At 41.8% G+C, this 210,255-nt stretch overlaps 13 protein-coding genes and 1 pseudogene across 15 annotated transcripts; 9 read left to right on the top strand and 5 right to left on the bottom strand.

Annotated features, from left to right (window-relative positions):
* Window positions 1–2,172: 2,172 nt before the first annotated feature.
* Window positions 2,173–16,240, bottom strand: LOC140269127 (KN motif and ankyrin repeat domain-containing protein 4-like). The gene is made up of 9 exons (XM_072364149.1): window positions 15,988–16,240; window positions 9,064–10,527; window positions 7,671–7,737; window positions 6,823–7,143; window positions 6,567–6,651; window positions 4,046–4,265; window positions 3,809–3,951; window positions 3,388–3,588; window positions 2,173–2,872 (listed from the first exon to the last, which is right to left on the bottom strand). The coding sequence occupies exons 1-9, from the start codon at window positions 15,995–15,997 to the stop codon at window positions 2,780–2,782; spliced, it is 2,604 nt and encodes an 867-aa protein (XP_072220250.1). The 5' UTR covers window positions 15,998–16,240; the 3' UTR covers window positions 2,173–2,779.
* A 6,701-nt stretch (window positions 16,241–22,941) lies between these two features.
* Window positions 22,942–29,098, top strand: LOC140269271 (angiopoietin-related protein 3-like). Its single transcript, XM_072364302.1, has 7 exons — window positions 22,942–23,529; window positions 23,637–23,747; window positions 24,238–24,331; window positions 24,633–24,746; window positions 26,318–26,413; window positions 26,609–26,872; window positions 27,000–29,098. The coding sequence occupies exons 1-7, from the start codon at window positions 22,948–22,950 to the stop codon at window positions 27,218–27,220; spliced, it is 1,482 nt and encodes a 493-aa protein (XP_072220403.1). The 5' UTR covers window positions 22,942–22,947; the 3' UTR covers window positions 27,221–29,098.
* A 596-nt stretch (window positions 29,099–29,694) lies between these two features.
* On the top strand, window positions 29,695–37,867 carry LOC140269267 (phosphoglucomutase-1-like). The gene is made up of 11 exons (XM_072364297.1): window positions 29,695–30,031; window positions 31,496–31,658; window positions 31,947–32,093; window positions 32,368–32,493; window positions 34,165–34,355; window positions 34,491–34,645; window positions 34,780–34,895; window positions 35,010–35,145; window positions 35,635–35,818; window positions 35,976–36,104; window positions 37,728–37,867. The coding sequence occupies exons 1-11, from the start codon at window positions 29,774–29,776 to the stop codon at window positions 37,815–37,817; spliced, it is 1,695 nt and encodes a 564-aa protein (XP_072220398.1). The 5' UTR covers window positions 29,695–29,773; the 3' UTR covers window positions 37,818–37,867.
* A 3,579-nt stretch (window positions 37,868–41,446) lies between these two features.
* Window positions 41,447–44,834, top strand: LOC140269278 (leptin receptor gene-related protein). The gene is made up of 4 exons (XM_072364309.1): window positions 41,447–41,576; window positions 41,946–42,021; window positions 42,924–43,110; window positions 43,329–44,834. The coding sequence occupies exons 1-4, from the start codon at window positions 41,561–41,563 to the stop codon at window positions 43,443–43,445; spliced, it is 396 nt and encodes a 131-aa protein (XP_072220410.1). The 5' UTR covers window positions 41,447–41,560; the 3' UTR covers window positions 43,446–44,834.
* A 3,576-nt stretch (window positions 44,835–48,410) lies between these two features.
* Window positions 48,411–101,456, top strand: LOC140269499 (3',5'-cyclic-AMP phosphodiesterase 4B-like). Of its 2 annotated transcripts, XM_072364621.1 has the most exons (18): window positions 48,414–48,498; window positions 51,327–51,396; window positions 60,678–60,800; window positions 64,247–64,494; window positions 69,109–69,303; window positions 69,399–69,435; window positions 70,586–70,656; window positions 72,223–72,272; window positions 87,570–87,682; window positions 94,905–94,998; window positions 96,389–96,591; window positions 96,703–96,801; window positions 97,632–97,796; window positions 98,093–98,192; window positions 98,348–98,502; window positions 98,621–98,743; window positions 98,844–99,026; window positions 99,124–101,456. In XM_072364621.1, exons 3-18 carry the CDS (start codon window positions 60,759–60,761, stop codon window positions 99,478–99,480), a joined length of 2,235 nt encoding a protein of 744 aa, XP_072220722.1. In that variant the 5' UTR covers window positions 48,414–48,498; window positions 51,327–51,396; window positions 60,678–60,758; the 3' UTR covers window positions 99,481–101,456. The 2 variants fall into 2 exon arrangements, with proteins under 2 accessions (XP_072220723.1, XP_072220722.1); XM_072364622.1 differs by lacking the exon at window positions 51,327–51,396 and having other exon boundaries at window positions 48,411–48,498.
* An 8,526-nt stretch (window positions 101,457–109,982) lies between these two features.
* On the top strand, window positions 109,983–119,431 carry fzr1b (fizzy/cell division cycle 20 related 1b). Its single transcript, XM_072364303.1, has 14 exons — window positions 109,983–110,190; window positions 110,560–110,732; window positions 110,907–111,008; window positions 111,113–111,176; window positions 111,289–111,416; window positions 111,757–111,839; window positions 111,954–112,137; window positions 112,244–112,309; window positions 112,417–112,519; window positions 114,390–114,571; window positions 114,684–114,917; window positions 115,732–115,836; window positions 116,656–116,748; window positions 118,901–119,431. Exons 2-14 carry the CDS (start codon window positions 110,655–110,657, stop codon window positions 118,940–118,942), a joined length of 1,464 nt encoding a protein of 487 aa, XP_072220404.1. The 5' UTR covers window positions 109,983–110,190; window positions 110,560–110,654; the 3' UTR covers window positions 118,943–119,431.
* A 249-nt stretch (window positions 119,432–119,680) lies between these two features.
* Window positions 119,681–132,295, bottom strand: LOC140269266 (importin-13-like). Its single transcript, XM_072364296.1, has 21 exons — window positions 131,628–132,295; window positions 130,899–131,024; window positions 128,866–129,506; window positions 128,655–128,795; window positions 128,429–128,570; window positions 128,154–128,320; window positions 127,705–127,825; window positions 125,666–125,813; window positions 124,546–124,727; window positions 124,410–124,436; window positions 124,176–124,310; window positions 123,336–123,482; window positions 123,179–123,259; window positions 122,938–123,075; window positions 122,747–122,843; window positions 122,614–122,666; window positions 122,457–122,523; window positions 122,208–122,266; window positions 122,032–122,121; window positions 121,723–121,904; window positions 119,681–119,881 (listed from the first exon to the last, which is right to left on the bottom strand). The coding sequence occupies exons 1-21, from the start codon at window positions 131,694–131,696 to the stop codon at window positions 119,800–119,802; spliced, it is 2,895 nt and encodes a 964-aa protein (XP_072220397.1). The 5' UTR covers window positions 131,697–132,295; the 3' UTR covers window positions 119,681–119,799.
* Window positions 132,042–139,499, top strand: LOC140269275 (uncharacterized). Of its 2 annotated transcripts, none has more exons than XM_072364306.1 (5): window positions 132,042–132,524; window positions 134,449–134,745; window positions 136,012–136,293; window positions 136,384–136,550; window positions 138,174–139,499. In XM_072364306.1, the coding sequence occupies exons 1-5, from the start codon at window positions 132,458–132,460 to the stop codon at window positions 138,216–138,218; spliced, it is 858 nt and encodes a 285-aa protein (XP_072220407.1). In that variant the 5' UTR covers window positions 132,042–132,457; the 3' UTR covers window positions 138,219–139,499. The 2 variants fall into 2 exon arrangements, with proteins under 2 accessions (XP_072220407.1, XP_072220406.1); XM_072364305.1 differs by having other exon boundaries at window positions 132,044–132,524; window positions 134,449–134,763; window positions 138,174–139,498.
* A 124-nt stretch (window positions 139,500–139,623) lies between these two features.
* mgst3a (microsomal glutathione S-transferase 3a) lies at window positions 139,624–141,376 on the bottom strand. The gene is made up of 6 exons (XM_072364310.1): window positions 141,291–141,376; window positions 140,858–140,984; window positions 140,684–140,757; window positions 140,494–140,551; window positions 140,292–140,364; window positions 139,624–140,176 (listed from the first exon to the last, which is right to left on the bottom strand). The coding sequence occupies exons 2-6, from the start codon at window positions 140,972–140,974 to the stop codon at window positions 140,037–140,039; spliced, it is 462 nt and encodes a 153-aa protein (XP_072220411.1). The 5' UTR covers window positions 140,975–140,984; window positions 141,291–141,376; the 3' UTR covers window positions 139,624–140,036.
* A 4,345-nt stretch (window positions 141,377–145,721) lies between these two features.
* Window positions 145,722–156,019, top strand: LOC140269415 (leucine-rich repeat-containing protein 52-like). Its single transcript, XM_072364487.1, has 2 exons — window positions 145,722–146,743; window positions 155,282–156,019. The coding sequence occupies exons 1-2, from the start codon at window positions 146,095–146,097 to the stop codon at window positions 155,608–155,610; spliced, it is 978 nt and encodes a 325-aa protein (XP_072220588.1). The 5' UTR covers window positions 145,722–146,094; the 3' UTR covers window positions 155,611–156,019.
* Window positions 156,020–165,621: 9,602 nt separating this feature from the next.
* On the bottom strand, window positions 165,622–173,708 carry LOC140268664 (protein zyg-11 homolog). Its single transcript, XM_072363608.1, has 13 exons — window positions 173,554–173,708; window positions 172,379–173,178; window positions 172,043–172,183; window positions 170,089–170,265; window positions 169,827–169,891; window positions 168,847–168,946; window positions 168,570–168,620; window positions 168,115–168,276; window positions 167,981–168,028; window positions 166,970–167,170; window positions 166,834–166,886; window positions 166,315–166,412; window positions 165,622–166,056 (listed from the first exon to the last, which is right to left on the bottom strand). Exons 1-13 carry the CDS (start codon window positions 173,624–173,626, stop codon window positions 165,887–165,889), a joined length of 2,139 nt encoding a protein of 712 aa, XP_072219709.1. The 5' UTR covers window positions 173,627–173,708; the 3' UTR covers window positions 165,622–165,886.
* Window positions 173,709–176,497: 2,789 nt separating this feature from the next.
* On the top strand, window positions 176,498–189,515 carry angptl1b (angiopoietin-like 1b). The gene is made up of 5 exons (XM_072364304.1): window positions 176,498–176,726; window positions 180,997–181,832; window positions 183,927–184,120; window positions 185,193–185,463; window positions 187,348–189,515. The coding sequence occupies exons 2-5, from the start codon at window positions 181,034–181,036 to the stop codon at window positions 187,533–187,535; spliced, it is 1,452 nt and encodes a 483-aa protein (XP_072220405.1). The 5' UTR covers window positions 176,498–176,726; window positions 180,997–181,033; the 3' UTR covers window positions 187,536–189,515.
* Window positions 189,516–197,955: 8,440 nt separating this feature from the next.
* tada1 (transcriptional adaptor 1) lies at window positions 197,956–204,053 on the top strand. Its single transcript, XM_072364198.1, has 8 exons — window positions 197,956–198,053; window positions 198,562–198,653; window positions 198,752–198,817; window positions 199,483–199,574; window positions 199,737–199,949; window positions 201,179–201,330; window positions 201,466–201,622; window positions 202,442–204,053. Exons 1-8 carry the CDS (start codon window positions 197,980–197,982, stop codon window positions 202,586–202,588), a joined length of 993 nt encoding a protein of 330 aa, XP_072220299.1. The 5' UTR covers window positions 197,956–197,979; the 3' UTR covers window positions 202,589–204,053.
* Window positions 204,054–204,450: 397 nt separating this feature from the next.
* On the bottom strand, window positions 204,451–206,423 carry LOC140268795 (transcription factor Jun-like; annotated as a pseudogene).
* Between the last annotated feature and the right edge of the window lie 3,832 nt (window positions 206,424–210,255).

Raw genomic sequence — 210,255 nt, 5'->3', positions numbered from 1 at the left:
AAATAGTTACAACAAACATTTTAGTCATCTCTGTTCATTTGTATGCCACTATTGAAATGTTACGTGCCAGTAATGGCACATGCTTGTAATGTATATGCAGCTTATCAGGTTTAGCGGCCGTTTTTTGGCAATACATCCAGGAAAATCTATTGTACCCATCTGATTTTTCAGCTTGTGAATTTGATTTTTCCATGCTTTATTGAAAGTATGTTTTTAGAATTATTGAAAGGATGACATCTTTCCAGCATGATTACATAACACTTAAAACCCCCCAAAAACAAACCATTGTGTTAGTCTGACCAAAATCTCAGAGATTTTAAAAGACCGACCGACACATCCAAACTATGCAGTAGCAGTTTGAATCACTAAACTAGAATCAAATGGGCCTATTCACTCTGCATATGCTCCAAAGTCATCTTTTGGCATATTCTTCTATACTGATAAAGTCAAATTACCAATGAAGCCCTTTAAGATTATGTGTCAACTCGTGGCCACTTAAAGTACTCTTCCAGACGGTCGCTCTGCTCTAATAAAATCCTGATTTTATAACTGCAGAGTCATCAGCTTTCAGCTAACTTAAACACGTCGTCTATGTAGTGAATTCAGCTATACCTAAATGTACGATGATCTGCCGCAGAGAAAGTTAGAAGCTGAAGAATGTCTTGAACTCTTTCTCAGGCAGTCCTCAGTGTCGCTCCTGTGCATGTTTGCTGGGGACAAGTCGAGCTGTAACTGTGCTTCAGTTCAACTGTACGTGTAACCTACTAATGGAGCACCTTTAGTTGAGCACTTTGTATGGACCACTGAGGCAGCAGTTATGGCTGTGAGTCTTTTAAGTCTCTACAAGCTTCGGAAAGCTCGATCAAGAAGCAGGCGACACCGAACACATCTGCCGGTAAGGTTTGCTTTGTTTTTAATGGGAACATATAGCGCATAGAGCAAACTAAATTGTTACAACTTTGTTTACATTTGCTCATATGAACCCCCACAGAATACTGGTTGTGCAGCCTATGCGCTGGCAGTGGATCCCGCGGGTGTACACCTGCCCTGACTGAAATGTGTGTTGCATTCATCCGCTGACCAAGTGATTCATCAGCAGACTGAAAACCTGTAGTAGACGAATCCAGTCCATTATCATTATTAAAGTGAAGGAGATCAAATGCCTTTAAACTCAGCTTCCTTGTTGTGTGAGGCCCATTGGGTTCTTATGTAATAAGTCCACTGGTGCCTGCAGCAGACAAAAGAGGTGTCACAGATGTTCACTGCTGCACAAAGGCTGAAATGAGCCCTTTTATTCATTGTGACGTTAAGGCCTGTATGGGTGGGGGAGGGTGAATTTTGCTCCTATAAATCTGATGAACATGCACATGCTGGCCTGCACGACTTTACATGTTGTTGTGTAGCTCATCAGAAATATCTGTCATCCGTTCAACATGTTTTATTAAATGGGCGTTTTTCATCTTCGCCTCGCTTTATTGTTGTTTGTGTGCCGATGCTTCATGTGTGAACTTTGACGAACAGAAAAGAAAGCCTTCTCTGTCTATCTGTGCATCTTTGTTTTCTTTGTTATGTGCTGTATTTTCTCTGTCTCACCACAGCAGGACAGCCAGCTTAGCTGGAAGAAATCCATAGGGGAAATGAGGTGGCTTTGCACTGTCAGACTGAAATCCTGCATGTTCCTCTGCACTTAATCCGTTTTTGTCTTAGCTTAAAAGCATAAGTCTTCGCAGCAACTCTAACCCTCTGCCCTCTTACAGTTTCCCAGCGTCTCAGAGGAACAAAGGCCGGCCAAACAAATCTGCTTTCATGACTGAGTCGTCCTTGCTGCTACATGGCTGGCGTGCAGGTGAATCTCAATGCGTCCACTTCTCCGGTGGAATAAGCACAAATCAGTGGGTGTCACATTTATAGCCGTCTGTCACACTTGCAGGGGGTTAGACATAATCCCTTAGATACGGTCTTTTAACCTTCTATATTACTGTATGTTGTTACTTTGGGTGCGTTTGGGTTTGCCGGTATTGGTGGCAGTGACATGGAGGAACTGTGCCACCTGCTGGTTGGGTTTGTTACTACAGAAACAAAGCTGATGAATGACTTCACAGTTCTAACTCTGCCAGCTCATAAAAATGGTTTGCTGGTTTAAAAAAACCAAAAAACACAATATCTCTGGTTTTCTGTCTATTATTTTTTCTTTTATTGAAAGGCAAACAGTGTATAAATCAATATAGAAACAGCTAGTGAGTGAAATCAACAGGTTGGTTTCTTGGCACCAAAAATAAGTCTTTCGTGTTGTTCGCATGCAGGATGGGACAAGCATTTCGCAGGATTTTGTTTAAAGGGTGCTTGATTGCTGTAGCAGAACTATAAAGTATACAGTAAACTTCCCTTAAAACAGATAGATGTTGGCATACCGTTTGATATTTTTTCGATTATTCATGTACATGGACAAATGAATGTGACAAATATAATAATATTTTAGAATAAATAAATTTTCTGTTGCATAGTTGGCAGAGCTAAGCTGCTAAATGGATGTGCAAAAGTCAAAGATAAGTACAACCATCAAAAATAAAGTCAACAAAAATCAGCACATTCACATCAACAACCAGCGGTTGTCCAAGCTTTAACTAACTGATCGGATGCAGCCTCACTGTAAAGCTCATGCAGCAGTCCAGAATTCAGAAACGTGACCGAAAGCTTTGCGTTTCAGTTCTGCGTGCCTCAGATAGAAAAGACCACATGTGAGAAGAGGAGTCATAAGAAGATCTCCACTTTCCCGGTTTCAGAGAGCCCGAGCTTTGGCGTGGGCCTGCAGCAGGGCGGCCGTGTCAGTGTGGGAACCCCGCATGGCGATGGAGAGTGCAGTTTGACCCCGCTGGAAGACAGGAAAGAAAAAGGCTGCTCACTCAGGCCACTTCAGCTCACAGTGAAATATTTCTAACATGTCAAGAATCAGATTCATCAGTTTAATTTGTCTCATGAGTCTTAGCTTGGCATGGACTGAAGTTAAGTCAGAGAGTGTTTGATGGTTATTTTTTACTCTTAGTTTAGTTTTTTGCAGCCATTTGCATCCGCTGCCCTCTTCCTTGCTTCCACTCACTCTTAAAGACTGGCAGGTGAGAAACAGTTAGCAGATTTGCTTATCTCAGCCCAGAGAGGCATGTCTTGCTGTAGCCCCAGTGAACGTTGGGGAAGCTCTATTCCAGTGCATCCAGACTGTCAGTCCACTCACATCCACACTGTGATCCAACCATTCTGCTTTTGTACCTTTAACTTGGTTTGTGGCAGTTAAAATGAATACAAAGCTTCTTCTGCAATCTCAAACAGGATTTTTGGGTTTCTCAGAGGATGATATTGGAAAATGATTCCACATGCTTTATGCAGTGTTACCTGGTCAGTAAGCATCAGGTCACACTGGCTTCTTTCCAGCAGCAGTCTTGCAATGTGTGTGTGGCCCCTCTCAGATGCAAACATGAGGGCTGTAGTTCCCTGACTGTCCTGGATGTTGGTGTCTGCCCCGCAGCTCAGCAGCAGACGGACCATAACAACGCGGCCGTGTCTCACTGCCAGGTGCAGAGCTGTTTGGCCCGTCTGTGATGAGAGAGGGTCAAAGACAGAGAGTTTATGAAACCACTTCTTCTTCTAGATGAAACCTCTCCAGATTTAAGATTTTGCTAAATGGAGCCTTCAAGCGATACTTCAGAAACTTGGTATTATGATTTCTAACAGTTTGAGGACTCTTGAATGACAATAGAAAGACACAACAGCAACAAAACAACAATGCTGCGTTACTTTGCACTGACTGTGTTACCTGGCTGGAGCGAATGTTAACATTTCCCAGCTCCATTAGCTTGCGGACAACCTCCATCTCACCAGGTCCTTCAGGAGCGGTCAGTGAAGCCAGCATCACTGCTGTGTAGCCGGCGTTGTTCTGAACATTAACATCACTCACACCTGTAGTGTTGAAAGGATAATGTTGCTAAAGTTCAATATTGTCAGTACACCAAACCATTTCCTTGTACAGCAGCTGTTTGCGTGATACGATCACCTGTGTGCAGCAGCAGGCTGACGATGCTGTAGTTGCAGTGGGATACGCTGTAATGCAGCGCTGTGTTGCCGTTGTCGTCTGCGAGGTTGACCAGGAAGGCCAGCAGGGATGGCGTTGCCTTCTTAACTTCTTTCAGGCATGCAGCCACACTGCGGGACTCGGAAGCCTCCTCTGCTGCTGCGCTGAACCAGTGCTGGAACAACGTGACCAGAGCCTTCCTCTGAAGCACAGAAAAAGCTTCAGCTAACATGTTGTTGACATGTTGGAAGGATTTTATTTAGCAGTAAGATTTTAGAGGAACGGCTATTTAACTACCAATACCCAACATAAGCTGTCTGGAAAAAGAAAAGCCAACTTTTGCTTTGTTTACAGCACGTATTCGCCATGGCATAATTTGGACAACCTTGCGGAATATCATAATACTCATTTCTGTCCAGAATGGCATTATTCTTCTGCCACAACTGACTCTCTCAGTGGGGTTAAGGTTGTCGCCAATTCATGTGTGAAAATGATGTCTCATGTTCCCTGAACCACTCTTTTACAATTTTAGCCTGATGAATCCTGGCAATGTCATTATGGCTGATGCTCGTGCCTTCAGGGAAGAAAATAGGTCTGTTGATTGGAAAACCTGGTCATCCAGTATATGCAGGTTGTCAGCTGGCCTCATTAGTTTGGACACATCACTGTTCTGAACCGGACCAACTGAAGCAACCCCAGATCCTAACGCTGACCTGCAGGCTTGTAAAGTAGGCACTGGGCATGCCGTTCTTCGTGCTTTGAAGCGCCCATCACTCTGGAACAGGATAAATCTGGTCTCATTAGTCCAATCTTTGTGCTTCCCATCAGATTGAAGCCTTTGTTTTGGATTAGCCTCACCTTTTTCCTAAGACTACTCCGCTTTTTTGTCCCAGTCCCTCGAGTTCTCTGTGCCTGTGTAAAATTATCTTACTTTCACTATTAAACAGTATTATGAGTTCTGCTGTTTATTTTTCATCAATTTGATTTCTCCGAATGTTTAAATGACCTCCAGTCTCAGTCCTTCAAAATGTTCTTTTGACCACATCTCTTCCATAAAAAGGATGGTTCACCACCATCCTTTCAGACTTTAAAAAAGCATTGAACAGTTCTTAACCCAATTTCAGGAGTTTTAGCAACCTCCTTGTTGTCCAACCTCATTTTGTTTGCTTCAATAATTTGAAACATCTGAAATAGAGTAACATCTTCTCTCTGACCATATGGTGCGTCTTCAGTCATGATTCTGACATTTTCTTTGTCTCTTCTTTACTTTTTCAGACAGTGTGAACCCAAGATATGTCACATTTTGTCTCATCGATTTCATTTCATTTGATACACAATTTGTTATATTTCTGCTCATCAACACAGTATGAGTTTGCTTGGGTTTCTGTCTTATTTTCATCATCCCCACTGATACAATGTATGATACAAAAGATGTATCCATGAAAGTCTGAGAGGGGCAAAGATGGGTAGAAGGTCTCCATTTTCTCATCAAATACGTGAGAAAATCTGTTTGAAAACAGTGTTCCTAAAAGAAGGTTGGAAGGGATTGGCATATTCTCCATTTACAGTACACAATATGAAATGATTCAAGCAATCTGGAGGCATTTCAGTGTGTAAAAAGGAAAGGGCGAAATGATTTCTGATCCCTCAGACAGACATTCATCAATGGCTGACGTTACCACATGGGCAAGGGATTGCTGTCAAGCACTATGATACAGAGTTACATTCACAAATGCAACCTAAAACCTTACTGCCTCATGTTAACTTTGTCCAGAGGCGGAGTTGACTTCTCTGGGATGGAACATCACACAGTGGAAACGTATTCTGGTCAGATCAGTTTTCCAGACATCCTGCCTACAAGATGACATATTTTCCAAGGAAATCCATCTATTTTTCAAAAGGTGTGACGACCCTGCATTGTTGCACACTTTATCATGAGATGAAAGAACACCTGAAACTCTTAATCGCTTTGTATCCTCAGTGGCAGAACATCTTTGAAGGTTTGTGGTAAAAAATGGCTGTATTACAAAGTGGAGAAAGTTTAACGCCCCACCTTTTTTTGGGGAGTGTGTTGCAGGCCTGAAAAGCAAAAATGGTTGTATATTCACGAATAAAATTAAGCCGATAAGGAAAAAAAAAAAGACATGAAATATCTTGGCTTTATACTGTCTGTAATGAAATACCAGTCCACCTTAACCGGGAATTGCTGCATTTTCTTTTGAAAAGCATTTTCTATGTTTTCCCAACTTTTTTCTGACTTGGGGTTGTGCCAACCTGGCAGTCAGCTGATGAGCCACCCCTCCAACTGAGCCACAGAAAATCAAGTGGATGAGTGAACCACAACAGGGTAGTTGTGGGCCTTGAACCAAACGGTTCTCTAAAAGAAGCTAAAATGCTTCACAGAACTGTAGAATCAAACGGTTATCCATCTGTGCAGGCGACTATCTATGAGCAGATTCAATACCAACTGTATATTTTTAGATTTGGTTCAAAGGATTCTTACCATATCATCACTGGGGTTGTCCATGTTGTCCATATGATCTTTGAGGAAATGACAAGCAGACAGAAAATCTGCACTCACCGTCTCCCTAGAACAAAAAGCACAAGTAGATGGGTGCATTAAGAAGGAAAAAACAGGACACTTTGGGAAATAGTTTCCATCCATGAGAGGAAATGCAAAAATTGGAGCTGTTCCCTGACATGTAGAGTTACATTTTTTCCCAAACAGACAGAGACATGTTGTTTGTGTTTGCTCTCACCTGCCACTGGTTTCTGAGCCAGAATTTCCCTTCATCTGTTCTCTGGGGGTTTTTGTTTTGGCCGTTTTCTCTGGAGGCTTTGGTTCCAGCGGCTCTACACCTCCATCTGTTCGCCCTGATCCCGTTCCCAGTGCTATCATATGTCTGTCTGGGCCTCTGTGTCTTCCTCCCTCCACTCCTCTCTTCACAGGTTCTGCAGCTACCGGAGCAGCATCCATCCTCCAAAAGCTAGTGCTGCACTCCCTGCGCTTCAAAACACCATGGATACCCTGGTTCACGCAGTCCTGACTGACCACATTTGCACTTGCGGTCATTTTGAATCTAGAGTAAAATGTAGGAACGCATTAGGTACCTCAGTGTTGGCAAATTACACAGTATGAATTTGCCTCATTAAGTTCTTAAAAAGGTTGTTAAACTCTTGGCATTTGCAAATAAATTAGACTTGAAAATTAGATTAAATCATAAAGAAAAAATCTTAACCAACCATTTCACCCACAATGACAGAGCTGACTTCTTCAGGAAGTAGACTGTTTAAATGCATTATACATGTTGTATGTTGTAAGACAAGAGATAGAGGTAGATAGATTCTTTTAACCTAAAGCGATGAGGAACAAAAACGTGTATTTGAAGCAAATGTCCCCTGTCCCTCAGTTATCTTTAGACACAGGAGTCACACTTCCATAAGTGACAACTTCAGGGGAGTGGTGTTCATCCTTCAGTCTATAAAATCAGGATGTCTGTCTTGGTCAGAGGTATGCAGCAAAAGCTTAAATTGCCTCAATTTCAGTCAAATAACCAATAATCATAACTCTAAAGGCTACTTTAGTCACACAGAGGTATTTACTAACCCTTCATTAGCAACCTCAGAGTGCAGGTTTTTGGGCCATCCATCTGTCTTCAGGGTGGATTTAGAGACTGAACAGACGACAAAAACACAGGAGATGAAGAAACATCAGCAACGTTACATGCTCCTTATAAGATTCATGTTTTCCTTTCCTTTCTTTTTGCCATTTCTTTTCTAAATCACAGCTGTAGAACTACTGAAAAAGACTTCTGTGTCACAATGATTCATACTTAAAGTGCTGTTGTACTAAGCGTTTGCACTTCTGTGTCTAACCATCTTATTTCTTAACACTAATTCATACAACTCAATTCAGCTCACGTTATTAAATAGAAATAAAAAGGATACATTCATACTTCAGAAATCTAATGATACTCTCTGGACACCCTGACTTTATGGCTTTGATTTAGTGAAAAGGTTCCGTTTTTCTTTCTTGTCAAACAAGTGAACAAGATGGTGTTTATTAAAAGTAATGTTTATTCATTTAATTATTCTGTATTCAAGAAGTGAAACCGAGTTTTTATCCCTGTGACAACAAGTTAACATCACTAACCAGTGACTTGACTGAAAATATTCTTTCACTTTTCAAAACATTTGTGTTTAGAAGGCATTTCCCTATATATGTGCTGTGGGAGGTGTTTAAGGAGTATGGGGTATCAGGCCATCTGTTACGGGACATTCAGTCCCTGTACAACCAGAGTGAGAACTTTGTTCGCATTGCTAACCAAGCGTGAAGCAGCCGGTATGAGAGTTGGCACCTAGAAGTCTGAGGCTGTGGTCCTCAGTCATAAAAGGGTGGAATTCCCTCTGCATGTTGGATGTGAGTCGCTGCCGCAAGTGGGGGAGTTTAAGTATCTTAGGGGTTTTGTTGACAAGTGGAAATGGGAACGAAGCAGAAGATTGACCAACCTATTGGGGCAGTGATGTGGATGTTTTAACATTTTGTAAGAAAGGATCCAGTTGAGGTGGTTTGGGCATCTGGTTAGGATGCTTCCCTGGGAAGTTTTTTCAGACATGTCTCACAGGCAAATCCAGGACTCACTTGAGAGATTATATCTCTAAAAAAAAATTTTTTTTTGGGAGATGTGGGGGGCTTACTCACAAACCATAAAGTCATACTTATCACCAGAAACAGAAATACTCAACTAACAACTAACTTTGTCGCTATCATGCATTTTACACTATGTATTGTTCTTTCTTTCTTCCCAGTGAAACTGACTGTCAACATGAGGCTCCCTGGACATGTGGTCACATTGGCCTTCACTATAACAAATGTGGTCAAAATCTGATCCAGAAATGTTTTCTTTGCTTCCCTGTGGTCAGATACCTGTGCTTTAATCATTGCATCAACTAGCTAAACACATCTGAGATCACGGTACTTCCCTGCTGAATCTCCTCACCTTCACTGTGTCCTTCCTGTTTGTAGTAGGACATGAGGAAGTCAACAAGTTCCATCATCTCCTGCTGCAGGGAGTTGACTTTGGGATCTGGGTGATTTAGAGGTCTCCCCTTTTTTTCGGATTTAGTCTCTCCACACACACACTCCCACTGCTGATCCAGGAGACTCTTGATCTTCTTAATGTGGTGAATGACCACTGCTGTGTCTTCCCCTGAAGCCTCAGCAGGACCCCTATCAGTAGATGTTGCAGAGTCTTGTTGTTGATGCCTTTGAGTGTTTGTGGTAACAGTTTGTGTACAGGTGAAGGAGGACGCTTTATTAGAATCTGGTCCAATGGATCTCACCACTGTCTCATCTCCATCCTGTTCCACCACCACCCTCTCTGCACGGACCCACATACCTGGGTTCTTAATGAGGTGCTCCATTTTCTCATCTTTCCTCCTGCTCTCCTCCTGCTGCTCCCTCAGCAGCCCCACCACTCTCTTGAGCTCAAGGCCAGTCTCATGCAGCTTCTGCTCCAGTGCCGCTACTTTGGCCTGAAGGGACGTTACCGTCAGCAACTCGTCCAGGTCTGTACTAGTCTTCCACTCGTGCGTAGGATTTGAATCATCCTGAGCAACGCTGGGATTTCGAGCAAACATGCTGTGGCTGTCATTCTGAGGCCTTTTGACATCTACTTTGCTGTAGTTGAAGGAGGCAGAAGGCTCTGTGATTCCATTCATTGTGGAAGGAAAGACGTGTGGGACCAGGCCCAGACGGAGCCTTTCCCTTTCCTCCTGGAGGATGCAGATGTGTGCCCTGAGCTCGGGAATGACCCTCACTTCCATTTCCAGCTCCCCCACACGTTCAAGGGCCTCAGTCAGGCGCCTCAACAGCCCTGAGCAGTCCTGTGGGCGAGGGCTGTCCAGAGAGTAGAAGACATCTTCACATGAGGTGTTTCTCCCTCCGAGCTGATCTCTTGAACTCCAGATACTGCTTCGGTCATCTGTGGACTCAGATTCCTGTCTTAGTAATACTGTAAGCGGCAAACTGGAAGCACGAAGGAGGTGAGGTCTGATGTGCTCTCCGAGAGGTTGCTCGTCAAACTCCTTGATTCTGGCCTCCATCTCTGCCAGAGATTTGAGCCCTGTGGGGGAGTGGGGCTGCCTGTAATCATATGCCCAAGATATGTTGCCATGTTGATGGGTATCTGACTGCCGGGATCGGGGGCCAAGAGCTCCAGTAGATCCCCATGGGCTTGGACGGTAACCACACCCAGAAGGGTTGAGGTGCCTCGGCAGAGTGCTGGCTCGGGGGCCCTTGCTTCGGCGCTGAATAGGAACTCTTTTGATGGTGTTGCCTTTTTCTATGTCATCTACATACTTGAGGAAGTCCAGATCAATTTGGAATCCATAAGGGGTTTCCACCGAGTATGAAGGCTTCCCTTTAATTCCATTCTCTGCCGGTTTATGACGCGAACTATTTCCTGTAAACAACAAATCGGAAAAATGTTTGAGTTAGTAAATTTTTTACATGTTTAGAACTTTTACTACCATTTTGTCCCTCCATCACTGGGTGTCTTTAGTTCCCAAAACAATTTATAACATTGTCTGACTGAATCTATGGTATCTGACCAATTACACTAAATAAAAGTGTTTGCAAATAGCAAAAAGTTTATTCCAGTGTTGTATAATATTGAACATGTTTCTGGGGGCAGAAACATATACATTTTGGTTCTGATAAGACATTTTTACTTGATATTTGTTGTTATAGTTTTGGTGAGAGGCTTATTTTTTTATTTTATGACTATTTTTATGACTTAGAGCAGTACTCCATTTACTCTCAAGTGCTTTCCTTCTCTTTTATTTCTCATCTTTTCCCAAAGACTTTTTTTCCACACACTCATTGCTTCATTTCTTCCATGCACCAGGCAGCCATTATTCAGCAGCGGCAGGCCTGATCTTCACTTGATTACAGCCCTGCCATCTCGGACGAGAGCTGAAAATAGTTTTTGTGACTGTTTGGCCCAGCAGCTATGGCCACCAGTGCAAAAATATACTCCTACAGACACAAATACAGAAACCCATTGTTCTGACTCACTACTTTCCTCCCGCCTTCTACTAGTTCTACATCTTCTTTCAGATCCTTGGTTTACTTTTACTGAGCCACTTCTGACTTCCTTTTCCTCAGTTATGTGTCAATTAAAGTATTTGACCGCCTTTTTTTTTTAACAGCACAAAACAATGCCTCCTCTTTAATCTGCTGACTCTTCCTTCATTTCTTTATTCGATGGAGAATTCATCCACTGTAGTCACAGCGTCCTCTACCCCCCCCTCCCTTTCGATCTATACCTCCTCTCTCCTCCTACGTTTCCCCCTCCTCTCTCTTGACCACCAGCCTCTGCGGCAGCTCACTCTCATCTTGAGGCACCACAGCCACCAAGCCACAGCCCCAAACAATGTCAGCAATGCAGTAAACAGACAAACACCCCCAAATGGCCCTGACAGGAATTTGAACCTCTGTCATTCACACACTCTGATGGCCAAAAGTAAACAGCAACAAATCCACGTTGAAACTAGCACACCGCCTTTTTTATGACTGAGTTTAAAAACAATAGGACATGTCCACGTCACCTGGAGTTTAAGTCACATTTTGTCAAAGACCATACAAACTTGCATAGCAAGCATGCACCACAGATGGGCTGCTAGAATGAACCCCAGCTAGCATGAGAAATAGACATCTGCAAATTTGAATACACTGAAAATGTCGTCTCCATATCTTGTTTTCCCAATATGCTTGTGAACAGAATCATCATTTCTTTGTGTGTTCACTTCTGTTACCGTCGTGTGTTATACATTAAAACTATTACAGTATGCGCTTATGCCTGTAGGGGTGCATAATGTCAGGAATCTTTCAGCCCCTGGATCTGAGAGGTCTAAGTTTAGCCCATCCGTGTGGCTGCAAAGCTACACTACATGCAAAGCATGGAGACTTATAGATACCATATGTCTTTGCTGTACAGGCTAATTGAAGATCCTTCAGGTAACACTGCTTCAAGAAGACAGATCAGCATAAAATTTTTCAGTAGAGGCACATTTTTCACAATCCACTCTTGATCGGCACTGAAGCACAGAGCACCTGTCGGCACAGACATCTCAATCAGTCGGCTCACTCATGCAGTTCAGCATGCAGACTGTCGGCACGCCTCATCTACAATGAAAACACTTTCAGGAAATACTTTCACATTTGTGGATAGATTTTTGACAAGTGGGGACTTAAAGCTCAACGTGAGACGTCTACAAGGAGAAACATTAATAGAACAAAGTGAAATCCCATTTGTTTGGGAACAGTTAATTAAGATTGAATAAAGAGGACATTCAGTAACATAATCAAACCTGGTTGAGATAGATTATCTGTTAACCCTTACTTCAAGGGTTTAAGCCAAGCCAGAGCATTTGTAAATGTTTCATACAAATCTGATCCAAAATGTCAAATTATTGCTTTGCAAATCCTTTAAATGTACCATAAATCACTTGATACCCTGATTTTACAGCTGGAAGCTAATTTTTGCTACAGATACTGCACAGCGTCAACACTAATTTCCGACATAAATGCACGAGTGAAACGAGTATCATTTCTTGTGAGACACAAACATACACAACCTAACCGATAACGCTGACACGGTTTATAATACTCCATCAAATCTGAAATCTGTAAAGTATTTGGATTCTATATAAAGTCTGAAACATTATACAGGCATTAGTAAGGTCTGCAGAGTGTTGCTTAAACGCAGCAGTGCACGACAAATCTGAACACTCACTTGCTGAGTTGGCGTGGTATACAGAATCTGTAGATGCAAGTTCAGATAGCTAGCTTTTTTATTGTGCTACAAAGTCTCAAAGATACCTGTGATACCCTAGTCTTTAATTAAGTTGATGTATTTGTGGGTAGCTGACCAGCACCACATTCAGAGATATCAATTGTTTTTTTTATTTCAGTAAAGAAAGTGAATATCTACGTTGAAAAATTTTAAAGAACAGCATAAAATTGTTTTGTTTAAAAGTCTATCATCCCTGAATTGTTCTGGACTCTCTTCTGTTCGAAATACATTTTGGATTATCTTCTAAAAGAGACAGGAGTTATTGAGACCTTATTTGCAACTTTCCAACAAAAAAAAGATGAGAACAAAAGTGCTTGTTGTTGCCAGTAAGCAACAAGGGGGAAGTGCTAGGGTACACCCGGGACAGGTTGCCAGTCCACCACAGGGCCAGCTCACTGTTTCTCATGCATAAATATAGACCTTTAAGTTTCTCCCTGACCAGGTTACCACAGAGGAAACAATATAGCAGAGTTAGGGTTAGGTAATTCCCCAGAGTCATTACTTTACTCTCTCCACATTTCCGTGGCTTATGCTTTAATTTGTCTGTGCTTGGAGCAGTAGGTCCATCTCACAGGAAACCAAAGAAATGAAACGTAAAATATTCGCTTACCCCAAACAGGCCCCAACCAAAGAGCAGTGCTCAGGGCAGCAGCCCTGCTGCCTCTGCACTCTCAAATTAACCCAAAGTCTGAGCTCTGTTTTGTCTTTGGTGTTTGAAATCAAAGTTTCATTTGCGTTGAAACTCCTAAAGTATTTTAGTCTGAGAAGATGAGATTTTTTAATTCTCGTTGTTTTTTGCGCAGACATTTTATTTAGTTTCTCTCCATCTTTATCTTCCCTGTTCCCACAACAGCTGGTCTCCTCCTCTGGGTTAATGTGTCCCTCCTCAAGCAGACCTTCAGGCTCTCCCTGCATCCACGTAAACCTCATAATCACAACATGCCTGCCCACAGCAGCCTTAACCAAAGCCTCAGATGAAATATTCACACATTGGGGTCATCTCTAAATGTAGCAATGATAAATTCTTGAAAAATCTGGTGAGGACAGAGAACATTGCTGATTTAGTAATAAATGATGATAGTATAAACACGTACTGTATGATGCAGCTCTTATCTTTTGCCATGTTAGTGCTGTGGCTTGGAATGACAGCATAAATCTGTGTGTTGGCTGGTTACCCCGCTACGTTGGTCTAAACTGAAGTTTTGAGACAGCACTTTGGTAGAGACCAAATAAAACTGAAGTCATAACAGAATTGCACTGTTTCTAATGACCCCTCTACTAAAGAGAGGTTAAACATGCAGATGTCCATTAAATATTTATCTACTTTCTAATTTGATTTAATATCTAATTAAATCTTTTTCTCTAAAGTGTAAGATCTAAATCACCAGCCAATCAAGTCAATCACTCAATCAAGTCTTCCTTGTAAAATGAAACAAAAACTTTAATCTATGATTTGTTTGAACTTTTATTTTACAGACACACAAATAATCATTTTTAGTGTCTTCTTTCAACCTCATTATATTTACAAAATATAAACAAATCTGGGATTTGATGCCCGCAGCTCTCTCAAAAAATGAGGCAAAGAAGTTTATGGAATACACAACTAACTATATTCTGGATTCTGTGATCTGCAGGTTAATAGTGGACAGGTGAGGGTGTCAGCATCGGGTATAAATGTTTCATCTACAAATGGTTTAGTCTTTCCGAGTAAAAATGGGTCGTCACTTTGTGCCAAAACCCAGTCAGAGATCATTTTACTCAACGGTCTACTGCTGCATCCAGAAATGTAACCTGTACCTGTATCACTCAAGAAGGAATCCATGTATCAAACCTGAAATGCTTCAGAGTTCTCCGAACACAAGGTCATCTAAGATTGAGTCCACGTTTCAGCTGCTTTTGAGAGAAATAAATGTCTGGTTCTACGAGCCAAAGATGAGGAATAGATATGGGTACAAAAGCCAGCATCTGTGATGGTGTAGGGGTGCTTTAGTGTTCATGGCATATGTGTGAAAGTACCATTGATGCAGTGACTATGCTCACCTTTTGTTTATTGTCAATGCTTTCAGGTGGATCGGCCATGAAATATTACACGGATAAAGTTGTAATCATTTAGGTTATATTCATATTTTTTCTGTCCCTGTGAAGTAACTTTCTAAAAATCTAATAAATATGATGAACTTGCACTTCCTTAGCAGTGAGGCTCAGACCACTAAACAAAGGTCTCTCCATGCATTTTCCTGTGCCTCTTTCTTTACAGTATATACGTCTGCATGTTTTACCGTTTTTTTGTTCTGTTCCCGGAAAAATAAAAATCTTTCCTCCCCTCCACTTTTTGGCTGTACAGTCTGTGGTTTTTTCCAGCGCATAGCTCTAAACCTCATCTTCTGTTCATAGTTGATTTAGGAACCAAAGCCAGCTGTTTGGAGTCAAGCTCCCTTTTGCCTTCTATCTGCCTCTTCTTTTTTGTACTAAATTTCCTTGAAATCTCTCTATCTCTGTGATCTTTATTCATAGTTTTTTTGTTGTTGTCTTGGGACTTTTGGACTACTGGAGTTGTGCTGGTTCTTTTCCAACAGCAACAGGGTCAGGGTTGCAATGTGGCATCTAAAGCCTCATTGCACGGCATGTGGGGCCAAAGCTCAGAGGATGAAACAGCTGCTATGGGCTACACGCAAGGAAGAAAGCAACGGTATGTTGACATGGCGAGGTTAAAATAGAAAGTGTGCTTGCCTACGCGTATGTTTACATGGACATGTGTCAGTTGAAGTGGATTCCTTCACAGCATGTGTAAATGTAAATGAAACTAAATGTCATTGTAAATCAACATATAATCTTTAAAAGGCAAAGATTTTGTCCTGAAAGTCTTATTAGTATTCCCACACAATTTGTTAAATCACTTCGACTCACAGTCAACTGCTTTTCTGACCCTGAATTTAAAGCAGCCTGTCCCTGATCCTCAGCATTCAAGGTCAGCATACAAGATCTCAGCTTTGATTAACTACGTAATCTAGCATCCCCCTGCTGCCTGGAGAGATGGTACGAGTAGAATATTATATCAGCTCTTACCTTGTGACATGTTCAGCAGTTTCCCTCACTTGCTGATCTGAGGGCGTGTTTGTTAGACAGTCCACTACAGTCTGCTCTCAGCTCTGCCTGTCTGTGTCCTGAGCAGGCAGGGAGGTGCTGTCAGGGAGAGTGGCATGCCCCGGCTGTCTGGTAAATGCCACTGCGCAGCCCCTGCCATAACAGAAACTGGCTTTGCTTGTGTGTGAAAGAGAGCACTGAGTGAGGAGGAGCTTGTGAATATGCCTTCATACGTTTCCTCTTGTCCAACGAGAATGACAAGAAGGAGGCTAGACATACAGAACCACACCCACTCCATCAGACAGCAGCCAATAGAAGTTCAGAGGTGCAGCCGGTGACGGAAAACAGCAACTCTGTTGGGACCCTGGTGACTAAAAGTCAAAGTTTGGTGTGTGTGGTAAGATGAGGTATGTGGTATGTCTCCACACTGTGCTCGGTACAAAATCATCTCAGATAACATCAGTGACCACCCAGTGCCTCCCTCTTTCAGAATGTGAAACTCTACCCTGTGAATGTCCTCTGTAATCATGTACACAGGAGGATGAGCAGGGGGCTCGGTGCCATCTTCCAGGGTTATTTCTCTCGGTGAATACTTCTCGTTCTTTTTGGATCTTCTTTCAATATATCAACAACATCTTCCAATGAGGCATCACCATGATGCCAGGAAAGTCTTTCCTCTGCCCTAAATAGGGCAGTTGACCACAATTATACATAATGAAGCGATGCTGTTCTTTACAGACAAATTTGCTGTTAAAAAATAGTAAGAAATCAGACAGATAGTTTGTTTAAGAATAGTGTTTGACAAAAACCTATAAAAACTGCAGATAAAAACTGCTGAATGTGTGGAGCTGTTTTACATCTGAAAATAAAAACGACACTACATGTGACATAGGGTCAGGGTACATCTTGACTTGCTCATTCTACAGGTCAGTAATTTATCGTTGATATTCAGGTTCTCAGCAGATCCCTTTGTTTTAATTTCTCTTATCATCATTTCTCATCTTTATTACAACTGAAAATGTTAGACAATCTAGCATACTAGACAAGAAAGACAATCTGAGTTGTCATTGGGTGAGTTTGAAACACAATTTTTTTTTAAATTCCCTTTTTGTTTAAAAGTATCGACAAAATAACCTTTGGTTTTACTTGGTATCGTTTCGGAATTGAATTAGTGGTGTCACGCATCAATACAGACTTGGGTAATGTTTATATATATTTTTTTTTTCTCTATACACACATATGTATGTAAGCTGACACTGTTGTATTCTGTTTTGCGCCTGCAAATACAGCAGTTTTTTTAATCATTAATTGCACCACCAGTAAAGCGAAAATAACTGCTGATGCAACACCAGACACTGGTGAAATATTGCCTGTAAGTAAGTAAGAGTTCTTAATGTTACCTACTAAAAACTTAAAACACTAAAAAAGAGTTTATAAACCTTATATGTAGTGAAGCGCTTTGAGTGGTCAGTTAGACTAGAAAAGCGCTATACAAGTACAAGTCCATTTACCATTACCATTTATATCTAACAAATTGCAATGTGAATTCTCAGTGGTTTTGTTCACTGGCAAGCAGCCACGAAAATTGTGTTGAAATTGTGTCAGCTTTACAACAATTGAACAACATTTTAAATGCCTCTTTGTTTTCATTCCCATCCATCCATCCATCCATCCATCCATTTTCTATACCCGCTTAATCCGTCGGTCGGTTGCAGGGGGGCAGAAAAACTGCCACGTCACGTTTTGAGTTCTGTTTAGTTTTGTCTTGTTTTCAGGTTTTAGGTTCTGGTCGTGTTTTTCCCCTGTCACATTAGGTTCACTCACGTCACCTGTTTTTGTTCACAGCTGCACTCCATCACCAATCACCTCCCCACAGTATTTAGTTTCCAGGTTTCCCTCTGTTCATTGCAGAATCCTCACCTCACTTTCCATGGTTCATATCAAATTTGATCACATTTGGTCAGGTCAGGTTTTGCTTCATAGTCATAGTCTTGTTTCATTATTCACAGTCTTGCCTTGTCTTGTTTTGTTTTGTTTGGTCACAGTTTAGGATTTTTGATATCTGGCTCAGCCGCACTTTTTGTTCTTGGTTCCTGAAATAAACCTTGCTTTTCTTGAGTTCTGCATCGGAGTCCTCCCTCCTACACCACACCTCTTGACAAAAACGTTTAACCAAACAATCCATTGTATCAGAAAATATAAATAAGTATAAAGCAATTTCACATTTATTTGCAGCAAAAAGAAGTTGAAATACAAGCATGTTTACTTTTGTGTTAAATCAGGTTTCTCTTTAATGACTCTTGAATAATTTTGGAACTGCAGAAACTAATTATTGTGTTTTTTCAGAGGAATTTGTGTTGATTCCTACTGAATACAAGAATTCAGCTGCTCAGCAGTCTTTGCTTGTTGGTGTCTGATTCTTCTCTTCATAATGTGCCATGCATTTTAGATAAAAGATAGGACTATACTGCTGGCAGGCCAGTCAAACACACACTCTGTCTCTATTAAACTGTTTATTAAACTGTACAACATTGTCCTGCTGAAATAACCATTTACCTCACAGGAAAAGACATCGCCTTTGTGCAAGTCATCCGTTGGCCATTGGCACTGATGCACCCCCATATCATCCTTTTTTTTCATAAAATCAGCTGAAGTGTGGACTCAGTATACCACAGAACCTGTCTCAACTGTCTTTCAGTCCATCTGAGATAAGCTTGTTTTGAGAGAATTCTGCTGTGTTTCTGCACAGAGTTGATACATGGTATCCTCCTTGTGTTTCAGGTTAAATTTCAGGATGCAGCAGTGGCTATATTGATCCTGGTGGCATTATCGTTTCTCATCCAGTATCACCGGAGGGCTCCACGGTAAAATGTATCTAACGGTGGATTCAGTAATCAATCATTTTCTCAGTCTGGCACATAGAGGTGAGCCACAACCTATGTTTGTATGGGAAGACTTTGGTGGATGCTCCTATTACACTCAATCCTGACACCCCTACCTGTCACTGATTAATGCTTGCTTGCATTATTCCTCTGAGTATGTTATCATGTAGATAAATGGATAGCTCAAATTACCACTGCATCTAAATAAAGCTTCAAGCTTCAACAATGACTGTAAATTAAGATTTTTGTGGTCTAATCTTTCTGTCCTCTACACCCTTTTCTTTTTATACTGTGTTTGCAGTTCAACTCCTTTCTCTCCATCCTCATTGTGTCTGTTATTGTGTTGATATGCAACAGGCCGAGAACACCTCCTCAGGCCAAAAGAAATGTATTTCCCATCAGATCCAGCCCACAAACCTTTTCCTGAAAGCTCCAGCACAAGTTGAAAGCAAAGCAAACCGGGAGATGCTCATGAAATGTTGTGTAAGGAGCTGCAACTAGTGTCTTTTGTCCCGCCGTGAATGGAAAAGGAATTAGCAAGACGTACTCCTTTTCCATCACCAAAGCAGAAAACTGACTCCGAGAGGGATTGTGGTTTGACTAGAGGGAGAGAGAGGAAAAGAAAAGTCTTTATTGGCCCAAATAACTGCTGACGGACTGACCACAAACTGCAGAGTACTTGGCCAACAGGCAAAAATGTTCTCAAAGTCAGTTTCAAGATTTAGAGCTTCATTACTTGTGAGAAATTTGTGGTATAAATTCAGTTTTTAATTATGTTGAAATATTACTTGAAAAATGAGCTGCCAATCATTAACTTACACATATAGATTCTTTAGGCCAACAGAGAGAAATGCCGTCAGGCTGCAGGGATTACATTTTCCTCCCATATGACACCTCCTGCTGAAAACTACAGTTGCATGTAAGCTGCCAGGAGACAGATTCTTCTTTCTTAGCAAGAATCACGTGATGTTAATGGAGGCTTTAAAGGACTCCCGCACGTTTAAGCTTGGTGAAATTAACCTAAACATTTTCCAAACCAGTCACTTTTTCTCAATATGAAAAAGCTTTTTAATCATCGATTTTTTTTTTTTCTGAATATTCTCAGTGATGCCTTCGTGTGTAGGCATTTAAAGAGAAACTACAATAGCAAAAGAGAGATGGAAGAGTGAAAAGTCTTTTTTTATTCTACCCAGAGGTCTGTTCCAGCTGGTATCTTCCCCGTGTTACATAACTCTAGAGTTAAAGGTAGCCGCTGGTTGTGCCAAAGCTTCACCAGCCAACTGAAGCAATGTTGCAACAGACAGTGACCTTTAAACTTAAATCAATCAATTACCTAGAAGGCCACAGTCATTCCATGGTTAAAAGTTGTTTATAATCTAAGGTATTTACCTTAGATTAGTCTGATGAAAGCAGCTGGGTTCATTTGACAACATTCACTTGCGGCTCAGAAAACGTTGCAGCTAGATTCTTAATTGACTAAGTAAAGTTGAAAGTGGACAAGTACGAATGTTATGACCCCCCTTCCTCAGGGAAAAAGAGGTAACATAAAGAAACCATTAAAGAAAAGTTTGATTTAATAGCCTATAAGATTTAAAATTTAAACATCCAATAACAGGAAATAGTATGAGGCACACAAAAAGGAGAACAAAAAGCCAAAGGTTGCTACACAAAACTATCATATGAATTTAACTATATGACACTATTAACTAAGAGTCAACAAATTATTTCCTACCGCAGCCTAAGAGTGCTAATAAAATAAAGGCCTGTTCTAATTTACTTAGTCTAAACTCACCTAATAAATCCATAAACCTCATGTTTCTGGAAAGCATCATGTAACTCAGCATATATGTGGGTTTGTATGAGGTGTAAAGGATATTATAACCAACCAAGGGTATTCTATAGGTGCAAACTGCAAAGCTGCTGGTGACCTTCAATACTAAATCTACCAAGTCCTCTAAATGAAACAATCATACATGTCATTTGTTCATACCCTTAAATATGACTCATAATGGCGTCCACCCCTACAGGAGGGAAATATAAGTCATATGAGAGTTTCATCAGAGCACATGTCGTTTGGAAGTTTTTCCTTTAAGAAACCACAAAATCCCCATAATACAGATGTCATTGTTGGCATGGGGTCAAGACCAATATATAATAACTGTTACAGTGTGAATGTTAAACCTCAATTAATGCCATTTTTCTGATTGCCTTGGTTACATATAAACCCAGTATGCTTAGACAGTAACATCATTTGGCCAGGATTAGAAAATGATCACGGAAACAGCTAAAAGACACTTTTTTTCTTCTTTTTTTTTACAATGCAGCTGTCACCCTCATGGATGCCATTTCTGAACTTCATATGCAGTTGTGACACTGCACAGCTCTTTCTGTAGGATCCCGAGGTGTTCCTCAGCCAGATGAGAAATATAATCCCTACAGCGTGTTCTGGGTCTGCCCCGGGACCTCCTCCCAGTTGGACATGTCTAAATAAGCCTCCAAGGGGAGGAGACCAGGAGACATCCTAATCACAAATGCCCAAACCACCCCAGCTAATGTCTCGGTTTCCCTCCTGGACCTGTTGCCTCCGCAACCCAACAGATACGCGGAGGATAATGGATGGATGGACATGCAGTTGCTCTCATGACCATTAGAGGTCACATATTCCTCAAAGGTAACTGTGTGCCGTATCTGCCTGAAAAAGCATGCAGTTGTATTTGAGAAGAGGACAGTGTTACCAGATTACTTGTAGCTTAATCCTTTAGGAAACGGTGGCATGACCTTGTCCAGCAGTGAGGTGATTAAAAAAGACATTTTAAAAATTCACTACTGTTCATCTATAAAACCTTTATTGGAAAGCCACCTTTATATTTAGCAGCAATGCTAGAGTGGTACTTCGAAATATATCCGTCTGGATCTAATGACTATCTTTTATTACAAGAAATCAGTGCATGTGGCATTGGTAATCTAATAAATCTCTGGCGGTGCTGATAGTATATTACTTGGATTAGCATATAGTATAAACCTGTTTGAAAAAGGTTTGGTGGCTTTTAAAGAAAGGAAAACTGCATCCCAGCACAAAAACATTATTCTGTCTCTAAAAACATGGTGGTGGTAGTATCATGGTTTGGATATATTAGTGGAAAAATTTATTCTACAGGAAAGTGTGAGAAAAGTATCTATCTGTGAGACGAATCTCAAGGAAAAGAGGGTAGTACAGGGACGTTCTGTCAATGAAAGGTTCAACAAAAATAAAGTTGATGTTTTTTTAGTGGCCAACCCTAAAACATGACCCTTATCAAACAGAAATCTTGTGGAAGGATCTGAAATTAGGAGTTCAAGTACAGAAACTCATTACATATCAGAGTGGAAGCTATTCTGGGCAGAAGAACCAAAACTCTTCAACATTATCATGTTACACCAGATACTGAAAGCAAGGTTCACATACCTTTGCCATTAACAGGGCTTAAAGATTGGATTGTTTTGCAGAACAAACAATGAACAAATATTTTGATGGTTAATCGGATGAAGCTTTAGGTCACATTTATTAAAAAACTGTGGAAAACACTTACTCCAAACATTAGCCCTATTGTGTTGCAGGGATCTTTCTGTGCAATAGATTCAGACGAGTGTGTGAATTCTAAATACATTGACTGTCTTCTGCTCCAGAAAATCTTAATTTCACATTAAGAGCTTTGTGGCAATTTTCTTCGTTAGGCTGGCATCAGTTACTGGTGGGCAGAGATACGGGGGCCTGATTAGCATGATAATATATCCCTATTTACTGAATAAGGAGGAAGACACAGACTCATATCCTGAGCTATTTTAAATGCATGCATGTTTTTTTCCAAGCAAAAACTTCATAATGTATATTTTGTAGGAACACAGATGCATTTTTAGAGGATTTAAACTACCTGAGTAGAACTTTAAGACAATTCGCTCAACTTTCAATAAAGCTGAAGTTCAACCAACTTTCAATAGTCCACTCAAATACTTCCTACGTACAGATATTGATCGTATGACTGGTTAATCATTCATCTGATTACAGGCAGAGTATAAAGCCATGGATCTGCACCCAGCAGCTTTTCAGCCAGTCACAAAGGGAGGTGTCGGCAGCCAGCTGTTACCTTACATCACAGAGCTGAAGAAGCAATACAACAGCATGGGAAAAACAACAATTACTTTCATCTTTTTCCTGGCTGCTGCCTGTGTCCCTGCCCTCTGTGACAAAGAGGAGTCTCCTGAAACCCGGTCCCGCTTTGTTCCTCTGGATGATGTGCGTCTTCTGGCGAACGGCCTCCTGCAGCTGGGTCAGAGCATGCGGGACTTTATGCAAAAGACAAAGGGGCAGATAAATGACATCTTCCAGAAGCTCAATATCTTTGACCGCTCTTTCTACCAGCTGACAGCACTGGCCAGTGAAATCAAAGAGGAGGAAGAGGAGTTGAAAAAGACTACTGTGGTACTGCAGGCCAGCAATGAAGAGATAAAGGGGCTGTCTAAGGAGATCAACTCTAAGATGGAGAGCATAAGGAAGGATAAAAGTCAACTCCAGAACAAGGTGGAGGGCCTGGAGGAGAAAGTGAGCAGTCTGTCGATGGGCCTGTTGACGAGCACACAAGTAGCTGAGATCAACAGCCTCAGGGTGAGTGACCTGTGGTTAGAGAGGAAATCTGACTCACTTAGATCATGAAACACTAAAGAGTGAAATTTTAAAAAGTGCCTATGGTTTTGATTTTTTTCCCTGAGCAGGAGGTGATCCACACCCAGGAGGAGAGCATCACAGAGCTGCTGCAAGCTATGAGGGAACAAAGTGAACAGCTCAACCACCAGCGGATGAAGATCAGAATTCTGGAAGGAAAGGTGAACATTCCAAATATTCCCTATGCAGCAGGTCTTTGCATATTCAGAAAATGAAATATATCATTCCTGTTCCTCACCCCAGAAATCTTTGTCATCAGTTACTTACAAATATTCACTCGCACACTTTTTGTTTGCTGGCTTGCAACAGTTTGTTTTTGCTTCTAAATGTACAGATTGTTTTGCATCACACTGACTTTGCACGTAGAAAGTTTTTATATGTAGTTATGTTGCTGCTCTAAACAATTCACATATAAAATCCTTGCAGGGTGCCAACATCTTAAAGGAGCTGTCCATATATTTTAATAATCCCTGCATGCTAGTGAATACTTCTGCAAAAAATCATACTGTCATTTTCAAAAGTCTCAAAAACTTTTGGGAATTTTGAGAACAACCCACACTTTGCTATGCAAAGTATGTGGAGCTTCCTATGAATACACACGCAGTCAGTCTGCAGAGTAAAGTAAAGGGTTTTAATAACATTTTCCCACAGTTTACCACCAACAAGTTAACGTTCTTCAACCCTGAAGTCCCGACACTCACCCCCTACCTGACCTCAGGCTCAGCCAGCAGCAGCAGAACAATGGGTGAGCTGGAAAAGAATGAATAAGATCTGTTGTACAGAATTAATGCACATACGCTGTATGTATAGAGCAGAATCCAACTCCGAATTCAATCTGGATTTACATAAGAGGCTTACAGTCAGCAAATATGAAATAAGTATTCGGTCTTACTGTATAAATGCTCAGAATTTACAAATGTTTTTAAGAATCAGCTGATGAGACCGATTTGGATTTGAATTTACTCAGCAATCAGTTATCACTTATTTTCTATGTAAACAGGCACCACAGCAACCCTGCTGCTAATTAGTTTTTGTTTTTCAAACAGATCTGCCGTCAGATTGCAGCGAGCTGTTTGACAGAGGAGAACGTGCGAGTGGTGTCTACGCCATCAAACCCAACAGATCAGAGCCCTTCATGGCATTTTGTGACATGAGTGGAGGTAATCCCAGCTCCCAGAAATTCAAATTTCCCACTGCTCAAGCTCAGGTTTCTTTTAACAAATGTCCCTCGCATCTTTTTGTCTTATATGTAGTTAACTTAATGATAGTGGGAGTAACAAATGTTACTGTGTTTGTTCTAATATCTTTAATAGAGCTGTTGAGGGAAATGTGTTAAAAGTGCAGTTGAAAAGTACTCTCCTCTCAATCCCTTAGACTTCTGAAAGGTGTTTAGATTCAGCGCACAAATTTCTTTCACAAATTCAGTCTCACCATGAAAGCAAATGTATCAAAATTAGGACTAATGATTATTTTAATTATTGGAGAATTTGCAAATCATTTCATTGGCTATTTAGTTATTGGTATGTCGTAAGAAGTAAAATCCCAAATTTGAAAAAGGGGAGAGTATGGAAAACCATTTTAAAAAAGCAGTGATTCTTACACTAACTTGTGAGTCATGGCAAGCCAAGATATGTCATGTTTTGTCTCGTAATCTTGAGTTCTTTACCAAAATACATAAGTGAATAAAACACATTCCAAAACAAAAAAAAGTTGGGACAGGGGGATATTAATGCTATTTTTTAAAAAGTAACAGTAAATATGTAAATGTCAACAGGTGATTGAAACACTGATTTGGAACTAAAGCAGAGTCTCTGAGGAGCAAAGGTGGGCACAGAATCTCTGAAATGTTTTAAAACAAGAAAGACTGGAAGGAATTTGCATATTTCTCCCTTTGCAGTGTAGTAGATCATAAATCCACCTGAGGAATATGGAAGAATCTCATTACATAAAGTGCAAGAGCACAAACCTGAGCGGGAAGACTGATCTCCAATCCGTCAGACAGCACCAGGACTCATCACCCATTAATGGTTCCATCATCAAAAACCATTAATAACTGATAGAGCCACAGGGGCAAGTGGAAACGATGGGAAGTCTTTGTCAAGCACAACAATACAGAGTTACATTCACATTCTCTGGGCTTGGAGGCATCTGGGATGGATCATAACACAGTGGAAACATGCATTATGGTCAGACCAATAAGGTTTTACAATTAGTTTGTTGGAAGTAAGGGATGTTGTGAGGTCTGGACAGAAGACCAAACAGACCATCCAAACTATTATTAACGCGTCTAAGAGCCAGGCTCTGTGATGGTATTGGGTTGTATCGTTGCTCTTTTAGCTTTAGCATTTTAAGAAGCATTTCAGCTTTTTAAAGACAGACTTTGGAATGACTTCCACTTTGATGTGGAAACTCTCAAATGAGTTCTGTTTCCCTTCTGCTGCATGTAGGGGCAGCATTTACAGGACGCCGTTACGGGGTTATGTTTCAGGGTTTGAACAAAGGGCTTATATGGTGGACTCGATTAAAAGAAAAAAATGGTGTATTATAGCAGACACAACCTTTGTTCTTTTAATTTTCTCTCCTATACCAACTTTTGTTATTTGGAGTTGGAAACATGCAGCAAATATAGGGTTTTTGCTTAATATCTGTCAAACCTTTAATCGATTGTAGGCTTATGCTCTTTGTGTGAATCTTAAAGATGATAGATAATGGTGTGTTTCTTTGCTTTTAGACCACGGAGCAACGGTTATCCAGCGAAGGAGGGACGGTTCAGTGAACTTTGATCAACCCTGGGAGAGCTATGAAAATGGATTTGGAGATTTTCAAGGTGAGAGACTATGATATTCTACTCGCTTCACGATTATCCATCTCAGCTTGAAAATGAATTTCATATCACTACTATAACTTCATAATCTCTGTAAACAGCAGTATGTCTTCACCTCTGTACGTATTTTTGTGTGGATCAGCTTGTTGCATCATGTCACTGTTCCCTCTGTGGTGCCTCCCTCTGTCTCTCTCACAGGGGAGTTTTGGTTGGGTCTCAAGAAAATCCACTCTCTGGCCTCACAGGGCAACTTTAAGCTTCACATCCTGGTGGAGGACTGGGCCAAGCACAGACTGTTCATTGAATACAGATTTAGGCTTGATGGTCCAGAGAGCAACTATACCGTTCACCTCATGCGTCTGTCTGGAAATCTACCCGATACCATGAGCGACCACAGGGGCGTGATGTTTTCCACCGTGGACAGATTCAACCAGCAGGACTCGAGCTGTGGCCCCCCGTCAGGTATAGCAGATGCACGAGTAGAGGCCATGTTTTATTCCCATGTGACACAAATAACAGCTTTAACAAGTACATGTCATGTAGTAACAGCTGTGCAACATGTAATGTTGTAATGTCCATCATCTTTTAGGTGGATGGTGGCTGAACATATGTGGAGATGCACACCCAAATGGGAGATACCTCCGCATGAGACCTCAGGTGCGCTCAGAGCGTGGGAGGGGGATCCAGTGGAGGTCAGGTCCAAAGGGGTTTTTCTCTGTGAAATTTGCCCAGATTTCTGTTCGTCCTCTGGCGTCCAGCAGCACCATCTTGCCAACACCAGCTTCCTCTCAGTCCGGAGACTTCCTCTGATCCAATCCCGTCTTCTTTCTGTGAATATTCTCAGTACAAACCAGCATTAAACAGTGGCCTCCTGAGGGCAGCCTCCATAGTGCTCCATGTGGGTCACCATGGTTTTTAGAAGGCTTGAAGAGGGGCAAACATGCCTTCTAAGCAGCCCAGTCTCATGAATTTAAGTCTGTTATGTTCTGTTTTGAGAAATGTGTCACACTCTATGTCTTAAATACTGCACATGCTAATAGAGAGAGAACATAAACTTTATGCTGAGATCGTCACACCATGGTGTAAAGTGTATTTTCCCTCTCTGTATTGCAAGGGTTGGAGGTTATAAAGGAGAAATTTGAAAGACAGGTATGACGGGAGCCGTTCCTATATTGGGTCACATTGACTCTTGGTATGATGTTTCAAATTTGGAGTGATGTTTCAAATATCTCCTCATCCCTCAACGGCATGAGGAGATAAAAGGGGTTGTGATACTGAAAAAGATAGAACATTCTTCACTGTGTATCTCTTTAACCGGTTCATTATCTTGCAAACTACTGCTTCCTTTAAAAATGATTAAAAATGCATTTTCATTATTGCTGCCTGTTATAACCTTAATCAATCAATTTCTGTTAGATATCTTCACAATGTCAAAGTCCTCTTATTTGATTTGTTAAAAAGTTTTTAGCTTAGGTTTACTCCAGGTACTCCAACTTCATCCCACTGTCCAACAACATGCATGTTAGGTTAATTGGTGACTCTAAAATGACTCTAGATATGAGTGTGAGTTGCTTTGTCTCTGTTTTGTCCCTCTCACACCCCTTAAACCTCTAATTCATTCGTTTGGCCCCTTTTTAACAGATACAAGTCCAAAGAAATTAGTTTTAGTTTTAATTTTACTAACTTCAGTGTGTGAAAGTATATACAAAAGTAAAATCAAAGAAAAAAAAAGAAACAATCTGTACTGCAGAGTGTCCTGGCCAAGATAGGAAGAAGCTCAAAGCAGCAATCGTTACAGCAGTAGACACAACAACATCCATCCATCCATTTTCTATACCCACTTAATCCAACTGTCGGGTCGCGGGGGGGCTGGAGCCTAGCGGTCAGACACAACAACGTACTTTTAGTAATATATAGAAAAATATACTCATGAGCACATAAAACAGACAATAAAGCCGTCAGAAACTGCCGTCAGACACTGAAAACTAAAGAAAAGGCATCAGACTAGTTTTCAAATCATTGCAACTGTAATCAGAAACAGATGTAGCAATGATCAGTCTTGACATTTGCAGCCAGATGTTCTTCCAAGTGATATGTTTAAAATGAGTTGAAATTCAACAAGTATGACTATTTATTTAAGTTGTCTCAGGGCTGATTCCATGTGTGGGGGCAGCTCAGTACACTCTCTAGGTTCCGTTGAAAGGAGCCGAGCCTGTTGCTTCCTGTGCTTTTGTGGAGGACACAGGTCTGATGGGAGAACAAAATATAACAGCGACTAAGAGGTTTCAGGGTTGTGATGAACCTCCGTGGTAGTCTGTATCCAGGATAAGTAGCTATTACAAAGGAGCATGTGCACAGGGCAAGTGAAAGTGTGATGTTGATTTAAGAACAAGTCAAGCATGCATTTAGAGGCAGATATTCAGAACTAAATCTTTATCCTGGTCAAACCATCACTGACCGAGAAAATCTATTGAAGAAATAAGCTGTGCTTGCTTTGCACCAAGTCATTTCATCCTCGAACTATGAATGTTTTGTTTTGATGCCAGAGTCTGGTAAATGCATGACTGACTTCATGTTTGTCCTGTTACAACATGCTACAGTGAATGTTGTTGTGATGTTAGGAGCACAATAAACTGTAGAGGGCAGTGTTGTTCTGCCTCATGTGGAAACCTGCTGTGATTTGATTGAGTTGTGTGTTTATGTCTTTTGTTTCTTTCTTTCTTTCACCGCATATTTTCAGAATGTGTTTCTGGGTACGCTCTGATTGCACCTCGTCCTGTGTGCTTTCAAGATCAGAATTAACAGTGGGGTCGATACCCGCTCCCCCCCGTGAAATGGTGCTGATAACTTTGATGAGAGGTGCCATCTTTCTCTTTGTATATTATTACTCTGAGCACAGCTGCAGCCTTTCACACATGGATAAATTGCACCCACAACACCTCAATATTTCTACTCAGACACACCCAAAGACACTCACACACACACCCAAAGACACTCACACACACACCCAAACACACTCACACACACACACACACCAACACACACACACACACACACACACACAGCTCTTTGTGACTGGGATTGCAGCCTTGACAGTGATCTCCCTGCACATGTGTGAAGGAGCGTCTTCAGTTACCCCCCCCCCCCCCCGCCTCTGCACACACATTAGTTAAAAGGTTATTTTGAGCCGCAGAAGTTCCCTGTCCCTCCAGTGAAATAATAGGAGGAGTCGAGCTCTTGCCTTTCCATTCTTGCTCCTCTGTGCCATTCTCCCCCATGTCAAGTGACAGGGGATTTCCTCTAAATTAAAGCTTCCCTCTGCACACCTCGCAGCACATTGGGTTGGATTCTCACTTGGAAACAATGGAGAACAGTCCTCTGCAGGTGCTGACCGTCCCTACAGCGCCTTACCCCGACCAGAGACCCAGCATCAGCGGCCTGAGGAAAAAGGTCTATGTGTTCCAGTCCAAGAGGAACTATCTGCACAACTTCATCCAGAGTATCTTCTCCTCCATCGACTTACGGGACCGCCAGGGTTCTACCATGGTGGTGGGGGGAGACGGACGCTTCTTCAACACTGCTGCTATCGAGGTCATTGTGCAGATGGCGGCTGCTAACGGGGTGAGTGTCACCGTGAGCGTCACGTTTTCTGGGTTTGTGTGTGTGTGTGTGTGTGTGCATGCCGATCGGGAGGGGGGGTTCCCACGAGTGACTGCCTGTATGTCCGCGTCACCTGCCTCATCTCATATTCACCTGCAGCTTTTGACACATGGTTTTATTTGGGAGAAAGCATCAGATCAGATGCACATTAGATCTCAGGAAACAGAGCCACCAAACTCACACACGTGACTTTTATGCGCTGCATGTTCGGCATAGTTGAACATGATTGTTAAAAAAGAAAAAGAAAAACTGTACTTATCTTACATTATTTATTATTATTCATCAATACTTTTATACTTGCGTATAATTATAAGCATTACTATTAGTTTTATTACTATCAGTAGTATTGTGTAATGAATGAAAACGATGAATAATTAAGTGTTTCGATCATGAATGAAACTATTGCTACGACTGATATTAATGGTAATGATAATCATAATAATACTACAAATGTAATAACTACAATGATAATTGTATAGTAGCAGTATTATTTAATTACTGACATTATTATCATTAATGATATAATAATCACTAACATGAGAATTTGTCATAATCTATCATTGATACATTTATTATCAATAAATCCTCAGATAATAACAATAATACAAATCATAATTATTATTGATATTAATTTTATTAGTATTATCAACTTTTGGCATATTGCCAATAAATGTAGTATACCATTAACATTCTCGATATTAATAATACTTATTACTGGTAGCTATCAATAGTTGTACCTTTATTACAATTATTATTAGTTATTATGATTTATTATTTTGCAAGTTATTTTCCAACATAATGTCGTCTAATTAATATGTCTTCACGGTATATCCTTACATGTATTCTTGATTCTATTTGCCATTCAAAATTCTGATCAACTGAAAGAAGTGGGTTGTAACTGTTTTATGATAACCTGTCTCTGCCCAGACCAGCATGATCACATTAAAAAAAAAGTTTTTTCTTATTGTTGTACTTTGAGGGCTTACCTAGCTTATAAAATCAGTGAGAATTCAGCTCAATGGGAAATGCAGAGGACATAAAGTAAAGTAAGTTCAGCAGCAGCACAATGTGATGGGAAGAAATGGAGGTGAGTCGAGGCAGTCATCAGTAAAAAAAAGTGAGTAGAAGCTTCTGACTCTGCTATGTTCAACTGAACATTTCAAACCGTTCTGTTTTCAACCCTGTTGCCAGCAGCATTACTGAGATCTCTGGTCTTAAGGTTTAAATTACACAAACTGATGCTGTCTTGGTTGAATGATTTAATTATAGATATTCAAAAAGCAGCTGGACATGCTTGAGCTTATTCTTGATGTGCTTTAGCAGTCATTTATTAGACATGCTGACCAAACCTTCCCTCGCTAAGATATATTGAGATGCACACTCATCTCAGCCAACTCAAAACACACCTGTGTGACATTTCTGCAGATTGGCCGTCTGATCATTGGACACCATGGGATAATGTCCACGCCGGCCATCTCCTGCGTGATCAGGAAATACAAAGCCATCAGTGGCATCATCCTCACTGCCAGCCACAACCCCGGAGGACCTGAGGGAGACTTTGGCGTTAAGTTTAATATGGCAAATGGAGGTATGGTAACTTGAGTGGAGGAAGCATGCAGGGACATCAGCCAAGTGCAAAATAGTGTTACGGGAGAAGTTCAACATTAAAGCAGGCAGCCCAAGGCTTCTTTTGGATGTGTTGCATGAACAGAGAAAAGATTGTGAGTCTCTGCATTGGTAGAAATCTGGGGGAAAGTTCAGGCATATCGAAAAATCAGCACAAATAAATATTAGATGAAAAAGAATATTATCTCCAGTGCAAGCCACAGCATATGTGAATATCAGTGTGATAGCAAGCTTTTTCTTTGGCTTCCAGGCCCAGCCACTGAGGCTGTCACTGACAAGATTTGTCAGATCAGCAGAACCATTGAGGAGTTTGCTATCTGCCCCGGACTGCGTGTGGATCTGAAAACCCTGGGAAAACAGACGTTTGATCTGGAGAACAAGTTCAAACCCTTCACAGGTGATGTGCAGCTTTGGTCTGACACTGGTCATTTCAAACTAAAGCAGGAAGGTAAAGGAGGATGCGTGAGGAAAAAGGGAAGATGTGGACAGGATTACTTCTTATGGGACAAAGACGATTGGTTTAGCTTGCATTAAGTACAGTTAATATTTAACCATTTTTTTATAATAAGCTATATTACAGTTTGAAACAGAGATTGATGATGCATCAGTTAACAATAAAGGTTGCTTTGGCAAATTAAATAGTTTTGTTTCTCATTTTTGGATGAATCCAGTGGAAATTGTGGATTCTGTGGAGTCTTATGCTAACCTGATGAGGAACATCTTTGACTTTGCTGTACTGAAGGAGATTCTGTCTGGTGAGAACCACATCAAGATAAGACTAGATGCCATGCATGGAGGTGAGCAGAAATTTACCAAATTTATCAAGCACATGGCTGTGCAGAGTTGACAAAAGACAATAAGACCTTCACATTTTTGATTCTGTCGCTCTATTACTAAATTGTTTCTGAAATCCAGTCATGTGCTTTTTATCCCTAACCATGTATGTAGCCATGTCTTCCTGATGTGGAAAAAAGTCTAAACCTAAGGACAAGTGTGCATGATGTGTGATTGGCAGCCTGCTGCAGTAGCTCTGGAAATGTTATTTCTTTCCTTGTATCTTCATGAGATTATCTGATGATCTTTTTTCTGTGAAAAAAGAGACATTTTCATGCCTTATTTTTGGATGCTGTGCTGCTGGACTAATTTTGCTGGCAATTCTGTACTTTTGTACATCTGAGATGATTCATATTTGTGCCAATGGCAACAACTTTGCAAGTGGGAGTTGATGATTGAGCTTTCCAAAGTCCCGGCAATGCCTGGATAGAGACTCAAAATCCAGATGAGTTGAAGAGGAGAAGTCTAGGATTAAGGGCATGAACAAATTGGAGCGAAAAGAGGAGGAACCTTTTCTTCTGTTGAATGCCATGGGAATGTGAGATTACTGGCAGATAAAATGGACAAGTTTCAAACCCTGATAAGGACTTAACAGAATATTCAAGAAGGCAGAGTTATTTGTTTTACAGAGACATGGCTGCAGGAACGACTCTAACATGTCTGTGCAGTTTTCGATCTCTTAGGGCAGACGGAGATTGCAAACAGAGTGGTAACAGTAAAGGAGGAGGGATTGCAGTGCTTACTGACAACAGATGGTGCAATCCTGGACATGTCACTGAAATGAAGCATCTCTGCACTCTGGGTGTTGTGATACTGGCATTTCGGTTCTGTCCATGTTGTCTCCTGAGAGAGTTCACCTGTTACCAGCTGGTGGTGTGTGAGACATCAACAGCTAAGCTGATGCCAAGCTGCAAGAAAACACTCTGAAACATTCATGGTGCTCTCATCTCTGAAGAACTCAGGCACACCTCTCTCTCTCTGCTACACTATAACTTTACAAACTTTTTAAACTGATTTTTATTTAATTTTACTTTACACTATTTTATTTTGTCATTTATGAATAACAATATCTTATACTGTAGTAATAATTTCTTTTTGGGGGTTAATAAAGAATTGTTGAACAAATCAAATTAAACTGAAGTCTGACCACCAGTCAGCACACAATAATTTGGCCTCTTGGTCATTGTGACTACAATGATTTGCTTATTCCATTATCAGTATCATTATCATTCTTATCAGTGGTGATTCTCTCTAAATTTCCCCATTTCTGTCACATGTATTTCTCATTATAGCAGTGAAAATGTGCACAGGTTTCATATTTATAGAAACTTTTAGGAAATGAATTAAAACTCTAAAGATGCAAAAGACAGAGAAGAGCTGTTGATGAGCTTTGCTCTATCGCTGGAGAGGTAATGCCGAGCTGTTGGAACCATACATTTAGATTGATTGAATTACAGGATCCATTTTGAGTTTCTACAAACACTCGAACAGCAACTATTCATAAACAAACAAGGCAGAGATGAAGTTGTTGTTGTTGCTTTAGAAAATGATGTTACCTTCTGTGTGTAACACCAGATCTTTAGTAGATCACTCTTGTCCTTACATCAGTCTCCTCTCGTTGCTGTCTGCCACAGTGGTTGGACCATACGTGAAGAGAATACTGTGTGAGGAGTTGGGTTGTCCTGCCAATTCTGCCATTAACTGTGTCCCTATGGAAGACTTTGGGGGTCAAAACCCAGATCCTAACCCCACGTACGCATCAGATCTGGTTGACAGCATGAGAGACGGGCAGTATGATTTTGGTGCAGCATTTGATGCTGATGGGGTGTGTGTACTTTTTATAATCTCTTTTTTGTGAACTTATAGCAGTAAATCACATAAAAATGCAGGTTTGAAGGATATTTATTGACATTCTCACAGTTGCGATGGACTGATTTCTACCCTTCTGTGTGCTTTCAAGGACCGCAACATGATCCTGGGTAAACACGGCTCCTTCGTTACCCCGTCCGACTCTTTGGCTGTAATTGCTGACAACATCTTCTGCATCCCATACTTTCAGCATACAGGCGTGAGAGGATATGCTCGCAGTATGCCCACAAGTGCAGCGTTAGACAGGTAAAACTCTGGTCTGGCTTCACCAAAAGGGCTGTTATCAACGCAGCTCATTCGTGTTAACTTGTGTTTCACACCTGTGCTTTAAAAAGTATAATGTGGTTTCCTAGAATCCTCTTTCATTGATTTTCCTGCAGAGTAGCCAAAGCAACAAAAATAGAGCTATATGAAACTCCAACTGGGTGGAAGTTCTTTGGGAACCTCATGGATGCAGGCATGCTGTCTTTGTGTGGGGAGGAAAGCTTTGGCACAGGTACACTTTCTTTCCTGCAGTTTGTTAGATCAAGAGATGCTTGACTCCCGATTTCACAGTCACCTTGATGTTTTGAGCTCACTGTGCCTCAGCTTCGCTCTTGTCATCTTTCAGGTGGAGACCATATTCGTGAAAAGGATGGGCTTTGGGCTGTGCTGGCATGGCTATCTATCCTTGCCACCAGAAGGCAGAGCGTGGAAGATATTCTGAAGAACCACTGGCTAAAATATGGAAGAAATTACTTCACCAGGTGGGAAGTAGACTCACTTCTTAACACCGGTGTTGTTTGTCTTTTCTGTTTTACTTTGTCAGCCATCAAAACAACTAAAGTTAAAGAACTAACAAGGGAAAGTGGTTGAATTATTCCAAATAGAGTACAGTATTTACTAGATGAGCTAGAACTGATAAAAGCATGTTAAAAAGACATATAGGACCCAACTGCCACCTAGTGGACCGTATATGTCACTACATAGTCTGTAAGGTTTCGCTTAATATAAAAGAAATGTAAAATCATATCTAAGACTCAAATACATGACACAAAAAGCTTTATGAAAGACTTGCAGCAAACTGTTGCATGCTTTATTAGAGCAATGTTAGGCAACAGAGGCTGCAGCAAACAAATCTCCAAATCTCTCAAATCAGTTAACAAGATAAATGCTAACTTTGAATGAAACAACACTGCAAAATTGTAAAGTCTGCTATGTAATTCTATTCATCTTTTTATGTCAATTTTGCCCAGATACGACTATGACGATATAGACATAGATGCAGCATGTGACATGATGGAGGATTTGGAGATAATAATTGCAGAGAAGTCCTTTGTGAAGCAACGATTTGCAGTGGAGGACAAAATCTACCAAGTCGAAAAAGCAGACAACTTTGAGTACACTGACCCTGTCGACAGCAGCATCTCCAGGAACCAGGTACATGTGCAGCATTTCTATGGTAACAAGCTTGTTATGTGTACTGATACAGAATGTGTCTGGTCGTCACAGGGTACTTGCATTCTTCCTGCATCAGAGCCACTCATCTGTGCCTGCAAAGACTCTCACGGTGTGTGCCTGGTTGTTTTCACTGCAGGGACTGCGGATTATCTTCTCTGATGGTTCTCGAATTATCTACAGAATCAGTGGGACAAGTAGTCACGGAGCAACAGTTCGGATCTACATCGACAGCTATGAGAAGGAACTCATTTTTGAGGACACGCAGGTAGAGTAGCAAAAAATTAGGAATCACTTGGAAAAATGTGCAAGACTTAAAGCCATGTGAAAAAGAAATTACACTCTCTTTTATCCACTGTAACATAATGACAAAACATTACTTCTTACCAGGTCTTAAAATCAGGTACATACAACAACAGATGAACAACACATGACATATTACACATGTTATAATTTATGTAAAGATAACTGAGCTAAAATGCATTGGCAAGAATATGAAAAACCGAGTCCACCCTTACTGCCTCCACAGGAATTAAGAGGGTAAGCAGCAGCCAGGTGCTGCTAATCAAATAACTCAATTAATTGACTATCATCAGTGTGAGTACCTCTATAAAAGCAGAAGTTTAGTCAGTTTGCTGCTCTGGAGCATTCAGGTGTGTGTTAACACGATGCCAAGGAGGAAATACATCAGCAATGATCTTAGAGAAGCAATTGTTGCTGCCTGTCAATTGCCCGGAAGGGTTGTATGGCAATTTCCAAGCTATTCGGAGTCCATCATTCAACAGAGAGAGAGATTATTAGAAAATATTCAAGACAGATGCCAATCTCCCAGGAGTGGACTTCTGAGCAAGTTCACCCCAAGTTCAGACCATGTAATGATCAGACACTGCAAAACACCCAGGAGCTACAGCTCAGACTCTCCAGGCCTCAGTTAGCATGTTAAATGTTCAAGTTCATGAAATTACAAGTGAAAAGAAATTGTACAAGTATGGCTTGTTTGGAAGGGTTGCAGGAGAAAGCCTCTTCTTTCGAAAAAGAACATGGCAGCACAGCTTAGGTTTGCAAAGTTACATCTGAACAAACCACAAGACTTCTGGAACAATGTCCTTTGGACAGAGCAGACCAAAGTGGAGATGTTTGGTCATAATGCACAGCAGCACGTTTGGAGAAAACCAAACACAGCATATCAGCACAAACACCTCATACCAACTGTCAAGTGTGTTGGAGGAGGGCTGATGATCTGGGCTTATTCTGCAGCCATAGGACCTGGACACCTTGAAACTGGGTCACCAACAGGACAATGATCCCAATCACAGCAGCAAATCTACAACAGAATGTCTGAAAAAGAAAAAATCAAGGTATTACAATCACCCAGTCAAAGTCCAGACATAAAGCTGATTGAAATGCTGTGGTGGGACCTTAAGAGAGTTGTGCATAAATTAATGTCAACAAACCTCAGTTAATGGAGACATTGTAAAGAAGAGTGAACCGAAATTCCTCCACAACAATTTGAGGGATTGAAAACGTCAAACAGAAAATTGTTATTTCAAGTTATTCCAGCTAAAGGTGGTTCTACGAGTTGTTGAAACAATGAAAACAACGCGGTGTCACATTGCTGCTGTGTTTTTTGGCAAAGGTTTGTTCAATAAATATTGACACAGAGTAACATGTCATGTGCTGTTGTTCGCCTGAGGGCATGTTGACGTCATTTTTAGACCTGGTGAGAACCAGAAAACTTTTTATGATGCCCAGATATGTAAAACACGGTGTACTTCCTTTTTCACATGGCTCCACATGAAACAAGTTTTTACAACACTAAATGAAGTGTTAATAATGGAATGCGACCGGCAGGTGCATGCAACCCTAACCTCGTCATCCTTGTTTGGGACAGGTGATGCTGGCACCCCTTGCAACCATTGCTCTAAAGATTTCTCAGCTTCATCACCGGACAGGTCGGAGTGGCCCATCGGTCATTACATGATCCCTCCTGCATAGCACTCCATCATCGCTTACATAATGCCTCTTTTTTAATATCTTTTCTTTGTTTTTTTTTGTTTTTTTTTATGTAAATAGAGCAGCAAATCTAAGTGTGACTGCATTTCATGCAACGGTGTGACTTTTAATGGGAAAAACCTGACATCTGTAACTCATTAAACTGTTTTATTTTTGGTTCATCTGTTGCTCGTGTGCTTTTCTCATGTATATGGCAGTTAACTGACCATGTTTTTAGTTGATGCAGTTTTTCTGCAGCAATGAGTCACAAGCAAAAAGCTGTGGGATTTCAAAACCATCAGCACTGTCATCGCAACTAATCATGACATAACACTGCAGTGGTTTCATTTCCACTTTGAAGATCTTTTGTTGCAATGTCCTCTTTAACGTTGTTTTGCAAAGCGTGGCTTAGCACATCCAGGATATCTGCTGAAGTTCTCCACAAAGACTACTGAAAGGTGGATTTAAGATCATTAAGATCAAGAAAGCAGCATATAGTCTCTCAAGAAATAACATCAGTTTTTTTCAAGAACGGGGCGTTTCCTGCCATTAAGCCTGAAATTATTATTTGGATCATCCGTACTCCTTAATTTGGGGGTATTAAATCTCATCAGCAAAACAATAACCTGAAACTAAAGTCGTGCATGTAGGAGTTTGAGGATGAGTGACAACATGCCAGCCTGAATGAGCCACACAGACACAAATACACCCACAGAGACCAGCAGCCCTGAACATTACAAAGAACTACACAAAGCATCACTAGACTATTGTTCACCAAATAACATGGTTACTTTTTACTGTCACCACGAGGAGCCTCATATTTAGCTGTACTTTATGTGCTTCTCTTGCTACATTTTTTCTAACCCAGGATAAAGCAGGAAACATTTTGAGTGTCATAGGAAACGGTGTGAAAGGAGCTCATCCAGCCCTGGTGGCTACAAGATTTCCATCTGGACAGCGACAGCCGCCCAAGTCCTCGGACATCTGGTCCGGTTCTGTGATCACACATGCCCTTTGAAGTCCTTCACAGTAGTTTTTTTTTTTCGCCTGATAACACCTCCAAACTGAACGTAAGGCTGAATGAGAGTGAAACCCTTTCACCACAGAAAGAAAAGTGCTGTAAAAGCTCATCTCAGCGGAGCACACTGTAACATATTTTACACTGAATCAAGTTTATTCAGTACAAAAAGGCACTTGGAAGAAAGATGTTTGCAAACAGTTACCTTTAACACAGAGACCAAATCTCAAAACCAGGATGACTTTTGAGTCCAAATGCACTGCTGAACATCATAAGCTCTCTTATACTGTAGTCTATAATTATCACCCTAACCCTAACCCTAACCCCAGTATATTCAATCAAATCTGAAGGTTCCCAAAAAATCCTCAATGTCGCAAATAAGTAGGATGAAAGTCAGCAATCAAAACAATAGCTTCTACTGAGATATATGACACACATTGGAAATCCACAAGTAATGAGCAAGTATCATAAGTTCATACTTAAGTGAACACATTTCAGTGCAAAAGTCTTGATCCACCCATCATTTTCTTATATTTTTCTTCCAAGCAGTCAGACCTTCTGTCTCTAACAATAGTCCTACAGACTTTCTGAAGGCCTTTCAAAGGTTTCTTTGGACATTGGCTGCTTTTTCACTCATTTTCAGTCCAGTCCTGTTTCCTGTCTGTTGAGGCACTGAAGCTATAAACCATAAAAGCATAGAAAATGCCCCTAACTCAGGGGATGAAATAGTGTTCTGTCTGCATAAAATAGACAACTTGGCAAACAACCAAAATTAAATCGTATCGTTAGGGATTTGGTTGTTAGCAGCCTGTGACAAAGACACCACAACACCCCCCACCCCACCCCCCATTTCTTTAGTTGCATCTATGAAAAATGCCAAAGATAACACAGTTTGACAGACATAAGACATATGTTAGCACCAAAGAGATGATTCCAAAAGAGTCATTGGCTGAAAATTCGGAATATCTCAGCATGCTGTGCAGTGTGTCCTTAAAAAGATCGGGGAAACTGCTGCGCATGTGGAGAACAAAAGGAGAAGTGTTAGGCCGAGAAAGAGATCTGAGAGCATCCTGAGAGATGCATCTGGACCTTCAGTTAATCCATCTACTGTTCACTGAAGCCTCATCAGGAAGGGTGGCTGTCAAGAAGCCATTCTTAAGGAAGGGAAACAGAGAGAGAAGACTGAGGTATGCTGAATGACACAAGAGGTAGACTGAAAATCAGTGGCAACAGGTCTTATGGAGGGATGAATCCTCCCCAGAGCCCGGACCTCAACATTGTGTGGGATCATCTTGGCAGAGAGAAGAACAAAAGGCAGCCGACATCCAAAGAAGAGCTTTTGAATGTCCTTCAAAGCCTGGAGAACTATTCCTGAAGACTCCTTAAAGCAATGACAGAAAGCTTTTCTAAGAGGGTTCAGGCTGTGCTGAAGCATGAAGGCGCTCATAGCAGATATTGACTTTCAAGCTCATTATAACTATACAAATTCTCTTTGACCTTAAATAATGTCTTTCTATTTATGTTTTCACACTTTTCAATAAATCACTGCATCTGCTTTCCTGGCAACGTGACGTTAGGTGAATTGGGCCAAATATTTAAATTTCATTTGTATTAACTTATCGAGTATTGTTGCTTTAACGGTGACATATAACAACAGTTTTGAGTGATGTGAAGCTGTATAGTTGGACAGGACAAAGGGTAACAAGCTTATAGCCTAATAAAAAAAGGAAGCAAGAAGTAAATATGAACACTGGAAAAAGGAACCAAGGAACACTAAAGTAAAAGGTCAAAGGTAACAGGTGTTTTTTCATTGTTATATTTTGCTCTTTTTGGTCTAATTTGCCCGCCCAATTCTTGCTGAATTTTTTATACAAGCGTGGACCTGTGTGCACACAGCTATCCTTAGTTAGCCATATGCACACAACCATTCACTTACACATGTGCAGATACACATGTCCCTACAAAATGATCCCTTCATATCAGTTTCATATTCGATATCAAACGTCTTACTGTGTTATCGTTATTATGTTGTTACAGTGACTCAACAATACAAGTGTACTTTTAGAGTTAAATTTGTAGAAAGCCAGTCTTAACTGAGCATCTGGCCCATTTCACCTGAAGACTCACAACTCAAAAGGGCGTCTGGTCAAACTTTTACACTCACAGATGCAAAACAATCACATCATTTACAGTTCTTAAGCCGAAGAACCCATGTCTATTCACAAAAATACCATTCGAGCACATGCAACTCTCATTTGGTGGTCTTTTCTGGACAGTGAACAGGAAGGGCCCGTTTTAAGACTGCGGTCAGCCTGGAGGGTATCTCGAGACTTTTGCACAGAACTGTCTGATTGTTCAAGTTCCAACCAATCGCACACTGGTTACATGGATGATTAACAAGCCCCCAGGGACTGCACGCTGCATCGTCTGTGGGATTAGAGCTGGGGGAGTGTGCTAAAACTGATTGGCAATAAAAATTGAACTAATCCGTCAACAAGCAGCTGGGGGGGGGGTTGGAGAGTGCGCCTTTCGTCCCAATGATGGTATTGACGTTTTTAAATCCCAGCCCGCAGTCGCAGAGGTACTGTAGCTTTAAGGAAAACTCGACGGAGGAAGCAGGAAGTTCGTCTACTAAGACGCAGAGCCTTAGCACATAAACAATACCGAGAAAACAGAGTAAAACTCCTCAAAGCTACTTCCAAACGTGTGTGGCCATGGCCGGCATTAAAGGTACTACGACTGAGCTTTAACGATTCGGCGGAGAGTTGAATGTTGAAGTTTTACGCTCGTCCTACTTAGAAAAACTTTATTAGCCTCGTTCGTTGCAGTTTGAAAGCCTTTGCTGAATCATTTCGAAACTTGCTGTTACGTCGTTAACCCAAGATAATGAAACGAGTTGAAAGCTATTTAGTTCCACATAGAAGGCTGTTTAAGGTTGCTCTTTTTGTTTATTATCTTAACTGTTAGCTAGCAGCTTTATAGCAACGGCTACAAACCGAGCCTTTATTATTTACTTTAGTTTTATTGTCACTGTGGAAAGTAACGTCTCTGTTTGTTGAAATAAGTGGAAAAGTACCTAATGTTGCCTCTCTTTTTCAGCACTGGTTGGCTTGTCATTTAGTGGTGCCATTGGACTTACGTTTCTTTTGCTGGGCTGTGCCCTGGAACAGTACGGGTATGTGCTCTCTGAATGCACACACAGAGTTGTTGTGTTCTGTGAACTTGGCTGAACTTTATTGGGACTTGAAGGGACTCTTAAGATGGGCAGAAGTGACCTGTGCTGGTTCAAAAAGTGAAATAAAATCGAACAGAACAATAGAAGTTGATAATAAGCAACGATTTAGTGCCGACAAAATGGCAAACAGAGCTATAATCAAACGATACCGAAAGAGTAACCGAGAGCCAACTATTGAACCATGAGAGTGCCTCAACAATTAATGAACCTGTAAAAGGTAAAGTGGGCATTTTACACAGAAAGAAAAGATAAATAAAACCAACGAGGAAACATAAAACAAACATAAAACATTTATATTTTAGTGTGACATTAATTATCCTCTATATTCTCATGTAATCTATATATTTCTTCCCTTTTAAAGAAAATAAAGACGTGTTCATATAAATAACTAAATAGGGACAAGAAATAAGGTAAAATACCTAGACAGCAAAAGATAGATTATTGATTTCTTTTTGTTGATTTGTTATTTGTTTCTTTTAGGCTAATTTATTTTTATGTTTTGCCATGTAGCACTTCTATGATTCCATAGCGGTAATCATTAAGTCATAAGTAGGTTAGTTAGCCAGTTAAAAATACAGATTCTGTGTTTTTTTTACATGAATTCACAAGTAAATGGGTCAGAAATGGTTCCAAACACAAAATAAAGTTAGTCTTTGATTACAGGACACGCTCCCAAATGTTTTAGTTTCCAGGCCAGGACAGATCAGGCAAACTAACTAACACAGACAAATTATACAAACACTGGTCAACTGCTGGATTCTAACATTCCTAGCAGTTTCATTCAGACTGAGCCAATATGCAAGCATTCACACCGGTCACCTCATTTGAGCCATTCTTTGCAGAGTGTACTGGCCGCTGTTTGTCCTGATCTTCTACGTGTTGAGCCCCATCCCAACCTTCATATCCAGACGCCTCAGTGATGACACTGACTCCTCCAGCAATGCTTGCAGAGAGCTGGCCTACTTCTTAACAACCGGCATCGTGGTGTCATCTTTTGGGCTCCCCATCGTCTTAGCCAGAAGAAGCACGGTCAGTTCACTTCACATACGCTGCTGCTGCTTTTTAGGTTGATTTCCAAACAATAATCGTATCAAACTTTGTTTTATTGTCTTCTGTAGATGAATCCATTCAGTTTGCACCGCAGTGTTCCTAAAAGTTTTCTTGATGTATATCAGATCTATGTATTATGAACGCCAACCTATTGCTTTTGAGTTAGTCATGTCACTGAAGCTGTGTGTCTCCCACAGATCCAGTGGGGTGCCTGTGGTCTGGTGATGACAGGAAACGCTGTCATCTTTCTCACCATTCTTGGCTTTTTTGTTGTGTTTGGAGGAGGGGATGACTTCAGCTGGGAGCAGTGGTAGTCTGCTTTTGGAAAATACACCAACAGATGGGTGGGTAGGTGGATAGTTGAGCGAACCGACTGCAGACTGAGGGGCACATTTGTCCTGTGCTTAAAGGGGGACGATGCTCGTGTGTAGAGAGAAAAAATTTTGAACTAAACCTGCACATTATCAGGCTGATTTTCTTTTTTTTTTGTATTGGTTGGGATTAGGTTTAGCCAGCAGTACAATATACCATATTAACGTGCCTTATGTGTGGGACCAGGGGACACTGATCTCTACTACCCTCTTATGCACCATCACTATCCATCTTATCCCTTTTCATTTTAGCTTGTTTTTCCCTTGTTTCAAACCCAAAGCACCCTCCTTATTGCAGCTATCTTCTTTATCACTATTTTTTTCAGTTTATCAATATCACAAAGGGATCTGAAAAGTAACTCAGTAATGTACTCTGCAACGCTTACCGCATTATCTGCCCTCATTGTTCACGGAAGGCGTGATTATACTGATAATCTGTGCACTGTTTGCTGTTTGAAGTGTAAAGATGTGGCAAGTTGTCGTAAATGTGCCTCTTGACAGTTGGATGCAGGAATCAGGTAAAGATTTATTTGTGTGCGCTTAGTTTGTTTTTCATATTTGCCTTGAGACTTAATACCTTACTCTTTGTTCTGGTGCAATTGTTTACATTTTCACCAAAGATAATTTTCGACAACAAAGAAGAAAGCTTGTTCACAGCTGAAGAACTGTAGGTTTTGATTTGTGCTACATATGCAGTAATATGATCCTCAAACATGACTGAGCATGAGTTTTCTTTGGACAGTCCAGAGAAAAGTAGACAACATGAATTTCAGATTCCTGCTCATGACAAAGATATCCTGAATAGTAACTAAGGAGCATACGATTCATTCTATTTTTACAAGTTGAGTGGTTAAAAACCTGTGCGCTTGTTTCTAATGAAAGGCCTCTCATGCAGAAATGTTCATAAACAGCTGTCCTATATAGTATGTATGTTTTATTGGCAGAGAAATCGGTTTTGGTTTAGACTTGTTTTGTGTTCAGAGCCATTGAAACCTGTAACTGTAAGTCAATACTACAGCCTCATTCTATTTCGTCATTGCTGGTAACTGACTAATGACGAAGTCCTGTGATGAGCCATTGTCACAGAGACTTTTACAGAAAAGTGTAATTACCGTCTTATAGAACCTCTGATTTCAGCATCACAGGGGGAAACGCTATGTTTTAAGTATGCAACTGACATGTTGAACACATTCTCCAGAAGGAATGTCTGTTTTCTCTATTGTGACTCCTGTATATACACTAAAGAGTCCTTAAAAGCTCTCAAAAGTTATTTTATAATTTCTTGAACGCATTTTGTTTTCTAACATTGATTAAAACTTTCTGTGTAGCAAATGCAGAGCCTCTACATCCCATTTCTTTTTAGTTCAACTGAGTTGAGTGATGTTTTTTTTTATTCCCCAGAGGAAACTTATGTTGTTGCAGTATGAATTGATGAGAATGATAATAAAAAAAATAAAAAAACAACTGTTTGAAAGTTGAAAGAGTAGCATGGGGGATGTGTAGTTTAAATTTCCAGAGATTGCCATCAGTACATTGAGAGGTTGCGTTTGTAGCCTGACAACAACTGAGCCGATGACTTCCCGTGCAGAGTCGGCAGGTAACACAGCTTAACAACATGGACTCGCAGCTAACTGTTCAGAGACACTCTCTCTCGGTCACATGTCCAAGAATAGGCCATCTGTTGTAAACAAGCCCTGCAATCTCTCTTCCTTTACATATGCCGCACTGTCTGCAATCCATTCCTAGGTTTCCATTTCAGTTTTTGATTTGCATTTAAAAGATGGAAATGATACAAATTGAGAAAACTTAAAACTAATAGCAAAAAATCATATCTGACTTGGCAAAAAATTGAAATCATGTTTCAGTCTGATTCAGCTAACAGTAATCTGTGACTGACCCCGTCTGCCCAGATAATCCAGATACTCCCAGATATGAAAGTAATTCCTGATGTTCACTGTAGTTGCCGTTCTATTTTTCCTCCAAGTTTTTTTCAGGTTGGGACAACTACTTCCTCTACCAAATTACAAGCACTAGCAATGTAGTCTTTCCTGCCACCCACGTAGGATTTCAAATATCCTGGTTTATTCACTTCAATCCCTTCCATTGGAAGCGTGTATGATTCACTTTTCCCTTTTTTTTTCTTTTTTTTTTCAAGGATGTTTATGTTTATGCATTTAGCAGACGCTTTTATCCAAAGCAACTTACAGGTAGGCATGTAGGGTAAGGGGGTCTTGCCTAAGGACCCCTACTGGAGGTAGAACCTTTCATGCAGGGGGATTTGAACTCAGGTGAAATCAAGTATTTGAACAAGGTGGCAATCATACCACTACACTATCCAGTCTCACTATCAGTTTCTATACACTGATGCTTCAGTGTATAGAAACCTGCATTCTGTTTGCCCATATAGTCTGACACATAAGTTCCTGCCTCCAGGTCACAGTAACACATATATTTACTACATTCCCCTTATTTCTGCTGTGTCCTGTGATCTCACATTCCCCACGATGATTAGGGGGAAAATGGTTTAAACTTCCCTTTTGCTTCTGCCCTACATCCCAAACATCTCCACTTCAGCTTCTCTGATTTTTGGGCCTTATTTTGGGCTTTTCTCATTGACATGTTTGATTACCATATCAGATGCTAAGGCTGCCAAATTTACCAGCAGAACCTCTCAAAGCGGGGTGAAAATGTTTTCACTGAAGAAAAGCTAAGAATGTCTTAAAAGCAATACAAAGACTGGCTGCAACAGGCCTCCACGAGTGTGGCACCATTCTGGAGTGAAATAACATGAATATACATGTTTTTTTCATTTACATCAATGAACTAATTACTATTTGTCTTAATTACGTTACTACTGAAGATTTGAGGAGAATAGTGTGTCTGAAATGGGTGGAGAACTTCATGTGACATCTGCATTTCTTGCGTCTTGCCAAATCTTTCCTCCTGCACACAATTTATACTGTACAGCAACAACTGACTGCCTCCCATGGGACAGAAAATGGAGAGGAAAAAGAAGAAATCTATGCCTGACTGACAGAAATACAGGTGTGAACCGAACCTAAATAATTTAGATATTTTTGCAATATTCACAAAATGACACATTCTTCTTTTATGTTTTGCCTTCCAGCACTGTAATTTTCACAGGAAAACATCCTTTGCTATTTCCAAACATACCAGCATTAATATTGAACACACACTGGCAACATTTCCAGATGCAAACAAGCTGCGTGACAAAAGAATGACGAACACTGCCATTATCTATTCAGGGTTTAATAGAAGCGATAGAAATCAACCATGCAGCTGCATACAACTTAAGTGGTTTAATCTCTTTTTTTCAGTTCATGTGTGTCAGGAACGCACTGAAGCTGCCTCACCAATTGTTTTTTTCCTCTGTGTATAAAGCACAGTGCTTTGCCTCCACAAACAAAAGAAAGGAATTATTATTTATACGAATAACATCTGTGCAGCCCGCCTCCAGTGATTGCATTTCAGGAGAGGGAGGACACAGCATGTGTGGTACATCTCACTGGCAAGTGAGTCTGTGCCAGTGAGTCTGAGAGTGAAAAAAATACCCTGGAAGAACAATAACAAAGTTGGAATACACAATGCCTGTACTGCATAATAATACTTGCCGGGGTTACATTTAAGAATGAGTGAACCTAACAAAGATCAAGGGACGACTGTTAATTGGAGAGCTGTGCAAAGACCAGACCTCGTTCTGCATAAAGATTTCTTAAACAAATGGCATTCTGATTCTAGTGATGAGGGACAGCTAAGTGGAACAGTGGTTTCAGGTATTTCCACACAGGTATTGGTCCGAGGGTTTCCCCGCTGAATTCAGACTCCCAGGTTTTTCCCATCAGATGCGGCAGGAACCCCTGAACTAGCCAGTTGTTAACAATCAGATGAAGCGAACCTGTCAATGACTTCAATCCTTAAACATGGGTAAGACTCAAAGAAGGAAGAATACAAGGAAGCAACCAACACTCCTGCAGGTTATAGTGATGTCACTGTCGACTGTTTTCTGACAGACAATCTGTTTAGTACTTAGTTCAGTCCGATTCAGTCCTCAACATGTGAGAAATATTCCTAGAGAAAAGAAAGATGAAGAAAAAAGGGCTCATGGACACCCATTCATCTCTGTTGGACAATTCAGGACAGCTGTTGCCTTGGCAACAACCAAGGCATCAAAAATGATTCCAAAAGGCTTCAGAGTGTGGCCTTGAACACAACACGGTATAAATTATTTTCATGTGATATTGACTATACAGTAATGTGCGTCACGCAGCTGAATGTGGCACAGCACAGGTTAAAGCAGAGAAGAGCTGAGTACTGCAGGTGACTCTAACGGGGCTCCCTTACAACAAAGATAAATACAAATATATATATTTATTTAACTTTTGACAATGTCAACAGATAAACTTATATTCATTTAGAAACGAATAAGGAAAATATTTGATTTTACTGTCGTTTTCAGGGGAGAATGACGTTATCACTGTTTTAAATGAGGCGGTTGTAATGCATACAACAAAACTTAAAACTCCAATTAAACTTCCCGTTGCGTATCCAATAAACCAATGTAATAAACTTTCAGTAGCAGGGGACATGGCTGCTATTTATAGAAACAATCATCTTAAACACATCAGGGAGTCGGTGAAAGACAGAGGGCCGGAGGCTTGTGGCTTTTACAAAGACACAGATCCATTCTCCTCTGGATGGAAGTCTAATGGACGCCGGCGGGCAGGCGGTGGTGGGATGGCAGAGTGCGTGCGGGCTGACAAACCATTGGTGAACGGGAGGATTTACGTCGTCGAAGTTAAAGCCAATCGATGTGCTCGCGAAGTCGTGAAGGGGAACGAGCGCGAATGGCACAAATGGAACCTGATAAAAGGGGGGCGCGTGCCTCTGGAACGCGGCATTGAGAAAGCCGGAGGGTGGACCGTGGACCGCAGCCGCTCTCGCTCGTCTGAAAGCGGAACACAGTCGTCCACCACCGGTAAGAGGACTCGGAGCTGATATGCGTAACGTAAATGTTCCCCAGCTCTCAGTAAACATTACGTTTTGTTTTTATTGCGTCTGTAGCCTTTGTCGAGCTTATCCTGTGCATGTTAGCCGAATGCTGTTTTTAGCCTGCAGCCCGCGCGACATTTTTTTTTGTTGAAGTTTTGATAAATTAGCACCGTAAGCGTTCTAAGTGGTTTTGTAAAGAATTGGGCGTTTTGCTGTTTAGAGGCTTGCTTGGAATAATGGGTGATGGTATTAAGGTGGCGAGTTTCCGTCATTTGAGCTGCACAGAAGCTGTTTTAGAGGAAATACGACCTGCGGTGAAACCTCTTGAGTTACACTGAGGTTTTTCTCGCCTAATCGTGGATATTTATTGCGTCCTGCGCTTCTTTTCTCTCTCGAGACTGTGCGGTGCGGGCAGCTCTATTCTTTTTGACAGTTTCGTTTCATTGTGTGCCTAGTTTCAAACACTTTTCCAGTCGCACGATAACCCCAACCCGCGTGTTGACGAGATCAAACAAGGCAAACGCAAAAATCAGTTAACGACTCTCTTATTACGGTGGGAGATACGGACAAGTTTGAAAAGAGCTTGAGTTTTGGAGGATGGAAAAAAGGACTATTTGGATAAAAGATGCGATGGAAAGCCTGCATAAACCAACAGTACCCTTACTGTGGCTGGTTTAGTCTATAAACCAAATGACATTCGCTATTAGACAATCCGTTCTCGTCAAATGAGCTTAGATGCCAAGAAGATAGATGGCACTAATTATGCTTATTATTTTTGCTGTGGTGGTTAAGTCAAAATAATATGTTAGTGTATGCAGTTTCATAGTCATCATTTCCCTTTAAGTGTTTCGAAACCTCACAAACTTAAAGTCACGACCGTTATCAGCTCAGAAGAAGTTGGAATGATGTGTGAATTGTAAATTAAACGGAATGCAGTGATTTGCAGATTGCAAAAAAAAAAAAAAAAAAACAAGCAACAGAACATAGAAAACAAATCAAATGTTTAACGTGAGACATTTTACTACTTCAGGAGAAATATGAGCTTGTCTTCAATTTGTTGGCATCAGCACATCTGAAAAAGTTGGGGCAGGTCTGTGTTTCTGCTGTGCTGTCCAGCATCTCCTCTTCTTTTAACATCTGTCTGTAAACATCTGGGAACTGAGGTGACCTGTTGCCAGACCTTTCGGAGAGGAGTGTTGTCCCATACTTGTCTGATTTCAGATTCTAGCTGCTCAGCGGTCTTCTTTGTTGTGTTTTCGGTTGGTGAAAGCTCTGAATTGCAGGCGGGTCGGTCCAGCACCCGGATTCTTCTACTACAAAGCTACGCTGCTGTGATAGATGCAGCATGTGGTTTAACATTGTTTCCCGAAACATACACCTTTTAAGCTAGGATGGAGCCTTTCCAGATGTGCGAGTTGCAAGTTCCACAGGCATTAAATGCACCCCCCTACCATCAAAAATGCAGACTCATGAACTGAGCGCTAAAATAAAAAAGCAGAATGGTCGCTCTCCTCTTTAGTACAGACGACATGATGCCCGTGATCTTTAAATTGGTCTTTTTTTGTCCATTTAAGATGAACTTTGGTCCAGTTATACCGTGCGTAGTTAAAACAAATGGGAGCAGTAAATAGAACAAATTTGATTTTTTTTCATTGGATGTAAAGTCCTAATGCTATTACCAATGGACTCGCAGCATCTATACGAGACCCTGCCATTTTACACGAGCTTCATTTCAGTGCCAGAGTATGATAATATAATCACAGTATTGATTTATGACTAGAATTTCATGTTTCTCACTTTCACAAATCAATTTCTAGAGCTGCATCTCACAGAGGCTTCGTCCAGGTGCTTCCATTAGGAACTGTTTACTTGCATCTCATGTCATAGAACTACACTTCAGATATTCAGCAGTGTTTCCCTTTAAGTTTTTGTGTACTCTGTCTCCGGTCATGGGGTATGAACTCAACTGGGCACTGTGATTTTATTCCCAGTCTGTGCTGAAACAACACTGCGCATCCATTTCTGAAAGAGATGTCAGACTGATGACTCAGTCGTTGGCTGCTTAGTGGCGTTGCCGGTCACTATACTGCTTTCCCTGTCGCTGAATGTTCACTCGTGATGTTCGCCTTCCAGATGATGTAGAAGTGCCACGTCTGTGCAAGGCATTTTGTGTTTCAGATGTCACACTTTGAGCAGTGATGACAATCCAGCAAACCGAATACAGAAAGCATGTTGTGCTCATGGTGAACAACATTTTCAGTCATGTGTTTAGAAGTTTGTTGAAACTGCCGAATAACCAATGCAAAGAGATCAAAATCAGCTGCTTTCATTGTCCTGTGGAGCTTCAAAATTGCAGTGACTTGTGATCAATTATGGCAAATAATCTTCAGTTAATTCAGTCACTATTGAGTTCATGATGATTTAATATAGTCACTTGTTCACTTTGGAAACATCCCATGTGTGTTGATCTTAGTTACATAGGCATGAATGTGAATGATTTCTTCTTAGCTGGATTCTTTGAAACCAAAGTGTTCACTTGCCTCTCTTTCACTTATCTGGTGGTAAGTTGAAATGAACATGGCCACAGACTGGCAAACAGTGAGTTTGGAGGTCAATTACTGTAATGGAATGGGGTGCAAAGGATTAATAACTAAATCTCATGGCTAAATGGAAGAGCAGAAACATTTACATCCTTCATCAGCTTGGTCGGGATGTATCTTAGAGACCGTATACACGATTCGATTTTTTTATCGACAATATTTTATTGTGAGGTATGATCAGTGCACTCACAGCTTCTACTTTTTCTGTCATTAGGGTTGACAGTCGGCTGACATCAGTTCCCTCTCCTCCTTTCATCGCTGACTCAGTGAAAACGGCTTCATCTGTAAGTACATTTTTTCAGCATCTGCGTGGATCTGTTGTGGCCAAAATTGGGTCTTAATGCCAGCCTTACTGCCGACTGAAATATAGATTATATCTTCAGTGCTTTTAATAGCGTGAACGCTCAGTTTTCAACGCTGTTTGTGTTGGAGAGCTATCGGCTGAAAATTTAATACCACTGTTCAGGACAGTGGTCAGTATATGAAACGCACTCCTTTGGAGGCTTTTTACCCTTGGCTACTTTTAGATTGCGTATCGGTGCAATAATGTCAACTCTAACATTTTCATTAGTCATGCTGTATATCAGCTCCGTAAACCCTAAAAAGTTTTTAGAGGCTAACTTTGAGAACTGTTGCTTATATGGACTGCTTTGTGTTATGAATTAGGAGTGACTGATGATGCTTTCAGTGACAAAAAGGAAATCAGAATTTACAATTTCGACTAGGTCAGATTTACTAGAGAGGGATATAAAACATTAAAGAAATCGGACAGATTTGGTAGAGCATTATTTTCTAATTTCTTCCTTAAGTCCATTTGAACTGTTTCACCACTAATGAGAATTTGCTGTTAATAATGAGGCAAAAACCAAGAGCCAAAGAGTTTCGACTCCCACTTCTGAGGAACAATGAAAGCAGCATGATTTGAGCATGAATTTGGTTGGAGGTGCAGATGTGGAGGGTGTATATATATTTGCTTTAAGCTGGGAGTTTGGTGCAGAAAATCACTGCGAATCTAAGAACTGCTAACTGGTTCTGGGTCGCTCAGGTTGAGTTATTTTTGAGACGATAGTGACTTTGGACACCTAACATATATTCTCTGAGGCAAAAAAAAGAGATTATTTTCATACCCCCCCTAACTTTAAAGCCTTGTATCACACAGACACAAGATAGTTAGCAGTTTACGTTTTGTTTGGTGAAAAAGAAACGGATACTGGTGACCTCATCCAGTAACTACCAGTGTATTACTGCGGCAGCCCAGTGTTGTTTACATTTTCCACTTTGGCCTGATGAGTTTCTCCCAACTCCAGGTCAACGCTGATCAGTATTTGATGTTCGTATCAGTTGTCATCTGAAGGATTTACATTTCTGTTTCCCATCGAATCTGATCGTACTGATGGCAGTCCAGGAGCAGTAGTAGGGGTATGGTGTTGGGGGAGGGCATAAATATTTTCTATTGTTATTTACATTCCATTGGAAGAGTCTGAATGTCGTCATTTTCCTCTCTCTCACAGCCATTTCACACTGCTCTGCTGCTCCCTGTTCCTTCTGCCACTCGCTGACCTGCCTGCAGGCGAATGAACAGCCACCTCATGTACCTTCTAGCTGAAACTAAATTTGGAGTGCGGGTGTGCGATGATAATGACGTTAAATTGCTGTCATGAGGTCTCTCTCAGTCGCCCTGTGCTTCAAGCAGAGAGTGGAACAAAAAGTCTTGCACTGAAAGTAGAGCAGGTTTTCCAAGAGGCTGCTGTCAGTGTGACCTCACGAGCCTCGTTGGATACCGTTCCAGCGTGTGCATTAAGAGGGGCGGGGCCCAAGTAACGTGAAGGAGGGAACAGGAGAGTTGCTATTTTGAGCGGTAGAAAATAAGATTATGTGAGTGGGTTACAAAATATATCTTGGCAGTTGTTAATACGCTCGAGCTGCCCGAAAACTGGCACACGGAGGATGGGCCGCACTGCCTCGTCCCGCTCTTGGCGGGGAGGGAGGCACAGGTGGACCCGGCAGGGCTGTGAAGTGCCAGGCGTCTGCTTTGAATCTTGTGTTCTGAGAGAAATGGGTCCAATCTAACAGAAGGCTGTGCTGTAAACAGACTCACCTCTCCAGTCTGTTGTGTTTCGCCTTGGAAACAAATATTCCCTGTCAGCATTTCTCTCCTGCTCTTTGATCACTTTATTGTGTACTCAGAGGTCTTCTTTTTTTTTTTTCAATCAAATTTCATTCGATAAAAATCGCTGTATCCACGAGTCTTAAAGAGTCTTAAAGAGTCTTAGTGTGCAGACCTACTTCACATCACAATGTTGACGCTGAACACGGGGGTCGACAGTTGTTAACACTCACCAAAGGCTCTCTGTGTCCCACACTGAATCCGGACTGTCACTGCCTCCCTCGCAAGTGGTTTGCTATTATTTGAAATTTTTGTATCTGGCTGCTCAGAGTTTCTAGTCAGTGGATACTTGATGAAGTGCAGACGGCGACCGCAGCAGTTGTTTAACAGAGCGGTGAATTTGTGAGTGAGCTTCTTCTTTCTTTGTTGTCGTTCTCAAAATGGCGATCCTCAGTTATTGGTCTTTCACAGTCAATCAGTGACTCACAGAACCCAGAACCACAGAGCTGCCATCTCTCTGGGGCCCCACAAATGATTCCTCATCTCTTTCTTTTTCTCTGAAACGTGCCCTTGTCGACTCTTTTTTTTTTTTTTGGAAATAAGCATTTATTCATTGTACCATCTTAATACAAGAGGGGGGGGGGGTATCGTAGTTAAATACCAAACATGAGCCAGTTGTGGTTTCATATGACAGAGACGGTGGCTCTCTGTCACCTATTAAGACTGTTTTGTAGACAACAAAGTTTGAAACGAGTCCGCCTCCTCTTTTTTTTTGTCAGATTGATGAGGTCGGCTTTTTCATGACATGACTAATGATGATATTTGCGGTGCCAACATAGCAGGCACACGGTGTGACAGCAGAACAATCCTGGGACATTTGGCTCGGTGGCCTGGCCTGTCCATTCTCCCTCAGTCTCTGTCTCTCTGAGCCTTACAGTAGGGCAGTGGGCTCCCTGCACGTGGCCTCCCTGCATGTGACGTCATCCGTCAGCCACCACAAATCTGTGTGTTGTTTCTCTCCCTCCTCAACAAACTCCTCTCAGTCTTCACCCGTCTGAAAAGCTCGCTTCTGCTGGAATCTGCTCTTGAACTGAATGCAAATACGAAAGGAAATATTTCCACTTTGACACAGTTCGTCACAGTTCGAATTTGACAACGGTTGCATCTTTTCCTGTGAAGACTTATCAGTTAACAGCTGCGCTATGATGTTTTATAAACTAAATGTCATGTCATTTAATCGTTTTAGACTGTGTACATGATAAAAACTCCATCGTCTGAACATAGGATGACAACTTCAGGATTATTTTTCATACTCATTCATTTCTTTAAACCTAAACATGAAAGACTAAATGAATATTTTCTCCAAAGGCCTTTGCCTTTGCAAAATAAATCCTCTAATAGAGAATTCTGAATGACTTTTCTCTCTCTATCCGCTGTTAGAATGCTACACATGTGAACCCTTCTTGTACACGACCGGTAACTGTAATAGTAAACCACTCTCATGAACTATTTCAACAAGTTAAAAGATGTATAATATTTATTTTCTGTTACCTTTCCAGCTCAGTCAGTGTTAGGACAGCTGTGTGAAGAGCAACAACTGCTCTGTGTGCAGGACATGCCCACACAAACAGTGTGGGAAGGATGGATAAGATTAGAACCTGTATGTGCCCAAAACGTATTGTAACATTCCTGCAAGTTTTCTCCCATCATGCCGTTGCCTTGGTCAGAATTAAACAGCTATCCCTGTATTGATTATGTCTGGCAAATATCGATCGGCATGTTCATTGCTTCCATTCAGATCAGTCTGACTGGATTAGTTTCAAACAGTGTCGGTTCATTTATCTATATTCCCATGTGTCTGTTTCAGGGAAGCTATATAAATATGCATCAGAGAAAAAGCAGGAACTTATCGTTATAGTTTTCAGTTTCAGTGCAGGTGGTGCTCTGTGGCTGCAGCGTTCGGGCAGAGTTACAGGATATTCTGGGCAGACAGCAGTGTGTTCGCATGAGCAATTTGCCTTCTGAGCTGTCATAAATTAGCTTTCAAACCACTGGACGTGTTTGTTTTGGTGGTGTGTGCTGCGAAAGACAAATTCACAAAAAAAACACACCAGGGTGCACACAATAGGACTGTGTGCCAAAGCGAGTGTTGTTGTTAAGTCAACAGCAACTTTTTCATTTAAAGGAAAAGTGAGTTGGGATTCTTTGTGTGCCACGCGGTTCACTCGAGGCCAAAAGAAAGGAAGTCAACACCCTTTCTCTCTTCTCAGAATCTATTGCAAATAAACAATTGAAATACTTTTGAAACGTAACATGTAAGCAGTAAAGTCATTTGAATGTAGACGCTCCACAATGAAATATGAATGTCTTTTCGAGGCTGCTTCTTCTGTGAGCTGAACTTTGTGAGCTTCCCATCAGTCCATTCAGTTATTTTCAATGTCAGCATTGCGAATAGTTCTACTGAGAGGATTCAACTTAGCAGAGGAGACAGACAGTGTTTAAGAGGAAATCAAACATCTCGCGTTCAACATGGAGAAGTGAAATGTCATCTGTGAACATGCTGCTTCGAAATTGTTGTTCCCAAGGTGTGAATAAAGTGGGTGTGGTTGTATTTAGTGGGTGGAAATGTGGGCAGGAGTACAGTTTAACAGGACCTGTTGCTGTTCCATCACATCTTGTGACCAGAGTTGGTTACTTCTCCTTTTTTTGCTCTGAAACTGATGAGTGCATATAGGAAGACGCACAATGAATATTTTCCTCTAAATGGATCAAGGCACAACAAGTTGAGCCAGTTTGCATGTTCTGCAATTATTATTATCATCTCTATAAATCGATCCATAATTGAACAGTTAGAAGCTTTTCTTTTGTGTCAGTAAACAAGCGTAAAGTCAATCTGTGATTGTTGTGGCGCACAGAGGGCTTTTTGAAAAGCCCCCAAAGCAGTTTAATGAATGTAATCTTAACACAGTTCCACACATCATTTCTTTAGCTGCCTTTGTTTTGGCACCACAAAAGGTACCTTTGTGTGGGTGTCCAGCAGTTTCAGATGTACGGCAGTCACTGACTCACCCTGCGCAGCTCGCCATTGTGCGATGGACGCAGTGTGAATAGATCGACTGCTCATATGTGCAAGTTTTCTCACTCCCTTTTTCTCTCTTGTGATCGGTATCTGAACTTGTGTAGTTCATGACGACAGCTACCACTGCTTAAAAGAACTCATCCGGTGGGCCGCCGGTGCCATCTGCAGCACCAGCAGTAGTGTGGCTCTCTCTCAGCTCCTCACTACCTACGGCATAATTGTCAAGTAGCTTGTTGTCATCGCTTCCTTCGTAAATTCCCTAGAACCTGCAGAAACAACCCAGATGGGCTGCCTACAGGTAGCTTTACGCCATCATGAGTGTATTTGTTTTCAGCACAGACTGACAGTCATGTAGTCCTCCAGAAAGCTCCAGAGACGACGCTACGCACTGATCACATGCTGATTGGCTTCAAGTTAGCGTTGTAAAATGTAGAAAAAGTCTTTTATTATACAGCCATAAAGATCACTACATAGATTATGGATGTAGAAGTAAAAAAATTAGGAAGCACCATCAACCTCTTACACCCTTGTTTAAACAGCTCGTTTTGTACATTAGTCCAAAGCATGACATACGCGATTTACAGGAATGTGAATTCTCATGTTTTACGAGCTGTGACTTTAAAACGTTTGCCATGACACATAATGGCTGTCGTTATAAATTGTGTTATGCTTTTGATTGACTTTATACTACACTTATAAGGACTATAAATCCTTTCTAAAGCATCTGTCTGTAAGAAGCTGAAGCCACACCTACCCATCCTCTTTGCGTTGTCCTTGAGATTCAGATTAAGTAAAGCAGCTCTGGTTTGTTTTGTCCGCAGGTGCACACTTAACACGGTGATCCCTGGTGTTCTCTTCCATATCCCAACCCAATCCTCAAAATCTCCATCTCGAGTGGCGCCTCATGATCACGCATTCTGTTACTCGCTTCACAACAACAAGTAATTATTTGTCGAGGCAGAGACAGCCGCTAAGGACACGGCCTGTTGCTGCAAAGATAAGAGGTCACTTCCGCATGAAACCTCGACAAAATGGAAGCTTGTATTTTTTGCACTGATCCACTCAGGTTCGAGTGCTCTCTTGGGTCTGAGCTTATAATGCTCCGTCTCAAAGGCTCGTTCCTCTCTCAGAGTTATTGACCGAGTCTTATCTATGGCTTTTGCTACCTGATGGCAAGTTACAAGCCCTACGTTAGAATCCCACCAACAAACCGGTTGTTTTAAATGATTACTTCAAGGTGTATTTTTTCTTTGAACACAAGTAAATCGTTAATACATTGCAAGCATTGCAGAGCGTAAACTGCTCTCAATGAGGCCAGCTCTGACAAAAGTCGCTACAAAGCAAGCAACTAGTAAGCCGGTAATTAGACATCGTGCTGCAAATGTATAAAGATTGAAGAAATGGCTGCTCTGAACGTCAGTTAAAAGTTCAGTCATGTATCGAGCTGAAATGCCAAATAGTTCCTGGTGACAGCTCTTCAAAGGAGTTTCATGGTTCACCATCAATGTAGAAGTGCTCGCAGCTGAGAAATGTGGTCATTTGAAACACTGCTGGCTGTTAGAGCCTCCGGTGGCTGTTGTTATTTCCCCCTGCATTTCTCACAGTTTATGCGTTTGATTCCAAATATTGACAGATTTATGGATAATAGAAGTAATCAGCTCTACAAAACTGTTAGAAACCAGTGAAAGTGAAGTTGCCCATCAGTGTTATTCACATTGGCAATATTAAGCTGTGAGTAGGACTTTGAATGAATGTGTGAATGGGTATGAGATGCTGCATTGTAGAGGTCTTTGTCTCAGATCTCTTTAATCCAGTTTCAGGTTCAGTGGTATATTTTGCTGCTTGGAACGGGGATGTTTTCCTCTTGCAGGTTAAGTTCGTGTCAATACCACTACTGTCTGAAACTAACTTTTGAAGCAGTGGAACAAATAATTAAATGGTATATGTTACCTGAGCCCTCAGTAAGTGGTCTCTCTGAGATTAAGAACTCCCTAAGCTGCTCATTACAACATGGAGGCCAGCTATACAGTTCCACTGTGTTGAGCTTTTTGGGGCAGGATGTAAACTGAGCAGGTGCTCCTCAGAGTCTCCGATGGCATCTGGACGCAGCCACTTTCTGGATTATTACAGACAAAGCATGACTCGACACAACCTTTTCCACCTGTCCTCTCTACTTGTTTTATTCAAGCATTAGCTGGTTCTCAGATGTGTTCATCCAGTAATAATTTGTTCCACTTTTGACCTTTATGGAAAGCCGTGGGGATTGAGAAAACATTTAAACACACTGGCACAGTTACTGTTTGACAGACTTTCACCTGAGATGGGTTTTTTTAGGGCATGTTTGAGTAATTGAAACTCAACTGTACTCTACTGCTGACGTGTAGCTGTAGTTCACGTAAAAGACCAATGTGAATGCCAGCAGTTTTATATTATTCATAGTTTAACATTTACTTAACAGAGGAAGAAAGTAATTGGTTTCCTCTTTTATTTTGATCAATATAAACTGTCAGTGTGTTGCATGAATTGAACATTTCTTAAGAAATCTGTGCTGAGCTATGTTGATTCCTACAATATTGAGAACGTTTCTGAGATTTGAACCCGTTTCTGTTTATAAAGTCTTAACTTGTGGAGGCTCAGAGCACTGAATCCCTGTTTGATCTGTCACCGTCTCAGCTCTTATGGGAGCTGAAAGCTGCTGTCACATTGCACGTCTACAACCCCAAATTCAGAAAAAGATGGCAAATCTAAATCGAATTTACTTTGGATTTATTTTATCGCAGACGCTATGAGCCCGTGATAATTCATCAGCTTAGTTTCACGCGTTGACAGCTGTCCTTTTTTGCATTTAAGGCCATCACCACGTTCCAAAAAAATAGGCACCATGAAGCTTTAACCGCTTTGTAAATAACACTTAAAAGATGCTCTGATGTCACACTTTGTCACCATTTTATGAGACAATATTTTACAACCTTCCTCTCTCGTGTGGGACAGTTAAAACAGTTAGAACTGCATTGCTTGTCACCTTCCTGTGTCTGTCCAGGAAGAAGTCTCTGTCCATTCTCTTCATTTGGCCCCGTTAAGCTGTCGGTTTGTTTTTCTAAAGAAACAAACGTTCAGACCCGACAGGAAGAACCAAATGTGGGATTGGCAGATAAAGTTCTCCTCCCTCCAACAAAAGAAGAACACGCAGCTTATAACGTTCAGTTATTGCAAAGAAAGGAACACTGGACCGCCGCCGCTTTGGCAGAGGAGGTTTGCTGACTCGGCAAACTTTCAACATGGAAAAACAAAAACGGCACAACTTAGTCAATGTACAGACGCAGTGAACTGCAGCATTTTAAAGCTCGTTAGAAGCGTTCAACAGTTTAACTTCATGTTTCTTTTTTCCATGTTAAATACTACCAGAATAGTTTGATAGTTTTAGATATTTAGATACTTTTACAAGAAAATGTTGCAGGTGGGAAATGCAAGAACCGGTTCATATGAACAAATGACGTGTCGCTAGCAAGACCAAACTTGAAATGTCCTGCTATTGTACTGTCGGCAGTGAAATAAAATCTTCTCCACACCCAAACAACTTTTTCTGCTGTTGTTGTGGAGGTAGTAATCAAAGTTTGCAGTTGAGAAATGAAGGAGCGCAACTACAGTTCTGCAGCCAGGACACAGTGTGGAGAACATACGGGGAAATGTGGGTGGAACACGGGGGCGATCAATCATGACATGGAAAATATTGATACTTTTCTGTCCCATAGATTACTCGTGTCTGCCTTGTGGTCATTTTCCGCCAGCTGTGGTGGTTATATAATTGATGAGTGTGCCGTCAGAGCGGGCTGAGAGATGAAAGGCCTTCAGGCACATAAAGCAACACTTTACCATGTAGCTCTCTTTTCTTTGACTCCCTCAATCAGGCTGTAAACATTTGTTCGAGTAGTATAGTTTATTTATTTATAGTATATCTGTTAAAGAACCTAAAAGTTTACCTCCATATTAACATTGACATTATTTTAATGCAGAAGGGTAAAGTTTTTAGCGTTTGCCAATCAGTCATTAACCCAACAGTTTGTGGGTGATGAAAACATCAATAGTTCAGCAACACGCTGACATTTCAGCCTGATTTTGGCATCGCATCAGCTCAGTAATTGCAGTTCATCCTGTGTGAGACATGAATGTCTGCACCAAACGACAAAGCAGTCCATACCTCTCAGTTTTTAAACTATAACTGCATTTACCTGCAGGATTGTCTGCTTGTATCAGCTTGTTGCAGCTAAAGACAAAAATAATCACTGCAGTTTGTGTAAAAAAAAAAAAAGTTTTGGCTAAAACAGACGTTTGGTTGCTTTAACGCTGTCCATCCCCCCCCCCCCCCCTCCCATCTACAGTCGTACCGGAGAGGCTGCCCAGAACAGGAAAGAGCTGCTTTTTCGGAGGGAAGATCTGACGCTGGTTGAGCATCCCTGACGATGAAGAAGAGCAGGAGCACTCAGGGGGTTACGCCGAGCGATGTAAGTGCTGATTTTTCCAGCGATCCATCTGTTCAAACATGAGTCCATCCACACGTGCATCGCACTGCAACTCCCAGTTTCCTTCCATCTGAAATTCTGTAGCTCACATTTAAAGTTTCCCGTCCCACAGTTGGCACACTTCCTGTAAATGTTGAACATTTATCCCCTCCTGAGTAAAGCCACACGGACACATTGAGCTGCAGCAGGAATACAAAACTGGCAGCGAGGTGCAGCTTGTACATGCGGCAGTTTGTGACTCATAAACAGATGACTGGACTGTACACAACAGACGGCTCTCTGGCAGGACACACTGCAGAGAGGGTGTGTACGGGTGCATTCGTGGTTTAGGATGAGACGATGAGAAAGATGGAAGCGAAGAGTTGAGGGGTGACTTGAGAAGAAGGCGGTAGAACAGGCGTGAAGACGGGTCACAACAGGAAACATTTAGTGCACGGAAACATGGATGAGAGGAGGAAGGACAGAGGTCTGACAGAGAGGCCCATCTGCTTCTTCTCTACGCCACTGGTGTTTATGACTGGGCAGGCAGGCCAGATCATTTACTTTGACATATTCCAACTGGAGCTCAAGGGCCAAGCCAAATCCTTAGTGATCAAAGTGTTCTTGCTTTGACTGGCCTGCAAACAGCCTCATCACTTTACAAGTCATAACCTCCTGAAGACTGAAAACGTGGAACAGTTTCAGGACGCTTATTTCCTTAAATATTTAAGAAAAATAAGGTGGTTGATTAGTGGGGCTGGCTAATGCTGTGAAAATGTCGTTCCTCAAAGGAATTGGATTGCTAAACACTGGGCACATTTTATCAGTCTCTGCTGATCTCCACCTTCCTCCATCATTGTACCCATCAGCGTAACACTGGCTGTACGTTGAAGCTACGTCACGTAACGTGCAACCAAAACCAATTTTCTTCATCAGTGAGGTTCCATCTTGCTTGTGTTGCAGTTGAATCTTACACCATGCTATAAATAATGAAAGTGGATTATTTTCTCCCTTTTTTGCCGCAACATTCAATAATTCGGTCACCATGCGAAGCCATGCAGTTAAAATGCTCTCCTTTACCGTGTCTTATTTGAAATTACCCCTACCTTTCTTCTTTTTAAAAAAAAACAAGGCTTTTGGAAGTCTCCCTGAACACACTGCAGCCAGAAAGGCCTTTCATCATCCTCGATCATACACCCACTCCACCTCTCTGACTCTGCAGCTGCACCACCTCTCTTTAAGAATCACCGTCTTCTGTTTAAACCCACGCTTCCTCTCCTTTTTTGACCACGCTCTGGCACATATACGTTTGATTCAGATTTCTAAATTTATGAACATCCCTGTCCTATTCCTGGCTTTTCTTTTTTTTTTTTCACGTTCACTCAGACTAAATCAGTAATATTTCCTCTTCACTATGCAGTTTGGGAAGAGTAGAGATAACTGGTGAACAACTAATGGATTCATTGGTAGTGAAACTGCAAAATAACTTAATTATTAACTAGACACTGATTAGATCTATGCTTATAACGTTGGACTGCTTGAAATGATTGTACAAAACAGAGCTAGATCAGTAGTCCTCGTAGTCGTGTTTTGTCAGATCTCCTTTTTAGTTTATTAAAGGAAGAATGTGTCTGAGAAAGATTCCATAGAAAGAGCAGGGGAGTCAGCAGGGCTGTCTTCAGTATGGACAACAAGCTCCTGTCTGTGCATCTTAATCTTTTATTTACGATATCAGAAACCTTTTCTCGCCTGGTCTCATCTCTGTTTCGCAGTTTTCCACCTGATTTTTGTTTTGCCGGGTGCATTTACAGTCATTTTCATTGGAGAAAGGAGCTCACCGTCTCCCTTCATCTTAATTCGTCATTATTACTCTGCGACATATGTGTGCCTACACTCATTCAGTTTATTATTTCATGGCTTTTATCGATCAATCATTTTTCCTGTTGGAACTTTCAATTCAGACCACAGATACTTTTTTAAATGTCACAAGGAGGAGATGCAGGTGGGAGCTGTTGAAGATGCACTGCGGCTCACAATTAAAGCTCTTAGGATGCCCCACACTGATATGATACATGTGGTAAAGTCTTATTCGTGTTTTTACCATCGTAGATGCTACCTTTTTTTCTTTTGTGTAGAACTGAACCCAATAGATGGTTTTCTTGCCTACAAATATTAGTGGAGTCTATGGAGCAAAACCGCAGGTGGAATTAGCAAGATGGTAATAAACGTTTATATGTATAAAAGTGTTCATTTTCATCATTTGCAAAATGATTGATAAGATGATGACAGAACCTTATCGTAACACACAATTTCATAGTTTAAATGTAGACTTGTGGAAATCGTATGCTGACATCATCTTACCTGTTTTTCACATGGGCTGTGTTTCAGTTTTTAACTGATCCTTAATCCTTTATGAGCTCATAATTAAACCTTATTTAACAATTAGGAGAATGTTGGTAACATTCCTGGGTTCAGTAAGTAAAAAAAAAAAAAAAAAGTCCACAACAAAGCTTCTTTAAACACGCCACATGTAGCTGAAATTGCACCCTCTGAGATTATAAACATCTGCACTAGAGTCAAGGTAATTCATTCCGTCTTATTTCATAAATGAAAACAAGAGAAGAAAGTGCATCAGAAACACTGCCATCATTTTAAATTCCATTGTGAAAGTCAACAGCAGAGTCTGATATTGGTTGGCTTGAACAGTTCCAGTTGGTCCGGAGGCTTTCGTCTTGTTAGATAGTGCAGAGCAGTCAGCCCTGATCCTTGTCACATCAGATTGGATCTTCACTCCTACTTCTCTTCACACTTATTCTAACACTTGCTGTCAGCTCCAGTCTTCTTCACTCAGTTCTTCTTCATCCAGTCTCCCGTGCCACACACACACACACACACACACGAAGCCTAATAATCTCTCGCCTGCAGCCGCCACATTCAAGGAATTCCTCGCACCCACCCCCCTTCCTCGTTATCTAGCGTATCCCTCCTTCATTTGAAACCTTTTGGCCGGTTCAGTTTCCGCTTGCATGTAGGCGATCATTAACTGGAACAGGGTGAGGTGTGGCGGCCCACTTCTCCTTCCCCGGCGCCTCGGCTGGTTAACAGCCCATCGTTTCAGAACAGCACTCTGGGGTTCCTCACCTGAACCCTCACATTAAAACAGACACTTTGTATTCAGCACAGCTTGTCAGATGTCAGTTTATTCCTTAGTAAAATGAGGAGCATTGGTAGATAAGTGGCAGATTGTTTACATGGACTTGTTATTCATTCAAACTTTTCATTTTTTAAACTTGTATTTCAACGTCCACCTTTCATTTTTTCAATCTCGTTAGGCTCGTCACCTAAAACATCCCGCGTTCTCACAGATCTGAACACCCAGTTTCTCATCCTCAGAAGGTTTTGTTCATTTCACATCAAAGGCAATAATTCATGCATTTCTTTGCTTTCAGGAGAACACAGAGCCTCCCGTGGGGCAGTTCTCTGCAGGCAGCACCCTCGGGGTGGAGGTGTGCAAAGTGCACCGCCGCTTTTCTGGCAACCTGCAGTTGCCTCCGTTGTCATGGCGACAAGCCGAGAAGGAGAGGGACAGGGGTCGGCCCCTCACGCCAGAGGAAGATCCCGTGACCCGGAGCAGACCCACCAGCCTGCCCATCGTCTCTCTGCCTCGCATCGACATCACACATGCTGACCCCGACAGGTGAGGCTCTGAAAAAGCATCACAGCAGCTTTCTCTGTGGACAGCTGATACCGACGGCATTTTCATTTCACTTCTTATGAATCTTTGACCTTTGGTACTTTTCAGAAGTATGTTTCAGTTTTAGTTAAACAAAAGCCGGTAACCGTAGGTTTTCTCCCCTCTGGCTCTAACATTTGACTTGCAAATTAGCTGGAAAGTTTGCGTTCTTATTTTCGTCTAAGCTCACAGCAGTTGTTCTGTCCGGCCTTTTCTTTCTTTCTTTCTGTTTTTGCAGTGAAAAACACAACCCAGGCAAAAGATCAGAATCATTTCTCATTTCTAAATTCTTTCTCTGATGCAAAGGGTGCAAAGTTTGCTGCTCTATGCAGGAAAATGATGTGGAAGATTGTTTCATGATTGCTGCCACTTTGCTTTATTGAATGGCAATTAGCCACATGCATCCTATTTACTTTGAAGCTCTACGATTCATCCCTCTAAAGTACATATGGTGATGGCTTCTTTTCAGGGAGATATTGTTTAGGGACTCTCTCATCTCATCTGTTGCTTTCATCTCTGTTGCGCTCATATACAACCCCTCATGGTTTGAAATGATGTGGAACACAGATCGAAAGCAGGAAAACCTTTGCTCTGATTATTGTATCACCTTGATGCTCCTTAGCTTTAATATCAAGCTGTTGTTCCTTCCGTTTTGATTGCGTCGGGTGATATCTACCAGTCGGAATAATCATGAGCTGAGTTGTATTCCTTTGAGAATTTAAGCATTATGTAAGGATGCACATATTACATAATAACAAAAATTTCCATTTCTTTTACATAAAACTAATGACAAAAGCGTCTAAAAGGTTTATAAACGGCGTGATGTTCTTGCAAAGTGCAGTTTTCAAAGAGGTTGTTTAAGGTTTTTTTTGGTTTTCTCTTTAAGGTGCCTGTAAAATAAACCCAAAGATCACGCCAAAAGGAGGTGTCCTCTCCTCGTTTGTAGACCAGGCTTTTCTTTCTTTGACCTTAAGGCATCACCACGTTGCAGTTATTCGCTTTTGACCAATCAGCTGACCTATCAGGGCAGGAAGCAAATATTGATGAGACAGAAGCTAAAGTGTTTCAGACAGAACGTCACAGGAGGTACTATCATCTGGGTTTTGAGTAAAAAAGCCCAATATGAGCTCTTTGAATCCCAGAAAAAGTGTTTTTTTTTTTTTAATTGTGCTGCATCAGACTCGGTAAAGCTGTGCTCTTCCTTCTGTGTCGCCGTGTCATTCTCTCAGTGGCGACACCTTTGTGTCAGGATGAAGACTGCGCTGGTATATTTGCACTGCGTTCACGTCCCAGTTTGCTAACTCGATAGCCGACACAGTAACAGAGGCCAGTGTAGAGTTTAAGGATGCTTGTTCTTGACCAGGTAATCGTCGGAGTGTTTTCGCCACTCATCCAGGTCACAGCTGAGCAAACCTCAAACAAGAAACTCAGCTCGCTAGTGTATTGGTTTGGTTTGGGTTTTTTTTTTGGCCACTGTCTTATTTCTTGTGTTTTTGATGAGCCACAGCAGGTGTGAGGTGATTCAGGAGTTGGTATTTACACAGAACCTCATCGGCAGTAATTCATCTCATGCTGCCAAACTCGTGCCAGCTCAGGGAGTGAGTTAGAGCCCCGAGGAGGAACTCATCAAAGTGATTCAGCCGTGTGGAAAAATCCCCCAAGAAATGGTATTTATAGTGTTTCTGGTATCGTCAGGAAACAGCTGCATGTGTGTGCTGCAACTCAGATGAAGTCCAAAAATAACACGTTCACCAGTGGGAGCTTTGCAAAAAACACGATGAGACAACAATGTTACTGTTTGCGAGTAAAGAGCGAAACGTATCAGAGGCAGCAAAACAGATGGGAACAGCACTGTTTCAGCTGTGCTTTTTCAACTTTGTCTTACAAATGTTTCAGCAAATGTTTTTAGTTTATTTATGTCATCAATATATTTGTTGTATTTCATATAGTTATCTAGCGCCGTCTTAAGTCCTCGGTCGGGTTAAGGTCGCCGGTTTATGACCGTCAGCGCGCCTCTGTCTTCTCTGGTCTTCGTCTTCTTCTTTCAAAGCTCTGGAGTGTGTTTTGCGTCACTATCCGGCTGCAGTTTGAATTCTTCCTCACAAAAGATGAAAAGCAGAGAGCATAGCATGTCTGACTAATGCAACGATGGGTCTGCAGCAGGTGTCTAACCCTTGGGTTGGCTGAACATGCCCCACCTTGAATGTTTCCTTAAGGCACAGCTAAATACACATGTGACAGGCAAACCTCCCCTGTACTGATGAAAAGGCTGATTCATCTCGATGCAGCATCACGGGGAGAAAGCAGATTCAAATGTCTTCACATGGTCCGTTCCACAGATTGGCTTTGATCAAACTACCTGCACTCTGTATGACATTTTAACACGGACTGGTTCTCCTCAGTCCTACAAACATCACTCAGGCATTAGAGGCTTTTCAGCTCTGGTGCTGCGGACACATTAGCAGTCACAGTCTTCTGCCAGAGATGGAACACGGTTGTTGTTTTAAGTTAAGAACGGGATTCTGCAAATGACAGTTTTGGTGGTCAGGTTGGACTCTTTCGCTTCTCCGCATCATCTGAACGCGTCTCACTCTCATTTAGCCTGCTTTGCTTTTCCTCTAACCAGTTCATCGGTTCTCTTTTTCACTTTCACTTCACTTTACAAGAAAAGTCAAAACTCCACTCGATGCATCTCTCCTTGTTGCTCGTGTCATTTTAATTGTGTCCAAAGTACATGAAGTGGATGAATTGTCATGTAAATGTTAAATGAAGTCGCTGAAATGATCTTTGCGGTGTTTTCAGCAGATGTGATGTGACCGGGCACTTACTGGCAGGGTGGAAAGAGGCTCCTCCATGTTCCTTTCTTACAATAAGTGATGATCCCACAAGTTTACAAACAAATGAAAATCTACGTACTCCATCCCACCTTAAAGCCACTGTGCTTTCCGAGGACATCATAGGTGGCTAAGGGAAGGGTGGGTGGGATGATGAACACCAACTAATCTGCTGTGTTTTAATATAGTGGCGGAAAGGACCGGATAAACAGTGCGACTGCCATTCCGCTCCCAGTGTTCCGGCTCAGATCTGCTTGTTAGCGTCTGCCACGCCGACGTTATTCCAGCTTGTGGAAGCACCTTTTAGGCCTAAAAGGGGGGTCTCTTGGGCTGTGTCGGAGTGAGCAGCCACAGTTGCTTGATGAGGACAAAAGAAGTGGAAGGGGACGGGAGAAAAGAATGTTTCGAAAGTCCCCCAGGTTCAGAGCTGTGTGTTTTGACTTCAGTGAGGAAGTGGTCAACAGAGTACGCCTCAAAGCTCCAAGGTGACTTTTAAACTGCCTTGTTTAGATTGTCTTTTGTTCTTGAGTCTTTCCCTTTTGTTCTCTCGCTAAAAGGCTGTTATAGAACTACCGCTGCAGATTACAGCTTCAATATGTAACCTCAGGGCGTAATGCCAAAGGAAAGTGATATGTGTCGGGCGGTTTCTGTAGCATCCGCAGTTAATTTGGATCTGCAGAACTTGTGTGTTATTATGATGTGGTTTCCCGCCCGTCTCAGATTAAGAGATTAGATTTCTGATGGTAAAGCATGCCGTTAACGTTGTTGAAAGCAGGGATTTGAATGACGCAGCGCACGGCGTGGATGACGCCGGCCGTCCTGCATGTTTGTAATCAGACTTAGAAAATTTCACATTAATCTGAGCTTCTCTGGCAGAGGTGTGGGACTTAGTGTCTCACAGATAATCCTGAATGTAGCAGAAATCACAGACGCGGGGTAAATGTGGGTCAAATGGTAAAAGGGCTGTGTGGTTAAGCTTCTACTTCAAGTGGACAAAATTTGGCATTTCACCTGGACTTGTTCAAGCTATGCAAAGGAGTTTGTGAGTTTTGTTTTAATTTCATGGCTTCTGTTGGTCCTTCCTCACTCTGACCTTTCACCCTTAAACTTCTGCCCTTTTTAACCTCCTCATCTGGTTACACGACAGCTTGTCCAGTCCGTGCTGGCAGATTGTATCTATCTGTGAAGGCTTTACAGAGTCGTGCGGCCATTATGAGGAGGGATTGCAGATTTCCTTCTCTCTTCTTTATTTCTTTCTTGATTTATTCTTTTTGTAGAAACTGCGGATCTTCTTTCTTAACATCTCTGTTATCACTTTCACTTACTGTTTCCTAATACAACTCCAGGGACGAGCATTGGATATTTCTATAGGCCACAAATTCTGCAACAGCTAAAAATGGAATGTGTGGCTTTGAAACAAGTTGATCCTCATAGATCCATTTGTCAGAAAACAAAAACTAAAGAGCAGTAAGAGAAGAGGCTTTTTTCAGAGTTAGCTAATGCATTAGTGACTGCACTCGCAATTCTGTAATCAGCTGTGACAAAAACAAAAAAAAAAACAATATATATCGAATAATCTTTTTTTGTGGGGTAGGATCTGTCAACATGTTGCAGAGGCTGCAGCAGCTTACTGAAAGTTCTCAGTACGCAGTGATGGTGCTGACGATTCGGGACTGAAATGTGAATTCATTCATGTAATAAAGGCCTTAAATCTTCTGCTTCTCCCCTTCTTTCTTTCTTTCAGCTTTGAGGTGGAGAACGGCCCGTCACGGTGCTGCAGCCCTTCGGACCCGCAGGCATCTCCGGGTTCGGGTCTGGTCCTACACCCCAACCTGGTTGGCCACGGGCAGCGCAGAGAGTCCTTCTTGTACCGCTCCGACAGCGACTATGAGCTGTCACCAAAGTCCTTGTCTCGAAATTCCTCCATTGTTGGAGAATTGTGAGTTGTTTACGTCGCAGCTTCATCGCAGCACAGTCACTGGTTATTTCATTTGTTTGTTTACTGTCACTTGCTTTTATCACATCCCATCTCAGGCATGGAGAGGACTTGATCGTGACTCCCTTTGCTCAGGTGAGAACTGATCACGTCTTCAAAGAAAACAGCCAGAAAATGGCTTGTTGATGGATGAATAAAACATCATTGTCCTTAAGTCTAAGACTGAAAGCCTCGGATGGATCCGGATAGTAACTGCCTCATCGTTAGAATGAACTCTCTGCCCTCTGGTGGCCTTAAATCAGCATAACAAGGTGTGGGTGGCATAGGCGCGCTCATTTTAAACTCAGTGTCACCAGTTTAAGGACATTTTCTGGACTTTATTAAAAAATATAAAAGTTTCATAAAACTTTCTTCTTAAAAGCTGTGCATCATAACCTGTAAAAATGAAATTATTTGACATAACTCTAGTAGTTTGTGTACATTTATGACTCAATTAATTCCACTAAAGCCCATTCTGGAGCTTTTCTGTTTTCCGATGGCAATCTGACTAAGTGGAACCTGGTAATATGTGCAAAAGTCTCGAGCCACCACTAATGTCTTCAATTTGCTGCCAAAGAGCCAGACTTTCTTGTAATCTTGCAAAGTGGTCTTGAGCAATCGTTCAGGCTTTCTGAGAATCTTTCTCAAGACTTTTTTTACGTGGCACCGTGTGCGTGTCACTGTCATCAGAGCATGAGTTGGAGCTGCCGCAATCAACAGCCAGACACGCACAGCAGTGGTGGGTTCATTTGGCCTACGATCTGCTGGTCAGAGGAATCTGGCATAAATACATAGATAATTAACAGATTTCCAAACTTGCGCTAATTAGCTGCAGCACAGAGTTCCAGAATGGTGTTTTCACTGCCAAATGAACGAGAGGAAACTGTTAAAAGCCTAATGTAGGAAAGTGATGTTTTCAGAGGCCTCCATCCTCTGTTCCACACAACCACTCTGCACACTGGGAAAATTGTTAGGGGAATATGAATGAATTAATGTTCAATGACGGTTAATTAATGAGACTCTGTGTGGAATTTCTTATACTTCACTTGCTTTATTGTGTGCACTGCGAGTTTTTCCCTCACACGTCTGAATGAAACCACGAGGAGCATCAGCAGAATATGGCCCAGTGCTTCAAAGCCGTCACTTTAACAGAGTGCTGCATCCATAAATGTTGCGTATCTCATCTAGCGCATCTATACACATCTTCACAGTTTAGATTTTTTCTCTTTTTTTTTCACACCTTTAGGTTTTGGCGAGCCTTCGGACTGTTAGGAACAATTTCACCTCCTTGACAAATGTACAGTGCACATCCAACAAGTGAGTGACTATTTGTTATTGATATTATTAGTATGATTTTGTAAGTGTTTTCAACAGAATGACTTTGTCCTTTATGATACTAGAAACTCTTAATGTAAATTAAGGCTTTCCAGGGCCCATTGTCGCTCTGGTATTTGAGTGATGTATGGAGGCTGAGGTCCCTGTTGTTCCTGTCCTGACTTGTGCAGCACCTGCTGCATGTCATGGACCATCTTTTTCAATTGCCACCATAAAATTGACATCCTGACTGTTTGCTGGCCAAGTCGCTGAGTTGCTACGTCTTTCCTGAAGAAACGTTTGATCGCTCTTTGCTCTGTGAAAAATGACCTCAGCATCACCAAAGCTCCTTTGTAAAGCGGCCTGGTTTCATGCTGTCAGTCAGCCGGGTGCTGCTGCTTCCCACGGCCTGCAAGCAGTCCCTTTTATCTTCATATTGAACTATTTTGCAGGCAATTTGTTCTAAATGTGCAAATTACTAGGCGAGTTCATATTTTTTCCCTCAATTTGATCTGGAAAAAGAGAATTGCAATAGAGCAGTTTTATTGCTTTTTTAGGTGGAAATGTTCAGCTGTTAAATTAAACACTTTGTCACATCTGTGATACGGTTCACAAAACAACAGACTGAACATCTGTGATTCCACAAGTCGAAATACCAACATCTGTCACTGGGGGGCGCCTATGTATAAAAAAAGTGTGAGATGCTATGATCTCAAGAGGAATTCTCTTCCATCAAATCATGGATAAATTCAAGCGTCCAAGGAATTGAAATGATTGTAAACACACCAACATTTATTTTGGCCTTCTTGCTGGAAGATGTGTTTATTTGATGGAAGCTCCCTCTGACACCAGATCTGCGTCAGTGGCTGCAGTTGCATCAGAGTGGCCAGAGGTGGACGCTGAGTCAGTCCCTGCTGCCTCAGGTCGAAGGCTTCGTGGAATCTGATTTGTGCCATGGCATCGAAGATTGTTGCCGTCTCTGTTGAATCAGGCTTAAAGAGAAATGATGTTGTTGTTGTTGTTTTTTTCCTCCAAACAGTATGTTCATAAAGATGTTTTTACAGATATATTTGTACTCGCATAGTTTAGCAGCAAGTAGGCAAAGGTGTGCCTTATCTACTGATGTTCTTTGTTGAGTTACAGATGAGATAAACTCACAGTTTCTCACACATTTAACCATCTTACTTGGCTTAGAGCTTTACATCACTGAGTATTGATTCATCCCGTCCACACATTTCACGGCGTTATTAAAAGGTCCCCTATTCTTTTCAGACGTTTCCTGCTAGCTTGTTAGCACAAGGAAAAATGATTAGAATCAGTCTGACGTTTGGAGAACTTTGACTCCTTTTTAAAGCTACAGCAGTCAATCTGTTGGTGTTCAGGCAGAAAATGTCTTATCAGTATTTGTTCATCTACTGCCTTAGCAGTAGTCCCAATTTTGGAGTGACATGTCTGCATTAGCCATTTATACTCAAACTTTTCTAATCAAATATAAACAAATGATCTATGTTGAATGTGTTTCTGAGGTCTCCTGCCTTTAATACTCACCGATGTATTTCTTTCTTTCAGAAGGTCTCCTGCTGCAAATCAGCCCTGTGTCACCAAAGTCTGTCTCTCTGGTGAGTGCACGCATGATTGCTACATTATGACTGAAAGGAAGAAAAAGGCGTTCAGCACCATCCTCAAATGAATAGTTCTGGGATGTGTGAAGCCCTGAAACACGCATACAGTGGGAATAAGTTCTCCCAAACACATGTGGCAGTTTTGCTGCTGGTGGAGAACAATGCTCCGCCGCTAAAGGATGATATTACAGTCAAGTACAAAAGTTCTGAGGTGTCCAGGTCCTGTGGCTGCAAAACAAGCCCAAATCATCATCCCAGAGATGTAGCTCTTGGGTTCTTTGCAGTTTCTTTGAGATTGAACAGTCTGACCTTTGGTTGAACTTGCTGGGACGTCCACTCCTGGGAAGATTCACAGCTGTTTTGAATGTTTTCCACTTGTGAATAATCTTTCTCACTGTAGAATGATAGTGTCGTGTTTATGTGGAAATGTCCTGTATAACCCTTCCCTGATTGACGAGCAGCAACAATTGCTTCTCTAAGATCAGTGCTGATGTCTTTCCTACTTTGCATTGTGTTAACACACACCTGACTGCTCCAGAGCAGAAAACGGACCAAACTTCTGCTTTTATAGACGTGCTCACACTGATGATTCATTAATCAAGTGCATTTGATTAGCAGCACCTGGCTGCTACTTATCCTCTTACTTCTTATGGGACCAGTGAGGGTGGAATACCATGTGTTGTTGTTCATCTGTAGTCCTTTTGCTTGATTTTAAGAGCTGGTAAGGACTAGACAATTTGTTTTTATGTTGCAATGAATAAAAGAGGGCCTGAGGATAAGCTTTCCTTCGTCCTTTCTCCTCAGTGTCCTTCTACTGTAATCTCCAGATGGGCACTTTGGAGAGTAAAATTGCATGTGCACAATATTTCCCACTGAAACAAAGTTCGAGATGCATGAAAAAGCTGCACTCACACAGCGGATGACACGCGTTGTGTCTTTGCAAATGCGCCACACATTCACATGCTTTGGGATGCTTTTTGTTTCACGGCATGTGCAAGTTTCCACGTGAACACTGCACACCACCGGCACGTCCTCCATTATCTGTGAGCTTTTTCACAGGTGCAAATAGCATCTGTAATCTTCTGAGATACAAGAGACTGCGGGCTTGGTAGGAACAGAACCGTTCCCATGCATCGACTGTTTATGAACAGAAGGAAAGGAAGAGGACAAAAAAACCAAATAGTTTCAGATTCAGATCAGGTAAAAGTAAAAGAGGGGAAGGACAAGTGAAAGAAGTGGGGAGGGAGGTGGGGATATTGGTTCCTGCTGTACTGGTTCTTCAAGCCCAATTGACGTCAGTAAAGCCTGCACATGGGTGCTCTCCACTTCCTATCAGCACAGATGGGCTGTGAGGAGTGTCCCACAGCAGGAAAAAACACAAGACAACTGCGAGTGAGCCTCTTATTGTCCTTCCTCCTCCACACTTCTCTCAAGCCTTGACCTTCTGAAAGTAATTGCTGACGAGTGAAGTCGTCTCATTGGCCTCCACCGTGACGCATTGAGGAGATAGAATAAGAAAGACAAATATGATTAACTCTGAAACGCTGATGTTGGATACTGCATTTCACTGCACGGAATGCCCCTTACGTCAGCCATCTCTGAGCATACAAAGAGCACACCGTACACCTGCCGCTACATAATGGTCATCATTGAGTTCATTCATGAACAATATCACAATGAGAGATGCTGTCATATCTGCATTGTGCTGCTTTTTTGTCTGATTTTCCTCAACTCTTTGTCCGGAAGAGGAGAACAGATTGTTCCTGTTTTGAGTCTGTTTTGAGTTGGTATTCCCAGCGGTGGAAGTGATACGGTACCTGTCTTTCTCCGGGCATGAGCGCAGCATAGATCCAGGAGCTCTTAGAAACTCTGACTCCATGTAGGACTCTGGAGTGGACCCGGTAAAATAGAGAACAGACAGAAAATGAAAGAAAATAATCCCAATGTGTAGACACAGAATGTGGCTTCAAGGGAAGATGGAAAGAGAAGAGAGCAAAGAGAAAGAAAAGGCTGAGCCTTGTAGAAGGCCACAGCGTGGAAGCTTAACTTAAATAAAATTGTCAAAAAGATGAGAAACATGACCTCGGTCAGTGGGAGAAAGTGCACTAGAGGCCTCAAACACAAAAATAGGGGGTATGAAAAAACGAAATAAATAAAATCTGCTGAGCAGCAAATGCGTCGCCGCAGGCTGTTTATACTGTTAAAGATGTTACTCCTGTAGCGTGAGGAGATTGCAGGGTTTCTTCTTCGAGTTGGCTGTTTATGATTCACAAACCAAACATGCTCCATCACACACGGTCTCATGAGCTGGCAGCCAACAAAGGGCTGTCTGTTCCCTCACTGATTCAGATTATAAGCTTTTCTCCATATTATTCCTGATAAGGAGCACTTTTGCAGAAAAAAAATTGAGCGTGACATCTTTGGCCGCCGGGGTTTGGTGATTAATCTCTAGTGTTTGTCACTGGCATTAGCTGAGCCTCATCACAGACACAGAGGTGTTTCCTCAGAGAAGGGGCTGTTAACCTCGATGGCGTACATAAATGAATGTATACACACTTGCTGTAGAAATGAATGCTTAAGTTCGAGCTGTGGGACAAAGAAGGCCACATGCATTTTTCCTCTTTAACGTTTCAGTAGATATTCCACAGGCAGCCATTTCTAAAGCTTTAAATCACTACTGAATACTATTTTTTACAAGCTACATCTGTGTTCACCATCAAAATGCTTTAAAGGTGTTGGTCGGCTGTATTTTACTGAGCCAAGCCAGCTGTCTCCACCTGATTCCAGCCCCCAATGCTTAATTTATTCAACAGTTGATGTTTGCAGACTTTAATTCACATTTATGACAGTGGCCTCGGTTCTCTTATTTAGCAAATGGAGAGTTGCAAAAAACACAAGTAAGTAATTCTTCACAGTGTAGCTTCGTAAAAAAAAAATCAAATCTTGAATTTAGTAACTGCTGGAACTTGGTTTAGCAGCAGTAAATCCTCCTTTCCCTTCTGCAGTTTACACAACAGTGAGGGGTGATTTGATACCACAACTGTTGGTTGACATTTCTGGAGCTTTTAATGAACAGCCCTCCTCGGGTCACGCCCCTGTTAGAAAACGTGATTTTTTTTATATTGTTATTGTTGTCAAGTTATACATTTGTTTGTTCTATTAATGGCTGCAAGCCATGGTGTAGCAAAGCTATGGAGAGAAAATCGACTCAAAACATCTGATTTGTGCGTCGTACTTGATTTGTGCGTCGTACTTGATTTGTGCTTCTTACTTGATTTGTGCGTCGTACTTGATTTGTGCGTCTTACTTGATTTGTGCGTCTTACTTGATTTGTGCGTCGTACTTGATTTGTGCTTCTTACTTGATTTGTGCGTCTTATTTGATTTGTGCGTCGTACTTGATTTGTGCGTCGTACTTGATTTGTGCGTCGTACTTGATTTCTGCGTCTTATTTGATTTCTGCGTCGTACTTGATTTCTGCGTCGTACTTGATTTGTGCGTCTTACTTGATTTGTGCGTCTTACTTGATTTGTGCGTCGTACTTGATTTGTGCGTCTTACTTGAGTTGTGCGTCGTACTTGATTTGTGCGTCGTACTTGATTTGTGCATCGTACTTGATTTGTGCGTCTTACTTGATTTGTGCGTCGTACTTGATTTGTGCGTCTTACTTGATTTGTGCGTCTTACTTGATTTGTGCGTCTTATTTGATTTGTGCTTCTTACTTGATTTGTGCGTCGTACTTGATTTGTGCGTCTTACTTGATTTGTGCATTGTACTTGATTTGTGCGTCGTACTTGATTTGTGCGTCGTAATTGATTTGTGCGTCGTACTTGATTTGTGCGTCGTACTTGATTTGTGCGTCTTACTTGATTTGTGCGTCTTACTTGATTTGTGCGTCGTACTTGATTTGTGCGTCTTATTTGATTTGTGCGTCTTATTTGATTTGTGCGTCGTACTTGATTTGTGCGTCTTATTTGATTTGTGCGTCTTATTTGATTTGTGCGTCGTACTTGATTTGTGCGTCTTATTTGATTTATGCGTCGTACTTGATTTGTGCGTCGTACTTGATTTGTGCGTCGTACTTGATTTGTGCGTCTTACTTGATTTGTGCGCACTACTTGATTTGTGCGTCGTACTTGATTTGTGCGTCGTACTTGATTTGTGCGTCTTACTTGATTTGTGCGTCTTACTTGATTTGTGCGTCGTACTTGATTTGTGCATCTTATTTGATTTGTGCGTCTTATTTGATTTGTGCGTCGTACTTGATTTGTGCGTCTTATTTGATTTGTACGTCTTATTTGATTTGTGCGTCGTACTTGATTTGTGCGTCTTACTTGATTTGTGCGTCGTACTTTATTTGTGCGTCGTACTTGATTTGTGCGTCGTACTTGATTTGTGCGTCCTACTTGATTTGTGCGTCTTACTTGATTTGTGCGTCTTACTTGATTTGTGCGTCGTACTTGATTTGTGCGTCGTACTTGATTTGTGCGTCGTACTTGATTTGTGCGTCGTACTTGATTTGTGCGTCGTACTTGATTTGTGCGTCGTACTTGATTTGTGCGTCTTATTTGATTTATGCGTCGTACTTGATTTGTGCGTCGTACTTGATTTGTGCGTCTTACTTGATTTGTGCGTCGTACTTGATTTGTGCGTCGTACTTGATTTGTGCGTCGTACTTGATTTGTGCGTCTTACTTGATTTGTGCGTCGTACTTGATTTGTGCGTCGTACTTGATTTGTGCGTCGTACTTGATTTGTGCGTCGTACTTGATTTGTGCGTCGTACTTGATTTGTGCGTCGTACTTGATTTGTGCGTCTTACTTGATTTGTGCGTCGTACTTGATTTGTGCGTCGTACTTGATTTGTGCGTCGTACTTGATTTGTGCGTCGTACTTGATTTCTGCGTCGTACTTGATTTCTGCGTCGTACTTGATTTCTGCGTCTTATTTGATTTCTGCGTCGTACTTGATTTGTGCGTCTTATTTGATTTCTGCGTCGTACTTGATTTGTGTGTCGTACTTGATTTCTGCGTCGTACTTGATTTGTGCGTCGTACATGATTTGTGCGTCTTATTTGATTTCTGCGTCGTACTTGATTTCTGCGTCGTACTTGATTTGTGCGTCTTACTTGATTTGTGCGTCTTACTTGATTTGTGCGTCGTACTTGATTTGTGCGTCGTACTTGATTTGTGCGTCGTACTTGATTTGTGCGTCGTACTTGATTTGTGTGTCGTACTTGATTTCTGCGTCGTACTTGATTTCTGCGTCTTATTTGATTTCTGCGTCGTACTTGATTTCTGCGTCTTATTTGATTTCTGCGTCGTACTTGATTTGTGTGTCGTACTTGATTTGTGCGTCGTACTTGATTTGTGCGTCGTACTTGATTTGTGCGTCTTATTTGATTTCTGCGTCGTACTTGATTTCTGCGTCTTATTTGATTTGTGCGTCGTACTTGATTTGTGCGTCTTATTTGATTTCTGTGTCGTACTTGATTTGTGTGTCGTACTTGATTTGTGCGTCGTACTTGATTTCTGCGTCGTACTTGATTTGTGCGTCGTACTTGATTTGTGCGTCGTACTTGATTTGTGCGTCGTACTTGATTTGTGCGTCGTACTTGATTTGTGCGTCTTATTTGATTTCTGCGTCGTACTTGATTTCTGCGTCGTACTTGATTTCTGCGTCTTATTTGATTTCTGCGTCGTACTTGATTTCTGCGTCTTATTTGATTTCTGTGTCGTACTTGATTTGTGTGTCGTACTTGATTTGTGCGTCGTACTTGATTTGTGCGTCGTACTTGATTTGTGCGTCGTACTTGATTTGTGCGTCGTACTTGATTTGTGCGTCGTACTTGATTTGTGCGTCGTACTTGATTTGTGCGTCGTACTTGATTTGTGCGTCGTACTTGATTTCTGCGTCTTATTTGATTTCTGCGTCGTACTTGATTTCTGCGTCGTACTTGATTTGTGCGTCTTATTTGATTTCTGCGTCGTACTTGATTTGTGCGTCTTATTTGATTTCTGCGTCGTACTTGATTTGTGTGTCGTACTTGATTTGTGTGTCGTACTTGATTTGTGTGTCGTACTTGATTTGTGCGTCTTATTTGATTTCTGCGTCGTACTTGATTTGTGTGTCGTACTTGATTTGTGTGTCGTACTTGATTTCTGCGTCTTATTTGATTTCTGCGTCTTACTTGATTTGTGCGTCGTACTTGATTTGTGCTTCTTACTTGATTTGTGCGTCTTATTTGATTTGTGCGTCGTACTTGATTTGTGCGTCGTACTTGATTTGTGCGTCGTACTTGATTTCTGCGTCTTATTTGATTTCTGCGTCGTACTTGATTTCTGCGCCGTACTTGATTTGTGCGTCTTACTTGATTTGTGCGTCTTACTTGATTTGTGCGTCGTACTTGATTTGTGCGTCTTACTTGAGTTGTGCGTCGTACTTGATTTGTGCGTCGTACTTGATTTGTGCATCGTACTTGATTTGTGCGTCTTACTTGATTTGTGCGTCGTACTTGATTTGTGCGTCTTACTTGATTTGTGCGTCTTACTTGATTTGTGCGTCTTATTTGATTTGTGCTTCTTACTTGATTTGTGCGTCGTACTTGATTTGTGCGTCTTACTTGATTTGTGCATTGTACTTGATTTGTGCGTCGTACTTGATTTGTGCGTCGTAATTGATTTGTGCGTCGTACTTGATTTGTGCGTCGTACTTGATTTGTGCGTCTTACTTGATTTGTGCGTCTTACTTGATTTGTGCGTCGTACTTGATTTGTGCGTCTTATTTGATTTGTGCGTCTTATTTGATTTGTGCGTCGTACTTGATTTGTGCGTCTTATTTGATTTGTGCGTCTTATTTGATTTGTGCGTCGTACTTGATTTGTGCGTCTTATTTGATTTATGCGTCGTACTTGATTTGTGCGTCGTACTTGATTTGTGCGTCATACTTGATTTGTGCGTCGTACTTGATTTGTGCGTCGTACTTGATTTGTGCGTCGTACTTGATTTGTGCGTCTTACTTGATTTGTGCGTCGTACTTGATTTGTGCGTCGTACTTGATTTGTGCGTCGTACTTGATTTGTGCGTCGTACTTGATTTGTGCGTCGTACTTGATTTCTGCGTCGTACTTGATTTCTGCGTCTTATTTGATTTCTGCGTCGTACTTGATTTGTGCGTCTTATTTGATTTCTGCGTCGTACTTGATTTGTGTGTCGTACTTGATTTCTGCGTCGTACTTGATTTGTGCGTCGTACTTGATTTGTGCGTCTTATTTGATTTCTGCGTCGTACTTGATTTCTGCGTCGTACTTGATTTGTGCGTCTTACTTGATTTGTGCGTCTTACTTGATTTGTGCGTCGTACTTGATTTGTGCGTCGTACTTGATTTGTGCGTCGTACTTGATTTGTGCGTCGTACTTGATTTGTGTGTCGTACTTGATTTCTGCGTCGTACTTGATTTCTGCGTCTTATTTGATTTCTGCGTCGTACTTGATTTCTGCGTCTTATTTGATTTCTGCGTCGTACTTGATTTGTGTGTCGTACTTGATTTGTGCGTCGTACTTGATTTGTGCGTCGTACTTGATTTGTGCGTCTTATTTGATTTCTGCGTCGTACTTGATTTCTGCGTCTTATTTGATTTCTGCGTCGTACTTGATTTGTGCGTCTTATTTGATTTCTGTGTCGTACTTGATTTGTGTGTCGTACTTGATTTGTGCGTCGTACTTGATTTCTGCGTCGTACTTGATTTGTGCGTCGTACTTGATTTGTGCGTCGTACTTGATTTGTGCGTCGTACTTGATTTCTGCGTCGTACTTGATTTGTGCGTCGTACTTGATTTGTGCGTCTTATTTGATTTCTGCGTCGTACTTGATTTCTGCGTCGTACTTGATTTCTGCGTCTTATTTGATTTCTGCGTCGTACTTGATTTCTGCGTCTTATTTGATTTCTGTGTCGTACTTGATTTGTGTGTCGTACTTGATTTGTGCGTCGTACTTGATTTGTGCGTCGTACTTGATTTGTGCGTCGTACTTGATTTGTGCGTCGTACTTGATTTGTGCGTCGTACTTGATTTGTGCGTCGTACTTGATTTGTGCGTCTTATTTGATTTCTGCGTCGTACTTGATTTCTGCGTCGTACTTGATTTGTGCGTCTTATTTGATTTCTGCGTCGTACTTGATTCGTGCGTCTTATTTGATTTCTGCGTCGTACTTGATTTGTGTGTCGTACTTGATTTGTGTGTCGTACTTGATTTGTGTGTCGTACTTGATTTGTGCGTCTTATTTGATTTCTGCGTCGTACTTGATTTGTGTGTCGTACTTGATTTGTGTGTCGTACTTGATTTCTGCGTCTTATTTGATTTCTGCGTCGTACTTGATTTCTGCGTCGTACTTGATTTCTGCGTCGTACTTGATTTGTGTGTCGTACTTGATTTGTGTGTCGTACTTGATTTGTGCGTCGTACTTGATTTGTGCGTCGTACTTGATTTGTGCGTCTTATTTGATTTCTGTGTCGTACTTGATTTGTGCGTCGTACTTGATTTGTGCGTCTTATTTGATTTCTGCGTCGTACTTGATTTCTGCGTCGTACTTGATTTGTGCGTCGTACTTGATTTGTGCGTGTGACTTGATTTGTGCGTCGTACTTGATTTGTGCGTCTTATTTGATTTCTGTGTCGTACTTGATTTGTGCGTCGTACTTGATTTGTGCGTCTTATTTGATTTCTGCGTCTTATTTGATTTCTGTGTCGTACTTGATTTGTGCGTCGTACTTGATTTGTGCGTCGTACTTGATTTGTGCGTCTTATTTGATTTCTGTGTCGTACTTGATTTGTGCGTCGTACTTGATTTGTGCGTCGTACTTGATTTGTGCGTCTTATTTGATTTCTGTGTCGTACTTGATTTGTGCGTCGTACTTGATTTGTGCGTCGTACTTGATTTGTGCGTGTGACTTGATTTGTGCGCACTACTTGATTTGTGTGTGTGTAACTTGCTTGAAGTTACGGACAAAACGATAATTAGGAATTCAAAAAGTCTCCTACACACAAATCATTAAATACGCAGGCACCAATTTCCCTCGATACTTAGTTCCCTATAAACTTGTAACGAATTGTGAATAATTGTGGATCTGTGTAAAATAGAATATCTCAGCACACCGTGGTTATAACACATTTACTTTGTAATATTCTAAAATGCCTTATATGGACAGCATTTAAGAGCCGTACAAATGTAATTAGATGTTTTAAAGCAACGACCGCTTGGTGGTGGACTTGTTCTTTGGCTGAGAAAAATTGACAGTCAAATCACGGTGGTCTACCCTCTGAAGTAAGTACAAGTTAAATCTGCTCGCTTTGCTATCCGACTATAATGAGACAGCCAGTATTTCAGATCATTTCAGATAACGTTTTATGTGTCTGGTACTTTGATGCGCTGTCCTCCACACAGGGAACTAAGTATCGAGGGAAATGACGCTTGACTCAGATGAAAATCCAGATGACCCAGCTTTCCACCAGTACTTAAACGCGCCATGCACGGACGAATCTGTGAGGCTTCCTGGAGGCGTGAAAACAGTCTCTAAACCCTTGGTGCTGATCTATAGCTTTGTACGTGTGTTTCAGGCGACTTGTGCGTGCGTATTTAATGATTTGTGTGTAGGAGACTTTTTGAATTCCTAATTATTGTTTTGTCCGTAACTTCAAGCAAGTTACACACGCACAAGTCAAGTGCTACGCACACGCAGATGTTTTGAGTCGATTTTCTGTCCATACAGAGCAGCCCCGAGCCACCATTCTCTGTCCTCAATGCTTTATTAGAAGGATGACGTTTTTACTGTAGCTGTGCTGAGCCTTTGCCTGTGGTGGGACTCCTACTGTGGCTCTTTTTTCATTAAAAAAACATTGTTTAAGTTGCTAGTTGAACTCTATTTCATTCTATAAATCTTACAGGGTTAAACTGTTCGTAAACATTTTAGGTAAGTTATGATAATTGTGACACATTTATATCATTTTACATCATAACACAGAGTTCTTCCAAAAATGTAAATCATGTAAAATGTCAGTTTTTTCCCGTCTAATACCCACTCATCGAGTGTCACTGTACGTGTTTGGGAAGGAGTTTCGCACTTTTTCAAAACATGTTGTTGACTTTAAGAACTGTAGTTCTTTCATTGCAGGACAGACCAGATGCCAAGTGAGCCTATTACCCAAAAAAATCTGACGTATTTCAAACCGTGAAGAATGAATCAGGCGCAGCAGACGTACACATTGTTTGCCCTGAAACTAAATCGGTCATGTGACTCCGTGCGTAAATTGCGCAGGGAGTGGAGAAACACACAATGAGCAATGCTCATTCATCTTTTGTCTCTTTTTGTAAACATGCTCTCAAGGAGAAGTGATGAATGACACATCTGACACTGGCTATTCTGACAGATTAAAGCAAGGAAATCACTGGTGTCCATTTACCGGAAGGTTAAGGAGGTACCGAGGAGCAATGCGCGACAGAGAGTTATGGCCTTGTTTCAAGTTGTGTGCACATATTTTACACAACTGTAAGGGCTGCTGATTTCTCTGCACTGTTTCCAAAAAACATTCACAGCATTTTGTCATTTTACAGCCACATGAATGATTGGATCATGTTTAGACTGAATGTTTGATGAAGCTTATCGTTTCACATATAAACTTTTTGAATAAACAGACGGGCACACAGACGGACAGTCGCTCACAAACTTGACTTCTCCTTTTCAGTTCGCTCCCCTCGTGCGTGCAACAGCTGCTCTGCTCCACAGCAGGAATCCATTTCAGGTTTTCCGGGCTCACAGCCAGAGGATAGGATCTGGCGGGCTGGAAGCGTGCAGCCTGGTTAAGTATTTGAATTATGTCATTGACGTCAGCACAGTCATAAACCTCACTGCGGCCCATCCCTCAAGCCGGCCCATGCCAAGGCAGCTCCATGGTGCATTGTGAAGGAGCTATCAGACAGGTTCTGATGAAGTGTTTGTGTGAATGTGTGTGTTTGAAGCCTTTTGTTTTGATAAGTGATGAGATTATGGCACAACTGTAAACTATGCAGAAACATAATCAGTGAGGGCTGTTTGTGAGAGAAGACAGAAGACGATTGTCTGCATGGTTTCGGGGTTGGACTGAGTTTGAATGTCCAACACACCACGGTCTCTCCAATAGCTGAAAATCCATCACACTCATAACATCCCCAAATCAGTCTCAAACATCTCTTTTATTGTTGTTTTTTGATTGTCTTGATATCTTGCGAAAGGTTTAAGGATCAGATACGAGTTCACCAGAACTGCACATACAAGTCACATTCAGCACATTTAGTTTCCTGGAACTGCAACTTCATGCTGTCTCTGATATTCTTAGGAAATAGAAACACATGCATTCAGTGTAATTCTCTAACAAAAAAAAAAAAAGATTACTTTGATTTTTTTTTACTTTGAAAGATTTTTTTAAAGCTAAAATCAAATATAATCTGTCTGTGAAATAAAACATGGCAAAATTAGAAGCCTGCACAATGCAAATAATTGGCGCAAAGATGAAAGCTTTCCCACCATGTGTGTTCTGAGCTGACCCTTCACCTGTATTGTACACTTGAGGCAGCATCAAGCCTTGCCTTGAAAAGCCTCGCTTTGACGCTTCAGTGAGATTAAGACCCGAGTTGTTGGTTTTTTCCCTCGTTCTTTGTTACAGCATTTTTTCTCTCCTCTATGTGTGATAAGCTGACGTATGTTGGGGGTGAGCAAGGGGTGAATCATTACACAAAAGTGAATCATTACACCTCCTCTCCCCCCAACACACACACACACACACATTCCTGCATCTCAGCTCAAGATCTGCAAAATCAAACGAGCAACAGTGAGAACGTACACGTATCACCATGACCGTATCAACACGGATGGCTTTTAGGTGTTTATATTTGATCGGGTGGTGGTGAGTTAAAACTGGTGGTCCATCAGGTGACCATCAGTTATTACTGGCCCCATAATTCCTTGAGAATTCAGAAATGTTTTAACCGGAGAGGCAATTCTGGGGCTATAGCATAGTCGAAATCCACAATCTAAACTTTGGATCGAGCGTTTAGAGCTGCTGACAAAGAGAAACCATTGTTGAAAGTTGACAGTTATTACAGTTCTGCGCATCGTGTCCAAACTTTCATTTAATAGCTCTTTGGAATCACCCTGTTGGTGCAGAAATTTGACCTTTGGCATTTCTGATAGGTGCAACTAAAGAAATGAGAACAAGTGATTGTGTCTTTGAAACAAGCTGTACGTAATGAGATGAGGGCTGGATCAAGATCTTTTGCACAGAGCTATAAGTCCATTTACTTACAGGTAAAATATGATTAGTCGACCCCTTATACTTTATCCATTTTTTCTGTCTTAAAAATTCCAACGCATACAGTGTTGGAATTAACATTCTATGGCTTTGTTTGTAGATTTTTAACATTCTTAACCTGGAAAATGCTCCTTAAATGTCCCAGTGTTATATGCTCAAATGTAAAACACCTTTCATACGGAAGTTTTTTCAACTATATCTCTTGTTCAGTAAAACTTTGAGCTGAGGAATGTCCTCGGATGTAGACATTTATTATTACTTTTATTAGAGCAAATAATTTGAGTACTTCATCCATCAGCGGCTGTTTGTATGCTGAGACAGCGCAGTTCTGCAAACTAAGCTTCAGTCAGACAGGGAGAAAAACAGGTTTAGGGGTTGGTTGAGAACACAGAGAGGGGCAGTGTGAGGTGGATGTAAGCGGAAGGTATCTCTGCAGGAATGGGGGTTTGGACCCGGCCCTGGTCATTAGTGCAGTTGATGGCTCTCACAGAAGCCGGTCTGTGGCCCTCGAGGGGAGCGAGATAGAGGGAAAGGAGGGAGACGGGGTCTGTCTGCACACTGAGGTCTGTTGTCCTCTTTGCAGCTTTCAGCATATGGCCAAAGCATTAGCGCTCACCAGAAAAATTGACTTCCACTGAAAAAAAAAAGAAACAGACTGGAAAAGTACCTCAAGCTGTCTGGGAGCAGGTTTGTCAGACTGAAAGTGCGTCACGCCACCTTAAACTGGTGACTCTGTGAAATGTCAGCCCATTTAGTGCTGTTTATGATCGACCAGAGGTGGCGATGGGTTCAGCACGCCATCAGCTCACAGTGCGCTCCTGGGCATAACTTTGCTCGAGTTAGAACTTCAACTCAAACAAATGTGATTACCAAGTTAGATAGTTCTGGGTTTTCTTTACAAAAGAGAACTGACAACAGGAGGAGCCAAATGGTTTGAATCCAGAAAACTGAATCATTACATTTTTGTTCTGTGCTCCACATCAAGCATTTTATTATCATGATATTCTGGACTGTGTCAAGCTTCAAAATGACCTTAGACCTGTTCATACACACAGTGTGGATGGTCCAAGCCTTTGATGTCTCCCAACTTCCCTGTTAAAATGCCTAATGTCTCTATATACTCACATTGGAGAGAACGGAGCAGGATGTGGTCACATTTTCTTGGCAGGGTCTCCTGCCTCTGTGGACCAAGTCAGCAGCATGTTGGTTTAAACCCGCTTTCAGCAGCTCACCTCTTCGTGCAATGAGCTCCTCTGACTTTATACTTTGTGTCCTGTGTGAATTTTGCACAGCTTAGGTGCCGGTGGATCCTATGAATAGTTTGGACCACAAAAATTGGCATTGAGTTCTATAATATAGCAAAGGATGTCTTTGAAGTCTCCGCGCTGGAGCTCAAGCAAAGAAAAAAAAATTGGTCTGACTTGAGGAATTGAGGCGAGGAGCCAGTGGCATGATTTCTCAAAACTGTGGGTGAGCTTTAAGAGCTAAGACTGCATTTTGATTTTTTTTTGTTCAGAGGAGTCACGGTAAAGCTGCTCTGATAACAGTCAAAAGTGGGAGTTTTCCTAAAGTGCACAACACGACTGAGGTTTTATTACAGTTCTTTGTTCAACACTTGTGGTTCGAGATCTGTACGCCATCACTGTGCTTTGAAGTGCTTTGATCCAGTATATTGACGTAAATTGGGGAGTAGCACGCTGGCTGTCTTGTTGTGTTAAGCATATGGGGTAAATTTCTTCCATGTGTGCAGCCCTATGAAGCAGACATCAGCCTTTTCCATAGAAAAAGAAAAGTGGGGGGATCCAGATGGGTTCAGCGGTCCCTCCCTCCAGGCAGAAATCTGTTGAATCACCTCCTGTCTTAGAGTTTGTCCCTTTTTGACGTCTCCTCGGGTTTTATCGTTTCATTTTGATTTCTTATAAAGCGCTCTGTTCCTCTTAAATACCCTGGGGCCTTCCTCGTGTGAGTCATAGCTTCAGACGGTAGAGCTGTTTCAACAGATGACATCTGACGGTCCTCAGCAGTCACTCCATTGAGTAACTCCACTCCGTGTTTTGCGTGAGTTCAGGGTCAAAGAGGAAGTGCTTTGGTTTCTTTGGCACACGGTGAAGCCCTGGCCTGGCTGTCCTCCAGTTCGGGGAGTCAAGATTTGCCTCTCGTGTTGCTTGCGCAAACACAAAGTTTTGTGTTTGATATATTTTTTTTCCTTCCTCAGAGAGGTTTAGAAAGGGGAGAGACCATTTGTGGGGCATGGTGGTGTGAGCCGCTGCTCATGCAGTTCAGCCTTAAAGTGGTCGGGGGAGAAAAAAGTTGGAGCAGTCTTTCTTGCATAAGTGACAATGTAGCTTTGAACCTCTTGTCCACACAGTGAAATCTAGTGAAATTAGTATCACATAGATGGCTTTGTGAAAGGCAAATTAAAAAGCAAAACTGTTTCTGCCACCTAAAGATCCTCTTCAGGTTGCATTGAGATGTTTAAATGGGTGGGGGGTCACAGTCACATCAACAGCAGGAGGCAGCAGACTGCCTAGATTGCAAGTCAGTCATTCAGTAGAACACTACTGAGAAGGGGATAAGTTAATAAGAGAGTGGCTGAGAGGGGGTGGGGGAACCAGACAGAGTGGGAGGGGGGTTGAAGAGTGCACGAGAGCGAGAGAAAGAGGGGGTACGCAGAGAAGGAGGCAAGAAGGAGAGAGCCGGCAAACAGTAAATCTGCCCTCCGTTTCTCTGAAAACACAACTTCCTTGAACTTTGTGAGGTGGCAGAGCGTAGCAAGATGAAGGAGCTCTGTGTGCACACCTCCCCCTCTTCCTCTGCGTCTTCCGGATGTCCTGCATGCCAGTCCCCCATACGATCAGGCCACTCTGGGACCCTTGGGCCACCACACATGGTGTCAGGGGGATCGAGTATGGACATGGATCCGCTCGGGCCTGATTACGTGTCCATGTGTCTGTTGGCAGATGAATCCTATCAAAAGCTGGCCATGGAGACCATGGAGGAGCTGGACTGGTGTCTGGACCAGCTGGAGACGATCCAGACCTACCGGTCTGTCAGCGACATGGCCTCAAATAAGGTAGGACAACTGGAGCAATGTATTGAATGTAAATCTCACAGAAGTGTGTTTGTTACGTTTCTGTAGAGGTTTTACATTGATATGTACAGCACTGTGGTTGTAATAGAAGCAGAACAGTCTATCTTTGCATTAATAACAGAAAGGGAACCCTGTAAGCTAGAGCAGTGGATAAAAAGCTTTTTGAAGACGGGAACTATCACACTGACTGATCAGTGCTTCTCAAGGTTTGGTAGGTGGGTTTGAAAAGTTCTGATGATTTATGATTTTTTTTAAACTCCAAGAGAACCCTTCCGTCTCTAAATGTTCACTTTTGCAAGCTGTCGTGCGAATAGCATTTTGCTTTTCATAACTGGTATTTGTGAGCATTGTGCCATTGTTCATTCTACCTACACTACGAGACCTTGAAAAACCACAATGGTGTCATGCTGCCAAACCAAAGTTGACTTTAATCAAGGATTGAATCTGTCTAATTACAGGTTCAACCCTAGATTCTCATAACTATGCAACAATACAGAATTATTATAACTGTTAATTATCTGAACAGTGCTGTCAGAAGACTTGACTGAGATATTATTTACTAACAGTTCTGTATGTATCTGTGTAATAGCTGTGTTGCTTTGTGGCTGTCCATTTGCAAAGTCTATGTAAAATGTAAATGATTGTTGCCACAGTGACGCACTTGCAAAGCAACGGCGGCTCTGTGGTAGTGTATGAGCTGGCAGATCATTTCAAGGATCTTTTGTGAGCAATGAAAAAAAAAAAGCATGACTTGTGTTGTTTTACATACAAGACTGCAGAGTCCCTGTTCTTCTTGATTAGCATACTTGCCTGTATTCCATGGAAATGGCTGACCTGCTTCAGTAGAAACGCTAGGTTATACAACTAGGCTGCACTGTAGTGCTATATGCAGAACTATTCTAACTGTGCATTGGTCATTTTAATATGGTGTAGATATCGGCTTGGTTGTTGATAGCTCCCTGGGATACTGGAACACTTTTGTTTGTTGACTTTGTGTGTGCACTACCTCAGGTTTTATCCAGTGAGTAATAGCTATGACGGGTACATCCTGGGTCATCAGGGACATCAGTGTTCTCTATTGCTGCATTCACAGGCTGAAGTGATATTTTTCAGTTGATATGACTCATATTTAATTGTCTTTTCAGGGTTGTGTGGATACAAATTCAAATGTTCAAATTACCTTTGTCTCTTAGGCATTGGATCCATATTCAATACCTGGCTCCGCGACACTCATATCGGACTCCATGTGACTTTCTCACTTATACGAATGCAATGAGCATCACCATCATAAACCTACAGCACTACTACAGCAATGCTAGTAATAGCTGCTAAAACAGCTAGCGAGAGCTAGGCACCAAGCTTTTCTCGTCCTTCTTGGTCTTTTCCTCTATAACTGGACGGATGTTTGCCATCCTCTACAGCTAAGTGTCATCAGAAGTCTGCACCAATAGCTTCTGTTTCAGAACTGCTGGGCCACTTTTAATCGGCACCTTTAGTTTTTCACACGAAAGTCAGATGCAGAACACTCAGAGTTCGGATTGTGAACCATCAAATTTGATCCATATTCCCTGGAACTGGTTAATGTGCATGATAATGTGAACATAGCGAATATTGCCTTGGCAAGCCAGTTGATATGTTTCCACTACAGCAGCAGTGGATTAGACAAGGTCACATGCATTATACGACTGCTGTTTTGCATTAATATATTCACAAAGCATGTCAGGATAATAGAAATTCCAGCTTAAAAATGAGCGAGCTGGAATTGCTATTGCTGCTTCTTGGCAAGTGAGCAAACTTGGTCACTGGAAGTATTTGTTGTTTATGCAGAAGCTTTTCTAGATGGAGTTACTGAAATCCGTTTTTATAGGCTGAGAACACACTGGCAGCTTTATGAGACTATGGCACAGCTGAGCTTGATGCTAAATGCTACAATCCGCTACCCAATATACTCAAACTGGCAATGCTGATCTTGAAGCATTAGAGAACACAAAAAAGCAAATGTAGAAACATTTTACTACTTTATTTGTGAAATTGAGAAAAATTTGGGCTCATCTTGAATTTGATGGCAGCCACACATCTCAGAAAGTTGGGATGGGGGCAACGAAATGGCTGAAAAAGTTGAGGTGTCCTAAAAAAGACACATCTGGAGGAACAGGTTGCAGCTTATTGAGTTAACTGGCAACTTGTCAGTAACATGACTGACTGTAACTGAAAAGAATCTGAAGAGTCTCTGAGAAGTGAAAATGAGCAGAAGTTCTTAAAAAAACTGCATCTACATGATCACATGATTTTTTTTCTCGTGGAAACATCAGCAATTGCAAAAAAAAATTTTTAGGAAATATGAAATAGATATTTGCTGCTTGTATGGCTTAAAAGATGAAGACTCCTTTCCAATAACCTGCCTGACAGTTAAATAAATCCCGCTTGTTATTTCGAAAATCTGAAAATATCCGATTCGGTGGAACTGAATCTAAGTAAACGCCCTGAGCTTCAAGAAGACTAAACAAAGCAGCTGCTTGGAAATTCATTTGTAAAAAGCTCAGACAAATTACAATGCACCATACGTTATTAGTCAACCTCCCTTAGACAGCGGAGACAGCATGGCGGCATCAGATTATAAACACCAAGGGTGGTGTTGTCCATTTCCGGCTGTATTCCACATTGTGGTCTGGGGGAGGATTGGGATCAGGAGGGATGTTGTCAGACCATGATGGGTGACTGTGACCGTGACACAGGTTTCCTGTCTCTTTTTTTCCTGTGCGCCCCCCCCTCACTGCCTCCTATGCTCTACTCCCTGGTTACCAGATGACAATAACAATGCTTTAGCCAGGCAGTCAGGTTGATTCTGCATCACTGGAACTTGAAAGACAACGAGCGCGAGGTCCTTCAGGCCTGCAGCAGGGCAGCCTCCTCGTCTGGCAGGGCAGAGAGAGAACCGTTGTTGACCGATGTTGATTTCGAAAGTGTGGAGGTCATCAGTTTATCCTGTTACGGTTTAGTGTTTATCAGTGTTCCAGAATGTTGTGCAAGAATGGAAAGAAACATTTTAGTGTTCAATTTTACCTTTGAAATTCAAAATTGACATCAAATAGATACATTTTTGCTCCATTAATGTAGCATCTGCAGGCGATTGCCATGAACTTTAACAATAGGCCTGTTTCTTTTCTGACCCAGAGGATGTAATCGAACCCACAATCAAACCCAGGGTGTCTCCGTTTTCTCTGTCCAAGGGCACAGGTGCATCCGGGGGTACAGGACCACACACCCTGCTGCCCGCCTGCCTGGTCACGATGACCTAAGAGCGGGGAGCTGCTTCCCTGCCCCTCACTATCATTATCCTCGCCACACTTCCATGCTGATGCTGGTGGCGGCCTTGGGCAAACACTGCCATCTGAATCCAGTTAGGGGCATTTAGCGCTTTGTGGGTTAGCGTGCGAGCGAGCCCCCGAGCAAAAGACAAGCACATAGGAAAGTTTAACTCACGAGTGGTCACTTCAGCTTTGAAGCACCGCCATCTTCCGAGGGGAAAGAATGACAAAATTATTGAAACAGATGTAGCGGTGGGTCTGTAGCTGCAGCAGGCGTAATGGACATGAAATTATAGTGCCGTGATCTCATTTGACTGAGCGGGTGGAGAGGAGATCAGACGAACTGCAGCGGTGATTATGGCACTTAATTGTAATTAAATAAAGTTCTACCTCTGTCATCTCTGTAAAGGAAAATAAGCTAAATGAGGAATATAAACAGAAGACGTGTAATTTACTGTTAACTATTCAGAAATACTTTTCATCAACACCTTCCAGGAAATGTGTCTTTTTACTGTTGCTAAACTGTGAAAACTTGCAGGTTATCTTCCACTGTGTGTTGACACTGGAAACAGCTACACAGGGACAGAGGCAGTATTGGCTCACTTTGGACAGTTATGCTATTCCATTCTGATGTCAAGCTGTCCCTGTGCAGACCCGTTTGTATCACTGTTTCACTTCAGGTTGAAGTGTGACTGTGAAGTCATCTTGACTCATTTTCTTTTTCATTGTGATATTCCACCTCAACATGTCAGCGCGGCTGCCTTCTAAACTTGTTAATCTGGGACTTTTTTTTGGTGGCGCGTAAGTATGTCTGTAGGGTGCTGCCTGAGGCCATGTCAGGAAGCAGGATGTACACGACCTCAGTGAATTACTCTATTAAGTAAAAGGGAAGTAGGTGGAGACGCATGCTCGGGCCTGTGTTGGAGGGAGGAGCTTTTGACTTGCAGTTAGACTGTAGGCCACTCACTCAGCTCAGCTTTATCGCTATATGTTTCCTGCCTGACGCCACATCAGAAACGAGAATAGAGGGAGGAAGCTGGCAGAATCTCAGGCAGCCTCAACAGTAACTGCTCTTGGAACTCTACGGGATTTCTTTAGCGCTGTGTTTGGTTTTTGTTAAGTGACAATGGGACTATGTTGTTCTGAAAAGCAGAAGAAAAACTTTGAGATGCTAACAACTTGGAAAAAGGTGAGTTAACTTTGGAAGAGCTTACATTGTGCTGTGGAACCGTGGTAGACACTGTGTTTAAAGAACAGATTAATTGTTTTAAATTATAGGAAAAACACGGTTAACAACTGATATGTTTAATGCTCTCTTTATTAATTATATTGAGGTTTTCCTATCTTTTTAGAATTTTACTTCAGGAAGAAAGAGGGAGATTCACTATATTTGGGTATAATGGCTCAGTTTATATCAAATGATGTCTTATAAGTTGACTTTTTTGTGTGGGGGGGGGGGTGAGACTGTGGCTCTGGCTTGATCTTATCTAATTCAGTACTTCTGAACTTACCGCAGGGGTTTTTAATTTTTTTGTTTGTGTAACTTCCTACGTTAACCTTTCATTCTGGATATGACAACTCTTTGCTCACGCAAAAGGATGTATGAGTTACCGCCACACATTGAGTAATCTGTCCTCATAGACCTATCAGCATGCCCTGAGTGTGTGTCTCAGCTGGACTGCATGACCCGGGGTTACTGGCATTGAGCTGTATGCTTAATTCGCTCTCTGTAGGTCACTCAAATCAGCACCATTCCTCTGCTTTAACAAATCAATTACAGTTTCCCTTTTGAACTTAGAAAAGCTGACTCATTCCAAGCTCCATTTTTTAAATTTAATTAAATGGGTCTTTTTTCATCCTCATGAACTTTCTTGGATTTGTTTTACCGACAGCCTCTGGCAGTCTGAGTTTTGAGTGCAGCCAGCTCTTTGAAAGTATGTAGTTAGATGGAGGCTCTCTGCTTGACAGCTATTAGGCAGCTGGGAAGACCCGAGCGTCTGGCTTAGTTTGAAGAGAAAAAGATCCCGTTGCGAGCGTGAGGAAACAGTACCTGGCAAAAGGCATAATGGCATTAGCGTGTGAAGGCAGTTTCAGGAAATAATGAATCAAATGTAGCTTTCATGCAGTCAGGGTTCAGAATGCACTCACACAAATCGCATCTTTTGTGATTTCTGAATGTCTTTCCTGATCGTGCCCCACAGCAGCTCACCTGCTGCAGACTTCGTTAATTGTGTACGTGGTTCTAAATGTTTTGTTTGTTTATGGATGTGACGCAGTCTCTTCAGAGTGGGGACCACCGTGGGAATGATGGAGGGGGCCATGTGACTCTGTTGCCATGGCATTCAGGCTCCCGTGCAGGCGGTGATGCCGTGGTGGGCTGCAGACTTACAAGTCTTTTATCTGCTCGACTCTCATCATCCCCATTTGTCTTAAACGCAGATAACTGCTGCTTTTGGAAAAGTAGCATGTCCAGTAGTAGCAACTCACTGATAAATGACCAAACCAAGTCTGGTTTCATTTGAATTAAAACCCCCTTTTCTCCTGACGCTCGTCATAAACGCTTTGGTGCTTTGAAACCTCAAATTGCGCAGTATGCATTGCATCTGCTCTGCATTACTGAGCAGGGGGCAAATGTGAAAAAGAGACAATGGGAGGGGGCTTGATGAGCGCACGGGAGAGGAAGATGTGGGGGATTCTCCAAGCTCTCATTTTCTGCAGTGCTGTGCATGGCTCAGTGTTAACAGAGGGTGGGAGGCAGAGAGCGAGAGACTCCACCAGTCTGTCTGCCACAGGGGACTCTACAGCTTGAGCACACACCTCCTCCTCCGCCTCCCCTCTCTGCCTTCTACCAGTCCTCTTTTCCTTTTCTCTCTCCGTCGTGTAGCCTGCCTTTCCTCCCTTGCCTCGTTCCATCTGGGCTTGGAAAGGCTGGACACCCCCTCCCGCTCCATCCCTGCATGTCACTGCATAACATTCGGATGGTGTCAGGAGGAGACGGAGCTTCAGAGAGACGGACAGACGCAGCTGGAACGAGAGAAAAGGAAGAGAAATATTGATTGCATCTGAGGGGGATTCCATCACTCTCTGCAGTTGCTCGCGATCCTTGAAAACAATGGATGAGGCAAAGAGGAGGCGCATTTGGCCGAGGATGTAGGGGTTTGCCACAGCCCTTCTCCAGCGACTGCAGCTTTTATCGCAGTCGGCCGTTGCAAAGCTGGGATTTGGTGGCGCCTTGAACTTCAGGCTGTAGGGCTGAGTTCAGCCTTGGGGATCCACTCAGAGAGGAGCACTCACTGCTTCTGCTGGGGAGCACCAGGGGCTCAGAACCGCTCAGCACCATGCCTGAGGCCAACTACCTGTTCTCTGTGTCCTGGGGATACATTAAGGTGTGTCCCAGAGGGGATTTCCCAATAATTGGATGTGTGTGCACACAGTCTGTGTTCATGTCTTTTCCCCGGAGCTGGTGAAGTGTCTCTCATTTCGTGTGTTGATTTTGTAATATTTCCGTTCCCATCTCGAATACGTATGGTTGTCTTGAGCTGATTTTGTCATGTTGCTCTTGCTCAGTGGCTGCATATGTCTGGAACATTGCAGCGTTTTGTTTCACTGGAAGAATAGTACACAGGATTTTGTATGTTATCCACTGTCCTCTGTTTGCTGAAATGTCCAGCAGTCCTCGCAGCTAATTCATACCCGGGGCTGGGAAGAGAAGAGCGCTGACCTTACATGGCGCAGAAAAAGCAAAACAAACTGTGGTCGTATTCGCATGAGACATGTCTCAAAGCAACAGGAAATGCTTCAGTTCTCATTTTTTGGAAATGACAGTAAAAGCATTTCAGAGGTATTTGTTTCAAATTTGAAATAATGTTTTAATAATCTTTTTTTTTTTCTTCCAGTTCAAGAGGATGCTGAACAGGGAGCTAAGCCACCTGTCTGAGATGAGTCGCTCAGGCAACCAAGTGTCAGAGTACATCTCCAACACCTTCTTAGGTAAGCACTGCAGCACGCGTTCACCCACACCAAAAGACTGCATCGTAAGGCTTCAGTGAGCCAGCGTTACTCGGGAACAGCAGATGTGCCAGAGGTTGGAAGGTTACCGAAAGCGTCTGCTAAGTACTGGATAAACTCATAGTTTGTCTGCACCACTGCTCTGAAACCAGTTTGATCTGGTCTGGAGGAGAGAAACAGAATCCCCTCGCTCTGACTGCAGAGATATGTGAGGGGAGGAGGGAGGGCTTTATACTTGGGGAAGACTTCCCTCTGAAAGATCAGGAGGAATGAGGGGGAGGGTTGTTTGAACGTATGTATGCATACTGTGCCATCAGGTCCATACAGACACCGCATCATCCGTCAGGAGCACAGCAGTGTTTCCTTGTCCTTAAAAAGCTCCGCGGCGTTTCGTGACTCACAGCCAGCCCGCCTGGCCTGCAAACAGCCCCCACCACCCATCCACCGTACCACCAGCACACAGCCAGCTGCTCTGAGCTGCTCCTCTGTCTGTGTTTGAAAACACACGTCCACCTTTCTGTCCCACAGCAGATCAAATCTAAAACAAAAGAAAGAAAGCAGGGAGGGGAACGAGGGGCTGGATGCATGGTGGAAAAACTAAAAACCTTTCCTAACAATGGAAAAGGCGCAGTGAAGCAGAAAGCGCTGCCTTGAGAGACAAACACAACAGCACGCCTCAGTTTCTCTTTGAAGCTCTTTTATCTGGTTTTATCTGCATTGCATCTACCACCTGTCAGGTGGGAGAGAGATCATATTCCTCCGCTTTGTGGGGGATGCAGCTCAGATTTTTCTCACCGCTGTGCATATTGTGCACAAATACAGACAGCAGGAGTTTCACACATGTGGCACACATGCATACGGCCTGCAGCATGTGTGAAATGTCACTCAGCAAACAGACTAAATCACATGCACCGAACAAACCCGCACAGCAGCGAGTCCCCCCTCCCAACATTTCGGCTCAGAATGAGCCATCTTTCTCTGAACTGTTATTACAACACCATTGAGTTTCACAGAATGCGTGCCGCATTATCACAACATCTCATTAGTGCTTCCTGACCCCTTTTTTTTCATCGTGACATTCTTTTTTCATTCTTTACTGCTGCTCAGTGATGGCTTGTTTTTAGCGATGGAGACAGAAAGTGAGGGATTGTTCTCATTAAATAACTGTCACGGCAGCTTTAATATGTTGTCACATAGGTGTGAGAGGTGGCCTACCTCAGCGTGTTCACTGTTCACTCGGAGCAGTGGCAACACGCGCGAGGAGGATTATCTAACAACCTCCAGCAACTGAGTTGAACCGAAAACTACTTCTTTTTCTTTTTTTAATCATCCCTCCTTCCTCTTTTTCCATCTCTAATTCTGTTTTCTACAGACAAGCAGAATGAGCTGGAGCTTCCCTGTCCGGTTCCAAAGTCGAGGGAAAGGAAGAGGAGGCAGGGCCAGCAGCAGCAGCAGCATGTTGGGATGATGACGCAGATCAGCGGGGTGAGGAAGGTCAGCCATTCATCCAGCATCTCTGGCAGCAGCGGAAATCGCTTTGGGGTCAAGACGGACCAGGAGGAGCTGCTCTCAAAGGTCAGTGATGACAAGATGGTGCAGTCAAAAAAAATGCATACACCTCCATATCTGGTTCGGGTGTTTGGTGACTAGCTGGCTCAGAGGCTTAAATTCTGGCTTCACTTACAGGATCTGGAGGACATCAACAAATGGGGACTGAATATCTTCAAAGTGGCCGAACATTCCCACAACCGACCGCTCACATGCATCATGTACACCATCTTCCAGGTCAGTTACCTTCTCTATCCTCAACCTCCACCCCCTCAAAAGTCTTGAGCCAGCCCTCATTTCTTCGTATTTTACTTCCAAGTCACCAGATTTTCTTGTAATCTATTTTTTTTAAGTATATTGGACACTTAACTCTGATCTACGAATCATTACCTTAAAAACTAACTCAAAAGATGAACCAGTGTTAACAAACAACTTCATCAGAAATGGTCTCCATGGAAGGGTGGCTGTCAAGAGGCCATTCTTAAGGAAGGGAAACAGGGAGAAAAGGCTGAGCTATGCTGAATGACACAAGAAGTGGACTGAAAATCAGTGGCAGCAGGTCTTATGGAGGGATGAATCCTCCCCATCATCTTGACAGAGAACAGAACAAAAGGCAGCCAACATCCAAAGAAGAGCTTTGGGATGTCCTTGAAGAAGCCTGGAGAACTACTTAAAGAAATGACAGAAAACTTGTTTTTCTGGCAGTGTTCAGAGAAATGGGGAATAGCTCAAGACTTCTGCATAGTACTGTACACACACTGTTATAGAGGGCATGACACACACATCAGTGTGAGCAGTATGTTGTCCTGAGTTGATCAGCTGTCTGTATCACTACAGCAGCATCTGCTAGCAGATCATTAACTGCTGAAATAGCTGTGAATCATCTTGGCAGGAGTGGTAACCGGCCTTCATTTTTCAGCATTTATTTTGCACAGGATCCACAGATCAGCCAATAGTTTGGTTTGATTTGAGAAAACGTGGTGTATGTGCTGTATTTGTTGACATCTTTAGTTACCTCTCGTTGTGAGGATTGTTTTTCACATTTTCTTCATCTGTGTCACACGCAGGAGCGAGACCTGATGAGGACATTCAAGATTCCAACTGACACCTTTGTGACGTTCATGCTGACCCTCGAGGGCCACTATCACTCGGACGTGGCGTACCACAACAGCCTGCACGCGGCCGACGTAGCTCAGTCCACACACATCCTCTTGTCCACGCCCGCCCTGGATGTAAGTATTTCTGCTTCCTTGTTGTCGACTTTCAGTAACAAACACGTTCAGAAACAGCTGAGTTTTACTTTTGTTGGCTGTTATCTGTTCAGCATAACTTGAGGCGCAGTTATCCCGTTGACATGTGACACCAACGCCCACACCTTTTTCTCACTATTATCATGATTTAATGAGGTGACGGGTATTACATCACCTCACTGCGAATGCCAGAGGGAACAACATGGTCTCATACCTAAAGTTGTTTAGCCACTTTGTTAACTGTGAGGCTCATCTCTTTCTATTCTCTCTGAACACAGGCGGTCTTCACTGATCTGGAGATCTTGGCAGCCATTTTCGCCGCCGCCATTCACGACGTGGACCACCCGGGAGTTTCCAACCAGTTTCTCATCAACACCAGTGAGTAGTCTAAAAATCCAACACCACTCATTTATTTAGTCTACACTCGCAGAAATGGGCAGAACTGCTGCATTTGGTCATATCAGAGATTTTTGTTGAATTGTTAGCATTGGGCCTCGTGTCATTTTTCTCTCTCTGTCACTTTCTGCATTTAGACTCTGAGCTGGCTCTGATGTACAACGATGAGTCAGTGCTGGAGAATCACCACCTGGCTGTGGGCTTCAAGCTGCTGCAGGAAGACAACTGCGACATCTTCCAAAACCTGACCAAGAAGCAGAGGCAGACCCTGCGGAGGATGGTCATAGACATGGTGAGGAAATGTCTGAAACCGCAGGCCTCTTTCATCTTTTCACTGCAGCCTTGACAACTTAATTACTTTCTTCCAAAATCCATTCTCACGTCATTTTAAATGTATTTCTGTCTTCCAGGTTCTGGCGACTGACATGTCGAAGCACATGAGCCTGCTGGCTAATCTGAAAACCATGGTGGAGACCAAGAAGGTGACCAGCTCCGGGGTCCTGCTGCTGGACAACTACACAGACAGGATGCAGGTAGGAAGCATGTTCTTCACACTAATGCGATAGAAAAGCTTTGATAGACATCAGAGGAACAGCTTTCTCAACAGCTGATTGTTGTTTTGGTTTTTTGTAGGTCCTGCGTAACATGGTTCACTGTGCAGACCTGAGCAACCCAACCAAGCCTCTGGATCTGTACCGGCAGTGGACTGACAGGATCATGGATGAGTTCTTCCACCAGGGAGACAGAGAGAGAGAGAGAGGCATGGAGATCAGCCCCATGTGTGACAAACACACGGCTTCAGTAGAGAGAACTCAGGTGGGGAGCACAGACATGGAGCTCCTGAAATGAAAAGCGATATCCTCGTCTTATCTGACTTTTACTGACAGTCTGCTTGTTTTTTTTTGTTTTTTAGGTCGGCTTCATAGATTACATCGTCCACCCTCTGTGGGAGACGTGGGCCGACCTGGTCCACCCCGATGCACAGGACATCCTGGACACACTGGAGGACAACAGGAACTGGTACCAAAGCATGATCCCCCAGAGCCCCTCTCCTCCTTTCTACACCAGCGATGGAGAAGGAGGCCCACATGGGGATACGGAGGGGGCGCCCGCAGAGAGTAAATTTCAGTTCGACCTCACGGTGGACAATCAGGACATACAAGGTGGACACATGGACAGCGGGATGATGGCCTCATCTGTCAGGAATCATCCCTCCGGTCAGGACGGGGTAGAAACAACGACACGTGACGTCTCCCCCGAGGAAACATAGCTGAACTGTTGGTGTTCCTAACGAGCGGCAGTTTTGGCTGAATTGATTTTTGTTGCAGTGGAGCAATCCTGCAAATCTGGCTCTTTGGAGCTGCCTGGCGAGGAGGGCCCGACTGAGTGTGGGGCACCCCTGCACACGAGGCTTGGAAACCCTGTGGCAGTTTATGAGCTTCCCCTTAGAAGGGGCTGGAAGATTGTTCTGTAAAGAAGGGACCGCAGAGGCACGGCTGAATCTGGGTCGTCACAGACAGCGTCTGACCAGATGGTATGAATCTGTGAACTGGGGAAAGTAAAACTTCCAAACTTGCACTTCAGGACATTTTGAATTCATGTACAATATTTGGTATTGTCTCAAGGATGGGTAAAACATGGTGGAGCCCGACCTAAAACTACCGGTCAGCAAGTTACTCGTGACCAAAATGTTTTTTTAACACTTTTCTTTAAAAAAAAAAAAAAAAGAACTTCTGTGCCTTTTTTTTTTTCTTTCTTTTTTTTTTTTTTTTTTTTTACAACTTCATCTTTTTGTAAGTGTTTTTATAATTTATTGAACCCATTCGTGTAGCTGTAAAAGTGTGTCCAACAGTCTTCCTAATGTTCAGGCAATAGCAGAAGCTTCTTCTCATGAAAGTGTTCAGCGGCTGAAAAATCAGTTGACTTCCCAGCACAATTTGCACCTTGTGGCACACTGTAAAATACAAAGAGCGAGGAGAGCAGTGACGATTCACAGGAGGGTCCATGTGCAGCCAAATCATCTGATCAGATTAACCCAAATACCTTTTTTTAAAAATGCAAATAATTCCTTATATAAGCAATGAAATGCCCTCTTGATGAGATTCCTTAAAAGCTATTTTTTTTTAAATTCCAAAGATTTAAACAAACAAAAAAAAACTACTAAGCACTTTGAGGATTTCACTGCCACTTCTCAAAAGTGTGATCGCAAACCTGAAGAGTCACTTTTATTACAGGCGAATCGGCGTCGGACTGATTCCTCAGAACCTCCCGCATTCCTCGAGGCAAACAAAAAGCCACTTGTCTAACTAAATTCTCGCCAACGTCATGACATATAAAGAGAAAATCCCCAGTTTAGTCCCCGTGCTCCTCTAATGTGGGAAACGGCTCCTCCCTCCCCTGTGCCCCCCCCTCCATGAGCTCGCTCGCACCTGTTGTGGTTCGCAGCGGGCCGCCCTCCTGAATACGCTTTCCGTGGTGACTCACTCTGAGCTCTGACTTTTACTGTAAGGCTGTGCGCACAGTTTCAAACGGAGACCAACATCTTGTCGTTTTAATGGCAGCACCTTGAATACGTGGACGGTTCTGCAGCTGGTTGCAGAACCGTCCAACACTTCCTTAAAGGTACCAGTGTGTTATCATGTATGATGAGGGGAGATGAGAGTGGAGTCATTATATGACATTCTTCTCCTGTAAGAGTGTGTGTGTGTGTGTGTGTGTGGTGAGAGTTGCACAATCTTGTCGCACCCAGCTGTTTAGTTGTGCTGACAGTAACAGTGTATTTATTACCTTTTCCTTGTATATGATAATATTGATTGCTAATATTGGCCGTATATTTGTTCTTATTTATAAGCACTACCACATGTCAGATCACAGTTGAACTGAACTTGTCTGGTGGTTCGTCTGTATTTCGTAAGGTATTTTTGCTATAAGACCTAAAGAAGAAGCTATAATGGTCCAGCCAGGCATGTTTGTACAGTCTCGGCCAGCAACGCCTCCTATCAGGTGCCGCTGCTGCTGCTTTTTAGTCTTTTCTTCCTGGCGGATTCTGAAAGCTGGACATGAACTGCAGCGCATCGTGTACGGTGACGGGTCATTGTACAGCTGTAGGGATATTTGCTGAAATATATAGCATTGTTTCAAATGTATTTTTTCAGTGTTTTCCTCACAGTATATTGTTAAAATGGTGTATGTTGTGCTCAACAAATGTTTTCTATCTGATTATTAAAATGGGCATGTATAACAGAGTGTTCTGGTCTGGGTGGTGTCTGTTTTTATTTGAACTGATTGCTGAACAGGTGTTTTAAGGAAGGCGAGGCGTGTTGATTTCACCGAGGCCATTCAAAGTGCCTTACAGAGAACCCAAAATGCACAATGAAAAAGACCAAATCAAGTGGAAGGTTCGGTTATTAGAGTCGGTTATTAGAGTTTAATATGCACACAGTGCATAAAAACCCAAAGAAACTTGTTCCAGTTTCATAATGTGCCATAAGATTGGAAATGTGTTTTGGCCCAAAACCATTTAAGCTTTGAAAAACTCAACTGCAGTATTTTGAAATAAACTCTGATGTGCATGAAGCCATCGTAGAGACCTCAGAACTGGAGTGATATGATCCACTTTTCAGTTCTCAGTGAGAACCCGAGCAGCTGAAATGAAGGTCTGAGGTCTTCAGTGACACTCGTAGTTTTGAACGTAACAGAATGAGGCCGAGCACAGATTTGTAATTGTTCCTTTGCTCCGAAGACAGTTACCCCTGCTTTGTCTGGGTTTTTCTCAAGGAAATTGTGGAAGATCCAGTTTGTTCAAGGCTTTTAGTGAGTGCTTGCAAGGGGTGGGTTGTATGTTGTCCACATAGCTCAGGTGACATATTTCAACAGCAACACAACAGCAGGCTCTGTGCTGTGGTGCGGATGGAACGCTCACTGACGGACGTCAAATCAGTCGGTTAGTGTCGAGGATCGGTTGATACACGAGTGGCTCTGTGCTGATTTCAGAGCCTGTGAAAAGACGCCTGACAGAAGAGCTGCGTTAACAACATGCAGACGGTCCGAAGCTAATCAACCAGAAACATTCATAAAAGCCTGCTGTCAAAGTCTCCGAGCAGCAAGCTTAAGGTGCTTTGTTGTGTTTTCAAGGTCTTACAGGTTGATTGGATGAAATTTTGATTTTAAATTTGAATGAAACTTTTAACCAAAAAAAGGAAAGTAATGGCTCCTCTAAATCAATCTTGTCCAAAAACCCAACTCAGATCAACATATGGTGCAACAGCACTTCGCTCAGAACACTCAGTACTTGGCAGTTCAAGCATTGAAGAACCTGCCAGAGTTCTCAGTGGATTTAGGCTGTATGATTGTGACTGAATGACATTTAGATCAGGGCTCAATCAATACAACGCCATCTGTTCCAGAATGACTGTGAATGATTTGCGACTCCAGATGAGTGTCTGGGGTTATCGCATTGCAGAAAGAATTTCTGTCAAACACCCTCTTAAATACCAGTTACAGTTCCCTCAACTTTCAGAACAGCACTCACAAACACCACCATGCATCTACAACCTACCAATGATGTGGTTTCTGTTGACGTCACGGTTCCAGTTTTGCAACGCTGAGGGGGAAACAGAAAAAGAGCGAGGAGTGACAGACAGATGAAAACAACTTTATCGAGCTTTCAGTCACTTCCCTGCAGTGACAGCAACGACTTCTCTTCCCTCAGACTTGAGTTAAGCGCTGCTGGACACTGAGCCAGCAATGTAAACAGGAAGGGTAGAGATAGTGATGCTATGTGCTGGGCCCTCAGGGCATTCACTCTCCCATGGCTGGAAGCACCTTGACCCAAACAGATAAGAATCAGAAATACGTGATCGACAGGAGGATTTTACAGATTCCAATTTACAAAACAGTGGATTGGAGATTTAACTGAAACATTTAGTGATATAATCTACTTAGCATTTTGTGGAGCTCAGTTACTTTTCTAAAAGGATTCCAAGGTTTGAGAAATTTTTACTACCATTTGATCCCAGCTCATTTCTGCCAGGTAATCACATCACGTTCCTCTGACCACCAAAGATCAAAGTTTTAAAAAAAAGGGGGGGAGCTGTGTAAAATGTAAATAAGAAATTAGTACAATGACTTGCAAATATCATAAACCAATATTTTATTTAAGATTATACAGCATAATAAAAAGAATGTTGAAAGCAAGATGTTTTACTATTTAATGAGAAATCAGCTTGAATTTGATGGCAGCTCAAAATGGGGAACAAAAGTCAGGAGGCACTAAAAAAAACCAGCTGAAGAAACATGTTGCAACTAATTAGATTAATTGGCAGCAGGTCAGAAACTTGACTGGGTGAAAAGAAAAGGAGCACCTCAGAGAGGCAGAGTCACTCAGAAGTAAAGATGTGCCTGTGGAGCTGGCAACTTGCACATCTGGAAAGGCACCATCAATGCTGAAAGGCGTGTGCAGGCTTTAGAGCAACAGCTGCTCCCAGCAGTTAAGGCCTCGCATATTTCAGTGCTAAACCACATACTGCATGCATGGCTTTGTAGAAGAAAATCCAACTGAAAAGACCTGGAGCTTCGTGAAACACAAAATGCAAGTGAAAAGGACAAATTAAAGATGATCTAATATTTTTCATGAAGAGGAAGACGTCTCACTTTCAGCAATTGATTTTTTTTCTGTTATATTGTGAATAGAATATTGGTTTATGAGATTTGCAAATCATTGCACTCTGTTTATATTACGCTGTGTCTCAAAAGACACTCATTCCCTCGCTGTGAAGATTCCATGAAAAGACAAAACAGGCGGTGCTTGAGTTTAATGAACTGAACTGAAACACACTGCATTTGCACGTTTTGGCCGTGCATGACAACAGGAAACCTGAGCCTGAACCATCCTCAAAGATGAGGAAACTGTTTATGGTAAACAGTCCACAGACACAGGCAAGCATTTTCCATGGCGGTGGTCCAGGCTGCCATGGCAATGGGCAGGGAGTTTGTCTGAAAGTGTAACACAGGTCCTGTGGTCTGTTGGTGACTGACGTCAGCAGGGTGAAGGCAACCCGCGCCGCCCCAACAGCAACGTCTGTCCAGTGTCTGGCCGGACGCTCTCACTGCCAGTGGATCCAGTTGACAGCCACTCAACATCCTCTGTTAAATTCTACCAGCCGGGCTGTGGAAGGGCCCACGGCTCGGGGCCAAAGCAGAGAGGAAAAGAACCACTTCCAGCAAAACAAACCTGCTCTTTCCATATCCACTTTATAAAAACAAATGTCTTCCTGGAGTTTCTCCTGACCAGCTGCTGTTTGTTTTTAGTTAGGCTGACAGTAAAGCTGAAGTCAACCGGGCTGCCAGTGGGAGGAATACGGCATAATGTGGGGCATTCCAGGATAATTCAATAATGTCGTGTGTAGATGGCAGGGATCAGTTTAGAGTGGCTGAGACAGATGGGTTAGGAAGTGAGCTCAAAAAGACAGTTCTGCCCTGTTCTGAAGAAAATGATAAATCTGGAAGAGATGAGGCAGCTTTCTCTGGGGCCTTTTGCATGTGTGTGTGTGTGTGTGTGTGTGTATCTTGTGTTTCATGAACTCTAAAATTCTCAAATCCAGGATTAGGACAATAACAGGATGTGTCCTTCCCAGAAAATGCCACAAATCATCAAGTTATCAAACATGGCGGCAGTCATCGTAGATATGCCATTGTTTCTCTGAGAGCGTCTGTGCCTTGGCTTGCAAATGTCTCAAATATCTTCACAGAATGTATATGACAGCAGTTACATAATGGACACAGGCCAGAAACGTGCATGAATAGATGTAAAAAAAAAAATCAAAATGCAATTGGTGTGTTTGAGAAAGTTCCCTGTTGAGTTTCAAACCAGCTTAAGTAATGAAGCTCAAATGCTGCCTCGCAACGTAGAATACAGTTAGATGTGTGGCGTTCAAACACTTTATGATACTTCTATATTCTGTTCTATGAAGACAGATCTCTGGCCCATGGGTGAACCACTTCTTTGTGTCAAATCATATTTAATCACGTTACATTTAAAGAAATGGCACCAGCCTGACATCTCTGCTTACTCCTCTGTGCTCTTTACTCAGCAGGCAGCCAGCGCAGGAACTGTATGGAGATGGGAGGGAACATCGCCACTCGTTAGCAGTGGTGCACGCATTGCCAACTGAGTTGGTCAAAAATACAGAACAGGTTTTGTGTATCAGGACATTATGAAAAAAATGAGGTGGTCCTTACAACTGTAGGTCTTGAGATTAGAGGAATACAACCTCAGATGAACAGCAACACATGACATATTACACCATGCCAAAAGAGAGAAGCAGCATGTGAAAGCCCCTGACTGCTTCCATAAGAATTAAGAAGGCAAGTAGCTGCTCGATGCTGCTATTTAATGCACAAAGTTTATTCACAAAGGGAAGACATTCAAGATAGCTGCCAGTCCTCCTCCGAGTGGACGTGCAACAGGACAGTGATCCCAATCACAGCAGCAAATCTCCAACAGAATCTCTGAAAAAGAAAAGAATCAAGGTGCTGCAGTCACCCAATCAGAGTCCAGACCTCAAGCTGACTGAAGTGCTGTGGTGTGACTCAGTGAACTGAATCCATGTTGTAAAGAAGAGTGGACCGAACGTCCTCCACCACGGCTACTTCCAAACAACTTCAAGCTATTGCTGCTAAAGGTGGTTCTAAAACCTAATGATTTATAAAGTATTCTTAGTTTTTCACCAGTGTTTCTACATTTTGGCTTTCTGTTTTTGCTCAATAAATTTTTTAATTAAATCCATTTTTTTATGATAACTTTCAGCCACTTGAGCTGCAAATATTGTTGTCCTTCTCTACAAATATTCAGCCTTTATGGTAAACACTAAAAATGTAATCACGTTATATTCTGAAGGAAGGGGAAAAACAATCCATCGTCATGGCGCAGAATCACATGTTTAACCCCATTGTCTTTTACTTGATTGTCCTCAGATCAATCGTTGACCTTGTTTGACTCAAAAGAGACAGAGACAGAGTCAGAGAGGGCAGAGCTTGCAGCTCCGCAGCTCTCTGGTGTCAGAGTCTGAGGGGGAGCGTGGGAGGAGATGCTCAACATGCGTCGCAGTGACAAAATCTGTGGTGGAGTGAAGAAGAAACTGAGAGAAACCTACGCAATATGAATACATCAAATGTACCACATCTAGAGGGGTGAGATAAACAAAGCTTTCTCACCGTGGCACAACGTAAACTTCTAAGATCCTATCAAAAATCAGTCTGAGTCCCCTGGCTTGTCCACCATCGTGCTGACGTGCCTCAGAAATAATGTTTTTGTTTCACAGTTATAACCTCTTGCTGTGTTTTCCACTGATGATGCACCAGAACTTTCCACAAAAAAAAAAAAACAACAACTTAAAGCTGTAAATGTTTACCTGGAAAATGATGAGCCTGCTGTCAACACCTACAGTTTTACCAAAAAATTAAAAGATTTTTCATCATAGTGAAACTCTGATTTTTCTTGTCAACACATGAGAAGAGATTAGTCAGTGCCCTGATGTTGTTGCGCTGTGAATTCCAGTAAGGATCTGAAAGCGTCACAGTCTGAAAGCAGTGACCCAGCTTCCTCTGTGCCCGCTGAACGCCACTGTATTACAGGAACGATAAGGCTGCAGCATTTCCCCTCCACCCTGACCAGCTGCACTTAGCCCTCACCCCCCCTCACCGCATACACACAATCTTGTCAACATCAGGCCTCTCAAACGCAGGCCTGGCTGCACGTTGCTCTGTGTTGGAGATGATGGAGTATGCAGATAAGAGCGGCTGTTGTGACTGGGCTGTGTTAAGAGGAGAACGTCATCATGGTCGGATAGTTTCTTGTAAAATACTCCCAGTGTTTGTTAGCACATATGCACGTGTGTGTGGAATGTGCAAAAGCTGAGTGTCATAAATGTATATGAATATATATGTATATATATATATATATATATATATATATATATATATATATATATATATATATATATATATACGGTACTATAACGTATGGTGGTGGAAAAGTAGCCATATGTCTGACTTAAACCAAGCAGAACAACAGCATATAATACCATTAACATATATTAGACTGGCATTAAACACCTTAATCCTTGGTTAAAGTAAGAAAAGTACAAGTACTCATAAAGCAGACATAGATGAGGAATCAGTGAAGAAGCTTTCTGATGCAGCTGTTGGGACTGGAGTCTGTTTTAGCAACTTTTTCATGCATTCAGAGCAGTGGTTCCCAACTATGAGCTGAACATATAAAGCTTTTGCCAATGGATAAGTGATGTAATGGATAAGTACTCAATGTATGAAAATGACTCAAACAAAGTGCATAAAATCACACCAGTTAATGGCGTACAAACTCAAATTTCAATGCACTTTTTGTGAAGTCAATATAAGCAGTGTTTCTGTCTTGTCATTTTCATTTAATTTGTTAATATACATCTACTCCTGCATTTCAGTCCTACAACACGTTAAGAAAGTTAAGTTAAAGTTAAGACAGTAAAGCTCTCGCAACTTTGCAACTATTCCTTCTTATCCCCCCTATAAGTTTTGGAATTGAGGATAACAGGTGATGAGGCGTTCAATGTGTAATTTTGTCAAATTATGCCCATAAACATGTGCCAAATTGTGCAACAGAACAGAATCCAAGTTACCTTCCTCATTTCAAATCTCTTCACAGATTCTCTGTTGGGGGACATGACTGCAGGCAGGCCGGTCCAGCATCTGTACCTTCTTCTTCTGCTGCCATGCCTGTGTAATGTGTACAAAATGTATTTTTGAAAAAAATGTTTTGATGATTTCGACTTCTAGGCTGCCCTAAAAACTCTATGTACTTATCTGTATCAATGCTGCCATCGCATAAGTGGAAACAAATTTTGCCAAGAGAACTGAAACAGTCCCATACCATCACAGAGCCTCTCTTTGAGCCCATTAATGATAACAGTCTGGATAGTCCTTTTCATCTCTGGTCCAGAGTAAACAGTGTTCATCCCTTCCAAATAAAATCATGAAAACTGTTTCCACTGTGTGATGGCCCATCCCAGATGTTCTAACACATCTGCTGACATACTAGAGATGCTCTGTCCATCTTTGCTCCTTGGTGACTTTCAGGAATACTGCTCTTTTTTTACAAGACAAAAACAATACGGTGTGGTACTAGTGTCTTTTAAGTGAAAATAACTGGATAGGACAGTGTGATGACATGCAGCAAAAGGCTGAGGGTGCTGAGGACCTACTGTCTCTGTATAAGGCAATGCAAGGCAATTTTATTTGTAGAACACAATTCATACACAAGGCAATTCAAAGGGGCACCTGACAAACCTACAGTGCCATATAGTGCTGTATAGATACTGCTTTTGTGCACAATCATAGTAAAAATCGTGTCGACGTGACCTGATTAAATCAGCTTCTTTTTTTAACCTCATATCATATTTTACCTCATATCTTTTAAAATCCTTTTAAGAAAGCTTTTAATTGAGCACATTCCATCTTTTTAAAAAAAAAAAAATTCTGCAACATGCTGCTCTTATCTTTACAAATATTTGATCAGTACATTCTAATCTGTTTAAAAGCTTTTCATCTATAAAATGAAATGGGGAGTCCGGGGGGGAAATCTCTGTACAAGCTTGCATATTTGGAGGGAAGAGCTGAAATGGAGTGCCAAGGCATGAATGGAGGCAGTCAAATGTGTACAAAAGCTTAAGATTGTGGTTCAGAGCAGTATTTACAGAGTCAATCTGCAAGTCAGAAACAAATCAGAGACATTCTATAAACAGTGTGTGTGTGTGTGTGTGTGTGTGTGTGTGTGTGTGTGCGCGCACACACGTCCTGGTCTGCTGACATGTAAATGCAGGCAGGGTTTTTTTGCATGTTGGTGGGCGGTGTCGCTGATGGGCCTACGTGCGGCTCAGGGTGCCACCAAAGATGCCATGCCTTGTCCCAACTCTGCCGTATCTCAATATGACGTTGGCAGCGGTGGGTGCAGCTTTCCTGTCTCTGTTTCTTTTCTCTGCGTTTTAACAATATAACAAAGAAAATCCCATGCCTCCACTGCTATTAGCTGGGGAAAAGTTGATATCACATGGGGTAAATGCTAGAGCCTTGTTTGCTTTGAAGTCACGTTCATACAGGGGCCATGAAGCAACCATGTGCTATCAGTTCTTCACTATCTTTAAACTAAACAAGTAAATATTCTTTATATGTTATGAAATATGATTCCAAAATCATTTCATTTTTACAGCTTTATTGATATAAATTGATGTTAGAGAACAACATTTTAGGCTGCTTTATATGAGCCAGGAGTCCAGCATAGCATGAACAGCTTAAATCATTAGATTAGATTTCCGTTTATTGTCCCACAATGGGGAAATTCACATTGTTACAGTTGCAAGAAAGATCCTTAGCCCAAGAGAAAGATACAGATTAAGAAAAGAATATAGATAGACCACACAACAGCAGGTAGTGTTAGCAATATCAGCTAATACATGGGCATGGGCAAGTAAATTGCACATTGGGTAGGTTTCTATGTTTGCTGCTATATCACTTCCGCTTGAAATGTCAGCATTTAATAATTAAAAAGAAAAAAGAAAATAGCACGGATCATGTTCTAAATTATGTTGCAGTCCAGCAGCGACACCCTGTGGCCATGCAGAGAACTCCCACAGTCTTCGTCTGAAATGCAGTGGACAGGAGTCACCGTCAGGCGTCGCTGTTGTACTGTATAACTGCGCTGACTTGTACAGACAGCGAGAATCAAGCAAATCCAAAGAATTTCTGCTACAGCTGATTCCGTCGCCATCTTTGTCGCGAACATAAACAACCCCAGCGAGTCGCGTTTGCGTCTGGGTGCACCGCTGTTGTTTGGAAGGAAGAAAGCGACGACAGTCTCTCCGCCGCTTCGCTGGTCTTTTGCCACAGAAGATGACAGCTGACTTGGTGACCTGAGCCAACGTGTCAGTCGGTAAGACCAGCTCCGTGTCGAGCTGCAGGCTCATCAGCTGACGTTAGTTGGAATAGCTTGTAAGTAGGTTGTGGCGTGCGCGAGCATTTTGCCATGACAACGGTGCGGATGTCATTAGCGCACCATAAGGCGTTTGAGCGATTTTACGTCGATGTCCGCCCACTTTCGTGCATGTAATAAACAGTCAGTGCCGACATGGGTTTTAAATCGTGTTTTTTTTAAACCAGTACAACCTCTACGTGCTTACATGATGACACCAGGCTGTCCAGGCCGCTTGGTTTGTGTGAACCTAGCCTAAAGAGATGCTTGTCTGTAAGGGAGATTTAATTTTTGCTCCTATTTTGAATTAAGTCACTTTGTGTTTCATAGAGATGGAGATCCTCCGCGGATTTCCTCACCGACAGGGAGCGGAGGTGTAAAGGCGGGCGGGGAGGGCAGCCTTGCTGCCCGTTAGCCCTGAGGAGATGGACCAAGAGTACGAGAGACGGCTGCTGAGGCAAATCAACCACCAGAACCTGCCAACAGAGGCCCACCTGACCAAGGTGAGCAGCATAGAGGGAAACTTGTCTGTGCATCTTGCCTTAACTGAGCATGACATTCACACAGATATAAATCAGACATATAACATAGATGAATTAAAATGGTCTTGAGGCACCTCAGCTGTTACATTATAATAACCCTACTGGATTGTTTGTGGGCTGTTTTAACCATCCCAGTGTTTAAGTGCTGCCTGCAGTCCTGTCAGTGTGAAGTCAGGGGACCGCTTCATTCCCACACGTGCTGGGAGCAACTGGAGCATCAACTTCCACTATGCCAATGTGAGCAATTCATCCATGCATCTACTCTGTGTGCTGCTCGCTTGACTTGACAAACTTTACAGCTCGGCAACCGAGGCTGAGGCCACTGTTTCCTCTCTCTGCAGGAGAACTGTCGCTCTCCTGCTCAGAACCACAAAGCAAAGGATGCCAGTTCAGATTCAAGCAAAGGTTGGAGATCCCTCATGCTTCATTTCTTGCGTGTAATTTGAGTTGTCATTTTTAGTCTGGAGTTATATTTCCTCATGTGTCTCCATCTCTTCTGTCACGGCCTCCCCTGCAGACGCTGTGGCGTATGCTGCGCTGCTGAGGAACGAGTTACTGGGGGCGGGGATAGAGACGGTGCCAGACCCTCACACGGACGACCGGCGGCATGCGGCCCTCGCTCAAGACTCCCACAGCCTTTTTAGGGTGCTCATCACTAATAAACACACATCCAGTGAATCTCCTTGAAGTTCACTAAAAGCGGCATGATAGAAGGAAAGCGCTGTAGTTGTGCACATGCAGTGCAGCACAGAGCCTCTGTGCAGGGTTTCCATCTCCCCCTTGTTTGATACAGATCTGGCTCATGAGCTGATGTGTTTTGCTTGTATTTTATAGAATGTAAGACCGGTTCAATTGAAATGAAATTTAGGTGAAGCACCTATTTTTGATTATAACGGAGCTTGGACTTTATGAGCAAGAGATATGTTCAAACACTGACCTGCATTCGGCTAACAGGGATCCTCCTTTATGTTTTCACTCTCTGCAGTACACTGTCCACACTAAGAGAGTGCCTTTTGACAGCGATAATGAAGTCTCCCCATACTCCCTTTCTCCACTTAGCAACAAAAGGTATGTAGTCACCCACTGGCTGAACAGAACTGCCACTCGAGCTGTTCTTAGCTCAATTAAGTAAACTTTTTGTTTATTTCTTTTTTTGTCTTTGTTCCCGTGATGATTCTGCAGTCACAAGCTGCTTCGTTCCCCTCGTAAACCAGCACGTAAGATCTCCAAGATCCCCTTCAAAGTGTTGGATGCTCCGGAGCTGCAGGACGACTTCTACCTCAACCTGGTGGACTGGTCAGCGGGCAACCTGCTGAGTGTCGGGCTGGGAGCCTGCGTCTACCTGTGGAGTGCCTGCACCAGCCAGGTCAAACGCAGGATGAGCCTCATTGTGTGATCTATCAGCGGCTGACGGATGTAGCTGCATGATCTAATGGAAAGGCTTATTTATGATTTTCCATCTGTCTTAACAGGTGACGAGGTTATGCGATCTCTCGGTGGACGGAGACTCCGTTACATCAGTTTGTTGGAATGAGAGGGTGAGGGTGCCAGAGACCATTCTACTGCTTGTTATGACAACAAAACAAGGCAGACAGAGAAGATGGTCATAGCCAAACTAACTGCTCAGCTGTTCTGGTCCTAACAGGGCAGTCTGGTCGCCGTTGGAACCCACAAAGGTTACGTTCAGATCTGGGATGCAGCAGGAGGGAGGAAGCTGACCAGTCTGGAGGGCCACTCAGCCCGAGTGGGTCAGTAATAGCTGTTTATTTAAATATGATATTTACAAGTTAGAATAATATATCGTGTAGTGGCTTTTTTTTTCACGTGAAAAAGAAAGAACAGCCTGTTTTTCAGCGCTAAAAAAAGTTTTACGTACAAGGACATGATTGAAAAAATGATCAGGTCCTTACCAGATCGTAACATGAAGTAAATACAACTTCTGATGAACAACAACAATAGTGATAGTGTGTCCAGGGCCTGAAATTCATCGTTCAAAACGGGGGAGAACTAAGTACACCACAAGATTCAGTAGCTTCCAGAACCACCGTTTGAAGCAATAACTTTAAAAAATAGTTTTCTGTGTCTCTCACATTGTTGTGGAGGAATCTTTGTACCACTCCTCTTTACAGTGTTGCTTCAGTTCATTGAGATTTGCCGGCATTCATTTATACGCAGTTCTCTTAAAGCGACACGAGAGAATTTGGAAACTTTGTTACAGGACTTTGTTAAGAGTCCACAGAGATGCCATCAACAGCCCACAAAATAAAGCGAAACAATGTGGTGCGGGGCTGGAAACCAAAGTCATGACCTGCTCTACCCCCCCACTCAGGTGCTTTAGGTCAGTTTCATACGTCAGGATGTGTCTGGGATCATTGTCCTGTTGATGAGCCAGTTTCACCAAGCTTTAGCTGTCGGACAGATGGCCTCACGTTTGACCCCAGAATACTTTGGTACACAGAGGAGTTCATGGTGGACTCAATGACTGAAAGGTGTCCAGGTCCTGTGGCTGCAGAACAAGCCCAAATCATCAGCCCTCCTCCACCGTGCTTGACAGTTGGTATGAGGTGTTTGTGCTGATATGCTGTGTTTGGTTTTCTCCAAACGTGCTGCTGTGCATTATGACCAAACATCTCCACTTTGGTCTGATCTGTCCAAAGGACATTGTTCCAGAAGTCTTGTGGTTTGTTCAGATGTAACTTTACAAACCTAAGCTGTGCTGCCATGTTCTTTTAGAGAGAAGAGACTTTCTCCTGCAGCCCTTCCAAACAAGCCATACTTGTTCAGTCTTTTTCCAACTGTACTGTCATGAACTTTAACATTTAACATGCTAACTGAGGCCTGGAGAGTCTGAGATGTAGCTCTTGTTTTTTTTGGGGGTTTTTTTTGTTGCAGCTTTTGCAACAAGAGCTGCTTCTCTGAGCATTGCAGTCTGACCTCGGAGTGAACTTGATGGGACATTCAATCGTGGAAGCACTGGCAGCTGTCAATGTTTTCCACTTGTGAATAATCTTTCTCTCTGTACAATGATGGACTCCATCATTACATACGGCAGAGTAGGGACAAACTCTTCCCAGATTGGTGGGCAGCAACAATTGCTTCTCTAAAGTCATTGCTGATGTCTTTCCTCTTTGGCATTGTGTTAACACACCTGAATGCTGCACACCTGCTTCAGCATGTTGAATTAGTTTTTGTAAAGTAAGTAATGACACAGCGTAATATGTCATATGTTGTAGTTCATCTTAGGTGTTTACCTGAAAGTAAGACCTGGCAAGGAAAAAAACTAGTTTTCTTATGATCTGATATGTAAACCGTAGAATTAAAAAGGGTGTACTTTCTTTTTGTCACGACTGTAACGGCTCCTTTACGCTGTGGCTGAGGCTCAGCTGTTGCTCTCTACATCTGCTCTTGAATCCTGGTGCATTTATTTAGAATAGCCAACCTCTACATCGCAACTGTCTTCCTGAGCTGACAGACTGCTCAGAGCTAATGTACAACTTTCAACCAATCAGAGTTCAGGGTTTTTCTTTGTTATGGTATGCCATCATAACAAGAGATGCCCAGTGGATTTTTGACAGCCTTGGTGAAATATGAGAGCATTCCTGTCTTTCTGTGCCCCAGGTGCACTGGCGTGGAATGGGGAGCAGCTGTCGTCTGGAAGCCGGGACAGAGTGATCCTACAGCGGGACGTCAGAACACCCCCCTCTGCTGAGAGGAGGCTGCAAGGTCACAGGCAAGAAGTGTGCGGCCTCAAATGGTCTCCTGACCACCAGCACCTCGCTTCTGGAGGCAACGACAACAAGGTGACAAACATATTAGGGGAGTATCTTGAAGCTAGCTAAAGTGATCTGTGATAATAAGAGAAATCTAATCCAGGCATAATCCCGAGAGTCCTCATCATGTTCTTCTGTGCAGTTATTGGTGTGGAACAGCTCCAGCCTTCTGCCCGTGCAGCAGTACAGTGACCACCTGGCTGCGGTGAAGGCCATCGCCTGGTCCCCTCACCAACACGGGCTGCTGGCGTCGGGTGGCGGCACCGCTGACCGCTGCCTACGGTTCTGGAACACACTCACGGGTCAGGCGCTGCAGAGCACAGACACCGGCTCCCAGGTCTGCAACCTGGCCTGGTCCAAGCATGCCAACGAACTGGTGAGGACACTCAAATACACACTCATGGAGCCAGCTCGGGGTGCACTCTGTGAACCTAGTTAATGGCCACGTTTAAGGTTTTTTGTGACACCATGTCATGTTCAAAAGATAACCAGAAAACAACATCAGAGCTGTTCCACATGAAGCTGACCATCTGAGAATGAATAAAGAACCCTCATTTCCTGCTCATGGCTGCCACTTTACATTACAACTCATACTTGAGGTTTCCTGCCCAGCTGTTATTTTATTACATAAAATCAGACTAAATTTAATACAGAAGAGTTTAATAATATGTGTACAGATTTTCATGACCATGGAGTTTTGTTTTTTACCCTTGGAAATGTGAGTGCGTGTTTCTTTTTTCAAGCACACACGGTTTGTTTGTTTCCAGGGACACACAGTTGGTTCTCATAATCACAGGGCAACCACAGCATGTTTTACTTTGAACTTATGTGCTATTTTGACGTGCTCCGTAACCTCATTTTTAAGCCTGTCTCCCAGTCAGACACACACCTTAATTTAAGTAAAACTGCAGTGAAGAATACTTTAACAAAACAAGTCTCTTTTCTGGCTGACTTTGAAGAGAAGTCCCTGATCACGTCCACAAAATCCAACTCCTGGACAAGTTCAGGTCCAGTGGACACCTGATTAAGTTTCTACTCGATTTTCGAGTTTCCCCTCAAACAACTTTCCTCATTTTGTTTGTTTTTTTATGTTGCTTTAAAAGTCTTTTGGGGGGAAAGAAAGAAGCTTGACTGAAAAATGTGTCTGTTTTCTTTTTCTTTTTTAGCCATTCTCTTCTTTTTGTTTCCAGGTGAGCACCCATGGCTACTCTCAGAACCAGATTCTGGTGTGGAAGTATCCGTCACTAACGCAGGTGGCCAAGCTGACTGGACACTCCTACAGAGTCCTGTATCTGGTATGTTCACTGTTTATCTGAGGGAGCTTCATTTTGCCTTTTGACTAATGCTGGTGTGTGCAGCCTGTAGGTGATTGACATTTCGCCCCTCAAACGGAGCCCATTTCCAGAAAAGTGGGGCAGTTTTAAAAAATGTAGCAAAAACTCGAATCTGTCCTTTGTTGGTTAGTTTGAATTTAACAGACAAAAGAAGACAGAAAAGATTTTCAGCGTCTTCACTGATCCAAAACAAAGTTGGGAGGAAGGCAAGGAAAGACGGGAAAGTTGATAGAATATACAAGTCCTGGAAGATTCTACAGTCGGCAGTCATTTTTGACAGGTGAGGGTGTCAGGATTGGGTATAATAGGATCATCCATCAAAGGTTGCTAGTTGTTCAACACTGTGCCAAACTCTGTCAGAGAATCATCAATAAGTTCCAAGAAATACTGATCAATGCTACATTTCAAAGAACTTTGATCATATTACTGATAAAAAATTCTGAGTCGGCTGAAAATTCTGAGCGTCGAGGCAAAGGATAGAAACCATTGTTGCACGCACATGAATCTCACACCCTCCAGCAGCACTTTTATTTATTGATTTGCCTTTTAGGAAGCTTCCCATCTTAATTAGAAATGGGGCTTGTGCATCCCAGCTTAGACTGTCTAAGCCTGAGTAGTAGACCAATCAGGAATAGTTGAAATAAACACCTGAGTGAGCCTGCTGAGCCTTCAGTTAGTAAATGAGCAGTTTGTCTCAGAGGAGCCTCTCAGATCAAACATAAAGCTGTACAGTATGCGAATATTTGCGTTTTTTACTCTTTGATTCCTGCTCTTTCCCAGGCTGTCTCACCAGATGGAGAGGCCATTGTTACAGGAGCCGGGGATGAGACACTACGTTTCTGGAACGTCTTCAGTAAGACGCGCTGCACCAAGGTAACAAACAGGTCAACCGCAGTGCCACAAAATTGGGATTTACAACATCTGGTGAAAATGATGGTATCGGCACAGTGGGAGGATGTTCTTTCAGCTTTTTAATCTGTAAAGAAATAAGCAACACACAGACATGACAACAATTTAATGTGATAGCTGAACATTCTGGCTTTGTAAAACATACTTCAAAGTTTTTGTTTCTTGTAAATGCTTTTGGGTTTTTTCAGACGAAGTCGAGGAAAATATTATGGATTGATGAACTAATAAAAATGCGTTGGTACTTTTCCTCTGGCTTTAGTAACAGCTTGAATTCTCCAGTCCATTTTCTGCCTTTTTGTTTTTCTCTTTCTTTTTTTAGTTAATTTTCTCATTTCAGACATGTTGCTTGTAGTTTTATGTCCTGACACTTTGACCTACAATTTTCCCTTGAACAACTTTCCCATTTTGATTGTAGTTGCTCCAGATTTTAGGCGCAGCTGACTGGAATAACCAACATCTTTTATCACACTCCGAGTTCAGTAACCTTCACGAAGGAGTTTTCTAATCCTTTCCATAGTTTCCACTGACTGCTCTCTTGTTGGGGGCTGTGTTCTCTGCCAATCATCTGGACGCCACAGCTCTGCTGGCACTCTCCTTTAACTGTGGACTCATTTACATATTAGACTTGTGCAGGTATTTGTTTTAGAAATGCAAATTAGATGCTGATTCCATGATTTAGTTCATCTACTTCATCTTAAAATACATATATATTTTTTTTAACAAAGCCAGAATGATCAACTATTAAATAAAATTGTTTTGTGTAATACACTATATTGCCAAAAGTATTCACTCACCCATCCAAATAATTAAACTCAGGTGTTCCAATCACTTCCATGGCCACAGATTCAAGCACCTAGGCATGCAGACTGCTTCTACAAACATTTGTGAAAGAATGACTCGCTCTCAGGGGCTCAGTGAATTCCAGTGTGGTACCGTGATAGGATGCCACCTGTGCAACAAGTCCAGTGAAGTTTCCTCGCTACTTAATGTTCCACAGTCAACTGTCAGTGGTATTATAACAAAGTGGAAGTGATTGGGAATGACAACAACTCAGCCATGAAGTGGTCGGCCACATAAAATGACAGAGCGGGGTCAGCAGATGCTGAGGGGCATAGTTCGCAGAGGTCACCATCTTTCTGCAGAGTCAATCGCTGCAGACCTCCAACCTTCATGTGGCCTTCAGATTAGCTCAAGAACAGTGCCTAGAGAGCTTGATGGAATGGGTTTCTATGGCCGAGCAGCTGCATCCAAGCCATACATCACCAAGTGCAATGCAAAGCGTGTGTTTAAAGCACGCTGCCAGTGGACTCTAGAGCAGTGGAGACGCCGTCTCTGGAATGATGAATCACGCTTCTCCATCTGGCAACATGATGGGGGAGTCTGGGTTTGGTGGTTGCCAGGGGAACGGTACTTTGTCTAACTGCATCGTGCCAAGTGTAAAGTTTGGTGGAGGGGGGATTATGGTGTGGGGTTGTTTTTCAGGAGCTGGGCTTCGCCCCTTAGCTCCAGTGAGAGCAAAGATTTTAGACAATTTCATGTTCCCAACTTTGTGGAAACAGTTTGGGGATGACCCCTTCCTGTACCAGCATGACTGCGAGTTTGGTGTGGAAGAACTTGACTGATCTGCACAGAGTCCTGACCTCAACCTGATAGAACACCTTTGGGATGAATTACAGTGGAGTCTGCGAGCCAGGCCTTCTCATCCATCAGTGTCTGACCTCACAAATGCGCTTGTGGAAGAATAGTGAAAAATTCTCTTAAACCTTGTGGAAAGCTTGCCCAGAAGAGTTGAAGCTGTTATAGCTGCAAAGGGTGGGACGACGTCATGTTAAATCCTATGGATTAAGAATGGGATGTCACTTAAGTTCATATGCATGTAAAGGCAGATCAGCTAATACTTTTGGCAATATAGTGTATCTATGTTTTGCTGAATGAACATCTTGCAAGTGTGGTGATGTCATCATTTAAGGCAGGGCTTGTATACAAGCCTAATTTATTTTGCCATGATTTCTGAAAAAAAAAAAAAAGTCCTTCAAAACCTAAACTTGCTTGAAATAGTGGATTTATTGGACATATTTCATGGTTTTGACTCAGTTTAATTTCCTTCTCCCCTCAGGAATCAAAGTCAGTGCTGAACCTCTTCACAAGAATACGATAGTGAACGGCCGGTCCGGTTCTGGACCATGCACAGAGTAAACTGACAGACTTGCCTGTAGACTCCTCTCCATCCAGCCCCAACTGTCAGTGCACCAAACTCTAATGAGGCAGTGTTACTTACAACTTTTTGAAGCAAAGGATGCAGCCAAAACTTCAAATGACAACTGCCATCTTTCACAGTATTGTCACGATATGGAAAAAAAAAAAAAAGTCGCACCAAGTTGTCTGCTTCAAAAGTTGGTCTTGTTCTCTTTTCTGTTGTGGAAGTGATTAAGCTGTTTTATTATATATATATATAGATATATATAGATATATATATCTATATATATATCTGAAGTGTACATGTACATGAGCTCTAAGCTGAATAATGTTATGAAGTAACATTTTTAAAAAGGCGCTCTTTTGTAATGGAGAGAAGACAAAGCCAGGCTTGGGGAGGGGTGTTCGTGGGGGGTTTCTATATTTTGATAATGTGTGAATATGATCTCCAGCAGTATGCAACAGAAAAGAAAAAATAAATTGGTGAACAAACGCAGTTGCTCATGAATCTGCAACAAAAGGATGTGTCGATGTACATTCACAGCACTGTGACACTTTAAACGAGAAGTGACAGGTGTTTTATTTAAAACGTGGTGGACAGAGACCCAAACATCTTCATGACAGTCCACTTAATGTTACTTTGAGTTGGTTCAGTCCAGGTGTTGTTGTTTTCCCGGCATCACCTCTTTACAGTCCTACCTTATCTGACTCGGATGGTCTAAAAGCAGGCGTTTCTTCAGTCTAACCTGTCCCTAGGAATTTCTTATCAAGACAAAGCCAGATGGAATTTTACAGCAGCAGCTCTGACTAGTATTCAGACTATCCAGACCCCTGCAGGCCTCTGCAGAGAAGATAAAACTCCTTCACAGTCTCCTTCATGCAACGCTTGTTGGTTTGTTCCCTGGGAGAAAGAAACGGGTATTAAAAGATATAGACCATGAATGCAAAACATTGGACAGAGGTTTTTAGTGTTCTTTTTTTGAGATAAAGTGAAACGAAGGTGTTTGTCTTCACAAATAAATTATCCTCAAAATGAGGCTCATGACAGTGAATCAAAACAGTGGTTATTATCAACTGTGGTCCTTTCAGGCAAAAATACCAACAGATGACAGGAGAACAAAAGGCTGGAAAAGTACGAAACAGTGTTGCAACTAATTAGGTTAATTGGCAACAGGTCAGTGACAGGATGGAGGTCCAGTAACCCGTCACTTCAGTTGCCAAACATTTATGGACTGTTAAGAGAATACGGGATGCTACACGGTGGTAAATATTGCCCCTTCACAACTTTTTTGAGGCATGTTGCTGCCATCAAATTCAAGATGAGCTAATATTTTTTCATTAAATAGTAAACTGATTTGCTAAAGGCGCTTTTAAGTCAGCTCTTTAATTGTATGATGTGGCACTGGAGTCGACATTGCTTCATTCCCCCTCTGATGGACTATCTCCCTTCTTATCAAAGGATCTTTCAGCTGTTTTTTTCCAGACTAAGCAACAGAGCAACCTGACTGTGTTTAGAGCACATACAAAAAAAATGCCCAGCTGTTTGTAAAATAAAGAAATGGACCTTACTCTGGATCTTTTAAAAAAAAATAAAAATTCATAATGGTGCCATTATCTTGCTCGTTCGTGATTAGTGAGAGGCTAGTGGTTAGGTATAGTGGTTAGCACTATCACATGGTGTGAGTAAACAGCAGGTGTGTGTATTAGGGAATTCAGAGTTTCTGTGTCCGTGTGTAAAAACCAGTTGGGACTAAACAGACACCCATGCAGTCCTGCACACACTACATTTTGGATCGCCTGTGCTAACACTTCCTGTGCACAGGTATTTAATCAGTGAACAGTACATTGCAGAGATTTGAACAACCAGTTCTCCTGCAAAGGCTCTCTTTAAAACAAGCATCCATGCTGTTCTTCTACTCTTCTTTGTGTGGAAGGCTATGCTGTTTTTCTGAAGGGAGATACAGGCACGTGTAGTTGGCTCACTCAGTCCACATGGCGACGAATATTAAGACTACACATGGTTAGCCATACAGGGAAACTGGACTCTTGCGGATAGGTAACGATGACTAAATTTATGTAACACTGTTTGTGGAACACATCTCTTTACCCAACAATGCTGTTTTCACTCAAGTGATTTTGCAGCGTCAGATTGCTGCGTGTAGGCACACACTGATGGAGCACTGAGTTACCCCTTTTCGAGGGACCTGTGACCTGTTCAGGGTGTACTCCGTCTCTCACCCTATGATGGCTTGTCATATGCGAACTGATTATTTTGACAAATAAAAGAAAACTGTTTAACCTACGAGTGTGAGGGCACGTTTTTTGCCTCCTAAAATGTCCATTTTTGTATCGGGACATAAAGGTGCCTTTCTGTCTCTAGGAATAAAGACTTATTCTTTCAAATAATTTTTTTTAAAGTACCGTGCTTGTAACCAGGGCGACAACTCATATGTACCTATTTGGGACCATTCCTGCATCAGGATTATTTAGTGTGTATGATAAAGAGATGTTGTTTTATGAGATTAAGACAACCTGGGACAGTGTGTTTAAGAATTTTTCCTCTTCATCAAAGAACCCAAATTGTCAACTCATTTATTTCAAAGCATATCCTAAAGCTTACCATCACCAGGTTTCACAAACATGAAGTCCAAATTGCTGTATGTAACAGCTCAATGTATTGTAAAGCTATAAATATATAGTGCAGGAGTGTTCCTCAGTTACCTTTGCTTTTAAGGTTGTTACCTTAGAAGCTGTTGAGTGAAGGTGTGTTTCTGCTCTGTGGAGACATGGACCGAAGGGAAACCTGGGTTCTGCAATGTTTCTTTCAGCCACTGAGAAAGCATGGCTGGACAATGTCTGTTTAGATATAGCAGCACATCAGAAAAGTGCTCTGTCAGACTGCAGGAACACCCGCCTCCAATCGCCTTTGAAAGAAAGAAAAAATTCACGACATTAGAAGAATGTGAGTGATGCCACTTTAAATTATTATTATGCCACTGCAAATGATCCACATGATCCATTTTTTCCATTCGCCGCAAAAGCCTGCCTCACCTGAAGCACGGTCTCCGTCAGGAGCTTTCCATCCTTTTGCAACACATCACCAAGCAAGGGCATGTCTTTACAGCGACTCAAAAACTCTGTCTGCCAGGGACACAAAAGACATGATCATCTAATGGAATTTAAATGAGAAAATTGCTTTAATCTTACACATTTCACTCTCAACTTACAAAGAACAGGCAGGCAGCTTTTACTGTGTGCGACTCTGGGAACTTGATGGACAGAATCCCTGAAAAAAAATAGGACAAAATACTTTCAAATGACTGATTCAGCTGATGAGTCATGCATTTGGAAAAAAGGGGGGAAAAGAAGATTATGAAACTTAACATTTAAAAACATTTTAGGTCATTCTTAATGACTAAAAAATATTTAAAATGATTATTCCTTCATTTCAAGATACAGCAGAAACTTGAACTCACCACAATAAAACAGTGCTTTAACATCTAACTGGTCAGACAGATACAAATCAGGCTTCCTTTTAAGAATCTAACAACCAAAGGGATACAAATGCTGTAGTTAGGGAAAGTTGTCTCTGACACAGATGTTTATCAAGCGGGGCGGGTGCATTCAACAGACCTGAGCATGGAGGTGCATAAAAGACTCTGCAATATCTGGATGATCTCTCGGACCTGCCAAGTACAAGAGACAGGTCTGAGGACAAAGTCATGTTTGAAATCATGTAGACATTTTTCTGCAACCCTCTTGCTACCTTGTTGAAATACAGTGAGTGTGGTTGATGTCAAGGCTTCAATGAGGCTTCTGATGTCAGAGATGTGATGATCCTCTCCAGCAAATATGTGAACCATCTGAAAAATAAAATGACAGAGACAGCATGTAAGGAACCGTATCAAACTTAGAGGCATGTTGTTTTCATTCAGGCTCTGATATCAGGATCCGGACCTGACGTGCCAGGTCCAGGGCTGAAGCTTGTGGGAAGGCTTGATAGATCTGCCCCAGCATCTCGCTCAGCTGAGCCACCATGGGCCCGAAATCGTGTAGGAGGGTGCGGACTGATTTATCAAAAACCCCACACACCGCCTGGAGGGGCGGAAAGGGAGAGCAAACGTGAGTCATTAAATACACACAATGATTAATCATACATGCACAGCTGTTGATTTAAAAAAAAAAAAAAGACTCCTACCTCGACCACCTCTGAATCGTGGAGCCATTTGCTGAGGATGGTCTGGATCAAAGAGAACACTTGCTGCAGCACAACTACAACCTACACATTTTAAAACAAAAGAAAGATAAAGAATATATTCCAAATATAGCGGGTTTGTTTTTGCCTGTGAGCTTACAGGGTTTTGTGCACTCTGTGAGGTTGTGAGTCTGGAACTGGCTGCTTCCTCAAAGGCATCTGCATGTCTGTTAATGTCTAGAGTGGTAAAGAGACTGGACAGCATCCCCAGGATGTGGATGATACTCTTTTTATTAGTGGCATTTGGCTGTAGAGAGAGAGAGAGAGAAAGATGTTACTGGCAAGTTATTAGTTATTATCAAACAGGGAAGTGATTTAACTGCTGTTACTGTAAATGTCGTGTGAAATGCTGCCTTAAAGAGCTCGATCTGTTTCAACATACTTTTCAGACTCAAACCCTGAAGTCTTATGACAGAACTGAATGCCAACCTGGATAACGGTGTAAAATAGGTGGGAGGATTTAAAGCGCAGCTTTAAGGTGTCTTATTCAGCTACGTATAAGTATATACATAATATTTTGTAGAAAAGTATGTTTGAAAAATTAATAATCACTTGAATGTATCCATATTTCTTATAGTTAAACTAATTTTAGTTTGGCTGCTCTACCTCACACTATGTCACTGCTGTGCTGTGTTTTTCTAAATGTTATAGTAAGGCATCCATACACGTATTAAAAATGTACATGCTACATGGTCTGGCCCTCTGAGACACAACCTGGGATAGCTAACCTGCAAGTTGCACACTCAAGATTTTAAACCACATTTTTTGGTGGACTACTACTTAAGAAATAGAAGACATTTCAATGTAGAACTTTAGCACCAAAATAATAAAACAATAATGCCACTTCTAGTTTATATAAATATTCTATAAACTATAATGTAGTGTGCCTTTATGTACTTGGCAACAAGCAGCACTGTTGCGGCCATTTTTTTTCATTTACCTCCTGCTGGGCCAGTGTGTCCAGTTGCTGAATGTGAGGAGTGATGAGCGAGTGCAGCCGGCCTAAAATCTCCTCTACTGGCAGGGCAGACAGCAAGAAACCTAAGGCCTGCATCAGCCACATGCACTGGCTGCTCTGCGCACACACACAAACACACACACACACACACAGGTTGATGCAGTCACGTTTTAACAACACTATGGTGCTAACAAATTTTCTAGGATGTTTACTCACCTTGTGAATTTCTTTTATCAGGACATCCTGCAGGGAAAAAAATCCCATTTAGGGGAGACAGTGATCGCACCATTGTTACAAAGAAAACACACACAGAACTGATGATCTGCAGCTGTGTGAGGTTGTGTGTCCTCACCTGTGAGACAGTGAGGATGTCCTGAGCATAGGGGCTGAGGTCATGCCTGCACTCCCTGCAGATCCTCTTCAGTGTGGACACGCTGGACACTGAAAGCTCCGGCTTCACAAGGCCCTGAAGCACCATGGGTAATATGCCACCCAACATCACTGGGTGGTCAGCCAGCCACTCCGCTAGTGACCCTGGTCAACAGGGGAGATGCAGTGAGAGGACCATGTCACGCTACCTCAACAGCTGAGGGTGAGCTTTGACCACAGTTAAAAATGCAAACCATTTGTCCTCATTTGAAAAATTCTATTACATTCCCAAAGAGGGGGGCATATTTACTCAATTAAAGCAATTGAATGGTACACTCGGAATTATATTACAAACATGGGCACGGTATGCTATTCAAAAATTCAGGATCAGAGAAAGGTGAGTTCTGTTTGGCTTGTATGACATGCATGTAGCTGTCACAAGTTTTGTTGCTGATTCATGGATGACTGACTGCTTTGTAAAAATATTCAGACTTACAGTTATGGCCGAAGACCATTTATTTTTCTTCCCTTTTTGACTGGAAAAGGAAATTAATTTGTAGGATAGTTTGCATGCTTGGCTGAAAAATATCTCGTGATGTGGCACTCTTTGAATGCTGCGATTAAACATACTTCATGTAAACAGACACTTGGTACAAACATTTAAAGTCTGGTCCTACGTAAAACATACATTCTTCTCCTTTTTTGAAGCACCCATCTGTAATGTGGTTTTGGCAACACAATCATTGACCTTACTAACACGACTAAAAAAACTTGAAGCCTATTTTAGTCCAAACCAGAGACAGCGCACTCTGCTGGAGTCATGTGAAATGGCAGGACAGTCTTTGTTATCGCTCACCTCAAGATTCATTAAGAGCTAGCTGTCTTTCAAATTATATTTCTACTCTTTTTTCATTTGAGGCCATCGAGAGCCAGATCGAGATGGACTAAGGACTACTTCTGGCCCTCTGGGGTCCATATTTTACCATGTGGTAAAGTCGTCATGCGAAGTATAAATAGGCATAAATGAATGATCAGATGCATTCAAAATAGAAGTTTTTACAGTAAACAATGAGACAATAGTAAGCAAGTGTCTGAGTATGTACCTATGGTGTACATGACCGTGTCAGCCAGCATTATGTTGCTGATGTTGATTCTTGGGATCAGACCAATGAGACCAGGAATAACATCAGAGTAGTTGACATCTATGGTTTCAGCTATGGACTGGAAACCAAACAACAGAGCCTCGGTGTCCTAAAAGATGATGAAAAAAATGTTAGAACAAGAGATGGTGCACAGGAAACAATTTGTAGTTGGCAAACAGAGAGCTACACAAAGAGGAAGCAACAATACATTTGCATAGATAGTGAAACTCAACATGTTCCGTTATTATAGTAAATCAAGGTTACAATCAGATGAACTGAAGGGGAACATGGTGAAGAGGCTGAAGCAGTTACTGTACTGAGGGGCTTTGCTTTATCATTTTAAGGCAGAGGCATTTCAGCAAAATATTAAATTTGAATATATCTTAAAGTGATCTTAAAGATATCAGAGACAGACAGATAGAATGTCATCGATTCCAACTTTAGAAACACAAACTTCGATGTACAGTAGCCCACATTAGCTGGCAAACTTAAACCAAGCACAGAGTTTATGGAGCAGATGTGTGACAAAGAAATCACTGTGTGATTCTGAATGGAGTGTCAACCAGCCTGCCAGCTGGTATCTCACTTCAGCCTTCCCATCTGTGGTGTAGAGTTCTTAACAATTTAGGCCAGTTCAACACTGTGCCTAAAAAAGCAATCTCTACCAACTATGTGTGGCTGAACTGCAGACAAGGGAAATGTGAGTATTTAAGAATAAAACCGCCGGTCAAGTATTCATTTATTTTTCATCTATTTGATGTGTGGTAGCCTGAACTCAGATGTTTGTGATAGTGTGGGCTCTTAGGCTGGCTCCTGTATGTTCTGTCATATGGAAATAACGTGCTTCAAGAGTTACTGAATGCAATTTGTATCTAATTTGCATTTGTATTGTAGGACAGATCTCAATAAAGACACCCCGTGTGTCCTGGGGGGGTTAGTCAAGTCGCTCTCTCCACACCCTAAAACGAGTTCTAAGGTGTAAATTCATAGTTTTAAGAAGAAGTGTTGTAATGGCTCTCTATGGTAAGTTTATATCAACTTGTGAAAAAAGGGTCTCTTTAAATACATGCTTGCAGGAAGATTGGGACAAAATAACACCTGAAACACCTCATCTATTGGTGTCCTTAATGCCAGAACATGGTAACTTTACAAAGTGGTGTCTTTCTTTCTCTGGAATATGTTGCAGGCTTGGGGCACAAAAATGGATGTATACTAACAAATAAAAAGGAGGTGACAAGACAAAATATGAAATATCGTGATGCACAGTGCATCACATTTTCGATCTTCATTTCTTCTCTGCTCACTTCTCACTCGTTTTTAGTGGGAGGTAAAATATATAAAGAACTAATGAAAATATGACAAACGTAGATATGATTAAGAGAACTGAGACACACAGATTGTGTGTTTCAGCAACAGGGAAGCGCTCCAGGATCAGCCTACTTATTTGTCTTTCAATGTCCCGCCTACAGCTGTAGGAATATGATGCAGTGGAGATTGATGTCATTTGTTTTTTTTAAGATTAAGACTTTTATTGTCATGTAGATACACGAAATACATGAAATTTCTCTACCGCATTTTACCCATCCAGCTGTTGAAGACACACATACACAGGGTCACACACTCATGGAGACAGATGCCATATACGCTGGAGCGATGGGCAGCCATTCAATGGGTGAATTCCTGTTGAGCCATTGCTCAAGGGCACCTCGGCCAAGGAGATGGACTGCCCTCAGCTGTCAGTTCACCAGTCATTGAGATTTGACCAATCTTTGAGCAGTGAGAGTGGGAATCGAACCGCCAACCTTCAGGTTATTGGACGACCCCATTCTTACCACTGTAGCCTGTAGCTACAGTAATTTGATCCCAAAACAGTTCAGATTTCAATATATGTCTTGATATTTTTCACTGTAGACAAAAGCATACAACTTAAAGAATATGATTTCTGCATGATGACTTATTCTTTGCATTAATTCTGCACTGGGGCCTTTTAATGACAGTACCTGCCATACCACTGACTGTTGCGGGTCCATCAGCTGTCTGCCCAGCCTCTCATAGAGGCTACTTAGCAGCTCTGCTCCCAACATCTCATATACATACATCAGTGTGTCAGAGATGTCCACCCTGTTAAGCAAACCAGAACAAGACAACAGAGTTGAAGATGCAATGCTGAGCTCCAGCTGTTACATCAGCTTTTAAATGTTTTGCCACAATAAAACTTCTCTTCAGGATCAGATGGTTCTTCCTTTGAGTTGTCATCTAGCAACATCATCACGTACAAATATGAACTTTAAACTAGAGTCAGATATTCTTTAGCTACTTAGAAGAGCCCCTAATTTTGAATCAAATGCAAATATTTTAAGGACCCTTTTAGAGCGAAAATAATTGTGTGTCATTGATATGAATCCAGATTTAGAGTTCATCAAAAGTATGCAGGAGCTTCCTAACTTACCTGTAAATTCGAAACTGCTCTTTGTCATCAGAAGACCAGGAGGCATACTCCTCCTGAGAGGGATAGTGGGATTTATGTAGCAGCACGTCCACCAGCTGGAAGTAGATCGGCCTGTAGACCTGCAGGTAAACTGCCTGCTTCTCTTCCTCAAATGACAAAATGTCATCCTGAAAATTCATTGAATAATAACAAAGATGGAAAAGAAGGGTATGTACCGAAGGAAGGTGAACTAAATGAAAGCACAGTCCCATTGTAACCTTCTTCAGTTTCCATACCTGCAAAGTGTACCAGAAGGTGAGAGTAAGGGAGCTTGTGGTCTCACTGACTGGGTAATTTCCAGGCATGCCCGTACAGAACAGAATCATGTTAACCAAGGCCAGATATTCTTGCCAGTGGTCCAGCTGTTCCAACAAAACCCTGCCACACACAAACCAGTTTAAACACAAAAGACAACCCTGAAGAGGTTTCAAGATGGGACTGTGGGTGTTTGTCTGTGGGTACCTGGAGTGTGTTTCCCCCAAAGCAACTGCAATCCGACAGATACCATGGGAGGTCTCCATGTCCCCCTCCTGAGCTGCTGTCTTGAGCTGGTCATACAGACCCAGCACCAGAGGCATCAGGCCTAGCAGAGCATCAGTGTACCTGCACACAAGTGTTCAGAGTCACGCACCTACAAACAGAAAGACATCTATAATTCGGCGTTGTCTCTCACCTTTGGCAGTCAGGCTGTGAGATGACGTTAACTATCGTCTCCACTGCTGTGTCAAACAGTTCTGTGTCGTTAAGTGCAGTGAAACAGTCCTGGACCAGTTCCTGGCTCTCCCCTAATGGCACATCCAGTCCAACCCAGCTGGACAGACAGCGGAGCACCTTCTCCTTCACCTGACTGGATGAGTCCTGGCTCTGAAGGAGCTGTCGCAGCATGGGACATACCTCAGCCCACTCCCCAGTCAGAGCCTCCCTCAGCTGGGTGCGGCGAGCTTGAGCCAGGCGGCAGCTTTGGAACTCCTCCGGCAGTACGGTGAGAAGCTCCAGCAGGGCAAGACAGTGAGCATGAGGATCCTGAGAAGCTTTAGCACCAGAGCCATCTTCAGAATCAGGTTTCTGTGGCTGGAACGCCGTCACCATGTCCGCTACTGGCTGGGACCAGGCCAGGGGGATTAAATTGAGAGCTATAGATGCCAGGGCTACACATAGACGAGTCAGCACCATTTTGGGCCCAGAGGAGAAATGCAAGATATGAGAGAGAAGTTGCACTCTAAGACTCTCATGCTGGTCTGTGGGGAGGTCACTCCAGTGACGGGAGATCTTGATGTGGAGGGTGCTGGCACCAAAAAACTGAACCTCTGGGATCTGCAAAGAGACACAGCTACTTTAAAATCCCAGGAAATGACTTTGTTTTTGAGTACTAACCAGTACTTTGTGGGAAAGCTCTGACATTCAACTTGTTCCTTTAACTTATCCATCCAAATGTTCCCTAAGAGATTATATAAATAATGAGTAATTACAACCTCAATTTCCAAAAAAAAAAAAAGGAAAGCTGTGCCAAATGCACATAAATTTAGAAAATAGAATGCAAATCTCATAGTGTGTAGAAAACATATCAAATGTTGAAATTGAGACATTTTAGTATTACAAGAAAAATATTGTTGGTCTTGAATTCGATGGCAGCAACACGTCTCAGAAAAGTTTGGACAGGGCCCTGTTTATCACTGTAGCATCCCCTCATCTTTTACCAACATTATGTTAAAATCTGAGAATTGAGGAGATGCAATTGCAGGACCTTTGGGTGAGGAATGTTGCCTCATTCTTGTTTGATATATAATTCGAGCTGCTCAACACTCCTGGATCTTCTATGTCGTATTTTGCGTTTCATTAAGAACCAAATTTTTTCCCGAGGTGAAAAGTCTGGACTGCAGGCAGCACCCAGGCTCTTCTCCTGCAAAGCCATGCCGCTCTAATACATGCAAAATGTTGATTAACGTTGTCTTGCTAAAATGTGCTAAGCATTTTCTAAAAAAGACATCTGAATGGGAGCACATGTTGCCCTAAAAGCTACATATCCATTTCAGGACTGATGGTTCAGTGGTAGTCTCTCTTCTTTTGAAGACAGCAGCATTTCTGGATCACGTTCACATATTACTTCTTCTCTGCATGATGCAGCTTTAATCTGCATTTGTGGATGGCAAAGTGACCTGTGTTCACAGACAGTGATTTCTGAAAGTTTCCCTGAGCTCATCCAATGCTTTCCATGACAGAATCATTTATGTTTTTAATGCAGAGAGGGCCTGAAGAACTCTTACACGGGGAGATTTCCCCAGATTTTCATAAACTTTTGATGATATTATGTTCTATAAAGGTGCAAAGTTCTTGAGGGGAACATCATTCTAAAGTTACTCCAGAATTTGTAGATACAGTTTTTTTATTTTGCAGATTGCTGAACCTCTGCTAGTCTGTACTTCTGAGAGACTCTTCCTCTCTCAAGTGCTCTTTATATACTCAATCGTGTTCCTCCAGCTGTTTCTTTCACGTACCACTTACCCATTTACATTGAGAGCCTTTTGAAGCTTCCTTTCCAACTTTTTTTTTTTACGTGTTGCTGGCATCATTTCAAGACAAGCTAATACTTTTCATGAAATAGTAAAATGCCTTATGTTCTCTGTGCCGTTTTGTGTTTGTACTTTTTTGTTTTTTGCTTGTTTGGAACTGGGGATGCTGGGGATTGTACAGACTGAAGAGCAGAACCTTATCAGGGCTGAGCAGGGCCCAGCAGAACTGCCATGCCTGTGCGGATGCCTGGGCCTGGGTCAGCCACTTCTGGGCCACATTTTTTCGCTCCATGTCTGGATCAAAGTACAGCTGGTAGAGAGCCTGCAGGAGGACATACAGAGCAGAAAAGTAATCAGTGCTGTAAATCCTGTTGGAAATATTGATGAAGAGGGTATGAATCGACAAAATCCAACTTTCCTGTTTCTTTCAGTGGAGGAGGAAGCAAACACTTTTACTTTCACCTGTTGATAAATATGTAGTCTCCATAGGGTCTTGTTTTTTTTTTTCAGTGCATGTTCAGTTTGCTGAGCTGAATCTACAGATACCATTAATGATCCTTCATGCTGGATGACCAATTATTTTAACAGTAAAAAAAATGTGTTGTCATGGCAACTAATCCAAAGCACACGGTGTTAGTTATTATTAGGACAGCATATGCTTATAGCTGGTATCGTGTTACAAATGGTCCAGTTTCCCAAACTGGACCCGTGCTGAACTACAATGAGTAAACTATGATTATACACTAGACAAAAAACTGTGATCAATCGATCGAACGCACCTTTATATCAACCCAGAATGATGCTCAGACACTTAATTTCTGAATACATGGCTTTTCTATATATAGTCAGTTGAGTGCATTTTTCATATTGTCACTACGAGTGCCTGCTGACCTCCAGTCATATAAGATTATTTCAATTAACTTACCGACTCCACATTCTCCACCGTCAACTCCAACTCCACCGGGCTGTGCCCCAGGTTGGCTGGAGGCTCCATCTGGCGCAGCGGTGAGGAGTCTTCCTGTTGCTGAGGGTATCCTTTGGAAATAAAAGCCTGACCGATGATAAGGAATAACCAAAACGGTCGTTAAGAGTCCAAAGTGAGTCAGATCTGGCTGTCAGATGGCGCAGCGGATCATTCAGCTGTCTGCTCGGCACACGTGTGCTCTCAGGCACGATGACATACTGACCTCTGTGGGGACAGAGAAGTAGTCGGCTTGCAGCCAAAAAAAACAACAACTTAAACGTATTCCACTCCTCCTACAAGCAGCATATATTTATCTATTCACACATAAAGTCTGATAAGACGAGAAGTGAAACAGTAAAACTTGCTCACAGCCTGTCCGCTCCTGACGCAAACGGCTGCGCCTCTGACGCTCTGACGTCTGCTTGGAGCGGCGGAGGAACGGCGACTGGGAACATGTATTTTAGCTATGTTAGACGAACACAAATTTGGGGGGTTGGAGCATGAGTTTGCAAGCGCATCAAGAGTGCACGCGCTGCTCATCCAAAGAAATAAAAGTCGCGCGTGTCTGTTTCTCTGCTCCCACCGCCGCCTGCGCGCAGCCAGCCGGCCATGCCACGCGGCCCCACCCCTGCCTGCCTCTCTTCTGCCCGACTCCCTCAGGATATTTTTAGCGCTGATGATGAGCCCTGTCAAATCACGTAACGGAAACAACATCAGAAGGAAAGAGCAGAGCTGCTGCGGAGAGCTCGTTTTACTGCTATCCTCACAGAGGGAAGCCTGCCGCGGATGAGATGAAATTTGAAATTAACTTGGTGTTTTGCGTGCTGGTGCTGCTTCTCGTCTCATCGCAGACAAGAGGTAAGTGTTATCTGTGCGTGTGTGTGTGAGCGTGTGTGTGCGCGCGCGTCTGACGAGAGTTGATCTCATCGACTCAGCAAATGATGCTCCCAACAGGCTATTGGAAATTCATAGAGCTGCAGGATGGGGTTAAGATTCATTATTAACTTTTCCATGATAGGTTCAATAGCTCAGCAATACGTGAACAGATATTTCAGATTTTCTCTGTTTAATATGATGACATTTCTTTTCTGTGTATGAGGCCTATCTTTTGGTGTCAGACCTCCCATCTTTTTACTTAAGCTATCATATTTAATTTAGACTTGAGTGTATTTCACTTCCCCACCTAACCAGACTGAAATAAAGGCTGCTGAACATCCGAGGTTGACTGATTGATAGTCGATAAACTCCAGCTATTTTGAGAATTGGCCCATTATTTCTGTATTTATATAAATCTAAACTTCCACACAGTTACGTCTCACATATGTTCCTTCTATTTATATTCTGATAGGGGCTGACATTATTTTATCATTTGTCCAAGTGATTAGATAAGAAAATAATTGCTAAATGTATAGTCAGTCAAGTGAGGCAAGGACTGCAGCTTTCCTGAAGGACTTTTCTCCAAAGGATCTCATTTAAATCCAGTTTCTCTCCTTTGAAATTGTTCATTCTCTCAGGGATAATTAAATCTACAGCACTGTATAAGTCTTGATCAAGCCCTCTTTTCTTTATATTCCGAGCAGCCAGACTTTCGTGTAATCTTTATAGAACATTAGTTCTCCAGACATTTTGAAGATTTTTAAAAAGTTTTTCTTTGGAAATTGGCTGCGTTATCACTCATTGTCAATCCAGTCCTTGTACCTGACTGAATAATGTGTTTTACTGTTTGTTTGTTAAGCCACTTAACAGAGACCTTTGAATCATTCAAGCTCAGAAAGGCATATAATTCAAGGGATGAACCAGCGTTGTGTCGACACAGAGCAGACAACTTAGCAAAGAGCCATAGTAAATTAAGCACTTTGTTACTAACAGCCTGTCTCAAAGACACTTGTTTCCATTTCTTTAGCTGCACCTATGAAAAGGATAACACAGTTTGACAGACAGAAATGAGTGTTTTTGCACCAACAAGATAGATTCCTAAAGAGCTATTAGCTGAAAACTTGGCATATTTTAGCATGGTGTGCAGTGCGTACTTAAAAAAATATTTAAGGAAACTGGACAAGAGGAGGACACGAGAAGGAGTGTCAGGCCTAAAAACTACCTTCAGCCAATGAACAGTATCTGAAAGTGATGTACTTAAGAAGAAGGAAGACATTCAGAAAAGACCTGACAGATGCACCTGACCCCTCAGTTGATCCATCTACTGTCCGCTGAGCTCGTTTACATGAAAGGGTTTTTAGTCCCACCACACTCTTACAAAATTTAGCTTCTCCAAACAGGTTTAACACACCCAGATAATGCAGTTTGGGATAAAAAGTTGGAAATAGCAGAATGTCTTGAACATTTTGTCAGACAACATTGTGGTAAACAGTTACAAGAATGGTGGTCCAAATAAATGGCCCAATAGAGCTGTCACTGTAGCTTGACTTAACTGTGCATGTAACCATGCATCAGAAGTAGTTTCCATGGAAGGGTGGCTGTCAAAATGTATCTTTTAAGGAAGGGAAACTGAGTGAAAAAGCTTAGATATGTCAAATGACACAAGAACTGGACAGTAAATCAGTGGCAACTGATTGGATCCATCACTTATGGAGTGATCCAATCCACAGATTTCCTTTTTTCCTGCCAATTAATAAAGAAATAAGGGGTGACTCAAGGGTAATGCACAGTATTGTACTTTATAAAAAGTATCCCCTACACAAACCCCTTCGAATGTTTCCCCTTGAGAATGTTCTAGACTGAATCAATATATTCTCTGAATTCTTTTAAAACTAATTTTCAACAGGTCAGAGCCGTGACCTGCCTGCTACCTTCACCACAGCCACGCTTCTAAGTCATGCTGGAACCTCAGCATCTCTTGACCCGGGAGACGATCCAGGAAATGAGCTCCCACAGCAGAAAGGAAATCCTGCTGGCAGAGATGAAACCTCAAACGAAGCCACAACCATCCTCCAGACAGAGGGAACAGTCCACCCAGAGACATGGACAGATGCAGGACTCAAGACTCACTCGTTCACCCCGAGATCTACAGCTGCCACATCTCTAGGCACACATGCACCCATCAGCACAACTATTCCCCTTGGTACTCCATCTCTCGCTGGTAATCAGCTTCCCTTGAAAAAAACTGGAGATTTATTGTTAGCAACGCTTGAACTGTGCTCACATCATTTTCTCCATTTCTGTCAATGTGTATGTGTTACTTTCCAGTCCAGTCTGTTTACTTTGTCCAGACTGGAGCCTTGTAATATTACAACCCGCACTCTAATTGGCGGCTTGTTTGCAAACAGGCTCATTCTGAGACCCATTTTCACTGCTAGCCGTGTTCCAGGAACACACTCCTGACCCTCACATGACTGGAACTGGGACTGAGAATGTGTGTCGTAACCTCTTCGAAGAGATTCCCTTTTATAGATCAGATAAATTTAATCTCCTCAGCTGATGCCGGTTGCCTCTTTTAGGAAACCAGAAACAACAAAAATTTGGCATAACGCCACTCAGGCTGCAGCCGTTATCGTCATTTCCTTTTCCCCGCAGACCGGTGTGGAGGTTGTCACTTTGCAAACGCTGCCACTGAAGTTTCTCACTTGAAATAGTGAAAATGTTTCTCTGATTGTGTTTTTTTACCTTTATGGTCCATGACCTGACATATCGATATGTTTTATGCTTCATGTTTAACCTCACAACACACCCTGATCTGACTGTTGAATAGAATTTTTGCCTGATATACGATCTGGCCTTTATCTGGGCCTTTAATAGGCAAGGAGGCTCTAGTAAAAGGTATTATCCTGTCGACCTATAGGTCATATATGTACATTTTCTTTCTTTTTTTTTCCTTGTAAGAATCCCTCTCTTATAAGTCCCCCAAAATTGGAAATGCACCATAACATGGAGGACTTCTTTATGTATTTAACTGATCAGATCAACATCCTTATGGAAACTATGGTTATAGATATTCCAGTGCTTAATCAAACATCTTTACAACAATCTTTAGTAACCTGTTGTCTATCCGAATCCGCCACTATTTTGATAGAAAATTGCAGCAGTGAACGCAGAATGATGTCCACCTCTATGGCAATTACTATTATGTTGATCTGATGCCTAAAATATACAATGTGTGGAACAACTGTTTTAAAGGGGTTTCAAAGGTTTTAAAAGTGAGACCTGCAGGCCATGCAAACTTTATGGACAGCAGCTTTGATGTCTGTGAGAGCGATCGATTTCCACGAGCAGAGTGGTATCGAATTTCCTCTGGCTGCTCAGACTATGCTTAATTCCTTTTGAAGAATTCTCTGCACTGTTTTGAATTGATAGAACACTGTGTTTACATCCCCTCTTTTTTCTACTGCAGGCAACCTTTCAACTACACAGACGGTTCTGGACACCGCCCATCAGGAAACCTCAGCCACTGATTTGACCAGTGATTCCTTTGCCACCTTTTCATCTCAGCCAGTCCACACAGTGCACAATACAAGCTCCACGGCCCCTACCTCCACCACACAGTCACTGTCTGAATCATCGTCTGCAGCCACCACACATCGCGCAGGCTCCTCTCAGACTTCAGCATCAGGTCGCGACCCTGTAGCGCCAACACACCAGGAGGTTCCCTCTGAACTGAATGTCGGAGATCAAGGTAAGGTGACAGGATAGAAGAGAGAATATTGTTTTCAGTTATTTTACCTTCAAAATGTACAATTTCATTTTATTACTCTTGTTAATTTAGACCTCAAGGGGTCCCACCACCGCTCAAGTTCCCCTCTAGATCCCCTGCTGGCTGGTTTGCTCTCAGTGTTCATCGTCACCACTGCCATCGTCTTCATTATTCTCTTCCTCAAGTTCCGACAGCGGACGAACCACCCTGAGTTCCATCGGCTACAGGATCTTCCCATGGTAAAATACTAGAATATATTTGTTTTAAGTGTTTAAAGGGTCACTTGTACAAAATGACACATGATGGTGTTCACTATGTCCCATACGTAGTAGTTACACTATCCACGCTTAATAATTGTGCGATGACAACATTTTGGCTGATAGAAAACCCATCCAATAAGTATAAAACTAAACCTAAGCATGTTTTTGAACATGTAAGCCTAAACCTGTCCTTGAATTCTAACCCAAACATGTGCTTTTAACCTCGTACCATAACCATGACAGGAGTGACAGCATCATCTGTGGGAGTTGAACTGCAGGGGGAGCCGAAGAATAAAATAAATAATAAATTTAAAAAATTTCTAGCCTTTACTGTGAAATTGCTACGTATTTTTTTCCCTGGAACAGTGTAAATGTTTTATGATCTATCTTGAAACTGTGCTGTCTGTCCAGTGCCCTCCAGTGGACTCTCGTACTATAAATCCGTGCTGTTGTAATAGATGCAGCATGTCATATAGCGTGGACTTGCTGAAATATGCAAAGCCTTCCCTGAAAAGTACATCATATAGACAGGAGCCTTTGTTGCTCTAAAACCTGTTTATACCTTTCAGCATTGACAAGTTCAGCATTGAGTTGCTGGTTCCATAGTTACAAATACTCTAATACAGATATGTACGCTTTTAAACTGGTCATTGATAACAAGGCAAGACAAGCCCCTTCCTCTTTAGTCCAGAGTATATGGCACCCATAATTTCCAAATAGAATTTTGAATTTCAATTCGTCTTACCACAGAGCAGTTCTCCATTTTGCTGTCAGTTTTAAATGAGCCCAGAGAAGAAGGTGTTTCTGGCTTCTTCTTTGCACGGGAGAGCTTTATTTTGCATTTGTGGGTGTGAATTGTGTTCACAGATAATGATCTCTGAAAGTGTTAATGAGCCCGTGCAATAATTTCAACAACAAACTCATGACTGATAAGGCAGCGCTGCCTCAGAGCCTGAAGATCCCCACCATTCAATATTGTCTCAAGGATTATGTCTCAAGATACCTGAACTATTTCTGATATTAAATACAGTAGATGATGGAATATTTAAAGTCAAGCTTGCAAATTTGTTTGATGGAAAATTACTTCACAAGTTGTAGATGCATTTTTTTTTTTTTTTGTATATTGTTGAACCTCTGCCCATCTGTACTTTTCTTCGGTGCTCTTTCTATACCCAGTCATGCTACTGAGCTGTTGCCAGTCAACTCGATTATTTGTAACATTTTCCTCCAGCTGTTTCTTTTCAGTACCACTTACTTTTCCAGCCGTTGTTGCCCCGTCCCAACTTTTTCAAAAATATGTTGCAGCCATAATTGGAGATGGGCCATTTTTCAACATTTGATATGTTGTCTACATTCAGTTGTAAATAAGATGTTGGTTTATATGATTTGAAATCATTGCATTCTGTTTTTTATTCATATTCTAGTGTCCCAACGTTCTTTTTTAGAATTGGATTTGTAATAGCAGATATTGAGGTCTTCTCAAGAGTGCTTTGTAGTTTATTGGTTACAGTGATACAGTATATTCTGCATAGGTTCCTAAATTCCATTGTTTCAAAGTTAACATTTTGGTACAGTTCATCTGTTTTTAATCATATTCTGCAGGATGATTTGATGGAGGACACGCCACTCTCCAGGTACACCTACTGATGGAAGCTCCTGTCCTGTCAGTCACTTCCACCACTCTCTCAGAGGACATATGGAAATCAAAAACCAAAGGAGGACCACTTTGGATGTGAGAAAAACTTTTGCCTGGAAGCAGATGGGTCTCATCCACTGAGGAGTTCCCATTGTGACTGACAGTTTGAAAATGTTAGTCAAGGATTCAGCATTACTTCAGCATTCTTCCACATTCCCTTTATAGCTCTGGAAAACCTTCAGTCTGGTGGGAACATATTGGTCTTCTTTCTTTTCTAAGGCTAATTAACAGCATCTCTGTTCCCGACTTCATGTATGCACAGCACTTTAATGTGGCATAGATAGCCACACTGCCCCTTAGGGCATTACCCTTATACGGGTTAATGTGGATCGAGATTGCATAGAGTCCTCGTGAAAGGCAAACAGCAAGAGATACAGACACATTGAGGACATAATTTGCTTTGAGACACATGGGAAAGCTGCCAACATTACCAAAACAATTAAGGATCACCAATTCTGATCCTTTAGGTGACCAACTGTTAGTGAAGTGCACTTTCAAACCAAACTGCTGCCTTAATGCTGCATGAGGTCTTACAGAAAGTCGACACAAAAGTCAAAAGAAATGACACATTTTATCATTTAAAAAAGCCATAGCACTGGAATAAGAGACACCTTAAAAAAAGAAGTTTAAATTATTCAACTAAGTTAGTCCAAGTTGTATGAGGAACATCTTTAGTGTAAGCCTTTTTATGGAACTTGCATCTTAATGGTTTAATGCTGGATTTGAATTAGTTTGTTTTCCATATTGAATGTGAAATCTACCGATGTCTCTGCTGCAACTAATGTACACTCGAGTAAGCCGTAAAACTATTTGCTGCTGTTAAAAGTGCTGTAAATTTTTTTTAAGTGTTCAGACACATTGTGGATCAAAGCTTAAACGTTAAGAAGTAAGGAATTTTACAGCTTGTTGTTATCAGTATTAGTGATAGGTGGAGTATCATGCAGATGTGCTGGAACTATTGTACCAGAGTTTTAACCTAGTGTTACTGTACTTTATTGTTAAGTTCTACTTAACGGCACTTAGTGTGTAATGATATGCCATTGAAATGTAAAAATGTAATGCTTGCCTGTTTAATAATAAAACTATTATGCCCAGATTGTCTCTTAGAGGGTGGGATGTTGTGTAATAACAGACAAAATATGTGGGTGAGCTCTAAGTCATTGTGCTTTGTCATTGTCACTTGTGCAAAATGCTTTTGTCAAGTGAGATTAAATTGTGGGAGTGTGTTGAGGTCGGCCAGTCAGCAGAGGTAGAACGCCTGCCAGGACAAGCAATGTGGACTTTGAACGACTACTCAGTTTGACAGAAAAGAAAGAAAAACCACTCCCTTTACGCCCACACACAAACACACACACACACACACACACACCTTTGTTAATACAACCCAATATTCAGCCAGCACCCATTAAACACCTGAAAACGTCAAGGGATTTTTTTTACAACACATATTTCAAATCAAATATCATTTGGGCGCTTTATAAGAAACAAAAATTAAAAAGGAAGTTGAATCATGAAGGTTTTTAATTGACAAACTTGAAATATTTTCAATTATTAATAAACGTACAAAATCGGTTTACCTTCGCAAATGCAAAAAGGAAAATACACGTTACGAAGAGCCATGTGACCAAATGGTTACAAATACTAAATCAATGTGCAGTTAAGAATGATTTAAAAGCACATTTAACAACAAGTACAGTTCATACAATGTTATCAGTGCCGTGATTATAATAATGACAAAGCAAACCCAACCCTGAGCTCTTCGTCCGTCATTAACAAGCCTTTACTTGACGGAAGGGCCCCATCCGTGGTCCCTGCCATCCCAGAAGATGACAACCAAAGCTTAAAGTGGTCATCATCATCCCCATAAAAGCGAAAGTCCCAAATCCCCCTCTCCTTCTCTTCTTGGGGTCTGATAGAGACGGAAAACAATAATAACCATGATGGCATTGTGGCACCATGTTTTGACACAAAAGCAAAAAAATATAATGCAAACATGAACTGCCCAGCATCGGTAATCATCTTACCCCCTGAAGAGTACCCGTGGGCGTAGACCTCTCTGCCGATAATCCAAATAACTCCAAGTGCACTGACTAGACGCTGCGATAGACATGAGGATGGAGAGAAAACGCAAAGATCTGCTTAAATTCTGGGCTGTGCTTTCCAAAGAAAAAATTACTTATGTGAATGCATGTGTATACATGTATGACAGAGCAAGACAAAACTCACAGGACGATGCAAGCCACCAACAGCCAGGCAGAACAGAAAGGCGGGGTACATTTCCAGGCTGGTGAGAGGTGACATTAGTGTGTTAATCTTCACCTGCTTTCCCTTTGATATCAGTGCATCTAAACAGCGTGGTGCAATGCCAGGCTGTGTACATATCAGTGGCATTTTCTTCTTTTAATGTTCAGCTTACGTGTTCTGATGTGCACGCTGGATGCAGTTGAAGATGTTTCCAGTTTCTGGGTCATCGCTGTACATCTTAGGATACTGCAAGGCAAGGCGGGATTATTAACACAGGTGTGTCCCTTTCAAAAGATCAGATCATCGTAGGCTATAGTCTGTTACAAGTATGAACACCCCTGCTCACCTGCACGTTGTACTTCTTCCGGGCTTTGCCTACTTGAATACCCAGGTGGCCAACCATGACCATACTGGCAAAACCAGTCAGCACGACCAATCCATACTCCTTAGAAAGCACAACCATCCTGACCAAGCTGACAGAGCAGAAATGGTCTATTAGTTATGATTAGTCATGTTTTTTTTAAATTCTATTCTATTATTTTTGTTTACAGCAGCTGCGTCATTTAACTTGTAAATTAACTTTAACCAACAACATTTAGCTCAACCTAATGACTTTTAAAACGAACAATGAGTAAAGTGAGCTGTCGGCAACATCACTGATCAAAGGGCGTCTGAAAAACTAAAGGTCGCAGAATAGGTTGGAAGCAAACGATTTGGAAGCGTACGTTTCAAATAAAATCCCAGCAGTAACAAAGGCGCAAGACACAAGGACACATTACCTCAAACAAACGACAGGCTGAAGATTCTCCCGTACAGTGACAGTGACAGACCAAGTACAACAGAAGTTAACTACTGGGCTGCTTCCGCGTGTGTACGTCTTTACGTCATGTAAACGCACAGGTGGGGCGGGGTGGCGGTTAGCTCTCTAAACGTCGTATCTAATTGATTATTTTCGACAGTTTTATAGCTAGTGTGTGTTAACAATAGCCGATAGAGGGAGTGGAGTATTTGTACGCCTATGTCCACCTTCGTCTATCCCATATTTAGTCGTGTCTGTTCCGCTGTCGAGGCTTCGGACTGACCCCGCTACCTTAGTATTGTAACTGCGCAAAAGTGTGATTTTCAGATATCCAGTATGTGCTGTGGCGATGGTTACTTTGCGCAGCGACAACATTTACGTCCCCCTTGAAAGACCCTTCGAATGTGAAAATGGTTACACTGGCGTTTAGTATCCATGTACTCATGTATTATCATTCAGACCTGTTACATTACCTTTTAAGCCGCTGGGTGTACCTGTGTGTACAGAGGTGACAGAGCGTTATTAGCGTTATTACACAGCCCCTAAACTGAGGAAGGAGCTGCCTGAGGAGGTCGGGTCCGAAGTCTGTGACTTCTTGTAAATCTCCTCCAGTTGGTTAATCTGAGAGCCTTTCATGACTTTGACTTGACTTGATTTAGATTTCCATTAAGTGGAATATAGCCCGACACTTTCATGATATTGTATAGTTTTTGTTCTAAGTTATCTTATTTGATTCCACATAATTGTGTATATGTTGCTGTATGAAGTACTTTTGAAGCACGAAGCACACACATTTAGCAAAATACATGTAAATGAAGTTTGTTATTATTATCATCATCATTATTATTATTAATGCATGGGAACACCAGATACATCGAAGAGGTCATTGATTGGAGAGACAGGAAGAAAAAAAAAACATTTTCTTTTTTGTGTGTGTGTGTAGGATTATTTGTAGATGCGTTGAAATTAAATTGTGAGAAATTTAGGGAGAAAATCACAATTTGCTGAAGTTGTTAATCTGACACGTGACCCTAACTATGCACTGTGTAAAAACTTCTTGTAAAGTAAGTACAACTAATGTTTTCTAATAAATGTCACAACCTACTGGGTGGTGTCACTGTATTTCTGCACGGATACTGATATGTTGTCCTCCGTCATGTTCATTTTTTGTCTACTTTAGTTTCTGGTTAGTTTATATTACAGATTACACATAGTCTCTACAGCACTTAAAATCATGTAAATTATGATGACTACTGACTTAACTACCTAACCTTAAGATTTACAACATTTCTCCACCACATCTCAGTGGCTGACTAGTTCATAAAAAGTTAGGCTTCTTACGTAAACATTAGAGTTTATTTTAGAGTTAACAAAAGAAACAAAAAAACGTTTTAAAACCACTCAGTACAACCGGGAGAAACAGTGATTCTCTTAGCTGGAGATGTCAGGAGAGGTTTCGCCACAACAGATAGGAGAAACAATGTATCTCCTAAAACAAGTTGCAGAAAAGATCATTTGGAGAGAAGAGTGTGTTCATCTCCTCCCCTTCCAAAGCCTGCCGTTGTCTCCAGATTGTGAAACAGAGTCACTGTGTGTGACTGATGATCCCGTTCAACGCGGCTTTCGCTTATGTGACGGCTTTCACTGCACAGTTAATCCTTTATTCATTGCTGACATTTTGACTTGGTATTACAGGCACAGGTGCAAGATAGCTTGTGTCTTTTAAAGTGTCCCGGTGCCAGTTGATAATATCCACATCCTGATCCAGAGGGCTGATGGGATGAAGCCAAATAATCTGCCCTCTGTTGAAGTGAATTAGGTTGGAACAGGCCAGGCTTTTCCGTGTCATATATCAGGCCCCACTGAGGCATGCAAACCACTGTTAGTGGTTTCATTTGTTCAACAGTCTCATGGTGCATCATGGCATAGGAGTGAAACCATAAAGTTATTTCAGCTCTTGCCATATGTTTGTTAGATGTGTTTAGGTCTTAGTCAGGCCTGTATCACACCAGCATCTGAAGTAGATCCATCTGTTTCAAAGTGGTTGTTACCATTAAATACAGGTTTTTACTGATGAAGACCAGTTGCTCAACAACAGTAAGACATGACTAGCATGCAGTCACCCATGGTGTGTCCATGAACAGTTTTTGCATGCATAGTTTGTCTTTTTTGTGTAATTATAATGTGAAATGTGACAGTGCAAAAAATAAAAAAGAAAAGTGGTTGAATCAAATACTAAGAACATGCAGTAGCTCTTCCTGCTGCAAGTGTGTGATCAAAGATGCAGGAGGTCTCTTCACAAATGTGACCAGAGCAAGATGTGGAAGTGTGGATGAAAACAATGTGAACCTGTGTTTTGAGGAGTCTGTTTGCCTTGTGAAGCTGCAACCAAGGAAGCTTCTAGCCTTCAACAGCAAAAAGTAAGATGAATTTTTACAATGCTAAAACTATCCCACTATTTCTACCCTTCCTGAGAGCCTTCTCATTACCGTCAGTGGGATATTGAAACCTGCAACTGCACATTCTTATATACTTTTTGGGTATATAAGAATGGTTTGACTGTCGTGGCTGAGGTATGACTGGACTCATTGTGCTCATGTATAATGAAAATCTGTGTTAAGGCCCGAAATCAGAAATAGTTAGGATTGTATGGAAAACACATGCACACACAAAAAAACAAAAAAACAGTAAAATTTACACTTTTATTTATTTGCAGACAGGATGAATCTAAGAGATTTCACATTTACTCTCATCAAATTAACGTCATTTTTATTAACATACCTGCTTTTTTTTCTCATTTCAGAATGGCAACATTTTCCTAAAAAGTTGGGACATTAAAGCTTTTACCACTTTTCAGTGTTGCTATTTCTACTCATGACACTTGAAAATATTATTTCTGGCAATGAGGAGACCGCCCGATGAAACATTTCAGGTGTTATTTCTCTCCAATAGTTCCCGCAAACAGGGTCTAAGATGGGAAACAGTACGGGGTCACATTTTTTCATTTCAATAGTTTCCCCACGCTGTCTGTTGGGGACAGTTCGGGACTGGAGGCAGGCCAGTCCAGTACCTGTACCCTCTTCTTCTGCAGCCATATCTTTGTAATGTGTGTAAAATGTGGTTTTGAGGAAAATTATTGTTACATACTGACTTTTGTGGATATCACTTTTGTTAAAGAAAAATCATGGCAACAATCAAGTGTGGGCTTCATCTGTTTAGAAGTTTTATTCATTTGCCTAATAATTAGCCCTTAATTACCCCCAATCCAAACTTTTTTTGGGAATGTGTTGCAGTATTGAAATTCAAAAATACATGTATATCAACTAATGAAATCGTGTTAACAAAACGTTAAATATCTTGGATTCATATGGTCTGCAATGAAATAAAAGTGATTTGGGGTTGGAAATAAATTGGAACAGCCATCAGTCAAAATCTGTGGCAAAAAAAAGAAGTTCCAAACGATGTACCAATAAAGAGATTATAATAGATCACTACATGGCTGCTGGTTCTATTGAACATTACCAGGTATTAGTCACTAGATGTCCTCATAATGTCACTGAATACCTTGACACAAAACGGCTGTGGGGATTAGTACAGTCCACATGGATAGCAAGTATGAGAAAGCTGACAAAGCCACTCAGAGTGAACACACGAAAAAGGATAAACTCCATTTTTTGGCTGTTAATGTGTGTGTGCCAGAGAGAAAGAAATCTGGCTGGCAGATTGGGGTAGTTTCTTTCAGGGATTTGTCAGCGGCACATCTGTCCTCCTCCTCTTCCTCCTCCTCTTCCATCATGCTGAGTCTGATTCAGCACTTCAACACCTACACACAGAACCGAGAATAGACTCAGGACTCCACACTGAGACCAGAGAGAGTAGAAAAGCATCTAAGGACCAAGACCACCCTGACCCATCACATCTTGTCCTATAACCTGCTGGTTGCTTGGATAGAGTCTGAATTCATACAGTGAACACTGCATATGTTTGCTGATGGGGGGAAAAATATGAATAGGCTGCCCCACGTTGCTTGAAAAGCCATAATGCTTCCCAGGCGTCAGATGCACCTGCTCATTGTTGACCTCTACAGCCTGAGGCAGGCTTATAGAACTTACCCGTATACAGTCATATGCAAATACAGTTTTTCTATTGAGTAATAAATGGGTAGACAGAAGCATCTTTTTGCACTCAAACACATCTGAGGCATGTATGACCCGCAGCTGAAGCTTTATAGGTGACCTTTATCGCTGTAAATGCCAAATGTGCATGGATTATACTTTGCTGGCTTCCATGAGTAATGTCTTGCATTCCCTCCACTGCCCAGACCATCCCCTCGCGCTCCATCTCCCTCTGAAGCGTGATATCACTCCATGGCTCCCCCACCCTACCCGCCGCGCAGCTCAGTTCACCCCTCCTCATTTAGATTCATTTTCAGTGAGCGACAAGATGGCAAACATGTTGTGGAGCAACTGACCGCGACCATGGCGAGCTGCACATCATGACAAGCAGCTGTGAGATTATACAATGTGCGAGCAGCAGCCATCAAAATAAACCCTGCAAATCGATGACATCTGAGACAGCATGGAGGTGTCTGGAGCACTGGATCCAGAACCAGCTGGCAGGATGAGCTGAGACATTACGCGCAAAAGCGTGCCACGGGTAAACAGTGGGTCTGACCTCGGTGGAAATCGTTTCTGGGACGAACAACTTGGTGATGGTGTATCAATGTGGAATGTGACTGCGTCTGACTCTGTCCAAACGGGGTTGATGAAGCCCTCGGCGGTGTCATGCGTCTTGCCCCGCAGCCAAGCGCGCAACCCTTGCGGCTCATAGTTGCTCTTCTCCTCGCCACTGGGGTCATCACGTCCCCGGTTATCTCCGCTGGCTGTCCGGATAGGTGTGTGTGTGATGATCAGCTGGTGGTTCAGTGCGCTGGGCAGCACTTGACGACATTCCCAGTCAACCTGCCGCTGGCCACGCGGCAGCTCATCATCTCCAACAACCGCATCGTGGAGCTGCCACCTCTGGCGCTCAACTACCTCTCCGACCTGGTATACCTGGACTGCAGCAACAACTCTCTGACGGAAATATCCGAGTCCACGTTTGGGAATCTACGCAAGCTGGCCTACCTGGACCTCTCCTTCAACACTTTAACCCGGATCGAGGACAGGACCTTCGGCCCCTTGTCGAGTCTGGTGATGTTGAGGATGACGGACAACCCGGGACTCTCCGAGATTCACCCGGACGCTTTCGTGGAGAACGAGGCCCTTCAGGTGCTTGACGTGAGCCGGAACAATCTGACGGTCCTCAACATCACCTCCCTGATCGCACTGCCAGCCCTGCGCTCCGTGGGGGTCAGTGGGAACCCGTGGAGCTGCGAATGCGACAACGAGGACCTATGCTTGTGGGTTCACCTGGAAAGCTTCAAGTTCCAAGGTCCTGTTACTCATTACTATATTTTATTCTAATGCTATGCGTGGAAATCATCAGAACAATCCTTTATTTTGTTTTAGTCAGCCACTAAAACAAAATAAAGGTAGTTTACTCTCATGTGGATTGTAATCAGCCGTGTGATTGTGCATTCCCAGCAGTGGTGGAAGCAGCATCCAGAGCCTTTAACAGGAATAAAATAGTCACAGTACACCAGTATGGCCTTGTGAATTCTCCAAAACAAATGAGCAAAACACTGTCACTTAACAAGTCATGCACTGAAGTGCTTCATGATATTGAACAACCTCAGGGTATCTAGTAATTTGCTAGGACAGCAGGTAATTACTCCTGTGTAAACTTACAGTTGTTCACTCATGACATATTGTTGGCATAAACCTTGGACTTCATTGCTGGTCCATTTCGCTGTGGACTTTTTTTTCTTTCTTTTAAAGACTAATGTTAGAAGCTATTATATGGGCTTCTTTTCTCCAAAGTTAACAAGTTCATTTTGGTAATGGTGAAACCCTGTTGTTGCATTCAATCACCAATGACAAATTGGAAATTAGAATTTCCCAATTAAGCCTGGAAAATAAATAAAGAGCGGCTATGAGAAGTCTGCATCTTGATATAGAATACTGGGAAAAGACCTGGTAGAGTAGTACTATCTGAACTATGTATCTGCTGTTTAGAATTTGCTCTTAAAAACAAAGCAAGGCTGGACATTTCTTCTCTGAACTGGAAGTGTGACACATGAATTGTTGGCAAATCTCACATCTCTCACTGAATATGACATACAGTAAACAAGGTGCCGATTCTGTGTTGTTTTTGGAACTTTTGAGTTGTCTTTACCTTCACAGAAAAACATTATTTTCTTTCATATGTCCTCTTCTGGAACTGCCCAATGGTGTGGCAGTGGGCACTGTTTCCTCACATTGCGAAGTTTCCTGGTTCAAATCTTGCAGTGGAGTTCTCCCACCATCCAAAAACAGGCATATTGTAAATTCAAAATTTTCTGTAGGAACAGGTTGTCTGTCTCCGTGTTGTTCCTGCAATGGACAAATCTGTTCAATGTGTGCGATGCCTTATGCCTGTTGGCAGTGAAATAGGATCCAGCCTCCCTGCGACCCTGAATAGGATGAGGTGTGGAAAATGAATGGATGAATGAATGTCCTCTTGAAAGTAAAAGTACTCGTTCAGCCTCTCTGATATCTTTGTATATGACATCATTAGAGTGTATATGGAACTTCTGAGACATCTGTGTGTGGCAGCAGTTTTATAAACAGAGACAGATCAATCTAACAGGCTGTAATGAGAAAGAACAAAGATGGACAAATCATTTTTCAGTTTTTGGCTATTTTCCTCTAACTTTTGATTTTTATGTGACTGGGTCTAAGTGAAACTGTGGGAGAAGTTGGTTGTATTTATTTGAGCTATTAACATAATTTCAGGCTTAGACTCCTGAAACATGTCCTCGACTATACAATCCTCTGCAGGGCATCAGAAGCCCTATGGGTTGGAAAGGACTTGTTCAAGGACTTCAAATCTAAATCTTAAAATTCATTCAAACAAAAGTTGCAATTTAAGTCGACTGAATCATAATATTTCCCTCTGGTATGTGTCTGTGGAGTAAAAATAATCTACCAAGTCACTCATCATAGAAATACTCCACTGGATTGCAAGAATACTTCAACAATGAGTTCAAATCTTTAGGGGGAGACAGTTGCAACAAATTGATGGAATCAAATTTGAGGCTGATTATTTAGTATACGGTAGATTAATCAAGTGCAATTTAGCTCTTTTCTTGCTTATGATTAACAAAACAAGCAACTCTCATAAGACCAATACAAGAAAATTAGCCTTTCAAATAAACCAAATGCACAATCACTGATGTGTGACAAAAAATATACATTTATATATTGAAAACAGCTGCGGTTTTGTACAATAAATACGTCTAATAAAGGTCTGTGGGAAACTGTTACAAAATTGTTGTCTCACACTAATATTTAAAGAACATAATCAAAGAAAGCATTTGTAGCCTGGCTACAGAAACATATACAAAACTCAAGTAATCAGTACATCACAGTTAAATGGTAACTGTAATATCTGTTGCCATATTTGCCTTATTTAGAAGAAAAGAGGAAGTTGATTATTGAGACTGAATGTACAGTCATGTGAAAAACAAAAAAGCACATCCCCGTTCAACAGGTTTTACATATTCAACTGTGTCATTGTTTATTTTACAAAAACTGAGCCAAAATGCTGAAAGTGTGTGTGGAAAACTAAGTCCAGCTTTACTGCTTTCATGGGCAATAAGAGGATAAGCTGCAGCCAGGAGCTGCTAATCAAATGTACTTTATTAAGTGATCATCATCAGTGTGAGCACCTCTATAAAAGCAGAAGTTTTGTCTCTTTGTTGGTCTGAACCATTCAGGTGTGGGTTAACACAATGCCAAGGAGGATCCAAGTGATATTTGCAATTACAGGATTGGGTTGAGTTTAATATATGGGATTTAGATTGGTCTGGTCCAAATAAGCTTTGAGGAGCTGAACTGCAAAAGATGTCACAACTGTACCCGGTCTCTCTCTAATCTAGTTCATTCTCACCATAGATTTATTAAATTAGCAACAAACTAAAAAACTTCAAGTTTCAAAAGTTTTTTTTGTCATTGGATTTTAATTGAAAAAAGAAGTACTAGGTAAAAATGAAAAATAACAGTTTCACATCCCGTCTTGCACATGCAGATTCCTCTGCTGGCTTTTCTGTCGCATCTCGTCACATCTGAATGCCCCAGAACACCCGCAGCCATGTGCTGTTGTAAAGTCTGCACCTTTTTCTCATCTTTCAGTGGGATGAGACGCAGGTGACAGCAGTGGAGCGTGACCGCAGAGACTATCAAATAACAAAGACGGCAAAAGAAGACTGTAGGCAGGGAGCATCTTGATTTGTCTTCTCACAGCTCGGCCTATTTGTTCAGCTCTGCAACTTTGGAAGAAAAAAACAGACTTTTATGTTGAAATGACAAATCATTTCATATTCCATTCAGCTGTTGGGATACAGTGCAGCAGGTATGATTAATGAATCATGGTTGTACCATCAAATATTGATCCCCCTTTGTTGTCTAACTGCCAACCAGAAAGATGTGTCTGGTATTCTATAATATTTCTTACCTTGAGTCATTATGCTCATTCATTGGTGTGGATGTGTCACTATGGAAAAGGGCAGCTGCAACTTATAGTATGTCTTTGTGAGCAAGAAGCCAGTCACAATTCTCACACCACAGCTATGATCAAATCACCCTTCTTACTGAACAGGCATCCCCTACTTCCCCCACACTCGACACAAACATGCACAGCACAGTTCACCATGATCCCTGTGAAGCTTAGGCTGAGTCTAAAATGAGTCCTGTTGGAGATGGCCTATTTTCCTGCCGCTCATCGCCTTTTGTCTTGCTCAATTTGGATTGGAGCCTCTTCCAGTGACAGCTGCCAGGAAGGGAGAAAGCGGACACTTGGATGCACACAATTCTGCTCTGTATATCCACAGTCTGTCCATCTTTTTAAAGAAGAAAACAGTACTTACAAAACCTCCGTCTATCATGTGGAAACACACACATCAACACACGCTGACTGACAGATTTAGACACGCAAACACCGATAAAGCACACTTTCAGAATTTCAGGTAGGATAACATTTTTGAGATGGACATTTTTTAAGACTGCATGCTCTATCTCCGAAAGCCTTATCTGTCCTCTGAGTATCACCTGGTTCAGGCGACACAACTTGCTTTGTCTCCATGGTTTAGAAAATGCAGTGATGGCGAGCAAGCATGAGAGAGAGTGGGAAATAAAGCCTCAGGAAGGAACTAACAGATTCTCCTCTGTCTCCCCGGCCAGATTAGCACCCGTTCAGCTGTTATATAAGGAGACCGTCTCGAAACTGAGTGTAGATGGTAGAAGGAGAGAGGGAAAGCCCTTCTCTTTGATGCCAGTCCCTTTGGGTTATAGGCAAGTGAGGCCAGAAGGGTTTCCTTCCTGGCCGACAGGCACATGTGCCTACTCACACATGGACAGTTTACAAGCACCAATGCATAATGGCAGACTGCAGGGGCAGAAATGAAAGATGAGAATATTAAATCTCATGGTGGAAGATGTCAATAAACAAAGTATGTCAATTGTGAGCGTACACATGTGCGTCTGTATGGAAGGAATGCATGCTGGTATAGCCGTCTGTGGGAGTCTGTGTGAACAGAGTGCAGCAGTAGTCGCTGAGAGGATCAGAGCAGTCTTTGATATTTCTGTGGTGGATAGAGCTAAGCCAAACAGACCCTTCACATAATTTTCAGCTGCTAACTCATTTCCAGATATTTGAGGCATAACAAAGCTTCTCTGAGGATAAGAACATAGATTTAGACACTGAATTAATAAAATATTAGATCATTTACATGTCTGTTATCCTATCAAATTAAATTGTCAATTTGACTGGAAGCAAAAATCCTTCGGCCCGAGTCCGTCTTTAAATATTAGAGCTGAGACAAGCAGTCTATGAGCTCTATGTTTTATCACTTTGAGGTTACGGGAATGGAATTTTCAAGGGAACATTGGGCAAGAGGCAGAGTATACCTTGGGCAGGTTAACAGTTCATCAGAGTTTTAAGACAAAAAAATGGGCAATGCATACTCATGCTCTGTTTAGAGTCACCAGTTAGCTCTATATGCATGTTTTTGGGCTGTGGGGAGTAGCTGGATCACTGAGAGAAAAGTGACAAAGGCACAAAGAGAACAGAAATTCCATACAGAAAGGAAGGCAACCGACCTGCAAGCTAAAACCCAGAACCCCCTTGTTGCAAAGTGACAGTGCTGGCCAGCTAAAATTCCAGCTGTGATGTGTAAATTAAGCCTCACTGTCAGGGAAGACAGAGGACGAATCTTGACTTTTGTGGGTTCATTCAGGAAAATAGCTTTTAAGTAAACGATCCTGCACCATCAAAGCTTGTAGGGAAAAGCCAAAGGAAAAAAAAGGAAACTGTTTTTTATGCTGCCTGAGCACAGCCTGTGTAGGGGATACAGTTTTAAACAGTACACTCAATTCCTTCATTACTGCAATTGGCACCATTAGACAGCAGAAAAACAGATCAGTACATTTCAGACAATATCCATCCATTTATCCATTTTATATATCCACTTCATTCTGTTCAGGGTCATAGAGGGATGGGGAATATCCCAGCTGTTATTGGGTGATCAGGGTACACCTTGGATAGGTCACCAGTTCATCACAGGGCCAACACAGACAGAGAGGACAGTATCAACCATGCACACTTACTTGTTTTGACTAGACAAAGTCATAAATTGACCAAAAATTGCTATACCGATGCCTAAACAAGAAGTTACATGAAATGAATGTAGATGAAGCTTTAAATTCATACATCAAAAAAGTATTTGGATTTCCCATGATATTTTTTTTTCTAATAACCATGGTAGGGTGACCTGGCAAGGAATGACCTTAAATGATATATAGCTGGGATTATTAACTAAAATTGATGACAGTGGCCCTTGAAGTGCAAAGCACAACATTAAAAGAATAAAACATTTAACAAAACACAGCATTGAACTTTATGGGAAAGACAGGGAAGCAGATTTTGCATGTGAATGTATCCAAATCCCTGTCAACAGATCGATGATGAAATTTCAGTTAAATTTAAATTCTGTTTTATTCATATAGCGTCAAATCACAACAAATGTCATCTCAGGGCTACTTCAAAGATACAATACAATGCAATTAGAATCCAATTCATTGTAATACAATTATAATCCAATCCAATCCAATTCATTTAATTCCAAATTAGTCCAATTCATATATACAGAAACAATTCATAGAAAGTAGTCTAGCTAAGGAAACCAACAGATTCCAAGTAGTGAACAGTTATTATAGTGTAACTAAAGTAATGATGACTTTGCCACTTCTGCCTCTTTAGGTTGGATAGCTGGTAAACAAACAGACCTAAACACAGACAATTCTTGCTCATACACATGTATATAAAGCATGACAATTACAACTTCTGCTGCGTAATATTTTCTTTAAAGTCAGCTTATATATGCTGGGTTCTGCTAGGAATATGAGGAATACACCAAACACTGACAGTTTGGAACTGACAGATGGTTGAGCGACTGTGAACCTTCCTCAGGAAGGTGTGCTGTCAGATTCTGTTCATGCCTCTGCGGTAATTAGACACTGTTAATTAAATTTGAAATGGAATCCTGCATTTTAACACCCAGGAGATGAAAAACACAACTAATTAACAAGAAATATTAGCAAATGTGTGTAAGGAAGTCTTTAAATTGTGTATAACAAAACAAAAACATATAATTATTTTAAAATGCTCCACATTTTTGGGAAATGTTTTTTAAGACTGGCGGTGCATAAATATGGCTCCAGAAAACTCTTCCCTCTGCAGAAATGTTCACATCTTTTGAGCTCTCCCGGTGGGAATTCCCCCTCTAACACAAAAGCTTTGAACGAGCAGACGCCAATTAAATTAACAGTGGCAACACACACTGTTGTGTTGCAGTTTGTGCTCGCACAAACGAAAGACTCAGCCAGCCTTTGAGATTATTTTCAGAAAAAGGCATCTCTTGTCAGCTGCTGTGGAGCTAACCATCCATCTTGTGCTGTATTTCATATTACCAGATAGACCTTTGAATTTACAGTTAATCCATCCAGTTTTCTGGGAGAATGGGAACTCAACACTTTGTTGGGATTTGTGGATTTCAGCAGGACTTAGTTGTAGTCATACCTAAAGCCTGTAGATGAGGAACATTATCTGTGGTTTCAGGCAGACACAAAGACCGAAGCCACTCTTCTAATCCTATGTGGGGAATAGCAGTTTGAATAATTCATCTATGATTTCTTTTTTTGTAATTTAATGCTGTATCTACTTAACAACCCAGAACTCGAGAAGCCCCCTAAGCATTACTGTTTTCTGATAAAGAAGGCAACACTGTTGTGCTTGTGCAGTTTTCTGCATTTTAATTCTCAGATAGATATCCTCAACTCAGCTGTCTGCCATTTAACTACTTAAAGGATCCTTTAGAGTGATATGCTAATTTCCATCATGGCTTTGCATAGGTACGCTGTGTTTAAAGGGCCAACAGATTATTTTCAGACTCCAGAGTTCTTTTCTGGAGATGAAAGAACTGTACAGAAGGAATTTCATTTCAGATGGAGCAACCAGACAGAAGCCATTCCTCACTAAAACCCCCATGACATCACACAAGAAATTTTCCAAAAGATAATTGAGAAACTCTCAGATCACGAGAAGCAAATGCCTCTGATCGGACAAAACAAAAGACTGAACATTTGGCCACAATTCCCTGTGGAGGAACCTGCTGAGAATAGTTTTCATTAATACATTACCAATCATTAATATCAGATGGTATTCTCGGCAAGCTTATCCTCAAAACCTCCCACCATTTTTAACAAAGCCGACCCAATGACTCGACATCTGGTCGAATTTAGCTGAATACGGCCCCTTCCGGTCACCCTCACCTGCAAACGCATAGCGTTAATGTCTGGGGATGTGCACAGAAAAAACAAACGCAGCCATGATAAACACACTTATTCATGACCAAAAGCAAGCATATTCCAGGCCTTAGTCTTTCCAAACAATGACAGATCTTTGACTCATAACTTTGGCTTTAGAGGATAATCAATAAGTTCCAAAAATAAACAAATGGAACAAATAAATGAATAGATAAATACTTCTCTGCGTAAGATTGAGGGAGACATGGGGAGAGATACGTTACCATCAAGGTGACGTATTTTCCCAGAGGATAAGTGGTTGCATCAGCAAGACAGTGCCAGACCTCATTCTGCTTCTGCATGACTTCCATCAGCGTGACTTCATAAACACAGAGTGTGTGTGCGTAACTTGCCTGCCTGCGGTCCAGTTGAGAGCCAGAAAACATGCATGGTTTCCTGTATTTTGAATGTAAATGCTTACTAGTGTTGTATGCGTCATTCCTTTTATTTCTGGCTTGATATTGTGTGGTACTGTGTGGTTATGTCATGCTCTATGTTAGGGGTCAGCAGCCTCGCCTAAATCTGACCTCAACCACACAGTCTTCATAAGACAGACTGGCTGAATTTTTCTCGTTTTAGCTATTAACCTATACACTGAAACATTTAATTTCTTTAATGTTACAGGAAAATCACTGTATTGAAAGCAACTTTTCAAGTATTTTAAAAATTGTAATCATTCAGGTTTAATGCAAAAAATATAAATATTCCCAGAAAAGATCACATGAAGGTGCATGAGGACAACAGATCAAGTCAAAAACAATATAAATAGTGGCACTTCAGGACAGCTGACCTGTTTATGGTTTGTCATTTGTTGTAACACAATTAGTGTGTTTTTTTTATTGTTGGGGTAAAGCTCAGAAAAGGTACCACGCTGGTAGTCAGTGCTTTTTAAAATCTACAGTGATGCTGATATATCCCATTGTCCTATTTAATAATCATCATTGCTTCTTGATATGTGTTTGTGTGACAGATGAAGGACAGACAGTGTGTGGCTCACCCGCTGACATGCAAGGCCGTCGTCTGGGCGAGGTGGGCATCGAGCTACGGACGTTATGTCACCAGACTCTGGGCTCCTTGGACTACCTTTTTTTTGTTGCCATTGGCTTTGTCATCTTTGCCGCTGGCACAGTGTCGGCCTGGTTGATGGGCGTCATCATGGTGCTCTATGAGCGTTACATTAAGAAGAAAGATGAGCAGCTTGATGTGGAGGACCAGGAAGAAAGCAATGAGACGGGTAATAAATCGAGAGCCAGAACAGCCCGTGACAATATGAGTTTAAAAAACGCACATACTGTTTAAAAAGCTTAAACCCACCCTGCCCGCTATGGATTCCCACAGTGCCTCTTGTCAACCTCCACGACTGTCTGTGAAGTCTAATGTAACAGTCAAACTGAGTCTATATAACAGGCTTGGCTCTAAAACAGAAAAAAGGAGAGAGCAGAAATAAGGAATGTCTTTCTGGTCATTTGTGGTGGGCTTCCAGGTGATATAACACATTTTTTGTTACCATAGTGGAATTCCACAGTGCTGGGTGATACATAGACCTTATATGCAAATTTTGACAATGTTGATGTTGTTAATATGTGTTGTTTTTCAGTGAGAAGTGGTCATGTTGGCCCCCAAAAAAGCAGTCCATGTTATGAAAAAATGTTTTCTTGGAGGCAGCTAGCTACACGTGTTATTAAAGAGCTCATGTTGTGATTATTTACAGCTTCACAATTTTTTGGGGGGGCTACTAGAACAAATTCACATGCTTTACATAAAAATTCTGTTTTTTTCTAATACAGTACATTGATGCAAGACCGATTGTCATCTGAAACACTTTGTTGTATCTCCTGTCTCTTTAAGACCCCTTTTTAAAAGACCCAGTGTGACAAACAAAACATTAGACAGGAATTGGACAAATGTGTTTCATGGCAATGTTAAGTAAAGCCAAGTTCAGACTACAAGATTTCAAGTGCTGTCAGATGGATGTATTGTTCACACTGCACAAGGTGTTTCTCTTCTGTTCGAAGTAACGTACTCACATAACAAACCTGACAGGTGGTCACATATTATCATGAAAACACACATAAGAAATGAAAAAGTGATGCATGCATGCCCATGCTGTATCCATATCCTTTTACAATGGACGTTTGAGAGAAACAAGTTGTCTGTATTGCCTGCATGGTGTTTTGTTCCGAAAAACATCGGGAGAGGAAAAGAGTTTGGGTGCGTTTTATTTCCTTCTGCCTGGTTACCATGTATTATTTCCTCTTGCTCCATTTCTTGGGCTCTGATTGCAGATTGTCCTATGGAACTTTGCAGACATTCACACAAAGCTATCCACCACCCTGGAAACCACAAAGCACAACATGGCTTCTTTAACATAATACACAATATGTTTTTGCTCTCTGTGTGTCTATAAAATCTGGGCAAAAGTTATCGTAAATTCTGCTCTCAGCAAGTACTGTGAAAAAAAAACATAGAGTCATCTTAAACTAAAAGCGCACAAGTTAGCCGTTATGCTACTTATAAACAAAGACATGTTTCCATGACAACATGTTGTGAGCAATGGTATTTACTGGCCAAATGGAAGAAAACGTGACTTGTAGTTTTCTTATAATGTTGTGGCTCTAGCAATGAAAAATCAATGTGTTTTGATGGTGTTGCAGTTTTATTTTATAGGATTTTTTTCTCGTATTGTTGAATTTCTCTATGAATATGATATTTTTGTTACTGTTGAGTTATTCAATGAGGGAACCGCTTGTGCTGAATGGATTTATCGCTCAGAACTGAAATAGTACTGAATCATTCACAAACTCTCTAGAGTGAATGAATGGAACTCAGTCATTTCTATCTTTAGTTTAATTTACAGTCAATTGCAAACTAACAAGCAGGAATACACTCACTAACTAACTGACTGTGTTATTGAAATAATTTACTCTCAATGAATGAGTGAATTCTATAACAATTAAAACTCTACGCTTGCTATTGGGTTAGGGTTATTTAATGGCAGGGACACATGTTAGAGTTTCCAGGAGTTAGCATAAAATAATCAATGGCCTAAGTAGTGGCCTACTATGCCTATCGTGTGGATCTAATTTCAAAGCCACATGAGAAACAAGCTCACACCCATGCCTTCCCCTTTGTCTTTTAACATTAACAAAATTTTTGGGGCTAGAAGGATTAAAGATGATAATAATATTGATAGCCTGTGTTGTCACAGACATTTTTTGGGGTCATGCAGGGGATTTGTGGAAAAGACTTCTAAGTGGAAAAGATCAGCAGAGAAGAATGCTGTTTGAAGAATATAGGAATTCTGTGCAAAATAAGCCTACCTTACATAGCTAATAAAAGGGTAAACAACTTTATATCACAGGTAGAGAAATCTAACTAAAGTCTTACAATTAGTTAGAGCGAAGCCATATTCAAAATCTTTTTTTCTAAAAGTGGCCCTCACACCATAGAAACCGATAAGTTTTCCAATAGAGATAAGTGACTAGGTTGTTTGATCATACCCTTACATTCGACCTAAAGGGGCATCCTCTAATCTTCTGCCTCTACAGGTAGCAGAAGGGAAATATGACAATGCAGCATATGTCATTCTCAAGTGTTTCCCTTTAATAAGCCACAAAGTCTTCAAAAAGAGGAAAGAAAAAAATGGTGTGATGACAAATATCTTTTAAACCCCAGAGTGATAGTTCACCCGCTGTTTTCTCACTTCTTAGTTACAATAAGTCAACAACACAACACTTTACTAAAACGCTCACGCCATGAACCCTAGTAGAGTTTTTAAAAAGTCATGGTGAAGAAATCCTGAATAAGAAATATTTTTACATCACCACCCATGCCTTTATTGAGGACATTTTGCTGGTTGCCTCATTATAATCACACTTCAATAACAAGTCAATAACCGTATTGTTTAGTTTTAGAAATCAAAAATACTTGTTTAGGATTAAAAATATCCCAGTTAGGACTAAGATACTCTTTTTGTACTACACCCCCTTCATGTTAATAAGCTCTTTAAAAGAGAGCTACCATTGCAAATGATGCTCTTTGACAGTTCTGATTTCAGCATTTTTTGCCACGTGCAGTAAATTGATTGTACATTCTTTTGAATAAATCTGCGACCAGTCTTGCAAAACAAAAATTCATTTCCAGACTATAGCAATGTGAATTTTACATCAGTCAACAGTTCCGTGCTTCACCCCTCTACACAGGCACTCCAGGCATTGTTTGCATTGCGCTGGCTGCACATTGGCAGTCTTTTTGAGAAACCTCCATGATGGCACCAAGTAGAGTTGAAGAACTGTTAATCAGTTTAACAGCCTCTCTGTATAACACTAAATGTTTTGTGATCACTCAAAGCAGGGTTTTCTGCATTTTATGCAATGCATTTATGTCAGTGTATATGAACAAAAGTGTACACTACGATGTAGATCTGTGTGAGCTTTTGCACACGAGTCATTCTGTGCACAGGAGATTTGTGGTTTTGAACTGATGGTTCACCCTTTCTTCAGCTGTTAGCCCAGAAACATACCGCAGTCTGAATTTGTGTATTCAGGTTCTACAGTGTTTGTAAAGCTCAGAGAGCCAATTCGCTCCAGCTGGTGAGGTCTGCCTTGGCAACAGTCCTCTTTGGATGGCTTAAAAACATCATAAACAGGATATTGTGATAACTGATTTCTACTTCATGCTTTTTTTGCCCTTTTTTTTTTGACAATTGGTTTGATTGCCGTGTCCTTTCTGTTTCTTGATGCGCTGTTGATGAACCAAAAAGCCTTATTGCATGTGTATAGACTTTGAGGGTAAACCATTGATGTAATTAAAGATAGAAACAGAATTTGCACAAGAAACTAAAGATCAGAAATGACTATAAACACAAAATAAAAATGTAGTTTGACATGATACTTCCATATTTTCCTCTGTGACTTTAGGGTATTTACTGAATCATCTGTCCAGGGATAATAATTTTACTCAACACTTGCAGTTTATAAATATTTACATATGCCTGAGATCACAATGTTCCTAGACACAAACCTTTCATAGTTCATAGTTTATCATAGTTTATAATAAGTAATTTAATCATAAATCTGATTATAACACTCCACTGAGTCTGACAATGACTATTGTTGCCTTAGGGGTGAGCAGCAACAAAATCCCTATCATACCACCTCTGATCACAAGCAAAGTGCACGTTATTAGGATTGGTCTGAAATGAACAAAATATAAAGTTTCACAATGATAACGCTATAGTGTACAGTAAAAACACGCTGTTTATGGCTGGTTGACTTGCAATTCTTCCAGCTTGAAAAACATGTCCACGACTATTGAGAAAGGTTTATCTTTGCAGTGAAAATGGCCACAGTGAGGTTTGGTTTCCTTTGCAAATATAACAATTGAGGTAGTGATTGAGAAAGAAGGCAGATATTTGGTACAAAGCACTGACTAAAAAGAGTCAGGAAACCATGATTTGTATTTTTGCTTGATCCTTCTCACAATATAAAGGGGTGATCCTGACTCATAGCAGTATGTAGAACTACGCATGTACCAATCTAAACATAATGGCACAGCATACATAACTGTATGCTAAAAATGTCAGTCCTTCATCTGTGTGTTGCCTATGTAAGCAGTGTGTTAAGATACCTGAGAACATTTTAACTACCGGTTCCCGATTGCGTTCAGGCTTCAGTCATTTGCTTATTTGCAATGGGTTCCTGTACTTTATACAACATGCATTGTGTGTCTATAGAGGTCTTTGTACTAAACTCTCATCTATATCTGTATAGATATTCAATATTCTTATTCATACATATGTGACTGTGAGGGGTGTTACTTTCTGCTAATACCACTGATTAGATCGTGTGATGCCGCAGGCAAGGGTGAAGGTGCAAACTGTAAATAGGATAGCTGGTTGCCCTAATTCATGTCAGCACAGTGACACACAAATACTGAGAGGGAATACCCGAATCTATCTTTCTTAGGAAACATGTATATAGTTGCACATAGTTACTACAAGCATATAAAATGAATCCCTGAGATTTTTTGCTCCATGTGAGTGATATTGCACAGTGAGGAAATATACTGAATTTCAGTAATAGTTATATTAAGTGGATGAACTGAATTTCAGCATTCTGCACTTTTAACTCCCCCACACTAACTCCATATTTAGGTACATGCATGAATGTGCTTAAACACACAGAGACAGGAGCATCAGTTCTGCCTCCAACATGAATCACCTCTGGATAGAGCAAAGTGTAAAAGCTTAGAGGGACTCTCACTAGCAGTGTTAACCAGAAAAGCATCATCCCACACCCTATTCCATTTTAATCTCAAATGTTAAGTAATTGTGATAATCAGCTTTCATTATGAAGATGGAAATAATGACAACACTCCCATGTTGTTATGCCAGATATGAAGGTACAGGAAGCTGCTCATTAGCTTGGGGAAGCATAAAGATGTGTGCTAACAGCTAAGTTATGTTTTGTCGAAAGGCAAATAAAATCAACCTACTGTGGGCTGTAAATTAACTGTTGAACTTATATAAAATCAGTAAATTGAGGTCACAGGCATTGGAGGATGGTGTGACACACCTGACTGGCACGTAATAGAGTCAAGATTTAATTCTGAGCTGGCCACTAGTGCGTGATTTTTACTTAAACACTTGGTTTTTGCATTAATTTGCTGTTGCTTTCAAGTAACTTTACTTTGGAAATGTTGATTTTACAATCAGTCCCTGTTTCTCTGTGCTTTTACTAGCATTTTCGTTGCTGTTTTTTCCATTCTGGCTGCTGTGTCAACCCCCCTTGGCTGAACCATAAACTGTAAAAAACAGTCCAGATGACATGAAAAAAAGCAGATTTTGTCTTTATCAACACAAATTCAAAGCTTTTTTTTTTAAAGTAACTATTTCCCTTTTCTTGTGAGGTATAGCTAGCGGGCCATTAGCTTGGCGTAGCATAAAGATGAGGAGATAACAGCTAACCAAGCTCAGTCAAAAGGACACAAAATTTGCTTAACAGAGCTTCTGAACCTCAATATCTAATATGTATAATCAGCAAATATATTGAAAGTCTATTTCTTTACTAGGTGCAAGAAAATCCTCTTCATAAAAACTGCAACTTTTATTTATCCATTTTCGCATAACATAGATATTCATAATTGGCATACAAACGTTGCTGGATATAATCCTATCATCGAATGTTTGACAAAAGAAGAATGCTCAGACATGATAAATTTAGTAGTGCTTGAGCAGAGATATTTATATTCATTTGTGCGTATCCCAACCTGTGTGTGTGATTAGGATGCACTACAGGACAGAGAAAAACTCAGCTGGCAATGGTCACATCAGTTGCACAGTTGTGGCTGTGAGCCAGCTAAACAAATGAAGGTGGAAACAGCTATTGGATCCAGAAGCTCTTGAAGCCCCTTTCCCTGCCTGTGGATGTTAAACTCACATTTATGCACCATTGTGTGCATCCACCGAGCTGAAGGCAGACTGGCCACTGTAAAATGCCCGCAGATGGGAGCTGTGACATCAAGTAATAGTAGTTCTAACCGACCGTAATAGCCTTCTCACACAAATTTGTTTTTATATCCTCATGGGGACACACCACATTAACACAACACAGCATCTAGCGTCCTGCCCTAATCATAGTCATCATCACAACCGAATGCCTAACCCTAAGCCTTACCCAAAGGTTTCCTAATTTAACCACTAAAACCTAATCTTAAGCCTCAAAAATCCTTTGGATCAATGGAGACAAAAATATTTGGTCCCCATGTAGACACGTGGTCCCATCAATGGGTGTCCTGTTAACTTTTGGTGTCCCTCATGGTCCACATTGTGATAAAAGAATAAACACACATGGATACACACCAGCTCATGAAACAGGAGAAAAGCAAATCTGTTAGTCGAAGAGTGGAATAACATACCCCAAAGTTAGAGATGAGGGATACACTCTAGTGACCGGTGCTTGGAAAATTGGTTTTCAGTTTCAATTATTTCGAGAAAATTTCCTCATTAATCTCCACCACAGATGGATGACAGGACAGAATTAACCTCCCTTAATGCCACATTGAACTTTGACAATAAATGCTCTGAAACTAGAACATAAATGAATGGTGTAACTGGCAGCATATTAAGACAAATGCATTTCTTGTGCTTACTTATGCAAACATAATAGTGTGTAATGAGAGTCTCTGATTTCTACTGTTATTAACTCGAATGATTTGTCACTTAGCTTTGTTTTGACCATGTATGGTGTATACACAGAAAGAGAGAGAAGAAGAAGCCCCGAGATTTTCCTCTTCCTCCAATTTCTCCTGTTTTTTTCCTTCATTTTCTCCATTGTAATCACGTTGCACTATCATCAAAAATGTGTTAGCTGTGACTGAAATCACAGTTCTCTTCTGTCACAAACTGTATGTTTTCTATAAAACTGGAGTTAACTTGGCTATCGATTGATGATAGAGAGTAAACCTCTGCCTCTACTGAGCAGAGACGAGGATAGCCCTGCTGTTGTAACATATCTGCACTCAGGCTCAGTGGCCTGCCATCTCTGTATCCCTCCCCAGCAATAAAAGGTCATTTGAGAAGAGATGGTGTGTCCTTTTGTGCATAACAGTGCCTGGAGAAGTGTTTCTTTTTCTTTTTTTTCTTGTCTAAATTTCTCCTCCAGCTCCTCAGCTCTTTGAATGTGTTTTCTCCCTCTGTTGGTCTGTTTAGAAGCTTAGCCGGTGCCTAATTAGCTTCCAGATAGAGGAAGCCATGAGTCAGAAGCACACATATGCACTACAGGAACTCCTGCACACATGTGCACACCCACATTCAGAGCTGGAGATGTTTGCCATTGTTCATTAGTGTATTCTGGGAGCCCAGACCAGTTCAGTTGTGCTAATCCAATAGAGCTGGCTGCACAACTGAGATAACAAGATGTTTATTCACACTAAGCTTCAACTCAAAAGTAGCACAATGATATTTCAGACTCAGACAGGGTATCTGCAAATTGGTCTGGTATTTTTGCATGAGCAGATGTTGAGTATGACAGGGGCTTTAATTTTCTTTAAACTCACCATATACCTCTTATCCCCAGCATGTCTCCCTTTCTCCCTCACTCGCTTTATTCATCTCTCTATCTTCTCTATTTCTGGCTATAAGTCCTATTTTTGGACCTGTCGTTTTCTCAAAAGCCATGTTTAGTTCGAGCTATTTTTCAACGCATGTCCCTCTTTCACAATAGTTTAATGAAATTTAATTATGCAGTCAATTGCTGAGATAGAGGACTAGATCAGTAAACCTCTCATATGACTCATCCCGTTTAAACAGAATTCCAACAGGCCTGGGCCGGGCCGGGCCAGTCACAATGATTATCTAATATGTGTGGGGTTGATATGATAAGACTGTACAGACGAGTGCTATTGAAGCATGCCACTCAGTGCTGCTTTACATGATGTGTTGCTCTTATTGGACATTTAGGTCTATCAAAAGGTAAATGGTCTGCTCTTATATAATGCCTTTGAGCCCTTTTTAGCATTCCCCCTTCTGTATGCCGTGCTTTTTCTTTACAATCACACAGCAATGAGCATAGCAGAGGCAATCTGGGATTCAGTGTCTTGCCCCAGGACTCTTAGACCGAAGGATTGGGTCGGGGATCAAACCACCAACTTTTTGATTGGAGAGAAACCCACCAAGCCACTGCAGCCCCACAGGCATTTCTTGGTTTTTCCCTCCGACAATGCTGTTCAGAAATGGAAATATACTATTAAGTTCCAAACTAATTTGCATTTCAACATTTGCCTGGTGATGCCAAGCTAACTTTGTCATATGCCACCCAGCCGAGCATTGTTAAACACACCTTTTAATTGGTAATCCCCTGATGGTTGTGACTTCTGACAGCAGCTTGAAGAACAGCCCTGATTCCCCAGTCCCCATCCTGCAAACCATAGAGCTCAAAGGATCTCCTGCTAACAACCTGGTGCCAGACACTTCAAAATACCTGCAAAGCTCCCATATGCATGCCTGAATTGAACACGGGCAACTGACACAGTTATATGCAGCTGGTTTTGCTATTGTAGCTGATTGGTGGATGCATAGAGGACTGCTCCAGGCCATCACATATGCATACAAAGTACTGTATAAATTTAACATGTGTGTTTTTGATGCAAATGAAATGTTACTAAACTCAGTTTTTATTGGCTGGATTTCAGCCTTTGATCTTAACTGATATGACTAACTGAAGTTTCTTAACCCGCCCCCCTCTCCTGTCTCAAAAGTGTGTGAGCAGATAATTAAATGTTGAACTAGCCCTACAGTTGTTATCCTCTTTGAGTTACCTCTTTTGTCCACCTGACAAAGGAGGTGTGTCATGTGTCACTTTAATATTTATAAGCTCTTTGAGCCACACACAGAAACTTAAGACCTGATTAACAGAGCTCACCATGACTTTTCCTCGTATACAGCAGTGCAAAGTCCCCATACAGTTTTTATAGTAATGACATGTTTATTCAAACATGTGAGAAGTACACATGCTATATGAGCACACCATAGGTAGGGCCCCTGTAAAACAGAGCTCTTGTCCCACACTTCTCTTCATAACATGACACCATGTTTCCTATGGGGCACTTGATCTTTAATCCCAAAGGACTGCCAGTTTGTTGAATGTTTAGAAGGTGAATCGCTGTTAATCTCTGACGCTTGGTAAGCTTCTGCATTTCCTTTAGAATGTAAAGATCTAAAGTTTACATCATACCATCTACCTCTGGTGAGGTAATGACTAACCTGGCTGTATCACAAGCACGCAAAACTGGAATATATTTGGTAGACCTCTTCACATTCCTATAGAGGATTAAAAAAAGTAAACCAAGGGGATTTGAAACTTAAAAGATAAAGATGGCGGTGCAGCTCAAAAAAAAAATCATGTCTGCTTGTTAATCCACTTTTCAAAAAGAATTATAAATAGGCCAACTTATAATAGACACTCCGGAGCTGCTGTGTCTTCCAGCTGCATTACATAAAACATAATGAAATCAGCATCGAGGTTACCAGAGGGGGAAGGAGTGTGAGAGCATGAGAGGAGATTTCCCAGGGCTTTGAAATGAAGCTTTTGGCACAGACACAAATCCACCATCTAAATGCTGATTTGTCCCTTATAGCATATGATTTTACATCTCTACATTCAATGACTGAATAATTCACACAAACACATTTTTTAGGAAGCAAAAAGGTCCCAAAGCTATAATACTAGAGCGCCCTCCAGTGGCAGGTTTTGGAAACATATATCACTTCCAACAAGCTTTGGCCTCTAAGTTTTTTCATTTCACCTGTTGTTTATCACATTGATGACTCTGTAAACATTAACATTGGTTTCCAAACTAAATCGACAGGTAACACAAAAAACAGTGATCATACTCGTCATATATAATATGCTGTACATAGTACATAAAATATTCTATTAAACATTCATTCCAAAAGGGTTTTACATGAAGTGCCTGCACTTTTACTAGTGCATCTACTTAATTTGCAATCCTATAGCAGAGAGGTTTTATAAGCAGTTTAAAAACATGAAATCAAATCAATTTTCTTTTAATTTCGTCAAGAGTTATGAGGCTCTCTGGCTTCCGAGGGATTCTGGTGCTCCTCCACCATAAATAGGATGCTGTCTGACAGTCTTTTAATGTCGCTGTGTGTGTCAGGATGTGCAGCCAAAGCTTTCAGCAGCTCAGTCAGGCCCTCCTTCTCTAGCATGCTGCTGTAATGTGAAGCTGGAGGATGGAGAAGAGATCAAGCGATAAGAGACAGGAATTGAGCCACACAACACCTGACTGTTAATAAACCAGAAGGCCTAAATGGAGCAACTCAGCATTACATAAGGAGTAAGGTTTGGAGAAATACATGAAAAAAAAGCCATGTTCTACATTAAAAATGGTTTCACAGCTACTGTTATGTGCATACAGTGAGCTGAAGAGCCCCTTATTAGCCACACTTTCCCTGGATCCCCACATATTATTTGTGCATCTTACTGTTCTGACTGCAGACCAGATGTATGGCCCATACTGCCCACAGCTGCACTCCCAAAGGCTGAGAAGTCTGAATCAGAGGGCAAAATGGACGGAATGACCTGAAATAACGACATCCCAAAACAGCAGAAAACAAGACAATTTGATGAGGACAGAAGAGCAGACAAACATTCAGGATCTTTTTGTGTTTTTGTTCCAGATGGTCACTTTTTACCGCATCGACACAATCTGTGTATGTGAGACAAGGTGTTCCTCACAGAAAAAACATTCTCCGTAGGGCTTTGTATCTTTCCCTGTCATAATGACTCCCCTCTCTTACGCTCATCAGCAGATATCCATATCAACAGTTCTATTCAATCGGTGGGCTGTTTTAAAATAGTATAAACTGTGCAAAATGTCATGTGACAGCTATGGAGAGGCCATAGGATGCATCATTGAAAGACTTCAGCCAAGAGTTATGCAACATGTAGCTGACATCTGAAGTTGAGCCGAGCAAAAACATTGCAAAGAGGTTCCTCTCACCGGTAAGACACCATCTCTCTCTCAAGGTGGGTCCATGTCATTATCGACTCGTGCTGCAAAAAAAAAGACATTTTGAAAGGAGCACTTGGCGGACTTTAATGTCTGTTATAAGACAATCCACAACCAAATCACACACCAGCTGCCTCAGCACGGTGGAGCGCAGCTCCCCGTCCAGAGTCCAGGCGTCTGCCCTGGAAGCGAGCTGTGCCAGAATCCCCCCTGCAAAGTAACGGACTCCCACCTCCAACTGGGAGTCCTGCAGGAGACTGAGGATGTGTTCCAATAGGTCCTCATCCATCAGGTCAGCCTGTAGCTCCTCCACCTCTGCTATGTTGTTCTACAACAGAGGAAGAAAAATCTGTGCTCTATTTAACCGAACCACAGCATATAATCAAAAATCCTGCATTTCATTGGAGAGACACCTTTCAGAAGAGTTGGGACGGGGGGGGGGGGGGGGGGGGGGGACACGACAAATGACTGAAATGTAAGTGGCACTAAAAAGGAACAGCTGGAGGAACGTGTTGCCACTAATTAGGTTAAACATAACTGGGTATAAAAAGAGCACCACAGAGAGGCGGAGTCTCTCAGGAGCACAGATGAGCAGAGGTTCAGCAACCTGCAAAAACTACATCTACAAACTTCAGAGCAATTTCAGGATGATGTTCCTCAGTGTAAAATCATAAAGACTGAACATTTAATCATCAACAGTACATAACATCATGAAAAGTGTTTATTTAATATTAGAAACTGTAGATGTAATTTCTTTACGTAGTTTCCAGGAACAGTGATCTGCGGGCCCTCAGGCAGCACTGTGTTATTAACAGGCATCGTTCTCATCACGGAAATCACTGCATGGGCTCATGAACACAGTTCACCGTGCCGGCCACAAATGCAGCGTAACGCTCTATCATGCAAAGAAGAAGCCACAAGCCACAACATCAGTTCCCAGATGTTTACAGACATGTTGCTGTCTTCAAGATCATTCAAATGTCTCACTTTCAACATCTGACGTGTTTTCCATGTTCCACTTTGAACACAACACTGGTTTATGTGATTTACACATCCTTGCATTCTGTTTTTATTTTCATTAAACACAGTGTTCCACCCCCCACCCCCCCGAGACTGCATCGAAACACACTGTACTCACCAAAAGGCCGAGAATCTTCTGCTGAATAGAAGGTTCACTGTAGTAGGACTGCAATGAAAAAAAGAAAAAAGGGACGGTATAAAAGGGGCTTTCTACATTGTACATCTGTTGGTGCTCCTTTTTTTTTCAATTACCTCCAGAACCTCTTCATACAGCTCCAAGCCCTGACACTCGATGAAGTTGCGGGCTGCTGCGGGCATCTCATCTGTCAGGTTCCACAGAGCACTCAGGGCAAACCTCAGAGTTGCGTCCACAACTCCCACCGCGGCTTTCTGCTGCACGATAGCCAGCAGCTGCTGTTAGACCGAGACAACGAGAGCAGAAAAATGAAGGAGGGTGTAAAGAAAGAAGGAAAATAGAAACTAACATGAGACCGCGTGAGACGCCTAGAGATAATATGAGAGAAAACGCTCAAGTGCACCTATAACATGCACGTGTTGTCAGAAAAAAGATATTTAGATATTCATGTGCAACATGAGACGTTAAAAGGAGCTCACAAAAAAGGGTGGGGACTAAATAATGGGCAAGCATAAAACTGAGAAGAAGTGCAGGGAGTGATAAAGTGCATGTGACTCAAGATGTCCATTACCTTCATAAAAAAGACATCCTTGCTGAGTTGTGCCATCTCCACTGTGGACAACTGTACATAAAAATAAAGTGATGAGTATTTTTCTTTTTTATCCTTTCTCCCCAACGTCAGTTTAGATCAAAGAGATTTTTCTTAAACCCCACAGGGAAACTGTCCACATTTTATCTGCACTTAATGACACAATAAAGTGTATTTATCAAAGAGATACATTAGCTCTGAACAAGCAGAACAGCCAGGCACCACATTATTTTGCACAGTAAATGAGCGGCGTCTTGACCTTTGCCACCAGAATGGAGATGACCGCCACCGCCATCCTCTGAAGGGTCGGATCCTCGTGGCTGCTCAGCCAGTTAATCACCAGCATGGCTGCTAAATACCTGAATCATGATCACAGCGAGGGTGAGGGCAACACAGCACAGAAAAATGCATGACTGTGAAGCACAGGCTAACTTTGGTGAAATCTGAGGTCAGTTTTGCATTGAAACATCAGGAGGTGTTTTATTCTTTTTGCACGGTACTTTGAAAGAAATCTTGAGTCAGCCCTCATTCCTTTACATATCGTCAGTGAAACTGGAAATAGTTGAAGCGATTTATTCAAAGACATTTGCATCTGGACCTTCAGTAATGGAATTTTTTCCTCACTTTCAGAGAGGAAAAGACATCACTTTCAGATACTGTTCATCTGCTGTCTTCCACTTTTTCAGTATCCTGGAAAAACAGTGGCACTCCATGCTGAGATATGCCACGTTTTCAGCTAATAGCTCTTTGGGAATCACCTTGTTGGTGCAAAAATTCAATTTCAAGTCTGTCAAACTGTGTCATCTTTTGCATTTTACAAAGATGCAACCAACGAAATGTGAACAAGTTGTGTGACAAAGTGTCTAAAGATGCAGTTGCTAAATGTGTTAATCCACTACTGGTTCATCCTTTGAATTAGTTTACTTTTTTAATGACTGAATGATGCAAAGGTCAGTATCAAATGGTTTCACAAACAAACAAACAAAAAATATTCCTCCAAAAATAGTCAACTGAAAATGAGTGAAAAAACAGCCAGTGTTCAAAGAAAATCAGAAAATCTAGAGAACTATCGCTCAAGAACACTTTGAAAGATTACAGGAAAGTCTGGATCGTTGGAGGAAAAACTATAAAGAAATGAGGGGTGGCTCAAAACTTCTGTCCAGTGCCGTCTGTTTCCATACAATTAATTAACTGGCTACATTTGCCAGTTTTATTACAACTGTGGGATAACAAACTAACTTGTCAAAAGGAACATCCTGCAGGATGTAGTCACTGCAGAGCGCCAGCAGACAGTTCTTTTGCACCTGGAAAAATAGAAATAGTTTCTGAGTTGATTCAAATTCTCAGTGCATGAAGATGCGTGCGTTTAAAAACTGTGGCGGCAACCAGATGCAGCAAATATTAAGTCATCTGTAACACAGCTGGGAGCAACAAAGCCATTTTGTACCAAAATGTGCCTCTAATAATATTCTGGAAGCTTACACAGAGACTCCATCCTAACCTGCTGGTTATTGGGGAAGGTCCTCATGGCGTGCAACAGCTGGGTGACAGTGGAGCTGATCAGGCTGACAGGCATGGCCTCTGCCAGGTCCTGAGTGGTCAGGTTGAACACGCACGCTGTAGCCACCAGGTGGACGTGTAGAGAGGTGGGGTGGCTCTGCATCACACTCACCACCAGCTACGGGAAACAAGACACCCGCAACATTATCGCAGACTTTTGATTTGTCAGTGTCAGATCTGAAATGGTCTACATTAGCGTGTAACCTTCCCCCAGGCCCAAAACTACTCACCAAGACAGCTGTGCAGCTGCACGGAACTATTTATTTCTAAGGATGTAAACGCCTCACCACCTCCTCCTGCACCCACTTCAAAGTACGGTAATTAGAATATCAGGTCACGTGACACGTGAACTGCAGTTGCTGTTGAATCTGAGCTTGTACCACTTCCAAAAGCAGTCAACATAAAGCATCTCATTCCTTTTCAACACTGGTAGTGAAATTTTACTGTGTGGACAGCAGTTTATGGGCTGATCCCGTGCAGCCACTCAGGCAGACTCTCTTTAAGAATTACCTGGGAAAAATAAGTGGTTCAGATACCACACTCACGCCATCTTTTTGCTTTTACTAAATTTGTGGATCCCTGCTGGATCAGTAATATACTCGTCAATCCCATACACACTGAGGAGGTAGGCTAAGATACCCACACGCTGCTGCTCAACATACACAGACCACGTTAAATAAATAAAAAGTCTATTTGAGGGTATTTGGTAAACTATTGCCTTGATCAGCCTGTATAATCATTGATCAGGTTTGCTATTATTACAGCATTCATCATTGGCCAAAACCATCCAAATAAATTGCAGAAAGAGTGAAAATCATAGTCTGATAACTGACATAGGGGCCTCACTAAATATTAGTTATCATCATTGATGATTACTCTACAGATGATTGTCAAAAGTTCAGTTAATCACTTAATCTCTGAAATGTTCAGTGCTGTGTAAAGTCTTGATCTACCCCTCATTTCTTTATATTTTGCATCCAAGCAGCACTTTCTTGTAATCTTTTAGTGGCCTTGAATAAAAGTTCAGCAGGATTTCTGAAGGTCTTTGAAAGTTTTTCTGCTTTTTGACTCATTTTCAGTCCAACCCTTGTACCTGAGCATTGTAAAAGGACGTGTTTTTTTGTATGTTTGTTTGTTAAGCTACTTAAAGCTGACTGAAGGATCACTGAAGAACAAAAAAGACAACTCAAGGGGTGAATGAGTGTTGTGTCTACACTTAACCGCTAAAAAGAGGAAAAAAATCCAGCAAAGAAGGGTGGCCGTCAAGAGGCCATTCTTAAGGGAGGAAAACAAGGAGAAAAGGCTGAGCTATGCCGAATGAGACAGGAAGGGGGCTGAAAATCAGTGGCAACAGGTCTTATGGAGGGATGAATCCTCCCCAGAGCCCGGACCTCAACATTATTGAAGCAGTGCGGGGTCATCTGACAGAGAACAGATCAAAAGGCAGCCAACATCCAAAGAAGAGCTTTAGAATGTCCTTCAAGAAGCCTGGAGAACTATTCCTGAAGACTGCTTAAAGAAATGACAGAAAGCTTGTCTGAGAGCCTTTTTGACCATTCATGCTTACACACATTTCAATAAATCTATGCAACTATTGCACATTTTCCTGGCAACACATAAATAAATGAGGAATGGCTCAAGGATTTTGTACAGTACTGTATCTATCAAAGATCCAATATTGAATTTATGGTCATGTCCTGTACAACAAAGACATGCATTTTCTCTCATTTGAGAAGCAAAACATTCAAACTGTGTGGTATATTTGCTTGAAAACTGACTTTCAAAAACATGTTTGTTTTCTGTTTATAACCATGTCAAGCTAATTGTTCCTCAGCTCTGCTTGAGATGTGCCGTGCGACAACAATGCGGTCAGTATTAGACTAAGGCCAAAACACCTTGAGCATGTCTGGCTGTGGTTTGTCAGCGTCAGTGGTGAGACTGTAGAGATGGACGAGGGCCTCCCGTACGAAACACTCCCGCTCCCTGTACCTTCTGAGTGCCTCGCACACCTGGTTCCCATTAGCCTCTCCAGTTACCTGAACACACACACAGCAGATCAGCAGGACTCAGAGAGACAGGAAATACAGTGGGCATATTCAGTAAGTATACAAACGGAGCCTCACATCGAAGATAAATGAGAAACTCATGCAAGAATTGGGCTCATATTTCTCCCTGTGGAATTCTCTGATATCTCTAAAACCACATGCTTGATGCCAGTAATAGTTGCTTACTTTAAGGTTTTTCTGTGAAGAAAGGACCTGACAGGAGCTAAGTCCAGTGGCAAGCAGGCCCAGGAAGACGAGTCCCCCCCTGGACTTCACAAACGCCTCGACTGCAGCTTCACTGACTCTCTTCCTTCCTGATATATCTAAGGAAACGAGTGAAGGCAGGACCTGAGGACTCCCCTCTAGGAGCTGCCGCAGTGTCTCGTCTCCAACTCTTCCGTCGCTGTCATCAACGTCGAAGTGGTCGTCTGAAAAGTCCAAATGTCTGAGAGCATCAAGTTGGCTAAAGACAAAGAGCAGCCTGCCAGGCGACATATCCAGCCGCCGCAGCCTGTGAGCAGTCAGGGACCTCAGGGTGTTTTTGCACTGTAGCAGTGTGGTAAGATTGGAAACAATGCTGCAGGAGATATCCAATGACTCCAGGTGAGGGAGAGAACAGATATCCACAAGTATATCATCAGTCAGGTCTGTGTTGGCAAGGTGGAGCATCTTAAGGCCCTTCAGGGAGCTGAAGCCAACACGTGCCCCATCATCTTCTCCCAGAGACCCCCAGTCCAGATGTAAACCGTTGAGGGACAACCTCTGCAGGCTAGAACGGCACTCTGGGCTGGAAGCCAGGCCTGAGATGACGTTAGCACCAGTAAGACCCCCAGAGACCCAGGAAGCGTCTAAATCCACAAGCCGGTGAGGGCAGAGGGCCAGGCGGAAAGCCTCTGCCGACACTTGACAGCAGCGGATGGAGGCTCTGCGCAGGCGGAGCCCTTTGCAGTTTTGGAAAATCCCAACAGTTGTGTCATTCAGCATCCCTTAGGGGCGGGGGGGGGAGAAGCACACAGAGAGATGTTGTAGGATGGAGAAGCATCAGTTCAGCCACGTTTATGTTTGTGGAATGGACCTTTAGTACTAACCTCTTAGAGTGCAGAGAACTCATAAATCATCTGATTATAAGGTCACTTAAGGAAAATAATCTCTGACAGTTTAATTAACTTTTCTTTGCAAAGGAAGGACAATTAACCTCAGGTCGTAGATGAATTACTTTTACACCAGGCTACAGTATGATTCCACCTTGATTACTTTAATGGCTTGAATTGGGGTTTTCTTTTTCATCAACTTGCCAAAGAACTGCTCTCGCTTGGCAGCTGTAGTTTCCCCCTTGGGTGTTTTTAGATCTCCTGATGTACCTTTACTTGCCATCTTGTGCAGTAGTTGGTCGGCCGTCTCCTGTGGGAAGAGCGGCGCCCAGATGAAGCTCATGGAGCCGTCTGCTCGCAGGCTGCACAAAGCATCTAAACTGCAGCACACCTGAGCCAAGCAGAGGTCGCAGAGCGCCTGGGGCCCCTCGGTGTCCTGCAGAACACATCACCAGGTAATCAGATGAGTCACATTCTACTGGGTAGCTGAACAACACATTATAGAGTGTCTATAAATACACGAGCAATCATCTTAATTCACCCAAATTAGAGAAACAACTTTCTAGTGTGTTAATTTGACCCATAAAAAATGCAGGAAATCATCTGAGGTTTTTGGTTTATTGTTTAATCACATTTAAAACTATATAACTATATAATCGTAACCATATATACCCTGACAGTGTTTTCTCAGGCTTCTTGCTCAGAGCTCAACAGTGACACAGGATCTCTAACGCCGCAGAAGTCTAATTTTATCCGCAGCAGATGAGGCACAGAACCTACTAAAGCCTGTTTAAATTACCTAATCCAAGCGGTCTCTGCAGAGCTAAGAGAACAAATACAAACGGTCCTACCGAGCTCCACAGCCAGGCGCTTGTCACCGAGACAAAGAGCACCAAAATAGAGCATTAGCAACATTTGATGGGAAGGTTGGGGGGTCAAACTCACCATGATTAAAAAAGTGCAAAAGGCCGACAGGAAAATAGAAAATTAAAAAGTAACAGTGACGCGTCGTTCAGTAACTTTTTACATGAAGAGACCTCATTGTTCTTACACTTAAATTGGTCAATTTTCTGGCTGTAAGTGAGAGAAAAATAAAGAAACGTTCCTCTGTTTTGATAAGCGTCTCTGCTGTTGATCGCCGAGTGTCAACTGTCACAGTCAAGCCTGCTATTGGTCAGTTTGTATGACGTCACCAACGGACGTTTAAAGATCCGGTTAGGTAGGAGTTCAGTCGTATTCAGTTCACTATCTATCTTTAGTATCGTGTAAAAATTTTAATGCAGCCCAGGGCTCTCAAGTTTTGAATGCAGGCGAGAGTGAGCTCTCTCTTTGTTTCTTTGGACATTGGTTGCTTTTTTTTTACTCAATTTCAGGCCAGTCCTTGTACCTGACCATCGGAACATTTATAGAGCCAGTTAACACTAAGCTGTGAGTTATCTCTCAAGCATAAAAAAAGCACCTAACTCAAGGGATGAACTAGAGTTGCATCTATATAAACTTAGCAACTTAGCAAAGAACACATTTTAAAGTCTGTATTTCGGCACTTTGTTGCTGGAAGTCTTTTGAAAACACGCACAATTTGTTCTCATTTCATAGTTGCACCCATGGAAATTTCTTAAGATAACAGTTTGACAGACATAAGAGCATTTTTGCAACAACAAGCTGATTCCCAAAGAGCTATTGGCTGAAAACCTGGCATATCACTGCATGGTGTGCAGAGCAAACTGGACAAGTGGAGGACAAAAGTAACAAGCCTAAAAAACTATCAACAGCACTGAAACAGTATCTGATATTCCTTAAGAAATCCACCAAAGACCTGACACAGGACCCGAGAAATGCATCTGGCAACTCTACTATGAGATCTAGCAATGCAAACCAGTGGCAACAGGTCTTATGGAGGGATGAATCCTCCCCAGAGCCTAGACCTCAACATTACTGAAGCAGTTTGGGATCATCTTGGCTTAGAACTGAACAAAAGGCAGCCAAACATCCAAAGAAGAGCTTTGGAATGTCCTACAAGAAGCTATCTACCTATCTATCAGAAAATTGTTATATTTTCAGTAGTACATTTGAACATCTGTAAAAATAAAATAAGGTAGTAAAGCAGTTTAGCCACAAGGAGGGGCTCACAGAAAGAGATACATTTATTCTTTGCCAATAAGGCAGTATTAGTTACTTACTGTGGAAATTTTTAACTGAGGAAATAATCTCTAAATACATAGAACCCCAAACTCCATTCTGATCATAAGAATTAGACCAACATGCTCTCAGCAGGACAGCATGTACAGACTTAAGGGTGGAATGCTCTTGCTAATATGATATTAGGGCACAAAAAAGCATGCAAGTGTTCCATAATCTTCTTAAAGACAAGAGATTTGTCACCACTCAGATACAAACAACGGCCATGTGTTCGACGATCCAACAGAGAGAACAAATCTCTCCTTATACATGCATGCATCACACACAGCCCACACGGTTAAATTCTTTCTACCTTCTGAATGTTCTGCCTTGATGCTCATAAGCAAATCTATCCTCCCACATGCTGAAGTATGTCTCCTTGCAAACACCCCCCCCCCCCCCTCCCCCCAGCTTCAAAGCCTGTTGTTCCACCTCCATTCAAAACATTTAGCCGAGGGGCGTTCTTTTTGTCAGCAGAGCCCTGTGCATATTGTCCTCATAACCAAATAAACACAGCTGCCAACAGCTTTTGGAAAGCTGTGAGACACACACTTCCCTTGTACGGGGTAAACAAAAGAGAAGCATTCATATCCAAAGGAGACCTCCTTTTGTTATTAAAGCTGATGACCAGAATCACCCAGTAAATACTCTGGAGGTGATACTAAACAGATTTGTGAGGAGGAGTAAGTGAGAAATGGTCATACATAGTTATATAAATGAAGCTGACAGAGGAGTGTGTGTGTGCGTGTGTGTGTGTGTGAGAGAGGGACATATCCTGTCTCTCACATAACCTAAAAGACATATAGCACGAGTGGGAGAAAAAACTAACATTGTAAACAAGACCTTGTGAGAATTAAAAGCTGACAGCCAGACTTATTTGGAGTATCAGTGCCTCCCAGCCAGCTGGATCCATTACTTTTTCATTAGTGGTGAACACTTCCATCTTCTCCTTCTAAACTTTACATGACATCACAGGAGGAAGGCAGGGCCAAGCCTGGACTCTGCTCCAGCTCCAGGGAAAATCACTCCATCAGCCTCCCTCCTTCTCTCTCTCTCTGTGCACGGACCACCCTCCACTGTTCTCTACCCCTGGACTGCCCCTGGACTGCCTTTGCTGGTGCCATAACTTTGAGTGCAGGCCTTCACTCTCAATGAGAGCAAAGACAGAGCAAGACTGAGAGTAAGGGGACGAGAATGGAGGGCATGAACCTGCAGTGGAAACAATATTGAGACACTTGGATCACTGACTGAACTCACTGACACAGGTGAGATTTCTGCTTTATTTATTTTTCTATCTGTTGAACTGAAGTGCACTGGTGGCCACTTTTATATGATTACTTATTATACATGATTACTTCCTCCACTATTGTTGACATGATTGTATATTTGTTGTTTGTCCACACGGTAAGTTCTCAACCAAAATCTTCCAAAAGGAGGGTGAGCTGTAGAGATGTGCGGAATTTTCTAATGTGTGTTATGTCTTATGAAAACATTTTGACCATATTTTCCATGCTTGTGTATCATGTTGCCTCCTCGGCAGACGGACCCAATCAGTGGCATCTACAGAGAAACTCGAAGGCTAATCGGCACAGTGCTAAAAGTCTATGGGCCCGAAGCAAAAGCCACTACAAAGTTAGACTGGAAATAGGGGGCTTTCTAATTTACTCATTTGTATTAATTCTGTATTGGAAAAATTAAGAAATTATGGGAAGTGTACATATTTCTTAGTGAATAGCTTTCTGAGGCTTTTATGATAAAATGGAATATTTCAAAAAGGGGGTACTGGTAGGAATAATTCCAAAAGGAATAACTTTAAATCAGTGGGCCGATTGGCAGTGTGGGCGTGGAAAACCAGCCGCTACAAAGTTTGACCTGTCTGGTCATAAGCACTAAATTAATATGAAAGTGGCTGCTGGTCATCTCTGAGCAAGGAAAAGCGAGGAGAAGATTAGCTTTTAATAAGTCCTCAGAAATTGACGTCTCTTTTGTGGACTCGATGAAGACTGGCGTGGTGCGAATGACAGAGAGAAACCTGGTGGTAATAACTGCAAATGAGATTTACAGCCCCGGCTGAGGAGCCTCTATGTAAACACTGTCACTCCTGTCAAGGCCTGTGAGATTCATATTGTGGGGTTGGAGTCGTGCAGTCGTGCCAGTTGTTGAGACTGAACTACTGAAAAGGGATGACCTGTGATTTCAGAAAGATGGGGAAAAGAACTTTGTGGCTAATAATAACTGACTGACAGTGCCGAGGTGTTTCTGAGCTTTGACACATGGCCTCTATTCGTCTAAGTACCTTTTCCTTTGCTCTCATACAGTTTATGATTCATGATTAAATCAAACTGCAGCTTCAATACAGAGTTGTGTTGTTGAACAACATGGTTATTGGAAACTCATGTAGGCTCAGATGCTTTCCATCAATCACAGAACTTCACAAAAACACAAAAAAATTCCGTTGAGGTAAGCACGTTTTTTTTCTGAGATAAATGATACAGGGGTTATATTCTGTGACTCGAGCAGTTTGAGTTTAAGTAATCATCTGGGATATGTTCCATTAACTGTGGACAGAGCTCTTCGGTCCGTCTAAACGTCAAGATGAGACCACAGAAATGATTTAAAGCTCCAGCTGTCTCGGTCTTGAAAATAATTTTGGCATTCTGGTGAAATCCTCCCAGGATTTTGTTTCAAAGAGCATCAGTGTGAAGTGGGTCACACCATGTGCCTGTCAGAAGTGTTAGACGAAGACTGCTTAACCTCCTTGGTCACATCCACCACGCTGCCTCCTGGTTGGATTTGGCTCGACTGCCAAAACCAGCCTGAGGCTGGCTCACCACACTACCTCCACTTCCAGGGCCATGCTGCTGAGTAGAGAGAGGGATTTTTCATTTTGCATGTACCCTTCCCTGCTTCATTCGTTGTGCTGTCAAAACCAATAGAATCAAAACACAAGCTTCCTTTCCAAAAATAGACTCCAGAAAACATTACTCATAAATCAGGGATCCGTGATGCTCTTTGGGCACATCAATTTCTCTCATTCATCACCAGATTTAAATCCACCACTTTCTTCTGTCTTTTTCTAACAAATGTGTGCTTTGGGAGGCACAGAACATTTTGAGCGATACAACACATGTTCCTAATTCAAAATTTGATGTGTTGCCATCAGGCCGGAGATTTAGGATGGCAATCTGCAAGACGAACCAGTATAAGAACCAATTCATTCCATCTGCCTTCAAGATATTACACACTGACAAGTAAAATATTTCTTTTAACCATTAATTGGTAATGTGGTGATTGTATAACTGTCTTTGGAAATTTTTGCATATTTTCCTTTGATGATGGTGTACATTGATATTGCTGCAAACGTGCCATGTGGTGCAGCTGCTTTGTAGCTAAAGAGACAACATTCCCGACATGTCATCTTTATCTTTTTGTTATTCTTTGTGTACCACCCTGGAAGAAACTCCATAAATCCAAATGAGTCAGCAAGGCCCAGTTTTAATCACTTGATGGCTTTTACTATTTTGTTTACTGAAATACATATTTCAACGCCCCTTGAGTCCATCAAAAACTACAGCTGAAAACCCATCGGATAATGTATTCAGTGTCATTTAATGCCACATCAACTGAATTATCTGTGAAATATTTGACTTTGTCTGGAACGTCTAAACTGTGGGAGCTACAAAAATATTAAAAACAGAACTCAACACTTGCTCACACTGGGACATCTGAGACAAATGTGGCCAGGGCCATAATGAAAAACAACCCATCATAGAATGTATTGAAAATACGAGTTGAAATAACGCATTCGCAGCAGTTGGGTGGAAGAACTGTTATTCCACCGCAAATTGTAGCAGAAGGCAGCTCTTGCCAAGGCTGTCTGCAGTATGTGTCATGTGAAACAAGCTGTGCATGTGTCGAGGTCTGCTTCTTTTCACTGTACATTAAAATGCTCACTTGCTTCATAATTAAGCAAAACTCTTGAGTTTTGTCTTCACAAGCAGCTCTTTCCTATTGTGCTAAACCATTCAGTGTTCTCTGACTGACTTTTACAGACACAGTAGTTTAAGTGGATTAAATCACATTAGAGGGGAAAAGAAAACATCTGTGAAAATGTGTATTTTTCTAGTATTGCGTCTTTGTTGAAACTGAACAAATAGTGCAACAAGACGGGTGACAAATTAAAGGGAAAGCCAACACAGTGAGTCTTCGTAAAGCGCTAGATTTTACCTCAGCTTTAATGCACCTTGGTATTGATTGTCCAAGTCTCATGAACTCATTATGGAGCACCACTCAAAACAATTTTCCTGGTTTTAATAATGTTGGCCCTAATCTTGCATAGCTGTTTAACCCATCAGGATAAAATGCGTTTAATTTTTGGATGACTTTAAAACAACTTTGTTTTAATTTGCAATGACTCTTCACCATACGGACATAAATGAAGGAAACGCAATATCACCAAAACTGACCTTCATAACTTAACAAATCCACCTGGAGTCAAGGTTCAGCTTTGGCTTTTGATTCATCATCCAGCTGTAGCTTCTTTTTAAAATACTTGTTTATTTAAAGAATAAGTACTAGTTTTATTTTCATATTCTCAGCAAATTAAATCGAAAGGTAAAAATATCCATAATCTGACCCTACTATGACGTCTGAGTTGCAAAATCTGACTAAAAGTACATGAGCACTAATATGAGTTGGAGTGCTCCTGTTAGCCCCATGATTGTGTAGCCACTGTATCTCTGTGAAGTTACTGTTAGCTACAGTTACAGCTACAGTGCCAAATGTTAACATGAGTATAGGAGCAAGTTTCAGTAACATACAGATATGAAATAGATGCTACAGTTAGCACGCTAACTATCATGATTTAGTTAGCACAAAATACAATGCATTGCTAAAGCTAATGTGAAGATAGACATTTTTCTCAATGGCCATTTTGCCACGAATAGTTGGTAAACAAGTGCAAGGCTACACTGACATTAACGAGGGCTCAGAAACTAAATACAACAGAATATTGTCATTAGTAATGCCTGTGTTTACCTACTATTGTCACTACTGGCAAATAGTGGTTGGGAAAAATTGTTTAGATAGCACTGAGTCATCAGAACTTTTCAGACAAGGGATTCAAAACATTAACGGCTTCATCAATAAGGGGACAGTGACTGTGAATGTTGGCAGCTGGAAATGTCACTTTTTTGAGCTTACTGAAGAGGTGGTGTGATCAAGTACATTCTTTGGCAAAGTGAATTTTTGACCTGATTGCATTGCAATTCATTAAGTTATTTAGATTTTTCAACTGACCCACAGACCAACAGAACACTACTACTAACTGGCTTATTTTTTTAAGCAAGGCTGGAAGTAAAACTATATATTTGCAAGCCTTTTCAAATATGCATATCTTCAGTATGAATCAGTATAGAGGGGAGGGAGTCTGCAAAGAATTGGAGACAGACTAATTCTTTGTTGATGTTGGCATTTTTATTGGAAAATATAGAATAATGCGCAACTTATCCTTCTTTGTGCTCTGCCCTCTCATAGATCTCTAGCTTGCTTGGTGATAGTAAGAGGCGGAATCATGAGACCTGATATGTGGAGCCTTTTTTTTCTATTTGGTCTGTCTCTCTGGAGCAACAGTCAAGCCTTCACGAAGAACCCCATCCTCTCCCGGATAAGAAGGGCTCCAGAGGCCAACGAAGAAAGCAAGAAGTGCTCCTATACCTTCCTGGTCCCTGAGCAAAAGATCACAGGCCCCATCTGTGCCGCCCGAGGCTATTCAACTGACAAGGACCGCGTGACGCGCCTGGATGTGGCCTCGGTGCGTGACCTTCTGTCAAAACAGCGCCGGGAGATGGAAACTTTGAAGTTGGTGGTGGACGTGGATGGCAACTTGGTCAATGAGATGAAGTTGCTGAGGAAAGAGAGCAGAAACATGAACTCCAGAGTGACCCAGCTTTACATGCAGCTGTTGCATGAGATCATAAGGAAGAGGGATAATTCACTGGAGTTGGCTCAGTTGGAGACACGCATCCTTAATGCCACCTCTGAGTCACTGCGCCTAGCCTCAAGGTACAGGGAACTGGAGACCAAATATGCATCCCTGTCTGCAATAGTGAACAATCAGTCAGTGCTGATTGGAGCACTGGAGGAGCGTTGTATGCAGGTATACAGTCGTAGTAATGAGCAACCACCCCTGGGACCTCCACTTGTGCAGGTGGTGCCTGAGAACATTCCAGTCAATGTGCCACGTTTTACCAATGAGATCCAGACGGACAACACCAGAGGATTTGCCCGAGAAAGAGGCTCTCGCTCCGGGCCCCCACCCACAAGAGGCACCCTAGAAGTTCAGAAATCTGAGAGAAACTTCAGCACAGAAGGTGAGTGTATGAGGGAATTAGTTTGATAGTGATCCATTCATTCTGCTAATTAATTTCCATTCAGTTATTCTTTGACCATGTCACAAAAGTAACTAAACAAAAACAGTCACAGTAAAATATCACAGTAAAATGTAGAGCAGTCATGACTGCCAACCACAACAAAATAATAAAACCGAACAGCTGCAAATGGGCCACAGACCTCATTTCAAAGGTTAAAGATTTGCTAAATCAGCTGTTACTCCGCTCCAGGCTCAGGAGAAAGAACACAAACCTGGATGGAAATAGAAATGTTGTAACGTGTGAACCAAGCCAGGGTACTTAAAGGAAAGCAAAGTAAGACCTGATCTGCTTGATGTTGCTCATTGGCAGAATTTCCTGACGCATTTAAATTACCATTGCTCAAGAAAAATAAAGTATAAAGGATTTCAATGCAGCTATGTATGAAAATGATCCTTTGCAAGACTTTTCCATGGCGTGCGATGTAGACAAGGCTGGAATGAGGTACCAAAGTAGAGGTAGCTCTGTTTTTAAGAGTCCAGACTATTATTACTGTTACTCGTATTAGCGTTATTCTATAATTAGCAGGGAAACAGTTAACTCACCCTTTAAATAAACTTACTGCTGCATGGCCTGTTAAAGAAATCTTGAAAGTGTGAAAGTGTAAAACTACCATGAAAAAAGGCCAACATTGATAACAACGCATCTGTTTTGGTTATTTGACCTAAAATGAGGGAAAGTAATTTCTTGTTAAAGGGACATAACAGGCCTGTTCTCAGAGTAAATGCTAAACAAGTGTAACGTTGTAGATCTACAGCAGATACATCTAAATGGTAAATGGGCTTCACTTATATATGACTTTTCTAGTCTTGTTGACCACCCAAATGCACTTTACGGTACAAGCCACAATTAACCTATTCACACATACAGTAGCTTTTTTTATACTCACACATAGGTATCTTTGGTCGGAATCCAGAATGTGTCTATTTCATGCTGTTGAAAGAGTTTTTGAAAATACACATCCAACTACAAAACAGTTGGACAACATGTAACTTCAGTGGCGCAACCCAGTCTTGAGGCTAAACCTGAAAACTACAAAAACATCATCTACTTGACTGCCCAGCAGTGCTTTGGTGAGAACTGTCTGCTTTGTAATTGGCTCTGTGATGGACTAGTGACCCATCCAGTGTGCACCCACTTCTCCTCCTTGATAGGCTCCAACCTCCAGCAGCCGGCAGGTATAGAAAATAAAAGAACTTCAGCCTCTGATTTGGCATAGGCATGATTTTGTATGTTTTGATTGATTTTGTACGTTTTTTTAATGCTACATGAGTATGAAAATGAATACAAACAGGAACACAGCATCCCCACAATTTGTGAGCTGGTCATGTAATGACAGATCACACTGTTTGTTTTAAGGAAATTTTCCTCTGAAATGTCATTTTTGCATTCAGTTGTTCCAATGGAATTTTATGAAGTAAAAGCAACTTGGTTAAGGTTAGGCATTAAAACATAGCCTGCATGATTAAGGTTTAAAAAGGCACAGTTAAAGGCACGCTTGCATTAAAACGACCACTGTAAATAATATAAAAATGATTGTCATAGTTTTATGTCATAGTTTTATGTTTTGACTCTTTCACTTTTTTCCATGAGACCAGGGTGACTGACTGCACCCTAGTTACATCAGGCAAGCTGGAAGACAATCACTGATAATCTGAGTAAAAGCTAATTAACTTGCTATGGAAAATAATTTATGCTATGGAAAATCAGTTTTGATGCTCGACTGTTTAATTCAAGCCTAGTGTATTTGTTCTTTCATGGTATCATAAGATTAAAAAAAAATTACATGTAAACTAGTTTTGCTGAAATCTAATTAGCCTAGCTTGGATTTTCTTAAATTTCCAATCAAGTTAAATAGATTTCAGATTTCAAAACTTCTTTTTCTCAGCATTGCTGTTACTGTGTGCCTCTTTAAAGTTTTTCCAAAATTACATTCTGATAATCTTACAGTATCACCAGAGTCTACTGTTAGCCTGCTCTCTGTTAAGCAGCTGGACTATGTCTTTCACTGCACATTCTTATTGTGCTTTCCTTCAGGCCCATTCAGAGACTGTCTGGAGGCTCAGGAGGCCGGTCACAGCACCAGCGGGATGTATCTTATCAGACCAGGCGAAGCAGAGAGGCCATTGCAGGTCTGGTGTGAACAGGACATAGACAATGGGGGTTGGACCGTTATCCAGCGCAGAAGAGATGGATCAGTTAACTTCTTTAGGAACTGGGAAAACTACAAGGTGATGACAATGGCACTTCCTCTAGCCGGTCTGTCTTTTTTCTCTCTTCTTTCTTGGGCCAGCTTTTTAATTCTTAGCTCATTCAGAGACAACAATGGTGTTGTTATATGACCCACCTTGGGGACCATCTGGGTTGTTTGAGATAATTTCCTGAGGCCGAATCCTTGTGTTTTCACTTACTGTAAAATATAGCGCCCTGTCAGCAGTCATATTCAAGCAAGGTAATTTTTTTTTTTTATTTCCATTATGAAACTTTAGATGCCCCACTAAGAAGGTATGCTGCACAACTCGATCTGCAAGCATTTCTTTCCACAGCCACTTCTACTATGGTGCTTTCTTAGACGGATGGCTGGCTGGCTTGCACCACACCATAGAGAGCTCCATCATCAAAGCCCTGTGAGAATGAGTTGGAGAATATCACAGCAGGCAGCTGCTGCAATCCAGTGTTCCAGTCAGTCCGGCCAGCCTTGTACATGTCTAACTGGGAGCTAAATCGCTCTCTTCCACACTGATGTCTCTGTGCTGAGACGCACACACATGCACACACATAGAACCACAGCAGAGTCCCCAAACTAAAACCCGACATCATTTATCATCTGTTGGCTCACTCAACTAATCCATAATTACAGACCTCAACCTCTTCTGCCAAGTGAAGTGTTCTTTAGGCTTGTGCCCAGGCATTGATGGCTCATGGTTATTCAACACAAGTGCCCAAGTTTCACCATTTGCCATAATTCAAGAAATCTGTAGGGTTTGGGGAATAGCATTCTGAGGAGAGGTGCTTTTTTTCCAGCATAAACTTGACAACATAGCTTTCGCTTGAATTTAATTTAGACAAGGTGGCATTCGTTTACCAAAGTGCTTTCCTTTTTCTTTTGAAGTTTTCATGAATTACAGAACAATGATAAAAACATCATCAAGGAGAAATTTCTCATTTTCTCTACTAGCAATCCCGCAGCTGCTTCCACAGGAGGTTTCAGGTTCCTAAATAATGCTCATGTTTCTAAACTCCTCAGCCCATTATTTTCTGTAATCTCTTTGTAACCTTCCCTTTAATTTTCCTTTGATCCAGAGCGGCTTTGGCAACATAGATGGGGAATACTGGCTCGGCCTGGAAGGCATCTACAACTTAGGGAGGCAGGGCGACTATAAGCTGCTGGTGGAGATGGAGGACTGGATGGACAAGAAGGTGTACGCTCAGTACAGCAGCTTTCACCTGGAGCCAGAAAGTGAGGGCTACCGCTTGCGGCTGGGCACATACCAGGGCAATGCCGGGGATTCCCTCAGCAGCCACAATGGCAAACAGTTCACCACTCTGGATCGAGACAAAGATGCTTTCTCAGGTAGATGGAGCTGGGGTGCTTTCTTTAAAGTGAATCAGATTATATCGATGTATAGACCTTCTGTTTTACTATTGTGAATGATTCAAAGCTGCAATCTAAGTGATTCTACAGTATCATGCTATTGTTATCACATTCAACTACACTGTCCCCTAAAAATAAGGACACTGAGTGATTTTTACTCTTTTAATATTTGATGCCAAAAACACATTTTAGGGGGTAAAAAGCTCGTAATGCAGCAAGAAAAACAGGAAATGTTGTGTAACGTATAAACCTCCTTGTAAAAGAAAGTATAAAAAAGCATCCCGGTGAGACTGAAGCCATTTTCACAAACGAGCACCAGAGATGTTCGGGAGAATGTTTTTCCATGGTTATTGTTCACACGAACACATTGCAGCAGGATCCTTTCTGCTGGAGATGTGCTCTCCCGGCTGGAAATGCGACAGAGTGGGTGGTTTACAGCATGTCGAGAGTCTCCGCAAGAGGTCAAAAGCGAATAATGTGGACCGCGGTGGCCTATATATTTCAGAAGTAAAGATGGGGAGGGTTCGCCACTCTTTGAAAGACCCTGTAGGAAAATAGTTCATCAGTGTAGAAACAATGTTTCTCAACATAGAAATGCACACAATTTGGTGAATAGATTATGTATATTCCTGTAGGAAAGAAGTATATCCCTCTTCAAAAGGAAATTGAAAAAAGGGAAGTAAAGGGTGTACTCTTTTTTTTCCCACATGATCTTATATTCCATAATATTATGCAAGAAAATAGCTGTCTCTTTAAATTGCTATGATCTTTGGTAAGCAAGCAGCAGCACGTTGGAAAATGACCCAACATGTGCTGGAAATCATTGTAGGAACGTTTCTGAAAACCACAGTGTGTCAGTAAACACAGTTAGTCACTGCATCCACAAAAACTACTTAAAATTCTGCTGACATCAAAACTCAAAACAAAATTCCACACAATTTGCAAATCATTCCATTCACTTGTTATATAAAAAAATATATATACATATTTAACACAGTAACCCAACTTTGTTGCAAACAGAGTTTACTCTGTAACGTTGCAGTTCACTTTTGCATTTTCTCAGGCTTGTGGATTCAAACAGACCCAGAATGCTGTGTGATGCAAAGTCCCAGCTGGGTAGGCTCTTGTACGCTGGAATCCCACAAAGCCTTCAGCAATGCCTTCACTTCCTTTAGCAAATAAATAGCGATCACTCACTTGCATGCATGACCTCTGCAACTTTTCATTTATTACTGTGAGGATGTTGAGAGTCGCAAGCTGGAAAATAGATTGCGCTTTGGAAAGCTTTCTGTAAATACGCAGATTATGACTTCTTTCAAAATGAATGCGATTGTTTTGGAAACAATCAAAACTGCCTGACTTTGAGCAACAAAACTGCCATTGTTGTTTCTAGGGTCAAACTTTTGATTACAAATATGAAAAAGTGCAGAATTTTACAGATTACCAAATAAAACTAATCAAATGATTAAAAGTGAGACATTCTACTATGTCTGAAAAGTAACAGCTCATCTTGAATTTCATAGCAGCAACACATCTCAAAAAGATGACTGGAAAAGTAAGCGGTACTAAAAAAGACACAACTTGAAAAAGTGTTGCCGTTAATTAGATTAATTCATTCACTTCATTAAAAACAGGCGTTGTTCTGTTATGAAAATCACTGCATGGATTCAGAAACACTTCCAGAATCGCTGCCTGTGAACACCGCTTACCGTGCCACCAACAAATGCAGGCACAGTGGCTGGAAACAAGTTTTTCCGGAGAAAAAAACTCTCAATATGCTCTTATAGTCTAAGAGAAATACTGTTTCCATAAAAAACACATTTGCTCACACGAGCTAATGATCCTCATTTTTCCCAACAACAGGTAACTGTGCCCATTTCCATAAAGGGGGCTGGTGGTACAACGCTTGCGGCCAAGCCAATCTTAACGGTGTCTGGTACACCGGAGGAGTCTACCGCAGCAAATTCCAAGATGGCATCTTCTGGGCCGACTACGGTGGAGGCTTTTACTCCATGAAGTCTGTCCGCATGATGATCAGGCCCATAGACTGAGACGACAGAGTTACTCAGACTGGTCAAGGGGCAGCTGTGGTGGCCATGGCATATTTAAGACTCACTTTAAATTGTTACCTTATATGTCAACAGTAAGTGGTTGATGTTAGATGAAAGAACTGCAGCGATGGAAGTGACCCATCAAATAGTGAGCTGAAATTACCACCAGCAACAGACACAAACTTTTTTTTCTTTTAATCACAACAGATGTATATAAAAGAATAAGGGCATATGACTTCTTGAAATACAGAGCTCCACCATATATGTATAATGGTAAAAGGAAACAAAGAACAACTGCCAGCATTTTGCAGGTGATATATCTTTCTGTTGAAGACCGACTGTGTGCTCTCAATACTACATTACTTAACAACCAGGAGGTGCTACGTGCTTTTATAACTTCACTGTCACTAGCATCACAGGAGCCATACGTGGCTTTTCCTACCTCACCAAGATAAATGTCTGGTATTTGATTTGAAGTGTATGGAGGTAGTAAATACATTTAGTCATGTAACTACAGTCATGAAAGTCAAATAAACCCTCTTGGAATGCTAAGGTTTTGCATATCTAGATATAAGAATAAGAAATTTAAAAAATAAAAATAATTGAGGTAATTTACAGCCTCAGATGAACAAAAACATGTGACATATTACATCATGTCATTATTTACTTATCAGAAATCAAACCAAGACACAGAAGCAGTATGCGGAAAACTATGTACACCCAGCAGCTTGTAGAACCACCTTTAGCAGCAACAATGTATGTTATCACTCTCTCACATTGTTGCGGAGGAATTTTGGCCCATTCTTCATCACAACACTGCTCCAGTTCATTGAGGTCTGTGGACTATTTTATGCACAGCTTTCTTAAGGTCACACTAAAGCATTTTAGTTCTGGACTTTGACTGAACCATTGTAATATCTTGATTCTTTTCTTTTTCAGACATTCTGTTGTAGATTTGCTGCTGTGTTTGGGATCATTGTCCTGTTGATGACCCAGTTTCAGCCAAGCTTTATCTGTCAGACAGATGGCCTCACATTTGACTCTAGAATACTTTGGTACACAGAAGAGTTCATGGTGGACTCAATGACTGAAAGGTGTCCAGGTCCTGTGGCTGCAGAACAAGCCCAGGTCATCAGCCCTCCTCCACCGTGCTTGACAGTTGGTATGAGGTGTTTGTGCTGATATGCTGTGTTTGGTTTTCTCCAAACTTGCTGCTGTGCATTATGACCAAACATCTCCACTTTGGTCTGCTCTGTCCAAAGGACATTGTTCCAGAAGTCTTGTGGTTTGTTCAGATGTAACTTTACAAACCTAAGCTGTGCTGCCATGTTCTTTTAGAGAGAAGAGACTTTCTCCTGTAACCCTTCCAAACAAGCCATACTAGTTCAGTTTTTTTCTAACTGTACTGTCATGAATTTTAACATTTAACATGCTAACTGAGGCCTGGAGAGTTTGAGATGTAGCTCTTGGGTTTTTTGTAGTTTCTCTGATCATTGCACAGTCTGACCTTGGGGTGAACTTGCTGGGACAGTCACTGCTAGGAAGATTGGCAACTGTCTTAAATGTTTTTCCACTTGTGAATAATCTTTCTCTCTGTAGAATGATGGACTCTAAATAGTTTGTAAATGCCCTTATAACTCTTGCTTCTCTAAGATCATTATTGATGTCTTTCCTCCTTGGTATTGTGTTCCTCCAGACCAGCAAACTGACAAAACTTCTGCTTTTATAGAGGTGCTCACTTTGATGACGATCAAGTGTATTTGATTAGCAGCACCTGGCTGCTGCTTATCCTCTTAACTCCCATGGAAGTACAAAGGATGGACTTTGTTTTTCACACACTGCTTCTGCATTTTGGCTTAGATTTAATAAATGAATAATGACAGTGTGGAATCTCTTTTTGTTTATCTAAGGTTATATTTACCTTGAAATTATGTTTTGATATATAAAACCATGGAATTAAAACAAGCGTACTTACTTTTTCACATGACTGCATGTAGTACACTCTGTATACACTTTCAGATTTGAAGGAGCACAGTTGTTACACTTGATTGCTCAAAAACAGTGGTGGTTTTATTCTAAATCCCTACACTTAAAATGACCTTTATACTGCATGTTATAATACTTTGTTGAAGTGCAGATAATTTATGTGTATAATTAAGTTATCATAACAGTGAAATGGGCCAGGTGTCCTGAGGGAACAGGCAACGATACTACAGAAAAAAGGACCAGTTCCTCCACTGTAAATAGGACAATCGTTCTCAAAGTGTGTTAACACATATGGAAATTAGCCTTATCTGTTTTTCTCATTTGGGCTTTGATTAAAGTTCAGCATGATTCTGGGAAATACAAGCATTGTCGGGAGGAAAAGAAGCTTTGAGTGGTTTTCGAGCACGCCAAATATGCCGACCAAGAGCCGGGCGTTTTAAGCACTGGGACAGACAACGAGAAGCACATTTCTGAAAACCAGACAGGATGGAGAAAGAAAAAGAGAGGGGAGAGGAGGAAGGGGTGGAGGGGATGTACTGGGATGGAATCAGTCCAAATTTCCAAGTTATTTTTCCACGCTAACCCGCACCCCCAATCTTGCCCTCAAACACAGAATAATCTACGTTCTTTCCACACAGAGAAAGTACTTGAGCTGTATGTTTTTGTAAAAAATATCTTTCAATGAAAAAAGCCATGGGTTCCCTCACCCTGTAATCAATGCTATGGATGGAAATCCTTTAAGGGAAACCGTCTCAGAAAGCAGGAGATATTTAAACTGGTGGGTTTGCTTTGAACAACCAATCTGCGTCCGTAGCAAACATGAAAGACCGCAGCCTTCGGTGTCTGACCTGAAGGTAGACTTGCATGTTGTGCTTTTTTCCCCCTCTTTTATTGAGCACTATGGGACTCACACCCATCTCTTTATAAAGATTTTATGAAGCAACAAAACACAAAACAAGGATACTGGTCAAACCCAGTCGGACACAGACACATGTTTATGGATATGCGAAAAGGCAGAATGTAATAAAAACTGTGTTGTCATCCTATAAATAAGCAGCAATAAAAGTGTAAACCAATGACCCACAATGTTCAACACAACAATATTACAACAGTGGCTAAATGGAGAACATTTGAGGGTACGTCATGGGACACACTGAATCAAGTGCTTTCAGAGGAGCTCTCACTTGTAATGTTAAAACATGATTTGTTTGAGTGTGTTGAGGATTACACAAGTATCTTACTGTGTGTGGCTGTTAGTTGTAATGCCGTAGTCTTAATAGCGATAGAAAGTTTCCCACTGAAGTTTTGTGCTTAATTTGCATTTTACACCAACAAGAGGTGTCTTCATACCTTTGTGTCCTTGAGGAAACCTTTGAAGACATGAGGGGACAGCTGAATACATCACAAAGATTTGAGTTTTGACTGAATAAGGGCAAGCCATTTGTTCAAGTCTCACTGGACTACAGTGCATTACTCTTTGTCACTTTTGTCTGTTCAGCAGTTAATAGTTTCACCTTAAATTTTTTTTAATGAGAGAAAAACCTTTTGGTAACAGAGTCCGTCTGTATGTGCTGATGAAGACTTAAATAGGTTAGATTAGACAACTGACACCACTTTGTGTGGAAATTCAAAAACGCACAAAAACTGGAAGACTAGATCACAAGTGTTCACTTGGGTTGAATTTGTACTTAAAAGAACAATTTGTTTTGGGTGATGCACCCATTTTATCCCTCATGAGGAATAATCTGGTGCCTTGCTGATCATCCATGAATCCATTAGGCTCAGACTTGTTTTATAACTTACTGCCAGGCATTACATTTGCAATGATTTAAAAGATTTTTTACACGAGTTTCAGTGTTTTTTATGACCTAGAAGTCAGCATTTGGGGATTACACATTCAGAATTGTCCTTCACAACTGATCGGCGGTAAGATATGTTGGGCACCACCGAAGCATAGAAACAAAGATGTTCTTCGGTTGAGATTATAGTGACAAAATAAACTACTGTCTGACGCAAAAGATTTGGTGTAATATTCATAAAATTTTCATAGTGTTTGCTCAGATTGTGGGGAATTTTAAAAAAAGATTAAGTTGTTTTAGATGGTGAATATTGAGTAGCTGTTAGTGTAGCTCCCAATCAGAATTCATCCCAGATTCTCTAAACTTCAAGCTCTCTGACTGCTGTCAATGGCAGGTAAGACATTGGTGGCTCATAAGTACTTCACAGTGTTCAAGGCTGAAATGTAACCAAACAATGGCTGAAAACAAAGTGAAGTTTCATACAAACGTTTGAGGACTGGATAGTGTAGTGTTATGATTGCCACCTTTCATGTGGGAGATCTGGGTTCAAATCCCCTCCATGAAAGGTACTATTTCCAGTAGGGGTCCTTAGGCAAGACCCCCCTTATCCTATCTGTAAGTCGCTTTGTATAAAAGTGTCTGCTAAATGCATAAACATATATACATATAAACAAAAGTGAATGTGGAAGTCAAAGGAAAGGACATAAACTCAGGTCTTCCTTTTGACAGTTGTGTGTGACTCCACCACCGAACACTTGCATCTCAAATGATTAACTTCTTCACCTGCTGAGGCTGATGATCCTTCAGTTTGATAAAATCCATGAGACTGCATTCCTATATGCTGCTCTTCTCTTGTTTACATGAACAAAATAAGAACAAAAAAAGCATTTTGTTGACGGGCTCAAATCAATAGGTGATGTTTTGTCGGTGTTTGACAAATTCTTTATTAACTTTGTTGTCCAAGTATGTATCCAATATAAATATAAAGTATACAAAAATGTACTTAAACTCAAATATAAACAGTCTTTAAAGTTGGACAGTAAATTTAGACAACTCCTGCATACATCAAACCTGCATTCTTTGTACTCTAATGGCCAGCAGGGGGAAGCACCAGTGGCTTCAAAAAAGTTGACATAGTATAAAGGTCTACTACTATGACCTGATCTGAAGTATCACTTAATTTTTCCAAAAGAAAAAACATTTTTCCCAAGACATTCCGTGGTTTCAGTTGCTAGTTTCAAATCTTCCTTTTATATTTTGCTTTTTCATTTTAAAACGATGGTTCCATTCACAGGAGACAATAGAGCATTCTAAAGGACAGAGCTGCCTGTGTTTGAGGGATGGCTTCCCTTGATGTGCACACACAGCCTGTGGGTTCTCAGTCAGATCCAGAATCAAGATCCAACACCCAGATTCAACATCTTGCAACATCATGTACATCTAAAGTTGAGGCTTCCGTGTGGTTGCATCCATCTTTTCTCCGCAGTCTGGGCCCCAACACACTACAAACACACTCTTTAACACACAGCTAAGAGGCTTAAACAGTCTTCCAAGAACTGTGAATAACAACCATTTGCATACAACTGTTTTTTAAACCAAACCTATTTTTCTATCCATATAGAGTTGGATATCCTGCTCCTTTTTTCCAGTCAAAAAATTGTGACAGGCACATTAATTTGATTTTCCTATCCAGAGAAGGTTAAGAACAAGCAGGCCACCTTCATGTCTTCACACCTCTAACCACCCCACAGACAGCCTGTGTGGGTTGCTCCATCACCACTGGAGCAGTTGGTGAAGCCTTCCAGTAACTTTTACCAGCACACACTGAACCCTCACATTTAAGACAGCCTCATCAGGATATTGAAATGCATGATTATCCCACAAGAAACAAACTCCTGTGCAGTCAGACCATGGAACAGTGAGGGTGACATCCTTGGCTCCGTTAAGGGGACCACACTCACCACCTCAAATTCCTGGCCAACACACCGAGAGCTGCTGCAGTGTGGTCCTCTGTGGATCTCTCCAGGTTTTAGAGGTGAAAGCCTTCCTTGTCACAGAGCGACGCTCCGCTGTGTGCGTATTTTACCACAAGGCTCGTCTGGACAGCTTTCTGCTGTTTGCTAGAAGAAATGAGCTGTGGGGGGGTGTCCATGAGAGTGACTCATCAACCCTCAAAAGTGCAGTTAGTGTCAAACATCAAGTCAACAGACAAGATGTGAAGCTGTTTTCTTTGAAAATAAGCAACATGACGAATTTTTGCCCTGACTGGCACAGTCAAAAAATTCCATAACTTAGTGCTAAAAAGCCTTTTGTGTAAAAGCTTAACAGACACTTGTTTAAGATGGATGATCATTTGGAGGGTTCTATAAAGTCTCATTTTACTGCAGACAGCGGCAGTTTCCACTTCCTTTAATGGTGTAAAGCATACAGTAGAATATTTAATTTAGCAATGAAGCACACAAGCAAAGTCTGAGATTGTGAAAATAAGATTTGTTTTATTAAGCTTTTTTAGTTGTTTTCTTTCACAGAAATAAGTAAATAACAGATAATAAACGAGGGGCATTTGAGCCATGAGAAGCGTGCTCATTTAATTGATTAACAGACATTTAACGTTGGAGTACAACTATTAGTGACCAAAAATTCAGATGGTTTTCATTGTTAATGTGGTTGGAATGACGTGCTTGTTTATTCTAGACTCAAAACTTGAAACCCTTCGCATGATCAAATGGATCTCCACAGCAAAGAAGTATGACCTCAAAACACTGTGGAGTCAGCATTAGTCACTGAAGTGAGAACCCACAAATGGTCTACAGTATGACTGTTAACTGTTTGTGTTCTGGTTATATGATTCCACTTATTGTGATGAATGGCGTGAGTCACGAGGGTCTGTTTAAGACTGCAGGACCGCCTGGAGAGACGGAACTAAAGGGGCAATCACTCTGACCACTCAAATGTTTTTATACTATAGTTGAAAAGGAGAAAAACAAATGGGCCTCCCGACTTAAACCTGCTTGAGAGAGGCATGAGCCCAAGGGGCCACAAAGTACCACAGAAGGAACCACAGAAATGCTTTACATCCAAGTCTGGTGGAGCAGTTCGTCTCTGAATTTAACTGGTAGCTGTATGATGGAAGAAACAGCATCGAATCTCTTTCTGTAGAAGTTTATTTTGCTACTACATTTCAAAGTAGCTTTAGATATGTGTGACTTTTGAAAGTTGGCAGGAATATGAGAGGTGAGAGAGGGGCGTTATTCACATATCCTTAAAGATATCATGAATTCCCTAAAAACTCATGTGTTTTATCATGCACAAACCTCTCAAGACCTCACAATGGCTTGGGTATGACTCTACAACTTGTTCCTTATTCAGTGAACAGAAAACTATGAATATGCTAATCTGGCACCGCCCACATTTCTGCTCACCAATACACGAGAAGCTGGCATAAACTATGAGGAGAGAATAGTTTCATACTCAGCCTGGTGATGAGTCCCTACTGGTTTTGCAAACTTGCTCAGCCCAGCTTGTGCTGGCTCGCTCACTCTTGACCATTTTGGGCAGAGAGCAGCCAGTACCCCTTCACTCAGTCCGGCCCAGTCGAGATGGCCAGTAGCTAGCAGTTAGCTCCCACTCGCTTAGCCCGGGGAACAGCTGAGAACCCCCACTAGCCCCCATCTAATTCCTTGTAGCTTGTACTTGCTTCACTTTTCATCGGCGCCTCACAGCACATGCAAAGTAGCTGTAGGTACGGCCCAACCCAGCAAGTACTCATAATTGGTTCCACTAGTGTTCAGTGTGGAACACACGGGCTGTTGGACCTTGGCTTTCTGGGACTGTTGGTAGTACTCTGTAGATTCTTCTGCAGACATATCTTCTACAATGGCAACTGAAACTACAACAGTTAACCCGCTCTAACGCATAATATTAGCAATAAAAGTTTATTAATAAGAATACGTCACAGGTTCTGGTTTGCAGCTGCGATAACATCCAAAGCAACATTTCACGTAAAGAAACCCTAGTGCATCACATGCAAATAGCAAGCTTTATTAATATATAAAAAAAGAGATAAATCAAGTCTTTGGTAACAATGATTTCCTGAAAATAAAATATGCATGTTGATCTTTCATCTGGACTAACTTGGCATTAGCCCTTTGATCAAATGACTTGATCTTTTTCAATGTTGAAAGGTTTCTCTCAGAATCATACCTGCTGTCTTTGGTTTGCTGAATCTGCAGCTCAATGGCACGTTTGTGAACGGCACCTATTTAAGGAAAGCAGAATAGCAATTTTCTGGCAACACCTGCAGCTAACTGTATTTTCCACTTGAACCATTTAATGTTAAAGGAGTGGATTTTGTTCTTTCTGGCTTAAGTTAAAATCTTTAGTTGATGAGATCATCGAGTGTCAGTCTCTAACTTTTGCTTAAGTGCAAAAAAAGTGCCAAATTTAGATTTTATTTCGAGTTGTTGGCTTGAATAATCATTTCATCTTGACAGCTAAGAATGATGACCAACACTAGCTAGCTGTATATCACCATATGTCAATGCCCCGTTTTCAATTTGTGAAAGCACCAACAAGGGAATTTCTGACTTTATCAGCATTCTTTTGCAAGATTTTCTGAATATAACTAACAACAGTACCACAGTCAGAGAACATTATTGGATATAAAAGGGTGAATACAAATGTAAAGTTAGATTATACTATATAACATTTAATTAATATTACTGCAGCATACTATTCCATAGCAATATCTGGCCCCAAATGCAGAGATGCTACAGGTGGGGGGCCCAAATAAAAATTCCCCTTTAAATTAACTTAAAGGGCCGTAAAATTACGGAGGATTTGAAAGGAAAAGGGGGGCACTTCAATTTTTCTCAGTCTGCTATAAAATGTTGGAACACTGCTTTCCAGCCGTGATTTTTTTTTCAGTCACATTCGTGGCATTGATCAGTCTTGCAGATGGACTCTAATGCCACACTTTATACACATCAGCTACATTCAAATGTCCAATGCAGTATCAGCTCATTTCAAAATGTGAAAACAACCCCCTGGAGAATGCCCATTTAGCTTTTTGTTGGGTTTTTTCACAGAGTAAAAAAAATGACATGACACAGGGCTACATGGTGGTGGTTAGCACTGTCCCCTCACAGCAAGAGGGTTCCAGGTTCAATTCCCAGCTGGGGCCTTTCTGTGTGGAGTTTGCATGTTCTCCCTGTGTATGTGTGGGTTCTCTCCTGGTACTCCGGCTTCCTCCCACCCCCCAAAACATGCATGTTAGGAACCCCGGGGAAGGAAAACCTTGGAGAAACACACCAGGGTAGAGGATGCTCTTCAGCCTTGGCTTACGAGAGGGAAAAACTCGGACAAGAAATGTCTGGGCCCCTGGAAATGTACTGGGCCCCTGGAAATGTACTGGGCCCCTGGTATGTAACGGCAGTACAACTCAACAATGTCATGAAGACAAACGAAACAACAAGAAGATATGTCACACAAAGCTATTTTCTTTAACAGCTGGATACTCTGGCTATGCAGAATGTCACTAAAATATCTAATAGAATTGAAATATCTAATTTGATTTATTGCTTTTTTTTTTTAAGAATAAGTAAAGGAAAAAGTGCCCTTTCATTTTAGTTAGTTTATTTTCTTCTTCTCATTTTTCTGTATTTTCTAAATTCAAGCATATTGCTGCAAGTGTTTGGTCCTGACACTTTGACATCTTCCTTGGTCAAGCTGTATGTTTCCCTTTCACTGTCCTTCTATGTTAGGTTTTTACTTCTTTCCATAGTGTCCACTGACACTGATACTGTTGGGGCCATGATTCCTATCAATCAGCCTGAAATGAAACAGCTCATTAAGCTCTGTAAGCACTCTATTTTATTTGTAGACTCATTTGCATATTTAGATTTGAGCAGATATTTGTTTTAGAAATTCCAATCGCAATGTGATTTTATATATTTCCTCTACTTTATCTGAAAAAAAAAAACCCACGAGAAACATTCATCTAATTTTTTAGGTGTATTTTACAAATCCAGAACTTTCACCAGTTAAATTATTTGTTTCTTTTGACACGTCTGTATTTTTTTTCTCCACAAACTAATTCCATGTTTTTGTTCTTCTTGCCAGGATTTCTTGTTGTGGCAATAAGGACTGCTAAATAAGTTACAAAATGGCTGATTCTCGACAGCCGGTACAGACTTCCTACTTTTTGTGAGTAGAATACATGTCTACCTTAAGAATGTATACTGAATTTTTGGTAAGGGATGCCAAAATGAAAGGCTCACAACTCAATTTATTTAGCTTAATTGAACTGGACTTTGCAGACCAACTATACAATAATGCCATCTGGTGGTTGAGAAGCTTTACTGACAAACTAAACTGTGGTCTTTATGATCATTACAAGAAAATTCATGCCCCCTCATTTAAAAAGTGCCCCACACATCTATTTGGTTATCATTTATTACTTTTAGTTAATTCCACAAGTAGTATTCAAATATAATTATGCAAAATATAAATATAATAATATGATATTGTATAATACAATACAATATCATATATATGAATAATATGGACATTTTAAATCTTAATTACAGATATATATAGCAATAAACAAATTAAGAGTAACCGCCTGCTGTCGCGGAATGATGACGTATCTCTAAGACGCGATGGCGGCTCATGCTAGCGAGCTGGAGATTGCAAAGAAGAATTTAACGGATGCAATCGGCGATAATGTGAAGCAGTAAGTAATTGGCTTTTTGAGTGTATATTCTGTTTGTGGCGTTCAGTTTTTGTTGTATTTATTTGTTCCAGGGTTTCTAAATAAGTACCGTTAGTCATCTAGGCTGTCTACAGTTTAGCTTCTAGCTAGCACTCGCTAATGTTTGAACCGTTTAACTCTTCGAGAATACATCACTGTTGCAGCTATTCCGCATTTATTATGTGCCTTCTGTATGATGCCACACTTGCAGAATAAGAAACGGCACATCCATTCCACTTTAGTTTTAACTACTGCTTCTGGAAAGTTTGTATGAGGAGAACTTAAAGATATAGCAGTGTGACAAGTTGGCGGACATTAAAGTGGAAAAAAGACAAAATGAAATAAATAAATGCAGGTTGTTTTTTTTTTTAAACTGCTGCAAACTGAATTCTTGAAATAGCGAGCACAGGCGTTAGTGTGTGTTTCTGTGAAGTGAATGCTACAAGTGCACCTTAACTGTTGGGAGTGAATATGTGTGGCTTCCGTGCAGTTACTGGGCAAACCTGAAGCTGTGGTTCAAACAAAAAATCAGCAAGGAGGAGTTTGACATCGAAGCACGCCGTCTGTTGGCACAGGAGAATGGTAAGTGTCTTAAGAAAAGCTGCTCTATTTCTCTAAAGTTTGTTTTGGATTTTTTTTTCTTTGTCTTATCCTGTTTTTATCTCCCTTTTCTGTCACAGTCCATGTTCACAACGATTTCCTCCTGGCCATTCTCACACGATGCCAGATCATTGTATCCACACCAGGTACAAGTCTTTTGTGTGTGTGTGTGTGTGTCTCTGTGGCAAAATGTGGTCCTGGTCACTGCGCATAAGTATGATGTTTTCAGTGCATTTTTGAAGAGAATGTTTGAGGCTTTTGAATATGAAGTTTCAGAAGATTGTACCAGAGGAACATATTGAGCTTTTGCAACAGATCTCACGGTGCAGAGTTTGTGGGGGCAGCACCTCTACAGTGTGAAGCCATGAAGCGAAAGTTTTTGTCCGTTTACTCATGGGTCAGACTGTTTCTTCTACCACAAGTCAGAAGAACTGAGCAGCACACAAGGATGAAAAATGATAATAATAAAAGTCCTGAACCCTGCCCCTTATCTGGATGCATATCAAAAGGAAATTAGTCTCTTTGGAAAAAGAACATCATTTTTCTGTTTTTTCCTTTTCAAGCTTGTTGGTTGCATGAGTGGATGTCAACTAATGACTTAACAATCCTTTCCTTAAATGATTTAAATGTATTGTAGAAATATGTTGGTTTAAAAACAGAATAAAGGACAGTGGCTTCACAATGGAGGGGCTTGCACCTGTCCAACATTTGTTGACCTTTGGTGTAATGTTACATAGCAAAGTTTTAATCCAGTAAAGCTGCATCTCTGTTTGTCTTAAATGCAACTTTTGTTTTCTTCTCTGTCCTGTAGAGGGCGCCGGGCCACAGTGGCCGAGCAGCTTTGCCTCAAAGCCTGTTAAACCAAAAGGGAAGAAGAAATGTTCCTCAAGACAAAAATTTGATGTAAGCCCTCATTCTCTTTGTCTATGCATGTTTAATTTAAAAGCAACTATTCAGATTAGACTGATTGGGTGTTTTTATAGTTGGAGGCATTTAATGAATCATTAGGTGCTCGAACAGTTGACTCACTGAGCAATTTTGGATTTGGTTTGTTTGTGCCTTCAGCATCGCTTCCAGCCTCACAACCCTCTTAGTGCCGCCCAGCCGTTCAGCCCACGAGAGGTGGGGGGTGAGGAGGAGGAGCTTCGTCTCAGCGCCCACACTCTGTTGCTGCCCACACGGGGCCAGCTGGAAGCCCGCATGATGGTCACCGCCTTTGAGCTGGGCCTGGATAACGTCACAGAAGATGCCATCAGCACCATGATCAATGCTATTGAGGTGTGTAGTAACTGTCCACATGCATGTGGATTTCATTATGAAGCTGACCAGGATCATTCTGTCTTACCGTTCTAGATAGTTTTCATTCATGAAGCATTTCTTTTGATTTCCCATTTTTGATGCCCCCTTCCTCTGTTATGTTTTAATGGCACCACTCGCTTATCCCAAGCTGCTTAACCTCTTTATTTTTTCACCTACTGCTCTTTGACGAGCATCTATTGACAGTGACGTCATGGATTTAGTTGCAAAGCCAGTACCACAACATTACTGTGGGGATATTTTAGTTTTATGGGGAGAGCCCAATAACTTAGCTCTGATTTGTCATATTTATAGCAAACTGCTGATGTCCAAGGAGCTCATGCTCTATGTTTAGACTAATAGTGGCACTTATTAAGCAGAAAATCTCAATTATGCAACTATTAGTATCACAGTCATCAGCTAAAATTCCTAATCGTTACAGCACCGATTATCCACCCAGAGAAAGTAGGTGTATGTTGGCTGTTTGTTTTCACGACAAGTAGGCAAACATCTGCTTGTACACAGCGCACTGTTTAATGCCGAGTGTGTTTATCTGCATGTCAACTCGGAGGTAATCTTTAGTACCTCCATGCCAGGACTCCAGAAGAACTTTTTCAACCTTTAGTCTTTGAGGAAATTGTTTAGTTTGACCAAACTCATTACACATAAGAGACAGGTGGGTTATGCCTTTAAACAACCTTTTAAGTGGCTTAAATGAATTGAGGGATTTTGCACCAGTTCTATAGGACTGGCAGCAGTGTTTTCTTAAGAGACTGCAAAGCCTCATGGCTCAGTTAAAAGGGCCAAAATCCATCCTTTGTGGTGTTTCTAAAAGCAGGTGATGAAGGATACGTTGTGGGCGGAGCTGTAAACATCAGCTCATATAGCTAACGTGCGATCAATTGCAAAGCTTCTTATCGTACATCCTCCAAGCAAAGATTTTACTCTTATGAATCTGTCCCCGTTTGACCAACATGGCCTCATGGCTGCTGTGTTTGCAGTTTTTCTGTTGACTTATAAAACAAGAATATACAAGTTTCCTGAATGAGAAGTGATTCCCACCCCTCCTCTGCAGATCCCTGCTGTCATGCATGTCAGTATTCATTGTGATTCGATGCTGAATTCGAGAAAGTGAGAAAGTCTAAAACAACCTAGAAGTGAATGGAGGTGAACTTCAGCCTGACTCAGAACTCTGACCTATCGTGTTTCAGCACCACTTGAAAGATGTCCTGACAGCTGTCGTCACCCGGAGGAAGGCGTATCGGTTACGAGACGGCCATTTTCCTTATGCCTTTGGCAGTGATGTCACACCTCAACCGTATCTGAAAAACAGCCTGGCCGCCTACCACGGTGTCAGTGAATGGTGAGCATTATAGGAGCGAGCAGGTGACGCAGACACAGAAGTCTTTGTCGTCACTTGTTGCTTAACTTTGAACTGTTTAATTCTCAGTACAGATAACAGCTTCTACCTGTCTTTTATTTGTTCATTTTAACTCAGCCCCCCTCCAAGCGCTTCTCTGCCCGCAGGCCCGCTGCCTCAGGTGTCCCCCGATGACGCTGAGCAAAAAGCCGTTCACTTGCTGGCTTGCTCTGCTGACAGTCTTCCTGCTCCACTCCCTCCAATCAGCATGTTTGACCTCCTTGAGGCTTTACAGGTAAGAAAATGTGTAGATGGGTTTCTGGTTTGAGCGTCCTCCACAAAATTGTCTTTAAAGTTTTCTTTTTTTTTTTTCTCCTTTTCTTGCTTTAACAACAGCCTCATCAATATGTTCTTCTGTACAAAATGGCAAGATGGTCTATGAGGACAGTATAGTGTGTCCAAGATAGGAAAAATATTTAGTCAACATATTGATCTCATATGAACAACTGCACATGTCACAGTAATTTCAGTGTGCGGGCGACATGTGAACACACATTAGGGATTTCAGCGGTTACTTGTTGCAGGGTAACTTTCATTCCTTCTCTTTTTGAGTCATATCAACGATGGCTCACACGAAGCTGTGTATTTATGCTCATTACCGGAGGGTGTTTTTAAAAAGAAAAAACAAAAAAAAACAACAATTATGGAGGCGGTTACCGCACTGCAGCAGAGAGATTGGTGCTGTGGGCACACGCACGCAGACGCAGCTCAGCAGCGCACACGCACCAAAAAGTCGGCCTTGGGGAAGCCATTAGCCTGGACTGTACGATGTCTTACGACGCAGTTAATTGATTAACATCCTTCTCCAGTTTTAGTTGTTATGGCAAGTGAGTAGAAATAACTCAATTATATTTGTTTGAGGTTTAATTAGTCAAGACAAAATATTTTGAACACATTGACCTGAGCTTTTGGATATATCAGTGTGAAAAAGTTTTTGACAAAACTATTGATTTAGTCAAATGTCTGCAGATTTATCAATAGTTTTAAGGGTTATTGTTTATCCATCTGTATGTGGAATGGTTTGCTCATCTTTTGTAACATGTGTTTGATGCAGGTTCACCACGGTGTGATGCCCTCCCACACCATGTACGCCCTCAACATGGAGCGCCTTCTGTCTCGCCTCTGGCACCCCAGCCACGAAGAACTGGAGCAGGACCACGTACACCGCCAGCGGCTAGCTGCTAAAGAGAAGGTCAGCTGAGAAGCTCTGACACAGGACTGTAGACGGACTGATGAGGGCATCAAGAACCAAAACCAAAGCAGTCCCCAAACGCTAAGGTCTGGGTGCGTCCTGAGAGCAAAAACCTTTCATACGACATGAAAAATCCCACCTGAGCTGCACGGAAAGATCGGACACGAATGAAGCGAGATGAAACGAATAAGCTGGAAAACTAACATCGACTATGTCTACATGTCAGTACTATTCTGACCATTGAGTTGAATCCTAATAAGACAATTTTCAGATTGTGGTATTTACGGGACTTTCGCATATATTCTGTTCATACTCCCATTTACATGTTGCATAGCGTTCTCTGATTAATGACTGACGCCCACATTATGTTTTCCCGACACACTTGGAATATTTGCACTCATCCAAAGTTTCAGTGGCATCCATATCCCTCAACAGCGTAGCCCTCTCAGGTTTCTGCCTCGCCCCAGAGGTTTGTCTTCTTTTTTTGCTGCAGCCTCTCTATTCTGCACTGAACTTTGCCAAAGTCAGTGTCGCCATTGTTTTGTGACGGAAAGAATCAACTCCATCTATCCACTATGATTGGCAGACTTTACAAAGCTTCATTTGACTACTGCTCCCTCCAAATACGACCTCAATGGGGTTAAAGTAATCAGAGGATGCTTACAAGGCAGTGTCTTATTCAGAGTAAGGTCAAATTGGAATATCACTGTGCACGTGAACATACTACAGTTGATAGAGGTGACGACTTCATGAGTCATTTAGCCTGGCAGAAAACCTCATTGTGGAATTTAGGTTCCCTGGTGTCCCATTGTACATAATGGAATATACTTTAGTTTAAATGTATAGCTTGTTTATAATTTCTAAGGATTTACCAGCAGTTGTGAGAGGGGAGATGGGCTTCCAGTCCAGATTGCACTGTTTGTATGAGACTGAAAGAAGATGACTGAATTTCCCACATGCAGCACAGCTGTTTACTGTAAGAATACAGAACGGCTTATATAGATAAACCTGCAACACTGTGTACATGTTCTGGACATGACATATCTTACTGGAAGAGCCGGACAGATCTCGCATCAGGCTGAAATTGTGGCCCTGAGGAGAGTCCTGTGATCAACCGCAAGTTGGCGTACCAACAGAAACGGTCCGTATTTCCCAGCAGGTGCGACTGAGAGTCCAGCTCAGTCAGTCACAGTCTGGAGAAGAGCTCAGTCATGCAGTAACTGGAAACACCTGTGTGGGTTTACAGTGGGCACGTCGGGGTCTTTAACTAGAGCTGGACAGCTCCTCACATCTGGGACTGGGTCATGAGAGTTCCCAGAACTTTTACCGCTTTCTGGTAACTGTGTTGGTGGTCCTCGGTGTCTGTACAGATTTTATTTTTTTTTTTTTTTCTTACTTTCTTGTACATAAATTTGTACCTTTTTCTATTTAGTGTTTGTAATAAATGGAACACGTTTGGAAAAATGTAATAAAAACGACCCTCTTTGTTTAAAATGAAATTATTCTTTGTGTACCTCAACATTCCACCCCCCCTCCACTACGGAGTGAGTAAACACCCCTGCCTTTGCTTATAGGTTACTCATAAGAGTCACTGGCAGCAGAGTAGCTGGTGGGTGGGGGAGCAGTGATTCAGACGCGCGTGCACGCGCCCCCGTCGCGGTGCGCGGTCGGGACTTCTCGCCATATTTGGCTGCCTGCGGCTCTCTTCCGACGCCCCGCTGTCCAATGGGCGTTCGTATAGATTCGCCAACCATTACGAGCGACTCACGCTGCGCCGATGACTCAGTCTGCCGTCCCACTTCTTCAATAACAAACACACCGTTACAGAGATGTCTGCTGTTAATTTATGTTGAATTAGACACAAAAGTACCCAGAAGACATGTCCAACTGTTTTATTTAATCGTATTTACAGTTAAGTGCTGCGTACAAATATTACAAAGTGTTATTTCAGGTCTAACAGTTAGAACCCATATCACAAAGCTGGAAGTGTTATGAAAGTAAGGCAGTTGTCAGTAAACGCTACACACACCTGCAAAAGTCCAAAAGGTGTGAAACTTGCTAGTATTATTCTGTACATATGCTCGCTGGTGCATGGGATGCTCAGTGCTCGACTCAAGTTGATGTGCACACATTGCTACTTGACAGAGATTTGCAAGGGAAGGTCTGGTTCACAATAAAGTGATGAAGTGTGAAACATGCCATGCCGTGATCTGACTGCACAGAACATTGCTGTAGGTTTGAGTGGAAATGAGAGGTTACAGACAAAGTTATGTAGAGCTAAGATTCTCTGAGCAGTGTGCGCCTGGACATCAGGTTTGGTGGCTCCATCAAACCGACCAAATAAAAGTCATTTCATCCGTGTCCATAAAGTCTGAGTGAATAATTATTGGGAAAATGCGCTGAGGCAGAAACTTCCCTGAAAGTCTGAACAGGCCATTCTAGGTTGCATTTGGTCCCCAAGCGATGTGCCTTGGTTCTTTTTGTCATGGCAGTCTAGTAGGCTTGGAGCTGCTGCGTCAGAATGAGCTGACAGCCGCTGTTAACGTGGTCCATGACCTTTTGCTTAAGGAGAGCCAGCTCGTCCCGGAGGACATTTGCAGAGGAAACCAACTCCGTGTTTTGGCTCTTCAGGTTTTTGACCCGGTCCTCCAGCCGGGAGATCCTCTCCAGCTTCCTTTTCCGGCATTTGGACGCGGCCACTCTGTTCCTCATGCGCTTCCTCTCTGCTTTGATGCGCTCCTGACTCTCCATATCGATAGGGGAGAGCGGTGGGGTTTCGCCGGACATCTCGGGCACCGTCTGCGGCTCCTCTTTGAGCGCCTGCAGGCGCGGGTGCTGCGCAGCCGCCAGCTGGTGGTCCATGTGGTTGTGGGACGGCTGTGGAGCGCCTTGGTAACTCGTGGGTGGGTGCCTCTCGCTGACAGGTGCAGAGGCAGAGCCCACTGTCCGAGCAAAATTGGCCAAGTTTGTGTACTCTGGCGGCTCCGTGCGCACCGTGCAGCTGTAGGGGATCCCGCCGCTCTCGCACGGAGCAGAGCTGGGTGCCATGCTGTTGGTCGCGCCGGTCTGTGCGTCGGGGTGGGCGGTGGGTATCTGCTGGTAGTGGAGCTCAGCCAGGGCTCTCACAAAGCCTTCGGCGAAGCCTTCCTGCTCGTCGGTGATGTTCTTGGGACAGACAAACTGGGTCGGGGTGGGAGTCGTCAACCCGTTGCAGGACTGGATGATCAACCTCTCCAGTTCAGGCGAGGCCAGCTTCAGTAAGCCGACATCGGGAGAAGTCAGGATGTCCAGGGCCTTGGCGCCCAGGTGGGGTTTGAAGTTTTTCGGGTCGTTTAGGTTTAGGGTCATGGTTTGTTTGAGGGTTTTAGGGTTGAACCCGTATACAGCAGTCCCGTCATGCTGGGAGTTGGAGGCGTTTACGGCTTCGTCGTAGAATGTCGCTTCCATTTTTCTGGACATAAAGTTATGATCGCCCTAAGGGGAGTTTCTTTTTTTCTCCTGTAAAATAAAAAGAGTCCACGACTAACTGTTTACATATGTCCCGTGACAATCCGTCCACTGTCCTGCGGCAGAGTCTGCCTATTGTTGAAGTTCAACTCACTTGACAACTTTGTGTCCCGAGAAAACTTTTCTTTTGTGCGCCGCGCGGTCATCGACAAGAGAAAAAAACAGCACCCTCTTCCCCTGCCGCCGAGCGTCTGTGTTTTTACACCTCGAGTGCTCTCTTTGATTTCTCCTCCCACCTAAAAACCAAAATCGGTGCCTGAAAACGGGTAATACTTTCAATCACTTCCAACGTGGAGACGAACTTTATCCACCTCTAAGCTGCAGCTCGACTGAAAATAACAATGATGTCACTTCTACGGCCTGTGATTGGCTGGACATGATTTGGTGGGCAGGGATTGTCTAATGACATGCACGTTGCTCTGACAACCAGCCCTATCCCCGCCCCCCCGCGATGGTTTATGGGATTAGGTAATGCGGACAGTGGAGCGATGTACTCTGGGATTACGTAGTGTTTTTGAATATTTAGTTACCCGCTCAATTTCTGATGGTATATCCCAAGCGCAACACGCTTTGAGTTGGACCATATGATTCACACGACAATAACAGCGAAGCCGAACACAAAGTCATTGTTTTTTTTAATGAAGACGAGAAGTCATTATTGTTTCTATGGATGCAGGAACCAGATAAAACAGTACAGGAAGTGAGCGCTGTTTGGCTAGGATAGGACAGTTAAAGATAGAGGGCAGAACATGAGCCCGACCTTACATCAAGAGCTCTTCTTGTGAATAATTATTCGAAAAAATTGTTGATTTTAAGCAAACACCCTACAGATTGAGGAGGACAGGTCTTCAGTCACACATATATTTTTTCTTCTTCTTGCAATTGCGCAATAACACACCTTTTTACACAGGTTTTAGAGAGATGTCAATCTGATCTCAAATGAACAACAACATACAGCGTATCACATTGTGTCATTATCTGTTGAACTAAAACTAATCCAAAATGCAGAGGTGTGTGTGGAAAAAGTAAGTCCACCCTCACTTCTTCCCTGGGAAAGCAAGAAGGTAAGTAGCAGCCAGGTGCTGCTAATCAAATGCACGTGATTAATTGATCATCAGCAAGTGTGAGCTCCTCAAAAGCCAGTAAAAGAGGTGTTGTCAGTTTGCTGGTCTGGAGCATTCAGGTGTGTGTTAACACAATGCCAAGTAGGAAAGACAAGAGCATGATCTTAGAGAAGCAATTGTTGCTGCTCATCAATCTGGGAAGAGTTATAAGGCCATTTCCAATCAATTTGGAGTCATTCTGTCATTCTACAATCATTCTACTGAGAGAAAGATTATTCACAAGTGGAAAACATTAAAGAAAGTTGTCAATTGTCCCAGGAGTAGACGTCCCAGCAAGTTCACCCCAAGATCAGACTGCAATGTTCAGAGAAACTACAAAAAACCCAGGAGCTACATCTCAGACTCTCCAGGCCTCAGTTAGCATGTTAAATGTTCAAGTTCATTAAAGTACAGTTAGAAAAAGACTGAACAGGTTGGCAGTACAGCTTAGGTTTGCAAAATTGCATCTGAACAGACCACAAAGTGGAGATGTTTGGTCATAATGCACAGCAGCATGTTTGGAGAAAACCAAACACCGCATATCAGCACAAACACCTCATACCAACAGTCAAGCACGGGGGAGGAGGGCTGATGATTTGGGCTTGCTCTGCAGCCACAGGACCTGGACACCTTGCAGTCATTGAGTCCACCATGAACTCTTCTGTGTACCAAAGTATTCTAGAGTCAAATGTGAGGCCATCTGTCTGACAGATAAAGCTTGGCTGAAACTGGGTCATCAACAGGACAATGATCCCAAACACAGCAGCAAATCTACAACAGAATGTCTGAAAAAGAAAAGAATCAAGTTGTTACAATGGTTCAGTCAAAGCCCAGACCTCAATTTGACTGATGTGCTGTGGTGAGAGAGCTGTGCATAAACAAAACCTCAATGAACTAAAGCAGCTGTTCCTTCACAAGTATGTGAGAGACTGTTAAAGTCATATAGAACATAAAAATTCAAGTTATTGACGCTGAAGGTTGTTCTACAAGCTATGGAACAACAACAAGGTATCATGTCATGTGTTGTTGTTCATTTGAGGTTGTATTTACCCTATTTTAAGACCTGGTACTTTTTTATTCTTTCCTGATACATAAAACCTCAGAATTAGAAAGGATGCACCTTATTTTCAAACAAGTGTATATAATTCTAATTGATTAAAATCTGTCATTTGTCATTGTATTTATCATTATGGTCAGAGTGTTGATATACAGACTTTATCTTTATTACCTTGCGATGGACTGATGACCGGTTATGGGTGTAGTCTGCCTCTCGCCCATTGAAGCTGGGATTGGCTACTCTGAGGTAGATAGAACAGGTATAAACGATGGAAGGATGGATTCATGATGATAACTTTATCATATTCAGATTTGGTCTTGGCTTGTGCAAGTGCTTGGTTTGAAATCTTTCTGCGCAGGTGAAATGGATGTGTCCACTGCATTCTGTTCTTTACTCGTTGGTTAATGTGAAGCTGCATTATTGACTGAAGCCTCTGTGCAGCCACAGTCCAGTCTGTCAGGTTTCTCCCATTGTATTATTCAACATGTTCTCCTCAAGCCAACTATAAATAAGTTAACAGCCGCTGTTAAACTGGGATAACCAGAGCTGCTTGAGGTCAACACTTTTCATGACACACCCATTTGGAGGCATTTGAAACCCTAAAGAAGGGACCTAATGCTGGAACACTTTAGAAACTTTTTGTTCCCAATTGTAATGGGAGAGAATTTTTTTCCCCCATTTTTTTCCTCTTTCTCATTTCCCTTTCTGTCTCATCTCTGGTCTTCCAACATAAGTGCACCTTCTAAGCCACTATTTCTGTATATCAGTCTATGCACCTGTGTCAAGACCACCAAATAGGATTTTCCTATCAAACAGCCACTGTGCTCCGGCCGCACTTCCTGTTTCTCTGTGAGCTTTTCCCCTCTCTGGGCTCGACTTTAGAGAATAGACCCCCCCCACCCCCCTGCCCGGGCCAGCTGTTTCCACTGCATGCAGTTTTCTAATCAGGAGCTGGCCCTGCTGGCCTCCCAACAGGCTCCACTGCTGTTGTTGGACAGGGGTGGGACAGTCCAGGATCCATGAAAACACCCCCAACCCTTCATGAGAGCTAAACATAGAGAGAGGTTGTGGTGCGTCTGTTGATGTATCAGCAGAGCAAAGTTTTGATTACCTTCAGACGTGGACTTTAGGGACACACTCACATATACACTAAGGCACTGTGAGCACTGAAAGAGACAGATGAGATTTCAAACACTGTCCGTGCAGTGTTTGCTGAAGACCATCTGTTTCTTCCTGTCCCGCAGCTTAGTTTGTCTCTGTACTCTATCTCGGCTGACCGTTGCTGGTCCAAACACGCCGGTCACAGCCAGCAGGCACTTCCTTTAGACAGCTGCTTATCTCCTCCAAGAAAACAACACAATTGTGTAAGAGGATAACACTTTGTGTTATCCGTGTTCTTAGGGGTTACAGTGGCAAATCGTCGTGTCTGCTCCTTCCAAGAGTCTCCTTTGCAAATCTTTCACTTTAAAATTTACTTGTGAATGACGGCATAAAGCATACAATCAATTGAAATGATGAGGGTTATTTAGAAGTTATATTGAGCTGTGATAAGTTTATCCACATCTGTTCAGTGTAGACAGCAGATTGTTGTTGTTAGATTGCTCCATAAGATTGATCAGTGTGATGTGTAAATTTAAAAAAGGCAATGATTTGCAAATTTCATAAACTAGCGTCTTCTTTGTAATAGTACAAAGAAAACATGTTAAAGTGAAACATTTGACTATTTCATGAAAAACATGAGCTCAACTTGAAATTGATGGCAAAAAAAGAAAAAAGTTGGGACAGGGCCGTGTTTACTACTGCCCAGCATCCCCTCTTCTTTTAACAACAGTCTGCAAACACTTCAGAACTGAAGAGACCAGTTGTTGGATCTTTGGGAGAGGAATAATTTCCCATTCTATTCTGATAAAAGAGTCTAGCTGCTCACATTTTGTGATGTACCAAATGTTTTCAGATGGTGAAAGGTCTGTACTGCAGGCAGGTCTGTTCAGCACCTTGACTCTTTTATT

The sequence above is a fragment of the Leuresthes tenuis genome, unplaced genomic scaffold, assembly GCF_036924035.1.
Source record: "Leuresthes tenuis unplaced genomic scaffold, fLeuTen1.0.hap1 SCAF_14, whole genome shotgun sequence".
Taxonomy (NCBI): domain Eukaryota; kingdom Metazoa; phylum Chordata; class Actinopteri; order Atheriniformes; family Atherinopsidae; genus Leuresthes; species Leuresthes tenuis.
The sequence above is the reverse complement of the archived record's forward strand: the minus strand, read 5'-3'. Positions and strand labels throughout refer to the sequence as shown.

What these genes read in the sequence shown, in the direction of transcription:
- LOC140269127 (XM_072364149.1), bottom strand. An exon ending in TCTGAGGTTGCTAATGAAGG is followed by an intron (nt 7,144 to 7,670) that starts GTTAGTAAATAC and finishes ATTTTACTCTAG; the next exon opens with ATTCAAAATGACCGCAAGTG. An exon ending in GGCTCAGAAACCAGTGGCAG is followed by an intron (nt 6,652 to 6,822) that starts GTGAGAGCAAAC and finishes TTTTTGTTCTAG; the next exon opens with GGAGACGGTGAGTGCAGATT.
- LOC140269271 (XM_072364302.1), top strand. Translation starts at nt 22,948, where the DNA reads ATGGATCTGCACCCAGCAGCTTTTCAGCCAGTCACAAAGGGAGGTGTC. An exon ending in ATTTTGTGACATGAGTGGAG is followed by an intron (nt 24,747 to 26,317) that starts GTAATCCCAGCT and finishes CTTTGCTTTTAG; the next exon opens with ACCACGGAGCAACGGTTATC. An exon ending in GAGCTGTGGCCCCCCGTCAG is followed by an intron (nt 26,873 to 26,999) that starts GTATAGCAGATG and finishes ATCATCTTTTAG; the next exon opens with GTGGATGGTGGCTGAACATA.
- LOC140269267 (XM_072364297.1), top strand. Translation starts at nt 29,774, where the DNA reads ATGGAGAACAGTCCTCTGCAGGTGCTGACCGTCCCTACAGCGCCTTAC. An exon ending in CAAGTTCAAACCCTTCACAG is followed by an intron (nt 32,094 to 32,367) that starts GTGATGTGCAGC and finishes GGATGAATCCAG; the next exon opens with TGGAAATTGTGGATTCTGTG. An exon ending in GGAGGAAAGCTTTGGCACAG is followed by an intron (nt 34,896 to 35,009) that starts GTACACTTTCTT and finishes GTCATCTTTCAG; the next exon opens with GTGGAGACCATATTCGTGAA.
- LOC140269278 (XM_072364309.1), top strand. An exon ending in TGTGCCCTGGAACAGTACGG is followed by an intron (nt 42,022 to 42,923) that starts GTATGTGCTCTC and finishes CATTCTTTGCAG; the next exon opens with AGTGTACTGGCCGCTGTTTG. An exon ending in TCTTAGCCAGAAGAAGCACG is followed by an intron (nt 43,111 to 43,328) that starts GTCAGTTCACTT and finishes TGTCTCCCACAG; the next exon opens with ATCCAGTGGGGTGCCTGTGG.
- LOC140269499 (XM_072364622.1), top strand. Translation starts at nt 60,759, where the DNA reads ATGAAGAAGAGCAGGAGCACTCAGGGGGTTACGCCGAGCGAT. An exon ending in TGTCCACGCCCGCCCTGGAT is followed by an intron (nt 97,797 to 98,092) that starts GTAAGTATTTCT and finishes CTCTGAACACAG; the next exon opens with GCGGTCTTCACTGATCTGGA. An exon ending in ACTACACAGACAGGATGCAG is followed by an intron (nt 98,744 to 98,843) that starts GTAGGAAGCATG and finishes GGTTTTTTGTAG; the next exon opens with GTCCTGCGTAACATGGTTCA.
- fzr1b (XM_072364303.1), top strand. Translation starts at nt 110,655, where the DNA reads ATGGACCAAGAGTACGAGAGACGGCTGCTGAGGCAAATCAACCACCAG. An exon ending in ACTCCCACAGCCTTTTTAGG is followed by an intron (nt 111,417 to 111,756) that starts GTGCTCATCACT and finishes CACTCTCTGCAG; the next exon opens with TACACTGTCCACACTAAGAG. An exon ending in CCTACAGAGTCCTGTATCTG is followed by an intron (nt 115,837 to 116,655) that starts GTATGTTCACTG and finishes GCTCTTTCCCAG; the next exon opens with GCTGTCTCACCAGATGGAGA.
- LOC140269266 (XM_072364296.1), bottom strand. Translation starts at nt 131,696, where the DNA reads ATGGAGCCTCCAGCCAACCTGGGGCACAGCCCGGTGGAGTTGGAGTTG. An exon ending in TGACGGAGACCGTGCTTCAG is followed by an intron (nt 121,905 to 122,031) that starts GTGAGGCAGGCT and finishes TTTCTTTCAAAG; the next exon opens with GCGATTGGAGGCGGGTGTTC. An exon ending in TTCACTCAACAGCTTCTAAG is followed by an intron (nt 119,882 to 121,722) that starts GTAACAACCTTA and finishes TCTTTCTCCCAG; the next exon opens with GGAACAAACCAACAAGCGTT.
- LOC140269275 (XM_072364305.1), top strand. Translation starts at nt 132,458, where the DNA reads ATGAAATTTGAAATTAACTTGGTGTTTTGCGTGCTGGTGCTGCTTCTC. An exon ending in CGTCTCATCGCAGACAAGAG is followed by an intron (nt 132,525 to 134,448) that starts GTAAGTGTTATC and finishes AATTTTCAACAG; the next exon opens with GTCAGAGCCGTGACCTGCCT. An exon ending in ACTGAATGTCGGAGATCAAG is followed by an intron (nt 136,294 to 136,383) that starts GTAAGGTGACAG and finishes TTGTTAATTTAG; the next exon opens with ACCTCAAGGGGTCCCACCAC.
- mgst3a (XM_072364310.1), bottom strand. Translation starts at nt 140,974, where the DNA reads ATGGTTGTGCTTTCTAAGGAGTATGGATTGGTCGTGCTGACTGGTTTT. An exon ending in GGAAGAAGTACAACGTGCAG is followed by an intron (nt 140,758 to 140,857) that starts GTGAGCAGGGGT and finishes CTTGCCTTGCAG; the next exon opens with TATCCTAAGATGTACAGCGA. An exon ending in CCACGGGTACTCTTCAGGGG is followed by an intron (nt 140,177 to 140,291) that starts GTAAGATGATTA and finishes CGTCTCTATCAG; the next exon opens with ACCCCAAGAAGAGAAGGAGA.
- LOC140269415 (XM_072364487.1), top strand. Translation starts at nt 146,095, where the DNA reads ATGCGTCTTGCCCCGCAGCCAAGCGCGCAACCCTTGCGGCTCATAGTT. An exon ending in GGAAAGCTTCAAGTTCCAAG is followed by an intron (nt 146,744 to 155,281) that starts GTCCTGTTACTC and finishes TTTGTGTGACAG; the next exon opens with ATGAAGGACAGACAGTGTGT.
- LOC140268664 (XM_072363608.1), bottom strand. Translation starts at nt 173,626, where the DNA reads ATGAGCTTCATCTGGGCGCCGCTCTTCCCACAGGAGACGGCCGACCAA. An exon ending in CTTCACAGAAAAACCTTAAA is followed by an intron (nt 172,184 to 172,378) that starts GTAAGCAACTAT and finishes GTGTGTGTTCAG; the next exon opens with GTAACTGGAGAGGCTAATGG. An exon ending in AGAGAGATGGTGTCTTACCG is followed by an intron (nt 166,413 to 166,833) that starts GTGAGAGGAACC and finishes TCGTTATTTCAG; the next exon opens with GTCATTCCGTCCATTTTGCC.
- angptl1b (XM_072364304.1), top strand. Translation starts at nt 181,034, where the DNA reads ATGAGACCTGATATGTGGAGCCTTTTTTTTCTATTTGGTCTGTCTCTC. An exon ending in GAGAAACTTCAGCACAGAAG is followed by an intron (nt 181,833 to 183,926) that starts GTGAGTGTATGA and finishes GCTTTCCTTCAG; the next exon opens with GCCCATTCAGAGACTGTCTG. An exon ending in GGAACTGGGAAAACTACAAG is followed by an intron (nt 184,121 to 185,192) that starts GTGATGACAATG and finishes CCTTTGATCCAG; the next exon opens with AGCGGCTTTGGCAACATAGA.
- tada1 (XM_072364198.1), top strand. Translation starts at nt 197,980, where the DNA reads ATGGCGGCTCATGCTAGCGAGCTGGAGATTGCAAAGAAGAATTTAACG. An exon ending in GATCATTGTATCCACACCAG is followed by an intron (nt 198,818 to 199,482) that starts GTACAAGTCTTT and finishes TCTGTCCTGTAG; the next exon opens with AGGGCGCCGGGCCACAGTGG. An exon ending in TACCACGGTGTCAGTGAATG is followed by an intron (nt 201,331 to 201,465) that starts GTGAGCATTATA and finishes ATTTTAACTCAG; the next exon opens with CCCCCCTCCAAGCGCTTCTC.